The sequence below is a fragment of the Haemaphysalis longicornis genome, unplaced genomic scaffold, assembly GCF_048455015.1.
Source record: "Haemaphysalis longicornis isolate Haplotype H1 unplaced genomic scaffold, Haemaphysalis longicornis Haplotype H1 scaffold_6, whole genome shotgun sequence".
Taxonomy (NCBI): domain Eukaryota; kingdom Metazoa; phylum Arthropoda; class Arachnida; order Ixodida; family Ixodidae; genus Haemaphysalis; species Haemaphysalis longicornis.
Window position 1 is genome coordinate 51,940,252 of NW_027526407.1, and position 280,141 is coordinate 52,220,392.

The window sequence follows — 280,141 nt, forward strand, 5'->3', positions numbered from 1 at the left end:
CCCAGGTTCCCCAAGGGACGATGGAATGCGAACGCGGCTGTGGCTAGCAGGGACTCCCTGGAGCACTCCAACGGTGTTGGCGGTGTCTTGGGGTTTATATCAGGTCAAAGTGTGGACCCTCCCTAGTTGGGTGGCAGGCGTCGAGGCAAGGGGCTTGTGCGCCACCGACGCCCGGTAAGTGGCGAGGGCAACAAGGTTATTGCTCTTGCGCACGTCTATGAATGTGTCCGCATGGTCTTGTGTGGAGAGGCTGGCGGCTTGGTGATTGGAAAAGCCGTGGCTTTCGACGGCAAAATACGCTATGTTGGTGCAGTCCGTAGATTTTTAAATTGTTTTTGCCGTTGCCTGATGGCATGAAGGCGCAAAACGAAACCCCTCTTGCGATCCAGGAGTGCCCACGGTGCTCAGCTAACCTTGCAGACAAGTGGTGAAGGCGGCCCAAATGTATGGCGGCTGGCGCGTACGAGTGCAGCTGGAATCCTGCGGAAGTCGTGACTAGGCCTAACACGGAACTCTTTTCCGTCTGCTTGACACAGAGATGGCAGCCTCAGAGAAACTTCACTGTGGCATGCTGGACATGGCGTGCCGGGAACGTTGGCGGGCCCATACGAAAAAAATGCGAGCATTACTGTCAGGCTGGCGCCGAGAACCGCGTAGAACTGCGGCGATGGTGGTGGCACCGGGCTGCTAGGAGGATGATGACGACAACGACGATGATGACGACGATGATGATGCTTAATGTTGCCCTCAATGGCCAATCTTCCACAAAATAGGATCAGTAAGGACTAATTCACTGATTGTACTTCGATGGGACTGAAAATGCTAATTTATTTCCAAAAAGAAGGCTATAAAATGAAATTTCTCCATAGTGCACTTTGTGGACATAGGTTCCCACCTCTTGGGCACACCACTTGCAACCTTTGTATCAAAACTAATTCAATTGACGCACCCGCCAGTTCCAAACCCAAGTTTCAACGCGATAAAGCGGTTAACTGCTTTATTTCGGAGTCAGACAGATTGCGTTACTGCAGTGTGTTCCGAAGAGAGGCGATTTGCGCGTTGTCCCGACAGATGGTGCTCGAGCAGCGTGTACACAGGAAAATTGAATTAAGCAAACCTCGCTGCGCCAATCGTGGGACGAGGGGGTATAAGAGCAGTGAAATATGTCAGAACTGCGCGCTAGAATTGGGACGACAAAGAATAGAATACACACGAATTTTGACATGTTTCACTGCTTATATCAACTAGCCCTCATTTATGCATTTACGAGAGAAGAGCGTGAGGGGTGGGAGAAGAATGTGTTCAAGGTGTACGTGGTTGAGGCAGTTTATAGGCGGCAGAAACAACGAAGCCAAGAGGTACACGTATACGCGGCCGCTTTGTTTGTTTTGCTGTGAACGTGCCAACTATTTTTTCTTGCTCTAAATAGCAGACACTGTACCGAAGGTAGCCCGAATCGAATGGATTTTGAGCCACATTGACGGGGTAGTACAGCGTTATCGAAAATAACACGAGTCCCTAGGCCAGGCGTAGCGAGGCGACAAGGCTTTTGCAAAACCGGAAAAAAAGAAAAAAAAAACAGGCTTTTATTCCGACGCCATGTTTCAACACCCAAGGGACATAAAATTTGAGTGTATACGTTTCAGCTAATTGGTCGGTCACCCTTATGTCGTGTGATAAAATGCTTCGCTGCTCAACCCGTTTCGCAGGGCCGGAATGGCGAGTTAATTTTTATTCTTTACAGCATCACTATTGTACAGACTCCTGGCCATGCCGGCCTGGTTGGGAAAGAAGCGGCTCATGCCGGGTACCGGGTACTCCCAACCCCAAAGACTGACGCCGGGCGCCACCCTCCCACAACTGAAGACATGCTCCTTCATTTTCATTCCACCTATTGTACCATACTATCACACTACACATACACAAGAAATATATACCCTCCACTCCACCCCTACCAGGCCTACAAACCACGCCGCCCCTTACTGCCACCTGCAAACTGAAACTTTCTACAACCACCCCATATTCTACACCACATTTCGCCGTTCCATCTCCCCTACAACTGCCTGTACTGCAATACACCTCGCTAACCACCTACCACATTGTTTGCTCTTGCCCTCACCACCCTAACACCATCCCGTTTCCCAACCCAGAGCAGTGGGAGGCCGAGCTGACCAGCTCAGCACCAGAGCGACAGCAAGATCAGAACACAGCTTGGCCTCGCGACATCCTGGGTATTGGAGGCTGAACCGATAATCTTGTGTTCGATAAAATATTGTTCTTCCTCCTTACAGCAATTTAAATTTCGACGTGCCAACTGGACGTGCATGCGACATGTGACAACACGGCCGGAATCATCTGCGTTCCTATCATTAACGTAATTACACATACGACAAGGTCGACATCTTCCACATGAACATATTGGCCCCATTGCTAACAAGAGCCCCAGACATTGTTTTAAATAGCCACGTGCACGGGATTTGTGGTCACCGGTTTGGGTGCATAGCGGGCTGAGTATTTCGCAAAACCATCTTTCCTAATTCCGAGAGTTTGATTTGCAGCATTAAACGGCGGGGACGAGTGATGCTAAATTACTGGAACAGGCACTTCTCAACTACGAAGTCGAAAAACAAACTCTTCAGTACTACGCAAAATTCAATTTTCTTGCTGTCAGCAATACACCCCAACAAGGTACACGGAAAAATTGTCATTCACCTAAACCCCTGGGAGAGGGGGCTGCTGTTCGTCTCGAGAGCTGGCATAATTGACCTGCATTGTGCTTGCATGGCGTTCATGCCCCTTCTAGAACGCTCTTGTGTGCAGAACCAGTGACCACCTGTTCCGACGGTGTAGAAGTTGCCGCCTGAGCAATGCGCCCCTGCTCGGAAGTTGCTCCCAGCTCGCCGCAAGGAGACTGCAGGCGTACAGAGGTGGGATCAGATTACATCTGCGTACGCTCGTGGCAGGATTGTTCCCGGCTGTGCTGGCTCCGACTGCAGGTCCGCTGTCTGAACAGATCTTCTCGCCGTGTCTACCGTTGGGAGTCGCATGACGGCATGCGAGAGCCGTCCAAAGGTGTGTAGGCGTGCGACGGCGACGGCCTGGACAGGGCCCCGTCGTCTCAATATATTGATGTTCGGGATGACCATAGCGATGACGATTTCCGGTGCTTCGAGCTTGGTTGCGGGGGGCTTGAGTGGCAGCCTTCCCAGCCTGGCATGAGAGGTGGGTGGTGGAGGAATATCCGTGACAACCGAAGCATCGCAGTTCGCAGTCGTGGCGGTTGTGCTTGTGGTTTAGGTTTGGGGAATATTTCGTTCCGCTGACCCTGTAACGTACCAATTTTTTTCCAGTTGGACCAGCGTCGGTGCGATAGTGTAGACTAAGGCAGTGAAGGCTCCGCCTGCAATGTATGTGGGGAGGGTAGAGGCGGGTGACGACGGAACAGAAGATAGCCTGGCGTGGTAGCCTGCGACGGCTACGGCTATCATAAGGATGGAGTGAAATTCGCCGATGCGCCTGAAATCCCGGATTCTGTTGCCAAACGGGCTCTAAGTGACGTGCTAATTCGATCCCGGATGGGACTGGAGCACTCCGCCGTTGTTTGCAGTGTCTTGGTTTTGATATGAGGTCACAGTGTCGACCTCCCCGAGTTGGACGGGCGGCGTCATAGTAGGGAGCTTGGGCGCTGTCGACCCTCGGTACGTGGCGAAGGCAACAAAGTTCTGCCTCTTGCGCACCTTGAAGAATGTGTCCGCACGTTCTTGGGTGGAGAGGCTGGTGGCTTGGTGAAGGGAGAAGGCGAGGATTCCGACGCCAAAATAAGCGATATTGATGCAGTCTGGGCATTTCATCCCAATTGTCGTGGCCGACGCCTGATGGCATGAAGGCGTAGAACGAATCCACTCTTGGGGTCCAGAGGTGCCCATGGTGCTTAGCTGTCCTTGCCAAAGAGTGGTGAAGGCGGCCCGAGTGAATGGCGCGGTTGGCGCCTCACGAGGGCAGCTGGAATCCCGCGGAAGTCGTGACTATAGGCCTAACAAGGATTGGTTTTCGTCTCCGGTGCACAGAGGGAGTCGCCACCGACAAACTTCACCGTGGCTTGCTGGACACTGTGTACGTTGGCGGGCTGCTGCGAATAAATGCGGACGGTGCCAGTCTCACGCCGAGAACCGCGTCGAACTGCGGTCATGGCGGTGGCCCCTCGCGGCTGGAAACACGACGCCGAAAGCCAAGAAGAAGACGAAGAAGAAGATGATGATGATGTCCTTAATGTTTTTAGTACGTGCCCACACGGGGGATTGGCCAGGGCTAAGGCGCTGATTGCACAGCGATAGGACTTCACCGATTTATTTCCAGAAATAAAAGTTTTGAATAATTCAAACACCAATTACCAATTAAGCCCGACTCCGAGGGGCTTCGGATAAAAGTACGACGTATGAGTTGCGGAAATTTGCGAAAGAATTTCTGGCTGAAGTATTTTTGCTGTGGGCACCGATTTATTTTAACCCTTCAGAATTCGCATTTTTCTTCTTTTCCCTATGAGACGGCTTTTTTGAATTCCTACGAGGTATTTAAAAGCCTATATCGTGTGTAATAAGCCTCCTAGTCCAGCTCACAAACGCTGGTTACTCCCGCAGCTAGCGGGTCACAACGAAGATTCGTCGCGACGCACCTTCGAAGGGACAAGTTTCACTTGGATGCTAAGCAGCATCCTTTCACCAGCATGAGCATTATAATCAGCGTGGTCATCGGCTTGCAGTCACCGAAATATGTATTTATGTATAAATCTTTATAAAGAAAAGGGATTGCTAGTGCTCTAAGAAAGGAGGGGGTTTTTCGGAAGGGGTGCAGGGCTCCTCTAGGCCGTAAATTGTTCGGGCTACGCGTGTTTCTTTAGCGGGAACTCACTACAAAAAAGCGAGCGAAAAAAATATCAGTGGCTTAGCTCGACTATGACAGTAAATACGCAGCCTGAGCTAAGGTTCAGCTGGTTATTCTTAGCTTTACTGGTTGTCTAGGATTAGCTTGATTATCGTGCTTACTGCTGCTTCAATGACACACACACACAGTATACGCATGTGTCAAATGTATATTTATCAAGCCGCTCCGGTGCAGCGTCACCAATCGCCCCAGAGCTAAGCTGGTTCCGCAGGCGCACGCCGGTGTTGCTGCGGCGCACGAGCCATCGGTTTCCCACCCGGCCACCCCTCGCATGATCAAGTGGACCGGGCCGCCACGTGCGGCACGGAGGTCGGCGAAGCCGCTGGGCGCGTGGGATGTGTGAGAGACGCCGGGCAGCGAGCAACGTTCTGTGCGCCGTGTTACGTCACTGCTCCTCGCGCTTGCGCAGCACGGCTCTCACGGAGCCACTGCTCAACCTCGGCCACTGCAGCTCACGCTACAAAAACCCAACCACCAAAGAAAACGCACATCGTCGTTCGCTATGAGTCCCTGCGAATGTATGACGTAGTGTATGACGTCGAATATGCTTGATCAGGCGACAAAGCGCGCGGCGTTGGAAAACGGACGTTTCGGTGTGTCGGATATAGAGACCGTGTTCACCGCCTTATTCGCACGCCGTTGAAAACATGGCTTGTACCAGAGGCTCCGTAAGGAGGGGGGGTGTCAGCGTACCGGAGTCCCCCGCACCCCTGTTGTCAAAAAGTGGGCTCAGCCCCCTCGCCTCGGTACGATTAAACTAGTCCTAGCTATCCCAAGAAACCTTCCTGAACAAGTTCTTCAAAAACACCCGTTATCTAGCTGCCAGAGACGATTCGAAAATGGCATTATCTACAGAATCCCCCATGTCCCTATCATCTCCAGCTTATCAAAGCCGAACTCCACGATCTTATCTTGCACTGGCCAAGTTTTATTGCTTGCGTACATACCCTCCTCCTTGCCACGACACCATACTTACATTGACCCCACATACCCGTCACACAATACCGCCTACGACCTTTCAATTCATGCCATGAAAAGCGGCATAGTACGGGAAATGTAGCCGTAATCCACATGGTTCATGAACAATGGCCCTTCAAGACAACCTCCATAAGGACGGAACCTTGCCGTAAAGGGCTAGTGCTGCGAAATTTCAATGAGATAAATTTATGTAAAAGGCTTCCTTCGTGTATGGAAATATCTCCCCGCAAGTTTCAACAGCAATTGCTGTTCGGTATAACCTATTTTTAATCGATTTGAATCTTTGCGTGCATGAGAAAGCCCAGAACGGATACCGTTTCGGCATCGGCACCAGCGTGACGCCATCTGCTCCTGGCCTAGCTCCTGTCCCCAATCTGCCGAGGTCAGGGCTCCGGTGACGTGGCCAACGATCTGACTGCGGTTGGCGCGCGCTGCTGCGCAGTGTGTTTCACGTGATGGTTTTAGGACATACGTCATGCTTTTTCCTGCACTTCTGTTGGTTGGACGCTTTGTTTGTGGGCAATCGGTCAAAGACGTTCTTTTTTTGGCGATTGTGAGTTTGACTCCACCCCTCGCCTCTGGAGCCACGCTAAGCATTTTTACGTGACTATTCTCTGGGAGGTCACCCGTACACATTTTTAGGGTGATCTTAACTTGACCGCGTGGCGCTATCTGTCGTTCGACAAACTGAGCTTTCTTAGGAGACAGAACCGTGGGAATATTGAAAGTACTTTGAATAATTATGTGATAAGAGGCGGCACAGTGGGCTTTATTTTAGTTCTTTTCCGGTTATAATGTATGCTTTCCTAGAACTCTGGAAGACTGGCGTTCATACTTTGCCAACTGATTTATTTACGTCACCCAATGTTCATAGAGGCATAAGTTCCAGGTGAGAAACACGCTGAGATATGGCTCTGTGGGTAAGGCGTTGCGTTGCTGCGCCCAAGGACGCGGGTTCGATTCCAGGCCATGGAAGCAGAAAGCAAAACACCAGTGTGTCGAGATTTTTTTCGACAGCGTAAAAATAATGTCACCTAATAGTACACATAAAAAGAGTGCGAAATGCAAAATACTACGTTTCAAACATGAACCCGAGCGACGCAAACGGCTCGCGAAATTGGCGTTTTTGGAACCGAAACTGAATAGAAAAGGCGGCCATTACCGGTGGCCGGACGTGACGTACGTGACGGAACGGAAGCGGCCCCGCTAGAACCGGCAGCCGCTCGGATCCGCCTTCAAATGCGCGTGGTAGCGTCGCGTTTCGCGCTGTGATTTCCATAGAAGAACTCCCACTAATATTTGCCCAGGATAATGAAGTTAGGCGCGATTCCGACATAGCGTTGCTATCAATCGAAACGAAGTAGACCGTACAACAGTTATTTTTCCATCAGAATAATTGCCGTTGTAGCAATCGTGGGAATTGTGAGTAAAAAAGCGGGCCCTGATTTACAAAGCCAGGTGCTCGTACGATATCGAAAAGCAGCATTGGTTAGCCGGCGCCTCGGCTGTGACATCGCTTCTCTTTGAAGGGAATAAACCGCACGCGGGCGCAGATCAACCACTATTTTTACTTTACATTACGCGCAAACCGCTTCGTGCATATATCACCCTAGTATTTTTCGCCTTGCTGCACATCGACAATCAAATTATAAAAGGGATCTAAAACTATAATCCAGCTTCCACAGCTAAATGATGCGCTAAAACACGAAAAAAAAAACCTATCGTGCGCTGTCTTCTACTTTCACCAGAGACATATATGTGCTGTTGAAAACATTTGACTTTCAAGTAATTCTAGTGCTCTACAAAAGCAAATACTTCATTTGAGAATGAAGTATTTACAAGTTTATTGTTTATGTTTTAAAAAACATTGTTTATTGTTTTAAAAAACAAGTTTGTTGTTTATGAGAGGAGCAGTTTCGTTAGCTTTCGCACTTCGCAAAGACGACGGCTGATATTTGTGCGGATATATTTGTTACCACGAGCAAGGTTCACTTAGAGAGTGAGGCAAAAGTCGCACAAATGTTTATACCCGCGTGTACAACAACCCTAGTTAGGTCGCAAAACTTTGGACAGGTCTAAGGGAAGGAGGTGGCGTTGGCCCAGCCCAAATATTGCAAATATCGGACGCGGAAGGTCAAGTGGTGAAGACTATATAAAAGATCCTTTTTTCTGTGATAGATGCAATAGGAATGCGAAATGTAAGGCAAATGTGCGTGTCGCGCTATTTCTTTTTTAGTAGAAATATTATTTCCATGTATTATAAGAAGAGTTTTGCTAGCTCCAGAACGTTCGCAAGCGCGCGTATATTTTGTAGGCTTCTAACATATTTTATTGCACTGAAAAAAACGCTGATATTGCTACCTATGCAGTTAGTTTGAAAGATGTGATGGCGACGGCGGTACAGCGCGGTGGTGTTGCAGAGAAACCCCGGGAGAACGTGTCCCTGCTCCCGGCGGAGTGCCGTGCAAGTCGCCGGAGAAGCGCGAGCTCCACGGAACAGGTTCCCCAACCTCCGTCATACGCCGCTCGGAACTTGTTTCGGCGACTCTCCGCCAGGTGCAAACGTCGTCTGCACGGAGCTACTTTGAACGACGGTACCTAGTGTGGTGTGTGCTTACGAAGCTTAGGATTTCGCCAAGGTGATTTTAACAGCTTAGACTGCTTATTTAGATCAAATTTGAACAAAGAAAAATTTGAGTGCAGTTGGCCTTTAAGGTGGTCTAAATTATTCGGAGATTTCCACTTTGGCGCGCACCGTAATCGACGTGTAGTTGCGGCGCATGAATTAACAAAAAATTATGTTTTTGATTGTCTGGTAAAATCACATTTTAATGTGATGGCGTAAGTTGCGGGCACGGCTGGTGACCATGTCTGCCGAGCATGTTACCACCGACTGGGCACAGAACAAACATCGCCGCGCAGGTGCTGCACCTGCTGAAAACGCGTGCCCTTTCTTTCGTCTCCGCTGTATACTTGGTGACAACTTATAGCGTCCTCGATAAACACGCACCGGTGTTGCCCCCAAAACCGGCGCGGTGCACAGTGCCCCACGACGGTGCGTACCGGCACGGAGCGTTGATCGAGGACAAACGGGGCGGTTCTACCCAGGCGCCATCTCTTAATCTAAGAAATCAACTCATAAAACCGTTCACAAGTAACAATACAGCACTGTAATGAGACACAGCGCTATTTGAAAGTGGTATTTATTGAAGGCCAATGGTTATATGTACGCACAACTTAAATCCGTCACACATGCGGAACAACGTACCGCCACCGCTTCCACTAAACAGCTACATACAAGCTGCTTCTAATCTTCGTTTGAGCCGTAATGCGAGTGCCTGTTTTGTTCCGTCCTTCCGTTACAGCAAAACAAGTAGGTCTTCATCGTCTAGGCACTCCGGCAACAGTTCATGATAATTCGATCGAACGAAACGAATGTCAATCCCCAACTTTCTGGCAATGCATGCAGCCGTCTTTGAAGTACACAAAGTTCGCGTCCTCATTTACAATCACTGGCCGTTGTTACCGCCCGTTAGGAGACTGTCGCATCGTTGCCCGATGAATTCACAAGCACGCCATCCTTGTCAGCAACAATACACAGCTCCGTCCGCCTTGACACGAGTGCGGCGATGGCGCCGTCGCTGCAGCAGACGGCGGAGGAAGCTCCTTCGCCGGCACATAGCCTCCTTTATAGGGACCGGGCGGCCGTTGTATGGCACCACCGTCGTTTCAGCGAACAGCGCCGCCCGTGGCGAACCGCTCGTCAGTGGAATGCCGGTGGCGGTCAGCACAGCGTAGTTGTGCATGGCTTTCTGTCGTTTTTTTGCGGTGCGGCTTGCAAAGCGAACGTAACCCCACGTGCGTTTTTCAGATCGGTAAATCTTGAGTGTGGATGTGACAATTACGAGGCACGCCATGTGTGTTATTTACTCCCATACTCAGTATTTACAAATAGCAGACGACGCTCAATGCGCCAAGCTGGAAGTCAAGCTGGAAGTGAAAGTTCGTTGTTCATGCAGTTTTTTCATGCCTGCATGCAGTTTCGCGAATCGAGGAGTATATTGCCGCTAAATGCTCCCACAAAGCCGGTGTGGGCAACCGATCTAGGAATGCTGCGGCGCTGGCTTTTGGCAGTCGATGACGAAACGGCGCCGACGTCGTGCACAAGCGAAAGACAGAGTTGGAGGGTGTCTTCGAAGATTTACCTCAAAACAGAAATTGTGACGGACGACGCTTCCGTATCTTCATTACCTACGGCTGAAACGTGTTTAATTCCACAGAAATGTTCTTACTACAGTCATCGGGAATCATTGATAGAATAAATACTCCATGATAGTAGAATGTTATTGCTTGTCGTGGAGAAGCATTTCTTTACAAGAATTGCAATGGTTGCTGGCTAGTTGGTAAATGGTTTTTCAAAAACCAATTCCTGCGTGGCTGAAGGACGCAAGACAGGAGGGTGCCCGAAACCTGTACTCAGCTAGCTTCACAACCGAATGCTGCATGCGGTCGGTTTACAAGCTGCCACCTACGCTTGAAAAATCATGCACACCTCCGTCTAACGACGACGATAGTTTATCGCAAAGCTCTATCGTATGGGTTTCCTTGGTTGTCTTCTGGATTTAAACTCGGGCTAGTTAAGCGTCGAATTTGACCAGCACGCAGTTTGGTCTTTTGATCGCAGCTGCGACTTTGACTTTGACCATTTTCCCATTCGATTTCGCACGATGAAAGATTTGTGTTCAACCATCATAATCATTAGACGGAGGGCTAGATGATTTTGCTGTTTAATTTTGAACTTCCATGCCCCCTCTCCGAATCTAAACTTTTTCCAGCGTGTCGGAAATGTGTCTCTTGTGGAGGACTCGGGCTCATGCACCCATATTTGAGGCAACTAATCGGGCGTTTTTGGCGTCTTCACCAGGCATTACACAATTTTTATAGGTACTCTGTAAAGAATACTTAAGCATTAAAAAACACCGTCTGACGTTAACACTGCCACATGTTTTAACTATCGGTGCCAGCCTTTATTCTACGCAGGTGGAAAAACGGGAAGGGGAGGAGGGATGGGTTGTAGCTTGGGCTGTTGGGTTGGTGAATAACTTTGGCTCTTCATAAAATGGCCACCACAAACGTGGGATTTCCACTTCGGCTTTCAGGCTCCCATGCTGTCACACTGTCGCTCACCAAAACCGAAGGTACAAAGCTCACGGTTACAGAAAGTGTAAACTACCGCAATATTTCTACGGCTACACGGTAATCCATCTCGTATGCAGGTTCCTTTCTATTTAAAGCACACGTATCGAGGTGTCCCAGCGCTAAGGCTGGCGTGGAAACCGTAGTCATTGAAACCAGTGAAGATAATTTAAAATGGTAGAAATGAATTCCATTATTGCTAATAGTTTTATTCCTACTCAGATCGCGCGGAGCCAGGCGCAGAGCGCGGCAAAAAGCGCTCGTGTCAATGTAGCCCTTCCCCAACCTTACAAGCATCCAATAAATTTGCGTAGCCGTGAGTGCATTTAAGAAGAAAATAATAATAATAATAGTAGTTTTATTCATAACTCATATCGGATGGAGCCAAGTGCAGGTCGCTGCAAAAAGCGCTCATGCTATATATTGCAGCCGATACCCAACTTTAGACGCGTCCGACAAGTTTACGTAGTCATTACTGCATCTAAGAACCCAACACATCTGTTTAGACTTCTTTTTATCTCACATGTCTGCTCTCAACGCCACTAAAACATACAAAGCACCGAAGCAAACACGACAAAAACAACGGGACGCTGTGTAGTCCAATGCACCGGCTCATTCCACTGACGAGGGGAGCGCCGAGTGGTGGCGCCACCCGTCCAGCTGCCCGGTCCCTATAGGAGGCTATGGCCGGCATCGTCCGCGATGCATCTCGGGACTGCACGCCGGCGCACCGTCGACTCTCTCGGTGCGCGGCGGTGCAACCAAAAATTGCCCCGCGACGGTGCACCCCGGTTTATCGAGGACGGACGGTGCACACCGGTGCGGTTTATCAAGGATGAAAAGGCGCACCGGTGTGCCCCGGTGTGCACCGGTGCGGTTAATCGAGGATGCTATAAGAACGGCACCGGAAGTTGCCGCTGTGCCTTATCACCGTAGCCGAATGTTTCTCCGCGCGGCGCAAGTAGGGCGTTACTGGGAATATTTTGAACATGGCTTGAGCCGTTCCCGTGATTTTTTGGACTTAATATGCTTATATACGACTCCAGTGACGACAAACAAACTGCGTGAGACAAGGCAGATGATATCACGCATTCATAGCAAACCCCTTTCAAAACGCGCGCGCACTGACGTCACATGTCCGACGCTTTGGCGGAGTGATACACTACATGAGGTGGTGCCGTTCTTGAGTTGTAACCGAGAATAGTATCATTGTCCTCCTTTGCATACTTCAGTTGCCCCTGCTTCTTGTTCCAGATTCAGGCCAGCCTTTCAATCTTGCTACCTGAATCGTAGCTTCCGGGCAGCAGCGATGACGTATTTCCGTGGATGCCTGATGAGCATGCACGGCTGATGGCGGACGGCTAGGAGCCACTGGGAAATCGAAAAATGAGCCTAATAACGCTAGCGCGTTCAAAACGCACGAAAGCGATGATGCAATCAGATTGGCGACAATCCCAGCGGCCGCTCACGGGGAGAACCGAGCAGTTTGACAGTGTGGTCTCCGCCGACCACGTGACCGAAACGGACCAATGAATAATGTGGATTTGCGCAGCGGGCGAGAGAAGAAGAGGAAGGTACTCTTCAAGTTCTAGTGTTTTAATAGGTGACCGGTAAAAAGCGCAAAGGCTCATGGGTACGTCGTCTGCTACCGCCACTTCCGGTTCGAGATCTCTCCTGCCCTCCCGTAAGTAGACCTGTGCGCCGCCGCGCCGCCGCGCCGCGCCGCCGCCGTAGCTTCTTTTTGGCGCGCCGACTGCGCCGCCGCCGAAGTTCCCGGAATGCGCACGCCGCCGCCACCGCCGAGCAAAAATTGCGGCGCGCCGCCGGCACCGCGGTATTTCTTTTCTTTGAGGGGGGCTCGCTGAAGGGCGATTCTTCGGAAGGACGAGGGAATGCGTCACTCCACTGGAAGTTGTCGTTTCTCCCTCTTAAGCAACTCACCATGAATGAACAGATAATTTGTAGCGGCTGCCTCGAACCAGTCATTATGCTGCTCATGTAGGAGAGATTTCTAAGGGAGTGCCCCCCAAAGTAAAGGCGGTTCTCCCTTCTTTCTCCTTCCCCCTCTTCTCCCGTCCGCGCCCCACCAGTCTTACCGGTCCTACAAACCTTCCATGCGTACCGCGACGACGCGACCTTGTTAACAAAGGATAAATGCGTGATTGTCACCGTCTTGACCGGCTTGACTCAAAATCCTCTTGACGCGCCCAGGCTTGCGCCGCCGCCACACAAGCGCCACATATCTTTCTTGTTTTCTCCGCTTTCTTAGAAACTCTAAAATGACAGCAAGTGAATTCGTTCCTGTCCAGGCACTAACCGGTTACCTGGTCTCTCTGTGCCCAACCAACAACCTTGTTCCCCTCTCTTCTCCAAAGGGGCATGAGGACGAAGACAGGAGCAAAGGAATGACCGAAAGTCTTTGACTTCCTTCATTCTTGACAAAGGCCGGTCTCCCGGCGGGAGCGTCATGGTATTTGGTGCCGTTAGCTGTAATTTTTTAATGCTTTACGTTCGCCGGACGTAACTCAAAACATTGGCCTAAAGTTCCGTTGGACGTAACTCTATAAACTGGCTTAAAGTTACGTCGGACGTAACCCTAGTTTTCAATTCTGGGTTCCGTCGGACGTAACTATAGAAACTGGCTTAAAGTTCCGTCGGACGTAACTCTAGTTTTCAATTTTGGGTTCCGTCGGACGTAACTCTAGACACTGCGTAATTTTTTTATGTATATTTGTGTGTTGGAGTTTTTTAGGTCCGTTAGATCAATGCTCTCCGTTTACGTTATTACTACCATTAAATGTGTTAATACGCCGATTAAGCATTTCTGTGAAAAAAAAAGTAAATGCAGGGCGTCACACAGTGCTTCCTTTTTTGTGGTTTTATTCCGTGGTTCAGTCGTTGTTTCCCGGCATAAATTTTCTCTCTCGTTTTTTTTGTTTTTTTATATATATGATTCTCATCCCCTCACTCTCGAATCCATCCCCCCTTCCCCCCTCTTCCGCGCCACGCCGCCGCTGATCCGGTGACCCCCGCGCCGTTTACACGCCGCCGCCGGAGGCGGGAACACCGGCGCGCCGCCGCCGGCGATTTCTGACCGGCGCACAGGTCTACCCGTAAGCCTGCGTGCGCCGGCGGCTGTCAGGCGCGTGTGTGCGTGTTGTTTATTTGTCACAGGGTGCTTACCTGTCACATAAACCCATAGTAGGGTCAATCGTTGTTATTTATGGAATTCCCGATGCATGAGCGTTTTTTTCCCTGTGGAAACAGATAAACAAACAAGCACACACGCGCGTGAAAGCCGACGGCGTACGCGAGACCAGGAGAGCTCCCGAACCGGAAGTGGCGGCTCTCCGCGGGAGAAAACAATGCACCCATGAGCCTTTGCGCTTTTTACCGGTCACCTATTGTACAGGCGTCATTCACTCCGTCTAGTGCGCATGAACCTTAGCCCGGGCTAGTTTTAAAACTGAAAATAGGGGAAGCTAACCGAAGGCGACGGGCTAACATAACGGAATGTTATATTTCGTTGTTGGGGGTGCTTTCGTTCAGTGCGACTACAGCTCAGCCGCATTTTAGATGCAGAGCATCTGATTCACTCGCCTTGTCCCTCCGGCGTCGTCGTCGTTGTTGTCGTCGGCGTTGTCCACCCCTCTGCCATTCTCCTCGCCGCGCGAGCTGCGCTCTCCGCCGCTCACCCCCTCTCCTCTCCGATAACGAACACTCTCTCGCGAGGGGCATTGGATTGGATTTGATTTGATTGGATTGGATTGGATTGGATTGGATTGGCTTTGCTTGGCTTGGATTCGGTTGGATTGGATTTGGATTGGATTAAAGTGGATTGTGTTGGATTGCGTTGCGTCATAGCCGCGGCACGTTGCGTCATAGCCGCGGCAGACGCGCTAGGGCCGGCGCATGTGCAGTACTCTCTCTTCCGCGGTTTCCTCTCCTTCGGGCGCGCTGCGCATATAACCGGTGTGCCGTTCTCCGGCGAAGCAACACCCACGCTTGGCTCAAACACCTAGAGTCCACGCCGCTTTACAAGTACGCCAACGTCGTCATCGACTGGGACCAGCTTACGCAGTCCTCTCAACGTTATGAGTGCTATAAAACGCGTTCCCTTCGCCGCTCCGCCTATGCGTCGCATCTACACAGGGGTTCCCGCGAGGGGAGGTGGGAGTTTTATTAGATTTCGAGTACCCTTAGGTCGTGACACGTCTGTCCTGTTCGCAATATATGCGGAACAAAACGTTTCAGCGTCCATGCATACTTCGGCCAGCGTCTCAACAAATCGATAGCGTTCATGCAACGTCCCGTCTAGCACGTTTGAGGCCACGTCTTTTCGATGATTACGGCAGTCTCGTTGTACTCACCTGCATTACCAGAAATTCGTCTCGCTTCTGCGCACGCGTTACTGGCGACTGCAAGATAATTTCAATGTGAGGACTTAGTGCAGACACAAAGAGCAGAAAAAGGCAACCACGTTTTCTGGTTTTGAATGCACTGTTATGGCCACGTAGGATTCTGAAGATATGCCGCCGAAGATTCCTGATGTCGGATTCCAAAGATTGCATACTTTGAACCTAAAAAACCAAGATGCCGGGGAACAACCATCGTGAAAAGCACGTCACCGTTTTATTTTAATTTTCGCATTCATTGCGGAGCTTGTTTTTTTTTTTAAGAGCGAATGCTCTTTATAAGCGACCCCAAACCATCCACCGCCGGCGTCGGCGGCGGCGTCCGCAGTGCTCTTTAAAGAAAAAACAGCATCCGGGGCCAGGTTTCGATCCGAGGACTTTGCGGGCCGCAGCGCGACGCGCTACCGACCAAGCCACAGACACGACGGTGATATCAGTGTTAGACGCGCCTTATATCTTTAACGCATTCAAACTACGTCGTCAGCGGCGTGCGTTGGCGACTCAGCGGCGTTATAGCGGCTTGATAACTGCGTGGTGTACACGTGATACTACAAACCCGATGGAAGAGATGGAAGAGAAGGCGGCGAGGGGGTGGGCTGCGGGGGCCGAGCGCAAGCGCCGCAAGCGGGCCGACAACCGTGCATTCGCACTTTCACATTCTCCCCCTCGGGGAAATGCGGGGGATTTTTTTTCGGCCTTGCAGAAATTGTTGTTATGAAGGCCATTTTTCAACAATATATCTGTATGAAGACGAGGAAAGTAAAAAAATCACTGTATTTTGCAACCCGGAGTTCGCCAAAATTTGTGAAATCAAGTGCATTTAATCAATTGCAGTTACATGTCCTGATCAACATAAACCTGCAAAAAAAACTTTCATTTTCTGTTTTTGACCGCACCACGTATGCCACATGTGTCGCGCCGACCATAGAAACCCACCTAAGGAGTACAAAAAAATTCTAAGTTATTTACAAATGTTTTAAAATAAATAATGCAGTAATATTAAAAATCTCCCTCCTTTCTCTTTATTTGTTATTTTATATAAAAACGATAGGTGGCAATACGGTAGAACTTGCTCCCCCCCCCCCCCCCTCTTGTAATAGACAGTTCTGCGCACCCCTATGCTCAGGACCAACGTTTTTAGATCTAAAAACGTTGCTCAGGACTGCTACACGTAGGCCTCACTGAAGTGCTGAGCAACACGCCATGAGAAACAGGTTACTGCACTTCTAAAACGCAAACTCTGCGATATGCAACGGCTGAGACACTTCAAGGTACAGCCAAAGGAAAATTCTTCGCTTAAGTTCTGAAACAGGCAGTTCCAACAGTCCGCTGTTTACACCATAGTCAAACAGGACCGCATACAAAAAAAAAAAAAAAAAAACAGAACACTCGATGGAAATGTTCAGGCACTAGTTTCGAGGAAACACAAATCCAAAGAACTAAGACGTGAAATAAGACGTGCTCGAGTCAGTTAAAAGAAAATACACTTCTTCTTAGGGTTCATCTTTGCGTCACGTGGGCAGCTGTAAACCCTGGAAAAATTTTTGCTATGCCGCATAGGCACGTTGCACATGTCGCTGTTGCCGTCGACAGCACACGTCATGAGGCAGTAGGACATGAAGAAGACCTGGTCGTCGGAGTACTCCTCCAAGCCCAGCAACCTGAAGTCGTCCGCGTCGTAATCCTTCTCACCCTTTTTGGGGAGGGAGTCGCGGTACGCGTCGAAGGACGTTTCCAGCGCACTAAGAAGAGCGTAGAGCGGCGCTGTCGTCGCCGGCGTCGAATTCGCTGCCGCTCCAGCGGCGCTCGCGCGAAGGTCGCAACTCATTCGGTCCTCGTAGGCGTCCGGCGGGGTCCACCAGTTTTCTGCCTCTCCCCGGTGGTTGAACTGAACGCCGAGCCGGCCGAACGAGCGTGCCATAGACGCCGCTAGGAGAGTGCCGGCTGAGCCGAACTTCGTTGCGAATGTGCCTTTCGCGTGCAGCAATGGGGGTTCGAGTACTCCGAGTCCCATGAAGATGGTGTTGTAATAGTGGTAGTACACGCTTGCAACGCGACCGAGGCTGGCGCCTTCGAGGCTCTTGGCGACGACGTCGGCGAATGCTTCATCGGTCAGCTTCTGTCGAAACGCCTTCATCACCTCAATGTAGTTTTGCACGAAAGAGGTGTGGTTGATGGTAGGGAACCCGGAGTACAGCTTCGCCAGGCGTTCGTTGGAGAAGAAGTCTTCGGGAGGCATAATATCTAGCGCCATGGCATCGAGTTTCAGAAAGTACTTTTGATTGATGATGTCCGGTATCCACGGAGCGTCGTAAAACTGCGTTTTGAGAGACTTCTTGATCCTAAAAAAGAAGTCTTTTAACATGCCGCGCATCACCGTGTCGTAGCGCTGATGGATGTGCTTGGCTGACACAGCTAAACCGAATGCCCCCTCCGCCAATTTCAGGCATGCCAGCTCACCAGGCGTCGGACGCTGCAACAATTCCGGTGTAGGGTGTAGGTGTGTTTGTCCTGTGAAAACCCAGAGGTGAGTCCGGATAAACACCCATGCCAGTCCCATGAGAAGTTTAGTGTCGGATACGCCGGTGTACTTGGCAAGTAACTTCTTAATGTTCTCCAGTATGAGAGCATCTTCAAGCACCACGGTTTTGTCAGGGTCCCAGCTGAAGCGATTTTCGTAGGCTTCGTTCAGGTATTCTTCCCATGGTTTGCCTCTGCGAATGAAGTTACTTATGTTTCTCACGGGGATGGCCACCTCAGTCGTGGTGTCAAGCGTAATATTTACAACAGCGTTGTGGATATGTCTGACAGTTCGCGCGAGCTTCCGGACTACGTCGGTGCATCCACTTGCATTCAGAAGTTCGCAGTGCACCATGACGAGTTCTGCGAAACCGTCGTCCCTCCACATGGGCTCCAACGCACCGCGACGCATGAAGAGCGTTTGACCTCTGCCTCGAAAGGCACGCCACGCCCTCACGGTGAATAGTATATTTATATTCCATTGGACGGCCATCGTGATCAAGATGCGCAGAAAATCTCTGCCAGCTGGCCGACGTATCTCGGGCCACATGAGTCCCAAATCTTGTTTAAATTTCTTGAAATCTTCAATCTCTGCTGCTGCTTCGTCGTAAGAGCGGTTCCTCGTGCAGCTCTTGTAGAATTGGTGGACGGTGGGTACCACGGTGCCTTCTTCCTTCTCGAGCTCGGCGGCGGCGATGGAGAACGACTTGGCGTACATGCGTTCAATCATGCTGCGCTCTCCCCAGAGCGGCTTCCAGGAACCGCAGACGAACTTGTAGAAGTTGTCACATGGCTTCACCGAGGGGTCCATTGCGGCTCTCAGCTCTTTGACCTGCTCCAGGCAGCCCGGCCAGTCACAGTACTGGATGAAGACTTTATTCCGCAGATATATAGCGTAACCCAGTACGCCGCTGAGAACCAGCGCCACCAGAAAAGCGGCCACAACGATGGTCATCAACTTGGGCAACGTGGACTGGCGCGATTTGGGAACCTGCAGTAGTAGACACACGAAGAAGCAGATTTCATGGAATTGAGAAACTGGTCCCGCATGTATGTGCTGATATTGTGTACACTGTAGCTACACAGATTGTGCTTAATCGAACATCTTGACTCGAAAAGGACACAGTTAAGAACTAGAAAAACCACAGTGCTGTTTCGCAACTGGAAAAGGAAGAAAGAAAAGTGACGTCTGCATGAGCTGTGGTCACATGGGTATGAAGTTGCTAGTACTTACGTTTGTGTCACTTCTAAAAAATTTCAGGTGCTAGTCAACGTTGCGGTGCGTATATTTCCTTCTTGTTTTGCGTATATTTCTTGTCTTGCGTGTATTTCCTTTTGTGTGGAGTTCGTTCTACTCCAAGTACTAGTACCAACTGTTCAAGTACTAGTACAAACTAGTACTTGAAATGTTCAAGTACTAGTACCAACTAGCCCAGGTCTCGATTCTTCTGATCTTCATAACTTTAAGGGAGATCCTCAGCCGGGAAAAAAAGTTGGACCATATCGGTTGGCTGCACAGACTCCTGCCTGGCTTATCCCTTACTTTATAAAATGAAAAAAAAAGGTCCATTCCACGCTGTCAAGGGGGTTGCAAAGCAAAGCTGTAAACGACACCCACCACAATTGTCCGTGCGATGTCACTTGAATTCTTACACGATTTGCTCTACAAGGAGTGAACCCAGAGATTCTTCCAGCCGTAACCTGGGATTCGCGGGGGCGGTGTCCCGAACGCAGCAGCCACGGCCGGGCTACAGCGGCGGACGTTGCCGCTCTAGCCCAGCCGTGCGTCGGCTGAGAGAAGACGGAGAGGAGCGTCTTTCGAAGAGCGAGGAGGAGGGCGGCACACGCGGCTTCTGCGTCATCTCTCTCACTGCCCCCCCCCCTCTCTCTCGTTTCATTTGTCACCTCCAAAAAGCGCCCTCCCACTCCGCAGCCGCTGAATCAAAAACAGCGTCGATCTCCCCGTCTCCACGTCCGGGAGTAGCTTAGCCGCAAAGACGAAAAGCGCTCGCTCCGCTTCTCTTCGGTCCCAGAATCGATCCCTGCCGGTGCCAGTGGTTTTTATTTAGCGTTGCATTTTAGGTAGTTTGAAATGACCTTTGACGGAAATTTGATATAAGAACGGATGCGTACAATTCCCCTCACGGTTCTTGGCCCAGAATGACTTTCCACTTCTCTGCACCGATTTTCGAGCGACGCCCGGCCCAGCTGGAACTCAAGCTTAAACAATTCCGCTCCTAAAAATATCGTGGAGTCTGCAAAAACACCTTCATTTCCTTTTTTGTGCGTGCGCGCATGTCCGTGCACGCGCGTGTTCATGTGCGTGCGTGTGTGCGCGCATGTATGCGTTTGTGTGCGTGCGTATACATGCGCATATGTGTGCGTGTCTATCTGGTGTGTGTGTGTTTGTGCGCGCGTGTGCGTGTGTCTGTGTGCGTGCCTGTCTGTGTGTAGGCGTGTGGCGTGCGTGTGTGTCTGTCTGTGTGTGCGTGCGTGTGTGCGTGCCTGTGTGTTTGTGTGCGTGTGTGTCTGTGTTCGTGTGCGTGTGTGCACCTGTGTCTCCGTGTCTGTGCGTGCGCGTGCCTGTGTGTGCGCGTGTGCCTTTCTGTGTGTGTCTGTGTGTGGGCGTGTGCGTGTGTGCGTAGGTGCGTGCTAGACCACACCCACATGTTCATGTGGTAGCTTCAAGAACACTCATTAAAAAACTGTAGCCGGCATCAAGGTACAAGCGTGGTCTAATTTGCGTCCTCCGATATTTCAACGCCCCCGCGTACCCCTCCTTTTCTACAGATGAGAAGAAAATTCACTTGGTGCACATCGCTCGTTTTTGTCGCTTGCACACAACTCAAATATTAATGTGAAATTTTCCTTCTCTTTCGTACCTCACTTCCACAACAGAAATTAAACTAACCCCGTCCTCTTTCAACTTATTCAGTGTCTTACCGGGGAAGCGCCGCTCAGAGGGAAGGGATCGCTGTCCTTGCCAGGTGGCTGCAAACAAATAAGAAAGTATCAGAGATCCGCCCTATACTCGGTGACAACTTAAGAACGGCACCGGAAGTTGCTTCTGTGCCTTATCACCGTAACCGGATGTTTCTCCGCGCGGCGCAAGTAGGGCGTTACTGGGAATATTTTGAACATGGCGTGAGCCGTTCCCGTGATTTTTTGGACTTAATATGCGTATAAACGACTCCACTGACGACAAACAAACTGCCTGAGACAAGACAGACGATATCACGCATTCATAGCAAACCCCTTTCAAAACGCGCGCGTACTGACGTCACGGGTCCGGCGCTTTGGCGGAGTGATACACTACATGAGGTGGTGCCGTTCTTGAGTTGTAACCGAGTTTAGAACCAGTGGCTAAATTGCGCAAGATGATTCACCATGCAACTTCGTTCGGCTCCGAATAAAGCGGGTGAATTAAAGCTTTTTTTTCTTTTCAGAGGAACACTGCCACCGAAGCGGCGTTTGTCTAAGTGACACACAATCAGGGAGGTCTTTTTTTTTTTTTTTTTCGGAGAGGTGTTCGCCTATCGCCTTTCCGAGCTCTGGGGGCAGACGCTTGCAAAATACGACCATCTCGCAAGTGAACGAAAACAGGTACAATTTCAGAATACCTTTAATAATTGTTAATATTATGCCGTCCGGAAAAATGGAAAAGAAGCGCAGAAAAAATGCAAGACCAAGGACCGAAAGTAGAAGTCTGTCCCGTGGAGTTCTTTTGTTTGTGCTGTGTTTTTCGCGCCTATTTTCCATCATGTCTCGCTATCAACTCGCCCACCAGTCGGTGCTCGTGAGATTTTCTATACCGCTGGACGCGCTAAATGCGGGTTACTATAGAATTTTTATAGCATCACGCCATGTGGATGTCGGCGTCATCGGCGGTGTGGCAGTACTAGCTACTCTCTTCTCAGTGTTAAAGCGGTTAGAGAAGTAGACCCTACAGGGCATCCTAGTGGGGCCGCCTATATACTATTCCTGTGAAACACTAAACGCAAAGCACCTTTAAAGTTGCTTTCACTACTATAAAGAAATGCGTTGATTTTTGAGACACATAAGCAGAGTGGTATTGAATGCCCTAGCGCTTTCTACCAAAAAATCTGCCGAAATTCAGAGAATTGTCCACTAATGCGTAGAATTCTCATGGCGCTTGTCTAAGTGTGAGTTCTTTACAGCCAAATATGGCTGTGAGTAGCGAAAGATGCTGCTATTTTATTCTTTTTAAGTTTTTTGTGTTTGTTTTCGTCAACACTGTAAGCACTTATAGTGATTACCGCCAATCATTATAGCAGTGATGTGCCTTTACATTGCTAGTTACGTTTTTTTCCACAGAACCAAGGCGTACTACAGAGTAGGTTCATTTAATATTCTTTTATACGTATTTCCAACATTCTTTCGTGAACTTTTTTGTTCATTCTTCGGTTTGAGGGACAGGTATGAGAAGCATATTTTTATTTTTGTCACATCATTTTTGTGAAAATTTTACGTGGTATTCTTCGCTTTGTAGAAATTCTGTTTAAACAATTATCTCCATTTGCGCTATTATAACGATTACAAGTGTTACTTTCGCAAAATATCCATTTTCGTGTACATTCAGAAAGTTACACGGTTCGACATTTCCGCTATTTCCTTATTCGTACTTTTAACGTTTTTCTCCAGACAAATGTTTATTCATCGGATTTGGGAGAAAATGTATAAGGTGCATATTTCTGACTTTGTCAGATCATTTTTGGTAAAATTTTACTTTTTCTGTTACTATTTCTTGTTTTTTAAAATATATGTGCCACTAATTGTCTCTATTTACGCTATTAAAACGACTAGAAGAGTTACTTTCGCAAAATCTGCCTTTTTGTGGAAATTCAGGACCCTACACTGTCCTGGCCGGGCGGGTACTCGGCAAACAATTCTCAGTAATACGTAACAACTTTCTGTGACCCCTAAATACCGCAATGGACAGCAGCCCAATAAAAATGACTTTACCACTAAGCGCAAGTGCACTACTGGAATGGCATTCTTTCAGGTTTCATTTGAGCGGTGCCACGAAACAGAAATAGAGTAGGCCTTTTCACATACTTCGCATTTTTGCAAAAGGCGAAAGCGTGACACGTCGAACGCTACATACAGACAGACGAGTCACACCTTGGAGTATACATAGAAATGCTGACGCATTTATGCCAATCTTTTTGGCGCTGTTTGTCCGGTCATGCCCTGCCGGAACCTATTGGGCACAACATAATTGTGCTTGCCAGTGCCATACATTAGGCAAACACAAGCTACCTACAATGTTGATGAGGTTGAAAGCAACCTCTCGGCTGTCACGTTTGCAAAGGTACAGCAGGTCTGCTTTTGAATTGTGGAAAATTGTCAATCTAATTTCTCTGTTTTTGCGAAGATTGGAAGGCTCTCAAAACTGGGCACGCTAAATCTCGAATGTCATGGGTACGGGTATAAAAATTACAGCTCCGAAAATAACCCACCTTCGATTTGTCGTGTCTGGGCTGTGAGACAGAGGCGGAATAAGTTGCTTTGTTCTGGTCGTCCCTGGTCGGAGGGCGTAGGGGGGTCTGCACACAGACAGTGAACAAAATGGCATGATTAGACATTTTTCAACCCCCTTTAGCTGAGGCAGGAGGCATGGCACCCCAAATATAGTGTTTACAGTAGGGCTGTTGTGGGGCGAGCCTGTTCGTCCGTCTGCTGTACGTCGTTTGTCACACAGGCGGCCTCACCGAAACCACTTCCCAGACCCACCGATAGAGGGCACAGCGGTTTCGCAGGGGTGGCCCCATCCCGCTCGGGGAGGTACCCTCCCACCGCCGACTTTTAGGAGCCGTTTCTTTTGGCCAAGCCATAGAATTTGTGTGGCGACGGCAGATAGTTTCATACGAATATATACTAGAGGGAAATCTGTTGCTGCAGTCGAGGGCCGCCGTGAGCGGCGCCATTGCCGCTAGCGCCGTTCCTCGCCTACTTGGCTTAGCTAGATATATGGCTTCTTTCTTGGGTCGAAGCCAAAATCACAAAATCAACAAAAAAGGCTAACATTTTTTTTCTTGTTAATCGTACATGAAGCTTTTAAATATCCACTGACAAATTAGTATTTTTGGAGGTTCAATTTCGTAATAACAAAACAAATTTCATGAACCTTCAACATTAATATTGTTGCGTTACGGCAGCCAGAGCCAACTTTTCAGCCTGTTCATGAGCCAGGCCAAGGACAAGTGGAACGTGCCTGTCCGGTACAAGTAACAAGACGGAACGCTCGCTGGAGCGCGGCTCCCTAATACAGTGGCGCCAGATTTGCCTCTAGTATAAATTAGTATGAAACTAAATGAGCGACGGTACTGCCGTTATCGGGCGAGCGTCCGTTGACGTACGATTTGACACAATAGAACTACAGTTCCGCGGTTTTCACAGAGTCAATCTGGGCCAAACTGCAGTTGATAGAAAATTTTAGCTGGCCGTTTTCTACGGTCCGCTCCGCTCTGACAGCAAGCGGGAACGCCACTGCGCATGCGTCACGCGCTTCGCCGCGAACGGCATTGGCTCCGATTGCTTCAAGAGCGCCGCCGATACCTGAGCGGACCGTCGAAAGCGGTCAGACAAAACTCTATTGTGTGACAAGTTTCTTGCTGCACAGTGGATGCAACATTAAACAGTTTTAGCTTACCGTCTTCAACGGTCTGCTCCTGTACCGGCGACTCGCTTAGCGAAACCCCGGTTAATGCCGTTCGCGGCCAGGCGCACCACGCATGCGGAATGGTGCGGAGCGGTTCTATCGACGCGGAGCGGACCATGAAAAACGGTCAGCTAAAACATGGTTCTCAACGATCCGTACAGGGTGTACGTCGAACTCATAGTGACATTCTGCTTCCACCGGCTGATGAAAAGCGATTTGGGGCTGCGCGGTTCCAACTGCCCAGCAAAGGACGAGAATATCTTTTCAAGGCCGAAACGCCTGTTGTCACTATTATCCAGCCGCATGAGGTACAATGTCACGGTGAGTTGGACATGGTCACTGGGCGTATTGTGGAGAACAATCTTGCACCCACTGTGCTGTAAAAATCTTGTGAGATGAACTAAGGAACTCGATTGAACTGTATCTGGGCGTCGCGACCCAAATTGGCGCGGAACTCCGAGTTTCGATGATTTCATGCGCGTTTAAAAGATGTCAACTTCGAGCGAGCTGTGGTTCGCTGAGAGTGGGAGGCACTCACGCGGCAGAAAACACTCAAGGCTGGTGTTGGTTTTGTGTTGTGGAGTGGTGGTGCAAGTTGAGGGGTTCAAGACCTCGAAAGTGCAAATGCGACACGAAGTTCGTGCTGCACTGAATGCAAACAATAATATCCGCACTTGCTGGAAAGCGCCCGAAAAACAACGGTATATTGCGCATAGAAACTGCAGCGGTCTCGCTAAGTAACGAGGACAGCTCTGTGATAGGCACAGTCTGGGGAACCTAATGTCTGGCCTCTAATTCTTTCTCCAGGATACGAACCTCCCTCCCACGCCTGCCTAAATTCACAGGGCGGAGTTGTCCAAACCTGGGACGGAGTTCTGAGTTGTGCCCATTTCGAAAATGTTAATTTCGCGTCCGTTTCACTAGTGACGCAGTTGCACTTACGAGGCCTCTGGCCAATGAATGTGATGCGTCTCATCTGGTCGTTTGCTTTCAGCCAATCATAGCCCCATCGAAACGGGCACATTGGAATGGACATGAAACGGACAAAACTGACCATTCCGCCCCGGGTTGGAGATGCAGCTACACTTCAACCCCCTTCGAGAAAGGGAGCCATTTCTGTTCGAATTTTTGAATAATTTTTTAAAGGGACACGAGAATTTTGCCCCTGGTGTAACTTTATGCAAGCTTGTGCGTACCGTGACCGCCTTTGAATCCCGGTGCGCCATTGAAGGCTTCCGAAGCAATTCCTGTGTGGCCCGGCGCTCTCCCGAAGGCGGTCGGGGCGCTGCCTTTGAAGCCTTGCGCTGTGTCGAAGGCTGCCGGTGCACTGACATGGATCGTCGGGTCGGTGCCCTGGACTGCCTGCGCTTGTTAGCGCTTCTTTCGCTCCGGGGACCTCGAGCAGGGGACATTGAGGCGACGAGTGAGGTGTGTTCGTTGCCGCCTCGGTAAAACTATTCGGCCGGACGGCAGCTGAAGCAGTAGGGCTCCGGACGAGGGAGTTGCGGCTGGCGGTTGGCGTCCAGAAGCTATAACCTCGACCCCAGGTTCGTTGTTGCTGTTGTTGTTGTTGTTGCGCCTTAAGATATGGCACATACCCAATCAGGGCATTGACCAGTCAACAGAGGACGGTTAAAATAAATGGAGTTCTTATCTAATCACAAGACGCTTATAAAACATGGTTTAGACCGGTTGGAAAGAGTTTTGAAATAAACAAAAACTGGAAAATCAAGGCGAGGGTGACCAATCGCAATCATAAAGAGAATCGTTTTGAATTTTCAATGTAGCGCAGGAGGGCAGAGCATACATCCCGGCGGCAGAACCCTGTTTCGGATGCCCTGAATGATAATAGAGCCGGCACTGTTAAGGATATCCCCAAACTGCAAAGCGGCAACTCCAGGGACTGACGTCTGAAACGTGAAAAACGTCGACATGTCAAGAGGTAGTGTTCTACGGACTCGTCTTCGTTACAAAGCTGCACAGAGCTGTTGGCGCCAGAAGAGACCTGTGTAAGTACCCATTTAACGGGGGTACTCGACAACGTAGAGCTGTAATAATCACCTCTAAGTTGCGCGAAGGGCACCATTCAGGTTTCCATGAGAATTTTGGATCATTAAAATATCTTCCTACTCTTCACTTATTCATCTTAGTCTAGTGGCTCGTGCTCACAGAGGTGGATTGGTCAAAGCTTGAGAACGAGTTTTTATATAAGTATTGATATGATCAATATAGGATTCAATGAAGCTGTATAAACTCGATTTGTTCAAGTCGAGGTGCCGGTATTAGGGCACCCGCCCGGAGGGAGGCGTCCTTAGCCCGGGATGTCGTGAATCGTGCGTTTTCCGAACCACTACTGACGACTACTGCGGTGGCTTATTGTTTCTGTGTCGTTTGTTCCTTCTTCGCCTGTGTTTCGCTGCATGGAGTTAGGCCTTACTGGGGCATGTACTGCTTCCGCATGACAACCGTAAGTAATTTGAGCAGCCTAATATAAGCCAGCTCTTGAATCTACATTACATAATATCTGGAGCGCTTGATTAATTTACCTTGTACAGGTTGTCAGTGCCGACCCTAACCAAGAAAAATCATCATAATCATCATCACCACCACCAACAGCCTATCTACATCCACTGCAGGGCAAAGGCCTGTCCCATTAATCACCAATTACCCCGGTCCTGCGCTAAATGCGACCAACTGATCCCCGAAAACTCCTTGATCTCACGTACCCATATAACTTCCTGCCGCCCCCTTCCACACTTGCCTTCTCTAGGGATCCACTCTGTTACCCTTAATGACCAATGGTTATCTTGTCTTCACATTATATGCCTTGCCCACGCCCATTTCTTCTTCCTACTTTCTACTAATATGTCCTTAACACGCGTGTGTTCTCCGACCCACTCCGCTCTCTTCTTGTCCCTTAATGTTACACCCATCATCTTCCGTTCCATTGCGCGCTGAGTCGTACTCAATTTAAGTTGAACCCTCTTAGTGAGCCTCCAATTTTCTGCCCCGTAGGCGAGTAGCGATAAGATGCAGCTGACATACACTTTCTTCTTCAGGGCCAATGGTAGGCTGTCATTCATTATCTGAGAATGCCTGCCGAATTCACTCCACCCCATTCTTATCCTTCTTAAGCAAGAAAAATAAACACAGCGAAAGATTAGTGTGGGATGGGGTGCATTCAGAAAGCACTCAAGTAATCAACAGCAACTATTGGGCTATCTCTGGTGCTATAAAAAATTATAATTGGTCGTTGCAAACACGAAGGTGTTTTCACGAATGCATGGGTAAGCATGTCCAACAGTTCTATCTTAAAGTCATCACGCCTATGCTTGATGGAAAGTCAATGTATTGATCATTATTATAATGGTGAATAGATCATTTATTTCGTTATTGAAATAGGACCAGGAGTCTGGCCTGCCAAAGCACCGCAGGGCTTGAGTGGCAGAGCCTGAAGCATCAGAAACCAGTGTGGCGGCAAGCGACAGTGTCAGCGGCAGCAGCGTGACGTAGGCCGAGCTCGCTCACCCACCGGAGAGCTCGCGCGCCCTTGCATCAGTAGTTGGAGACCCCACTGCATTCGAAAAAAAAACAGCTTTGCTACGAGGTCTGGTCCTCTCCTTCAACGCCTCCGTGGCATGCGCTCAACACCACAGACAATAAAAAAGTGCATGACAAACCAAAAACAAAATAAGGACAAAACAAAATCGGGCAGGCAAAGCGTAGTTTTAAATAACTGAATCACTAAGCCAGCGCTACGACCAACCTCTTATCACCAGACCACACAGGATGACCCAGAAGGAGTGCTGAACGAGATCGCAAGCCCAGGCTTGTCACACGCTGACATATTGTAGATCACTATTCCGTTACGGATATGACGTCAGTGAAATCTTGGGGTATCCGGGCGTAAAATACTGTTGTGTTAAAATATAAAACCCGAAAACTAACAACCCTAAGTATAACGTACTCTTTAGTACGAAAGGTTGCTTCCCCGCAAGATGACCCTGTGTGCTGGGGTGCACCCTTTACAGGCCGCTTGTTTCGTTGTACTGGAGTCATTTCCGTGACTGATATGAATCCCGGAATAAAACACTTGCGGGTTTAAAGAAGAGTCCAGGCCGTGTTAGCCGTGTAAGGTAAGGCGCGTTTACTCAAATCGAACGCCCGATTATTTCAGCGCAGCTGTGGACGACGATGGCGGCGGTGTGGCGGTGGCGCCCGGAAGTTGCGCCGATAAACAGGCGGACGCCGGGTGGACGAGCTTCTTGCAGCACTTGATGCGGAAGGAGCAGAGGTCGAAGAAGTGGCACCCCTCGTCCACCCGCCACTCGGAGGCGTGCACAGGTGCAGGAATCCCACAATTCTCGCCCGTGGGATACCCTTGTGCTGCGGTAGAGAGCGAAACCGCCTTCAAGTTTGTAAACAATGTCAGGTAAAGTGTACGTGATTGCCGTACGGTCCAAGTTTGGTTGTCCGGCTTTCCTTATGCTAACGGTAGTTGTAAGTAGCGGCGACATAACCGGAATGCCTATATTGGGCCGCCTTAAAAGTCGGTACTCACGCTACCGACAATTCCGCTTTGGCATCGTTATGTATGTAAACAAATGTGAGAAAAGTGCTGTCAGTCGCCGAGCACATGCCTAGAGTCAGCTGCATTGAGAGCTGTCGCTGCAGACGCCATCACAACAATGGAAATGGTCTATGAATGCAGTTATTCGGTTGACTGTCATTCAGCCGCCGCTATTTTGACGATTTTCGTCAGAGACATCAGCACCCTTTCTAACTCTAGCGGGTAATAGAGCGAAGTAACGCTATATATGTTGCATCCCAAAAAGTCAGGGCGCCAGTATACACGTCGTACTAATTGGATGTACATAGAATTAGACGTGCAATAAAGAAAGCAAGATAAGGCGACAGTCGAGCTCAATCTTGGTACTCAACTGTATTTTTCAGGTACCGGGACCGCAATCTCATTTCTGGCTCCAAGGCACGGCACTAAATGGGACATTGGGAAGTGTTATGTCCCTTATATGACACTATTATTCAAGATTACAGTAATATATATATATATATATATATATATATATATATATATATATATATATATATATATATATATATATATATATATATATATATATATATATATATATATATATATTTAAAACTCAGAAGTATGCAAAACAGCAAACCGAGCCATGTTCATTGCCATTTTGACGCATCTAGCAGAATAATAGCTTTACTTGCCGAGCCATGTTAACTTTCAGGCGCTTCCATTAATCGCATATAATGTGAAACTTCCTTCTACTGTTGGCGTGCCGGGTTCTTTTTGCTGTGTCCACTCCCTTCTCATCTTTACGAAGCGTTATCGAAGGCAATCACCTGCGAGTCCCGTAAAGTACGCCTTCTTGGCTTCCAATGCTGTTCGACGGTCTCTGGGTGCTTCTTCGCGTCGTGCTGTGGGGCAAGGTCGCTGCCAACAGGTATCTTCGGCGCCTCTCTGCAGGGCATGGTCAATGGAGGCACATTTCATTAGGAAAGCATGAATAGACGATGATGTTGTTGGAAATTATGACAAAACGTTTAATATGGCCGAAACAGTCTTTCGCTCAGACACAGCTCCATCGAACAGGAAAAGTTCTTGGTGGTACATACAGTGAGATTTGTCGGGCAGTCACTCTGACCTGTAATACACCGCTGAAGACCAGTAGACATCAATGCTCATCGACTCACAGATGCCTTAGCAACAACGGAGCGTGTGTGACCAGGGCGCTTGAGGAAGCGACATCTCTTATCGGCTGCAGATACAATAGAGGGATGGCGCACTCCTTTATTGCAAAGTGCGGAGCAACAGATGTTTCACTTTCTTTCGCGCGAGGGCAGTAGCGGTAGCTTTGTTGGGAGCCCGGTTATGTCACCATGACAGTGTATTCAAGAAAGCGTAGAACAGCACTTAGTGTGACTGCTCGTAGGAGAGCGTTCATGACATTGCTATTCCGGGGGCGATGCACTCACCATGCACGGAATGCGGATCCGGCTGCGATAGGACTGCGTAATGAATCTCCAATTTGTCGGAGGAAATTCCCCCGACGTATGACAAAAGTATCAGGCCCTTGCCGTTTGTTTGAAGAAGCGCAACATCCTCCCGCGTGCTCGCATCCTCAGGGAAATGGGAATTGTATTATTACCGCAACGGCGATCGTCCCTGCATCAGCAGAGCTTCTGTGTATTTTCGCAATACACCGCGATCAAACTGACCGGACGTTTCGTAATACCCAGGACGTTCAAATAGTTTTTACGACTTGGGACATCTATTTCTCCGTGGTTATGTGGAAGGAGGAGATGCAAAAGCTTATTTAACCGTTAAGTCGAACTGGTTAGTGGGGGAGATCCCCAATTCAGGACTCCGTTGGTGCGACCCGCATCTCGCTCGCGCCACAGCTTTCTGCCTACATATTTCTTTTCTGGAAGCACTGCCAGCCTACTCATGCGGAAGAATGTCCCTTTCTTGTTTGCGTGAGCCAGCAGGCTTCAGTGTTCAGCAAGCCGTAGGATCAGGGTTTCGCTCATTACGCCTTGCACGTTAAAGAGGAACGGTTAGACAGCGTACCTTTCCCAGAAAGAAAGCGGGTTTTTTTCTTTTTTATTAGCATTTTCAGTTTCTTAAGTAGAGCAAACTAAAGGAACAGGAACAAAAGGTGCGAAACCGCACGTGACTGGGTTCCCGACCCCATATGTATTCTGCATGACAGGGAAACCGAAACCAGGTTAATTATAAAATAAACACATAACAAACGTACAGATGGCTTGGGTAGGTACTACGGAATATAAAAAAACGGATATGCAGTACAAAAGCGCGGTTACGCTGCAAAACAAAAACAGATAAGCAGTAAGCAACACAGAGAAAAAAACAAACGAGAATTCTTTCTTGAAACAAATGGGAGATGGGCATTGATCAATTTTGTTCATTAAGCCTCTGTTTTCATGTAATAGGCTAGGAATTAGATGCTGTATCCTTTGAAAGCCGCAATTGGTTCGGATCTTCGGCGTTTCGTGGTTACTAGTTATAAATTCGAAAAACTGACTTATGCCTCTTTAAAAGTCCTCCCAACTTTTCTTTCTGTGTGAATACATGTACATCGCAAGCTTGTGCTTGTGATCAATGAGGGCACCGCCCTCCCTGTGCTCCCCCGATCTTGAAAAAGAAGAAGACGGGGGCGCTATTCCTTTCTCGGAACGAGCGCGATGTCGCCTGCGCGACTAATTCGGCTTTTAAGAGAAATGAGGGGAGACAAACAACGGCACTGTGCCACACGCGGCCAGTAACATACCGTAATTTCGCGCGTATAACCCGCACCAAAAATGCGAAAATTTCAGTGTCAAAGTGGGGGTGCCTATAGTACGCGGCAGTGTTGTACGGAACGGCGTTACAAGGAACGGCGTTCCTGGAACTAGTTCCTTTTTGGAGGAACGGAGGAACGGCACCGTTCCATTAAGGGTCGGTGTAACTGTAACGGTAACTCGTTAGGTTTTTGAAGGAACGGCAGGAACGGCGTTCCTGCCGTTACATTGCTAGAATTTGGCTGTTTTTGATGCCAAGGCTCGAGTACAAAAATCCACAAAGCGCTACTGCGTTTCTCTTCCTATAAGATGGTCAGTTTTCCCGCCCTTCAGCCGTACATGCTTCCTCGAAGGTCAAAGGCAGAAGAATAACCACGCAGCAGGCCGCAGCTTGTGCCTGCTTTCATGCTGGTTGCTTACGCGGCGTTCTACGGGTGAATAGCGTAGCCGCGAGAATGCTTTTCACCCTTCATCGTTTGTCTGGGGAGGCCAGAATGCGCGTCTGACCGATAGAATTGTTCCCTGGCGGGGAAAGAATAGAGAGTTTTAGCAGTCCGTCCAATCTGTCGTATGCGTTGTTACTGGGTTGACCGGGACACGGCTGGGTGCTTGGGCATTCGTCGCAGTAGGGGGATTAGTTCCGCGGGCCTGCCTTCGCCATGTCCGCGCCTCCGCACCCTTCCTACTCGCCCTTCCGCGCGCTCAGAAGCAGACCGGTCCCGGTAAGCCCGGTAACAACGTAGCCAACGAAACGGACGGACTGCTAAACGGGATTCGGACATTTCGGTGTCGGACATTTCGGTCCAGGACGTTTCGGTGTGGACATTTCTGTGCACGGACATTTTGGCGCATGACGTCTTGGCCCAGACATTTTGAATGAGGGGATGTCCCAGGCATTCTTTGAACATTTTAGCTTTAATATTGTAATTTCGTGACTTGATATGATTTTACGTTCGAGACTTGTGCTTGCGCCGCCGTTCATGGAAACAAACGCTAAACCCTGGCGGAGCATTGCCACGTGAAGCCCAATTTCTGTAGTAGATGGTAAAAATTAACGTTGTTAATTTGGATCCGTTCAACCATTTTTTTTGTTATTTTAACATTCATGTGAACAACCCTAATACTTTAGGTGTTACCAAAGCGCTTTCCTTTCACTTCACCGAACAGTGCAAGACGCTGCTGCTTTAAGTCTATTCCACCCTCCTTCCCCCCCCAGCAAAACTTCCGCGAAAAAACAACAGAAAAACGAGGTCGATTAAGCGCGTGTGAATTTCGTTTTAATTATTCTCTCAATCAATCTCGCCTTCGTTGCATTCGGTGTCAGTTCTACTTAAAACAAACAAACCAACGATCACACTTACGGTGGCGTTATTTAGGGGAGGGGAAAACTCAGCCCCGCCGGCAATCATCCCCCTAAGTAGAGAGAGAGGGGTGTCACTTGTGCTTCACCATTGCGTCAACTGGACTTCGAAAACTTGAAGACGACTGTTGCCGCTCTCGTCACACTAGCCTATTCATTTTTTTTTTTGGTCCTCATAATGGGAGGAAGCGATGTATACCTGGGGTGTCCATGATATGCGCGACTTGAGGAGTTAATTCCCAAGGGGGCGACCTGGGGTGTCCATGATATGCGCGACTTGAGGAGTTAATTCCCAAGGGGGCGACTGAAGGCGCAGAAAGAGCGATTCCTGGAGTGGGGGCGCCGTCGGTATGACCGCGATGCGCGGAAGGGCGTAGCCAGCGAACGGTAGTGGCCATTGTGTTCTCAGCGGATTTTTGGGTGGCTTTTTGTCCCACATTATAGAGGTTACGTGCGCCCATTAAAGCTTCTTCTCTGTTTTAAACGCGAAGTGTGCTATGTCATTGTTCTCAATGTATCACCGAATTCCTGCAAAACCCTCCACTAAGAGGCTAGCGGAGCGTTCTAAATAAAAAAATAAAAAATCACTGTGGTGACGCTTCGGAGACCGTGAACTCCACCACGCCAGTAGGATTTTCAGGGGAAACCGAGAATAATATGGCTGAAAAAGAAATCTGGTCGAGATTCAAGTGTAAAGTCGGGGGTAGGTGCTGCTAGGACAAAGAATTAAAATGTGGTAAATGTAGGCTTGTAAACATTAAACGAAGGTTGGTTGTCCCGAACACAATGGGTGGAATTTGTATGCACAAACGGTACGCGCTTAATCAGCATTTAGGACATTAGAACCTGCGGCTGTTTTCCAAAAGGCCCGTTTTTCCTCCCCGACAATATCCTAGACCAGTGTTCGCGAATTCATTTTAGCAAGGCAGCCCAGCCTACGTAATACTATTCATAAGGTTTTCTTCACTCTGGGGGGCTAGCTAATGTTTCTTACTTTTTGGATATTGAGAGTGTGCATGTAATTTCTGTAATTTGAGGGTGTGTAATTTTAAAAAAATACAAAAGAGGCGGTAGACTAGTAAATACCAGTTAATTGTCTTAGCTAAAAAAGAGCGAATATAAATTAACAGCCTGTAATAAATGAAAAACAAAAAACGTGTGCTAAAGAATTCAATCGGCTGCATAACAGGTGTCCCCAGGAAGAGGTATTAAACAAAAATATATAAATGTAGAATTTCTAAAAATACCTGGCAAAGATCGAACATGGCATCAATCCAAAAAATAAATTCATTGCTCCAGATTTTTGTCCATAACCCACGTTAACCGGAAATAAAAATATAACGGCTGTCGCAACGAGGCAAGCACCGGATAATTTGGTCGCCGAAATGTCCGTACACCGAAACGCCTTACCCCGATATGTCCGTACAACGATGTGCCGTACACCGAAATTTCCGCACTGAAATATCCTTCACCGAAATGTCCTCGAGCCGTCTGGAGTTCGTCCGGTGCTCCCTGAAAAAATTCGCCTGGGGCGTTCCTTTTTAATATCTTTATCTCCAGATAATCTGCTGCCGGTGGTGTTAATATTCGTAGAATATACGTAGTTCGATGTGAGTTTTAAATGTCTCACTTAATTTCGACCCAGGATTATCCTACACTATATTTTAATTTAAAAACCTAATTGTAACGTTAACGTAACGATACGTTCCAATTTTCGAAGTGGAACTGGAACGCGTTCCTTTCGCAATAACGGAACTTCTAACGGGAACTCGTTTCAAAATTGGCAAGGAACGAGGAACGAGCTTTCGTTCCTATTTTGGAGGAACGTGTACAACACTGGTACGCGGGTTTTTTGCTTTATTGCAGCTTCACGGCAATGCGCGTTGTGCAGTGAAGCTCCTACTCAGTAACGCTGACTAAGTTTCGATGGCAGCGGTTTCGCAAAACATACAAGGAGAAGGAAGAAAAAAGAAGGACAAGGGTACTCTAACAACTGGGTTTTATTGAAGTCAGTGTATTCTACTTGATAAATGTGTGATTTTCCTGTCTACATAGTTGGGTGATGTGCTGCTTGAGGAGTGTATTTGTTGCAGCCTTTCCTGTATCAAATGTGCGGGCAATACGAGAGGATTTTTTTAAAGACGATAGTGTTTCTTGGGCTACTTAAACCCAGAAATTTTGGCCTGTCTGTCTGTCTGTCTGTCTGTGGCTAGATTAAGCCACCCGGCCATAGTAAAACAATGCCTGTGCAATAGTCTTATATAGTCACAGCTAAATCTACCCGTCTAAGTCCGGTGTAATGTTCATACTTGTCAACATTGTTGAAGAAGAACAAGACATTACGCAAATATAAGACAACAAATTAATACATAAGTGATATTTGCAGTGTTCCTTTATAAAAAATCATACATGCTTGACTTTTGCGAAATTAAATACTTGGTCAACTGCAGAAAAAAAATTCACTTCGCCGCCGGCTGCTGTCGCCCGCGCCACTATAGCTTCTGGCGCCATTTTAAGAAATCAACGGGCAACAGTTACGAAAGGTTCTACTAGACACGTTCCCCGCTCTGCTTGCAACGCACGTGGAGTAAGGAAACGCGGTTCTATAAACGAAAGACTATCGTCTTTTGACGACATTTGCAACGAAAGGAGCAGATACGCGGCCAATTTTTTTCTTTTCGGGCGGGCTGAAAGGGGGAGTTCGGATTATATGCAGGCTCGGGTTATAGACGCGAAGATAGGTACATACCCCATAAGCGCACTAGTGTCTACAGCTCAGGATGTCGTTCCCTTGACGCCACATGTCACCCTTTCCAGCATGGCCCAGCTGTGTGGCTCGGAGGATTCCAGGCCTTGGTTATCATTTAAGGCATTACACACAGTGCTTTGTTCTCCTGGCGCCACATGAACCGCTGCCGTCATTTATTTTTGTCTTGTTCGATGTGTTACGACGGGAATAACCTTTCGCATGCAAGCGTCGCCTTGCGCATTCCCCTTTTTAATTTGTTGGTGTGGTAGCTAACACCGCGTAAAGTCGCAGCCTTGTTCGGGATGTCAGAAAGAAGCGTATAACGAAGGCTGGTAAGGGAGGTACTATTTGGGAAATGGACCTTCCGTCGTTGCATTCAGTTGTGTCCCATTGTTTCTCTACGGGGAAATGGAATCCCCATCAAGGTTTTCAGTGCTCTGTACGTAACCTCATTCGCAACAACCACTTGATAGGCAGCAAGATTTTTTGTTCGGAAGAAAGAGAGAAAAAGAAAGCAAGAAAGGAAGGAAGGAAGGCGGAAAGAAAGAAATGAATGAGGAAACAAGGAATGAAGGTGAAAAGAAGGAAGATGTAGTGACGTGCATGTTCAGTAGAGCGGATCCTTTGCATCTTTGCTCATTTCATGTCTGGAAACAAGTAATCCGCCCTACACAAGCCCGACGTTGCAGCAGCGCAGGTTTACCTGTGTTGAATCATAAGGCCGTCTGTCTGTGGCGATGCCGTCGGAGCTGCTGCCCTGCTGTCGAGGTTGCCGACGTGGGCAGACTCATGCGGGCCTTCCGGCCCCACCGACCCACCGGTTGGCGCTCCCGGGACCGTGTCCGCAGGCTGTTCGGTGGACGATCGGGACTTCGCGCGCGAAGTATCCTGGCGCGACTTGTGGTGTTTGTGCTTGTGCTTGCGCTTGCGCCGAGTGGATGACGTGGTGGGCGTTGTCATGGCGCCATTCTCTGAAGAGCCCGGAGGGGGCGTCACGAACAGGGCGGCAGGCACCTGTTGAGAGACATTGGAGGATGAGTAGACAGGCCAAGTGTCCCTGATGGAAAGAAGGGATGTTATCCTCCCTTAACCTCGAGGGCAACCAAAAAGGTTAGTAGGTGTGCCAGAAGGAGTGTGTCTAGGTCGTCGACAGATAATCGGAATTAGGATTGAACCTGGAATATTGATGTTGGCGAGTACCTGCGGAGGTCGTCTTCTTCCTCGGCGTTTCCTTTTGTCGTGTCGGACCCGCCGCGACTTGTGCCCCTCCCTCAACGAGGGGAACCAGATCCGTGGAAAGAAGTTCCGCAGAGAACGACGTCTGTGGCCGGGGATGCCGGGACGACGACAAAGGCCCGTCGTGACCCGTGGATTCCACCGTTGCGGTGGTGGTGGTGGCGATGATGACGATGATAATGACGATGACGCGCAAAAATAATGGCTCGCATACCAGCTGGGCTCTGGGATTGGCCTGAAAGAATAAGGTCGAAGGAATGCTGCATGGCAGAGTGTAAACATGCATTGAGGGCAAAGGAGAGGGTGCGGACGTTCTTTAGTGGGCGAGATGACCTCAGTCAACGTATCCTCGACCGTCAGCTGCGGAGTGATGTTCACGAAAAATAGAGTTTTTAAAACAGTTCCGACCCAAAAAAAATTTCGCGTTGCCTTCTCTTCATTGTCTGCCTACCAGCGGAATAATCATAGAATGGCTAATCAGATGGTTGATCGCAGCGTGAATAATTATTGACAGCCTCGTTTTTTCGCGCCAGTTTCGGTTTCGACAAAACGAACACCGAGCGGCCGCCATGACAGCACGGTGGTCGTGACGTCACCGTTGTTATCGCACCACTGCCGGTATTAAGGACGCACGCGGCGATGGCAGCCATGTCCGTACACCTGAAGTCAGTCCCAAAACCGTGAAGTGAAACACACGGCGCAGAAGGGTGCGTCAATTGCAGCCAGCGCATTGGCCACGTCACGGGAGCCCTGACGTCGGCAGTTTGGGTACAAAAGCTACGGTAGGAGCAGATGGCGTCGCGCTGGTGCTGATGCCGAAAGTGTATCAGTTCTGAGATTTCTCGTGCGCGCAAAGATAACAATGGATTTAAAATACGTTATACCGAGCAGTTGCTGCTGAAACCTGCTGGGAGATATTTCCATATACGAAGGAAGCCTTTTACATAAATTTATCTCAACTTCGAAATTTTGAAATTTTGTGTCAGTACTCTTTTAAGGCAAGGCTCCGTCCTTCTAAAGGTCGCCTTGAAGGGGCATGGTTTATGAACCATGTGGACCACGGTTACATTTCCCGTACTAGGCCGCTTTTCATGGTATTAATTGTAATGTCGCAGGCGGTATTGTGTGACAGGGATGTGGGGCAAATGTAAGTACGGTGTCATGGCAAGGAGGAAGGAATGTACGAAAGCAATAAAATTTGGGCAGTGCAATATATGATGGTAGAGTTCGGCTTTGATAAGATCGTAATGATAGGGACTTGGGGGGGGGGATTCTGTAGATAATGACATTTTGTAATCGTCTCTGGCAGACTACGGCTGTTGGTGAAGAACTTGTTCAGGAAGATTTCCTGGGGTAGCTAGGACTAGTTTAATCGTACCGAGAAGAGAGCTGGGATGAGCCTACTTTTTGACGACAGGAATGGGGGGGGGGGGCCCAGCCCCACGACCCCTCCCCCTCTCCCTTACGGAGCCTCTGGTACAAGCCATGTTTTCAACGGCGTGCGAATTAAGCGGTGTCCACGGTTTGTATAGCCCACGCACCGAAACGCCGCGCTCTTTGTCGCCCGATCAGGCACATTCGACGTCACGCACTGCGTCATACATTCACAAGGACTCATAGCGAGCGACGATGGGCGTTTTGTTTTTGGTGGTGCGGTTTTTTCGTTCCCTTTTTAGCGGAGAATTGCCGCTAAAGAGTCAGGCGTAGCCCAAAGAATTTACGCCCTAACGGAGCCCTGCATACCTTTGCAAAAAACCCCTTCCTTTCTAAGGCCACAGGCCTCACCATTTATTAATAAAGATTTCTACATACATATATACTGTTGTGAAAGGATGCTGCCTAGCCCCTTCGTGGGTGCGTCGCGACAAATCATCGTAGTGTCCCACTAACTGCGGGAGCAACCCGCGTTTGTGAGTTGGAACCGGAGGCTTATCATGATATTGAATATGGCACACGATATGAACTTCTTAATACCTCGTAGGAATTCAAAAAAAGCCCCATTAAAAATGCAGCCATTTCCCCCGGTAACAAGAAAAATGTGAATTTTGAAGGGTTCAAATAAATCGCAGCCCACTACAAAAATGCTTCAGTCAGAAATGCTTTAGTAAAATTTTCGCAACTCATAGATCTGACTTTTATCCGAAGCGGATGAAGACGTCAACCCCTCGGAGTCATGCTTAATCGGTAATTGCGGTTTGTAAGATTGATAACTTTCATTCCACTGCTTTATTTTTTAGAAATAAATCAGTGGAGTCCTATCGATGTGCAATCAGCGCATTAGCCCTGGTCAATCCCCCCATTGGTACGTGTCTAAACAATTAGGGCATCGTCATCATCATCATCATCATCATCATCATCATCCTCCTCTACTTTCTATTCTTCTTCTTCACCTTCTTCTGCACCATCGTCATCGTCGTCGTGCTTCTAGGAGCGAGGTGTCACCAACACGACCGCAGTTCGACTCAGCTCTCGGCGTCAGACTGACACCACCCGCATTTTCCCACAGAAGCCCGGCAACGTTCCCGTCATACCGTGTCCACCAAGCCACGGTGAAGTTTGTCTGAGGCGGCGATCTCTGTGTGGCGCAGGCGAAAAGCAATCCTTGTTAGGCCTAGTCACGACTTCCGCGGTACTCCAGTTGCTCTCGTGAGACGCCAACCACCATTTACCCGGGCCGCCCACACCACCTGTTTCCAAGGACAGCTGAGCACCATGGGCACCTCTGGACCCCAAGAATAATTTCCTTCTTCACCGTCATGCCATCCGGTGACGGCCGCGACAACTTGGAGGAAATGCACGGACTGCACCAGCGTCCCTTATTTTGCCGTCGGAACCCTCGGCTTCTCCATCAACCAAGCCGCCAGCCTCTCCACCCAAGAACGTGCGGACACATTCATCAAGGTGCACAAGAGGCAGAACCTTGTTACCTTCGCCACGTGGCGGCCGTAGACGGCGCACACGCTCCTTGCCTCGACGCCTGCCACCCAACTCGGGAAGGTCCACACTGTGACCTCATATCAACCCCAAGACACCGCCAACACCGGCGTGGTGCTGCAGGGAGTCTCTTCAAGCCCCACCCGGGATCGAATTCGCACGTCCCTTGGAGCACCTGGCAACATAATACCGGACTTCAGGCGCGTGAACGAATTTCACTCCATCCTTGATCGCCGTAGCCGTCCCAGCCTACCACGCCAGGCTATCTTCTGTTGCGTCGTCACCCGCCTCTACCCTCCCCACATACACTGCAGGCGGAGCCTTCACTGCCTCAGTCTGCAGAATAACATGGGAATAACATGCAGAATAACAACTAGAAAATAATTTTTACGCTGCAGATACTGCAGAAGGAAATTTCCCCCGACTGTTCAGAGAACGGACCTGCAGTTGGAGCCAGCATCGCCGGGAACAATCTCACCAGGACCGCACTGAGATGTCCCCTGATCCCACACCTGTACGCCTGCAGTCCCGTCACCGCGATCTTGAAATAACTTCAGAGCAGGACGGATTGCTCAGGCGACAACTTCTACGCTGTCGGGAAAGGTGGTCAGTGGCTCTGTACGGAACTACCTTCTGGAGATTGCATGCGCGCCAAGCAAGAACACATAGCACGGACAGTCCGTGCCATCTCCCGAGACGAATAGCCGCCTTCTTCTGTGTGGGGCCACCCTCCTTTACGGGAATGACAATTTTACCCTGTTGTGGTGCGTTGTTAGTAGACGTAAACTTGTATTGCGTAGTAATAGTTTTTTGCTTATTTACTTGATCGTTGAGAAGTATTTGTTTCAGTACATTCATCCCCATCGTTTTATGCTGGGAAGCAAACACTCGCAATTAAAAAAGAGTTTTTGCGTTGTTCAGCGAACTGCCCGATGAAACACACAGCCCGGTTTGTACAAAACAGTCACCTTTAATGCCAGGCATGTGGCTAATATTTCAAACAGTGTCTGGGGCTGACGTTATCAAGGGGCCCAATATATTTGATGTGGAAGATGTCGATTTGGTAGAATTCACTTGTACATCACTTGTGGAGGTGATGGTAAAAGACTTATTACAAAAAAAGTAAAAGAGGTTCATGCTTGAAAGCGGGTTAAGCCCTCAGTTCTGGGCCCGTGCTGAGGTTGTGATTACTGGCGTTGATAGGAACGCAGAGGATTCCGGCTATGTCGTCGCAGTCACAGGCGGGGTCAATTACGTGAGGAAATTGAAATCGCTGAAAAAATAAACTTCAACTCGCCATTTCGAATCTCCAATTCTTTCAATTCTTTTTCCATGTTCCCCCCCTCCCAAAAATAAAAAGAATAACCTGGGGAACAACACCCGCTCCAGCAACGCTATGGCAGGTTTGCAGCCAATCAAAAATAAATGAACAGGGGTTATAACCCAAACATACTTTTTGTAGTAAAAGCCAATTTGTAGAATGCAAAATTAAATACACCCCCATATTGGTACACTTTCGGCACGCACTGTTTGAACACACGGCAGCAGGAGCACAGCACAAAGGAGCAGCGTCCGGAAGAATTACGCAGCGGATGACTGTACAGACAGTTGACACCATGAAAGTTCGAGAAGCTGTAGAACTTGAGTTCCGTCATCTTCACATGTCTCTACCTTCAGGCGTCGCCCAAAAGGTCGTAGGGGAAGGCAGATGTCACGTGCAGAGCCAACAGGTATCGGCTACTAGATGCCAAATTCACTGTCGCGAAATGTCCGGCATGCTGTTACCGACAAACTCCACCAGTCCTATTAAAATTTTCACCGCTTCAGCGTTGTCCAGTGCCTGACGCAAATAAGGAGGTTCCAGTGGGAGGCGAACGAGGCGACTTAATCTGGACACAAAGGGAACTGTTTTTGCACAATCCAGGAGATAGTGGCTGATGGAAGGAGCACCGAGTCCGCAGAAGCACGTGTTGTTATGCATTTCGAATCTCCATTTAGAATTTAGAATTTCGAAATATTTAGGCGAACGCCAGCTAGACGTTACTCTCCCTGTGAGAGTTTGCAAAAAATCAGGAGTGGCCGGAACAATTTATGGCCTACAGGACTAAACAAGCCGCCACCCTAAAAATCGGCCAACCCCAAACAAAGTCACTAGACAGCGTAGAGCAGCAGCTGCTTCCACTGACATGTCCAAACGGTTTGAACGCGCTCGCGATTGTGGTGGCGTTGATGGTGGCACAGAAATAATATCTTGTAGTCCTACGGGGGAATTGCGCCAGCTCGTGTTGCAGAGTTAACAGTGAGGGTAACGCAAAGGATTCGAGAAGTAGGCAGAGGATTTTAGTCCACAAATAATTAACTAAAATTTCTATTTTTGTAGTGTGAGCTACACTGGCGGAGGTTGTTGTTGTTGTTGTTCCTCTTCTGGTGGCACATACCCGCGTGGGGGATTGGCCAAGAAACGGGGTGGCTTTTTGGGGCTAAAACGCCCACCTCATAGCCCTATACAATCAGCCTGTAGGAATTGGGGAAACGGTTACCGAATTATATAATAGGTCTAGAAAAGAATAAGTGATTGATGCCATTTTGGGAGAAAATACTAAAAAAATTTGACCAGGTTAGCAGAACATGCGTCTGGTCTCTGATATGTACGCGTGAATGGCCGCAATAATCCCTCTACGACAAATCCCCAGTTTCGCGTGGCTCCTCGAGAGTCGTGCTGCGCATACGCGAGGAGCAGCTACATCACACGGCGCACAGAACGTTGCTCGCTGCCTGGCGTCTCAATCACACACGCCACGCGCCCCGCGTCTTCGCAGTCCTCCGTTCCGCACGTGGCGGCCCGGTCCACTTGATGATCATGCTAGGGGTGGCCGCGTGTGGAACCGATGGCTCGTGCGTCGCAGCAACACCGGCGTGCGCCTGTGGAACCAGCTTAGCTCTGGGGCGATTGATGACGCTGCGCCGGAGCCACTTGATAAATGTACATGTGTCACATAATGCGTATACCGTGTGTGTCTGTCATTGAGGCAGCAGTAAGCATGATAATCTAGATAATCCTAGGCAACTATGAAAAGCTAAGAATAGCCAAGTGAACCTTAGCTCACGCTACAAATATCCTGGCCTAGCCGAGCTATACCACTGGTAATTTGTTTTGCTTTGTTAGCCAAAAATATACCTAGGGAAGGAGGTAGGGTAAGCCAGTGGTAGAAAGAACGTGTTTGTACGACGACTATAGCACTTCAGAACGCCCTTTTATAAATCATACTCTCATATTTGACATTCCATTTCTCCCGAGTTTGCGCCACTTTGACACATTTTTGCAAAAACGGCTCTAGCATCAATGTTACCCGTTATGTTCGATCGGAATCAGTTTGTATGCCGTTTTTTTCAGAGAGAGAGAGACAACCTTTAATAGAAAAGGATGACCACTGGTCACGATGGGGAAAGGAATGGGGATTTTTCAGATGACACAATGTTTCCCACTAGTAGTTTGGAGAGGAACGGTTCTGATGCGCGAACCAATTTTTGAAGTGTGACAGCGCTATTGGCCTACCAACCTGAATTTCGTGCTTATCTGCACGAAGCCACCTCACATCTTAGGAAAATAAAAAAAAATGAATCACGGTTCGGCTGTGCAACCACCCACTATTCTGTACAAGCGCATTCCTGCGTGTAAAGCGTTGTCTACTACGGTAGAGCACCACCCTTTGTGTATCTATACTTCCCGGGTATGTGGTCCTTTGCTGCTACGCTTCGGAGTTCGCACGGTAGACTCCGAATACACGCTCAGGTAACTATAGGTTGACCCTCCTGATAGTCGGCGATAATTCAGTTGACTGTTTTAGAAAGTGTTGAAATGTACATGAAATCGACTTCATTTTAGCTATTATTCGAGGTAGTGCTTTGTGTGTGATGTCGAAGGTCTGGCCAAGCCATAGAGCCGAGATCATACTGTTGTATCGAACGCACGCCGAGTTAGCGACGTAAGAGAGGGACGCAGGCTCTACCTCCGATTCACAAACCTTTTATTCCCGTCACACACTGTACCTAGCCAACCGCCAGTCACTGATGATGATAATGGAACTAAGCCACCTTAAAACTCTTCGCCACCTGGGCACGAACGTAAACTAAATTACACAGCACAACATCCCCCCCCCCCCCTATATGAACAGAGCAGCAACTAAGTTACACATGACCTGCGCCTGTCTCGTCTTCCACAGCCCTCGTCGTCCTTGCGCTAAGCCTCCCATTAAATGTGTACCAACTAGCCCAACAAGATGTTTCATCACAATATCCCCTCCTCCCTAAAGTGGGCTGCCCACCATAACTGCGATGCCATAATCGGCAACCCAGGCAGGCTTGCGTCGGTTTCTAGTGGGTCGTTGCGGAGCCTCAGCCTCAGCACTAGCCTCAGTCCCACCACTCAACACGTGCCTTGGCACATTCACATCTGTCATAACACATGACGCACCAGCACTTGCACTTTGACCTGTCGTTCCGTCTGCGCTGTCAGTAGTGGTAGGTGGCTAGAACATCTGGGCACTCGAGGGCTGTGTTTATGTGGAGCCAGTAGTGTCAGGGGAGCCGCAGGGTGCACCCATCGCGGGATTCCATACTGTATGGAATGGAATGGTGTATGGTGTATGGTGTGTGGAATTAGCCGCTCGCGATTCCAAACCACGACCGTCGTACGTGTCCTCAAGCTGGCGCCGGACAACGGTAAAAGAATATTTTAGGGAACCCTTCAGAACACGTATCGGTAACTTCACCAGGGGCGGTATTCTTGAGTTTTGTCCCTTTTGCGTCCGTTTCAAAAGTGTCCCTTTTGGCGAGCCCTGATTGGCTAAAAGCAAATAACCGGAAGTGACGTAGCGCAAGCGTGGCAAACCTACTGCCAACGCCCACTGCTTAACCGGAAGTGCGTCACGATGAAAGGGACGCAAAAGGGACGTTTTCAAAAGGGACAGTTACGAGAATACCGCCCCAGAGCTGCTTGTCCTGCACTCAGTGGAGAATGTTTGGCTGCTCGACGGCGATCCGTGTAGTGCTTGATTGCAAGCTGTTTCTGAGTTACCTTTTGCTTGACGGATTAAGGCTTGCCCGAACATCAAAATTCTGGCAAACACATACAACCGTCCAAAAGAGGGAATGAGTGAGGTGGTTGGTCGAAGGAATGATACCCACCATATACAAACACAAATTTTCTCGAAAATGCGACTTAGTTGATCTACGTGGCTCGCATGCGTATCACATATTCCACACCGCCGCAGACTATACAGACCAATCAACAGAAACATGTCATAGGGTTGCTCACCAGGGCACCATAAAGGCAAAAATAGGTTTGGCAGTGGCATAATATTCAATTTTTTTCTGAGCTTTCTCGGCATTCACGTCTACATACTTTTGCTCCACCTTGCATACGCATTACTTTGTTTTTCCTGCCACACACGAGCGATGGAATTCGAGTTTACAGATTGGAAAGGTCTTGCGAATCTAATCATATTTCTCACGTTTTTTTTTTTTCATTGCAGTCCTTTAAAAAGCTGCGTACGGCTTTCAGGGAGGTCGAAGCGGCTTTATAAATGGAGCACCCCCGCAGCAACGGTAGAAAAGCTGCCACAGAAACCAAACAAAGAACCAGCCGGGTGCCCGAGATATTGTAACGCAGCGAAGAAGGAAGCACGGTTCTCGTAGAAATTTCGCTGACTTCGCCCCGTCGCTATGCAAGTCTCAACTGCCTTCTCTCTCTGACTCCGCCCAGTGCTCTCACCGCAAGTGATGTGGTAGCATGCCCCTAGAAACTGCGAATACGTACGAGGAGTAAGTTTCTGTTTATGTACACGAGTTACACTCTATGCCAGGAAAAATAATTGGCCTTGCTTCGCCGATATTTGAGGGTAAATACGAGACATCAACGAGAATACGGATGCCAAACCAGAAACAATGCGTCAAAGTGGTAAACTGCATTTATTCTAGAGTCATACAGATTGTGTAACGCCGAAGGATGGCAACTTCCGCGTACAAGCAACTTTTGGTTCTCAAGCAAAACGAATGCAGGAAAATTGGCTTGAGAAAATTTGCTGCAATGGGTTGAAAGTTGGGCGAGTTGGTAATGATGCATTTCGAATAACAAATTGCGTTGTCCTCGTGTGTTTCTATTCCCGTTAATTTGCGGGAAATTTGTTTTTGAGAAGAAATTTGCTGTACCCATCATGGGAGGAAGAACAGGGGTTGGGAGGGATTGAGAAGATGGCGTTACGTGGCTGAGGAAGTTCAGGCGGCACAGACAACGAAGCGAGCAGATGGGCGGCCAATTTTTGTGCGCGCAGTTAATGTCTCATCAAGCTGCATTGATGCGTGCTCGCAACGGGGCGAATTAATTTAGAAAGTGTTAATCAAAAAAGTTTTGAGTCCTACTGACGGAGGTGGTACCGCAAGATAACGGGGGTGGTACAATGGTATTGAAAACAACACAATTACCTAGCTATAGGGTAGATGTAGCGAGGCGACAAAGGTCTTGCAAGCACCGGAAGCAAACAAAAAAGCACGCTTTAATTTCGGCTCCATGTTTCAGCGCTCAAGAGAAATGAAATTTGGGCATACCTCTCACCTAAATTCAGTGTCGTCCCTGTCCTGTGCTAAAAAGCTTTTCCAGTCATCCACTTGTGCAGGAGAGTCGAAGTTAATTTTTATTCTTTCAGCGATTTAAATTTCCCCAGGTTAATTAGACCCGCCCGTGACTGCGACAACATAGCCGGAATCCCCTGCGTTCCTATCATTAACACATTTAACTTCGCAGGGTGCCTGGGCTGAAGGCTTCTCCTTCTTTCAAGCATGAACCTCTTTTACCTGTACTAAATGTTTTACCATCACCACCACGAGTGATTTACAAGTGAATTTCAAAGACAACCAAATCGATATCTTCCACATCAAATGTATTGGGCCCATTGCTAACAGCAGTCCCAGGCATTGTTTAAAATATTAGCCACATGCCTGGCATTAATGGTCACTGTTTCCTGCAAACCGGGTGGAGTGTTTCATCGGGCAGTTCGTTGAGCAAAGTTAAAACTTTTCTTTAATTGTGAGTGCTTGCTTCCCAGCACAACACGATGGGGATAAATGTATTGAAACAGGTACTTCTCCCCGAGCAGGTAAATAAGCAAAAAACTATTTATTACTACGCAAATACAATTTTCCGTCTATTAACAATGCACCACCGCAAGCTTAAATTGTCATTCTGATACGTCCCTGGCGCTAAAGCGGGCTTCATGTTCCGGCGGCACGTTCTAGCTTCAGTCAGCGGCTTGACTCTGACTCGCTTCCGAAATAAACGGCATATATACTTGACACATCCTTTTACATGAGGGTGGCCCCATAGAGGAAGAGGCGGCTGTTCGTCTCAGAAGCTGGCACGGACAATCTGTGGTGTTCTTGCATGGTGGGCATGCAATCTCCAGAAGGTGGTTCTGTACAGAGCCACTGACCACCTGCCCCAACAGCGTACAAGTTTCCCCCTGAGCGATGCGCCCTGCTCTGAAGTTGTTCCAAGATCGCCGTGACGGGACTGCATGCGTGCAGGGGTGAAATCAGGGGACGTCTGCGTGCGGTCCTGGCGGGATTGTTCCCGGCTATGCTGGCTCCGACTGCAGGTCCGCTCTCTTAATTGATCGTGGCCGGGTCCGCCGTTGGTAGCCGGTTGGCGGCATGCGAGAGGCGTTCAAAGGCGTGTAGAGGCGTGTCCGATGGGGACACCCCGTGCAAGGATCCGGGATCTCCGTACATTGGTGCTTGAGCTAGAGGGTGCCGATGGCGGTTCCGAATGCTTCGAGCTCAGTTGCGGAGGGCTTGAATGGCGGCCTTCCAAGCCTCGCATGAGCGGTCTCCGTAACAACTGAAGCGCCGCAGTTCGCAATCGTGGTGCATACGTTCGCGTGGGGTCCTGGTTCGGGGGAAATTTCGTTCTCCAGTCCCTGAAGCGTAAAAATTATTTTCTCGTCGGGGTGTCCCCCATGTTATTCTGCAGACTGAGGCAGTGAAGGCTCCGCCTGCAGTGTATGTGGGGAGGGTAGAGGCGGGCGACGGCGGAACAGAAGATAGCCTGGCGTGGCAGCCTGGGACGGCTACGGCGTTCATAAGGATGGATTGAAATTCACCCATGCGCCTGAGGTTCCAGATTCTGTTGCCAGGTGCTCCAAGGGACGTGCTAATTCGATCCCGGATGGATCTTGAAGAGACTCCCTGGAGCACTCCGCCGGGGTTGGCGGTGTCTTGGGGCTGATATGAGGTCACAGTGTGGACCTTCCCGCGTTGGGTGGCAGGTGTGAGGTGTGGAGGCAAGGAGCGGGTGCGCTGTCGACGCCCGCCACGTGGCGAAGGTAACAAGGTTCTGCCTCTTGCGTACCTTGATTAATGTGTCCGCTCGTTCTTGGGTGGAGAGGCTGGCGGCTTGGTGAAGGGAAACGCCGATGGTTCCGACGCCAAAATAAGCGATGTTGGGGCAGTTCGTCGATTTTATTGTCGTGGCAGTCACTGGTTGGCATGACGTCGCAGGAAGAAACCACTTTTGGGGTCTAGAGGTGCCCATGGTGCTCAGCTGTCCTTGCCAACGAGTGGTGAAGGCTGTCCGAGTGATTGGCGCGGATGGCGCTTCACGAGTGCAGCTGGAGTCGTGGCTAGGACTAACACGAATTGCTTTTCGTCTACGGCACACAGAGATGACCGCCTCAGAGAAATTTTACCTTGGCTTCCTGGACACGGCGTGCCGGGAATGTTCGCGGCCTGCTGCGAAGAACATGCAGGCGGTGCCAGTCTGACGACAAGAACCAAGTCGAACAGCGGCCGTGTTGGTGGCACCTGACTGCTGGAAGCATGATGACGACAACGACGACGATGGTGATGATTCCCTCAATGATCTTGTACGTACCCACAAGGGGGGATTGGCCGGGGCTAATGCGCTGATTGTACATCTAAAGGACTTTCCTCGTTTATTTCCAAAAAAGGAATCCGTGAAATGAAAGTTCTCAAAAATTCAAACCACAATTACCGATTAAGCGTGACTAGGATGTGTGGCACGTCTTTTTCTTCACTCACTTCGGATAAAAGTCACATCCATAAGCAGCGGAAATTTTACGAAAGCATTTCTGAATGAAGCATTTTTGTAGTGGGCACGGATTTATACTAGTCGTCCAAAATTCACATTTTTATCGTTTCCGGGTGAAGCGGCTTCATTTTTTAAGGGTTTTTTTTTTGAATTCCTACGAGGTATTAAAAAGACCATATCGTGTGTCATATCCAATATCACGAAAAGTCTCCGAGTCCAGCTCACAAACGCGGGTTGCTCCAAAGCAGCACGAGAACGGCCCACAAAGCAGCGCGAGAACTCAGCATCCGTGCTAGGCTCTCTCCTGCTCCCTACCACGGTGCTCGGTCGGCCCGCGATCGACTCCTCTCGTACTAAGAGATCACGGAGCTTTACCGCCTCTCCCACCTCCGCTATCCCCCTGCCCACACAACCCTCACCAACGTTCAGGAGCGCCTATGGTGACTCCTTCAGACCAACTCCCTCGCCAGTCCTTCCCTCCTCCACAAGATCTATGCATCTGAGTTTCCTTCACCCAACTGTCCTCTCTTTGACTTCCTGGACACACACTAACCCACGCCAAGTGGGCCTGTCCTCTAAACCCATTCACCGCCATCTCCATCGTCGAGCAGTGCGAGGACGCGCTGGGCAGCTCGCAACCGGGGGTGCAGCTACTTCTGGTTCACCGAGCCGTCGCCGCCACCCTTCGGCCAGCACCCGCCATGCGTTCCTAGCCACCTTGCTTAAAATATAAAGTTATTTCTCCCTCTCTTCCTTTCTCTCTCTCACTCTCGCAGCTAGCGGGTCACAACGACGATTCGTCACGACGCACCTAAAAAGGGACACGTTTCACTTGGAGGCTAGGCAGCATCCTTTCACCAGCATTAGCATTACCATCATCATTGCCATCGGCTTACAGTCACCGAAATATGCATTGCCACGATGTAAAGACGACGCAGTTGTCTTCAAGGAAAACAAGTTTATCGGAGCGAACTTGTGCTCCCCTAACAACTGAAAGAATACACAAGCGGCGAAGCAGCAGTCAAATAAGTGGCGTGCTCAGGAGAACGTCTGCAAGTCGAATGCCGCGGCGTCTGCGGTACCTTTGGGCGCGAGTGTTTCTCGAACAGTCGAAGTACATCCAGAACACTGTAGATCAACAAAGATTATTTTACGCTGCTGACGTTAGTTCGAAGTGTTCTCCCTACCAAAAGAGATGACACGTGCGGCATAAACAAAAAGAATAGAACAAAAGCTTTCCTTGGCACAGAGATAACAGAGCACGGCGCAGCAGGTCGGCAAAAACAAAATATAAATACACAAGCCCAATGGATGGTTCGAGGCAGTATTTATATATGAATTTTGATTAAGGAAATGGATGGCCAATAGCCTAAGAGAAGAGGGGGTTCTTCGGAAGGGGTGCAGGGCTCCTCTAGGCCGAAAATTCTTCGGGCTACGCCTGACTCTCGCGGTAACTCTCTCCTAAAAAGCGAGCGAAAAAAAATATCAGTGGCTTAGCTCGGCTATGCCGGGATATACGTAGCCTGAGCTAAGGTTCAGCTGGTTATTCTTAGCTTTACTGGTTGTCTAGGATTAGCTTGATTATCATGCTTACTGCTGCTTCAAGACACACATAGTGTACGCATTAAGTGACACATGTATATTTATTTTTGCTCAACGTCTGGTTGCTTCTCTATTGCCACAAATACGGCTAGGTGGTTCGGCGCAGGGTCAGGCTTGGCTACTGCACAACGGAGGCGCACAGCTGGGCACGCCCCGACGCCAGTGTGTCTGCCGCGGCTATGACGTCACTCCTCTGGAATGCTCAGACCGGAGAGACGCGCGCGGCGTCAGCGGCTCCGGCGCGCCAGCTGTGCGCCGTGTGACGTCACTGATACTCGCGCTTGCGTAGCACGGCTCTTAACGAGCCACGGGAAACTGCTCAACTTCGGCCAGTATAGCTCACGCTACAAAACCCAACCACAAAAGCAAGCGCACATCGTCGCTCGCTATGAGTCCCTGTGAATGTATGACGTAGTGCGTGACGTCGAATGTGCTTGATCGGGTGACAAAGCGCGCGGCGTTGGAAAACGGACGTTTCGGTGGGTGGGCTGTACACATCGTGGTCACCGTGTAATTCGCACGTGGTCACCGTGTAATTCGCACGCCGTTAAAAACATGGCTTGTACCAGACGCTCCGTAAGGGGGGTGTCAGGGCACCCAAGCACCGTCACCCCTGTCGTCAAAGAGTGGGCACAGCCCCACTCGTCTCGGGCCAATTAAACCAGTCCTAGTATACCAAGCAATCTTCCTGAACAAGTTCTTCACCAACACCCGTAATCCGCGACAGACGATTAGAAAATGCAATTGAATCTGAAGCACAACTGGCGTGGTCCGGTATGAGTGCTGCGCTAGATTATGCAAGCACACAAAACTGATTTACATCGTAGTGTATAGCCGTAGCATGAGCATCTGAAGGAACGCTGCTTACGGAGGTACAGTTAGTACATTTCAGGGTGGTGGAATTAAGATCAGCTCCATGCATACGCCGGTTTCGCGACACCGGCCTGTCACACACATCTGGCGCTTGTACGGACCGAATGTACAGCACTCAGATATGCTTGCTCGGAACGGGGTGAACTAATTTCAAAAGTGTTCATCAAAAATGTTTTGAGTCTCATTGACAGGGTAGTACCGTAAGTTAACCGTACAGCGCTACTGAAATCACGAGTACCTAGCTAGGCTAGATGTAGCGAGGCGACAAAGGTCTGGCAAGCACCGAAAGAAAACAAAAACGCAGGCTTTAATTTCGGCTTGATGATTCAATGCAGAAGAGAAATAAAATTTTTTCACACGTACCTGCCACCTAAATTCTGTGTCACCCCTACGTCCTGTGCTAAAAAGCTTCCCTGATTATCCACTTCCACTGGAGAGTCAAAAGGGCGAGTCAGTCATTTTTTTTATTCTTTCAGCAATTTCAATTTCCCCACGTTAACTGAACGCGCCTGTGACTGCAACAATACAGCTGGAATCCCCGGCGTTCCTACCATTAACACCAGTAATAGTAGCCTCCACAGAGGGCCGGAACTGAGGGCTTCACCCGCTTTCAAGCGTGAACCTCTTTTACTGCATGCTAATAAATGTGTTACCATCACCAGCACGAGTGATTTACAAGTGAATCACAAAGACGACCAAATCGACATCTCCCACATCAAATATATTGGCCCCATTAATAACAGCATCCACATGTATTGTTTAAAATATTAGCCGCGTGCCTGGGATTAAATGTCACTGTTTTGTACAAACCGGGCTGAGCGTTTCATCGGGCAGTTCACTGAACAACGCAATTTTTTTTAAAATTGCTAGTGTTGTCTTCCCAGCAAAAAAACAATGAGAATAAATGTACTGAAACAGGTACTTCTCAACGAGAAAGTAAATAAGCAAAAAAACTATTACTACGCAAATAGTATTTTTCGTATATTAAAAATGCACCAAACCCAACACAGGAGAAGGCGGCTATTCATCTCAGGAGATGGCACGGACTGTCCGTGCTGCGTGTGCTTGTGTGGTGGGCCTGCAATCTCCAGAAGGTGGTTCCGTACAGAGCAACTGACCACCTGTCCCAACAGCGTACGAGTTTCCGCCTTAGCAATGCGCCCTGCTATGACGTTGTTCCAAGACCGCCGTGACAAGACTGCAGGCGTGCAGGGGTGAAATGAGGGGACATCTGCGTGCGGTCCTGGCGGGATTGTTCCCGGCTATGTTGGCTCCCACTGTAGGTCCGCTCTGTTAATAGATCGTCATCGGGTCTGCCGTTGATAGCCGCTTGGCGGCATGCGAGAGCCGTTCAAAGGCGTGTAGAGGCGTGTCCGATGGTGACACCCCGTGCAAGGATCCGGGATCTCCGTACATGGCTGCTTGAGCTAGAAGGTGGCGATGCCGGTTCCGAATACTTCGAGCTCGGTTGCGGAGGGCTTGAGTGGCGGCCTTCCCAGCCTGGCATGAGCGGTCGGTGGCCGAGAAATCTCCGTGCCAGTTGAAGTGCCGCCGTTCGCAATCGTGTCGCGTACGTTCGTGTGGGGTCCTGGTTCGAGAGACGTTTTGTTCTGCAGTCCCTGCAGCGTAAAAAGTCTTTTCTAGTTGGGCATTCGCCTGTGTGATTATGCAGGCTAAGGCAGTGAAGGTTCCGCCTGCAGTGTATGTGGGGAGGGTAGAGGCGTGCGACGGCGGAACAGAAGATAGCCTGGCGTGGTAGCCTGGGACGGCTACGGCGATCATAAGGATGGAGTGAAATTCGCCCATGCGCCTGAAATCCTGGATTCTGTTGCCACGTGCTCTAAGTGTCGTGCTAATTCGATCCCGGATGGGGCTGGAGCACTCCGCCGGTGTTGGCGGGGTCTTGGGGTTGATATGAGGTCACAGTGCGGACCTCCCCGAGTTAGACGGGTGGCGTCATAGCAGGGGGCTTGGGCGCTGTCGACCCCCGGTACGTGGCGAAGGCAACAAGGTTCTGCCTCTTGCGCACCTTGAAGAATGTGTCCGCACGTTCTTGGGTGGAGAGGCTGGCGGCTTGGTGAAGGGAGAAGGCGAGGATTCCGACGGTAAAATAAGCGATTCTGGTGCAGTCTGGGCATTTTTTCCCAGTTGTCATGCCCGACGCCTGATGGCAGGAAGGCGTAGAACGAATCCACTCTTGGGGTCCAGAGGTGCCCATGGTGCTCAGCTGTCCTTGCCAAAGACTGGTGAAGGCGGCCAGAGTGAATGGCGCGGTTGGCGCCTCACGAGGGCAGCTGGAATCCCGCGGAAGTCGTGACTAGGCCTAACAAGGATTGCTTTTCGTCTCCGGTGAACAGAGGTAGCCGCCTCCGGAAAACTGCACCGTAGCTTGCTGGACACTGTGTTCGGGGAACGTTGGCGGGCTGCTGCGAATAAATGCGGACGGTGCCAGTCTCACGCCGAGAACCACGTCGAACTGCGGTCGTGGTGGCGGCACCTCGCGGCTGGAAACACGGCACCGAAAGAGACGAAGAATATGATGATGATGATGCCCTTAATGTTTTTGGTACGTACCCACACTGGGGATTGGCCAGGGCTAAGGCACTGATTGCACAGCGATAGGACTTTCAATTCAATTCAATTCAATTCAATTTTTATTTTTCCAACTTCACTAATTTATTTCCAGAAATAAAAGTTCTGAACAATTCAAACACCAATTACCTATTAGGCCCGAATCCGAGGGGCTTCGGATAAAAGTCCGACGTACGAGTTGCGGAAATTTACGAAAGAATTTCTGGCTGAAGTATTTTTGCTGTGGGCACCGATTTATTTTAACCCTTCAGAATTCGCATTTTTCTTCTTTTCCCTATGAGACGGCTTTTTTGAATTCCTACGAGGTATAATACCTCGCACATGTTATAATGTTCGGTAAGTTTTTAAAGTTTTCCCATCGAAAACCATTGCAAAGTACTGCAGAAAAAATACTTATGTGTACGGAGGCGACAAACTGCCTGTGAAAGTTAATGAAAAAACGGCAATTTTCGGAGCGCTGTATCTCCGGAACGACATTACTGGGCGCCGCCATCTTGGTGTGGTGAAGATTGGAAAACGTGGCCGCCTGGCGAAGCTATTACTCGGGCTTCAGGCAGAGTGCTCTTCGCCGATTTCTGCCGTGGTTTTGGTTGTGGGGGTGGCTAGGTTTGCATTTAGTCGTTTGAGTTGTTGCGGGAAGTTGCGCGACTCGAAAGACGGGAAGGAAGGAAGGAGGGAGTTCATCAAAAACAACGTGGCGCCCGCGAATTCAACGTGTTTCGGCCTTGAGTGTGAGGCGAGGTGCGTGCTTGAAATGAAATTTCGGACTCATAGCGGTGTTATAAAACGCCAAATTATTGCTGCCTTTGACAGCGAGATTGCGAGCGGCGGGAATGGGACGATCGGCACTGCAGATGTGGCGGCGCAGGCTACATCGCCAGAAAATGTTCAAGCAGTGTCCGATAGCGGGACGGGCTATTATTGCACGCTAGTAATAATGGTTCACCTGTCTAAGAGAAATTTAATGCCAAAATGGAGGTGGCTAAACATACCAACGTTACTCAAATTACGATCGTAGTGAACGTGCACCTTGGGGATTGAAATGGGAGTGCTGGTGGGGTGCAACGACTGTCAGTGACCCTCGCTTTGCGCAACTTTTGTCGGGGCTCTCTACTCTTGTGCGTAAGGCCGAGTCTGGGATTACAAAAATATTAATTTCGGCATCCACGTGATAAAAAAATAGCCTTACGATTGCTTAGTTTTTCAATTTAATATCTTCGACGGGACCATCTATGCACAGAGCCCAAGAAGTAAAAAAAAATACCTTCTGATACTCTGGTAGAAAAAACGTTATTGAAAGGCTGTTTCAGTGTTACGCACGTTCGAAACCGATTAAAAAGTGCAGTTTTCTCCTCCAAGTTTCCATAAATTTGATCTTTTAGGCTCCTAAGGTGACATTATAAATGTCGTTCTTCTGCTCCAAATCAAGGTTCATCTGCTTCAAAATCAAAATTTCGCTGCTCCAGAAACTGCTCCAGAAACTGATTTAGCTGTCTCACTCCTGGGTATTTAAAAGCCTATATCGTGTGTAATAAGCCTCCTAGTCCAGCTAAAAAACGCGGGTTGCTTCGTCGCGACGCACCTTCGAAGGGACAAGTTTCATTTGGATGCTAAGCAGCATCCTTTCACCAGCATGAGCATTATAATCATCGTGGTCATCGGCTTGCAGTCACCGAAATATGTATTTATGTATAAATCTTTATAAAGAAAAGGGATTGCTAGTGCTCTAAGACAGGAGGGGGTTTTTCGGAAGGGGTGCAGGGCTCTTCTAGGTCGTAACGTAAATTGTTCGGGCTACGCCTGACACCTTAGCGGAAACTCACCGCAAAAAAAAGCGAGCGAAAAAAATATCAGTGGCTTAGCTCGACTATGACAGTAAATACGTAGCCTTAACTACGGTTCAGCTGGTTATTCTTAGCTTTACTGGTTGTCTAGGATTAGCTTGATTATCGTGCTTACTGCTGCTTCAATGAGACTCACACAGTATACGCATGTGTCAAAAGTATATTATTCAAGCGTCTCCGGCGCAGCTTCACCAATCGGCCCAGAGCTAAGCTGGTTCCACAGGCGCACACCGGTGTTGCTGCGACGCATGAGCCATCGGTTCCACACCCGGCCACCTTTCGCATGATCCTCAAGTGGACCGGCCGCCACGTGCGAAACGGAGGTCGGCGAAGACGCTGGGCGCGTGGGGTGTGTGAGAGACGCCGGGCAGTGAGCAACGTTCTGTGCGCCATGTGACGTCACTGCTCCTCGCGCTTGCGCAGCACGGCTCTCCAGTAGCCACGCGAAACAGCTCAACCTCGGCCAGTGTAGCTCACGCTACAAAAACCCAACCACCAAAGCAAACGCACATCGTCGCTCACTATGAGTCCCTGTGATTGTATGACGTAATGCGTGACGTCGAATGTGCCTTATCGGGCGACAAAGCGGCGTCGTTGGAAAACGGACGTTTCGGTGTGTGGGCTGTGGAGACCGTGGTCACCGCCTAATTCGCGCACCGTTGAAAACATGGCTTGTACCAGAGGCTCCAAAGGCGGGTGGGGTGTCAGCGGACCGGAGCCCCCCCTTCCACCCTTGTCGTCAAAAAGTGGGCTCAGCTCCCCTCGTCTCGGTACGATTAAACTAGTCCTAGCTACCCCAAGTAACCTTGCTGAACAAGTTCTTTAAAAACACCCGTAATCCGCCAGAGACGACTAGAAAATGCCATTATCTACAGAATCCGCCCCCTTGTCCCTCTCATCACCACCTTATCAAAGTCGAACTCCACCATCATATCTTGCACTGCCCAAATTTTATTGCTTTCGTACATTCTTTCCTCCTTGCCATGACACCGTTCTTCCATTTACCCCACATCCCTGTCACACAATACCGCGTGCGACATTACAATTAATACCATGAAAAGCGGCCTAGTACGGGAAATGTAACCGTGGTCCACATGGTTCATAAAAAATGCCCCTTCAAGACGACCTTTAGAAGGACGGAGCCTTGCCTTAAAAGAGTACTGACACAAAATTTCAAAGTTGAGATAAATTTATGCAAAAGGCTTTCTTCGTATTTGGAAATACGTCCCAGCAAGTTTCAAGAGCCACCGTTCGGTATAACATATTTTAAATGCATTAAAGTTAAATGCAAAAAGTTAAACAATCCTTAGCAGGCTGTCGATTTGGATTAGCATGCCTGGCATCCATACTGGGTTTCCATAGGCTATGCAGCCTCAGGAGCATGAGCATGTCCAAAGGAACGCCCTCATCGGTAGGCAAGAAACGTATGCCATAATGTGTGACCGGTAATCCCTTCTCAAGTGTCACTGACGCTACAGAGTCCGAACGGTGGGCTCGTTGTAGCAGGCGCTCAAAAGAATAGCGCGCGCAGTGACATCACACATGTAATGTGGATGCTCTGTGCAGCGAAGCGTTTGGAAACACGCCCCCACTGTGTCACCTGTACCAGATGGCACGGGAGTGTCAGCAATCCTCTACCTGTGGGTAGAGCCGCTGACCTGGTCAGCTCCAACCTCTCAGACCAGCGACGATTGGGAGAGAGGGCTAGAATGGCCAGCACAATCCAGGACAACCCGAAATGAGGACGCCTCCTTCCGGGCGGGGGCCCTAATACCAGCACCTCGACTCCAGCCAATAAAGTTTATTCACCGTCATAAAATCCCATATTTATCCTTTCAATAAAACTAAATAGCCGTTCTGAAGTTTAGAAAAATCCCCCCTGTGGGCGGGAGCCACTAAATTAAGATGATGAAGTGAAGAGTATAAATATGCTTCTAAGGGGTCTTAGCCACAAGCGAACAGGTCTGCGGATTGATGCGCTCTTGATGATTTTCAGCATGTATGTTCGACCCATGTTTGAATTTGGGTGTGTTTTGTTCTCTGGCTCTGCTACCTTCAAGCTCCTGCTTTTGGTGAAGCTGGAACGACAAGCATTGCATAGCTGCTTAGGCCTACCCGGTTACGTCCCGATTCGGGTATTGTACTGGGAGGCCCGAGTCCCAACGCTGAATTCCAGGCTTGAGCAAACTCAATAAAAGGGCTTCTAATTAAAAGAACGGTGGTACTGCTCGTAATGCACTAGTGTTCTGCTTCAAGTATGCCTTGCTTTTTTTTTTTTGCTCAGTAGGGTTGGTGTATGCCACCAGTTTCTGAACTTTTTAACGGTCTTGTCAACATAGGCTTCTCTCAAAGCACTTTTTCAACTTTTGGCCGTGCAGCTCAACAGACAGGTTGAAGAAAAAAATGTTTATTAGAGCCCATAGAAAAAATCTAAAAGCGAGTGAGAGACGAAAATATTCGCGTTATGTAGCGTAAGAAAAACTATCGTCTTTAAATAAAATAGTGCTACGTCAATCTGCGCTAAGCGGTTGAGGTAATTGACCTCAGAGATAAACGTTAGGCGTATCCGGCAGTTATTGCTGTTATACTAGCAAAAATTGAAACATGCACACAGACGAGCATATGCAATGGGCATTGACAAATGAAGCATGCGAATACAAGACCGCCCCTTCGCGTATGGATCCTATGCCACCTACGGGATTGGTTCGAATAGTCATTCTGTTGTTTTGAGCAACAGCTAAAACGAGCCCGCTACCCGCCCTCACTAGCCAAGATATAAAGCCGCAGGTTTTGGGCCTGTTGAAGCAAACGACCCGGGGTCCGGGCCGCAGCAGTGCCAGAAGTTTTTTCAACATCGATTTTTTTTTTACTCTTAAGTGGTTTTTAGGTGCCGTTCTAGCCAAGATGTAAAGTCGCAGGTTCTGGGCATTTTGATTCAAACGACCTGTGGTCCTGCCGTAGCAGTGGCATAAGTTTTCCAACAACAGTGATATTTTTTTCTCTCTTAAATGTTCTTTTGGCTCAGTTCTACGCATTCTATTCGTAAATAAGGGTGGTTAAGCATCTTTGACGTCGGTTTAAATGTGGAGCGCCGCATGTCAACCCGTTTAAGTATCCTTCTTCATCGCACCAAAAGTGCCTTGCTCGTATCTATCTTGGAATATGATCGGAATGCCGCTACTCTGAAGCTGCCAAAAAGTGTTACATATCCGCGGTGTGGCAAATTCCCGCTGCTTGAAATTAGACAGACGCACTGGCATTTAAAGAAGCGCTGTGGCTTATGCCCGACCCCCTGACAATTGCTTGGCACCCGCGGAATTGTTTCACCTTAACATTCCCACAGAAGGACCAACTCTATTGCATAAGGTGCTGTTCAGCGCTTTCAGCACAGAATGTTCAGCACAGAATGTTCAGCACAGAATGTTCAGCGCTTTCGCGCTGAACATTCTGTGGGTCGGAATAAATTCGCCACCATTATAGAGCTATACTCGGGGACAACTTTCTGTGGCGATTCCGTCAAGGCTACCAGCCGAACCAAGCCGCGTCGCTGCGCTGCTGGAAGTAGTTCAACAAAAAATAAATGTCTGGCGGCAATCTAAGCTATTAAAAATATATAGTTCTTATTTTTAGCCATAGAACGAATAATAACACTCGGGGACAGGAAACAAGCTACCTGGATAAGAGAACGAACTGCAGTTGACGATATCATAGCTCAAATGAAGGAAAAGAAATGGACTTGGGCTGGCCATGTAGTGCGATGAACCGATAACCGGTGGACAATTAGGGTAACAAAGTGGATACCAAGAGATGGGACTCGAAGAAGGGGAAGGCCATTAACCCGATGGGGGGATGAAATAGAGAAATTCGGCGGTAAACTGGGGACTCGAGCAGCGCAGGACAGGAGCGGTTGGAGGGCAGTGGGATAGGCCTGCGTCCTGCAGTGGACCTGATGATGATGATGATGATGGTGAATGGATAATGGCACTACATTACTAATCAGAATATGTGAAACAGGCAGCACTATTTTTAGAGTTTAGGTTTTGTTTGGTGGCGTCCTTCGCCACTATAGCATCGCATAGGTTCTCTTCAAAAAAAAAAAAGACATGGCGTCCTCGTCGACGGCACCTGTCTTTCCCTCCGGTAGCTTCCACTTCATTATGCGCATAGAATTTTTAAGAAGCTTGAGAAGCAAAAGCTATCGAAACAAGCGAAGCAAGTGGTTTGCGACGTGTACGCCCAGGTGAAGCTGATGTAACCGGGACTTTCCGTCGTTTACGCAATTCATTCCATTCGGTTCGCCAGCTTGCCGGCGTAAGCGAGCGTGTGCGTAAGCGTGCGTGCGTGCTGCTCTTTCGTTATAGCGCCCCAGCGCTATGTAAGCACGCTTCACATGTCGATGGGGCTGCCCAGTTTTCACCTCCAGAAGGGTTTACAAATCAGTGCTTGCGCTCAGAACTGCAGCATTGACACAATTCACTTCTGGGCGATACAGAGTTGCACGGTATTGTCCACGGTCGGCCCGAGTTCTGTAGCCAAAGCGTTTGCTTGTGTTTACAAACAAATGAAACGTGGAAAAGGAGACGCCAATATGCCTGCATGCTCAGTGATTGTGGTTCAGCGCATTCAGCCACGGAGCTCATGTCAAGAAATGGACATTATCAAATGCGTGTCCCACCGAAACCGAAACCAGTCGGGAACTAATTTGGCGCTGTAACACAGAGAAGTTAGCTCCCACCCCAGGTAGCTTTCTCTCCATTGCCACAGAAGGTTGTCCCGAGTATAGTAAAGTACAAAATGGCATAACAACCAATTCTTAAATTTCAAACTGTCGCTAATAGCAGTTATGTTCCCTGTCCTTTGCATCATTTTTGCAAAACCTAACTGACGCAATGCCACGATGACTGCGAACAGTCAAGCAAGTTCTGACATCAAGCACTTCATGAACGCTACGTTTGAGAAATTACATCTAAAATATCAACAACTGGACCAAAGGCGAAATACACATGTTTTCGACCTAAAAAACACATCCAGCCACACGTGTATGTGCCTGATTATGTGTGTGTGTAGACGAGTACGAATAACTTAACGTTCTAAGTGCGTGATTGCAGTGGCTAGGTGACCTGAGAGCTTCATGAACGGAATATACTCCCTACTTCAACCACTCTCACCAGTTCGCCATTTAAGCAGTCATTACACTAACACAGTTCAATGACACCCACGTAACGTGGCCTCTCGTTCACCCATCCATGAAAGTATCTACGGGGAAATACTTACGCAAAAGAATCTATTCGACTTCTTCATCTCTCTTTTCCATCCAGTAAAAGTAGCTTCCTTGCCCTACTAATCCACTTTTCTGAATCTTACCACTCAGATTTGTGATATGCGAGATGAAAGTACCAAAAATATTACTCATCCTGTGCAAGGCATAGAAGCTTTTCTGAAAGACACTTTTATTTTTAGACAGATACAAAAAAGCGTAAATTATCAAGATACACGCGTAAGCATAAAGGATCAATGCCTTCAAATCAATGGATATGCTACTCTTTGAAGGACTAAAATATCGTTTACGTACTCGGGCGAAGGTGCACAATCACTGCACAATTACATCGGCGACCTTGAGGTACCCCATAATATGACGCCAACAGGCAGGGTTGAGCTGGTCTATTTGTGTACCTTCTCCAGGAAGGCATTCCAACTTGTCGCGAACAACTTGGTTGATGATGAAGTAGTGGTCGCTGATGAAGTGCTTTGCCGCCTGAACGACAGCTTTTGCTTCTGTTTCAGACATTCCCGCCGCTGACTCTACACGCGCAACCAGGGATGTCTGTGCTTCGAAAAGCTCGAACGCTTCTGCACACATCTTCCCCGTGTTCCGCCTCAGCGCGAAACGAACAGCATGGTTCAGACAAACACTGTTCCGCATGAGAGCGTCGTTGAATGCTGTCTGGTCGGCGCCCTGCTGAACAAAGCTTATATGAAAGGAATTTATGAACCGGTTCTCGACCATTCCTCGAGAGAGAATGTCCATGCAGTGCGGGGTTAGCTCAGCGAGCTTCAGTGAGAGGTCTATGAGATTTAGACGCTGACTTTCTAACACCAGAGATTTCAAGAGTTCTGCTTCTACCGCACCTACGGAGATGCATTTCATTTCTAGGTGCCAGACAGACAAGTTAGAGCGGAGACCCATCGCGACCCTCACTGCAGAACCACCTGAGACGCCCAAGCCCTCCACAAGTTTCACGTGTTGCAGTGTTACATTCTTCTTGAGCGCTTCACAGAGACTGTCAACGCATTCGGGCGTGACTCTCGAAAGGTGGACTTTCAGGCTGCTGACCCGGTGGCTCGAAGACAAGGCCTTGCACACAGACGCAAACGATGCGTCTGAAAGGTCCCCAGTGTTGAGCTCCAAATCGACGAGGCGTTGGGGCGGCTGAAGCAGCAGGGAAGCAGCGAGGCCCTCAGCATCGTAGTCGGTCCAGTTCAGTTGAACGCGGCCGTACAAGTTGTTCTCGTTCAGAGTTCTGGCCAGAGCCTCCCTGCAAAGTGCACGCCTGTCAGCATTACGTACAGCAGATTTGCACTGATGCATTCTTCAAGATCGCACTGCAAACGCAACATCATCCAATGGTGATTAAAGCAGCCGAACCTCTTGTCCCCTCCCTTCGCCCCCAAAGGTGTACAAGGCCAACCTCTGCCTTGATCCCTACTTTTATGTGCTCGAGTCGTAGCGCAGTAGCCAATGGTGGATCCCAGGTGTGTGGTGGAGACAATCGCTCCCTTCGGGCGCCCCCCAAGGTGTCACCTTCGTATTGTGTATGCAGTGTGTATGGTGTCGGAGAGCTGGGTCTCCGACACCTCTCCGACAGCGGGGTCTAATTTATTCGCATCTAATATTAGTAATCCTACCCAAAATGCCTTATTGAAAATCACACTTATTTAAGAAAAAATACTCTCTTTAGTTTCCCCCGAGAATACTGGAACCTTGCTGATACAGTGAACACCCGTTGAGACGAACTCTAAGAGACCAAGATAATTTGCTCGTCTTATCAGAAATTTGCCTTATCAGAAGTCCTCCCAAAAATAATCAGCAACACTTCCAGGTGCATGCCAATATCTTGCTTGAAGACGGTGAATGAAGTGGACTTACAATGGAGGAAAAAGACAAAAGAAAGTCACAAATTCGAGGGCGCAATTTGATACAAAACTATCTGCAAGTGCTCTTGTCTGGTTTTATCCAGTCCGAGCGGCGACGGAGAGCGTACACCCACTACCTGAAGGGACAACGCAGCGAAGACAGACTCTGCTCTGTCTAGAGACAGACTCTACTCTGACCGACCGACCGACCGACCGACCGACCGACCGACCGACCGACCGACCAGACAGACAGACAGAGAAACAGACAGGCAGACAGACAGGCAGACAGACAGACAGACAGACAGACAGACAGACAGACAGACAGACAGACAGACAGACAGACACATATATTTTCGATTTACTGAGCCGAAAAAGACTACCGCCTTTAAGACGCAGCGATGACTATTGCAGATTAGCAATTTTTTGCATCATTATCGACACCCCATATTCTTCAACTCGACAGGCAGATTTTGAAAAAAAAAAATAACTGACGCCGACAATTACCGCATAGAAAGAATTTAAAAGGAAGCCATTTTTATAATGCTTGCTTGTAACGTTACGTTTTTCATGTGAATCGTCCCGCCTTCGAGAAACGGGAAAAATTCCTGCTAATTCGTTCATCTCGAATGAAAAATGGCAAAGCACCGAGAATGTCATTCATAGGAGGTCAATCGCCGAGCGAGTGCTCGCAGGTCTGCTAAAGACATAATGAGCCAATTTTCTACATTCTACAATTCTACATGGCCATGGATGTATCCTGCATTTAAAAACACTTATAATGCGCATTATGATGTCTAAAATAATGTGGACATAATGTAGAGGAATGTAGACACAACACGTATACAAAGCGGCGGGTACGAAGTCACATAAGAGCTTTCTTACCTCTCCAAAGGCGATGCCTCCAAAGAGCCAAACTTCACTGAGCAGGTGTTTTGTGTGAGGGCCTCGCACAAAGACTGCACTGCCTGAAAATCCACGCGACATGCGGAAACGTCCAGGCGCTCCAGTGTCTTGTTTCCCCGCAGACCCCCGGCAATCAGTTTTCCAAACTGTCCAGAGATGTGACAACCTTCAAGTTCCAGCGAGCTAAGGCTTTTGTTCTTTAAGAGCAAACTCCGCAGCCCTTGTTCCATAACGCGTTGACTGCCAGAATTCAGTCGTACACATTTAACGGCCAGGTGTTCCAGAACGTGGTCCTTTTCAACAGCTCTCAAGACGTCCTGAATACGCCCGTCACATCGACACCAGTAAGTCAGTTCCTTGAGTGTCATGTTCGGCCTCATAAAGTCGCAGAATGCCTCTTCTACATCCTGGTCGTGGTTGAGACAAAATTTCTCCAATGTTGTGTTGAATCGGAGGCACAGGGCAAGGCCTTCTCGACCACGGGGGCCTAAGCCACAAAAAACGCCTAAATACCTTAGGTTGCGGCAGTTCGAGATGCCCCTCATGAGGTCATCTGAGATTCTGCTATCAGTGAAGAGGCCAACAATATGAACTTTCCTGACAGAATTCGCATTGGCTGACAACAGTTCATCCAATTTCGCAGCCAAGGCATAGTTCACATCGAAACCCACCAGCCTAAGGCTTTCGAGCCTGTATATGGGGCCAATGGCGTCGAGAAGACGACACCAATTAGCCGGGGCTCCTCCTTCAATGGAGACATGACGCAAATTCGTCACAAACCGGGCAACGTCCTTAGGAACAGCTACTTTCTTAAGTGGACCACTCTCGTATAGTTCGAGGGTTTCTATACAACGATGCTTCCTCAGTAACCAGACAGTCAGGAAGGCTGTGTCGTGAGGGTCGTTTCTGTACGTCGAAGGTGACCCCGGAATGATAGCAAGGCAAATCTTTCCTGGCTGCGGTTCATGAAGGTCGATAAGGAAGGTGTCCAGAACGGCATTCCACTCTTGCAGGTCGTCACAGAGCCAACAGCTGTCCGATGAGGCTGTGCAGTCTCGTAGCAAGTCGAGGTGTGGCCATTTCTCCTTCCATCGTCGTATGTTCATCTTCTTCTTTTCAAGTACTGGAAATAATAGTGAAAAAAAAAAATACGGCAGGTTTAGCGACGTAGAGGCTTGTAGTCTGCTTTCGGCGGTTTTCGCAGCTCCCTTTTAATTAGAAATTGGAGCTTGTGAAGTTGCATTTCTCTTGTTATCGGCTGTCGCACATTTCCCGAAATAGGATCCAAAGTTTCCATAAACTAAATAAGGTTGAAATTCTGGTTGTTTTCAGTTTGTCTTTTTGTCCATTTCACAGGACCGCACTGCGAAGTCTGAAAAATTCATAAAACACCCCACTTTGCGAGGTTTCCAAACCGCCTGCTATTAAAGAGGGGCCGCGAAAACAAACTACAAGTTTGGTTTAAAAGGACTGCTTTGTCCCGATAACAATAATACCAATTTTATCGTCGCAACGTTTATATGCCTCCATACTCCTAACTTTCTAATTCCTTTCGAAGGCGTGCACGCGGGGCGTCAGATGGCGGGCGCCGGCACGCAGCAGCTTCTACCTTCGTGGTCACCACATTAAGGTTGTAGCGGCATCATCATCATCATCATCATCTACCGCGGGTGCTTGCGTGAGCACTCCGAGTCACGCGCAGAGAGAATAAAAATCAGGTTCCGGTTGCGGCAAGATGTCTGGTGCCGCCGCTCTCGCCTGATCGGCGCTCTGCAAGGTATTTGAGCTCGGACATTAGCGGTTGGCACATTCGTAAGAGGAGGCGACCGCAACTCTGCCCCTTAAAAATGAAGGGAGCTCACACTAACGCGTAAGTCTTGAAGACAGCGACGCTGTACGCAACCTTCACGCCCATCGCGACCGTTTAAGTACCCGATTGCAGCCGATGCAGCTGCTGCAACGACCTTTACTCCATCTTTGTTGCTACAACGGCGAAGGAGAAGCAAATCTACGAAGCAGAACGAACGAACTGAACGCGCACAGCTAAACTAGGCGCCCGCAGGTGCGACGTGTGCCCTATCACGTGTTCAGTGTCGATCAGGTGGCGTGATTCCTAACCCACAGTCAGAGCCGAGTGAGCAAGCCGTTTGGCCCTCGGGTACTCACTCACTCACCTATTTCTTAGACAGGGTGTCTCCAGGTTAATTTCCTGAGAGGCCAGACAGACCCTTTTCTACGAACAGTTGGGCAGACGAACTTGAGGAATTATTTGCCAGATTTTGTTGTCTTCCAGTGCACTAAAACCAAGCGCCCCACGAGGCTACTTGAAGGAGGTGATGATGGCTTTTCAGTTTCTGAAGGCTAGGTTTTCGTACAAATACCTTGCTCTGGTACCTAGAAAGAAACTGTACAAGGATGTGATCGATGTGGCATTACCAGTACCTGTATATCGCTCTTTATACTGTGCAGGTTCGGGGAAAGACGTTTTAAGGAGAGTTAAACAAATGCCTGTGAAGTCATCAGTCAAAAGTTTCTTGTTTCGCTACATATCGGAACGCGACCCGTCAGTCCATGGCTGCGGGAGAAAAGAATGTTTGTAGCGGGGTGATAAATCGCTCCCATCATAAATTACGCCGAGTGATAAATCGCTCCCATCATAACCACTCTCCTCCCGATCTGATACTAGCAGCGGACATACGCAAGGCTTTTGATCGCGTAAGCCAATCCGCCATACTAGAAGAACTGGCACATGCCTACCCAAGCGCCCGGGCTCAAATCTGGATCCGCAACTTCCTGAACGCTCGTCCAATACGAATTCAAGGATCTCACCCAGGCTGGACTCCTCGCACATACTACCTTGACCGCGGGGTACCTCAGGGATCCATACTTTCTCCTATCCTATTTAACCTCGCCATGGCGAGGGTAGCTCGAAATCTCGAGCGTGACTCTGCTGCCCGCTTCACAATATATGGTGATGACGTAACCATATGGACTGAATCAGCCGACTTTTTATGCCCGGAAGACATGCAAACCGAACTCCAAGCCACAGCAAATAGCCTTGAATGCTCCTTGGCCCCTCTTGGTCTCGAATAGGCCCCTGAAAAAACCGAATTCTTACCCGTATTTGGCCCCAAACCCCCTCCGCACTATAATCCTCTAACTCTTCTTCTCGCCGGTACCCCTATAACCGCTAGTTTCCAACCCATGCGATTACTCGGAATCCCAATCGGACACAAAAATAGCCTGTCAATATGGCTACAACTCAAACCTAAATAGAAGACAATCCAACATACCATACGTCGCCTGTCGAACAAATTGGGTGGCGCAAGCCAGAAGGCGACCCAAACATTAGCACAAGCTGTCGCCATTGGTACTATAACTTACGTAGCCCAATCCTACAACCTCAATAAAACGCACATGAGAATACTTCAAAATCTGCACAGAGCCACCCTTCACACCATCAGTGGACTACCCAAACATACTCGTCTTGAGAACCTGCAAGCTGCAGTTGCTCTTCCCCCTTTGGAAAATATCATTCAAGAGCAAGTACATCAATCCCTTCATAAACGCTCATTAACTCATCAAGGTGCCTCCATCATCACCTGGGACAATCTTAAGCCGTTACAACCCAATGACATCCCACCGCCTTTGGCTCCCTGGAACCGCCTTCTGTCACGGACTCTACAGCCACCCATCCCGCCCCGCGTAACGCCCACCCTGTCCGCGCAGCCCGCATCAACGTCCTCCGGAACAGTAGACGCCCCCAAGAAATTGATATTTACACCGACGCAAGCATAACTAATCCACTAGTTGGCACCGCATGGACATCACCTGATCTTTCCTCCATCCAAGGCAAACGAACCCTTGATATTCCATGTGCTACCATTTTGGAAGCGGAACTCCATGCCATCATTCAAGCCATCGACTTCCTCATGCTCGACTTTCACTCCTCCGTCCCTTCACAAATACGCATCCTGACGGACTCATTCGAAGCCCTAAATACACTACAAAGTGCCACATCGACCAATCCCATTGGAAACAAAATCCTGCATCAGATCTCCATCCTAAAATCTAGCGGCATCCATCTTCGCATCGACTGGTCGCCTGGACACGAGGAGTCCTCACCGGGGAACCAGGCAGCCCACTCGGATGCACGGGAGTGTATAAGCTCCAGTCCTCCGCTGCTACCCGACTTGGCTACTCCGCCTCCTGAGTCATTACCGCCAGCCATACAGATTCTACGGTACAAAAAAGACAAAAAAGACCGCCTCAAGGCCCTCACTCCAACCGGCTTTTTATCTGCTCTACCCCCGCTCCCAAGATCAGCCGAAATTTTTATAAACAAATATTTTGCAAATGCTAGCTTAACCCCAGAGACATTCCGTAAATGGTACACCCCATCCCTGCCGCCTCGATGTCCCTTCTGCGCCTCCCTCACACCCGCCAATCTCCAGCACCTAATTTGGCACTGTCCGAAATTTACGCGTTACAGAAACTTCAACCCTCCTCCAAATGCCTCCTCCTCATACATCGACCCTCGAACACTGGAACCCTCTACGCTGACTTTAATTGCGCACTACTCCCTAGAAAGCGGTCTATAGCGCGAGCAGTTTAGAGCCGTGAGTCTGCTCTCCTCACCCCACGTGGCCTCTTCCGCCTTCGTAAGGAGCCAATTGCTTCAACTTGAACGGTTTATTTTCAAGATGTCCCAAGCTACGAATATCCCACCCTCTACTCCAACTTCCCCCACTTGACTTAGCGTCTTCCTGATATGTAATAAAGGCTATCTCCACCTCTTCTCTCCTTTTTTATCGTCCTAATCGTAGGCATCTTCTGGGAGAAAACAGCCTTCCTAGTGCAGCCGATGCGATATGAATAATGGGAGCATCTCACGTGAAGTATTGCGTGAAGATCATGCCTAATTATTTGTGCTTTTACGCCCGGTTTATAGGGCTATTTTGATGCATCAATATCTTCATGCTCGTTTTTTCTGTTTGTAATTATTTAACAGAGGGTTTGTCTATGGCGAGAGAAGCTTAAGCCATATTCAATTCGTCCAATTTTCCAACGAAAAATGGCAAACATACCAGAGTGCGATCTATGCGTGACGTTTGGGCGCGAACGAACGATGTTTCGAAAACCCTGTTTGTGCGCGTGTGATTTCATGGAGGCGATTTAGTACGCTATTATGTACGCTATTAGCACGATCACTGCATCCAGTTCTTATGATTACGAGGCGTAACTTTGAAAAAAATTTCTACATTGCAAAGTATTTCCTATCGCGGTAGTAAAGATATTTCTTATTTCGGAATTGATGAAAAAGCAACGGGAACGACAGAGGTAATGCTTAGACCAGAGTCCTTCAAGGACTCTGGTCTAAGCATTACCTGGTTACCATTAAGCATTACCATTACAAGGACTCTGGTCTAAGCATTGAAGGACTCTGCTTAGACTAAGAAGGAGCCCCTCTTCGTTGTATTCTCTGCCACTTGCACTGCTTTTCACCACTCATGTTCGTTTTTCTCCCTTCGTGGCCGTTTGTATAGCTTCTTGTTACTCTGTTTCTTTCTCCTAAAGCATTTCCTGACCATAAGTCACTGCGGCTAGAGCGTGCGTCAAACCACTCACTCTGGACCCTAAGTAGGCGTATTTAGAGTGGGCACGCCCTTTTCTGTGGCCTTTAGTAACCGGACAGTCACCGGCGGTATTGTTATCGTTATGTCTTGCGCGGTGAGCCGGGCAGCGAGGAGTCCAGGGTTATTCGACAAGTGTGCCGGGAAAAGAGTAGCGTATTTCACACGAGATATGCGCTACAGAATGGAATATGAGTTGGCCGTGAGCGCCAGACGGAATGAGGGGGGAATGAATTCGCTTGAACAGCGCCGAGCCCAAGCGCGCTTCCTGGACATGCGAAACGTATTGCTCGCAAGTGCGGGAGAGGTAGAGCTACTGGAGCGGCCGTGTGTTGCTGATCGCATCCAGCGTACACAACAGGTATTCCCCTGCACCACTGCGCCCCTCGCATAGTTCTCTTTGTGCGCACGTTTGAAGAGACCCCGGGACACTTTTTCAGGTTATGAATTATTCAATGCTTGCGGAACCTCGGCCAGAAATTGTTGCTCTATGCCCATCAGATAACTCGTAAACTCACTCAAAAGATTAGTCTCTCTTTCCCGGTCTTGACGTTCTTCGACCACTCGAATTACGTCATTACGGCCATGTAGCGGCTATTAGCCGATTTTCCTTCAGTTCCGGTAAGAACGCATTCGATAGCAAGTTAAAAAATAAAGCCACGAAAACAAAGCAGAAACGGAAGGCGTATCTGGTGCGACGAGCAAATCACGCAGTGCCGCTCCGTGCTGGCGATAACTATAGCTTTCGCAGTGGTTCCAGACGCGAAGTAAAGAGTGAAAGCGTTTATCGAAAGTGTTGTAGGGTCCCTTTAAGTACTGGTTCTGTCAAAACGGAGCAGACGCGACCGATATACAGATTCATTCCAACCCGACCTTCACGTGCATAAGTCATCTTCTAAGCAGCGAATGGTGAACAGCTGAGAATACGCCACTGCACACTGCACATTGTTCCCTCACTCTCTTCTGCTCAGGCAGTACAGTGTAGGATTTCCCAGCAACCCCGAGGATAGTGGTACCCCAGTCACCAAGCACCAAGTAGTTTTAGTCTCAGCGAGATAAGTCGTCTGCTGTTTGAAAGCATGGACCGCCTCCTTCCATAACAGGCATGAAGTCTAGTCGTCAGTCGCTTTAGGATAAGGTCGCTTCCAACAGCCAACGGAACCTCCTTGTTATACGCTGCCCAAATCCACCGTAATGCAGCTCAGTGAATCTACTTTACCCTTTCACTCCCCCTCTACTTTCCTTCCCCCGAACTGGGTTTTATGCGGGTGCACGAGCTCCCTGCAGAGCTCAAAAATATCCCCCATGCACTTCCTTTCCTTTTCCTTTCCCGCAAACCACGACCACCACCAGGTCAGCGAGCGTCGTGTTCGTCATCCCGTTATCGCCGAGTTCCCCGTTGCAGTTTCTCACCCTGTTTCAGCAGTAATTTTGCAGTCTGGGGGGATATTAGCAGCCCTCCAAACACTTCTCGCCCCTGCAAGCCCAAGCAAGCATCATAAATCAGCTCGCCGCAGTTCGACATGACATTCATAGAAATATCAAAGCTGCTGGTATCAACCGATATTTTCTGTCGTATGTCGCACTGCCTGGCAATAGCCGAGCCTGCTCTTACAGTCCAAGTGCTGCTTCAGTTGACAGCTGTGAGCGCAAGGCTTGGGAGCTCCATTGTTTATAAGGACAATGGAGTTGATAATAGTCTCCCAGAGAGGGGAAAAGAGAGTTAGACGGTAACCTGCAGACTGTGGTTTCAATATGGTCTCAGGCAAACCAGGCAATCAGAGAGGCGGTTTGTTGTTTCTTGGCCGGAGGATTTTTTTTTATTTTGCCATGATCTTTCACGCCATGAAAACGGTGCTGGACAACTATCCAAGTACAGTAGACTCTCGATAAACGGAACTTCAAGGGACCAAAAAAATTAGTTCCGTTTAACAGGAGTTCCGTTTACTGAGAGAGATGTTCTAAGGTGCAAATTTATGTGCGTACACACTTCTAAGGGCATTTCATGGAACTCTAACCACTAGAAAGTGACTGTAGCTGATAGTTTTCAGAAAGCAAGAAAACTGCAAGAAGCGTAGGCACAGCATTCACAAAGTTGATTTGGCAACAATGAGTCGCTGTGCACTACAAAATGCGTCAATTATTTTTGTTTGAGTCCTTGCAACTGCATCTTCACGGAGGCTAGAGGCCTCAACGTCGCGAGTGCTTACGAGCCACCGAATTTAGAAGACGGCAACGTGGTAATGATCGACGAATAGCACAACGATGGCACGAACGAGGCGACAGGAGGTGAGCCCTGTAGCCTCGGCGTCTAGAATCGAGACCGAACTACTGGAACAAGAACTGCGATGTTGCATTCGTTGCGCTAACACGGCTAACCACTTACGAGACGAGGCTTACGAGGCCAAAAAGGCTAAAAAAGATGGATGAAGAAGAAAAAAAAAAACAAGAACGAAACAGCCGGAACCGCGTAAAAAGCTGATTCTCATGCCAGTGGATTTCACAAGAAGTTCCATTTCTGGTTCCGTTCACACGGTGATGCAGAAATTTTAGTTCCGATTACCGAGAGTTTTTTTACGTTATCTGAATACAAAACCAACCAAATTCTAGGCAACTGTTCCGTTTAAGCGGCAATTCCGTTTAAGCGATTTCGTTTATCGAGATTCTACTGTACACCTTTCCCGGTAGCGATTCAGCAAATTTGAGCAGGACAGGACAGCATCAAGTACAGTACTGCTATACTCTACAAGACAGTCAACAGCTGTCCAAGGACGCCGAGTATACTCGTTGCAGATAGAGCTTGTCCCTCTCTAGAGGCCTTGCGTTATAACTGCAAAATTTTATTTGAGAAACGTGGAACTTTCTTTCTGCTTGTAATACTCTGTTTTCATGTATTTTCGTGTGCAAACACCCTCTAAAGTGTAAGTATCCTGCAAAGTATTTAAGCCCACTAAAAGTATTACAAAATCATCCGTCCTCCCGTAAAAAAGAATTCTTTAGCCATTTTATCTGCTTTCAGCTCGTTTTTGGTTTTACGAAATGTCATTACGTTAAAATTATTCTCAACTTTACATTCTTCTGTTTTCGTATATATTACGTGACCTCACACGAACTTTGCAAAGATGTTGTATTGGTCACTCGATTTTTTTTAGTGAACCTGTAAAGTATTTGGCGGAAGTTACGTAGTTTCGAAATACCTTGTTTTCAGGATATGAGTGGCAATTTAACTCAATAAATCTAGCTGGCACGCAGGCGAACACTGCAATTTTTCATCGGGAATTTAGGCTAGCGCATGCCGTTGATTTTCAATGGGCCATAAAGTGCAATGTTCGCGCGCAATTTAACCGCGACACGACCCAGCAAGCTTATAATGCAAAAAAAAATTGTGGAAGGGCTCCACTGTCAACTCACGATATATGCAATAACAAATGGAAGCCTGCTTAATTTGTTAAATGAATATCTATGTGTGAAACAGTATTCGTACCAGCATTGAAACACCATGTCTCCCATTTATTTCTCAAGAAAACGAAAAGAAGCAAGGCTACCCCAGTGCACTGAAACCAATACAACGAATTACACGTCAAATTGATGAGCTGCGGGCATTTCGACAAATTTCCTTACCCTCAAAATGAAAGCTACTGTAATGTTAACCCTAAAACCCGACAGTTACCAAATACTAGCCTTTTCTTGTTAAAAAATGGCAGCACCTCCACTCCGTGGATGATGGCGAGGGTGCACAGTACCGGGACTCGAAATGCCTTTAACTTGCACCCCGAGTGACATCCCCGACCGTCATTCGATTTGAGCCGTTAGTTGCACCTTGATCATTCCCTAAATGAAACTGCAACTCACGGTTCAAATCGAATTTCGCTTGATTTTCGCTTGATGGTGGTGTGCGCACGGATGGACGCGGACGGACATTGGGAGGTCCTGAGGTACTCCGCCCCGTTACAGGCGAGGAATTAAGTCTCTCGGGTACCAACACACGGTCGCAGCCCAATGGGTTAGACGACTGACACTAACTCTGTCTGGTCTACCAGACGCAGGCTCGAATCATGCCGGTGCCTGTGTGATTTTTTGAGATTGTAAATGCTATGCGCACGGACGCAGACGGACATTGTGAGGTCCTAAGGTACTCCGCACCTAAAACATAACTCCGAGAGGTCATGAACCGTTGGAAAAGAAGCCAACGCAAGTTGATTTCAAGCGCCCAAGTTATTAATTGACAGGGCTTCACAAAGTTAGGCCTAACAACGTAACGCCTAGCTAACAAACCTACGCCTCTCTTAAACCTTTTATGCCGGTGAAAGCACGCTGGATTTGATAAGATACTTCGTTATTTTCAGTTACTGCGGCTGTCAGTGCACGACCTATTAATGGTGAATTGTTCTCTTCCGGGAACTACTGCCCAGATAATTAAGGCCAGCTCACTTGCCTTCGTTAGCCGTGTCAGCGGAAATCACTGCGTTGCGCTTGGGTGCGGGAGAGGTGCCCCTTCCAATGTCTGCCGCTCCTCTGTGAATGGTGGGTACTACTGGGTAGGCACATTGACGCGCCGTCTTCCACGGCCGATTGGGGGCGCTCCATGTCGCGGCGCGTCGGGAATCTACCACGCATGCGTGAAGGGGAAACCCCATTCTCCAGAACCCTTCTTCACCCGCCCTCCAAGCCTAGCCAACTCCGCTTCAAATTGCAGGCGGCGTGACAGGTACGCGTTCGGCAGCTCTGGTGTCTCCTTGTCCGGCCATCTGCATGCAAACGATACTTCGTTTTTTTTTAAACCCTGCTTTTGTTTTTCCGTGAGGGCTCAGCATACACGCATTCTTAGCTCGTTTTATCTGCGGCATATGTATGTACTCACAGCCCAATTAAGATAACACCTGTATAAGTGTTATCGCGGCCGCGGTATTTCGATATCTATGCAAATGCCTCAGCACATTGCCACAAATCATTGTTTTGCCTCCAGTCTTGGCGCTCTGACGTGCAAGCAGCTTTTTCGTGTAGTACTCGAAGACGCGCTTAGAGAGTACACAGCAATAATCACCGTACGGAAATTAAAATACGTTAGCGCACTGCACTTCATTACTTTTCCTTCGTTCGATTCCGTAATTAATCTAATGTATACACTATAGAGAATGGGGGACCTTTTATTTATTTATTTATTTATTTATTTATTTATTTATTTATTTATTTATTTACAATACCCCTAAAGGCCCTCAGGAGGGTATTACATAGGGGGGAGGCTTCGAAAAACAAACAGAGTACGCATTCAGGCAAAGCACACAGAAATGGAAAAAAATATCAACAAGAGATCAACAGCAACCATGCTTTTTTTTCCCCTTTAAACCTAGCAGTGAATGGAGCTGCTGACCAGCTCCGACCTCCCACACCAGCGACGATTGGTGGAGAGGGCACGGATGGCCAGCATAGCCCAAGGCATCCCGGACTAAGGAAGCCTCCCACGGGGCGGGTGCCCTAGCATCAGCACCTGGTCTCAAATAAAGTTTATTCATCATCATCATCCTTAAACCTTAGGCGCCGATTGACAACCGGCATTCACCATACAAGCAAAAGCGAACGTCTGTCCCAGATTTTTTCTCGAGCCAGTGGTGAACATTTATTTGATTGCACTGAAGTAGCCGTTGAAGGGGCTCCGAAACGACGCTAATTACGCGTGAATTTGCACTTTTATTATGTACATTTCACTCCCATAGAACGCAGTGCACCGCAAACCGTTGAATAAGGGAAGAGATTGCTCACCTATGGTTTAAACCCTGAAGGGGAATTTTTACCGTGTTTAACTAACAACGCCCTTAAACCCGACCAAAAACCTAAGAAACGGTTATTTAAAGGGAGTATTGCCTTTCAAAAAAGTTTTTAAAATGTGTTTTTTCTAGTGTTTTGCTACAGCGTAAGAGGGTTAGTTATCCACAGACATGTACGCGTTACCCTAAAAAATTAGCTGAATACCGCTACTCGCTGAAGAAGTAACTGAATACGTTACTCGTTACCGGTTCTCAAAAGGAACGCGCGAGTTACTCGAAAAGTAACTAGTTACTTTTAACGTTACTTTGACGATGACCAAAAGTACAACTGTTTTGTTTCATGGTTCATTGTTTTCTTTTTAGTAGTCGTCGCACTGAAAAACTAGCTGACTCTCGATGTTTTCATCGGTTATTATGTTTCCCGCTTCCTGTTACTCGAAAATACGTCTCCGGCGACGCTGAAGAGTCGTTCTACCGAGGCGCTCGAAGGAACGGCCGTGTTGTGCTTCAGGAAGAGCTGGTGAATATTCGGGAACTGCGCCTTCACTGAAGTTCGCGGGTGCCAATCCGGTACGCGTATCGGCACAAGGAGAAACTGAGAAAGTTCCTCCGGGTCATCAAAGGCCGTTGACAGTGGAAAACTAAACAAGTCGTCCGCTAGATCAGGTTTCTTCGGGCGCTTGGTTCCATCCTTGCTTGCTTTAAACTTTAGGAGTTCAGCCTTCACCACGCGTCTAGTCTCGAAGCGTCGTGAGCTATCTGCGATCCACGATAGCTTAAACCGTGGGGTGATAGTCGCCGCCAGGATCAGACGACTGACTTCTCAAGAATAATTGCAACTCCTTATATATATAAAAAAAAGATGGTGGTCACGTGGTACTGCCAGACTGCCCCCGTACTCAACAAGCCACTAACCGAGAATTTCCAGCCTTCAACCCGGATGATGCGCATGGGGAAGGAAAGATTTTTCGCCGCGAAGATAACAAACAAGATACAAATTAAAAACAGACGCCGAGAAAGAGTGTTTATAAAACGAAAAAAAAGACGTTTCGGCTCCCGTACTGGAGCCTTGTTCACAAACGTCCTTTTTTTTCGTGGTCGGTGTCTGTTTTTAATTTGTATCATGCGTTTCCCCGACCAGGCGGGCTTCCCTCCAACACTTGGTTTCAAGATGACAAACAGTAGTATTGTTCTGAGAAATCGCCCTTTCGACTTTCCCTGGGCTGTTCCCTAGTCTGGTAGTCCTGCGCTCGACTATTGATAACCCCGGCTGTCCGTATCTCTGGCAGCGCGCCGATACTTGCGTAAATTGAATGCTACGGCAAGATCTCGTGACGAGCGGGGCATTATTCACAATATAAATGGCTCCCCAAACCACCAGAACGTAAGAAACGGCGCTGCTGCTTTCAAGACAAACATCAGCGCAATGTGCCTATACACGCGTGCACAGGTTAAAATAAAAAAAAGGGCCGTTTAATCGGTGTTGTACACGTTACTCCTCAAAAATGACGTGATACTTTTACTCTTTACATGTCCTTAAAAAAAACTAAATACGTTACCCGTTCCTCCTTTTAAAAAAATAACTAAATACGTTACTCGTTACCGAAAATAGATTGATTGATTGTAGGGTTTAACGCGCCGACGCAACGCAGGACATGAGGCGCGCCGTAGTGGAGGGCTCCGGATTAATCGTTACCGAAAATAGCAACTAGGTATAAAGTAACTCATTCCTTGTAACGCGTTACGTACATGTCTGGATCATGTACATCGTAAAAATTCTCCTTAACTTGTGTAGGTCATTTTACAATCTAGGACAGATTTAGAAACGAATAATAAACGCAGCAATGCTAGAAACCATAAGTATTTAAAGCACACTGCCTCACAGAAATTTAGTGCAGGCAAGCAATTTTGTTTCCCCAATGTAGCGAATAAGGTTTTTGATAACTATATTCAACTAAACTCTCGCGCTCCCCGAATACTGAAAGACAAACACAATTCAATGAGTTAGCATTGGGAAAAAAAGTCGCAGACAGCTTAAAACTACCAAAGAAATAAACCACGTCGTCACATTTTTAATTCTAACCTCATCAGCCAAAAATTTGCGAAATTCGAAAAATGTTTTTCTGCACTCCTCAACATGAATGAGAAACGTCGGGCGGGCCCGATAACATTTCCGGCACTTTTTTGTCGCCGATACGCCGAACCACTGGCACACATCCAGGTGCTATTTTTCCTTCACCTTTATCAGGTGCACGCGTTCAAGTCGCGCCCGTACCGATAAGGGAAATAACGCTTTGCTTTCGATTTATCGTCCCATATCCTCGATCGGCTGTTCTTCTAAACAACTGAGGCAGCATGTAATTACCTAACACGTAATTTATTCACCAAAAACAAAATACCGTATAATCACGAATCTAACCCGTACCTTTTTTTGCCAAAAGCAGCCTTTAAAAATGTTTGTTCGTTACAATCGGACTAAAAACAGAAACCGTCTTCAAAGCAGCCAGCAGCTCCTCCCAAAATCCAACTCAATTTATTCCGGGACAAACCAATTTTTCTGGAGCGCTTGTCATCTAGCTCATATGAAAGCCAGACTTTTATATACTGGGGTAACCACAGGGAATTTTCGAATAAACAGGCAGAAATAATTTTAATTTTGCACTAAAATTTCTGATGTCTGAAAGGTGGCGCCACGTGGCGTCTAAACGTGACACTACGTTACGTGTCCCGACAATTCCGTCGATTTCAACGCACCATTCAAAAAGCGTCTGCAAGAATATGAAAGGTAGCTCAGTGTTTTTGTTTTTGCCGGGGACAAGTTTTTAAAACACCCTCTTTTAATCTCACGTGCAGTTAAAAGTGGGTTGCCGCAAGTCTCGCTGTCATGGTGGCCAGCATTCCTCTTGGCGGGACCCGTATTGCTGGTGGATATAAAAATTCCAGTTCTAGAAATTCTACGGCGCTATCAGCAAAACCATCTCAGAGAACGGTGTTGTAAGTGATGCTCTTTCATTTGGGATAAAGAAAATGTACTCGTCAAAACTTGGTTGTTTGTCCATTTAACTGCGCCCGTAGCTCAATGGCCATACCTTACTTAGCCCAATGGTTCTGAGTTGTGACTAATGACTGGCCCGGGGACCCCTTTTGGGCTTTTAAAGTGATGGCGGACCCCACGATGGAGCATTAGTTGATCGGTACCATAATGTCAAACAATTTGCAATTGCAGCTTACGTCGCCAACAGACTTATCCAATGCTTGCCTTTTCTGCTTGACGTCAATGACGATGCGCGTTATGATGTTAAACAATTTGCTCTTGAGTCTAAAAGTCTTCTAAACACCTCTATGCTGCATTTTCTAGGTCTGCTTTTTTTTCGTATCATTATTAGCGTGCTGTGCAAAAAGCAGGTGTTAAAAAATATGCGCTACGGGAGAAACTAAACGCACATGTAATGCGGCGAAGCCATTTTGCATTTCATTGCGTGGATACGCAGTGGTTAAGGAAGACTAGAAGGCTCGCGATGACATACGGAAAGAACTGTGGAGGATCCAAAACAGCCAAGGTAACCAAAAAAGAGGCAAGGCAGATAGAAACGAATAAATGGAGGGAAAAAATGTAAAAACTAAAACGTCGTTAGAGATGTACAGGGCTGAGAAACTGGACATCAGAAAGAAAAATTTCTAGGATACTTCCCAGGGCAGTGCTTTGCTTTTTGAGGCTAGAGCAGGTTGCTTGCAAACGAAGAGCTCTGTGGGGAAGTATTCACAAAATGATGGGGTATGCGTGGCCTGCGGAAAAGGAACAGAAACTATGCGGCACATAGTGTTAGAGTGTAAGGGTATCCATCCGAATCTACATGACGGAAATATTCGGCTTCCAGAAATTCTAGCATTTAAGGGTACCAAAGAGAAAGTTAACTTGAAGGCTGTCGAGGCGTCGAAAAGAAGATTGGAATGCTGGTGGACGAAAAGCAGAGAGCGGAATATTGTCTGAAATAGGCAGTTTATTTTGAGAGTGGGAGTTTGAGGCAGGCAAAACGGGTTCTGGTTGTTTCGTGGTCCACCCATTTACGGCTTTCGTCGCAAGTGAACCTGCAAATTGAATAGTCAACGCATTCAGTACAAGCAACATCTCATGTTTAGCTAAGTTTTCGCAAAGTGACAAGCAGGTTTACAGTGTGCAAACCGAGCTACTGGGACCTCGCAGTGAGCACAAATTTTCTGTTACGGCTGCTCTGTTGACCATTTGCGTTCCTTTGAAAATCCAACAGGTGCCTGCAACAGCGAGATGTGTTTGCATTCTTGCGTATAAGGTCGCTTACGAAACCTAAAGATGGCAATAAATGAAGTTTCGCTGTTGCAGATGAAGTAAAACATTTCCTTTTTATTTCTCGTTGCGAATGAGCGCAACGGGTTCCCGGTAACTACTTTGTTTTGTAAACGGAACACCGCCTTCGTCTTGACATTTAATTCTTCAGGATTGGTTAAAAAATGAAATTCTGTGCATTTCGCTTTTTCTCGAGAGGGGAGGTGGAACGTTGCAAGAGCAGCGGAAGAGAACGCATGTAACGCGGAAAGCCAAACTATGGTTATCAGTATTACTTGCAATCGAAACTAGACTAGGCGTAGTGTTCCGTAGCGTTGATAAAGCATTACTTCAACACGTATTTTCACTACTGATTAACCCCCCTTTTGTCTGAGATTGTCCAGGAATTGTGGCTCGCCTTTTCAAAATTGTATTGAAAGCAAGCATTGTGGAAAAAAAAAATAAAACCAGCGAGTCATGGCACACACCCCTCACACATGTGGGCAACAACGTGCATTATATTACGCGTTTTCTCTCTCTTTAAACTTAGGTCCACCATAAGAGTTTAAGACGTGAGCATATTAGGCATTTGGTTATGCTGAGTGAGACACGTTTCTAGACAAGGTGATTCATGTCGGGATTTGAAAATGATATATATGAAAATGACACACGAAATGCCACATGACACACGCAAACTCACAACTGCCTAATTTTACCGAGAAATCCCCCCTAAATACTCTTGCGCATCCATAGAAACGTATTTTAAATAATACGTAAAATTAGCAACTCGATTCAGTTGAATAAATGTTTATTCCGTCTCCTCAGTATAAACAACGACTGTCCAAAATTGGTATTTATTTTAGAAAAGGTACGGGAAGAACACGATCACACAGGCGCTTGCGGGTGTAAAATACGTGTCCGGTAATGTATGGGCGATAGCGCACGGGTCGTGTGCAGTGTAAATGTTTTTGTTTGTTTCTTCTTTCTATAAGGACACAGCGCAGTTTTACAAGGGTGTGGAATTTGCACGCGTATGCACAGGTCTTGTCGCTGCTTACCCGTTTCGCGTACTAAACTTTTATCCTTTAAATAATCACCACGCCACCTTCAAAAAGCACCCTTCGACGTTCCCGAAACGGCAGACGACTGCACCCAATAATAAGAAAAGTGCAATGTGTGGAAGCAATGTTTATAACACGTTTCACGCTCAAGCGGTGACCCACGGCGAAGTGGTTTCGTGGATTAAACCAGCGCATTGCCCCGCAACGGCTGCTGATTATTGCGTTTCTAGAGGAAATGCGCAAGCAGAGGTAACTATTTCATTGCTTACTGCCAAACGAGCACACGTATTGGTTGTTTTGTCGTGTGGCACGCGTCTTGCGCCGCACGCAGCGTGAAAAAGCAGACGACGCGAGAGCGCCTTCCACACTACGAGCGGTTCGTCCCGCCGCCGCCAGGGGCCGACTGTGTTCGCGTTCTCTCTCTCTCTCTCTCTCTCTCTTTCTCTCTCTCTCTCTCTCTCTCTCTCTCTCTCTCTCTCTCTCTCTGCCGCGTCCGGCGTCAACGCCTGAGTACTTCACACATAGTATAGTGTACTAGATTCTAGTACACTATACACAGAGTAACACATTTACGGAAGTTGTTCAAGTCCGGTCAGAAACAGGGTGTCAACAGCGGTCCTTGAGCGGTATTGCTGCGCCATCTAGGAATGCGGAGGATAAACAATTAACCAAAGGCACGGCCGGCCAGGACGTGCGCAGCCTCAGTCAGCATACTACATATCGATTCAGATGCGTGCAATGGATATGTCACTGCTGACGTCACAAAACATACGATACACTGAGAGAATTGAAATTTTGGGTTTAAAATTTCCCGGTGAATTAAGTATTGTTTGCTTCCGGACAATTGTTGCTATAAAATACCAAATCTTTCTACTTAAACTTTTATTTATCTTCAGTGCTCCTTTAAGAAAAAAACCCCATGCATGCAGGAGTTTCGCACTGCTCACATTCGTTCTTCATTTCCGTCGTTTTTCAGCGCGGCAGCGATCCTTCGTTTTCAACATTTTTTAAAAATGTTTTCACTCAAATGTGAAATGTGTCAACTAAAGGTTATGTGAGTAAGGCTCACTCTGTGACAAGTTGCTTTCAATTCTTCGGGGACGCAACTTTTATTGATCCTCAAAGATATACACGCGATTATAAGTCATCAAGAGACACCCGCAAGCATGAATGATCAAGCGATGCACAAGCATAAATTATCAATGTATAACATTATTTCTGGCATTCTTTATGCGTTCTTAGCACCCAGTGTGCACTGCACTGTATGCACCCTGTGTGCACTGGTGTGCACTTTCTCTGCACTCATGGCGAAGCGGCACAATTACGGCACAATGACATCCGCGACCTTGAGGTAGTCCAGAATACGACGCCAACAGGCAGGATTAAGCTGGTCTATTTGAGTTCCTTCTCCGGGAAGGCATTCCAACTTGTCGCGAACAACTTGGGTGATGAAGAAGTAGTTGTCGCTGATGAAGTGTTTCGCCGACCTGACGGCAGCTTCGGCATCTCTGCCAGACATCCCCGACGCTTCCGTCACACGCGCAACCAGGGACGGCTGTGCTTCGAAAAGCTCGAACGCTTCGGCGCACAGCTTTCCCCTGTTTCTGCCGAGCACAAACCGAACAGCACGGTTAAGACGTACGTTGTTCCGCGTCAGAGCTGTCATGAATGCTGTCTTATCGGGGCCCTTATCAACGGTCCACAAATCGAAGGAGGTTATGAACCGGTTCTCAGTCATTCCCTGGGAGAGAATATCCATGGTTTCAGCGTCCAGTTTCCTGACCGCCACCGGCTCGTAGTAATCCACTTTGAGTTTCACGACGTTTAGACGCTGACTTTCTGCCATCAAAGACCTCAGGAGATCTGCATTTTCAGCGTTCAGACTATCGCACACAATTTCGAGGTGCGTCACGGACGTGTTCGAGCGGAGACCGTGCGCTGCCCTCACAGCAAAGCCCTGAATTTTGTAGCCATGTTCAACAAGTTCCACGCGTGTCAGTGACAGCGTCTTCTTGAGCACATCACACAGGCTGTCCAAGTGTTCGGACGTGGTGTGACTCGAGAGATAAACGGCCAGGCTGTAGACGAGGCGGCTTGAAGACAGTGCCTGGCACAGCAATGCGAAGGAGGCACACGACAGATGCCTAGTGCTGAGCACCAGATCGATGGAGCGTGCGGTCGGCTGTTGCAGTGCAGCACGCAGGCCCGCAGCATCGAATTCAGTCCACGTTAGCTGCACACGTCCGTACAACTTGCCCTCGCTCAGAGTCCTGGCCAGCGCCTCCCTGCAAAGTGCATCTCCGTTAGCAGACATTCACCAGATTTGGACTACTCCACTTCTTATTCCCAGAAAAACGAAACATTATCATTATAAATCAGCAATAGCACTACAAACCTAAAACACCCACTGGCCCTCTTCCGCTACCCCCTAGTACCCTCAAAGCCCGTCTGTCTGCTTTCCTCACTTCTTTCAAATGCTCTTACCACTGTACCCAATGGCAGATTCAAGATGGGGCGGTGGCGATATTCTGTTTCCAAGTCAGTGCAGGCCTCGAAAAAAGGCGAATGGGGAATTAAATAACCATTGGGCTTGGCGGACGGGACGTATGTTCTGTCAAAAAGACGCAGTCGCCTTGAGCCTCGTTCTTTGTACCACACCAGCCAGTCGTTTATGTTTGGAGCTACAACTTGTCAAATCCTGCCAAACATGGGGGCGAAGCCTCTTTTTTTTGTCTAGGAGGGGAGAGGAGCACGACCCCCCCCCCCAATTATGCCCTACAAATTTTGGGTCCTCTGCAAACAACTGTCCCTCTAGCATGCGCGCACATGGCAATGCTTCACGTAATGGAGACAAAATAAATGTGAACTACACACGTATACATGTTATGAGAGAAATGTGCGAAGCTTTCTTACCTCTCCAAAGGCGATGCCATCTTGAAGCCAAGCTTCACTGAGCACGTTTTGTTCATTGTTAGTGCGTGGCACAAGGGCTGAACTGCTTCAGAAAACACATCGGATTGGAAGACATCCAGGCACTCCAACGTCTCGTTCTGTGATAATCCCTCGGCAAGCAGGCCTCCAAACTCTCCACAGATCTCAGCATTTTTAATTTTCAGCGTTCGAAGTCTTCTGTTGTTTGAGAGCAGGGAACGAAGGCCTTGTACCATAACGAGGGGGTTACCTAAGAATACAAATTGCCGACAGTCGATCTCCAGGAGTTCTAGGGTGTTGTCGTTTTCAACAGCACTCAGGACGTCGTTAATACGCCCCCCATACCGACACAAATAATGCAGTTACCTGAGTGTCGTATTTGTTCTCATAAAGTCGCAGAATGCCTCCTCTATTGCCGGGCTGTGATCGAGCCAGAATTCCTTCATTGTCCGATTGGACCGCAACAACATGGCAAGGCTTTCGGACCCAGGGGAATCAAGTTTGCCTCGAAATACTAAGCTTGTCAGGTCCTTGCAGCTCGAGATGCCGCTCATGATGACACCTGATCTACGGCTATCATAACACAACTCATACTTATTAGATAAGCGACAATCCACGTGAACTTTCCTGAGAGAGTTTGCATTGGCTGACAACAGCTCCGCCAGCCTCCCAAACAAGTCATCGGTCACGCCGTAACCTGTCAGCGCAAAGCTCTCCAGATTGTTTATGGGACCGATTGCATCGAGCACAGAACTCCAGTCGGCGAATCCTTTGGCTTCAATTGAGATGTGCCGCAAGTTAGACGCAAACCCGACCACCAAATCGGGAACAGTCACGTTATTACGAAAACTACTTCCGTGCAGTTTGAGGGTTTTGATACAGCGATGCTTACTCAGTAACCAGATCAACAAAAAGGCTGTTTCATCAGGGTCGTCTTGATGCACAGGAGGGTCTTCCGGAATAATACCAACAGAAATCTTCCCTGGAAGCGGTTCCTGAATGTCAATTTGGAAAGCCTTGAGAGCAGCATTCCACTCTTGAAGTTCATCACAGAGCCAACAGCTGTCCATTGAATCTGTGCACTCTCGCAGCAGATCGAGGTGTGGCCATTTCTCCTTCCACCGTCGTTCGTCCATCTTTATCTCTGCGAGCACTGTAAATGATAGTGAAAAATACGGCACGTTTCGAGACGCCAAGTTTGCTTTTGGGCCGTTTTTCCGGCTCCGGTTTATTAAAAAAAAAACAGACTGTGTAAGTACAAACTTTTGTTCGTTTTGGGCTACCGTACCTTTCGCAGAATTTCACCCAACCACTCTACTAGTGTAAGCATAATGAAATTTAAATGTTTGCGTTTTTACTTGCTTTATATTTCACAGGGTCACTCGCTGGAGTATGAAAAAATCACGAAACACTAAACTGCCCCACCCGGACGATATCTTTTCTGTAAAGGAAGAGCACAAGAACCACCAGTCTGCAAACACTGTAGTGGATATCCTAATCAGCAACATGTCCTATGGGAATGTCCTTACACTATTCCCAGCATTCCTCACTTACACACACCGACGCAGCTGCCATATGCCATTGACCCAACCTGGCTGACTCTCGCCTCCACTTTCGAGGAGCAGCTAGCTCTAGCATGCAATACATCAAAAACGCACTAGAGCTAGAGTTCAGCGTTCACTGAAGACGACTCGTAATTGGGTTGTCTGAACCGCCTTTGGTTGTAATAAAGTTCTCTCTCTCTCTCTCTCTCTCTCTCTCTGTCTCTCTCTCTCTCTCTCTCTCTCTCTCTCTCTCTCTCTCTCTCTCAAGTTTAAAGAAATTCTTCGAACAACTTGTTAGAGTCAGTCGTGGTGACGTCAGCGTACGTAACACCTCCAAGCGTGCATGCTTTTCGACTGGTAAAAATAAAGAAGCGACACTGTAGTTGAGAATTGTCGTGTATACAGTTAAACCTCGATATAACGAAGCTGATATAAATTCACATTTTTTCGTTACATCCAGTTTTCCTTACATGAAGCTTTCGATTTTTAGCTTGCGGGAATGAAGCAGAAACGAAACCAATATGCTAGGCATCACTGATGCTGAACTCACACTTGTTCAAGGATATATTTCACACTGAAAAACTGCGTGGTTTGCGCTTGCTGCTACTACACCACCGCCGAATTCACAAACGTAACTAAGTATCACTTTTGCTTTTTGGTACTTTTCGGCGCCTTAACGCGTTTGAACTTATGCGAAAAGGGCGCCTTTTCGCGAACTTCCTGCTCTTTTCTTAAAGGAGCACTGACACGAAAATTGTATGTTACACTTTTATTGCTTTTATCGATGCTTAATGGTCTGGCCAACCTGAAACAGCACTTAAAATACTTCAGCGCGCGAGAGTTAATTACATTGAACGGCCTGAAAATCGTTTGTTTCAAATTCCCGCGCTTTCATCCCGAACGGCGCATATGACAGACTCCCTGCCTGACCTCACCGCTTTGTGCGGACGTCACAGGCGCCCGCTTGAGAGGGTGTTGCGCCGCTCGCCACTCGTGGGGCCACGCGCGTGAAGTGACGTCACGAGTTTTTGACGAGCGCTGTAGCGTCACTTCTTTTTCCTCTCCTGGAGTGATGTCACGCTGATGTCCATTTGCTGAGTGCCGCTCCGCGCGCTGCTCCGTCGGCCCGATAAATGAGATCCAATTGAACTATGTTCTTCGCGTCGCAGGCCGCTCATATTTCAGCCAGGGTATTCTGTTGAGTGAAGGAAGAGAACTGTGCAAGAATATTTGCGCCGAAAATTGGTGTCAGTGCTCCTTTAAGTCAAAATTCTTGAAGGGTTGCTAGCTGGGACACTGTATACGCCGGTGACGTTCTTCTTTCTCTCAGGAGGAGACGGCATTTAAAATTGCGAGCATGCCTTGAAAAGGGATCTCTTTTCGTATTCCGGCAGCAGAAATCATCCACGAACCCATACCACAGATATCAGAGGACACAGGCGACTACACGTCGACAAGCAGGCCTAGCGCCTAACCGACACCGCACCCACACGTGGAAACGCGCGAGAGATTGCGGTGCGGGCGAAATCCGCAAAATTAGTGCATTTCGCGTGCCGATTTTTCGAAAACTGGCCAGAAACCTTGAATCATCGGCGTAGCAAATTCGTTATATCCAGGTTAACCTTCGCAACTCGTTCGTTACATAGATGTCGCAACCACGTGGGCTTCAAAGAAGGTGGAAACGGGGAATTGAAAAACTCCGTTAAATTCAGGAATTGGCAGCATAGAGGTTCATTGCATCCAGGTTTAACTGTAGCTTAGTATTCATATTGGAATCATTTTCGCTGCGCTTCTATTTCAGGTTGCCGTTTCAGGCACGAACTGAACGTGCAACAATACCGTACTTTCTCGCATAATGATCGCACTCCTGAAGTGTGTCGTCAAAATACGACATTTTTTTTATTTTCCGCGCAATGATCGCACCCTGAACTTGCCGCAGTCCAGCTGACGTTAGTCGTGCTTACGTACGTTTCCTTCCCTTTCGAAGCGGATATGGGCACGTTATTGCTGCATACTTGCCGATATTGGCGATATCGGCAATAATGAATTAATTATTGGTGCGGAAGAAACTCTCACTAAATACACATAATGTACTCACAAGGCAAAGAAAAAAACGCGCTCAACTAGCTGCGACGGCAACCGTGTCCCGCACTGTGACAGCAGCAGCCATTTATTGGTCGACCGACCTGTTATCACCTGACAGCCAACTCGTTCAGGCGCGCTCCATAATTCATGAAAACACTACATTTTGGTCTAGTTTGCTACGCGGCTGGCGGTTATCCGTGGAGCTTTTATTAGGTTTTTATTTATTATGTTTGTATGTGAATGTGACCTTTGGTAAAAATTCTGACTTGCAACTTGCTTGCGCTTTCGGCGCTGAAACTTTTTTCTCGAAAAATTTAGCTCGCGTAATGAACGCACCCCTAAATTTACACCATATTTTTGGAAGGAGAAGAGCGATCATTACGCGAGTAAATACGGTAGTGACAGGGGACTAAAAGAGCGAACTTGCCAGATACGATGGCTCGACAAAAGGCGGGCCAACTTACGCAAGACCTAGCGAACATATATCGACGCCGACCTTACGCATTCTACGGGGGTAGAAACTGCCTAGAGTTACGAACACGCTATTTTGTTGTCTCCCGTTACGGCGGCTGCAAGAGCGCTGCCGTTTAACGGGTGGCTAGCTTTCTCGCCAAACTACATAGCATGCAAGAGAATATAACGACAGTACACTAACCTCTGTTAGCCATGTGGGGGTAAATTCCTTCGTTCCACTTGTGCACCAGCGATGTGCCCCTGCCTGTGTCCGCTGTTCCTTTTTGTGGTAGGGGCGTAGGCGGATCGGCGAGCACCGCCTGCACGTTTTCCTGTTGCCACGCCAGTTGTCAACCTGTTATCACGCTTGTTCAGAGCCACTGGTTGCAGGGTGTGACAGCGCTTGCGCGAAGGCGAATCCCCGTCTGCGGCACACTTCCCCTGCCCTTCAAGCAAAAAGTGCCGCTTTTGGTCGCAGGGGAAGTCACAAATGGGTGTTCCGGAAGCTTCGGCTTCCGGAGCTTCGGCATGGCGCTCTTCGGGAGCTTCCGGAAGAGCGCCATCTGCATGCGTTTGGCCAGACGTGCGCGTCCGGCCAAACGCATGCAGATGGCGCTCTTTGCTGAACACAGGCTCTTTACTGAACGCAGTAGTGTGTGTTAAATCAGATATTCAATCAGGGCTAGAAGTAAATCAGAGGGCGGTATAGGTCGATTGGCATTTGGGGCACACAGTAAAACAGCAAATGCGGCAGTGCAGGGAGACAAGGGATGGTCCTCCTTTGAGGTGAGGGAAGCACAGAGCAAAATGTGTTTTGAAGAACGACAAATTTGAAATACTGATGACCAGAGATGGGCGGCCAAAGTGTTACGGTATCTTTACATGAAAAGCGTGGACACACAGTGAAGGAAAAGACCCAGAAGGCTCAGGACAAAGTATATGACACCTGGAAGTGCAGGGGAAATGACTAAGGCAATAAAAAATGAAGTAAAAAGAATCAGAGACAACGACCTGGAAAAAAGAGGATGGACGCGAAGAAGTCGTTAGATATCTACGGGATCTGGAGGCAGGAGATCACAAGGGAAAGTTCTTCGATAATACCAAAAAGAGTGCATTGCTTTTTGAAACCCGGGCGGGTATACTTGCGGACAAATACGCTTATCCGCGAGACGGTACAGGAAGAAATGTGCGTAGGCTACGGCAGGGTGCCAGAAACCATGCGACATATTGTAAGGGAGAGCAGAAGTATCCGTCCAGCCCTCGGTGAGGGAGCCATCCAGTTTCCGGAGGCCCTTGGCTTTAAGCTTAGCGGAAAAGTGAATTGGACGGCAGTAGAGGTTAGTAAAAGAAGGTTAGAGTGTTGGTGGGAAAAGAGCAGAGAACAGATTGGGAAGACATGCGAACAAAGAAGTCAGAGTATCACAACAATTTCATAAAGGCATTATTTTATGTTATTTTTATATTTCTTGTATTTTTTTGGCTAGGTGATTGCGCAGTGGCATTACGACTAAGGCCGCTGTGCAACGCCACCCCGTTACGAAGCCCCTAATCATCATCATCATCATGTTATTCCTTTTTGGAACCATGACCTGCACGAACCCTTAACAAGTTTTCTGTGCAAACAGCGCAGTAACCAACAGGGTGTATTCACTGGGCTTTGGTCAGCGCGGCGGTGACGATGCTATACCTGCGGTTGCACTCCGCCTGGCGGGCAGCGCGTTTCCCGACGCGAAACGTGGTTCCCCGCGGGGTGTTGGCAAGAACGTCCGTGTGGACGGTGGTATTTCTGCGTGATTCGTGGGTTTGAGAATGTCTTGCCGTAACGAGTAGTTAGCATTGTTTTAGCTGCGAAATTCCGGATGCACTGTTCACGTCTCCAACCGCAGACCCGAAGGAGGCAGAGCGACGAAAGCAAGCGCGCCGGGTGTTTTCTTTTCTTTTCTTTTTTTTTCCGTTAGCGAAGGCTAGGGCAGTGCATGAAGATGGTCTAACTTCGCGCGACGAGTTCAACTGTCCAATGGTTTGACAGGCGCGGTGAGTGGCGTGCATAACCTGGTCGGTTTCGGTGATTTCGCGCTATCTCGGTGTCATCCCAGTGCGCCGATTGCCTTAATTCCTGCGGTGCTTCAAACGACCGCCGCTCGAGTAGAGAAAAGTTATCCACCCAAGGCTGCGGCGATATTCGGTGCGAAGCACCTTATGACCTCGCAATTGCCGTCCGCCATCCGAGGGTGTCTCCCCAAGTTCCCCGTTGTCCGTGCATGGCTTCCGCGGTCGGCTGCCGGCGGCGCGCCGTTGCTCCGGCCGTCCCGTTCGGAGAAAGAGCGTACGTTTTGCCGTTTTCCGCCGCATCGTGGCGCGCGGAGCCCATGGTTGAAAGCATGGGGGAAAGAAAAGGTTAGGAGAGGCCCTGAAGTCACATTTGTGAAGCCGAGTCCCGCCATTACTTGAGCCCACGGAGCCCAGCACTCTATCCCATCATCCTTTGCTATCTCCGGTTTGATTTGACTAACATGGCGTCACCCTGCCCTCCCGCTTCGAAGCGAAAACAGCTTCGTCGCTAATTCCTCGGTGCGATGCCATGTTCTAAGCTGTTGATTTCGCCTTCAATTTGCCCATTCTACCCCTCACCCAAAGTTTCAATCGAAAACGGCCTTAATTTTTGAGATAGAAGGACGATTTTGCCGCTCTTAAGCCTGCCAAAGTAGCGTTTATCGTCGTCATAGCAACAGGCTCGCGGGATGGCGAACGCAGACGACGGGAGCATTGTTTGGGGTGGTACATCACGGCGGTCTGTGCGCGCTACGTCTCAGCAGCGATAAATTTCACTTCACTTCACAACGAAGAAACACACAGTGAGCAAAGAACGAACTGTGGCTCTCGCCAACGCTGAGCGAAGGGGATTTTCCCGGCAGGTCGCCGGCGGCGGCAGCCGAAGCGACTAAAACCTGACTGGAACACGGACGTTGTTGCCAGCATACTCCACAAACGCGTGCTGGCAACACTGCTTCGTCCTGACCGCAACCGACGCTAAACGCTGCCCCTCACGGCTACGCTGGCAACACTTGCAACGCGCACTGAACAACGTCCGTGTTGCGGTCAGGTTTTAGTCGCTTCGCCGCTTCGCTCAGCTGTGCTGCCCATCACCTACAGGACGCGTCTGCCGAGCTACAGTGAATCAGTAGCCCAGCTTTATTTGGAAGCTCCTACAATGTGCCCTTCTTGCTGGTTGCTTTCTTCAAACTGCTGCTGAGTGTTCTCCGTGCGATCCTTGTGTGAAGTGTTGCAACGCGCACTGAACGACGACCGTGTTGCGGTCAGGTTTTAGTCGCTTCGCTCAGCTATGCTGCCCATCACCTACAGGACGCGTCTGCCGAGCTACAGTGAATCAGTATCCCAGCTTTATTTGGAAGCTCCTGCAATGTGCCCTTCTTGCTGGTTGCTTTCTTCAAACTGCTGCTGAGTGTTTTCCGTGCGATCCTTGTGTGAAGTTGGCTCACCGTGGTGCATTTGGTGCAGCACCACCACCCGTTTGTGCCAAGTAATCTGAGAGTGGAAGGCGAGCGTCACGCTTCCTGCAAGCTTTCGACATTGGTGCCTGTGCTGCTTCGTGTATTGCCCGGCGTGCTTCTGGCCGTCACTTTTATCTCATAGTTGTGATGGAATATGCCTAGCAGTAGTGACTAATAACTCAGAACTTCTAGATAACCTAGTGTGCTTCAACATGGTTTTACAATCTACTTGAGCGTGCAAGCTCCGCTTCAGTATGTTAGTAGTGCATTCTAGCCTGTGGGATCTGCAGTCGCATATTTTGACGTGTGTCGGTATATGTATGTTCCGTTCAGAAGAATTTATTGAGCATGTAGTCTTAAGTTTGTGCGAAGGGCGAACAACGAAACGCGCAATGCTTTTTAACTGTACATAGAAGCTCTAGTTACAGCTGTGACCTGTGCTACCCACTTATGATGCCTGCTTCGCTTATATTTATGTCAGCAAGGCAGGTACAGACTGCTTCCAAATAATTGCCACATATACAGCAGAAAAGTGCCGCACTGTTTTGTGTTTGCATTCTGCGTTAGGATAGGATGATGTGCTGTTTTATGCCCAATTTGGCCTTTGGGTGAAAATCTGTTTTATACCCAACCACCCTGGATTTTCTGTTTCTACTAGTGGAACAGATGCACCATAGCCACTTTTACCTTCCAACCACTCTTCAAGAGGTCATTGGTACGTGCATCAGTTCTGGGTGCGAAGACCACAAGGACATTGAACAGACAGGACGGGCGCTACTTGCAACCGATTTATTTAGGGTATGTCGATCAGGTATAAGAAGCATAAAAAAAGGTCACAGGATCAGGTATAAGAAGCATAAAAAAGGTCACAGGTGTTTGGCAAGAGCACATTCCTTGGAGTAGATTGATAAAGAGGGGGCTCACTCACAAATTGTTCTTTCATTTGATACAAAACATTTGTTACATTATGTGCCATTACATCCGTGCTTTCTTCCACTATTTTTCTTTTTGTCAACTTGGGTGCACAATTACAATATTGCACTCAAACGGCCAGTGTAATTTTCTACCGAAGGTGCACATTTTCAAGTGGTCCCTGATACATCACTGATTTGGCCAATGAAAGCTTTATGTCAAGTCAAAGGTGTCTCATCGCACAACTAACAAGGGGCTTAGCATGCTTCTTACCACAAATTTTGTGCATCTTTCCTTGTGTTGTTGTTGTACAAAGCATGGCACACTTTAAAGGTACCGAAAACACTGTCGGAAAATTTCATCTGGAGGCGACCTTTTTAAAGTTGTGCACATTTCGGTGTGACCTTGGTATGATCTTGGAAAAAGTTTTATTTCAAAAATGGTCTGCAGTAGGCGTTGGTGACACAGCTTTTGCCTTATAAGAGTCACAGCCAAGATGTTTAGAGGACTACACAACAGATAACGTTTCCACCTGCACTATTTTTATGCGGGAGCACTAGGTTCCCCACTTTGTAGTGTTGTGCCCGCTGTTGAGTGAAGCCTGTCATTCAAACCTGTGTGTGCCCTGAACAGTAGCGCATGCTCTCATAGGGATTGGCAAGGACAGGGTACTGTTATACTTTGGAGGCACTAGGAGCAGGGTCCATCTGGACCCACTTAGTGAGTGCTGTAGCTGCACAGGATGCGCAGCGGACGATAGTGCGGAGAGACGGTTAGCATTATATATATATACATTAAGACAAACTCGAGGGGACGGCGAAAATTTCTATTACCAGAAATTCGTCTTCAGCGGACGGTATTGCGTTGTGGATGTTACAAGTGAACGAAAGTGTTGTTCGTCTTAATCATGGCACATGGAGTTCATCTTAAGCGGACTCTGGTACTTGTAGAGGTTTGAAGCCTTGGGAAAAGGGAGCTGAGCATGGCCAGTGGTCAATTTACTACGACAGCAAAGAGGGCAGCCACCAACTTGGAGGGGCGGAAAAAGCGGGGAGCCCCAGCTCGAGGAATCAACATGGCTTTGTGAGAGGCGCAGTTTTCTTACAATATATATATATCCGGATTCTGGCCTGTGTGGCTTCATTTCCTCATGCTTGTGCAGTGTATTGGCCCCACAGGCTCCACTGGCGGTAGGACAGGCCAACTATTTCAACTGATATCGAAGCTCAGTGTCACACACAGTCGTCGTACTGAACAAAAAACAAATCAGAACGATGACCAAGCTGTGCTTCCTCCACTCAAGCGCTCCTACTTGCACTTCCTGTAGTCAAATGACTTCCAAACTCTTCTTTATAATGGAGGATATGTAGTTCTCAGAAAACAATGAAAATGAAGCGCCGACTGTGCATGCTACATCAGATTGCGAAAACAAAAACATTGTCTTCCAAAGGAATTAGATGCACTACTCCTGCGATATTCCTTTTTTGCTAGAAGTGTACCATGATAAAATTCGGTACTGCAAATCACGTGCAAGTAGAAAAAGTAACTGCAAATTGATAAATTATGTTCGAATATGAATATCATTGGTTTAGTGTAACAGCTTTGAAAGCTGAGGTCAAAGGTAACTTGGGCAATCACGACCTAACACGAGTGTGTGCACTGATTAGAAAATGGTACAAAAAAAAGGTGAAGAAAAAACAGCGGAGCAGTGAACAAAATTTGGCAAACATGGATGTGGTTCTTCAACATGCTGTGAATAGCAGTATATATTTGACTGGATGCAGTTCTTCCAGTCATTCAAAAGAGGCCCTTGCTATGCATGCCTACTAGGACCAGGATGTTACTGCAGGCATTGCCAACAAGTAATAACTCAATGTCTTGCTCATGCCGTTCTCTTGAGTAGATGGTTCTTCCCAGCTCATAAACTCTGTACTGGTAACATTCCACTTCATCTAATGTACACCAGAGTGAACAAATTGGCTTTGGGCAAGGTTTTGCATGCATTAGGCTTTCTTGCATGGCGTAGGTGTCGTGCAATAAAGCCGACCTAAGCAGGCGTGTCTTGCGGTAACCCACTGTAACTGCCCAGCATCTAGGGTGTTTTGCTGCCATCATCGAAGACGTTGGTTCAATCCCAGCTGTGGCAGCCATTTTTCTGGTAGAGGTGGAAAAGAAAACCTCTGTATAGAGACTTCGTTGCAGATTTCAAGGCCCCCCCAAGTGGTCCAACTTGATCCATAGCTCCTAATGTGGTGTCCTTCAAGGAGCATGTGCAGCTTCGGCACGTAAAACAAAGCCCCCTCCCCCCCCCTCCTGCAAAAAGGATGCGTATTTCAGCTCTTGAGATCACTTAACTACATTAGACTAATAGAGGACCTTTACTTTCAGATTTTGTATTGACTTAGAAATTTGGTGCTCCCTTGAAAACCCGGTGTTTTATCGCAGCCCTTCAGGATTTAGGGTATTTCTTTCAACAGTGAGGAAACCATGGTGTACACCAGATATTGCCATTTCAGGCAAGAGCAGACAGGTAGATAATGCTATCGGTCACAGTGAAAAGTTGTGCCACCTCTAAACATTTTGGTCAAATTGTCATCCCATACATGTTATGACTGGGAACTTTTAAATTTGTAATAGTGCCGTGGAGGCCTTTCCTGCCAGCTAGTGTACACAGACGAACTGACAACTCTTCAGTAAAAATTTTGTCTGCACTTAGTGAAAAATAAAGTAGGATTTATAGCTTGCTTTGCTGCCATAGTTTCATTTCATTCTGTTAAGCAGGACCTGGCCGTCAAAGTTACTTGTAGAATTGACACTTGGTTGAGTGATTGATTTTAGGGTTTAACACGGCGATAAGGTGCACCGTAGTGGAGGGCTCCAGATTAATTTTGACCACCTGGGGATCTTTAACGTGCGCCGAAATCTCGTACACACGGGCGTTTTTGCTTTTCGCCTCAATCAGAAAAGCGGCCGCCGCTGCCGGGAATCGAACCCGCGACTTTGTGCTCAGCAGCGCAACGCCTTAGCCACTGAGCCACCGCGGCGGGTAGAACTGACACTTGGACAAGCAGATACAAACTATAATGACAAGATGCAACACAAGAAAAGGAATCGCACTAGTAAATAAATTTTATTCATAACAATCCACACAAGTATATACACCGACATACACTTGTAATGCAGGTTTTATGCTATAAGGCATACAACTGCAATTAACATAAAGGGTTGACAGAGCATAAACACGACGACTCAAGGAAGAGAAGACAGTCGTCGTGTTTACGCGCTGTCAACCCTTTATGATGCTATACCAACTAGCCCACCAAGCCATCCTCGTGAACTGCAATTAACGAATATATTTGCGTCATTTGTGTGCTTACATTGAGGTGTACAAAACTGTAGGCACCAAAAACAATAGCAATGGCCATGAAAGGCACACGTACCCATTGAAAGTTATATTCTAGCATACTGCAATTGCACTTCAACAACAATACATAAACAATCCATGTGGATTATGTGTATAGTCAGCTGAAGAAGATGAAAGACAGGATCTATCCATCTCCGCTGTTTTTTTTTACTTTGCCGTGGCTAAAACCACGACTGGCTTCATAGATAGTGACCTACCGATGGCAGCCAGCGACAATGGGGGCCAGTGTGCCAAAAAAGTGCTGTGTAGGAGCGGCACGCCCCGACAGGAGGGGCTAAATAATCTCCAACCTCACCAGCTTCGCTTTTCTCACAGTGTGACTGCTGGCCCAAGATGTAGTGGCTGTAACAATCAGTACCGACCGTTCCAGTCGGTATGTATATCACCAGTCAGCACCTCGAATTCAGCGCTTAGTCACAAGTCAGTATCAGTCAGCCGGACCCGATTCTCACCTATGCAGAAGTCAAAGTGCACAACTAAACCATACAGGTATATATCTGCCTGCTTGACTAACATAATTAATTTTTGAGCATACCCGTTCATTCAAGTGTTCAGAACCTTTACCAACTTTGTCTTTACATGGAGAAGCTTTTTTTTGGCATGACGCTCGTTTGCGCACATGCGGAAACGCTTGAGTGTGTGCAAAACAGTTCCAACTTGGCCATATTTCAAGCGTGGCAACGCCGTCATTCTTGCGCGGAAGCATGATGTTTTGCAGTAGCAGGAGCACTACTTGACAAAAATTTCTTCAGGGGCTGTGGCGCTTTCGGATAAGCTGCGCCCCTCTTGTAGCACCTTCCGCAAGGTGGCTTGCCAGCCCTACAAGTGGCCAAGTTGGGTATACAACAGTTGACCCCGGTCAAGGCCAGCAATGAGAACCGTACATGTAGTTATCTTCAGGATATCTTTTTGAGCCATGCCCTCGTACCAAAGCGATAGGAACCAAAATGAAAAATGCTTTGGCCATGTCGCACGCAAAGAAAAAAGTTTAGCAGTGTTAATACTTCTTTGCAAAACTATTCTTTTTGCACTTTGGCAGGGCATGAGCAACAAAATCGCTGAATCGCTCCACAGCAATCACTTTCTTCTTGCTCCGCAAGTGTCCTGGCTCTAACACGCAGCTCAAACAGATGAGGCACCCTACTCCGCTGACCATGAACAGAAGTTAGGCTCCAGCAACATAACACCTGTGGTGCGAAGTTTATACCAAGTTTGTTGCGTCCTGGCTTGTGGCTCCCTGGGAGTAACAGGTCCTGGCAAAAAAATGGGCAGTAACAGTTAGACAAATGATTGCAAGGAGAAAAAAAATCAATTTCTCCTTTTACAGGATTACATGGCACAACGAAATTTTACATATATGCATGAGCAAACACACACGCACTCCTTAAAGGAGGCTCCATGTCAGTGAGGCATGGGTGACGTAACACTGCCCTTTTCGAAGGGGCAATGTTATGCTTTTCATCTTGCCGGATGACGTGGCCAGCATGTCAAAGATGGCAAGACGATGATGCGGAAGGGAGACAGCGGCATTCTACTCGTTCGTAACAGTCACACATAAGAAGCTGCATCACGCTTCCATGACTTTCTTACACTAGTGAGGACCACATTTGCTTCTTGTAAGCACAGTCGTGATCCCACTCATCATTCCCCACCCTCTCGTTAGTGGAGTGCGGCTCCTCCCCCGAGTTAGTGATGGCTGTGACTGTGTAGTGATGCAAGTAGTACAGATAAATTTTAGTATAAGTTTGCTAGGTGCCCTACCTTATTAAATTGCATCTGTCATTTTGTCAACCTGTGAAGTCTGCCGAAATATGCGTGCAAGAAAGAAAAAAAAGAAAGAGTGTAACAATGTTAGACCACACAGAAAACAGCACAGTAGAAGCAAAGGATGGGGTGAGGACGGGACAAGAGCTAACTTTCAATAAATGCTTTACTGTAGGACCAGCATGTATAAACACATCTGGCTTGTAATAGGCGTGAAGGAGAGAAAAACATCAAAACGAAAAACTGTTGGAAAGCAAAGCTTTAAACGACACCCACAACAATTGCCCATGGGATATCCCTTGAATTCTTCTCACACGTGGCTCTACGACGACTGAAACCAGAGATTCTGCCAGCCGTTACTTGAAATCCGCGGGGGCGGCGTCCCGAACGCTGCAGCGTCGGCCACGGCCTGGCTAGAGTGGTGGACGCTGCCTCCATAGCCTGCCCGTGCGTTGGCATAAAGAAATTGGAGAGGAGCGTCTTCCGAAGGGTGAGACAGCAGAACCTAGCCATCCTGATGTGCTAGCTTGGGGCTACGCCACTGCGTGACACAAGCGCAGACACCGAAACAATTTGGCATGTGAGCTTAGTGATCCCAATTTATACTGATTTAAAGTTTAGTAAGTTTGAGAATTGCAAGAAAGCTGAGGGAACTTTTATAATCACTATTTATCAGGACCAGTTGCTACTTTTGCCTTTTGTAATATTTCTTAAAACACAACCGAATTGGTATTCATCAATTTGAAAAATGGAGCCCCATTCGTGGCAAGTAGTGCGCAAAAAGTAGCGTTTCTCTAGCGGCCAGATGCCTGTATGTGGTTTGTACATTTTGTTTTCTCGTCCTGCACGTGGCGGTTTTCGTCTCTCATCTATTCCTGTTTGTTTTTCTTTCCTTTTCCTTTTCTCCTCTTACGAGCCAGATGTGTTTATATGCGCTGGTCCTGCAATAAAGAATTTGTTGAAACTTTGCACTTGTCCCGTCCTCGACTTGTGTTTTTACTGCACTATGTTTCTCGTGTGAGTATGAACCAACATGCCCAAACATTTTCTCTTCTACCCTCCAATAGTTTCAAAGAAACAGGCCATGCAATTCAGCTGATATTGTGTTCATCATCACGCTTTTAGAACTTGATTGATTGATTGTAGGGTTTAATGCGCCGACGCAACGCAGGTGATGAGGCACACCATAGTGGAGGGCTCCGGATAAATTTTGACCACCTGGGGATCTTGAACGTGCGCCGCAACCTCGTACACACGGGCGATTTTGCTTTCCGCCTCGATTAGAAAAGCGGCCGCCGTGGCCGGGAATCGAACCCGCGACCTCGGTGTTCAGCAGCACAATGCCTTAGCCACACGCTCTAGTACTTCACAGCATAAACAATGCCAAGGTCATCATGCACTGTCGAACCCAGAATAGTAGCTGTACTAGTCACACAGAACAACATAAGTAACAGTCACTAAGCAGTGCTTAATGTCGGTTCAAGCACTACCATATCAATTGACATTAGGTAAACAATTTTTTTTCATCTAGCATGCATTGCATTCCGTAAGCATATATGCTGGTGTATGCATATATGTGTGCCCGCATATTTTGTATACATACGCACTAGTGGCATAGGCAAGATGCATAAATTTGTGTATAGCTTCTTAGCCAACGCCTTTCGGCCTTGGCCACTACAACACCAGCCAGATTAAATTGTGGTGGAGGAACTCCTGACGCTTGTACTGTGGATCCGGGCAAATTTTGATACAGTCAGGCACACATCACATTTCTGATAAAATGTGGCACTCCTTAGCATTCAGCTGAGCGACAGTGGGCCCACAGTACTGGATGCATTGCATGGACATTAGAACGTAACGACACCCTGCAGTGTATGGGGATAGCATTCCAGCTTACTCCATTCTGGGGTAATATTTGATAGCTGAAGCAAAAAGCACCATAATTGTTTGGCCATCGAAGTCAACCAACGTGTAAGCAAGGTGCTCACTGCATGTTCCAAAACATGCAAACGTCTATTGCAATCTCGTCCTGTCTATTATGTTCGGTTATTATGCACGCTTTCAGTGTTTAATCAACTTCTAATTTTCGCTACACATTCCCATTGAACGTCCGCACCACAAGCAGCTGCGCCATCGATGTGTGCAACATTTGTGAGCGTCGCCCTCGCCTTACCGCGGACAAATTTACCCGTAAATTTCAACCTCATAAATATCAGATTTCATCACATTTAAATGTTTTCAAAAGAATGTTCGATCACTGACTGATTCACACTCTCTCACTCGCAAGACATCCAATCGTCATCGCATCGTCACAACTTCTCGAAGCGAAGATCGGAAGATCGTAACGGTCATCCTTCGCGGTTTTCAACGATATCGATGCAACCAGGCAGGTTTAATTCACGGCAAATCATGCCTGAACATCAAAGGAGTACTATAAAAACAACGGCGCAGCCGCAAGCGATGAAGCAACCAAGTTACAGCCACGGGACGTGCAACAACGCCGGTAAGCAGGTCGGCCGATTCCACTGGTATTTGTACTATACACAGCTTAACAGTAGATAATCGCTAGGCTTCGAAGCTATTTGGGCTTCGGGTGCGTCACCTAAGCTCGAAAACCTCGTAATATAGACCGTAAATAATTATTAAGCGGTATTTGAGTTCGATAACTCACTTGCCATAAACAGACATGGGCGCCGCCATCTTGGAAGTTTGTTTACATCAATGTTACCAGACGAGCATCGACATTTCGCTAAATTGAGAGGCCACTTACAATTATTGCGATGTTGGGTAAAAGCAAAGCCAAAGTAGCACGGTATTCATCCACAAAACACAAAATCCGCTGTTGCAAATTATGGTGCAATGAGAATGCGCTTGTAGCAATTGTGTCACCATAATGGATTGACAGAAAATTTTAATGCATACAAGGTATTTTTATTTAGTTATGCTGTCTTTCACTGGGTGAGCACGCTCACTGACCTGTGTCGCGCTGCTTCTGCGGACCATGTGGCTTGCTGCTAGAGTTGTCTTTCAAAAAAGTCCGGCATTTATTCGTTCTTTTCTGTGACCAGCCACCAGTAACAGACATGTTCTGTTTTTTCCATATGCTGCAAGCTATGTTCAATTGGGTGTGTGTGGCACCTGAGGTAAGCTTTCACACATTTCTACATTCTCCAGATGTGTGAAATAGAACAAGCTGGCTTTTCCGCCAGATTCATGGCTCACACAAGAAAACTGGCGCTCAACTAAAAATAGCTTGTTCTGTTTGGTTTATTTCAGAAACAATGATTTCTTCTATGGTTTGAGCATTGTTGGACAAATACACTGGCACATTGGAGTCCAGCATGCTGATGCCATTGCCCACTCTGCGTATAAAGATAAAGTAGCATTTAAAAAGTTGGAATGCAAAATAAATGTTCTGAGCTCTGTCGGCAGTCCATGTGTGTTTTGTCCTCCATTGCAGTTTGTACAGAGTGATTTTGATATGATTGGTAGCAGAATATCTGACACTGAATTTGCTCACCACTGGCTGCACTAAAAGAAATCGCAAACATAATCGCCAAATCGCAAACGTAACTAGTATACTGTGAACCTCTCTGAACACTGAGCTAGAAATAATTCTCAAAAGTAAAAAAAAAAAGTAAAGAAAGAAACGGGAAAAAAAGGTTGCTCAAGATTACGATACGCCCAATGCAAAATTGGACTGCAGTGCAAACTGCAGTCTTCTCGGTCACGGCGCATAGCTGCTGTGTCTCAGAAGTGACCGCGTCATCAGTGAATACACGACAGCGGGCGCAACTCTAGTGTTTTATCACAGTGCCTCACTGCTGCCGAGCATGTCTCGCGCGGCCCCTGCTTACTGCCCTCCCCCTCATACTTTCACCATACTTTCCTCCTCCACCTTCCTGTTTGCTCTATCTCATTTATCTCTGGTGCCCTCTTCTTCATTCGGTTACACCGAAGCCAATAGTGATGTCAACCTCCACCTTCCTGATTGCTCTCTCATTTATCTCTGGTGCCCTCTTTATTCGGTTACACCGAAGCCGACAGCAACGTGAAACCACAGAAGCGAAGCGGGCACTTAAGGGGTGCCCTCTAAATAAGAAATGGCAAGCAGATTGCCTTAGAAAGCTGTGTTGCAATGAAATTTCTTTTATACCTAACCTATCCTGACCTTGTAGCTGAACAGTTGGCATTGTTCAATTTACCCCAGTCAGGAAAAGCACGATATACAGCTGTTTAACTCCAGCCCTTGTTCATTTTTGAAAAGTGTTTTTTCCGTTCTTTCCTTGCTTTTTTTGCTGCTCCAGCAGCGCTGGGAGCATGAGCATGCAAGAAAAAATGTTTATATGTGTTTCACATGAAAAGCTGTATGGCCATGACACCTTTAACTTGCATTACAAGTTTCCTGCTTCACTTTAACCGAAGCAATAGAATAATTAAGTGAAGCATTAGTTTTACATTTAAAAAATGGGTAAAATAAGCAAGTCCACCAAGGCAATACATATTTTCAACACAAAATGAAATGTCTATTTATATGTTATGTTAAAGGATGTTATGTTATGTTAAAGAAGCAAAATGCTTCCCTTAGAGTTATCGTAGAAATTTTCCTTTCTATTGTCCAATTTCTCAGCCCTGTACATTTCTAACGACGTTTTAGCTTCCGTTTCTTCTCTCCATTTATTCATTTCTATCTGCCTTGCCTCCTTTTGGTTGCTTTGGCTGTCTTAGCTTCTCCACTGTTGTTTCTGCATTTCATCTAGTCCTCCTTACACTGCGTGTCCACGCTTTTCATGTATATGTACCTGAAAACCTTAGCTGTCCACCTACGTCGATCCATTGCTCTCAGCCTCCTCTCAAAACATATTTTACTCTGAGCTTCTCAAACTGGAAATGCCGCTCAGGCCATTCCTCTGTGCACTGCTTCGTTAGTTGTTTTTCCATGCGCTCCTAAGGGCAAACGGCCTACTGTTCTCTGGTTCACTTCAAGGTCTGATTTTAAGCTTATTAATACAGAAATAAAAGTTGGCTCTGCCGCACAACATGCAAACTTTCAAGCCTCACTGCATGGCTTGTTCCTTGGGGTAGGTTGTTTAGCACGACACCAAGCCATGCAAGAAAGCGTACCACAAAAGCCTTGCACAAAAGTGGAACTCTTGCAGCCAATGTTGGCTGAAGTGCAATGCTACCTGTGCAAAATTTATAATCTGGAAAGAACTTTCCCATTGATGTGGTGGTATGAGTAAGAAACCAAGAATTATTACTTGCTGAAATCCTTACATTAAAGTAAAGGTCATACCAACCACTAGTGTACCTCACCTCTTTTAAATCCCTGGAGCAAGCCATTCAAATGCAGTCGACTCTTGATGATTTGAAATCACCCAATTAGAATTTTCAGTTAATTGGAAGTGATGTTCAGGTCCCAGTAATTTTACATGCAATTCAGTAGAAGAAATTGCTTGATAACTCAAAGCTAAAACCCAATATATTGGTTAATTTGAAGTTACTTAGCATAAAAAAAAGAGAATGTGAAAGCAATTGAAAAAACAAATGTGCGCGGATAACGCAATCTCACTGGTAGTAACCCACAACGGAGGAACTTGTAATACTTCATGTGAAGGAAGGGAACGTGAAAATTGCAGTTAAAGGCTGTGGGATAAAGAGAACAGAATTGGGGCTGCTGCGATTACGGCCATTTTGGACCTCTCGTCGCAGCAAACAAAAAGTCAGAAAAATCAGATGACGAATAACTTCACCGTATGAAATTTCAGACGTCGTTATACACTGGCACAGCCAGGTAGATGGCAGTACCACTGATGCTTTCGAATTATTGGACATTCCAAAATAATTGGCCAGTGACCGTGTACAGCGCTCGGCGATTGAAACGCGATACTCGGAGCGCGTGGCTGCCGGTGCTTGTTGCGTTACAGGTGAGTGCTTGTGAAAGCGAGCTGACGCATTGTGGTATATGGTGAGGGTGAGAGCATTTGTGACGCATGCTTAGTGCATCTGGGAGACAGCCCTTCAGTGTGGGGTTCTTGACGGCGCCATAGGGGTGCTACATGCCATGGCTTCAAAACGCTGCGCCTGCGTGCTGCACCAGGCCACGATAACACATCGCGATAAATGTGCATTCGAATTCTTCATAATGCGCGCGGTGCCCGCTTGCCCAGCTTCGCACGGTGCGGCGCAGCACGCAGGCACAGCGTTTTGAAGCCATGGCATGTAGCACCCCTATGGCGCCGCCAAGAACCACACACTGAAGGGCTGTCCACCGGATGCAGTCAGCATGCATCACGAACACTCTCACCCTCACCGTATACCACAATGCGTCAGCTCGCTTTCACAAGCGCTCACCTGTGGCGCAACAAGCGCCGGCAGCCACGCGCTCAGAGTATCGCGTTTCAATTGCTGAGCACTGTACGTAGAGATCGAAGTCAAACATTATGATTAATTTTTCATCAACGAATTTGGCATCACTACTCGTTTAAAAGCACCTTTTGTTACAAAAACTTGCACACACCTATAAGGTTGCAATCAAGGAACGAGAGGCCTGAATAAAACGGAACACTCGGTGGATGAGTGTGAGAGGAAAACCTATGGGCAACAGATGGATTTGGATAAAGCAGGATAGGAGAAATCGGCAATGGAGCAGACAGGCCTCTGTTCTGGAGTGTACACAAATAGACTCAGGATGATGACTACGGCATGAGCAATGTGAGAAAAATTCTCGACTGGCGATGTGGGGCCGGTCAAGGAGTGCCCCTTACAGCAAAAAAGTAGCGATGGCTACCTATTCTTCGATTACCTGAGGCTCCTTTAATCTTAAAACCCCACTTGCATTGCTTGAGGAAATTTTTGCCGAAACGCAATTTCATTAGTAAATTGCAATAAATAACTGACTTCTAAAACGACCATGTACAGCAACCTCTGTAGTGCAGTCTTAGCGATAAAAAAAAGAAACAGCAGCTTTGAATGCACTCAACACCAGGTGGGTGCACCACATGGTACGCAGTATTTGTTCATTGTTAGCATCGAGTGTCTCCATTTCACTTTCCCCTGAACAGAATACGTCGCGACATGTATCGTGTGGAATCCATTCCATCTTCTAACTCCTGCATGCGAGCGCTAGGAATTCTCAATTATGTTTCCTAAAAAATTACAACAGAAATTGTGGTGACAGGTGCAAATTGTATTTTTACACACACACACACACACGCGCACGCACGCACGCACGCACGCTTATATAATCCAGCTACTCAACAGGAATATACTTTCACTGCACTGCCCCTACGCAAGACAGACTGTGAAGCGCAGATTTTGCGAAATACTTACACCCCCAACGAGAACAGTGACGCCCTTAGCCCAAGGCATCGACAAGCAGTCTCTTGAGGTAGGTCTGTCTCTCTTTAGAAACAGCGCAGGTCACCCGTCGGCCACTCGTACACGTGCACCGGCTGTAGTGGAAATTTTCGACCAGCCCCTGTAATGGAAGCAGTGAGCGACGTCTCGATGACATACGATACCGAAATAAATGCCTCCGAAACTGTGCCCGCTTTTCATTTGTGCATGCAACCCAGAACCCCTGTTCTGCTTACTGAGGCTGTGAACGTTCACCTCGGTGTAATAACTGTCACCAGTAGTAAGCATAGTGACACCATAGCTAACAGATTCGAGCTCAGTTACGCATATGAGCCCGTAAGAAAAAAAAAATCACGACGCTATGCTTTCGGGTGCGCGTTCGCAAGAAATATGGCACGTAGCTTACCCACTTTAAAATGAGCCTACACTTCTACCACGAGCCCTTAAGCCAGCAACACCTTGTGTGTTCTCTTCGGGTGTATAAAAAGCGCAATATCACACGACTAAACACTTACCTCCTGACGAGCTTGTCGCTACCACCGACGTAGACGGCCACAAAATCGAGCTGCTGAATGTTTGAAGTTGAGGCGCAGACTGACGTGAAGCTCGGTAGCACCCTAGGAACGTCAGCTGGAATAACAGCTGCCCTTTCAAACCACAACAGCGTACAAGCCGTCCGTCCGTTCTGTTGAAACGGTGCCGCAAAAGCACGGACCATCGATGCACGGACAGACGAACAAGAAACAAGAAATGCACAAAACAACGTCGTCAGCGTTGTCAGCATGGCCAAAGCCCCTCGATTTTTCACACCAAAGTTGGAGAAATTTTGAGGCCAAAAAGACAGCGTTGCCAGCATAGTTGGGTGCGTTTAGGCCGATTTGGCGGCGGTTGTGGTCAGGTTTTAGTCGGATGCGCGGCAGCGGCTTGCTCCGCCGATGTCGACGCGACGTAAGCGCCGCTGCGGCCAGGGTATGAGTTAAGGCCGTTTCTGACGGCGGAGTTTTCAAACTGGCCTAATCTAAAAACGTTTGTCGTAGCGACTGCGCTGGTTTGCAAGCGTAGCGAGGCAGCCAAATACCAAGCGCCTTAAAAATTTGTCCATTCTATTCGCCCAAATTTGGCCGCCGCAGTTGTAAACAAGTCAGCAACATTGTCCATCGGCTCAAGAAAAATGACCACTTCCTCCACACCACGGTGTAGGAAGGAGCTCCACACAATTTTCGCAATGCATTGAGATGCTAGGGGCCTCTCCTGAGTATTCTTTCCTGCATGGTTGAAAGCCCTCATTTGTTGGCACTGTGTCTGCGCCACGGTATACCACGGTGTAAGAAATCTTCTTACACCGTGGTCTGTGCCCATTCTTTGTGCCTTGTTGCATGTGCGCAGTGCATGAAGAATGTCTAAATATCAATACCCCGCACATCAACACTCGTCAACATGGATAAACAACAGAAATTTCCCAAGCAGTTGCCCGCTAGTGCAGATGAAAGTATGTATTTAATATGGGCAAACATACGTAAAACATCCCTAATTAAACGGAAGGAATTAATTTTAACTTGGCGCAGGAAGTAGTAAAAATTGAAAAATGGCGGCGTTCGGCCCCTAAACTTCTTTTCACAACCGTAGGCGCATTGCATGACGTAAAGCCTCCTTAGCCAGCTCATGATTTAGTAAATCATGTAAAAAAACTGTAGTTGATTCCTAGGAATCGGAAAAACACCAAAGTGAAATGTGCAGAGAAATAGGCAGCTGAGAATGATTTGCATGTCGGCGGCTGTCTTGTGGGTGTGCTTGGCGAGCGACGTCCTGCTGGCGGGTCGCTTCGGCAAAGGTGTACTGTCGTCATTTCCGTGACGTATATGACGTCAGGCAAATCTCGGGATATCCCGGCATAGCACACTTTCGTGTTAAAATATAAAACCACAAAACCAACAACTCTTAGTATAACGTACCCTTTAGTACTACTTTATGTCGCTAAAGGGGGGAGGCCACCAGGAGGCTTCGAGTCCAGACGTTGGTACGCGCAGCTCCGTTTTTTTGTTATCCCCACAGACTGAACGCGCCAAGGTAGGAGCTTTAAATGCTACGTAATTGCTACTAAGAGGTTTGGGGAACCTCCGTTGAAAAGTTGGTTTCGCTAGTGTTGAATCTATCCGAGTTACGACGTTCTATTGAGACTAACACTCCTAGGCTTAGCGGAGTGCGGTTAGGCCTAACGTCGACTACGGCCGCCGCGCTGGCCGGCATGGCCTCGGCCATGGAGACCGACGCTCTCCATCCACGGAGGACTGCCTCAACGGACGCCAAGAAGCGGAGACACCCGGTAGATGACGATGAAGCAGCCTATGCGACCTGGGAAAGTGACAACGACGACGACCAAGAAAATTGGACAACGAAGCGTTCTCGGCGGTCTCGCCGAGCTCCACCGAAGCGATCGGCCGCTGCTACTGAACGACTCACGAAAGAAAGGTATTTTGTTCTTCTCCGCCCTCGAGGGCAGAAGTCGATGAAAGATATTCCTCGCAAGGTTCTCAGCGACGGGCTTGACCAACTCTCGCCGCAAGCCCATTTGAACGCATACGTTTCAACCAAACTCGATGTGAGGAGTAAGGTCATAACCGTTACCAGGGGGTTAAAGCGAGCTCCGAGACCATGGAGGAAAGAAAAGCTTAGGAGAGGCCCTGACGTCACACCCAGCGCAGCCGGAAACGCCATTTCTGTAAGTCGAATGGCGGACCATTGGCCCTCCATGCCATTGGCGGACTCTTTTTGCCTCTCTCTCTCGGTGCACCTTCTCCGCCTCCTCCGTCCTGTATCGCCTCTCTTGTCGTCTGCATCTGCCAGCGCCGAGCCGGCGGAAATCAGCTGATAGGCAGGTAGAAGGCCGTTTTGCAGCGCGTGACCGTGAACCTAAACGCGCGGTTACACTGTTACACGTCTTCAGTGTGGCCGCAGCAGGTTTGCGAAGCGGCTCGCTCTAACAATGCCGCAATGCTCGGTGCCAGGCTGCAAGTCGCGACCGGTACCCAAGGAATTGGGCGTCACTTTCCACCGGTTAGTGCATCATTCCGCTGACAAGTATTGCTGTACATTGGTGTGCATTCATCCTTTGTTTGCAATCGCCGCCGTTTATAGGTTCCCAAGCGATGGAGAACGCCGCAAACAGTGGGCGAACGCCGTGCGGCTACCGGACTGGAAAGTGCCCAAGTTTGCGTTGCAGTTTCACTGGCAATCCCAGAGATGACTAGTCAATTAAACGGCCGTTCTATATATATAGGTAAGCAGTACTTCATGCAGATTTCACGCTAAAAAATTGTGGAATGTTTTTACCGTTGTTCGCGTGCCTTCGATATAATTTTTTTGCGAAGGAGGAGGAGGAGGAGGAGGCAAAACGTTTTATTGAGTAAAAAAAATGAGAGGGTGGGTGGCGTCAATAAACTTTTTTTCGCCAAGTTTCAACTTGTCTCAGTGTCAATAAATTCAAGGTGATATCAGTTGAAAACGTTCATACACTAAGTTCGCAGTATGAAAGAAAAGCGAAATTCAGAGCGAGACCACAAAAAGATCCAGATTCCAGATCCAGCACTCTTCCAGTCAACAGACGGACACCTACTAAGGTAATAGGACGATGGAATTATATCAACTGGGAATCTACCTTGTAACAGTTGCAAAGGCACTGCCGCGCATTGCCGGCCTAGCAAACTATATATTGCAGCGGCGATAACCAAAAAATTGAGTTGCGAATCGTTCGGTTGCAAGTCGCCTACGCACTGCACACCGTGTATCACTTCTTGAAAATCTACCTGACGGGTGTCCGCGCGTACGAAGGGACGGCGCGTTCACGATATCTGCACTTCAATAGGCGCGTCGTGATCGCGACCGGGGCAAAAGCTTGACGCGGTACAAGGTGCACTTGCAAGTAGAAATTAAATGACATATTCACATCGGCGCAGCTGTCGCAACTCGCAGCATCCTTTTCGAGTTCCGCAAGACCACAGCGCAGCAAAGCGAAGCAGCAATCTTCGCAATCGGACGACAAGGCAGGCGCTGCCTTTCCTCCATGACTGGCGAACGGCGGGCGGGCTGTTGCTAGGACGCCGTTGCTAACGCGACTTCCAATGGCCGCCGAAAACACGTGACTTCCTCCACACTTTTGCCAATGCGCGGGGATAGCTGGGGGCCTCTCCTAAGCTTTTTTTTCCTCCATGTCCGAGACCGTACGAATCGTGGGCGCTGACATGATACAATTCTCATGGTTGCCAGATCAATTTTATTCAGTCCTCTAAACAGCTGTTGCGTAATTATTTAACTAAAACAAAGAACTGAAGCAAAATAGTTACAAATAATTGCCCCATAAATAAAACTAGCACTACAAGAAACTTTTACTGTAATTAGGCTCTAATTAGCGAACAAAGCGTAAGTGCGTAGTTCAGTTTGGTTTCGATTTTCCTAAAGTGTGCTAGGAAGTGGCGAGGCCCTAGCGCCTGACTGGCGAAGTGTGTGTGTGCAGTCTCCAGCTCAGATCTGCGTGCGTGCAAAACGTGTACGACGTGTACAACTGGTACAATTCGGATGCACGCGCTGAGCAAGTGCCTTCCCGGGCGCTCGCGAGGCTGTCCTTCGTTTCTTCACGTTGAGCACCCTATCTATTGCCCCTGCACTGACGCCGGAACAGCGATTCCGATCTGACCTTGACTACCGCAAGTCATAGAGATAGTATACTGACTCTAGAGGGAAAGCGCGCCGCTGAGCCAATGCATTGGAACCGTACGACACACAGAGGCAGACATGATACAACGATTTAAAGGTTGCCAGCTGAGCTTTTGCTTACTAAAAACGGCGAAAGCGATGGGTTGTAATCTGGCAACGTGCTACTGTGGCGTTTCCGCGTCCGGCTAGCGAAGCATGCCGGGATTAATTATAACATGGCGGACCGCTGGCCAGGCGGATTCTGCGTAGACGGCGTCGACGGCATTGCGTAGTTTATCTCCTGTGGGTAGGTAACCGACGTGTTTTCGGTTTAGCGTGTGACTTATATGTACCGAGACTATTTGAGCAAGATGTGGCAACGCTCACACAACACTTGCGCGCAAGCTCGAATGCGACTGATCGCATGCGCGAGGACGCCAAGGAATCAGCTGATCCGTACTGGGGCGCACAGAAAAATGAATCTCCGTCATGATCTCCGTGCATTTTTGCGCTGTGCCGCGTTATTTGCGATTCTGTAACATTTTGCGAGTCGCTCAATGCTTTTCAAACGAAGTGATGTGAACTGTGGCTTTAGCGGCGATTGAGACGTTGATTGGCCGCGACCGCTGAGCAAAGGCCGCGACTGCGACATTTTGCCTCGTATGGAGTGACATGACGCCCGACACTTTCCGTAACTGTTCCCGACGCGCGGAACTCACGACGAAACCGGCCCACCAAAAAAAAAAAAAAAACCGTCATCGCATGGGCCAACGCTGATATTGCCGGTGAGTCGCGGCCCTTCGAAGCAAAGGAACGAAAGAGCGCGGTCGATCGCAGGCCAACGAAGCGGCAGAATGCATGCCAAGGGAGTATGCGAAATACAGTCAGCGGCGTGCCCGTTTTCCTTTCTGTCTGTATTCGCCAAGTTCTAGCTGCTTTCCACCACTTCAAAGGAAAGCTTGCGGGACTGAAAGGGCAGTATTGAATGGGCAGTAATTTTCTGAACAGAGCGCGCGAGGAGAGAACATTGACTTATTGTGACTGATTAAAAAAGAAACCGCATTTCGTTACCTATTTTCTGTTCTACCTTCACGAACGTTTGCGCGAAAGTTCGAAGCACGGAGAGCTGTAAGTTTCATGAATAAAACAACTGGAACCGAACGATTATAAAAGCTCCTTTTATTTCTCTTCCAATGGAAACGATCGCTGGCTGCCACTCCGTAGCCTGTAGTGACCTTGCGTTGGTCAAGGTCAGATCGGAATCGCTGTTCCGGCGTCAGTTCAGGGGAAATAGATACGGTGCTTAACGTGAAGAAACGAATGACAGCCTCGCAAGCGGCCGGGGAGGCACTTGCTCAGTGCGTGCATCCGAGTAGTACCAGTTGTACACGTTTTGCACGCACGCACTGCGCAAGTCAGGCGCAAGGGCCTCGCCACTTCCTAGCATACTTTAAAGTCCCTTCATCTGCAAACGCCGATCGAGGGACTTAAGCACACTTAAAGAAAATCGAAACCAAAACTGAACTACGCTCTTACTCTTTGTTCGCTAATTAGAGTTTAATTACAATAAAAGTATTTTATAAAGCTAGTTTTAATTACTGAGGCAATTATTTGTAACTATTTTGCTTCATTTCTTTGTTTTCGTTTAGTAATTACGGAACAACTCTTTAGAGGGCTGAATACAATTGATCTGGCAACAATGGGAATTGTATCATGTCAGCGCCCACGATTCGTACGGTCTCGGAGCTCGCTTTACCCCCCTGCCGCAAGTTCACTGAGTGGCAGCGATCGTTCCCGTTGGAAGAAAAATAAAAGGAGCTTTTATAATCGTTCCGTTCCAGTTGTTTTATTCATGTAACTTCTTACAGCTCTCCGTGCTTCGATCTTTTGCGCAAACGTTCGTAAAGGTAGAACGAAAAAATAGGTAACGAAATGCGGTTTCTTTTTAAATCAGTCACAATAAGACAATAAGTCAATGTTCTCTCCCCGCGCGCTCTGTGCAGCAAATTACTGCCAATTCAATCCCGCAAGCTTTCCCTTTGAAGTGGTGGAAAGCAGCTAGAGCTTGACGAATACAAACAGAAAGGAAAACGGGACACGCCGCTGACTGTATTTCGCATACTCCTTTGGCATGCATTCTGCCACTCCGTTGGCCTGCGATCGACCGCGCTCTTTCGTTCCTGTGCTTCAAAGGGCCGCGACTCACCGGCAATATATCAGCGTTGGCCCATGCGATAACGTTGTTTTTTTTCTTGGTGTCATTAAGGCTACACATTCAACTAAAGTCACAATTCACTTTACTTCATTTGAAAAGCATTCAGCGATGCACAAAATGTCACAGAATGGCAAGTAAAACGGCACAGCGCAAATATGCTCGGAGATCATGACGGAGATTCATTTTTCTGTGCGCCCCAGTACGGATCAGCTGATTCCTTGGCGTCCTCGCGCATGCGATCAGTCGCATTTAAGATTGCGCGCAAGTGTTGTGTGAGCGTTGCCACATCTTGTTCAAATAGTCTCAGTACATACAAGTCACACGCTGAACCGAGAACACGTCGGTTACCTACCCACAGGAGATAAAACCACGCAATGCTGTCGACGCCGCCTGCACAAAATCCGCCTGGCCAGCGGTCCGCCATGTTACAATTAATCCCGGCATGCTTCGCTAGCCGGACGCGGAAACGACACAGTAGCACGTTGCCAGATTACAACCCATCGCTTTCGCCGTTTTTAGTAAGCAAAAGCTCAGCTGGCAACCTTCAAATCGTTGTATCATGTCTGCCTCTGTGTGTCGTACGGTTCCAATGCATTGGCTCAGCGGCGCGCTTTCCCTCTAGAGTCAGTATATTATCTCTATGACCGTTACCTTTTATGGTAAGATACATGCTGAACGAGTAAGTCAGCTTACTCATATTCAACTGAATGGCTCTCCCTTCGAAATTGAAGCCCAACTACTTAATCCCCGAGGCACCCCCCGCGATGTTATCCAGGTTGATCCCAGCGACACGGACGACGAGCTCAAACAACATCTAACCTGTGAAACTGCTACCATATTGGATGTTAAGCGAATGGGACGTAGTCAGTTCGCCCTTGTGACTTTTTACTCAACTCATGCGCAAAAGATAGTGAGAAATTATAAGGAATTGTACAAAGTGGCGCCGTACTTTCCCCGAACACTGGTGTGCTACAGATTCCACCGTGTTGGACACCAGCAACGCCACTGCCCCAATAAGCGCGTGTGCAAGACCTGCGGAAGGACCCACGCAGAGGGTGCTTGTCTGCCTTCCGCTACATTCTGCACGTTGTGCAAAGAGGCTGGTCATCTCGCCACTGACCTGAAGTGCCCAGAACGGGAACGAAGACTGCAGCGTAACAAGGAACGAGTCAAAAGGAAGTCACACAGCCGTTCCCGCAAGCGCACCATAAACACACACCTGAACGACCTCAACGAATTTCCCCCGTTGCCTGCACTCCCAACTGCTGATACTGCCGTCAGAGGCGTCAGCCCCGGCCCGGTCAAGACCGTTAGCTTCAAAGCGCCGCCTCGTGGTAACCAACCTGACATAGGAGACACAAAGGACGACAGTGTCAAGTCAAAGAAGAAGAAAGCAACCTCGGCTGAGCTTCGTCAGCGCATACAGGACCTCCAGCGTGAGCTTGACTGCCTCAAGTTAGAACTATGAGACAATGAAGAAGCTGAAAAGGAGGAGGCATGCCAATGGCAACGCCAGGCTGAAGAGAAGCGGCGGCGCAGGCACACACTGCTAGCAGAGCGGCGGCGTCAGTCCCAGTCACCGGCGTCTAAAGGCCATCCGAACCCGTCACTTAAGCGACCCCAGATGCTTCTGGCATAAAGAGTGAAATCGAGGAGATAGTGATTAAAACACTACGCACGCAACTACCCACATTGATGGCCGAATATTGCCAGCTCACTCAACTGACCCAGCCAACAGGCCCTGCTTCCATAGCCTCTGCCATTCAGCATGGCTTCGAATAATATCCAACTGTTACAGTGGAACTGCAGAAGCTTCCAAGCTAACGCTGCCGAACTCAGCGAAAGATTACATACAGCTTACCATTTTGCGGCAACAGTCGGAACCCGGTCTAACACGGCACAGGTCAACTGACATAAGCGGAACGGCCACTTATGTGGCTCAGTTTGTCTAGTCACGCCTGGAGGTTCACAAAACGGTTACTATATACCAATCTGTGATGGTCTTGCGAATGGGCAAGCCGTTGCACAGAGCGAGAAGTGAATAGGAGAGATGGCATAGGCAGCCGTGTAATAGGCATAGAATGACCCTGCTCACACCCGCGCAGCAGCTCCCGTCGGTGCCACACGACAGTTCCAGCGGTAGTTCATCGTTGCCGGTAGGTCGGGTCTTCGTTCGGTCGTGCACTGTAGGCGACGTCGTCCGGTTCTAACTGTCATTAAAACAAAGAGAAGCTCCTCTTCTGTGTTCGGGCTAGACGGAAGCGAGTCTTGGACAACCTGGAGTCAGTCTTGGACAACCTGGAGACAACTTTGGAGTCAGTCCTCAACGCATCTGCTGCGCCCGCTGTCTTTCCCGCGCTCCCTCTGCGGCTCTCCCTCTGCTACGGCGGGGCCAGATCTCTGGGCCGCCCTTTTTTTCCGCGCCCTCAGCCGGCTCATTCAAAAGCGGACAGCGCCCACGGGGACAAAGGGCTCGAGTCGCGGCGGAGGTCTGTTTCCAAGCAGGCATCAAAGCGGCCGCATGCAGGATGAGTTTTAGGGGCGAAGCTCCTAAAGCCGTGGGTCTGTCCATACCTTGTGTCTCGTGGTACGTGACCGCCTAGTTCGATGACTCACTCGCAGGTGGCGCTACGTGACCGCCTAGTTCGATGACTCACTCGCAGGTGGCGCTGGTGTGAGTGACGTCATGATGACGTCACTCGCACGTGACTGACACTATAAAAGGCAATCGCTGTTGACGCGCTTCCTCTTTCGCAACGAGTCACCGGATGGAGGAGGTGGTTGTTAACAAGGCTGCGGAGCGGAGGGCGCGCAGGGCGGCGGCAGCGCGCGCTCGCCGACAGGATCCCGCCGTGCGCGAAAGAGAGGCCGAAGCATCTCGTCTAGAAAGTCGCGCTTAAACCGCGCGTCGGCAGCTTCGGGCTGAGCTCGCTTGATGCGTTTTGCAGCCGCCTCGCGAGCTCTCACTGCATCGGGGTTTGCCTGCCGATACGAGCGCTTGCTTGCAGCCTCACGAACCCTACAACAACAACAACAAACGAACAAGAACAAAATAAAAGAACAAAATAAAAGTTGATTTGTACAATGTACGCACACAGTCTTACGTCTTTCTTAATGATGTAATGGGCGAACTTTCACGGAAGAGTTACGGTTACCGATGATCTCCCCCTCTCGAGCTTCGACCCACTTATCATCATTCATTCCGTGGATATGGCGTGCTTTTTTTTATTGGACGCAGCTTCGTCGTCCCGAAATAAAACAGGCTTCCCTCTCGCTGCGGACTCCCAAAAAGCGTATAGGAACTTTAGAAAAGGATGGGCGTATTATAAGACAGTGAGAATCATCCACATGAAAGTACCGCCATGCCACAAAATAAAGCTAATATGGGTGATAGCCCACTCCTCGGCGGAGGGCAATGAATTTGCCCACCAACAGGCCCGAGAACTAACATATGACCACCATTCTGGCCCGTACTGGTATCACTACTCGTTTGGCCCGGGTGCCGGGTCACACGGCTCCGGATGGGGCAACCAGGCTGCACATGATGCAGCACGGGAGCGTCTTGATAGTACACCTCCCCTGGTTGACAACGCGTCGACCTCCTCCCCCCAGCCCTCACCTTCAACTCGATCACGCACGCCAGGCACGGAAGTGCCGTCTTTCTTCCGTTACCCCTCTTGGCTACCTGGCTCTGGCTCCCCCGATGCCTCGCTCTGCGGAAGTATTCGCAAACAAAGATAGGGACAACGCAGCTCTCACACCCCACATCACTAGAAAAAGGACTTACCGAACGGGGTTTCCATTCCCTTACTGTCCCCGCTGCCGGATGACCGTATTCGCCACCCTTGACCACCTAATCTGGCGCTGCTCCGCGTTTTCACTGTACCGCCATATCCTCACCAATGCTATGCCTCCCGACGCCTTTGAAGATGATCCACCATTTGAAGATACAAACTTTATCAGAGCCCTTGGGCTGTTCGGTGTAGAGAGTGGCCTGTCAAGATTAGTGTAGACTGGGGCCTACTCCGGTCGTGAAAATCCCCTAATGAAAGATCTCCACCTTAGCTTGGCCGCCGTGGTCTGATGGGTACCCCTGTGCGGTCTTCATGCACGCATCATCTTTTTAACTGGCTACTCCGCCCTTACCCTCCTTCCCCTATCCCTATTTTGGCCGCATGGCCTTCCTTCGCTTAATAAAGGACTACAACAACAACAGTCAGCCGCGCAGAAGGGTAGGAACTGCAACCCATAACGAGCTACAAGGACATAGTCAATCACTGTATAGACGGGAGAAAAAGGTATCCTAAACCACACCATTCTCTAAGGAGAGCGCAGCAAATCATAGACAAATCCAAGCCGGGTCCTTCCCCCACCCTTATCTCCGAAACAAGTTCTACCCAGATAGATTCGAGAAAGAATGTCCCAACTGCAGACAAATGGGAACACTCCAGCACATAATAGGAGAGTGCAATTTTCCCAAGTTCCCCTCACATCAAACCCGAGCGATGGGAGACCTTGTTGTCCATCCCTGCCCTCGAAGAACAAATTGCGCTGATCACCAGACGACAGGAGTACCTGGAAACATATGGGGCCCGAGATGAGGGCACCACCCCATCATGCGGCTAAACGGCCCAATAGAATGCGCAATAAAGTTTGTTCTCTCTCTATCTCTCTCTCTCTCTCTCTCTCTCTCTCTCTCTCTCTCTCTCTCTCTCTCTGCCGCGTCCGGCGTCAACGCCTGAGCACTTCACAAACAGTAACAAATTTACGGAAGTTGTTCAAGACCGGTCAGAAACAGGGTGTCAACAGCAGTCCTTGAGCGGTATTGCTGCGCCATCTAGGAATGCGGAGGATAAACAATTAACCAAAGTCACGGCCGGTCTGGACGTCCACAGCCTCGGTCAGCATACTACATATCGATTCAGATACGTGCCCTGGGTATGTAACTGCTGACGTCACAAAATATACGATACACAGAGAGAATTGAAATTTTGGCTTTAAAAAAATTCCCGGTGAATAAAGTATTGTTTGCTACCGGACAAGTGTTGCTATAAAATACCAAATCTTTCTACTTAAACATTTATTTTATCTTCAGGGCTCCTTTAGGAAAAAAAACCATGCATGCGGGATTTCGCACTGCTCACATTCGTTCTTCGTTTCCGTCTTTTTTCAGCGCGGTAGCGATCCTTCGTTTTCAACATTTTTTTTTAAATGTTTTCACTCAAATGTGAAATGTGTCAACTAAAGGTTATGTGAGTAAAGCTGACTCTGTGGCAAGTTGTTTGCAATTCTTCGGGGACACAACTTTTATTGATCCTCAAAGATATACACGCGATTATAAGTCATCAAGAGACACCCGCAAGCATAAATTATCAAGCGATGCACAAGCATAAATTGTCAATGTATAACATTATTTCTGGCATTCTTTGTGCTTTCTCAGCACCCAGTGTGCACTGCACTGTATGCACCCTGTGTGCACTGGTGTGCACTTTCTCTGCACTCATGGCGAAGCGGCACAATTACGGCACAATGACATCCGCGACCTTGAGGTAGTCCAGAATACGACGCCAACAGGCAGGATTAAGCTGGTCTATTTGAGTTCCTTCTCCGGGAAGGCATTCCAACTTGTCGCGAACAACTTGGGTGATGAAGAAGTAGTTGTCGCTGATGAAGTGTTTCGCCGACCTGACGGCAGCTTCGGCATCTCTGCCAGACATCCCCGACGCTTCCGTTACACGCGCAACCAAGGACGGCTGTGCTTCGAAAAGCTCGAACGCTTCGGCGCACAGCTTTCCCCTGTTTCTGCCGAGCACAAATCGAGCGGCACGGTTAAGACGTACGTTGTTCCGCGTGAGAGCGTCTCTGATTGTTGTCAGAAAGGCCATCTCAATGGACCTCAAATGGAAGGAGGTTATGAACTGGTTCTCAGTCATTCCCTGGGAGAGAATATCTATGGTTAGCTTGTCCAGTTCCTCGCCACATCCGTAGGGCACCACTTCGAGTTCCACGACGTTCAGACTCTGACTTTCCGCCATCAAAGACCTGAGGAGTTCTGCATTTTCACCGTTCAGACTTATGCACGCGATTTTGAGGTGCGTCACGGACGTGTTCGAGCGGAGACCGTGCGCTGCCCTCGCTGCAAAACCCCGACTTTTGTAGTGATCTTCAATAAGTATCACGCGTTTCAGCGATTGCGCCTTGTTGAGCACATCACACAGGCTGTCCACGTGTTCGGGCGTGGCGTCCCTTGAGAGATAAACGGCCAGGCTGTAGACGAGGCGGCTTGAAGACAGTGCTTGGCACAGCGATACGAAGGAGGCACACGACAGATGTTTAGTGCTGAGCACCAGATCGATGGAGCGTGCGGTCGGCTGTTGCAGTGCAGCACGCAGGCCCGCAGCATCGAAGTCAGTCCACCTTAGCTGCACACGTCCGTACAACTTGCCCTCGCTCAGAGTCCTGGCCAGCGCCTCCCTGCAAAGTGCATCTCCGTTAGCAGACATTCACCATTTTTGGACTACTGCACTTCTTATTCCCAGAAAAACGAAACATTATCATTATAAATCGGCAATAGCACTACAAACCTAAAACACCCACTGGCCCTCTTCCTCTACTCCCTAATACCCTCAAAGCCCATCTGTCTGCTTTCCTCACTTCTTTCAAATGCTCTTACCACTGTACCGAATGGCAGATTCAAGATGGGGCGGTGGCGATATTCTGTTTCCAAGTCAGTGCAGGCCTCAAAAAAAGGCGAATGGGGAATTAAATAACCATTGGGCTTGGCGGACGGGACGTATGTTCTGTCAAAAAGGCGCAGCCGCATTGAGCCTCGTTCTTTGTACCACACCAGCCAGTCGTTTATGTTTGGAGCTACAACTCTTCAAATCCTGCCAAACATGGGGGCGAAGCCTCTTTTTTTTTTTGTCTAGGAGGGGAGAGGAGCACGACCCCCCCCCCCCCCCCCAATTATGCCCTACAAATTTTGGGTCCTCTGCAAACAACTGTCCCTCTAGCATGCGCGCACATGGCAATGCTTCACGTAATGGAGACAAAATAAATGTGAACTACACACGTATACATGTTATGAGAGAAATGTGCGAAGCTTTCTTACCTCTCCAAAGGCGATGCCATCTTTAAGCCAAGCTTCACTGAGCACGTTTTGTTTATTGTTAGTGCGTGGCACAAGCGCTGAACTGCTTCAAACAACACCCTGCATTCGGAGGCATCCAGACACTCCAGCGTCTCGTTTTCTGATAATCCTTCGGCAAGCAGTTCTCCACACTTGCCACTGATCGTAGCCTCCGTTATTTTCAGTGTTCGAAGTCTTCTGTTGTTTGAGAGCAGGGAACGAAGGCCTTGTCCCACAACTAGGAATTCCAATTGCTGACAGTCGATCGCCAGGAGTTCTAGGGTGTTGTCGTTTTCAACAGCCCTCAGGACGTCAGCACTACGCCCCCCAGACCGACAAGAATAATGCAGTTCCGTGAGTGTCGTATTTGTTCTCATAAAGTCGCAGAATGCCTCCTCTATTGCCGGGTCGTGATCGAGCCAGAATTCCTTCATTTTCCGACTGGACCGCAACAACATGGCAAGGCTTTGGGACCCAGGGGAATCAAGTTTGGCTCGAAATGCTAAGCTCGTCAGGTCCTTGCAGCTCGAGATGCCGCTCATGATGACACCTGAGCTACGTCTAAGATCACCCACCCCATACCGATGACATACCCCATACTGATAACATACTGATAACATGTGAACTTTCCTGAGAGAGTTTGCATTGGCTGACAACAGCTCCGTCAGCCTCACAAGCAAGTCATCGGTCAAGCTGCAACCTGTCAGAGTAAAGCTCTGCAGATTGTTTATGGGACCGATTGCATCGAGCACAGAACTGCAGTCGAAGGATTCTACGGCGTCAATAGAGATGTGCCGCAAGTTAGACGCAAACCCGACCACCAAATCGGGAACAGCCACGTTATTACGAAAACTACTTCCATGCAGTTCGAGGGTTTCGATACAACGATGCTTCCTCAGTAACCAGATCCACAAAAAGGCTGTGTCATCAGGGTCGTCTTGATGCACAGGAGGGCCTTCCGGAATAATCGCAAGAGCAAGCTTCCCGGGCAGCGGTTCCTGAATGTCAATTTGGAAAGCCTTGAGTGCAGCCTTCCACTCTTGAAGTTCATCACAGAGCCAACAGCTGTCCATTGAATCTGTGCAGTCTCGCAGCAGATCGAGGTGTGGCCATTTCTCCTTCCACCGTCGCTCGTCCATCTCTATCTCTGCGAGCACTGTAAATGATAGTGAAAAAATACGGCAGGTTTTGAGACGGTCAGTTTGCTTTTGGGCCGTTTTCTCGGCTCCGTTTTATTGAAGAAAACAGGGGCTGTGTAAGCACAAATTTTCATTCGTTTTCGGCTACCGTACCTTTCCCAGAATTTCACCCAACCACTCTACTAGTGTAAGCATAATCAAATTTAAATGTTTGCGTTTTTACTTGCTTTATATTTCAGGGTCACTCGCTGGAGTATGAAAAAATCACGAAACACTAAACTGCCCCAGCTGGACGATATCTTTTCTCTAGAGGAAGAGCACAAGAACCACCAGTCTGCAAACACTGTAGTGGATATCCTAATCAGCAACATGTCCTATGGGAATGTCCTTACACTATTCCCAGCATTCCTCACTTACACACACCGACAAAGCTTCCATATCCCATTGACCCAACCTGGCTGACTCTCGCCTCCACTTTCGAGGAGCAGCTAGCTCTAGTGCAATACATCAAAAACGCGCTAGAGCTAGAGTTCAGCATTCATTGAAGACGACTGGTAATTGGGTAATTGGGTTGTCTGAACCGCCTTTGGTTGTAAATAAAGTTCTCTCTCTCTCTCTCTTCTCTCTCTCTCTCTCTTCTCTCTCTCTCTCTCTCTCTCTCTCTCTCTCTCTCTCTCTCTCTCTCTCTCTCTCTCTCTCACGTTTAAATAAATTCTTCGAACAACTTGTTAGAGTCAGTCCTGGTGACGTTAGCGTACGTAACACCTCCAAGCGTGCATGCTTTTCGACTGGTAAAAAAAAGAGGAGCGACACTGTAGTTGAGAATTGTCGTGTATACAGTTAAACCTGGATATAACGAAGCTGAAATAAATTCACATTTTGTCGTTACATCCAGGTTTTTCCAAAATGCAGGTTTCGATTTTTAGCTTGCGGGAATGAAGCAGAAACGAAACCAATATGCTAGGCACCACTGATGCTGAACTCACACTTGTTCAAGGATATATTTCACACTGAAGATCTGCGTGATTTGCGCTTGCTGCTACTGCACCGCCCCCGAATTGACAAACGTAACTAAGTATCACTTTTGCTTTTTGATACTTTTCGGTGCCTTAACGCGTTTGAAGAGCCAAACTTGTGATGAAAGGGCGCCTTTTCGCGAACTTGCTGCTATTTTCTTCAGTAAAAATTTTTGTAGGGATGCCAGCTGAGACACTGTACCCGCCGGTGTCGTTCTTCCTTCTCGCCGGTGGAGACGGCATTTAAAATTGCGAGCTTGCCTTGAAAAGGGATCTCTTTTCGTGTTCAGGCAGCAGAAATCATCCACGAACCCATACCACAGATATCAGGAGACATACGCGACTACACGTCGACAGGCAGGCCTAGCACATAACCCGACGCCGCACTCACACATGGAAACGCACGAAAGATATCGGTGCGGGCGAAATCCGCTAAATTAGTGCATTTCGCGTGCCGATTTTTCGAAAACTGACCAGAAACCTTGAATCATCGGCGTAGCAAATTCGTTATATCCAGGTTAACCTTCGCAACTCGTTCGTTACATAGATGTCGCAACCACGTGGGCTTCAAAGAAGGTGGAAACGGGGAATTGAAAATCTCCGTTAAATTCAGGAATTGGCAACATAGAGGTTCGTTGCATCCAGGTTTAACTGTAGCTTAGTATTCATATTGGAATCATTTTCGCTGCGCTTCTATTTCAGGTTGCCGTTTCACGTACGAACTGAACGTGCAACAATACCGTACTTTCTCGCATAAGGATCGCACTCCTGAAGTGTGTCGTCAAAATACGACATTTTTTTTTATTTTCCGCGCAATGATCGCACCCTGAACTTGCCGCAGTCCAGCTGACGTTACTCGTGCTTACCTACGTTTCCTTCTCTTTCGAAGCGGATATGGGCACGTTATTGCTGCATACTTGCCGATATTGGCGATATCGGCAATAATGAATTAATTATTGGTGCGGAAGAAACTCTCACTAAATACACACAAGGCAAAGAAAAAAACGCGCTCAACTAGCTGCGACGGCAACCGTGTCCTGCACTGTGACAGCAGCAGCCATTTATTGGTCGACCGACCTGTTATCACCTGACAGCCAACTCGTTCAGGCGCGCTCCATAATTCATGAAAACACTACATTTTGGTTCAGTTTGCTACGCGGCTGGCGGTTGTCCGTGGAGCTTTTATTAGGTTTTTATTTATTATGTTTGTATGTGAATGTGACCTTTGGTAAAAATTCTGACTTGCAACTTGCTTGCGCTTTCGGCGCTGAAACTTTTTTCTCGAAAAATTTAGCTCGCGTAATGAAGGCACCCCTAAATTTACACCATATTTTTGGAAGGAGAAGAGCGATCATTACGCGAGTAAATACGGTAGTGACAAGGGACTAAAAGAGCGAACTTGCCAGATACGATGGCTCGACAAAAGGCGGGCCAACTTACGCAAGACCTAGCGAACATATATCGACGCCGACCTATACGCATTCTACGGGGGTAGGAACTGCCTAGAGTTACGAACACGCTATTTTGTTGTCTACCCGCCGCGGTGGCTCAGTGGCTAAGGCGTTGCGCTGCTGAGCACGAGGTCGCGGGTTCGATTCCCGGCCGCGGCGGCCGCTTTTCTGATGGAGGCGAAAAGCAAAAACGCCCGTGTGTTCGAGATTTCGGCGCACGTTAAAGATCCCCAGGTGGTCAAAATTAATCCGGAGCCCTCCACTACGGCGCGCCTCATCGCCTGCGTTGCGTCGGCGCGTTAAACCCCACAATCAATCAATATTTTGTTGTCTCCCGTTACGGCGGCTGCAAGAGCCCTGCCGTTTAACGGGTGGCTAGCTTTCTCGGCAAACTACATAGCATGCAAGAGAATATAACGACAGTACACTAACCTCTGTTAGCCTTGCGGGGGTAAATTCCTTCGTTCCACTTGTGAACCAGCGAGGTGCCCCTGCCTGTGTCCGCTGTTCTTTTTTGTGGTAGCGGTGTAGGCGGATCGGCGAGCACCACCTGTATACGTTTTCCTGTTGCCACGCTGTTGCCACGCCAGTTGTCAAACTGTTATCACGCTTGTTCAGAGCCACTGGTTGCAGGGTGTGACAGCGATTGCGCGAAGGCGAATCCCCGTCTGCGGCACACTTCCCCTGCCCTTCAATCAAAAAGTGTCGCTTCTGGTCGCAGGGGAAGTCACAAACGGGTGTTCCGGAAGCTTCGGCTTCCGGAGCTTCGGCATGGCGCTCTTCGGGAGCTTCCGGAAGAGCGCCATCTCTATGCGTTTGGCCGGACGTGCACGTCCGGCCAAACGCATGCAGATGGCGCTTTTTGCTGAACACAGGCTCTTTACTGAACGCAGTAGTGTGTGTTAAATCAGATATTCAAACAGGGCTAGAAGTAAATCAGAGGGCGGTATAGGTCGATTGGCATTGGGGGCGCACACAGTAAAAAAACAAATGAGGCAGTGCATAGCGACATGAGATGGGCCTCCTTTGAGGTGAGGGAAGCACAGAGCAAAATGTGTTTTGAAGAACGACTTAGAAATACTGATGACCAGAGATGGGCGGCCAAAGTGTTACGGTATCTTTACCTGAAAAGCGTGGACACACAGTGGTGGAAAAGAATCAGAAGGCTCAGGACAAAGCATATGACACCTGGAAGTGCAGGGGAAATGACTAAGGCAATAAAAAATGAAGTAAAAAGAATCAGAGACAACGACCTGGAAAAAAGAGGATGGACGCGAAGAAGTCGTTAGATATCTACGGGATCTGGAGGCAGGAGATCACAAGGGAAAGTTCTTCGATAATACCAAAGGGAGCGCATTGCTTTTTGAAACCCGGGCGGGTATACTTGCGGACAAATACGCTTATCCGCGAGACGGTACAGGAAGAAATGTGCGTAGGCTACGGCAGGGTGCCAGAAACCATGCGACATATTGTAAGGGAGAGCAGAAGTATCCGTCCAGCCCTCGGTGAGGGAGCCATCCAGTTTCCGGAGGCCCTTGGCTTTAAGCTTAGCGGAAAAGTGAATTGGACGGCAGTAGAGGTTAGTAAAAGAAGGTTAGAGTGTTGGTGGGAAAAGAGCAGAGAACAGATTGGGAAGACATGCGAACAAAGAAGTCAGAGTATCACAACAATTTCATAAAGGCATTATTTTATGTTATTTTTATATTTCTTGTATTTTTTTTGGCTAGGTGATTGCGCAGTGGCGTTACGACTAAGGCCGCTGTGCAACGCCACCCCGTTACGAAGCCCCTAATCATCATCATCATCATGTTATTCCTTTTTGGAACCATGACCTGCATGAACCCTTAACAAGCTTTCTGTGCAAACAGCGCAGTAACCAACAGGGTGTATTCACTGGGCTTTGGTCAGCGCGGCGGTGACCAAAACCCAGTGCTTTGGTGGGCTTTGGTCAGCGCGGCCCACTCCGCCGGTCGGGCAGCGCGTTTCCCGACGCGAAACGAGGTTCCCCGCGGGGTGTTGGCAAGAACGTCCGTGTGGACGGTGGTATTTCTGCGTGATTCGTGGGTTTGAGAATGTCTTGTCGTAACGAGTAGTTAGCATTGTTTTAGCTGCGAAATTCCGGATGCACTGTTCACGTCTCCAACCGCAGACCCGAAGGAGGCAGAGCGACGAAAGCAAGCGCGCCGGGTGTTTTCTTTTCTTTTCTTTTTTTTCCCGTTAGCGAAGGCTAGGGCAGTGCATGAAGATGGTCTAACTTTGCGCGACGAGTTCAACTGTCCAATGGTTTGACAGGCGCGGCCAGTGGAGTGCATAACCTGGTCGGTTTCGGTGATTTCGCGCTATCTCGGTGTCATCCCAGTGCGCCGATTGCCTTATTTTCTGCGGTGCTTCAAACGACCGCCGCTCGAGTAGAGAAAAGTTATCCACCCAAGGCTGCGACGATATTAGGTGCGAAGCACCTTATGACCTCGCAATTGCCGTCCGCCATCCGAGGGTGTCTCCCCATGTTCCCCGTTGTCCGCGCATGGCTTCCGCGGTCGGCTGCCGGCGGCGCGCCGTTGCTCCGGCCGTCCCGTTCGGCCGGAGAGAGCGTACGTTTCGCCGTTTTCCGCCGCATCGTGGCGCGCGGAGCCCATGGTTGAATTGGCCGGTTAGAATTGGGGGGAAAGTCCTACTTCCTGAGGCACTGGGCTTCGCAATTGATGGAAGCATTAACTGGTCAGCAGTAGGTATTACTAAGCAGCGGCTAGAGTATTGGTGGAAAAAAAGCAGGGAAGTCGATAAAATAACATCCCAGCCAGGGGTAGCGGCAGGGCAGAATTAAAAAGAAATCCGAGTTGAGGGACTAAATTTAAATTCAAACTACTAAGATAGGCTAGATGGCGCACGCCGTCACCCCGATTCAAACACTCTAAACTTTTTTTCCTCCCATATACTCCCTAGAGGTTCTTTTTGGCTTGTCCTCTAGTGATCCTCCTCGTGGGAGTTTTTTTTACTCCATGGAACAGGGAGGTTTTTTTTACCTCCTAAAAACAGGGCGTTTTTAGGTGATAGAAAGGAGGTATTTAGGGAGTGTTTAAAAATGTTTGGGGAAATTTAAGGAGATCAAAATGGAGTATTTTTTACTTCCTCGAGGGCGTTTTCAAGTGATGTTTATGGATTTTTTAGGAGGTTGAATAGGAGTCTATTTTTGCTCCCTTGGGAAGTACTTATGTTATTTTAGGGGCGTTTTTAGGCGGTTCAAGGGAAGCATTTATTTCTTTTGAATGGAGTTTTACGAAAGCTTGGGGAGTTTTGTAGGCCTCGCGAGGGGAGTTTTTAGGGGGTTCAAAGGAAGCATATATTTCTCTTGAAAGGAGTTTTTTGAAAGTGTGGGTGGTTTTATAGGCTCCCGAAAGGGTTTTTTTTAAGGCCACAAGGGAGAATTTCTAGATCCCCCCTGCGGGAGTATTGATTTCACACGGTTTTTCTCGGTTTCAGGTTTATTTCAAACGAACTTTTGCACATCAGTACACAGTACACAGAGTGAAAAAAAAAAGGTTGCAGTGATTTACAGCAACAATAAAAAAAAGTCAGAAACGTAATACGCAATTCTTTTGCACATCAGTACACAGTACACAAAGTGAAAAAAAAAAAAGGTTGCAGTGGTTTACAGCAACAATAAAAAAAAAGTCAGAAACATAATACGCAATTTTTTTGCACATCAGTACACAGCACACAAAGTGAAAAAAAAAAAGGTTGCAGTGGTTTACAGCAACAATAAAAAAAAAGTCAGAAACATAATACGCAATTCTTTTGCACTCAGTACACAGTACACAAGTGAAAAAAAAAAGGTTGCAGTGGTTTACAGCAACAATAAAAAAAAAGTCAGAAACATAATACGCAATTCTTTTGCACTCAGTACACAGTACACAAGTGAAAAAAAAAAACAGGTTACAGTGGTTTACAGCAACAATAAAAAAAAAGTCAGAAACATAATACGCAATTCTTTTGCACTCAGTACACAGTACATAAAGTTAAAAAAAAAAGGTTGCAGTGGTTTACAGCAACAATAAAAAAAAAAGTCCGAAACATAATACGCAATTCTTTTTGACAACTCAGGATTGAAACTAAAATATTAATGAGTAATATTGACGCGGTAAAAGTTAATCAGTTCCAAAGCCTTCACACGTGGTTTGGTGCTGGCGAGGTCTAAAAAGGCATGTTCAACAAACGTCATAACTCTGTGTGCCTTCTTGGGATAATGAATGTTGAAGACCCAGAACGATGCGAAGAGACTACACAGTCCTGCCAGTAACGACGATGCAGTGAAGACCCGCTGGCCATCGATGTGGACGCTGACTTCCCCGTTGTCGGAATGAAGGCAGGGGGTCAAAGGAACGTCTCCCTACAAAAGCAAAAAAAAAAAAAAACCCATAAAATTCAAAACAGACATATGGTTAAATGAAGTTTAATAATTCGATATAGTAATAAAATTGTTAGCCAACGTTCCCTGCGAATTTCAGTACTTAAATTAGGAATGCAAAGTCTTCATAAAACCATGTGCCAATACATTAACCGTCTTGGCTTTTGCAGCAATAAAAAAGACATTACTACCGCACAATACACTCGAGCACAACTTTAAATGACAGTGAAGTTAAAATGCAAGTCTCTCTAGGTTGATAGATTAGCTCACGGAGGACACTATTATACTCCTAATACACCTGGCGTTTTTAAAAAATAAGGCTAAAACTAGAAAAAACACGCAGTTTCACCGGAAGGGCTTAAATGACCTGACGCGCACAACTTCTTTCTTGGCTGCCCCTGGATGGTGCTACTCGTCCCTACTTGGTGTGGCAGTACCGCTTTCCAAGAGAGGATTCGTTCGACGCCAACACTTGCGGGGCCTCAAAAGGCTAGTGTTTTTTTTCAACGAAGCGCAAATACTGACCACGGGTCCAATGGAGAAGCAGTTTGCTTAGTGGCCTCTAACTGCAAATGACAGGGGAGTTTGGGAAAGCATGAGCGATTTGACTAAAACTGGTACAGGGTAATGTTGTATTCAGTTGCTTCTATACTGCTATAAACCACCGTTGCTTCACTTGCTTCCGGTTTATCCTTATGCAAACAGTGACTGCAGTCACTGTTTGCGTCACGTTTGATGAGCATTTGAACAGCAATTTCTCAGCACTTCAAGCATCTTGGCACTAAATCAATGCTGAAATGGCCATGGGGAGGTTCGACTCCCGTTTGAAACCAGCTTGCTGGTTGCCTCCAGTGACTCTTTAAGAACAACAAGTTACCCTTATGCCTCATCACCGCAACCGATTGTTCCTCCGTGCCGCGCAAAAAGTGTATTACTGTGAGTATTTTCAACGTGAAATGAGCCATTTCTGTGATTTGTAGGACTGAGTCTCCTATTAATTACTGCAGTGACAACAAACTATGCAAGAAAAAGCAAAAAAGCACACAATGTGACACATTAAGTGCAAGCTGCTTTCATAGTGTGCATTGACATTAGGATATGGCACCCTGGCAGACTGATGCACTACGCGAGATTTTGCCGTACGTATAGAAGGACAGGCAGGAAATGAAAGGTTTTCAATTGAAACACTTTAGACTGAAACAGTTTTCCTGATAGGGACCTAGAACATTTCAGAATGGAAAGAGGACAGTAAGTTGGTTTCAAATGAAACACACCTTCCCATAGCCATTTTAGTGTTAATGTGCTGCCGAGGGATGCTTTTTGCTAAGAATCCTTAATCAAACAATGCATTTCCTTTCTTCATTTTCTTCTCAGCAGTTTCATGATGCAGCCCCTGTTTGCATTAGAATAAACAGGAAGTGATGAGGTGCGCCGTAGTGGAGGGCTCCGGATTAATTTTGACCACCTGGGGATCTTTATCGTGCGCCGAAATCTCGTACACACGGGCGTTTTTGCTTTTCGCCTCCATCAGAAGGCGAAAAGCAACAACGCCCGTGTGTACGAGATTTCGGCGCACGTTGAATAAACAGGAAGTGAGTCAGGTAGCTGTGATGTATGGCGGTAAAGGACCAACTGAATTCAACGTTACCATGTACCAAGAGGTTTCGTCACTTTCAGCTAAACCAGTCGTGCTTCCCCAAACTCCCACGTCCTTTGCTGCTCTGGACAATTACGATTTTTTTTAAAGGAACCCATGATCATCAGTATTGACACTTTGTTGAAGAAAAACACATTGTCCTTTTCAGGCTCCGTGAATGTTGAAGTGGCCGCTGCACAATGGCCCCCCCACAATGCCTTCCATAGCCGCACAGCCATCCTTAACTTGTGACCGAGTAGTCGCATTTACGACCAGTCTCAGTAGCCATCTCAGCTTGAAATGTAACCACAGAATTTGTTAAATCCAGTTTCTAAGCACAAAAGTTTCTATTGTACGGTATTCTCCCAACGTGTCGACTGTACCAACGCAACCTGTTATTCACTGAGAGACGACTTGCCCCTAGGAGAGGAACAGGAGGAGCAAGATCGCTATGCTTTAAAAGAGATAGTGACAGGTAGTGTTTGTTTCACTCGTTAGTTTTATGAGAATCAGAATCACGACCACAGTTTTGATGGGTCAGTGGCTTTTGATGAGCAGTGGCTGATGACGATGAGTATGACTAGCCTTGGTATCTCTCGAGATGCAGGAGGGTGTGTTCAGATAAGGACCGTCAAAGTGGTGCCATGACCATTTTTTGTTTGACATGAAACTTTAATATTCTGTAGAACATTGCATCCCCACCATGGAACTGGCATTAGTTTAGTAAGTAACGCCACAGTTGATTTATTAAAAAATTTTTTCGAGCACGATCTGGCCGGGCTACTTTCCACAAAGCTTGGTGTGGCAACTTTAGGCACCTGTAACACCAAGCGAAAATTTTTCCAAAGCCTCTTAATTTTTTTACCAAATATTTCCAAACTTTTCGGCTGCATTCAGAAAAATTGAACTTGTCATGTTTATATTGTTTGAGAAAATATTTCTCAAACTTAGTAGCGAGAGCAATGTCGTTCAGAAGTGCACTTGTAAAAACTCTTTTTACCTGTAGGCTTAAATGCTAAGCTGTCTGGTTTTTTAGACTTGCTTACCAGGGGCTGCTGAATACTTCATAGCTTGCTCATTGCTCTAGAAGAAAACATGTTCAACATAAAAGTCTGTAAAGTGCAACGAAAAATGAAAATTTGGAAAAAAGGGCCAACTTTCGACGTCGTTTAAAAAAAAAACAACACTGGTCCTCAATTTTCGCAATATTTACTGAAAATGGTACTAAGTAACTGAGTATTCTAGAAAGCTAAATATGCATTGCATTATTTTTGTTCTAACGTGTAAAAATGAGGTCACATTACACCTTTTTTTTAATGTCCAATCAACAATTCAGTAGCACTCTGCAGTAAAAAAAATACAAATAATTATGGCTGTATTTAAACATTTTAGGAAAATAAAATGACATATATAAAGAAAACTAATCAGAATAGTCATATTTGCCCGTTGTTAAATTTGTTAGTTGCGGGAGGCATTAAAATAATTGAGTTTTTTCCAGCTTGTGTCTTTTGCAGTGTAAAATTGCTGTTTCAAGAATATTTTTTTATCCCCTTGCCTTAGCTGTCTCATAAACCCATACTTTACGTTTGTGACGCTGCTTAATCACACATAATTTGTAATTTATCCCATTTACAAGCCAGTAACTACGCTGATGTTACTGAGAATACTTGACGTGCGAAAGTCGTGGCCGAGGGGGTATCTCCATTTCACCTGGTACATGCGAAGTTCTAATAGCAAAAAGTTCGTCTTTTCAACTGTCTGACTTGAAGGCTTCCTGGAATACTAAATTAAATTGTTTTCTGAAAACCATTGTTTTTAGTTCCTAGAAAGATAAACTAACACTACAAAATCTGTGTACCTGTGCTTTGCACACTTCAATGTTAGCGGCAAGGTACAGCTTTCTACTTCCAAGGACCTTCAAAGTGTTGACAAGCACGGTTCAGAACCGTCGCTGATACTCGAAATCGGAGTTGGGTGTACATTTGGGTGTACAGTGTACATTCAAGTTCTTTCGTTTTATTTCGCTATTTCCGTGAGTATGTGTGATGCCGACTACCGGCAGAACATTTTTTTCTTTTAGTTTGTTCTTCCCAAATGTGGCGAATTGGCTATTGTCAAGATGTGGCACGACGAAGTTCTTTAATTTTTAAGGATGTGTCCACGGACTCTTTCGCACTTTGTGTGACTTCGCTTGCAGGTCAACGCCAATTATCATTTATACGTGTGTTATTAAAGCGAAAATCGGTGAATGCTATTTAAAGAACTCGCTTGATTTCTACCAACCCCAAGCATGCATGGGCCGAATCAGGACTGAGCTCCCACAGAGATTTGTCGCAGTCTTTCGCTTCATCGCGACACAGGTGAACACACATCTTTGCTTCTGCTGTCAATAGTATCCTTTACCATTATTCGCGAAGAATTTCCGTACATCACACTTGAAGGTTCAGACCAGTGTTTGTCGATACTTTGAAGGTCTTTGGAAGTAGACAGCTGCAACTTCCCCTTAACATTGAAGTGTGCAAAGTACAGGTAGACAGATTTTGTAGTGCGATAAAAGTTTGTCTTTCGGACAACTCATAAGAAAATTTATGAGAAGCACATCGATATCTTATCCTTGGGAGCCTTCAAGTCAGACAGTTGAAAAGACAAACTTTTTGCCATTAGAACTTCGCATGTACCAGGTGAAATGGAGATACCCCCTCGGCCACGACTTTCGCACGTCAAGTATTCTCAGTAACTTCAGCGTAGTTACTGGCTTGTAAATGGGATAAATTACAAATTATGTGTGATTAAGCAGCGTCATAAACGTAAAGTATGGGTTTATGAGACAGCTAAGGCAAGGGGATAAAAAAATATTCTTGAAATAGCAATTTTACACTGCAAAAGACACAAGCTGGAAAAAACTCAATTATTTTAATGCCTCCCGCAACTAACAAATTTAACAACGGGCAAATATGACTATTCTGATTAGTTTTCTTTATATATGTCATTTTATTTTCCTAAAATGTTTAAATACAGCCATAATAATTTGTATTTTTTTTACTGCAGAGTGCTACTGAATTGTTGATTGTACATTAAAAAAAAAGGTGTAATGTGACCTCATTTTTACACGTTAGAACAAAAATAATGCAATGCATATTTAGCTTTCTAGAATACTCAGTTACTTAGTACCATTTTCGGCAAAGATTGCGAAAATTGAGGACCAGTGTTTTTTTTTAAACGACGTCGAAAGTTGGCCCTTTTTTCCAAATTTTCATTTTTCGTCGCACTTTACAGACTTTTATTTTGAACATGTTTTCTTCTAGAGCAATGAGCAAGCTATGAAGTATTCAGCAGCCCCTGGTAAACAAGTCTAAAAAACCAGACAGCTTAGCGTTTAAGCCTACAGGTAAAAAGAGTTTTTACAAGTGCACTTCTGAACGACATTGCTCTCGCTACTAAGTTTGAGAAATATTTTCTCAAACAATATAAACATGACAAGTTCAATTTTTCTGAATGCAGCCGAAAAGTTTGGAAATATTTGGTAAAAAAAATTAAGAGCCTTTGGAAAAATTTCCGCTTGGTGTTACAGGTGCCTAAAGTTGCCACACCAAGCTTTGTGGAAAGTAGCCCGGCCGGATCGTGCTCGAAATAATTTTTTAATAAATCAACTGTGGCATTACTTACTAAACTAATGCCAGTTCCATGGTGGGGATGCAGTGTTCTACAGAATATTAAAGTTTCATCTCAAACAAAAAATGGTCATGGCACCACTTTGACTGTCCTTATCTGAACACACCCAGGATGGCAATTGTTATTTATCTAGATGAGAAATCATGATACCTCTTCAGCAACGACATCCCTTTCCTAGCAAACGACTGTTATTTTGAGCCATTATTGAGTGACCAGTGAGCAATCTGCAGCTGAAGCCCAGAATCTGCTTCTGTTATTGTTGTTTGTGCTACACCTGTATGAAATGGATAATTGCCTTTTTGTTCAGCCTGGTTAATGGCCATGCTTTACCCATTTGGAATAACCGTTGTCAACTGCCCATCACATTCGTCGCAGCAAGGCAAATCAGTCTATCAGTTATGCTAAATTTAGCTAACAGCATCCTTTTAACTTCCGATATCTCTATGCTGCACTTACTTCTTTACGCCTAGGCTCAACTGTTACGTAAAACTTACCTCGGTCAAAATGGCGTCAAAAGAATCTCCACACCTGTCGACGATGAATCCCAGCAAGGCACGAATGCCATCCTCTGGAAATATTTTGAAAGGCAGTTTTATAATAAGGCTAAACTCCATCAAAATGTTACACTTGCAATTGTGCCAGGATATGTACAATAAAAAAAAAAAGTCTCTTGTCATATTTTTAAAAAACATGGCACCCTAAATTCCTCTTTCAAAACTGAACTCCATATCGCTGATCTATAATAGAATATAAAACAAGCATTCACCCATTGCAATGCTTGCTTGTAATACTTTGGAATACAAAGATAGCAGTTTTACTGCTCCTGAAAAGCATGTGCTTAAAAAGCCACAACGAACCTTCTAAGCAAGCAAGCAAGCAAGTCGGCAGGCAAGTGGAAATATGTGAGTGTCTATCAACAACAGAATGGAAGGAATCAAGCCATCAGTTGTACCCATGCCAGCAAGAAGAGCACGTTTTAGAAGATTCGATGGGAGCTCAGGTGTCTTAGTACAGACAGCATGACCCAGCCTGTTTGTACTACCCAAAAAGAACCCCAGCCTGAATTCAAACCCACACAGAGCGATACCACATGCCTAGTGCTCCATATTGACTAAGCTATGGGCACATGCACAACCCCTCAGAGATAACACATGTACATGCCAAGGCCTATCCAATGTTGCACATTCCTGTTGACTTGTTCACCTTTAGCACTCCGAGGTGCCTATCTGAGCATTTCTTGAACAATGCTTGTGCAGTAAGCATCCCTCTAGTAGGCACAAATATCTCACCAGCGAATGCATTCCTTCAGGCAGCAAAAGCAATCACACATGTGTGGTCGTGCTGAAGCTGGTCTGCTACTTCACCCTGCAAAGGGCTTCTCATACCTAGGTTTTACGCCTCATGATAAAATATTCAGTTTATTTTATCTCGTTAGTACCTAGATCAGTGGTTCTCAACTATGAATGTACTGTGGAGCTTTCTCAAGCTTGCAAAACAATGGAAGGCTCCACGATGAACTATATAGATCCAATTCGTAATGTAGAGGAGTTCGCAAATGCAGCTGAGGTCACCCAAGCAATTTAATGTCTGCCTTTTGAAGCTGACTTCTATGCTGATGCATCTCTAATTGCCAAAAGATTTGCTCTTGCAACTAACAGTTCCCCAAACACCTATATTCTGCCTCTTGTGTGTCTGGCTTTTTGCACCGCTGGCATGTTGTGCAAAAAGCCAACTTTAAAGGATGCGCTACATGGAGAAAAAATAGTCTTATGCAGCAAAGCCACAGCAATGATTGGGGGGAAGAAAGAGCTTGGGGAAGGCTTTGCGGACCCCTGAAAGGCCCTTGGGGCCTACGCACACCCATTTGAGAATCAGATATAGATTAACCCCACCCATTTTTTTCCTGCCTGTAACTAGTCAGATTTTGTACAGGTGTACCAGTCATACAGGCATAAGCAGCTACAGCTGCAGTGAAGCATGGTAAGCCAACATGCGTATTGCATATGCGCTACTGGGAAGTTATTTTAATTTTATCAACTTTACTGAGCTGAACACAGTCTCTACAAACTAAGAAAATACAGGCATGCCATTCCAGGCACAAATCCTGATGGGGCTCAGTTTTCACTGTACAATCGAATTGTGATGACCCGTCGGCAACTGGCCAACTGATTTTGCCAGCACTGTGGTTGGCAAATCGGTGAGGTGCGCAGTAAAGCCAATTAAAAAGAGTACATGTCATTAGAAATGCCACAGAAAATCAGCAAGGCAGATGCAGAAAGGAGAAAACATTTTTGAATTGGTTTTCCTACTAAATAAATCCACATAAACACACCTAATATGGTAGAAGCTTAGCCTAGGAACTCCAGAGTATAATCTACACAAGTAATCTCACAATGCTTACGACCTTTTAACAGCTACCTCAAAAATATACCAATAAAATTTTATTGCCTATCACCTGAAAGACAAAGTTTTCAATGACATAAGCGAATATAAAGTACAGAAAAATGCGCCAAGCTTACCTTCTGCTGCCTCAATGAACAAGGCAACCTCTTGTTCAGTGCCATACTTCAGAACAATATCAGACAGAGCAGCGAAGCCTGCTTCCATTTTATCGGCGATTTGCCTCTGAAAGACAACTTCAAACTCCATCAGAAGCTGAAAAGAAATAATAATAGAAATTTAATTCATTATGCATTACACAACATGCATTACCCCAAATGTAATTGACGTACCGTGGACTCTACACACAAAAAAGGAAACGTAGTCAGCGCCTCCTGCAGGGTCATCGTTTGCAGCTGCTTGTGCCTCCTGTTCGCTGTTGCAAGGAGACGCTGACGCTTTGCTTCGTCCTCTGTGGTGCCAACATTCTCCTCAAGCCATTCGCTGTGCCGCATCATAGCTTCCTCTGTCTCACCATACACGACAAGGTGACTTGAGTTCTGCAAGGTAAAGCCACACTGAAGCTTGAAAAATGCACTGATTGCATGACCAATGGCAGAGAGGGCATTATGCCACTGTGTATGCCTCAGCTTGTCCTTTGGCAATGCATGGAACAATACTTGCTCTGTAAAAGCAGTGCTATGAGGTTTGTCTAGCCCATTTCTGCAGCCAACCACATGGGAATATTCAAACCCCGCAATGACGAAATTCCACGAGCACGAAATTCCCGCGGCAACAAAATATTTCTACATCCCCGGCGAACGTCCATGGTGGCGACGAAATGTTTTTGGAAAGCGATCCCACGTTAGCCAAATTCGCTGCAAGTCCAGTTGGCATTTTACCTACCCATTTGAGGCTAACAGTGTCCAAAAAGTGCTTAAGTGTGCTGTTTTCGGACCCAATGTGCGTAAACTTTTGCCTCAGCATGCCTGCACGGCCACCACCATATTTGTTCACAAAATGAACCGTGCAATGGGCCAAAGAGACAGCCTTGCGACATCACCACCAGGGGGCAATGACTTGCCCCCATGATGGTGACATGATGGCTCGTGACATGATGCCAGCGACAAGACAACTTGCGGCATGGCTAGGAACCATTGCACGGCTTTGGCTCAGGACAGGGCTACGCTAGCCCGCTACTGCTGAACAGCGCGGATGCGTTTGTTGTGTGTGTCGCGATTGGCACATTTGCTCTCAGTAAGATGCCTCCGCCAGCCTGAAAGTGGAAGTTTTTATCGCCGCAAGATAAGGCAGCCATCATTGCCAATTCAGTGGTCCAAGTGGAGGAAGGGAGGATAGCGTCAACGAGCTCTGAACCACCCTGCAGCTTGCTCCACCATTTTGAGAAGCATGGACGCCATTCTTCAATGGTGCACATGCGCAAAACAAAAACACTGATGGCGTGGCCTCTGTGGAAGTCAACAAAGCGATGCTCACATAGCTTTGTGGAAAGCATTGGAACAAGGAGGTGCCACTGTCTGTCAAAGTTCAACAGCAGAAGAAGCTGGACTTTGCCCTGCATGCTCGCACATACTCGGTGCCGAGAACAAGGGAGAGAAACGCGCGGAAAAGCAGAGCCCGCAAAATAGTTTGGATGCATTTGATATGATCCCGTCGTTCTTAGGCGCACACAACGACCAGCAACGAACCACTTCTGGTGGCGTGAGAGCTGAGCTGTGAAGTTGCAGGAAGGTAAGGCTCGCAAAGTAATATAACCAGTTTTCGATAATAAATTTTTGGTTTGTGGCTGATTTTCCTGTTGTTTTTTTTTTTTTCATTTTTGCGGTAACTAAATTCTCCCAAAGGTGAATTTTTTGGCTTTCACCAGCGGTTTCGTTATTGCTGGATTCGACTGTAGCGGGGCATGGCGATTCTAAAATACTACCTATGAGCGACCAAAGACAACATTGAAATCCCTGCACACGTTGCACTGAACAAGACAATGTAGACAACTCTACAAAAAAAATTTTTAAAGGGTATAAACACAAGAACTACACTCCAACACATATACTTGTTGCCAACACCACTAATGTTTTTCCTAAAGGAAGATAACACTGGCACAAATGCTAGAGCATATGCATGAACCTTCAAATCTTGGCCATCATCCAATCACATCCCAAGAAGAGTTTGTGTAGTTTGTCACTGGTGTAGTTGCTGCAGCCAGCACAGATTTCACAAATTTTTTTCTCTTTTAGGCTTTATAAATTAAATACTGCTTTTAGCAACTGGACAAACTAAGTATATTTATTCAATTCTAGATTTATAGTTATGCCATCAGAAGATGAGGAAAATGGCAGTTGTGCATAGCATCGTGAACTGGCATCTGCGATAATGACAAAGCTTGGTGGGGCATGCTACTTGGCCTGGTCTGACCCATGGCCACCTTGTACATTCCGTACATAGATCGTTACATCTTTCATTAATTGTTTGTGTCACCATCCTGCTGCCACATAACAATATTTATATTTGAAACCGGATAAACGCTGAAAAGCATGTTTATTTGATAAGCATATTTATCACAAGCAGAAGTTTCACAAACTCCCTTGAGTGTTTCTTAACATGCACCAAATCCCCGACCCACGGGCATTTTCCGTGGTGACTTGGCAGCCACTCAAATACAACGTCGTGACCATTCACATAAGCCTGCTGAAATTCTTTCCCAGGTCTTTCAACAAAGTGAGAGGACAGTAGTGCAGTACTGCTTGCAAGCTTTCTAAGGAACCTGTAGAATTTAAAAAGACTTTGGGAGTAGCCTCAATAATATGCTCAAGAGCACCATAAATGGCTAGCGGCCACAAAACAAACACTCAAGTAATTTTTGAGTTTTAGTAAAAACTGTTCAGGAGAGTAGAATTTTGTAGGTCAAGTACAATGGCTAAAATACTGTTGATGGCGCCTATAGCTTCCCTTTTTGTTCTCGTAATGTCTTGATTTTCGACATACAATGACAAACACCAACAAGCTAGAGAGCAAATTAACGAGGCATGCAATTGAACTTACAACTAGACGACAGAGCTTCTTGTTCGGTGGTTCGGTGTCGGAGCCAGTTTCCTTCTGTGTCTTATGGTAGTACTTTTGCTTCCGGGCCAGCATTGCTGCTGAGCAATTTTCAATTTTTTTTCGCGCATTCTTAAACTTGTTTCGAAGGCATCGCACCCACGAGTCCTGTTAAGAAATGAAAGAAAACAGTTTTAACCCTTTCACTGCCACTCCTCAGACAACTTGGAAGATCACACACATGCACACCCTCTGCACCACCTAAGCATGCTCATGTTGCCTTTAGACATTTTGTGTACAAAAATGTCGCACCACCTCTTGAAAGTTCACTAAAACCCATAAAACAAATACGGTAAATTTCGGAAAACAGATGGGATGCTTATAGCATGATAGTACTGGTGAAAAAATGACACACTAGAAAGAAGACACAGACAGGCTAATCTTTAAAGGAGTAGTGACATGAAATTTCAAAGCTGAGATAGCTACGTAAAATGCTTCCTTTTTATCAGGAGATATCAAGTTTCAACAGTAGCAGTTCAGTATAACATATTTTAAATCAATTTTAATCTCTGCCCACACGAGAAAGCCCAGAGCGGGCCAGCACGACGTCATCTGCTACTTGCCCCAAACTACCGACGTCGGGGCTCCCGTGACGTAGCCGACATGATGGCTGCAGTTGGCACGCGCTGCTAGTGTGTACACGTCATGGTTTTGGGACTATCATGCTGCCCGAGTGCGCGGGGATGGTGAAGACCTGGGCCGGTCTCGTTGAGCGCATGCACTTGCTTGCATGTGCGTCCAGACTGGTAGCAGCGACGCGACAAGAATGGTGACGTCAGGTGCTACCTCCGGTCATGGCAGCCGCTCGGCGTTCGTTTTGTTGAAACCGAAACTGACACGAATAAACAACGCCGTAAATGACTGTTTACACTGCGATCGACTGTCTAATGTGCCATTCTTTGATTAGTGGGCTAATGGGCACCCATAGCATAAAAAAAAATTCAACACGAAAATTTCGTGTCAGTACTCCTTTAACAAAAAGTTTACAGTTCTTGCAGGCCACTGCAGTGAAATACTAGCACAAAATTTCCAAAGACAAAGATGCAAGGAAAACCTGCAAGGGAGTTAGGATTAACTGCAAAAATACTTAACATTAGGGTAAATACTGTCTAGAAGTTAAGTATGTGAACACACACATGCATGCATGCACATGCACATAGAACAATCAAATTAGTATGAAGTTATAAAAGCTTCGTACGAGAACTGTAGTACTTAGGACAGTTATGTTCTCAGGTAACGATTTCCGGAGACTAGTACTTCAATGAAAGAACTGGAGAATTGCTTGGTTTTGTAAGCAGTATAACATTAGAGCAAATCGTCCTTCAGAATACAAAATTCCTGATAATGAAAGAAATATCACGTGGTCGGGTCAAATTTGATTATGCCGTGATATGAAACCAAGGTGCCAGATTTTTTTACCGCCACCAAAACTACAATAATGTTCTATAAAAGTGCTCTTTATCCTCAGCAGACTGCAATGCTGCAATAAAGAGTAATTTTAAACCAGAACTGTGAAACCGGATAAATTGGCTGAAAGATTTTAAGATGGAGTGCTCACCAGACCATTCCGACCATCAAGACGATCGATAAGGTGCGGGTAGCGACTGACAAGCTGCTGAGCAGCAGTCTGGTAAAGTTCATGTGTTGGGTACCTGCAACACAAGATCAAAACAAGATGCGCAGGGCCCAGAAAACAAACAATTCACACAGCCATTGCCAACTTACTAAAAAACATTGTCTGCGTATCTGCCTACTTTGGACAAGATAGTGGCCTCAGCCCAGTACCAGCATTTCGACAAGAAAATTGTCCTGACGAAGGCATGTCTTGTCAACATGTTTCATCGCTTTCTCTATGACGATATAGAAGTCTATATATACGTAGCCTAGCGTGATTGAGAATCAGGGGCTCACTGAATGAATACGGAAAGGAAAGCCAGCCATCTAGAATGCCAAGGAAGACGTAAGGAAGTAGCTTGACATCTTCTTTTGTTTGTAATTTGGGGGAGGGGGGAGTGCAGATTAAGGTTTATCTTTTTTTTTCCATACTGCTGGGAAAGCTTGTGGAGAAAAGCACCCATTTAGAGCAGGGACAAAACCAACACGTTGGGATTAAGGGAATGATGCCTTGCCCATTTGGATTACTATAAGTACAACTGAGGCGTTTTTTTTTTTAATGAGCCAGGTCCAGAAACCAAAACTAAGTCGGACAAAGCTGCAGTGACGAAGAAAACTCGGCACCTTTCCCCTAGGAAAGAAATGGGTGTAAACATGTACGCAGATCACAGTTCGTATTGAAAATGAGCCAGATCCTGCTGTTTCATGGATCAAAATGTCCCGAATCCTCTATTTATATATTTATATTATACTTATTGGAAAGGAATTGCCGCAGCAACAATTCAAAGTAAGAACAAACTAGAAAGGAGAGCTCTCATTCATGCAATCTGCTTTATATACTAGTCACTTCATTCTAAGGCCTTAGAATGGGTCAAAAGCTAAAGCAAATCACCACAGGTGACGTAACGCTCACAACAGACAATTACCTTTCCTCTGTATGGCTTCGCTCAGGGGCACATCAATTTTACCTATGAGCTTCATTAAGAAAAGAAATTGTGACAGCCTATTTGTGAACTTACTTTTAGTTTACAGCACCCATCTTTCAAAAGCAAAAACGGCGTGGAAGGAAAGGATAATTTTAGCACCATATGTTTTGTTAACAATGTGTTTGCCAGTGTTGCACAAGTTCAAAAAGACCCAAAGAACACATGGCAAAAATTAGCAAAATGACAAAAAAAAAAAAAAACTCCTTTTGTTCAGCTACCAGACCGCAAGTTGTGTATCTACAAGGGTTACAATGAAGCCGCATAACATACCAGGTAATCTTCCAGCATACTTGAAAAAGCTTGTTCACAATGAAGCGGCGCAGGTTGCCACTTATGGCTGTCTTCCGCTGAAGCACTTGTTCGTAGGGTTGAAGATCTGGCATCCGAAACTCCAAAAAGTCACGTGGATTCTCGAGTGGTACATTTTCAACCCCGAAATGTTGCCTCTCATGGTTAGGAGATGAAGTACCACTCCTGAAAGTAAAGTGAACTCGTTATTCAAATTCCCCGTAAATGGTAAACCTGATTGCATGTATTTAATTTGCCCGAGTTGCACACTGCTTACCCTCCACTGCTTAGCAAAGACTCTGGTGAGACAAAACTGCTGCTTGGGCTGCTGGGACCAGAGTCACTGCTAGGGCTGCTGGCACTAGTTGGCTGCATACAAGATCTTTTGGTGAGGTAAGATTCTTGGCCAAGGTTGATAATGTTTCATCATTTTTCCCACATGCAATGTCATTATACGCAACGGTTAGTGCAACACAATGTTGTCTAGCAGTAGATTGTGACACGTCAGAATAAGTGTATTGGCATTTGACAATGGGTGGCGGTCACCTGCTGTTGGTACCAACACTCTTGGGGGGGGACATGTGCGAAACCATATTCCTGAAGAGTTTTGTTTTTATACTCAAGCATCTACCGAGGCTAAGTTGTTATTTGACATGACTATAATGCTCAATTCATCAACATATCTTCATCTAACAAGTTTTTATGGGCACAGACAAAAATCAGCAAAGTTGAAGGACTGCATGGCCACCTATCAACTTTACAGCATCATCCCCATACACACCATGGAAATGCGGCAGCAGGCAGCCCACAAGTGGCCAGCCAGTAGCAAAGCTCAGGGCCTATGCTAATGCACTGAAATGTCGTGAATACAAACACACTAACTGTAGCAGCAGCAGTTGTATGTTAATCTAGGAAACAACAGATGTGTGAAAACCAGTGCCACTGCTGCATAAATTTTTTGGCATGACTTTAATGCGAAAATCCTTGGCAGTGAAACAGGACTTTCTTCCTCAGACACCATACGGCACATAATAAAAAAACAGTTATTCGATGCTTGAGCACATAGCTCATGCTTGTAATTGCCACTGTTTTATGTCATTGTAATCAAATGTAACTGGAGCAATATGGGCAATACTCACATCCGTTGCAAAGGCCACCTTTCGTGACAGCTGAAGCTTTGCTTTGTTTGGCACAGTCTGCCCGACCTCAAGGTCGATGTAATCATCAACCTCGGCATCATGAATCAGAATCTGCAGAAAAAAACTTATCACAAATACTGAATTTAAACACAGTTTAAAATTGACTTCAGTAGTGCATGCAGGCCCATTTGTTACATGTTTCATTACAAGCTGATTTGTAACAGGCTGTTCGATCACAGAGATCAGTCGTTGCAGAACAGTATGCCATATGGGAAAGTTCTATGATTGGAAAAATAGTTGCCTTTTTTTTCCCCACAGCAATGAGAATATAGACTCGAGTGAAACACAGCTAACCACATCCTAACATTGCTCAGATTGTCACACTAAGGCACAAGCATGATAACTAAATAATATATTTTATAGTAATAGTTGCTTGTAGCCTTGTTAATAAACATCAACACATGTCATAATTGACTTAGGAAGGCTTATTTATACACCTCACAAACATTTTTGCCAGTTGAAATTGCAACCTCAGTGTTGAAAACCTTCCTATCCATGTTGGAGACCAAATATGTCCATTGTTATCCTTAACAACAGGGTTGGAGTATCTACAATGGCGACACTACGTCAAGGTACCAACTTTGTCAAAATAGAGGATAAATAAGGTCGTTCACAGAACTTCAGATTTTAAGGTAAAATTAGTACTACCTAGTGCAATGCTACAAATGATTTTCCTTTTATGCCCCGCAGACATTTGTCATTATAAAGCACTCAAATTTACTCATAGAATGAAATGAAAAAATTTTGTTACTCTGAAATACATTAACCTCGCTGGGAGCTTCTATAGGCAACAACTGTTTGCCGGACCCTGACCATCATCCTGATCATTTTAGGCTCTATTCCCAGACAGTACGTGCGATTGACCATCTCTGAGAGAGAGAGAGAGTGAGAGAGAGAGAGAGAGAGATAGAGAGAGAGAGAGAGAGAGAGAGAGAGAGAGAGTAAACCTATTTATTGTTTTCTAGGGTTCCCCGGAAAGCAATTCGGCGTTTCTGGGCCATATTTAAACATCTTATACGGCTGTAACAACGTCTGCAGAGGCAATTTAGCCGCATAATTTGTTTACGCTGGTAAAGTGCGGGAAATAAATATGGCAGTGGGGAAGCGAGTATTTTCAGAACGGTAAACAAAAGTAGCAATATTTTGTTCATGTTCAAGGACTTGTCGCAGTGTGTGGCGGTCTATGTAAAACTACATTCTTAGGCTGATTTGGAAGGGCATACAGAGGGCATTTATTTCTGAACGTTTAATCGGCGCACTTTTAGTTTCAAGCGAGAAAATATTTCTTATATTGAGCGGCCCCCAAGGCCTCCGTTATTTAGTGACACTAGCCTCCGTCGGTGGTGCGTAGGTTCGCTTCACTGCATGCACCGTGAGTTCCCAGGTGCGGCGGCCACGCTGTTCGAGGGAGCGTATGTTTTTTCTCCTTCGGCTGTTGTCGGCTTGGTGAAAGTGATTCCACATGCATCTTCGGTCCTCCCGCGGTACCGCACACGAAGGGAAAAGCAGATGCCGGAAAGCCTTCGAAGGGCGACGTCCGCCGTCAATTAGTGATAGTGTGGCGTGGCAGCTAGGGAGGAAACGTACGTAGCTGGATCGCAGGTGTTCGCTGCAGACTAGAAATACATTGTTAGGTTTTGCCGAATTTCCGGATAAGTTAGACGCATTAAAATGTCTCAATTAGGCTGCACCCCTATTGAAGGATGATCAGATGACTCGTCATTTAGACTTCGCAAAAAAGAATTTTCTCGTGCAAGACCAATCATCTTGCACGAGATTTACCGCTAGCAGTACGATTATAGGGATTCCCTAATTGTACTACTGGGCAAATACGCAAGCTACGGTACTTCCCTTCGATTGTTTAGAAAAAAGAGGCCGTTTGTGAAAAACCACGTGCAGTGCTTCCGGGACTAATTTTCTGGGCAGCAGAAAATTCGTGTTTTAGGCCATTATAATCCTCAGCCTGAAAAATATATATCCACGGTCGCTGTCATGCGCGGTCAAGACAGTTTGAAAGCACTGCACGTGGTTTTTCACAAACGGCCTATTTTTTCTAAACAATCGAAGGGAAGTACCGTAGCTTGCGTATTTGCCCAGTAGTACAATTAGGGAATCCCTATAATCGTACTGCTAGCGGTAAATCTCGTGCAAGATCATTGGTCTTGCACGAGAAAATTCTTTTTTGCGAAGTCTAAATGACGAGTCATCTGATCATCCTTCAATAGGGGTGCAGCCTAATTGAGACATTTTAATGCGTCTAACTTATCCGGAAATTCGGCAAAACCTAACAATGTATTTCTAGTCTGCAGCGAACACCTGCGATCCAGCTACGTACGTTTCCTCCCTAGCTGCCACGCCACACTATCACTAATTGACGGCGGACGTCGCCCTTCGAAGGCTTTCCGGCATCTGCTTTTCCCTTCGTGTGCGGCACCGCGGGAGGACCGAAGATGCATGTGGAATCACTTTCACCAAGCCGACAACGGCCGAAGGAGAAAAAACATACGCTCCCTCGAACAGCGTGGCCGCCGCACCTGGGAACTCACGGTGCATGCAGTGAAGCGAACCTACGCACCACCGACGGAGGCCTTGGGGGCCGCTCAATATAAGAAATATTTTCTCGCTTGAAACTAAAAGTGCGCCGATTAAACGTTCAGAAATAAATGCCCTCTGTATGCCCTTCCAAATCAGCCTAAGAATGTAGTTTTACATAGACCGCCACACACTGCGACAAGTCCTTGAACATGAACAAAATAGTGCTACTTTTGTTTACCGTTCTGAAAATACTCGCTTCCCCACTGCCATATTTATTTCCCGCACTTTACCAGCGTAAACAAATTATGCGGCTAAATTGCCTCTGCAGACGTTGTTACAGCCGTATAAGATGTTTAAATATGGCCCAGAAACGCCGAATTGCTTTCCGGCAAAGCACATATTTTGAGGTTGCAGCTTGGAAGCGCGGTTCATTTTTTCTACCAACTAGAATTTTGTCCCCGCGCTCCGTACAGTGTGGTATTTTTGCGAGTTTTATTATTTCATATTATTATTTTTATTATTATTATTATTGCAACCTAGGCCCCGGCCACTGTCATATGCTATTCAACTTGCTTTAGGAGAAATTTCTTTCCTCCAAAGATTGGTTAACAGGACTAATAGTGCGGTGAACGGATAGGCCATGATTTTTTTTATAGGGGAATCGAAGATAGTCGTGGGAACGTTTGGCGTGGAATTACCCTTAAGTAACTCAGCAACTGCGGCAGCTGTCCCAACAACGAAAAAACCACGTTGCTCTGTGACAAAATGCCGCGCGTGGCGAATGATTTTATCACGAACTGGTCCCCCTGTTACGAATTGGAATACTGCGAAACGCGAATTCGTAGCATTAAAACGCATAGGCGTTTAGAAAATAATTTGAACATTTCCTGGCGTGTTCACGTACACGCTTGCACCATTACTACAAACCCCTGCCCCACCGCCACCCGCCACCCCTGCAAACACAGGATGACAAGGCACTTACCAGCGTGTTGTCCGTTATCGGGGCGAGTTTCTTCAAAGCCGCCAACACCTCGTCGTATGCACCTGTTTCAAGGTGGACTTTCTTTCGCTGGCCACTCTCTAAAACTACTAAGCAAACAATTCTGTCTTCCATTATGTGCAGTGATACACTTGGCTTCCAACGCTGCCAGCACTAACGGTCTGCCGAAGCGGCAAAAGCTCACACGTACTTCTCTGGAGAATGTCTCCGAAAAAGGCGCCAGGAGAAAAGCGATTGAGATTGGCGCCAAACCTCCGCGCCCCCGCACCACACGGAGGATGCCCGCACCGAGAAAGAGAGAGGAAGGAATACAAAGGAGAACGATTTTATTGCGGGCAATGGTATCGAGAGTAGCGGTTATACCCTCGACATCTCTCCGGCGGCGCGCGGACGGAGGCTAGTTTCACGGAGGAACTTGGCGGAGGCACTCGGCGCTTGAGCAGACGACGCTATTCCGATTCAGGCGTGTCCCGAACTTATTTGAACGGTCGCTTTGCGCACTTAGAACTAAAGTCAAATAAACGTGGATAATGAATGTTAGAACAAAATTACTGTGTTTAAACCGAAATAATCAAAGAAACACATATGCGTTCGTAACATAAAAAAACACCTTCGTTCTTTCTCCCCTTAGTAAACAAAATCATAACGAATTAAGGTTGAGAAACGCCTCGAGGGCCAATGCCTATGCGGATGCGGGATCGAAAACGTGGGCATGCTAACTAATATGCTCCTGCAAGCCCGCTACAGATGTTCTTGCGATGAGATTTTTTATTATGAATATTTCCCCGCTGAAGCGAGCTCGCGTATGTGGTGTCGGCGCCGCAAACCAGCTGAAAGCAATTTGGAAGCGCTCAACGTGGCTGCCGCTTTGTAAATGCCTTCCAGCAGCACACCGGCCTTCTGTTTTCATTTTTCCACTTCCTCTGAGCAATCCGCCTTTCCTTTTAGGCTCTGGCAGTATGACGGCACGCGCTGTGCGATCAAAGGCTATGGCGCTGCAACAAGGCGGTCGCGCACGAAATGTGCGGCGAGTTTTGCGGGGCCTCTTTGGTGCTTGCTGCACTTCCGTTCGTTTTTCGCTTCTGGATTTTTTTTTTTTTTCCTCTGTCGTGCGTAAGGTTTTCTGAACGGTTCAACCTGCGGACGTACAGCCCGCCTATATATATAGTGCGCACCGTACTCCGCAATGTGAAACCCCGAGAAATCGCAGCTGTCGCATCGTGCGACAAGAGCGCTCACTTCTTCCATCGCCGAAGTCCTGAATGAGGTCTCAGCTACGCATCATCGCCAACCTGCTGCAACCGTTTGCTGAGCTGCTTCGGCCCTGCCACTGGTGAACCAAGTCTGACAAGACATCCATGATCTTCAATGCGCGCCTGTGACGGTAAGTGGCACTCGCCAATCACCTCCGCTCTCTCCATCTCTTTTCCGTTCAACCTTTTTTTGTGTTTATTTTAGATTCAGGTGAACAGTTACCGAAGTGCTTTGATTTCCCTTCACCCAACGCTGCTGCTTTTAATTATAATCCACTTCGCGATCTCTCTTCCCCCCCCCCCCTCCTTCCCGTCAAATCGCCGCGAAAAAAAAAAAGAAGAAAGGAAACGATCGAGCTAGCTTAAGCGCGTGTGCATTCCCTTTTAATTATTTTAGACTGAAAGTCTAAAACTTGAAGACTACTGTCGCAGCTCTCGTGATACGTCCAACCATGCAGCCTATTCATTTTTTTCCCCCTTCTTATAAGTAAGCGATCCAGGTATGTCTGGCGTGTCTATGCTATGCGCGACTTAAGGGTTAATGCCGATGGGGCGACCGAAGGCGAAGAAAGAGCGATTCCTGGAGAGGGCGGCCGTCGGTATGACCGCGACGCGCGAAAGTGTGTATGGGGGCGACAGGCGCCAAGAATACTCATTGTGTCCTCAGCGGCTGCAAGTTCGGGTGGCTTAATTGAAATGTTGAAATGCTGCGAAATGTATCTCGAGCCATCACGGTCAAATCAGAACAAAATAAACGAAGACGCACCTCGCACAACTGCTTCACTTGCTACTTGATTTAACCTACGTTCATGAGTTAAAATTGTAAGCAAAACAAATTTCAGCGCTTCTTTGATGCTCAGGTTACCGTCGAACGTCATTTGTAGGTTAAAAGGCAAGTTACACTGGCACCCTGTCTGTACCCTTAAAAAAAACTGATCAAACAATCGCCACAAAAAAAATAAATAAATAAACAACCTTGGCTTTGAAATGAGTCGAACCACGGACTTTCAAAACGGAAATCCGACTTTCAACCGCTCGACCACGCGGGGAGACGACGTAGAATTTGGTGTACCAACCGAGGCTGCCCACGAATAGTGTCGGGTGTACTTTCTTTTGGTCGTATTTGAGAGGTTTGAGCAGTGGTAACGCTTGTTTCTTGCGCACCGATCTTGGAGCCGAGGACAATAATGCTACTGCTACAAGCGTTGTAACCACAGCTCCATTATTTGAGTAAAGAAAAGCTATCGCACATCCCCGGTCTCCCCTGCGCAAGCCATGGGAGCTACGAATAGAATGGAATGCGCCACTAGAATTCTGGCGTTGATAACGCTTGCTCGTCACGCACTGATCTTGCAGACAAGCCGCATTATGCTAATACTGGATGCGATGTAACCAGAGCTCCCTTATTTAACTCGCACAAAGCTATCGCAGATCCCCGATCTCCTCGATGAAAGCCGAACAAGCCACAAATGGATGAGCGCCTGCGAACAGAAATAGCTTGCAATTTGTCTCAAGGCAACCGATTACGACAAGTTAAAAAGAAATTGATTGTTTTCTGCTGAAAGGAGTGACCCCAAACCACGCGAAGACGGACGCCGCCCCCCCTTTCCGATGCTCTCTCGCGCTGCGTCGACGCCGATATCTGGCGAGCGTAGACATCGGCGTCGCTCGGGCGTCGGGTCGCGTCGCCATGCATTTCTGGCGACGCGCGCTGATGCAACGCCAAAAGTACGCTGCATGTGGTTGGGCCTTTAGAGAGGTTGTGCGAGCTCGTGTGAATGTATAGCTTTTTCTTGCATCAGTGCGCTTTCAGGTTTTCAGGGGAGTGAAAAAGAAGTGGGGAGATTGAAACCTAAATATGAGGTTGGGGAGGGGGTGGGTGGAGGCTGGGACAAAGAATTAAAATGAAAAGAAGGCTGATTTGCTGGCTGCAACGCCTTGCCACAAATTAAAAAAAAAACACATAAAGCAAACAAAACCGTAATACGGGAATGAGTGGTATTTGTATGCACAACCCGCACGAGCTTTATCAGCTGTTTCCAAAAAAGGCCCGTCAATTCTTCCTCCACGGTAATACCTATATATACTTGTCTGTAAAAAAGCTAGCGACAACAGTGTTTGCAAATTCATTTTAGCGCGACAGTGCAGCTTACATAAAACTTTTCCATGAGATTTTCTGCATTTTGGAGAGCAACCGAATGTTTGTAAAGCTGCTTTCTTTGGTTAGTGAAAGTGTGACTTTCATTTAGAGAAACTACATAAAAATGCATTACACCAGCGTAAACACTGGCTAATTGTCTTAGCTGATTTGCGTGCTGCAAAGCGGAGCGAAATAAATTAACGCCTTGCTACAAATTAAAAAAAAACACAAGCAAAAGAATTCAATCACTTGGCTGCATAACAGGTGTTCTCTGAACAAGGTAGTAAACAAAAATATACAAATGTTTAATCTCTAACAATAACTGGTAAGAATCAAACACGGCATCAATGCCTGGCATGAAGCCAAAGCGCGTCGAAGTTGTGCCAAGAGCGCCATTGTATTTTCTGCCGAAATGAGGCGTCGAAGCTCATTTGGCGCATTAGCAATATTAAAGAGTTGCAGCAGAGTGGAGGAGGTCACAGTACGCTCTGGTAGGCGACCGGTGCTACTGCGCGTGCGCAGAAACGGATATACTGGTTGAGAGCATGTCCTGTCCCGCGCCCGATTCAACAGTCAGTACCAGGTACTTATAAAAGGCGAGGCCCAATTTCAACAAAGAAATAATTATTTTCCCATAATTCGCCACTCTTTCGCCACATATCACGCTCCTGACCACTCGACCGACGGAGAACCGGCGCTGTCAAACATGTTACCTGCCTGCGATTTACTCATTCTGAACCAGTTTGGCCGTAAAGCAGCAACCTATGTGTTTTAGAATTTGACGTCATGTATCGTACAACCGACCATTTCAATCATGTTGCGTGTAGATTACACACATAGAGCATCGCGGTATTTGGTGCCGTCAGCTGTAAAAATTTTTGTGTGCTTTATGTTACGCCGGACGTAACTCAAAACATTGGCCTAAAGTTCCCTCGCACGCAATTATAGTTTTCAATTCTGGGTCCCGTCGGGCGTAGCTCTAGTTTTCAATTTCGGGTTCCGTCAGACGTAACTCTAGGCACTGTGTATTTTTAATTGGTTAGCAGGAGTAGTTCAAACTTAAAAGTTATATTTATGTAAACAATGTAAACATGTATGTGATTGCAAAACAAAAAAAAACTGCTTCCCATATTTTTTCTACACAACTTCTGGCATCTATTCATGTCTTGCTGGTAATTTTTTGTTGAATAGTTTTTTTCCTATTCTCAAGAACAATCAAGGAAATTTTTTTAACTAACTAAGACACTACTTATCTCACATAAAGACTAATTAGATATTTGAAATCAGCTACAAATACTGAACAAGCCCATGAAGTTTTGTCAAAATTGGTTGGAAAGCAAAAAAAAGACCAGTGTGCTTCCTTGAATTTGAATTCTTTATTATTTCCAACGGTGTGAGATACATACAAGTTAGTATACAAACAAGGAGAACGCTTCAGATCAATGGAGAATGTTTCAGCTCAATAGCAGTTAATCACAGGCTTCTAACAAATAATCCACGTAATAAAAAAATAAAGCAGTAGCGACTCCACAGCCACATTTTGGCGATTTCTCAATGCCACAAAGGCTTGTTTGTAAGATTGGTTGTGGCCGATTACAGCCCCCGCAACGAAACATGACTGGACAATCGTAGCAGAGCGATTCCTTGTAATTGGATCGTTTGAATGTTAAAAAAAACACTTAATGCAGTGATAACTGTGCTTAATGCTGGTACATATAATGTCAATGCTGCCCATATTATGTCACTAGTGCGAGATTTGAAAGGCGTTCAATATTTCTTGCTTTTATTTTTGGTTAAAAAATCTTCGTGGCTGTAATGCAGTTGAGTGAGTTACGGAAGGCTAGTTATTCCACACAAGTTATTTTTTGACTTGATACCCACTCTAAGCTCAGAAAACACCACCGTGCTACTGTCAAAAATCTCCCTCCCCCTCCCCATTTTCCACCTTCCAAACACTCCCAAAGCCTCTGTGCTCAGTGGTTCCACATTTTACACTCCCAGGCTGTGTGTTAGCCCACTGCTTTCCTCAAAGCTACCTAAATGAGCAAGGTAGAAACAAATTATTGTTTTGTCGCATTTTTCATTTCAGATGGAGCACGTAGCTACTTACGTCTGCAATCGGTGTCAACAGAGGACACCTTCTTTCAACCACCTTTTCCGTCACTACTGCACATGGCACGGCACTGAAGGTGACTGGAAATGTAACCTGGAAGGCTGCAGCAGAACTTACAAGCTCTACAGCTCCTTTCGCAAGCATGTCAGCCGTCATCATGGTCACCTGTTTGCTTCGAGCAGTACAAGCAGCGCACCTCCTACTGAGCTACAGCAGCCCCAGGATGATGCAGGCGAGGAAGTGGCATACAGTGGGTCCACCGTGTCTGAACAAGCCACCGACGAGGTGCAAGTTCATGATGCTCAAGCGGCTGACCCGACCACTCAATGCACCTCACATCTTTCTTCTTTGCTTCTTAAGTGGCAGGAAGGCAGACAGTTACCAGAAAGTACCATAAGTGAGATAGCAAGCGATGTAATTGCCTTCACCACAGAGTTTAAAGAGACTCTAGCATCAGTTGACACATCTAAGCTTGGAAAATTGAAAACCAGGATAGGCAGAGAAAACCACTGGAAGGCCGTGCACACATTTGTGTCTCCTCGCAGAGTGAGTTGCTCTGACGAAAAGGGCGACACTTATGAGTACGTCCCAATTTTAGAGACAATACAGGCTGTTGCAGAGGCTCGTGGTGAATTTGAACGTATTCAACCACACAAGGCCCACTTACTGCAGGATGTGCCAGATGGCTCTTATTTTCAACAGCATTCATTTTTTTCGAATGCTAACAACGAAGGCCTGCTTGCTCTCCAACTTTACTTTGACGAGTTTGATGTTTGCAATCCTATAGGAAGTAAGCGTGGAAAGCACAAGGTGTTAGCTGGGTACCTCACAATTCTCAACTCATCCCCTAAATTTCGCTCAAAACTGAATGAGAAGTATCTTGTACTCATTGCAAAGGACGTGCTTGTCCAGAAAGTCGGCTTGCACAAAATTTTTCAGCCACTCCTTGCTGACATTCACAAGTTAGAGACTGAAGGGGTTGAGCTCAATGGAGAAATAGTAAAGGGGTCAGTGTTGTACGTGTGCGGAGACAACTTGTCCAGCCACCAGATTGGCGGCTTTCGTGACCACTTTTCATCGGGCCCCATCTGCCGCTTCTGCATGGCCACTAAAGATGAAATTGATGCAAAGTGGCAGGAGCATGAATACACTCTAAGAACCAAGGATGCCCATGCACGTCATGTGGAGCTCATAAAGACAGACAAAGATTTGTCCAACTGCTATGGTGTAACTGGCGAAAGCTGCCTAAGTGCCATCCAGTCGTTTGATGCCACACAAGGTTTGCCACCAGACATTATGCATGACCTCTTTGAGGGTGTCATTCCTTTCGTAATGAAACATGTGATCAAGCACTTGATTAATAGTGATGTTTTCACCCTAGACGAGCTGAACAAGAGGCTTAGTTCATTCCCACTTCAAGGTGCTGACAAGAAAGCTAGGCTACCTCCTCTCACACGCCGAGTTCTCTTTGGGAGCCAGGTCATTAAGGGCTCAGCTGCGGAAAAGCTTTGCTTTTTTCGCTACTTTTCCCTCATCATCGGTGACTGCATTCCTAGGGACAACGCAGCCTATGGTGTCTACCTTGCATTGCGAGTTGCGGCTGACATTATTCTTGCACCTCAGGTTCCCCAAAGTGTTGCAGCGTACCTAAAAGTGAAAATCGAAGATTTTTACAGCAGTTTTAAGGAAGTATTCCCAAATGTTTGTGTCATCCCAAAAATGCACTATCTGATTCACTACCCCAGACTTCTGCTTTTGTATGGCCCACTTTCAAAGCTCTCGTGTATGCGGTTTGAAGCGAAGCACCAATATTTCAAGTCTCTAGCAAGAAAAACGCGCAACTTCAAAAATGTTTCGGCTACACTAAGCCGTCGCCACCAGCTGAGTTTGATGTATTCCCTTGCTCAACCAGTTCAGCTAGTAACCACCGTGGGTGGCAAAAACAAAGACTTTGACTCACTGCCTCAACTGCTGAAGGACAGGCTTCAGGAACTTGGCACAGCAGGGATGTATGTTGAATGTTTTTCAACAGTCACATTGTCAGCAAGGACAGTATGCACGTCTGGTGTGCTGCCACTAATTGTCCAAGCAGACGAACTTCCTCGGTTCGCCCAGGTACAGCTGATTGCATGTTGCGACAACAAGTACTTTGTCGTTGCATCTATCCTAGAGACACAATATTTTGACAATCATCTCCACTGTTTCGCTGTAGCCCACACAGATCATAAGGTTATAATAGAAAACATTGGACATCTTGAAGAGTATTTTGAACCAATGTACTTGTACAGTCTGAGAGCTCACAGCTATGTAAATACCAGATATGCCTTTTTTACAGAGAATGACTAACAAGTTTTGGAGGCTTCTGTGTATATACTGTTTGTGTCTACCTTGTTAAAGTTTCTGTTGTACAGTAGTTGCATGCTTGTTATGTGGGCAAGCACTAGGATTTGACCAGTTAGGAATTTTCGCTGGCATGCAGGTGCCAAGAAACTGTGTTGCAGCCAATGACTTGAATGTTGCACTGTCAATATAAGAATGTAAAGATCTTTGACTTTTTGAGCTAATGAATTTGTACACTTTGTCTACGTGTATAGTGTTATTGGGTGTATGATAGCTTGTTAGGTGATAGAGACTATCTTTATTGCGGGATTAAAGCATTCTCTTCATGTAAATAGATGCTTGATTTAATTTTATTGATTGTGGGGGTTTAACACGCTGACGCTACACAGGCGATGAGGCAAGCCATAGTGGAGGGCTCTGGATTGATTTTGACCACCTGGGGATCTTTTAACGTGCGCTGAAATCTCGTACACACGGGCATTTTTGCTTTTCGTCTCCATCAGAAAAGCGGCGGCGGCGGCTGGGAATCGAACCCGCGACCTCGGGCTCAGCAGCGCAACGCCTTAGCCACTCAGCTAACGCGGCGGGTGGATCTTTAATGTAAATATGTAAATAGATGCTACGCAAGCTGGCATAAGACCTATGAAGTAAAAACTGAGTTTTTCAAGCTTCAGTCTTTCAAGTTCACATTGGTGTTTTGAAATACTTGATAATGCAGAGAATCTGTCACTATTTTTGATTCCCATGTGATAGCTTTAGTGTTTTGATCAAAGTTTGTGTCAAATACCGGACTGGATTACCTGACCACGAAGACTACTATATTCATCCACCTGGCCACCGTTCTAGTAGAACAAACCAGAATAAATGCTGTCGTCATTTCGTGCCCTTCAGTGCACATTGCAACGCACTGTGAATGCTTGGAACACGCTATCAAGCGATGCTGTAAATGGCACAAACATTGATCAGTTTTGTTTATTTATGGAACGGCTAACAGAGCCTGTATAGTTATTTTTGTTGTGAAAGAGGAAAAAGTGTCTTTCAGGGTTGCATTGTACCTTCTTTGTGCATTTTTTTATCATGTGTAGCATGGGATTTCTAGTATATTTCTTCTTCGTGTACGCGAAGTGTACACGAAGATGTACTTGCTATTAAAAAAAGTGTTCCTCTGTTCCGCATATTGTCCCTCATAGTACTGAAGTTCTTGACCTTGTTGTACCTTATTTGATCCATGTGATGCTGTATGCCAACTACCTGTGGTGACTGTGAAGACCTACCCTATTTATAAATGAATAAACTGCCAACATTGAGAAAATGTCCATTGCATTATTTAAGGCGTTCGGAACCAACACGGAGTTTGTTTATTGACTCTTTCATACGGTTGCATATACGGTTGCACATAGTGGCATGATCAAAGCCTTGTCTAAAATGCAGAGTAACAATAATGGGTCATAATGGCTGCCCATCACAGTGCAAGCATAGCCACGGTATGCTTACAGTTCCAGATATTATATGTGAAATGTGGTAAAAATGTAACTGAAAATCGTATCAGGTAATCGAACTTGTCATCTTCAAGTAGTCGTGGTGAAGTTTGGTAGAGGTAGAAAATTCTCGGGTAATGTACCTGTAACCCCAATTATGAAAATCTGAAGTAAGGTCACTTAGCATTACTGCCGAACCTCTAGTTAGGTCACTTAGCATTACTGTTGAACTACTTTTTCACCAAATAAATATTTAACAGCCACCTGGTTGTAGTAGCCATCCAAATAGGCTGGAATACACTACAAAATCGTCGAAAAATGCTTAGAGTAAAGCTTTTGCACAACATATATACTATTCTAAAACTGGCCTGGCAGAACCACGAAGCCCGGCAGAATCGCGCTGCTAACAGACTCCCAAGATGCGCAATCGTGCGCCCTGCAATGCCTGTCGCCAATGGATTGGCTTAATTATGAATATTCCAGTGCGAAGTTTTTGCACATTAGGCACCCCCCCATTCCGTAATCTCGTCCAGTGTCACACGGGATGCTCTTTCTCAGTGTCACCGGATTTGCAAACGCATTTCCAGGGGAGACCACAAAGCTGCTGCTAAGTGCTTTCTCGCTCTTACTAAGTCAGCAGACGTACGTAAAGACTCGCTGCCTCGTACAAATGCGAAAATTCGTACACGTTTCACTCAGAATACACCAGCGTGCGCGTCCGACTTGCCTGTGCTGTCATTTACCCGCTGCGTCCGCTGTACCCGATGGATCATGGTACTTACGTTCGCCGTACCTTAGGCACAGTGATGTGTTAAAAGTACGAAAAAAAAAAAGATTAGAGGCTGCTTTATGCTGCAGCAAACGGTGCAGCGGTGCGTAGGCAATGTATGCGTGTGTTACCTGCTCTCAAGCGCAGGTTTTAAAAGGAACAACGTTTAGCGAGACAACGACGCTGCTGCGAGTAATGCAACACCGCGGGGCAATGCGTTGAGGGCCGTTCCTCGCGTTATAGGAGCACCTAGGAATGTTCGTATTACCTCACATTACTCGCCCTTCCCCACAAAAAAGAAAAAAAAAGAACACGCACGTTTCACCACACCGACTGCCCGCACAACCACCGACACGAAACCCAGTGTTTGCTGTGCAGTTCCGCAATTGTGCCGTGTTGAGCCGGCAAGGATCGCTCGGTTGCTTGAGCGCGCATTCGCGCGCTATTTAAACCGACTAGTTGTGCACAGGCAAGTTACGTTAATGAGCTTTGCAACGACCAGCATTATGCATCTCTTGTTGCCGGCAGCGTGATGAGGCAGCAGTTATTGTTAAAATAAACAGATCAAGATAGACGATCGCGCCGGCTGTGGCATGGAATATCGGCTTTGCAACTGCGTTCAGCCATCGCGTGCTACTCACTCATTTAATTAGCAATAAGTGACGGTTACAGTTGACATTCAGCGTGAATTAGCAGCCGGAACATAGGACTAACATGGCGACCGCCCGCTTGAGATGATTACACTCTTGATGGCGTTTTTTGTGGACGTGGAGGTACTGCAGGGACCGAACTCCATCTTACCAATGGTGTTATGTCATTCTAAATTATCCTGTTTAGTTCTCAGATGGTCAACGGTAGTACCGTGGAGGTACGTCCACATTTTTACGCCATGCCTAGGGAGGAAATTTTTTGCTATAGGTACTTTTCATGGCACATTCCTTCTTAAAAACGCCATTTCCGGCTAGTTTGCGTTTACAGTGAAGGGGAGGCCTTTAATCATCATCATCATCATCATCATGAAAGCATGGGGGAAAGAAAAGGTTAGGAGAGGCCCTGAAGTCACATTTGTGAAGCCGAGTCCCGCCATGACTTGAGCCCACGGAGCCCAGCACTCTATCCCATCATTCTTTGCTGTCTCCGGTTTGATTTGACTAAGATGGCGTCGCCCTGCCCTCCCGCTTCGAAGCGAAAACAGCTTCGTCGCTAATTCCTCGGTGCGATGCCATGTTCTAAGCTGTTGATTTCGCCTTCAATTTGCCCATTCTACCCCTCACCCAAAGTTTCAATCGAAAACGGCCTTAATTTTTGAGATAGAAGGACGATTTTGCCGCTCTAAAGGAGCACTGACACCAATTTTCGGCGTTAATATTATTGCACAGTTCGCTTCCTTCACTCAACAGAATACCCTGGCTGAAATATGAGCGGCCTGCGACGCGAAGAACATAGTTCAATTGGATCGCATTTATCGCGCCGACGGAGCAGCGCGCGGAGCGGCACTCAGCAAATGGACATCAGCGTGACATCACTCCAGGAGAGGAAAAAGAAGTGACGCGACAGCTCTCGTCAAAAACTCGCGACGTCACTTCACGCGCGCGGCCCCACGAGCGGCGAGCGGGCGCAACACCCTCTCAAGCGGGCGCCGGTGACGTCCGCACAAAGCGGTGAGGTCAAACCGGGAGGCTGTCATATGCGCCGTTCGGGATGAAAGCGCGGGAATTTGAAACAAACGATTTTCAGGACGTTCAATGTAATTAACTATCGCGCGCTGAAGTATTTGAAGTGCTGTTTCAGGTTCGCCAGACCATTAAGCATCGATAAAAGCAATAAAAGTGTAACATAAAATTTTCGTGTCAGTGCTCCTTTAAGCCTGCCAAAGTAGCGTTTATCGTCGTCATAGCAACAGGCTCGCGGGATGGCGAACGCAGACGACGGGAGCATTGTTCGGGGTGGTACATCACGGCGGTCTGTGCGCGCTACGTCTCAGCAGCGATAAATTTCACTTCACTTCACAACGAAGAAACACACAGTGAGCAAAGAACGAACTGTGGCTCTCGCCAACGCTGAGCGAAGGGGATTTTCCCGGCATGTCGCCGGCGGCGGCAGCGGCTTGCTCCGCCGATGTCGACGCGACGTAAGCGCCGCTGCGGCCAGGGTTTGAGTTAAGGCCGTTTCTGACGGCGGAGTTTTCAAACTGGCCTAATCTAAAAACGTTTGTCGTAGCGACTGCGCTGGTTTGCAAGCGTAGCGAGGCAGCCAAATACCAAGCGCCTTAAAAATTTGTCCGTTCTATTCGCCCAAATTTGGCCGCCGCAGTTGTAAACAAGTCAGCAACATTGTCCATCGGCTCAAGAAAAATGACCACTTCCTCCGGGAAGCACTTGATCCAGCTGCGCAATCAATGGGCGGAGCCACGAAGACCCGTGACGTCATAAATAAAAATTAAATCCGCTTTTACTGGGCGGAGCCACAAAAGCCCGTGACGTCATAACAAAAATAAGAAAGAAAACAGACCGGGCGAACGCCACAAAATTTTGCTTTTTGTTTTTTATTATTTTTATTTTTACAAAAAGCAGCGTGAGCCGATGTTGTGGCTGGGAGTTCGGTTGCATGCTCGGGGCTTGTTTTACGAGAAGCGGCGGCGCGGAATCGTGGAGGAATCTCGATGGCTCGATGCACTGCGGGCTCCACCAAGTTCCAAAATGTGTTTGTGTCCGCCTTGTTTCAGCTGATCAGTTGGGGATTTCCGTCGATGTCAACATACGTGCGTGAAGTGGGTGGTGCGTTAGGGCCCGGTGGACAGCACTTGTGTTCGATGATGCGTTTGTGTGCGTGTCCGTTTTGTTATTTGATCAGTTGGTGCGTGCTTGTAGTGCACATGGGAGATGCGCCAGGGCATTGCAACCGCTTTGAACGTTTTAAAGCAAAGCTTTTTACCTCTACCCCCCAAGGGTTCTTTCGCGACCGTTGGTGTCAACAGAAAACTCCCGCGAACCAATAAAAGAATTCACTGGCACCGCCAGGAATCGAAAGCCATAGCCGGTTGTCCCACGCGCAGACGGGGAGAACAAGTGGTGCACTCACCAAGCACATCTACGGGTTTAACCCCTGCGTTCTCGCTGAACACCACGCGATAGCGGTTAAAGGAAGCTCACACCAACCCGTGGCACCTCTCTTCTAGTACACCAATGTGCTAAATCCTGTGGCTTCCAGTGTTCACGTTAAAAATCTCAGCTCCTTGTCGTCTGCCCTCACGTGAAACGACACCTCAAGGAACACATTCAAATACTCCTTGATGGCCAGGCCATCACTCCAAGCCCCAGCATCAAGATCCTGGACCTACATCTTCAGGGCAACACCAAGAGTGACGTATCCTTGCAGCACCTCAAACTGAGCATGAATAAAATCATGCACATGGTCAGGCGAGTTGCCACCAAGAAGCGAGGCCTCAAGGAATCCGATAACTTTCGATTAGTTCAAGCTTTTGGCCTCACGAGAATCCCTTACGTGAACCCCCCTGTCTTCATCTCGGCAAGGAGGACATAAAGATGCTTTATATAATGATTAGAAAAGTGGTTGAGCAAGCCATTGGTATTCCAATGAGTGTGTCCACAGAGAGGCTGCTTAGCACAGGGCTCTACAACATGCTGGAAAAGCTGATAGGGGACCATCGTTCTATCCATAAGCTCCAACTGAGCACAACTGCGGCGGGTCGCCGCATCCTTCACCAGATTGGCTGGGCAGCATGTCATTCCGCTTGATGTACTCCTGGACTTTTGGCGACAAGAACTAAAGATGCTCCCTTTGCTTAGAAATATGAACCCCTCACACGACGAGGGTCCCCGACAAGCACTGGCTTAAGCGCTCAACACCACCCTCGGTGGGGATCATGCAGTTACCTACACAGACGCCTCCCAACATCGAGGGCAGCAGTACGCCATCATCGTGGCTACCTCCTTGCTTGCGCCTCACTCAAGACCGAAGACATGACGGATGCTGAAGAGGCAGCCATCGCCTTGGCTTTCACTGAACCATGGGTTCTTAGGTAGTCACTGATTCCCAACAAGCCTACCAGAATTACCAGTTGGGTGTCCCGATGTGCACTGCGTGTGCTAAAAACCCACTCCCCAAATGGTTCCATTCAGCTCATCTGGACACCCGCTCACGCTTCCATGGAGGGCCACGAATACGCCCACCAAGCCTGCACTTTCACCCCCGGTTTAATGGAGCTGCACGAGGACAGTCACCCGCTTGTCTCAAACAGGGACATCACCCAGAATTATCGCCTTACCCTGACCTTTCCATTGAACAACAAACTACCCTACGGCTCATAAAATCCGGCTCCTTCCCACACCCGACGCGTCTTCACTTAATGCACCCGAATCGCTATGATGTTGAATATAAATTTTGCTCAGAAGCAGGAATACTCTACCATATAATCGGGGTGTGTGAATTTAGCCCTTAGCACATTTCTCTTTCCATCAACTACCCAACCAGAGCAATGGGAGATGCTGCTGTCCAGCCCCACTCTGCCTACCCAGCTTCAGCTGGTGGACAGAGCACAGGCGGCGCGGACTGTGAAGAAGGAACCACTCCCCTGTGCCGCACTCTGGCCGTTCAGAAATCTGAATAGAAGTATTTCCTCCTGCTCCTCCTTCAGCTCCGCCTGCGTCTCTGCCGCCATCTCGTCGCCTCCGTTCAAGACGGCAGAGACGGAGAAGTGAGATCGTCTAACACCGGGTTTGAGCTTTACTTTTATTAAAAAAGAGTTTCCACTCATGTGCTACACCAATACAACTCAACCAACCACCGTTCATGCATCATGCATTAATTTAACCTCACCAAGAATACCCCTTTGAAGTAATAGAGGTGTGGTTCAGTGGATTTCACTTCTCTGGTTTCACTATTTGTAGAGTGGCGCGAGTGAATTTAAGTGATGTCGCATGGGTAATCGTCGTGGGCGCCATTTACAGATATGCTTTCCCATCACAATCACAGGGTGGATTGGTGCAAATTTTTTTGGCATGCTGCTCATAATTTTGTTGATTTCTGAAGCAACCAATAACGACACCCCCACATCTATCTCAGCTAATAGTATACCCCTACAACTGCCACTCTTGTACCACCTCGTGTAGGAACGCCTAACGTTACTGGGAATGCCCATACCACCCGCCCTTCCCCATTCGCGAAGCAATGTGAGTGCGAGCTGATCAGCTCGCGGCCTGAAATTCAAGAAAATTTGGCCGCACGAGCCGAGCAGCGACAACTCACGGCTTTCTGAAAAAGAAAAATGCCACACACGGTTTTTTTATTTTATTTTGCTCAACTACGTTTTTTTTTCTCACTCACTCAAATACACTACCTAATAATCATGGATCCCGATGTGGATAACGATCCACAGGAGACCAAATTTACAAGATTTTATGAAAGATGGCGATAACCTAATTTCTAGCTTTCGATAAGGATCTCCAGAAGTCGTTCAAGACTGGAAAGTGCACACAGTTTGATACCGAGTTGTGAAAAAATCACAAATCTGGACAACTTTACCAAACGCCACAGCACTGATTATTTATACAACAGAGATGGAATCACGCGAAATTAAATTCTGACCACAGCCATTTATCAGGTGGAGTACATAAGCATTCAAGAATTCTGAAGTGGACGGCTTAAGAACACACCACACACCAGTATGTTGTGCACCTCTAATTTCCAAATTTCTCGTCAATTAAACTCCGTCATTACTTTTGAGGCACGGTTCCCTGTATTTTTTCCTGCTAATAAATGAAATAAATGGACAAACCAAACTAAATCAAGAATATTTTCCATGAGGAATACCAAACACTAAAACCAGCTTCATGCCTCAAGGGCTACTAATATGTTACACATTGCCGCTTCTTTTGTTCATTGTAAACACGTCACTTGGATACTTGACCTTTGGTGCTTTTGTCACAGTTCGAGACAAGAACCTGCGAACCTAAAGCCCTTAAAGTGTTCGGGAAATAGAATACTGACTTCTGTGCTGAATATTCGATGGTGACTACACTCAAGCTGAAACAAATGCTTTGAACGAGCGCTTTCCGGAACGCAAAGTTGTCCTATGCGACTTCCACCGGGAGCAAGCTTCGCACCAATGGCTGAAAAAGACAGACTGCTATGTGCAGTTAAAGGATGCTGTACTTATTTGTCTGAGAGCTGAAATCGCAAATTTATCTTTCAGAGACCTTCAATGATTGCAACATTGCTGGAACAGCAAGCTGAGGTCGTAGATAGAATGCGAATGGCTGGTTGTCAGACAGGTAGGTAAGAGCATATATACAGGCTTGACTTCAATGTAGTCATTACCACAAATAATGGTACAGAGGGCCAAAACAAAGTTTTGAAGAATAAATATCAGAACACCAACCGGGGGAAACAGAAATCGTTGACTACTTTTATCTCTGCTCGTGCAAAGAAATTACCAGACAGGCCATGAGATTACAGCAGGTATGTGATGCGGTCACCATACCCTGAGGGGGCGTATACCCAAGTCTGCTTGCATGACAGGCCAGCTGACGATGCAGAGAATGAACACTGCACTGCAGTACGAGGAGGGTGATGTGTATGCTGCAGGTACAGCTAGACAGTACCAAGTGGCCAGCGTCCATGCCCATGTGGCCAGCGTCGTCGCAAAGTCGCGCCGGACCCTGGGCTTTGTCACCCGTGTGACCAAGCAGTGTGACCCGCACGCTTTCCGGCTACTGTACACGTCACTTGTGTTGCCCCTGCTTGAGTACTGTAGCGCGGTGTGGTCACCACCACAGCAGCACCTCGTGGCGCGAATAGAGAGTGTACAGAGGAGGGCATCTCACACATTAGTCTCTCGTTCCACAGGTCCTGCAGCCCGTCTACACTACGAGGAGAGGCTCGTGGTTGCAAAGTGGCGTCAATTGGCCTACCGCCGGGACATTGGCCGTGTTCGCCTCCTGTGCCGCGTCTTTGATGGCTCCCTGTCTGGAACTTTCCTGTCTTCGCAGGTGCGCGTGAGCAACCGCACTGGCCAACCCCAACTGATGCGTGCACGAACTGCTAGGCATAGCACGTCCCTCGTTCCTGCTGCTGTACGAGGGTTCCTCTCACTGCCGGCAAGCCAGCGCAAGCCTCTGCCCCGTGGCAGAGAGGAATCCTTAGAGTTGTGTCGCTCGTATGCACGCCTCCTTCTGTCAAGTGCCTCCTAGTCTCCTCCACGCCCCGCCATGTACTATAAGTCTATATTATTCTCCGTGTGTCCTTGCGTGTTCTCTTCCTGCGTTTCGTGTATGTTCCTACAATCTCTCTGCTGTCATTTTTTTGTCTCTGTTGTCGTCTTTTCGTTTGTTTGTTTTCTTTCCAATCCCTGTCTATTTATTCAACGCGTTTTACGCTCCCTCCACCCACTCAGTGGCGGGCTAGCAGGCGCACCTGCGTAAGGGTCTCTACCTTTCTGCCTAGCCGTGCACGCCCCTGGGTGGGCACACTGACTTTGCAAATAAAATTATTATTATTATTATTATTATTAAGTGTGCTTACAAGCATCTAGCTTGCACACAGTGGACATGTTGCTGCAAGAATGCACCAACACGGACTCCAATGTAATGAAAATTTTCTGTAAACATTTTTGCACTCTCTTTTAGGCACGGTGACACTTCATTCCTACAGCGTCCTGTAAGTTAGCTCAATGGACCTTTTGTATCTATGACGTGCGTGCCCAACACTTATGCAGGAGAAATCAGACTAGGGCCCACTGAAGCACAGCCAGAACCTCACGATGCCACAACTACAATAAGCATATCTCAAAGCTCATCAGCTGTAACCGCAGCCCCACAGAAAAGGTTTAGAGTTTTGTCTACTACTGCACAGGCCCTTTGGCTCTGGATTACGCTATCAAGCGGCTTGAGGCCTGTGTCATTTTAAGTGAGCTGATTACTTTGTGCAGTAGATTGCTGCTAAGAAATTCCCTTACAACAGCTGCTCAAGCCAAAGGCCATGGCCATTGATTGGTAAGAAAAGCCATCAGGTCATCAGGAAACACCTTGCTTCTGACTGTGAACAAACAGCACTGCATTTTGAACAGTGCTAAGAAGACGAGGCACAATACAGGCACGTCTTTCTGCTGCACAAGATGCAACCTGACCGATTAGCGCAGCTTCCTTTACAAATGAGCACTGGTGTACTAGAAGGCTAGCTGGGAAACTTTTGGGGGACATGCACAAATGTTAAACCCTCTTTGTCAAGCCACGTGGTGAATGAGAGTGTAGAAACTGTGAGAAACTGTGACAATGCACTTGAAAGATATAAGCGCTGCCATCACAGTTAGCACGAATGGTAATCCAAGACTAATGAGAGATTCTTTTCGTTTTACTTCACAACAAATGCTGTGTTCATTAGCCAACTTGCTTGTTTTGTTCAAAGCCTGCATATAAACATCCACACTGTCTGTGTATACGTACCCCTCCCCCATTTTCTGCTGAAATGTTTCAGAACTGCCTGTAGTTCCTTTCAATGTCAAGAGCCCTATGGCACTTTAAATGTCACACACTAATTTGCCAACTCACTTTTGTTAAAGTATGCCTAGGCTCACGGTATTCCTCATAACATGGCGATTCTGTCATTATATAAATGCCTCATCCCGTTCACTTTTTCATCCCTTCATAGTAACACACCATGATATTAAATACGGAGTTAAATGAACCCTTGTTTCAAATGCGTCACGCGTGTTAAAGCTAACCTCCCGACATCGTCATGATTTCAGGCATGGTACACACGTTAGACATTGCTGAAAGTGACACTTCTAAAATGCACATAATTTGTTTCCGTTAACGTGTGGAACGGGTCAGTATTTAAGTGCTATGCATATCCACATGAATGCAGCGTTCACATTGCTACTTTCCCTTAACGGTTTTCTGTGTGCATTGCAGTCACCCTGTTAATGACCACTAGGCTAATTTCTAACAAAAGAGAAACGCTGATAGTTTTAATTCTGGAGATTAGCTGAATATGCGCATTGTACTTGTGTTACGTTAACATTTAGGTTATTGATTGCTTCAGAAATCGAGAAAATTATGAGCAGCATGCCAACAATGCTATCTAAGGGCTATGCAGATGTACTTATAAGTTATTACCCTTCGACGTTCCGCGTATAGGTGAAATGGATCTGACGGATTTGAATTGTGATCTGTACCCAAGAGTAAATATCAGCTGGTACGATCTCGTTGATGGTTAAATTCGCTGCTGTTCCCAGCGAACCGTACCAGCGGAGAACAGCTGTGAATTTAACCATAAAGCAGCTGGTGCTAGCACACATTTTCTCTCGGGTATGCATTTCTGAACGATGCCATTACTGCACCAAATGAACCTAAAGTTGTAGATCGAACTAGTGCTAGGTCATAAGGGAGTGTTTCCTTTTAGCATATTGTTTCAACATAGTCGCATCCTCGCCGGTTGCTAACAGCGGGTATGACGACATTTACCGCACAAAGGAAACTCTAGTGTAACGATTTTGTCATTGTCTTCAGTCTACTGACGATATTGTACGTAAACAAACCACCGCGTACAGTTTTTATCAAACCAACAGCGCACGTACGTAGTCCTTCACGGGACAAAGGGTAGTAATCATAATTGCACACTGCTGGAGCAAGCTTCGCATCACTTCGCAAGGGAGTTTAAAAAATTGAAGCGGTGCCTTAGCGCATCACCCAGTTTGAAAGCACCAATTTGATGAGCTGAAACGGGGCAGACGTAGAAACACACGTCATAGCTGCGGCACAACACCGCAGAACTTCCACAGAAAAAAAAAAAAAAGAAGCAAAACGTTCAAAGCAGTTGCCCTGGCGCATCACCTGTGCACTCCAAGCACGCACCAACTGATCAAATAACAAAACGGACACGCACACAAACGCATCATCGAACACAAGTGCTGTCCACCGGGCCCTAACGCACCACCCACTTCACGGACGTATGTTGACATCGACGGAAATCCCCAACTGATCAGCTGAAACAAGGCGACACACAAACACATTTTGGAACTTGGTGGTGCCCGCAGTTGGCCCACAGTGCATCGAGGATCGAGCCATCATCTCGAGATTCCTCCACGATTCCGCGCCGCCGCTTCTCGTAAAACAAACGCCAAGCATGCCACCGAACTCCCAGCCACAACATCGGCTCACGCTACTTTTCGTAAAAATAAAAATAATAAAAAAACAAAAAGCAAAATTTTGTGGCATTCACCCGGTCTGTTTTCTTTCTTATTTTGTTATGACGTCACGGGCTTTTGTGGCTCCGCCCAGTAAAAGCGGATTTTATTTTTTATTTATGACGTCACGGGTCTTCGTGGCTCCGCCCATTGATTGCGCCGCTGGATCAAGTGCTTCCCCCCTTTTTGTGTGTTTGTTTATGGAGTTGGTTTTGTGCGGAGTGGTAGCGGGAAGCACTTGATCCAGCGGCGCAATCAATGGGCGGAGCTACGAAGACCCGTGACGTCATAAATAAAAAATAAAATCCGCTTTTACTGGGCGGAGCCACAAAAGCCCGTGACGTCATAACAAAAATAAGAAAGAAAACAGACCGGGTGAACGCCACAAAATTTTGCTTTTTGTTTTTTTATTATTTTTATTTTTACGAAAAGCAGCGTGAGCCGATGTTGTGGCTGGGAGTTCGGTGGCATGCTCGGCGTTTGTTTTACGAGAAGCGGCGGCGCGGAATCGTGGAGGAATCTCCAGATGATGGCTCGATGCACTGCGGGCTCCACCAAGTTCCAAAGTGTGTTTGTGTGTCCGCCTTGTTTCAGCTGATCAGTTGGGGATTTCCGTCGATGTCAACATACGTGCGTGAAGTGGGTGGTGCAGCGTTAGGGCCCGGTGGACAGCACTTGTGTTCGATGATGCGTTTGTGTGCGTGTCCGTTTTGTTATTTGATCAGTTGGTGCGTGCTTGGAGTGCACAGGTGATGCGCCAGGGCAACTGCTTTGAACGTTTTGCTTCTTTTTTTTTTTTTTTTCTGTGGAAGTTCTGCGGTGTTGTGCCGCAGCTATGACGTGTGTTTCTACGTCTGCCCCGTTTCAGCTCACCAAATTGGTGCTTTCAAACTGGGTGATGCGCTAAGGCACCGCTTCAATTTTTTAAACTCCCTTGCGAAGTGACGCGAAGCTTGCTCCAGCAGTGTGCAATTATGATTACTACCCTTTGTCCCGTGAAAGACTACGTACGTGCGCTGTTGGTTTGATAAAAACTGTACGCGGTGGTTTGTTTACGTACAATATCGTCAGTAGACTGAAGTCAATGACAAAATCGTTACACTAGAGTTTCCTTTGTGCGGTAAATGTCGTCATACCCGCTGTTAGCAACCGGCGAGGATGCGACTATGTTGAAACAAAATGCTAAAAGGAAACACTCCCTTATGACTTAGCACTAGTTCGATGTACAACTTTAGGTTCATTTGGTGCAGTAATGACATCGTTCAGAAATGCATACCCGAGAGAAAATGTGTGCTAGCACCAGCTGCTTTATGGTTAAATTCACAGCTGAGCTCAGCTGTTCTCCGCTGGTACGGTTCGCTGGGAACAGCAGCGAATTTAACCATCAACGAGATCGTACCAGCTGATATTTACTCTTAGGTACAAATCACAATTCAAATCCGTCAGATCCACTTCACCTATACGTGGAACGTTGAAGGGTAATAAGTACAATTGCATAGCCCTTAGATAGCATTGTTGGCATGCTGCTCATAATTTTCTTGATTTCTGAAGCAATCAATAACCTAAATGTTAACGTAACACAAGTACAATGCGCAAATTCAGCTAATCTCCAGAATTAAAACAATCAGCGTTTCTCTTTTGTTAGAAATTAGCCAAGTGGTCACTAACAGGGTGACTGCAATGCACACAGACAACCGTTAAGGGAAAGTAGCAAGGTGAACGCTGCATTCATGTGGATATGCATAGCACTTAAATACTGACCCGTTCCGCACGTTAACGGAAACAAATGGTATGTGCATTTTAGAAGTATCACTTTCAGCAATGTCTAACGTGTGTACCATGCCTGAAATCATGACGATGTCGGGAGGTTAGCTTTAAAATGCGTGACGCATTTGAAACAAGGGTTCATTTAACTCTGTATTTAATACCATTGTGTGTTACTATGAAGGGATGAAAAAGTGAACGGGATGAGGCATTTATATAATGACAGAATCGCCATGTTATGAGGAATACCGTGAGCCTAGGCATACTTTAACAAAAGTGAGTTGGCAAATTAGTGTGTGACATTTAAAGTGCCATAGGGCTCTTGACATTGAAAGAAACTACAGGCAGTTCTGAAACATTTCAGCAGAAAATGGGGGAGGGGTACGTATACACAGACAGTGTGGATGTTTATATGCAGGCTTTGAACAAAACAAGCAAGTTGGCTAATGAACACAGCATTTGTTGTGAAGTAAAACGAAAAGAATCTCTCATTAGTCTTGGATTACCATTCGTGCTAACTGTGATGGCAGCGCTTATATCTTTCGAGTGCATTGCCACAGTTTCTGCACTCTCATTCGCCACGTGGCTTGACAAAGAGGGTTTAACATTTGTGCATGTCCCCCAAAAGTTTCCCAGCACGCCTTCTAGTACACCAGTGTTCCTTTGTAAAGGAAGCTGCTCTAATCGGTCAGGTTGCATCTTGAGCAGCAGAAAGACGTGCCTGTATTGTGCCTCGTCTTCTTAGCACTGTTCAAAATGCAGTGCTGTTTGTTCACAGTCAGAAGCAAGGTGTTTCCTGATGACCTGATGGCTTTTCTTACCAATGGCCAGGGCCTTTGGCTTGAGCAGCTGTTGTAAGGGAATTTCTTAGCAGCAATCTACTGCAGAAAGTAATCAGCTCACTTAAAATGACACAGGCCTCAAGCCGCTTGATAGCGTAATCCAGAGCCAAAGGGCCTGTGCAGTAGTAGACAAAACTCTAAACTTTTTCTGTGGGGCTGCGGTTAAAGCTGATGAGCTTTGAGATATGCTTATTGTAGTTGTGGCATCGTGAGGTTCTGGCTGTGCTTCAGTGGGCCCTAGTCTGATTTCTCCTGCATAAGTGTTGGGCACGCACGTCATAGATACAAAAGGTCCATTGAGCTAACTTACAGGACGCTGTAGGAATAAGCTGTCACCGTGCCTAAAAGACAGTGCAAAAATGTTTACAGAAAATTTTCATTACATTGGTGCATTCTTGCGGCAACATGTCCACTGTGTGCAAGCTAGATGCTTGTAAGCACACTTGGTACTGTCTAGCTGTACCTGCAGCATACACATCACCCTCCTCGTACTGCAGTGCAGTGTTCATTCTCTGCATCGTCAGCTGGCCTGTCATGCAAGCAGACTTGGGTATTGCCACTATACGCCCCCTAAGGGTATGGTGACCGCATCACATACCTGCTGTAATCTCATGGCCTGTCTGGTAATTTCTTTGCACGAGCAGAGATAAAAGTAGTCAACGATTTCTGTTTCCCCCGGTTGGTGTTCTGATATTTATTCTTCATTTTGGCCCTCTGTACCATTATTTGTGGTAATGACTACATTGAAGTCAAGCCTGTATATATGCTCTTACCTACATGTCTGACAACCAGCCATTCGCATTCTATCTACGACCTCAGCTTCCTGTTCCAGCAATGTTGCAATCATTGAAGGTCTCTGAAAGATAAATTTGCGATTTCAGTTCTCAGCCAAATAAGTACAGCATCCTTTAACTGCACATAGCAGTCTGTCTTTTTCAGCCATTGGTGCGAAGCTTGCTCCCGGTAGAAGCCGCATAGGACAACTTTGCGTTCCGGAAAGCGCTCGTTCAAAGCATTTGTTTCAGATTGAGTCTAGTCACCATCGAATATTCAGCACAGAAGTCAGTATTCTATTTCCCGAACACTTTAAGGGCTTTAGGTTCGCAGGTTCTTGTCTCAAACTATGACAAAAGCACCAAAGGTCAAGTATCCAAGTGACGTGTTTATAATGAACAAAAGAAGCGGCAATGGGTAACATATTAGTAGCCCTTGAGGCATGAAGCTGGTTTTAGTATTTGGTATTCCTCATGGAAAATATTCTTGATTTAATTTGGTTTGTCCATTTATTTCATTTATTAGCAGGAAAAAATACAGGGAACCGTGCCTCAAAAGTAATGACGGAGTTTAATTGGCGAGAACTTTGGAAATTAGAGGCGCACAACATACTGGTGTGTGGTGTGTTCTTAAGCCGTCCACTTCAGAATTCTTGAATGCTTATGTACTCCACCTGATAAATGGCTGTGGTCAGAATTTAATTTCGCGTGATTCCATCTCTGTTGTATAAATAATCAGTGCTGTGGCGCTTGGTAAAGTTGTCCAGATTTGGGATTTTTTCACAACTCGGTATCAAACTGTGTGCACTTTCCAGTCTTGAACCACTTCTGGAGATCCTTATCGAAAGCTAGAAATTAGGTTATCGCCATCTTTCATAAAATCTTGTAAATTTGGTCTCCTGTGGATCGTTATCCACATCGGGATCCATGATTATTAGGTAGTGTATTTGAGTGAGTGAGAAAAAAAAACGTAGTTGAGCAAAATAAAATAAAAAACCGTGTGTGGCATTTTTCTTTTTCAGAAAGCCGTGAGTTGTCGCTGCTCGGCTCGTGCGGCCAAATTTTCTTGAATTTCAGGCCGCGAGCTGATCAGCTCGCACTCGCATTGCTTCGCGAATGGGGAAGGGCGGGTGGTATGGGCATTCCCAGTAACGTTAGGCGTTCCTACACGAGGTGGTACAAGAGTGGCAGTTGTAGGGGTATACTATTAGCTGAGATAGATGTGGGGGTGTCGTTATTGGTTGCTTCAGAAATCAACAAAATTATGAGCAGCATGCCAAAAAAAATTTGCGCCAATCCACCCTGTGATTGTGATGGGAAAGCAAAGCTGTAAATGGCGCCCACGACGATTACCCATGCGACATCACTTAAACTCACTCACGCCACTCTACAAATATTGAAACCAGAGAAGTGAAATCCACTTAACCACACCTCTATTACTTCAAAGGGGTATTCTTGGTGAGGTTAAATTAATGCATGATGCATGAACGGTGGTTGGTTGAGTTGTATTGGTGTAGCACATGAGTGGAAACTCTTTTTTAATAAAAGTAAAGCTCAAACCCGGTGTTAGACGATCTCACTTCTCCGTCTCTGCTGTCTTGAACGGAGGCGACAAGATGACGGCAGAGACGCAGGCGGAGCTGAAGGAGGAGCAGGAGGAAATACTTCTATTCAGATTTCTGAACGGCCAGAGTGCGGCACAGGGGAGTGGTTCCTTCTTCACTGTAGCCCGTATTCAGTCCGCGCCGCCTGTGCCCTGTCCACCAGCTGAAGCTGGGTAGGCAGAGTGGGGCTGGACAGCAGCATCTCCCATTGCTCTGGTTGGGTAGTTGATGGAAAGAGAAATGTGCTAAGGGCTAAATTCACACACCCCGATTATATGGCAGAGTATTCCTGCTTCTGAGCAAAATTTATATTCAACGTCGTAGCGATTCGGGTGCATTAAGTGAAGACGCGTCGGGTGTGGGAAGGAGCCGGATTTTATGAGCCGTAGGGTAGTTTGTTGTTCTATGGAAAGGTCAGGGTAAGGCGATAATTCTGGGTGATGTCCCTGTTTGAGACAAGCGGGTGACTGTCCTCGTGCAGCTCCATTAAACCGGGGGTGAATGTGCAGGCTTGGTGGGCGTATTCGTGGCCCTGCATGGAAGCGTGAGCGGGTGTCCAGATGAGCTAAATGGAACCATTTGGGGAGTGGGTTTTTAGCACACGCAGTGCACATCGGGACACCCAACTGGTAATTCTGGTAGGCTTGTTGGGAATCGGTGACTACCTAAGAACCCATGGTTCAGTGAAAGCCAAGGCGATGGCTGCCTCTTCAGCATCCGCCATGTCTTTGGTCTTGAGTGAGGCGCAAGCAAGGAGGTAGCCACGATGATGGCGTACTGCTGCCCTCGATGTTGGGAGGCGTCTGTGTAGGTAACTGCATGATCCCCACCGAGGGTGGTGTTGAGCGCTTAAGCCAGTGTTTGTCGGGGACCCTCGTCGTGTGAGGGGTTCATATTTCTAAGCAAAGGGAGCATCTTTAGTTCTTGTCGCCAAAAGTCCAGGAGTACATCAAGCGGAATGACATGCTGCCCAGCCAATCTGGTGAAGGATGCGGCGACCCGCCGCAGTTCTGCTCAATTGGAGCTTATGGATAGAACGATGGTCCCCTATCGGCTTTTCCAGCATGTTGTAGAGCCCTGTGCTAAGCAGCCTCTCTGTGGACACACTCATTGGAATACCAATGGCTTGCTCAACCACCTTTCTAATCGTTATATAAAGCATCTTTATGTCCTCCTTGCCGAGAAGAAGACAGGGGGGTTCACGTAAGTGATTCTCGTGAGGACAAAAGCTTGAACTAATCGAAAGTTATCGGATTCCTTGAGGCCTCGCTTCTTGGTGGCAACTCGCCTGACCATGTGCATGATTTTATTCATGCTCAGTTTGAGGTGCTGCAAGGATACGTCACTCTTGGTGTTGCCCTGAAGATGTAGGCGCAGGATCTTGATGCTGGGGCTTGGAGTGATGGCCTGGCCATCAAGGAGTATTTGAATGTGTTCCTTGAGGTGTCGTTTCACGTGAGGGCAGACGACAAGGAGCTGAGATTTTTAACGTGAACACTGGAAGCCACAGGATTTAGCACATTGGTGTACTAGAAGAGAGGTGCCACGGGTTGGTGTGAGCTTCCTTTAACCGCTATCGCGTGGCGTTCAGCGAGAACGCAGGGGTTAAACCCGTAGATGTGCTTGGTGAGTGCACCACTTGTTCTCCCCGTCTGCGCGTGGGACAACCGGCTATGGCTTTCGATTCCTGGCGGTGCCAGTGAATTATTTTATTGGTTCGCAGGAGTTTTCTGTTGACACCAACGGTCGCGAAAGAACCCTTGGGGGTAGAGGTAAAAAGCTTTGCTTTAAAACGTTCAAAGCGGTTGCAATGCCCTGGCGCATCCCCCATGTGCACTCCAAGCACGCACCAACTGATCAAATAACAAAACGGACACGCACACAAACGCATCATCGAACACAAGTGCTGTCCACCGGGCCCTAACGCTGCACCACCCACTTCACGCACGTATGTTGACATCGACGGAAATCCCCAACTGATCAGCTGAAACAAGGCGGACACACAAACACATTTTGGAACTTGGTGGAGCCCGCAGTGCATCGAGCCATCGAGATTCCTCCACGATTCCGCGCCGCCGCTTCTCGTAAAACAAACGCCGAGCATGCCACCGAACTCCCAGCCACAACATCGGCTCACGCTGCTTTTCGTAAAAATAAAAATAATAAAAAAACAAAAAGCAAAATTTTGTGGCGTTCACCCGGTCTGTTTTCTTTTTTATTTTTGTTATGACGTCACGGGCTTTTGTGGCTCCGCCCAGTAAAAGCGGATTTTATTTTTTATTTATGACGTCACGGGTCTTCGTAGCTCCGCCCATTGATTGCGCCGCTGGATCAAGTGCTTCCCCAAAAAGGGAGTGGTAGTTGCCAGACTGCAATAGCAGCATTTCTGTGTTTGACGAAAATTGTGTTATTGGTAGTTAACTTCCTGCTTTTAAAGTATTAAAAGTATTTATAAGTTGAATTTGAGGTTTTTAAAAGCAAAAGCGAATAAAAGTAAACTAACTGACATATATACTTAAATTGTAAAGAAGGTTTTAAAGTTAGTTTTGGTTTTGTTTTCACGGCGGGTTTCTCTACAGAGGAGGTGCGAGAAAACGAACTACTTTGGGTTTAGGAAGAGGGTGGCAAACGTCGGTGTGATTGAAAGCAAGGAACCGGCGCTTACTATGGTTTTAAAAAAGAAGAGGTAATAAAACCTTCATCAGGAAAAAAAAAAAACTTCCGACGAGGAGTCGACCTACGGACCCTCAAAACAGCAATCGAAGACGTAACCACTCGGCCATACAGGCGGGTTTTTTTTTTTTTTTTAAGAAACAATAATTTTATTTACACATAAATATACACGTCATGCCGAGTGTTACACATGGTTCCGGAGCAGCTCTAACAGACTTCAACCGAAGTCTAAAATGATTGTATAACTACGTAAGCCGGCAATGAAAATTGGTTATGTCTAGTCAATGCTGCATTTTTGGAATTCTGGCAGTTCTAACGCTTGTTTCTCACGCACCGATCTTGCAGACGAGGTCACATTGTTAGTACTCCGAGCGATTGAGCCGGAGCTCCCTTATTTTACTCAAGCAAAGCTATCGCAGGTCACCCGCGATCTTTTCTTCGCAAGCCACGGTAGCCACGAAGGAAATGGCATGCGCCGTTTTTCACGCTTGTTTGTCACGCACCGATCTTGCAGACAAGCAACATCGCGCTAAAAGCGATGTCACTCCTGGCATGTCAGGCGCATACAGCAGCGAAAACCTCTGAGTTTGTAACAAGTTGGGGATAATGCAAGGCAATATTAAAGAGACCGAAGCATGTGGTGGCGGCGACGTAATAAGTGCAGCAAACAGGTACTGTGGGCGGCAGCGACGAGCGAAAAAGATGTAACATGGGCCGCCCCCGCCGGCCTGCGCAGAAATGGAAACACGCAATCGAAAAAAACTGTCCGGCCGATTCAGTTTGTTGTTGACGAAGAGCAACCGAGGCTTCAGCAACAAACGATTGTGCTTGCCGTGGTATGAGTCAAAGCATATCTTGACATCGTCGTTATGCTATCGTCCGTCTAGAAGGGAAAAATCAGAACGCAAACGTTTTCGTCTAGCGTCTATACCAGATATAGACGCTGCTGTTTAATGATATCTGGAGACAAATTTTTAGCTGGTGGTGAAGCAGCGGATATTTTGTAGTATGGACAAGTGAATTTTATGGGTTAACTGAATGGCTGAAATTGAAATATGCACTCTAGAAACATTGATAAAACAACAGTATAAACAAGAATTTGAATTTTGTTCGATCACACTGAAAGTGCAAGTTATCAGAGTTTGTACTGTACTTTACCTTGTGCTGTATCTTGTACTTTGCATGCTTCCAATGCTGACAAGGCAGAACATATATTGTCTGCGAGATGTTACAGAAAGCATCAGACATGACGCGCTGATTTGTGCGATATGTGACATGTTGTAAGAATACCTTGAAGACATGTTGCAGAACGTCTAGGACTCATCGTTGAAATCTTTATATCATGAACATGTTGTTGATCTTCGACATGTTGTTTGACTCTTTACGATATCAGACCTTTATAATCTTGCAGTATATCGACATCTAGTAGAAGTCCTTATCATTAAAGACATGTCGTTTTACTTATTCGACAAGTCGTTGAAATCTTTGCGATATTGGACCTTCATGATGTTGAGGACAACGAAATGTCGTTGAATTCATAAGGTGTCGACAACATGCCGTAAAAGTTATGTGATTTTCGTTGAAATCTTTGTGATATTGAAGACATCTCGAAATCGTTATGATATCATGCATGTCGTATGGATATGTTGCCATATTTTCAGCTGGGATATACGTACCGGTACAAGAAAGCGCTGAGAGTTGCATTGTGAAAGCTGGCTACCTGTACAAAATGCAACTTCCTTGGAAAATGCAACTTATTTAATACACTCACACTGCACAAAAATATGCTAAGATGCTGCCTAATTAGGCTCATACATCCAGGACAGTGGGTATTAAAGTTTTAGTGCACGTGGCTGTCCATGTCGAAGAAGCATGCAGATAGTATTTGGCATCAGTTGCTGATGACTTGCGCACAAATAATCACCAGGAGTCACTGAAAATACAACAAAAAGTCAACAAGAACTCCATAATAGAAAAATCATTGTGCGGACCACAACGAAAATTCCGTTGTGTTCTCAATGTGTAAACTCAATGAACATTGAGTTTCACAAATAATCACCATGAGTCACTGAAAATACAACAAAAAGTCAACAAAAACTCCACACTAGAAAAATCATTGTGCGGACCACAACGAAAATTCCGTTGTGTTCTCAATGTGTAAACTCAATGAACATTGAGTTTCACAAATAATCACCATGAGTCACTGAAAATACAACAAAAAGTCAACAAGAACTCCACAATAGAAAAATCATTGTGCGGACCACAACGAAATTTCCGTTGTGTTCTCAATGTGTAAACTCAATGAACATTGAGTTTCTGTTGATTTTCCGTTGAATCAATGAGAACTCAATGAAACGTCAACAGAAATTCAGAACCCATTTTTGTAAGGTACGGGAACGAAGACTGCAGCGTAACAAGGAACGAGTCAAAAGGAAGTCACACAGCCGTTCCCGCAAGCGCACCATAAGCACACAACTGAACGACCTCAACGAATTTCCCCCGTTGCCTGCACTCCCAACTGCTGATACTGCTGTCAGAGGCGTCAGATCCGGCCCGGTCAAGACCGTTAGCTTCAAAGCGCCGCCTCGTGGTAACCAACCTGACATAGGAGACACAAAGAACGACAGTGTCAAGTCAAAGAAGAAGAAAGCAACCTCGGCTGAGCTTCGTCAGCGCATACAGGACCTCCAGCGTGAGCTTGACTGCCTCAAGTTAGAACTATGAGACAATGAAGAAGCTGAAAAGGAGGAGGCATGCCAACGGCAACGCCAGGCTGAAGAGAAGCGGCGGCGCAGGCACACACTGCTAGCAGAGCGGCGGCGTCAGTCCCAGTCACCGGCGTCTAAAGGCTATCCGAACCCGTCACTTAAAGGGACAGACAACCGATATTTGTCGCGTGTATGTTCTCTAGCTCATATGAAAGCCAGCGTCTTATATAGCCCGGTAACCACAAGCAATTTTTAAACAAACTGGCGGAAATAATTTTAATTTGGCAGCAAACTTCCTGAAATCGGAAGGGTGGCGGTTCGTAGTGTCGAAACTTGACACTACAATATGTGTCCCTGTCACGTGACCTGCAAACCTAGCAGCTACTGTAACTGCTGAAACGTTTATTTACGTATTGAAAACCTTTTAACACAAGTATTCATACGAGGTTAAATTGCGTATGCATTTCTAAACATTATTCTGAAATTTTTAAAGACACGCCGCCCGCCGTCGCTGGGTGCCTCTCAGCATGCCTCTCAGTGTGGCTAACTGAGCCTCCATGCCCAGAATCAACGGCAGCGTTCAGTAAACAGATCCAGCGAAGGAGCTTTGACGATTCTGCCTGAGTCAGGGGCGTTTGTTCTGCCAAAATATTTGATTTCAGTTTCCAAATACGCCAACGGCAGCTTAAAAAAAAAAAAAAAAAGAAACGTCGCGCCCGGGGAGAATCGAACTTCCCGCCTCCACAACGTGAAGCCAGATTCTACGTATCGTCTATCCCAACAGATGGCGCATTCGTGCAAAATAGACCGTTGCATTAAAAAAACACATAAAGGAACAGGAAAGCCTGCGATTCAAACTTTTTTAGCTGGGAACAAGTTTTTAAATATCGTTTTTTATTTCGCATACAGACAAAAGTATGTTGCTGAGCTACTCTATGTCATGGTTGCCAGCATTAGTTTTGGGAGGGACACATACGGCTCGTAGATCAAGAATTTCGATTTAAAAAGTTCTAGGGCGTTATCAGCAAAACCGTTTCTCGTCAAGGTGCTTTAAGATGATGCCCTTTCATTTGGGATAGAGAATATATACTCGACAAAAATCGGTTGTCTGTCCCTTTAAGCGACCCCAGATGCTTCTGGCATAAAGAGTGAAATCGAGGAGATAGTGATTAAAACACTACGCACGCAACTACCCACATTGATGGCCGAATATTGCCAGCTCACTCAACTGACCCAGCCAACAGGCCCTGCTTCCATAGCCTCTGCCATTCAGCATGGCTTCGAATAATATCCAACTGTTACAGTGGAACTGCAGAAGCTTCCAAGCTAACGCTGCCGAACTCAGCGAAAGATTACATACAGCTTACCATTTTGCGGCAACAGTCGGAACCCGGTCTAACACGGCACAGGTCAACTGACATAAGCGGAACGGCCACTTATGTGGCTCAGTTTGTCTAGTCACACCTGGAGGTTCACAAAACGGTTACTATATACCAATGTGTGATGGTCTTGCGAATGGGCAAGCCGTTGCACAGAGCGAGAAGTGAATAGGAGAGATGGCATAGGCAGCCGTGTAATAGGCATAGAATGACCCTGCTCACACCCGCGCAGCAGCTCCCGTCGGTGCCACACGACAGTTCCAGCGGTAGTTCATCGTTGCCGGTAGGTCGGGTCTTCGTTCGGTCGTGCACTGTAGGCGACGTCGTCCGGTTCTAACTGTCATTAAAACAAAGAGAAGCTCCTCTTCTGTGTTCGGGCTAGACGGAAGCGAGTCTTGGACAACCTCGCGCTTTGGAGTCAGTCCTCAACGCATATGCTGCGCCCGCTGTCTTTCCCGCGCTCCCTCTGCGGCTCTCCCTCTGCTACGGCGGGGCCAGATCTCTGGGCCGCCCTTTTTTTCCGCGCCCTCAGCCGGCTCATTCAAAAGCGGACAGCGCCCACGGGACAAAGGGCTCGAGTCGCGGCGGAGGTCTGTTTCCAAGCAGGCATCAAAGCGGCCGCATGCAGGATGAGTTTTAGGGGCGAAGCTCCTAAAGCCGTGGGTCTGTCCATCCCTTGTGTCTCGTGGTACGTGACCGCCTAGTTCGATGACTCACTCGCAGGTGGCGCTACGTGACCGCCTAGTTCGATGACTCACTCGCAGGTGGCGCTGGTGTGAGTGACGTCATGATGACGTCACTCGCACGTGACTGACACTATAAAAGGCAATCGCTGTTGACGCGCTTCCTCTTTCGCAACGAGTCACCGGATGGAGGAGGTGGTTGTTAACAAGGCTGCGGAGCGGAGGGCGCGCAGGGCGGCGGCAGCGCGCGCTCGCCGACAGGATCCCGCCGTGCGCGAAAGAGAGGCCGAAGCATCTCGTCTAGAAAGTCGCGCTTAAACCGCGCGTCGGCAGCTTCGGGCTGAGCTCGCTTGATGCGTTTTGCAGCCGCCTCGCGAGCTCTCACTGCATCGGGGTTTGCCTGCCGATACGAGCGCTTGCTTGCAGCCTCACGAACCCTACAACAACAACAACAAACGAACAAGAACAAAATAAAAGAACAAAATAAAAGTTGATTTGTACAATGTACGCACACAGTCTTACGTCTTTCTTAATGATGTAATGGGCGAACTTTCACGGAAGAGTTACGGTTACCGATGATCTCCCCCTCTCGAGCTTCGACCCACTTATCATCATTCATTCCGTGGATATGGCGTGCTTTTTTTTATTGGACGCAGCTTCGTCGTCCCGAAATAAAACAGGCTTCCCTCTCGCTGCGGACTCCCAAAAAGCGTATAGGAACTTTAGAAAAGGATGGGCGTATTATAAGACAGTGAGAATCATCCACATGAAAGTACCGCCATGCCACAAAATAAAGCTAATATGGGTGATAGCCCACTCCTCGGCGAAGGGCAATGAATTTGCCCGCCAACAGGCCCGAGAACTAACATATGACCATCATTCTGGCCCGTACTGGTATCACTACCCGTTTGGCCCGGGTGGCGGGTCACACGGATACGGATGGGGCAACCAGGCTGCACATGATGCAGCACGGGAGCATCTTGATAGTACACCTCCCCTGGTTGACAACGCGTCGACCTCCTCCCCCCAGCCCTCACCTTCAACTTGATCACGCACGCCAGGCACGGAAGTGCCGTCTTTCTTCCGTTACCCCTCTTGGCTACCTGGCTCTGGCTCCCCCGATGCCTCGCTCTGCGGAAGTATTCGCAAACAAAGATAGGGACAACGCAGCTCTCACACCCCACATCACTAGAAAAAGGACTTACCGAACGGGGTTTCCATTCCCTTACTGTCCCCGCTGCCGGATGACCGTATTCGCCACCCTTGACCACCTAATCTGGCGCTGCTCCGCGTTTTCACTGTACCGCCATATCCTCACCAATGCTATGCCTCCCGACGCCTTTGAAGATGATCCACCATTTGAAGATACAAACTTTATCAGAGCCCTTGGGCTGTTCGGTGTAGAGAGTGGCCTGTCAAGATTAGTGTAGACTGGGGCCTACTCCGGTCGTGAAAATCCCCTAATGAAAGATCTCCACCTTAGCTTGGCCGCCGTGGTCTGATGGGTACCCCTGTGCGGTCTTCATGCACGCATCATCTTTTTAACTGGCTACTCCGCCCTTACCCACCTTCCCCTATCCCTATTTTGGCCGCATGGCCTTCCTTCGCTTAATAAAGGACTACAACAACAACAGTCAGCCGCGCAGAAGGGTAGGAACTGCAACCCATAACGAGCTACAAGGACATAGTCAATCACTGTATAGACGGGAGAAAAAGGTATCCTAAACCACACCATTCTCTAAGGAGAGCGCAGCAAATCATAGACAAATCCAAGCCGGGTCCTTCCCCCACCCTTATCTCCGAAACAAGTTCTACCCAGATAGATTCGAGAAAGAATGTCCCAACTGCAGACAAATGGGAACACTCCAGCACATAATAGGAGAGTGCAATTTTCCCAAGTTCCCCTCACATCAAACCCGAGCGATGGGAGACCTTGTTGTCCATCCCTGCCCTCGAAGAACAAATTGCGCTGATCACCAGACGACAGGAGTACCTGGAAACATATGAGGCCCGAGATGAGGGCACCACCCCATCATGCGGCTAAACGGCCCAATAGAATGCGCAATAAAGTTTGTTCTCTCTCTCTCTCTCTCTCTCTCTCTCTCTCTGCCGCGTCCGGCGTCAACGCCTGAGCACTTCACAAACAGTAACAAATTTACGGAAGTTGTTCAAGACCGGTCAGAAACAGGGTGTCAACAGCAGTCCTTGAGCGGTATTGCTGCGCCATCTAGGAATGCGGAGGATAAACAATTAACCAAAGTCACGGCCGGTCTGGACGTGCACAGCCTCGGTCAGCATACTACATATCGATTCAGATACGTGCCCTCGGTATGTAACTGCTGACGTCACAAAATATACGATACACAGAGAGAATTGAAATTTTGGCTTTAAAAAAATTCCCGGTGAATAAAGTATTGTTTGCTACCGGACAAGTGTTGCTATAAAATACCAAATCTTTCTACTTAAACATTTATTTTATCTTCAGGGCTCCTTTAGGAAAAAAAACCATGCATGCGGGATTTCGCACTGCTCACATTCGTTCTTCGTTTCCGTCTTTTTTCAGCGCGGTAGCGATCCTTCGTTTTCAACATTTTTTTTTTAAATGTTTTCACTCAAATGTGAAATGTGTCAACTAAAGGTTATGTGAGTAAAGCTGACTCTGTGGCAAGTTGTTTGCAATTCTTCGGGGACACAACTTTTATTGATCCTCAAAGATATACACGCGATTATAAGTCATCAAGAGACACCCGCAAGCATAAATTATCAAGCGATGCACAAGCATAAACAAGCATAAATTGTCAATGTATAACATTATTTCTGGCATTCTTTGTGCTTTCTCAGCACCCAGTGTGCACTGCACTGTATGCACCCTGTGTGCACTGGTGTGCACTTTCTCTGCACTCATGGCGAAGCGGCACAATTACGGCACAATGACATCCGCGACCTTGAGGTAGTCCAGAATACGACGCCAACAGGCAGGATTAAGCTGGTCTATTTGAGTTCCTTCTCCGGGAAGGCATTCCAACTTGTCGCGAACAACTTCGGTGATGAAGAAGTAGTTGTCGCTGATGAAGTGTTTCGCCGACCTGACGGCAGCTTCGGCATCTCTGCCAGACATCCCCGACGCTTCCGTTACACGCGCAACCAAGGACGGCTGTGCTTCGAAAAGCTCGAACGCTTCGGCGCACAGCTTTCCCCTGTTTCTGCCGAGCACAAATCGAGCGGCACGGTTAAGACGTACGTTGTTCCGCGTGAGAGCGTCTCTGATTGTTGTCAGAAAGGCCTTCTCAGTGGACCTCAAATGGAAGGAGGTTATGAACTGGTTCTCAGTCATTCCCTGGGAGAGAATATCTATGGCTAGCTGGTACAGTTCCTCGATCAATTCGTAGGGCACCACTTCGAGTTCCACGACGTTCAGACTCTGACTTTCCGCCATCAAAGACCTTAGGAGTTCTGCATTTTCAACGTCCAGACCTGCACACTCAATTTCGAGGTGCGTAACGGACGTGTTCGAGCGGAGACCGTGCGCTGCCCTCGCTGCAAAACCCCGACTTTTGTAGTGCTCTTCAATAAGTATCACGCGTTTCAGCGATTGCGCCTTGTTGAGCACATCACACAGGCTGTCCCCGTGTTCGGGCGTGGTGTCACTTGAGAGAAAAACGGTCAGGCTGTTGACGAGGTGGCTTGAAGACAGTGCCTGGCACAGCAATGCGAAGGAGGAACATGACAGATCCTCAGTGCCGAGCACCAAATCGATGGAGCGTGCGGTCGGCTGTTGCAGTGCAGCACGCAGGCCCGCAGCTTCGAAGTCAGTCCACGTTAGCTGCACACGTCCGTACAACTTGCCCTCGCTCAGAGTCCTGGCCAGCGCCTCCCTGCAAAGTGCATCTCCGTTAGCAAACATACACCATATTTGGACTACTGCACTTCTTATTCCCAGAAAAACGAAACATTATCATTATAAATCGGCAATAGCACTACAAACCTAAAACACCCACTGGCCCTCTTCCTCTACCCCCTAATACGCTCAAAGCCCATCTGTCTGCTTTCCTCACTTCTTTCAAATGCTCTTACCACTGTACCCAATGGCCGATTCAAGATGCGGTGGTGGCGATATTCTGTTTCCAAGTCAGTGCAGGCCTCGAAAAAAGGCGAATGGGGAATTAAATAACCATTGGGCTTGGCGGACGGGACGTATGTTCTGTCTAAAAGACGCAGTCGCCTTGAGCCTCGTTCTTTGTACCACACCAGCCAGTCGTTTATGTTTGGAGCTATGACTTGTCAAATCCTGCCAAACATGGGGGTGGAGCCCCTTCTTTTTGTCTAGGAGGAAAGAGGAGATCGATCCTACCCATTTGTAGGGTCGATTGTAGAGGAAATCTGCCCTACCCATTTTGTGACCTGTGCAAACAACTGTCCCTCTAGCATGCGCCCGCATGGTAATGCTTCACATAATGGAGACAGAATAAATGTAGACTACACACGTATACATGCTATGAGAGAAATGTGCGAAGCTTTCTTACCTCTCCAAAGGCGACGCCTTCGTGGAGCCAAGCTTCACTGAGCACGTTTTGTTTATTGTTAGTGCGTGGCACAAGCGCTGAACTGCTTCAAACAACACGCTCCATTCGGAGGCATCCAGACACTCCAGCGTCTCGTTCTCTGATAATCCCTCGGCGAGCAGGCCTCCAAACTCGCCACAGATCTCAGCATGCTCAATTTTCAGCGTTCGAAGTCTTCTGTTGTTTGAGAGCAGGGAACGAAGGCCTTGTCCCACAACTAGGCGGCTACCGAATTCCAATTGCCCGCAGTCGATCGCCAGGAGTTCTAGGGTGTTGTCGTTTTCAACGGCCCTCAGGACGTCAGTAATACGCCCCCCATACCGACAAGAATAATGCAGTTCCGTGAGTGTCGTATTTGTTCTCATAAAGTCGCAGAATGCCTCCTCTACTGCCAGGCTGTGATCGAGCCAGAATTCCTTCATTTTCCGACTGGACCGCAACAACATGGCAAGGCTTTCGGACCCAGGGGAATCAAGTTTGGCTCGAAATGCTAAGCTCGTCAGGTCCTTGCAGCTCGAGATGCCGCTCATGATGACACCTGATCTACGGCTAACATTACCCAACCCATACTGATTACATAAGCGACAATCCACGTGAACTTTCCTGAGAGAGTTTGCATTGGCTGACAACAGCTCCGCCAGCCTCACAAGCAAGTCATCGGTCACGCCGTAACCTGTCAGCGTAAAGCTCTGCAGATTGTTTATGGGACCGATTGCGTCAAGCACAGAACTCCAGTCGAAGAATTCTTGGGCTTCAATTGAGATGTGCCGCAACTTAGACGCAAACCCGACCACCAAATTGGGAACAGCCACGTTATTACGAAAACTACATCCGTCCAGTTTGAGGGTTTCGATACAACGATGCTTCCTCAGTAACCACATCCACAAAAAGGCTGTTTCATCAGGGTCGTCTTGATGCACAGGAGGGCCTTCCGGAATAGTAGCAAGAGAAATCTTTCCTGGCAGCGGTTCGTGAATGTAAATTTGGAAAGCCTTGAGAGCAGCATTCCACTCTTGAAGTTCATCACAGAGCCAACAGCTGTCCACTGAATCTGTGCAGTCTCGCAGCAGATCGAGGTGTGGCCATTTCTCCTTCCACCGTCGTTCGTCCATCTTTATCTCTGCGAGCACTGTAAATGATAGTGAAAAATACGGCAGGTTTCGAGACGCCAAGTTTGCTTTTGGGCCGTTTTTCCGGCTCCGGTTTATGAAAAAAAAAAAAACAGACTGTGTAAATACAAACTTTTGTTCGTTTTCGGCTACCGTACCTTTCGCAGAATTTCACCCAACCACTCTAGTAGTGTAAGCATAATGAAATTTAAATGTTTGCGTTTTTACTTGCTTTATATTTCACAGGGTCACTCGCTGGAGTATGAAAAAATCACGAAACACTAAACTGCCCCACCTGGACGATATCTTTTCTCTAAAGGAAGAGCACAAGAACCACCAGTCTGCAAACACTGTAGTGGATATCCTAATCAGCAACATGTCCTATGGGAATGTCCTTACACTATTCCCAGCATTCCTCACTTACACACACCGACAAAGCTTCCATATCCCATTGACCCAACCTGGCTGACTCTCGCCTCCACTTTCGAGGAGCAGCTAGCTCTAGCATGCAATACATCAAAAACGCACTAGAGCTAGAGTTCAGCATTCACTGAAGACGACTTGGAATTGGGTTGTCTGAAACGCCTTTGGTTGTAAATAAAGTTCTCTCTCTCTCTCTCTCTCTCTCTCTCTCTCTCTCTCTCTCTCTCTCAAGTTTAAAGAAATTCTTCGAACAGCTTGTTCGAGTCAGTCCTGGTGACGTTAGCGTACGTAACACCTCCAAGCGTGCATGCTTTTCGACTGGTAAAAAAAAAAGGAGCGACACTATAGTTGAGAATTGTCGTGTATACAGTTAAACCTGGATATAACGAAGCTGATATAAATTCACATTTTTTCGTTACATCCAGTTTTCCTTACATGAAGCTTTCGATTTTTAGCTTGCGGGAATGAAGCAGAAACGAAACCAATATGCTAGGCATCACTGATGCTGATCTCACACTTGTTCAAGGATATATTTCACACTGAAAAACTGCGTGGTTTGCGCTTGCTGCTACTATACCGCCCCAGAATTAAAAAAAGTAACCAAGTATCTCTTTTAAATGCATAGCATTTTAGTAACTCACAATGTCACGCGGTGTTGGCGTGCCGTAGTCCGCAGGCGCGCCTTGTCGTAGTCCGCAGGCGCGCCTTGTCGTAGTCCGCAGCCAGGCCACTACACTATAAAAGAAATAACAGTTTCCGGCGCCCGGTTTCGAACCCATGCCGCCGCACTACCGACCGAGCCACGACCGACACAGATTTCGATGCACCGAACGCGCCTTATATCCTTCACTCATTTCTGGTTTGTTTCGAAAGCGCCAGAAGTTGTCCCGCGCCTCCGAAAGATGGCGACACGGGTCCCGCGATCGAGAGATACGACTTGCCGGCGCACCCCCTCGGAAATGCTGTGCATTTGATCGTGCCCCTCGCGAGGGGGATGTTTCTTGGTTCCTTTTTGATACTTATCGGTGCTTAACGCGTTTGAAGAGCCAAACTTATGATGAAAGCACGCTTTTTCGCGAACTTCCTGCTATTTTCTTCAGTCAAAATTTTTGTAGGGATGCTTGCTGGGACACTGTACCCGCCGGTGACGTTCTTCATTCTCGCAGGCGGAGACGGCATTTAAATTTGCGAGCATGCCTTGAAAAGAGATATCTTTTCGTATTCAGGTAGAAGAAATCATCCACGAACCCATACCACAGATATCAGGGGACACACGCGACTACACGTCGACAAGCAGGCCTAGCACATAACCGACACCGCACCCACACGTGGAAACGCGCGAGAGATTGCGGTGCGGGCGAAATCCGCTAAATTAGTGCATTTCGCGAGCCGATTTCTCAAAAAAGGGCAAGAAACCTTGACTCATTGGCGTAGCGAATTCGTTACATCCAGGTTAACCGTCGGACCTCGTTCGTTACATAGATGTCGCAACCACGTGGGCTTCAAAGAAGGTGGAAACGGGGAATTGAAAAACTCCGTTAAATTCAGGAATTGGCAGCATAGAGGTTCGTTGCATCCAGGTTTAACTGTAGCCTAGTATTCATATTGGAATCATTTTCGCTGCGCTTCTATTTCAGGTTGCCGTTTCAGGCACGAACTGAACGCGCAACAATACCGTACTTACTCGCATAATGATCGCACTCGCGTAATGATCGCACTCAATACGACATTTTTTTTATTTTCCGCGCAATGATCGCACCCTGAACTTGCCGCAGCCATATGCGTGCCTAGTCCAGCTCACGTTACTCGTGCTTACCTACGTTTCCTCCTCTTTCGAAGCGGATATGGCCACGTTATTGCTCCATACTTGCCGATATTGGCAAGGATGAAATAATTATTGGTGCGGAAGAATCTCTCACTAAATACACATAATGTACTCACAAGGCAAAGAAAAAAACGCGCTCAACTAGCTGCGTCGGCAGTCGTATCCCGCACTGTGACAGCAGCAGCCATTTATTGGTCGACCGACCTGTTATCACCTGACAGCCACTCGTTCAGGCGCGCTCCATAATTCATGAAAACACTACATTTTGGTTCAGTTTCCTACGCGGCTGGCGGTTGTCCGTGGAGCTTTTATTAGGTTTTTATTTATTATGTTTGTATGTGAATGTGACCTTTGGTAAAAATTCTGACTTGCAACTTGCTTGCGCTTTCGGCGCTGAAACTTTTTTCTCGAAAAATTTACCTCGCGTAATGAACGCACCCCTAAATTTACACCATATTTTTAGAAGGAGAAGAACGATCATTACGCGAGTAAATACGGTATTGACGAGGGACTAAAAGAGCGAACTTGCCAGATACGATGGCTCGACAATAGGCGGGCTAACTTACGCAAGACCTAGCGAACATATATCGACGCCGACCTATACGCATTCTACGGGGGTAGGAACTGCCTAGAGTTACGAACACGCTATTTTGTTGTCTCCCGTTACGGCGGCTGCAAGAGCGCTGCCGTTTAACGGGTGGCTAGCTTTCTCGCCAAACTACATAGCATGCAAGAGAATATAACCACAGTAAACTAACCTCTGTTAGCCTTGTGGGGGTAAATTCCTTCGTTCCACTTGTGAACCAGCGAGGTGCCCCTGCCTGTGTCCGCTGTTCCTTTTTGTGGTAGGGGCGTAGGCGGATCGGCGAGCACCGCCTGCACGTTTTCCTGTTGCCACGCCAGTTGTCAACCTGTTATCACGCTTGTTCAGAGCCACTGGTTGCAGGGTGTGACAGCGATTGCGCGAAGGGGAATCCCCGTCTGCGGCACTATTCCTCTGCCCTTCAAGCACAAAGTGCCGCTTCTGGTCGCAGGGGAAGTCACAAACGGGTGTTCCGGAAGCTTCGGCTTCCGGAGCTTCGGTATGGCGCTCTTCAGATGATGATGATGATGATTAAAGGCCTCCCCTTTGAATCGGGGTGATGGCGTGCGCCATCTAGCCTGTCTTAGTTGTTTGAATTTAAATTTAGTCCCTCAACTCGGATTTCTTTTTACTTCTGCCCTGCCGCTACCCCTGGCTGCGATGTTATTTTATCGACTTCCCTGCTTTTTTTCCACCAATACTCTAGCCGCTGCTTAGTAATACCTACTGCTGACCAGTTAATGTTTCCATCTATTGCGAAGCCCAGTGCCTCAGGAAGTAGGACTTTTCCCCCAATTCTATCCGGCTGAATCTTTTGGCATCCTATTACTATGTGGTCGATTGTTTCTTTATCCCTGCCACATACAACACATGTCTCATCCTGGGACGAATATTTGCTCATGTAAGTTCGAGTTCTCAAGCAGCCAGCCCGCGCCTCAAAGAGCAACGCACTACCTTTATTGTTGTCATAAAAGTTCTCTTTCCGGATCTCTTTTTTGCTTGCTTTGTAGATTCCCAGCGATCCCTTCTTTGCCATCCTCTCTTTCCACATGAGCGTCTCTGTTTCCTTCACTTGCTTTTTAACTGCCCCCCCTTGTTTATTTGCCGCGGTCAAGGTATATTTAGTCGCCAGCTTTCGCGTCCTCTTCCGCCATTGGGTGTCCACACTTTTAAGGTACACGTACCTGTGCACTCTGGCTGCCCAGTTCTTCTCATCTAAATGTCTAAGCCGCTCCTCAAAACGTATCTTACTTTGCGCTTCCCTCGCCTCAAATGAAGCCCAACCCATATCGCCTTGTACCGCCTCATTTGTAGTCTTACTGTGAGCTCCCAGTGCTAATCTGCCGACTGCCTTTTGGTTAACCTCCAGTCCCGACAGGATATCGGACTTTAGGCATAATACGGCATTAGAGAACGTGAGCGCCGGCACCATTACCCCTTTCCAGATGCCTCGCACTACCTCGTACTTATTGTAACCCCAAAGTGCTCTATGTTTCATTACTGCTGCATTTCGTCTCCCTTTCAGTTTGAGGTGTTCTTCATGGGCATTCAGGTAGCTTTTTCCGTCATTAAGCCAGATCCCCAAGTATTTGTACTTATTTACTAATGGTATGGCCTCCTGTTGAATTCTTATTGGTGCTGTATGATCTTCCTCGTTGAACACCATGACTGCAGATTTCTGTGGGTTAAAATGTAGGTCTAGGTACGTTGCCTCATCACCACAAATGTCGGCCAGTTTTTGAAGGTCTTCCGCATTATCTGCCAGCAACACTATATCGTCCGCGTACATCAATCCCGGAATCCGTTGCTCCACCAACTCTCCATTGCTTCGGTATGACAAGTCAAAGCCTAATCCACTCTCCTCTAATCGTCTTTCCATTCCTCTAATGTACAGTGTGAACAGCAATGGCGAAAGGGGGCACCCCTGCTTTAAACCTCTTCTAATGTATACGGGCTCTGTGCCTGTACGCCCTTCCCATGTAATATGCGCCTTGTTATCCTCATATATTGCCCTTAGCAGCCCCACAAAATCTGACCCAATCCCCTCTTCTTCCAGTATATGCCACAGCAATCCCCTATCTACGTTGTCATAGGCTCCCTTTATGTCCCTTTATGTCCAGGAGCTTCCGGAAGAGCGCCATCTGCATGCGTTTGGCCGGACGTGCGCGTCCGGCCAAACGCATGCAGATGGCGCTCTTTGCTGAACACAGGCTCTTTACTGAACGCAGTAGTGTGTGCCAAATCAGAGATTCAATCAGGGATAGAAGTAAATCAGAGGTTGGCATTGGGGGCACACAGTAAAACAACAAATGCGGCAGTGCAGGGAGACAAGGGATGGTCCTCCTTTGAAGTGAGGGAAGCACAGAGCAAAATGTGTTTTGAAGAACGACAAATTTGAAATACTGATGACCAGAAATGGGCGGCCAAAGTGTTACGGTATCTTTACATGAAAAGCGTGGACACACAGTGGAGGAAAAGACCCAGAAGGCTCAGGACAAAGTATATGACACCTGGAAGTGCAGGGGAAATGACTAAGGCAATAAAAAATGAAGTAAAAAGAATCAGAGACAACGACCTGGAAAAAAGAGGATGGACGCGAAGAAGTCGTTAGATATCTACAGGATCTGGAGGCAGGAGATCACAAGGGAAAAATTCTTCAATAATACTAAAGGGAGCGCATTGCTTTTTGAAAACCGGGCGCGTTGCTTGCGGATAAAAACGCTTTTCCGCGGACCGCGAGCCGGTACAGGAATAGCTGCGCGCAGGCTGCGGCAGTGAGCCAGAAACCATGCGACATATTGTAACGGAGTGCAAAAGTATCCATCCAGTCCTCAGTGAGGGAGCCATCCAGCTTCCGTAAGCCCTTGGCTTGAAAGGGGTACTGACACAAAATTTTGAAGGCGAGATAACTTCGGAGATAGATTGGTGTGGACACACATACATCATCTGCAAAATATCAGCGGCGAATACAGCCTAGAACATGTTTAAAATCAATTTTAAAGTGTGCAAAACGCAACCGAGCAGCCAGCAGAGGACCACGCGCAATCGACATCCCGTGGATATTTTGTAAATAAACAACATCCAAACACGTCACTAGTTTGTGTTTGCCGCTTCCGCGCTGGCGTTTTTCGCCGGCTCGCCCGGCTCGCCGCTCCAATCGGAGTGCGGAGCTTCTGCTCTCGAGAACGAACGACCCGACCCGATCGTTGGCGGCGGAGGCGCCGTGATTTCGTCAGCTCATCGGGCAGCTGGCCGCGACCAAAGTTCTACAGCGATTCCAGGCACTCTGTTTCTATTACTTTTTATTTACATTGGACGTGAAAACGCGCCGGAGACACGAAAAGCCCACTGATCGAGCCGCACGGTCGCTGTGCAAGCGGCGGCCACGGCCGCGAAGTGGAACAGGCCGGCGCAGGTAGCTCGAGTGATAGCTTGTTACCGCTGCACGAAATTGAACCCAAGTCCCAACCATGGCAGCTTATATCAGGAAGGAGTTAATGATGCGATGACGGGTTGCATGAAAAATTGTCATCTGCACCGCTTACGAGAGCGGCAATCGATTGATTTATTGATTGATTGTGGGGGTTTAACGCGCCGACGCAACGCAGGCGATGAGGCGCGCCGTAGTGGAGGGCTCCGGATTAATTTTGTCCACCTGGGGATCTTTAACGTGCGCCGAAATCTCGTTCACACGGGCGTTTTTGCTTTTCGCCTCCATCAGAAAAGCGGCCGCCGCGGCCACGAATCGAACCCGCGACCTCGTGCTCAGCAGCGCAACGCCTTAGCCACTGAGCCACCGCGGCGGGTGCGAGAGCGGCAATCGAACATCCGCCGCACTGCTAAGCCGAACACATCTGTAGGCGGACCTGTAGGCAGACCGGCCGGCTGCTCCGAGCGCGCGTTTTGCCACCCAACTGCCTCGAGCGTCGCGCGTCCTTCTTTAGCCGCGGTAGCATTTGCCCTCGCAGCGCCTGCGTCACGTCCACGGTCGCTTTTTAATTAAGCGGCTCACGAGATCAGTACGTGGCTGCATTCGCAGAAACTGCCGGCGATGCGGATTCAGTGCTACGGCAGCTCTGCTCTGTGATATCCATCCGACGGTCACGTGGTCAGCTTTGTTCACGCAAAATCCATCGTTTCGCGGCACCCGCTGAAACCGAAACTGCGACTGGCCGCATTGAAAATGCCTCTAATTAAACAACCGTCGCACGCTGAAGCAAATGAGGTTTCTACAGGTGATAAGTAGGTCACCTATCTACTTATCGCAGCAAAAAAAAAACAAGATGCGAAATTTTTGTGTCAGTGCCCCTTTAAGGTTAACGGAAATGTGAATTGAACAGCAGTAGAGGTTAGTAAAAGAAGGTTAGAATGTTGGTGGGAAAAGAGCACAGAACAGACTGGGAAGATATGCAAACAAAGAAGTCAGACTAGCACAAAAATTTCATAAAGGCATCTTTTTATTTTATTTTTTATATTTCTTGTATTTTTTTTTGGCGAGGTGATTGCACGGTGGCGTTAAGGGCGCTGTGCAACGCCACCCCGTTAAAAGGGGAAGTCGCTAATCATCATCATCATCATCATCATCAGGTTATTCCTTTTTGGAAGCGTGGCCTGCACGAACCCTTAACAAGTTCTCTGTGCAAACAGCGCACTAACCAATAGGGTGCATTCACTGGGCTTTGGACCGCGCGGCGGCGCTACCTACGTGGCTGCGACGACGCCATACCTGCGGTTGCAGAGAGAGAGAGAGAGAGAGAGAGAGACTTTATGGCCAGCAGGGGGTGGGAGGTCGGGCTGCGCAAGCCTCCACCTATCACCCACGTTCACGACGTCTTCGGGACTAGGCCCCGCCGGCGTCGGCGTGAGCGGTGCGCGAAAGGTACTCGGCAGTTCGTCCCTTTCCCCCCTGTCTGCGACTCGCTCCTCTTCTGCCTGGCGAGAGCAGCCTCGAGCTGCTGGACTGCTGGAGTTTGTGCGTCCAGGTCCGTCGAATATACGGCACTCGTTATGGTGCCCGGCAGCCGGCCGTAGAGGTCGGCAGCTTCCACGGGGTGCACTGCACAGTCCCACAGGATGTGGGCCAGAGTTGCGCGATGTTGCCCGCACACACTACACACGTCACTGGCGTACACGTCCGGGCACACGTGACGCGCGAGCACCGGCGTGATCACTAGAGTGTTTTAGCAGTCCGGCCGTTCCGTCGCGTGCGTAGCTAGCGTGTTGACCGGGACCCGTTAGGGCACTTGGGCATTCGTAATGGTAGGGGGATTAGTTCCACGGGCCTGCCTTCACCATGTCCGCGCCTCCTCGCCCTTCCGCGCGCGCAGGCGCAGACCGGTCCCGGCAAACCCGGTAGCAACGTAACAAACGGAACGGACGGACTGCTAAAACTCTCTACTGACTGTGTTTGTAGTTGGCGTAGTAGCACTGCCTGCTGTCGTGTTAGTTCCGGGTGGGGCGCCGGAGCGGTGCGCCGGCCGAGCCGGTACCACTCCAGCACCTCCCCGTACGTGAGGAGGGGCTCCGGGTCCCACTACACGTCGTCGTTGTCGTCTTCGTCGTCGTTGTCTTCGCGTTGGCCTCCCTCTGTCGCGGAGCTCGGCAGGGGGGAAGAGACCGCCGCCGCGCGGTCGGTGCAGTCCTCGCGCGGCTGCGTCCGCCGTCTCGTTGCGGTTGGGGAGACCGTCGCCCACGTTGCCTCTGATGTTGGTGTGCGCCGTTGCACTCCGCCGCGCGGGCAGTGCGTTTCCCGACGCGAAACGTGGTTCCCGGCGGGGTGTTGGCAAGAACGTCCGTGTGGACGGTGTTTTTTCTGCGTGATTCGTGGGTTTGAGAACGCCTTGTCGTAACGAGTAGTTAGCATTGTTTTCGCTGCGAAATTCCTGATGCACTGTTCACGTCTCCTACAACCGCAGACCCGAAAGAGGCATAGCGACGAAAGCAAGCGCGCCGGGTGTTTTTTAAGTGCGAATGCACTTCTTAAGCGAGCCTGAATCGTCCGCCGCCGTCGTCCGCATAGCAACAGCTGCGGATGCGCGCGCTCCTCGTCTTCCCTAGCAACGGGGGGAGATGGGCGCGCGCTACTCTCCTCCTCCTCTCTCCGCTCAGTGACTGCGGGTGTTGGGCGCCTCCTCTCCACTTCGGGCGGGAGAGCTCTCGCTCGCGTAGCGGGCGCTCCGCATTCCGACGCGTGAGGGCGCTCGTGTAGCCCTCGCCGTAACGGCGGGCGCTACTCTCCTCCTGCTCTCTCCGCTCAGTGACTGCGGGTGTTGGGCGCCTCCTCTCCACTCCAAGATCACGATATCCACCGTAATCGCGCAATCAACAACCGTGCATTCGCACTTACACACTCTCCCCCTCGGGGAAGTGCGAGGGAATTTTTTTGTCGTTGTTGTTGCTGGTGTTAGTGAAGGCTGGGGCAGTGCATGAAGACTGTTTGACTTCGCGCGACGAATGCAACTGTCCAATGGTTTGACAGGCGCGGCCAGTGACGTGCATAACCTGGTCGGTTTCAGTGATTTGGCGCTATCTCGGTGTTTCCTAGTCAGCACAGCCAAGCGACGCATGGCACCATCTAGGGGCATGTTTGAAGCTATGTCCACGTGCCTGTGGCCCTCAATTTAATCACCCAGAACAGCATGCTGTGATATAACCCCCATAAGCAAGCTCAGGTGGTGGCTGGCTGTACAGACTAGGAAACGCATATACGCCCCCAGGAAATTCCGCGACGCCAGAGATCTCAGCGCAGCATATGTAACCCCTGTTGCCATCTTTTTGAAGACTTACAGCCATCTCTCAGAGACCGAAATACCTCAAGCTTTCCAATCTTGTATTTTCCAGTGATTTGCCTGACAATGGTTCAGTGGGGAAAGAGTGCCTCTTCAAAGTTGTCTTCGCTAAGAAACTTCAAAGCACTTTTAAAGTCTTCAAGATCGAAAGTTTACTCTCTTGGTACTAGATGTTTTAAAGTACTTAAGGTCATATTTATAAAATATACGAGTCGGCACACTATTGGTTTGATCGACTTGTTTGGCGTTAATTTTGAAAATATGCCGTCGTGCGAAAACGGGACATTAGTGTTTTTTGCGACAAAAAGACGGGACGACAGAAGGGGACCTCAAAACGGGACTGTCCCAGCCAAAACGGGATGTCTGGTCACCCTAGCCAGAAGGCTCCTTCGAAGTTGAATCACTGTACTGTTTCTGTTTTGCGACGTCCCCTGGTATGGCATCGGCTCACTCACCATAGCGAGTATTGCTGTCCTATTCGAAAAAATCCGTGCCAGTGTCATCCCCACATTAATTGCGAAGCTATTATACTACGTTTAAAGCCGAGGGGATAAACGGTTATGTATTCCAGAAAACGGTACGGTTTGATTTTTTTTTCCCTGAACAGTGTAGTATTAGTAGTAGTACCTGAACTGCCTGAACAGAGTAGTATTAACTCTATGACAAATATGGGGCTTTGGAAGGACGGATACTGATTTGAATTTGGCGCGGCGTAAAATGCCTCACTGAAACAAAAATTAGTGAAAACAAAAGTCCCAATTTGTTATACTGTTATTATAATTTAAAAAGTCTAAGATTTTTTTGGTAATCTTGTAGGGAACAAAAGCTTAAGCAATTTGTGTTTCACAAATGACACGTTTCTGCGGTCCTGCTAACCATGGCGGCTTCTACAAAATATACACAGTTGCAAGTCTCAGCGTTGGCCTAGCGAAGTTCGCGTCGTTTTGTGCGCAGCAACTGAGCTGAACGCGTCGCAATCCGACAACCGCTTTCGCCTTCCAATTGAAGGCGCGTATTGAGCTTCGACGAAGTCGATTCTCGCCATTTCGTCTCCATGCATTACGCGGTGTCCGTCAAGTGCGGAGTGTTCATGGGGGAGAAGACGACTGCGAAGGAGACGGAGGAGCAGGAGAAGCTGCGCTTCCAGATCGAGCTCGAGTTCGTGCAATGCCTGGCGAACCCGACCTACCTGAACTTCCTGGCGCAGCGGGGCTACCTCAAGGACAGGTCGTTCGTCAACTACCTCCACTACCTGCAGTACTGGCAGAAGCCCGACTACTCGCTCTACCTCAAGTACCCCATGTGCCTCTACTTCCTCGAGCTGCTCCAGTACGAGCACTTCAGGCGCGAAATTTCAAACGCGCAGTGCGCCAAGTTCATCGAGGACCAGCAGATCTTGCACTGGCAGCACTACACGAGGAGGCGCTTTCGTCTGCTCCAACAACAGCAGCAGCCAGCGACAGAAGCGGCCAGTTCTGCCGCCGCCCCCGCCGCCACAGCTCCCGCCACACAGGCGCCGGCGCAAAAGTGAACGACGAGCGGCAACCGTGTGCTGTTAAATGTAAATATATCTTAATGTGTGTTGTCTTGTATATTGTACTATTGTGTATTGTAGAAGATGCGATGGAGATTGCCGTGTCATCTTCTTGTGTATTGTAGTAACGTGCGTTGTATGCAACGTATATTAAATGTGCGTGCAATATACGTATATAGGTGTTCTTTCCTCCACGCTGCAAAGCAGAGGCCTCCTTTGCTGGAGTTTGGCCAACATGCAGCGTTGTCTCGTGCTCTGCCACACTTGGTAAATAGTAGTATGATACGGTATGAGAATAGTAGCAGACGCCCCACTGATTCCTCCACTAGTTGAACGTCGGGTGATGTCGGCAGCTATCCGCCTTGGCTGCTCATTGCTTACACGCCAGCAACAGTGAATGGCTTCTTGGGCCTCTTCTTTGTTGGTTCACCTGTGATAGCAGCTGGCTGCCTGCCTGCTTTTCATACCTGCCGCCACATTTTTATTTCACCCTTCCTTCACTTGGGTTGAGCCCCTCCTAGGGCTCAGCATGCGTTTGTAGTATAGCCGTCACCTCTCCTACTGATTTCTCATATGGACCTTTTTTTTAAAATTGCGATAGTACGCCCTTTGGCGTAAAGTCCTAAAGGTACGAGTTGGCACCCGTTTCCCGGAGGAAGCCTAGAAGACAGCGGTGGTGGATGTGATGTGTTTTGCTAGCCAAGGCTTGAACTTCCCGCTACGTTGGTGCTTGTTCCCTTTTGCCTCCTCTTCCGAACAAGTCTTAGACAGCTACGGTCACTACCCACGATGCCTGCCCCATCCTCGTCTATTTCCATTGTAGGCCTCCTCACATACAGGCCTTGTTAACAGGAGTGCATAATCTATGCAAGAGTGTTGACCTTTTCTTTTTGCTGTGCAGTTGGCACCAGCAATTTCCCCACCTCTGAGGTGGTCAGAAGCCGTTTCTCTTTGGCATCTGTTTGCCTATCAAGATCTTCTGTGTGCGCTTTGAAGTCTTCCGATACCTAGTAGTTCATGGTTCTGCTGAAGGGACTGGACATCCATGTTCAAGCGGGCGCGTGCACCATGATTTAGATTGATGATGGTGATGATCGACATAGAGCAATAAAAGCAGGAGAAAGAAGCATTTGTGAACCAAAATTGAGTCGTCACTCATGTGGGAGCGACTTCCTCAGTCCCGCAAGTATTGGGCTGCAGCAGTTAGCTGGGCCTGGGAAGTGAGGCTGCTCTGGTCGTCCAAACAAGACCTGGTCATCCGTGGTCCCAAACCGGCCATTCTCAACTGATGCCCAGCCTTGGGGACAGTCTCCCCAGATTCCTCAATATCTCATTGCTGCAACGACGTTCTAGCTCACTACTGCTTGTAGCGACACGCCCTCACCCCACCTGAAGCTCAGCAAAGCAGACAAAATCTCCCGGCACTGACTCCAAACCAACGCCTGCTGTCACGGCGCTATTCTCTGCACCATATACCCCACACAACTGTTTTCCCCGTGGAAATTCTGCATCTCCCCATGCATACTCTACCAAATGGTGTGGGAATGAACCAAACCAGAAATAAATGCTTCAGTTGTGAAAGCTTTAGTCAACTAGGTAGTTTGAGAATTCGGTGACCCCGGCTCACATACGGCTCGCAAAATGGCAGGCAGCTCAAAGAGTAAAGAAACATGATAGAGTCCTTGAAACCGAATTTCTTAGGGAAGTTCCTGTAAACAAAGTAAAGTAATTGAGTAAGAAAAATTGGGAAAATTGTGTGGTGGGACTTGAATTGAGATAAGCACCCATCCCCAATGCCACCACAGCTTGCCGAGTTTAGGTGAAAAGCAAAAACAGCTGTGTCTATGAGATTTTGGTGCATGTTAAAGATCTCCAGGTGGTCAAAACTAATCCGGAGCCCTCCAATACGGCGTGCCTCATTGCTTGCGTTGCGTCAGCACGTTAAACCCTACAATCAATCAGTCGTCGAGTTCAGCTGATTAAAGGTGGATCTACTGAATTCGCTAGAGCCTTAAGCTTAGAAATGTGTGTTAGCTGTACGGAAGCCTACACATGATTAGTTCTGGCATCCCCTTGCCACTTGGCACAATTTAATTTGCAATACACTTCCACCTTACCCTTTTGGATTCCTTTGATCTGTCTCCTGCACGTTGCGTCACTGCTCGTTCACTTTCGTCGCCGAGTTAAGCCGCGCGGTGCGGAATGCCCCGTGCTATGGAGCATCTCGCGCTATGGAGTACCTTACACCTCAAAGACACGGGGAAGCCTTAGGAGTATTGTGGTGAGGATAACATAAAATCTATGAAAAACTAGCCTAATACAGTGCTGCTGTAAAAGATGCAAAACCTAGTTAATGCAGTCGAGTCACAAACAGCGCAGGAACGAGACGAAAGGAAGATCACACAAACACGGTGCCGTGTTTGTGTGATTTTCCTTTCATGTCGTTCCTGCGCTGTTTGTGACTCAGTTATGTACCAACTGGCCCGCCTACAATCTGTGTTGTAATTAATGCACTATGGCTTTCCACTTAGATATGTGTGTTAGAAGCATGTACTGAGATCTGCATGAGTAATTTTAGAATGCTAATCACAAAACATGGGTTTCAAAGAACGCTCCTGCTAAATTTATTACTATTTTTTTTTTGGCATAAAAACATCCTAGTTACAGATAGAGCCGGCCATCCGTCTCTCGGAGCAAGGCAAGAAGGGAGTGGTGGTGGGGTGACCCCCAGCTACACTGGACGTCGGAGGGTCTTCCAGGATGGAGACCTGTGCCTCTAAGGTGTCAACTTCTGGCTGAGTCAAGTGAAGGACACGTCCATAATAGGTGATCTGCATCAGCTTGTTCTGCAGGAGCTGTGCAGAAGGGGCAGGTGTCATCGAACGGGGCATGGTAGCATGGTGGCCACGCCCAGGTCACAGCTAATGAAAGCGCCACTCCAGCACGAAGACTGCACAGCAAAACCTCTTCCCAGCGAGCAAGTCTACTGGGGAGGTGCGTTCCACACGGTGGGATGAGGGCACGTGTGGCGCGACGCAGATCGTCCTTCCGTTGGAGGAAGTTTTCTAATGGGCCAGTTGGCATTGGCAGCGGCCGGGGAGTAGATGTAGGGTGACAAGCTCTATCCACTTCAATGTGAGCGGGGAGCGTATTTTGCTGAACCCACAACAGATTCCGGAGAGGGCAGAGGTACATGTCCAGTAGGGTGTGGATGTCCCTTGAAATAGTAGTGCAATTGTTGGCTACTCGGCGTAAGTCCCGTACAGCCGCCGCAGAGTCTGTATAAAGATGCAGGATGGAACCCACTGCGGCGCGCTGTACGGCCTGCGTTAGTGCCTGTAGGCCATCCCGGGTGGCTGTGAGCTCCGCCAGCAGAGATGGCAAGGTGAGGATGGTTTGGTAGAGGCAAGTTTGAGAGGCATCGGGGTAGATGGGACAGTGCATCACAGTAGACAAAATGGCATCCTGCACCCCAGCCTCCACAAAGGCCTCTACCACCTTGTTCTGTGTCTCAGCCATCAGTACTGTTTCCATCGCACCTGCTTTTCCGGTCGACCGAGTATGAAGTCAAGTCGGTGGCCGATCGTCGGTAACTTAATGGTGATACAAACATGCATGGCGGCCTGGTTACAGGGTGATCTGATGAAGCGGGTAGGGAACAACTAAGGCCGCCGCCTCCGCAACAAAGGTACGTCTGTGCATACAGGCTGAGCAACGTTGTTCAACCAGTTCGTCGACCGTGTTCAGCTGAGCCTCAGTCTGGAGAGTTGGTCATTCTAGAGAGGCAGGTGATGGTGCGCATTGCCGCTCTGTTAATAGCCTCAAGTTGGGCCCACTCCGTCTGAGTCGCGCACTGCGCCTGATAAACCAGTCGAAGCACTGACCTCACCAAGAGGCAAGCCATCTTGGCGCTGGAGCCACCAGACTTCTACGAAATGTGTTGAATCATGTGAAGCATCTGACCTGCTTTTTGTTGGGCAGATTGAAGCCACATGGCAGCTAACGCAGACACAGAAATTTCCATCCCTAGCACGCGAAGAGATGTGGCAGCGCACGTGGGCATGTTCCGAGTCATAGTAACCGAGAGTAGAGAAAAGGCGCAAAAGGATAATGAATGCTAAGAAATGCTAAGGTGTCGTAACTTCTGTCTGTGCATTAGGGTTTGGCTGGTTAGACGCGTAGGTAATTTAAATATGTTCTTTTAACTGCAGATTCCTCCGCGATAGGATCATGGTTTCTCGCACAACAAATCTGTAGCGAGATATGTAGTGAAAATCTATGGTGAAAGGTTCATCGCAAATAGCTGGTTTTTCCACGTTGCTTCGATCTGGAAAAAAGGCAGCGAGGACACTACAATAACATAACGTCGAAAGTAGAATCTTAACATTCAATTCTGCCAAAAAAAAAGGGAGGGGAAAGGATTTGGTGGCAATGATGTGAATTTACGGGTTTTAATGAGGTAGTATTTCGCCGAAATTGAAAGTAAATCTAGCAAGGTCAAGCCCAAGGCTCTTTTCAAGCCAAGCCGAACAATCCAATATGGCGGCGCCCACAAGAAAACTTCGCTAACAGATCGGTGCAAGTAGCTCAGGCCATGGAAAGAGTCACTTACCGATATTAACGATCCATCTGGCTTTGTGATATTGACGTGCGGTTGCCTGCGGTATAAAGAACAACCAGACAACTATGCTGCTGGTACGCGGAACATCAAGCGCGTTGGTCCGGACGGCCAAACCGCGCTGTCGGTGCCTATGTACCGCGACGGCCTCCACGAACGAACGGAGTGCGCCCGAGAGAGGAAAGCAACGCAGACTGCGCAACATCGGAATTATCGCCCACGTTGACGCTGGCAAGACGACCATAACGGAGCGTATACTTTTCTACAGCGGTCTCACGCGCGCTATGGGAGAGGTGCACGACGGAGACACCGTCACCGACTGCCTGCCCCAGGAACGTGAGCGGGGAATCAGTATCACCGCCGCCACGGTGTCGTTTCCCTGGCGAGATCACCGAGTCAACCTCATCGACACGCCGGGCCATGTGGACTTCAGCATGGAAGTGCGTGATTCAAAACCTCGGGGGAGAGTGAAGCTAGCAGACGCCGCATGCTCTAGTGAGCAGAGGCTGGCTGAAGTGGCATTTGTGTTTAGTGCTTGCGATACCTGTCTTCCTTCCTTGCTCTTTTCTCAAGTTATTGAGCATAGTATAACGTGTGTACAACCATAGAGCGTTTGTCTTGGTGGAGAGAGATGAGGGGGATTTTGTAGAGTACTGGTGTTTTTGTGTTTGTTGACTACAAAAAACAAATAGGCATTTCGTTCAAAGCGGTGCCGTGTTATGCTATGGCCTGATTTCGCAAACAGCTTCACGATCTCGCCTGGTTCACCTAGCATTGCACTGCTGATTGACCTACTTGAGCCTTCACAAACGTTGCATTGGCTACGGAAACCTACAAGCATATTAGTTCTTAGTTTGTATGACATCTCACTGCTGATTAAATTCCGCGAGCCTACTCGTTCTTTGCTTGTAAATACACCAAACTCAAAAATACGTCACGTTGCCAGTTGATGCATTCAAAGTGAAAATTGCCCTGCCACGATGGCGGCAAAATGGTGAATGCGTGTTTTTAGACCAGTGGCAAATCAGCAGCCCGCTAGTTCTTGCTCGTTAACAAACGAAACTGAGGAGACATTACAGTTCCAGCTTGCAGCGACAAATACAAGTACCCGAACCGCTACAAAGGCAAATTAGCTATTACCCCTCCGATAGGTTCAGGATAGAAAATAGTGGAGAAGTGTGAATGGTGAAACCTCACTTTGACGTTGCCGTGGTTTGTAATCCAGAAGGAAGAATGGGGGAAGTGGCTCGTGTGTGCTCCGTACTCACATGGAAAAAAAATTACCAGGACTCCTAAGCATTTCTTATGATGTAGTGATTGCAAGAGCACTAGTCTGCGATTGCCAGACATTTCCTCTCATTATTATCTTTATCCTTTTAGTTTTGCGCCGTTTCCTTCTTTCTATTAAATGCAGAGCATTTCTTTAACTCACATGTAGCGTCCGCCGTCCGTCCGCAACAGCTCAGCGCGCAGGTGCGCCCTCTTCCCCACTCCTCCTCTCCCGCATCACGCTACCCTCCTCGCTCTCAACAACAGGTCCGCACCCCTCCCCCTACACTATATAAAAAATAATAATAGTTATCGGCGCCTGGTTTCAATCCCACGACCCTGCGGGCGGAACGCGAGGTACATGGTGCTCTACCCACTGCGCCACAAAGCCGACACAGAATGAAAGGCTACGAACGCGCCTTATATCCTTGACTCATTCAAACTATGTCAAGAAGCTGCTGATACAACGCATTCACTACCTGTGGGTGGAACGCGAGGTACATGGTGCTCTTCCCACTGCACCACAAAACCGACACACAATCAAAGGCTACGAACGCGCCTTATATCCTTGACTCATTCAAACTACGTCAAGAAGCTGCTGATACAATGCATTCACTACCACCAACTCCCCAAACACTAAACGTTAACGCAATACACCCACCCCCTATGCGACGCATTTACTCGAGTCCCCCTCGCGGGGAGATGGGCCTTTTTACTGATATGAAACATACCCACCTTGGCATTGCTTTGCAAAGAGGACATTTGAAGGGAGCATCCATTGCCCCCTCGCCTAATGGGTACTCATGTACAGCAGAATCTCGATAAATGGAAACCGCTTAAACGGAATTGTCGCTTAAACGGAGCAGTAGCCTGTAAGTTGGTTGATTTTGTATTCAGATAACGTAAAAAAAAACCCTCGGTAATTGGAATTAAAATTTTTGCGTCACCGTTTAAACGGAACCGAAAATGGAACTTCTTGCGAAACCCATTGGCATGAGAATCATCTTTTTACGGTTCCGGCTGTTTCATTTTGGTTTTGTTCTTTCTTCCCCTATGTTTTTTTTTAGCCTCGTAAGCCTCGTCTCATTAGTGGTCAGTCGTGTTAGCGTAACGAATGCAACATCGCAGTTCTTGTTCTAGTCATTCGGTCTCGATTCTAGATGCCGAGGCTACAGGGCTCACCTCCTGTCGCCTCGTTCGTGCCATCATTGTGCTATTCGTCCTTCATTACCGCGTTGCCGTCCTCTAAATTCGGTGGCTCGTAAGCACCCGTGAAGTTGAGGCCTCTAGCCTCCGTAAAGATGCAGTTGCAAGGACTCAAACAAAAAGAAAATTGACGCATTTTGTTGAGCACAGTGACCCACTGTTGCCAAATCAACTTTGTGAATGCTGTGCCTACGCTTGTAGTTTTCTTGCTTTCTGAAAAACTGTCAGCTACATTCACCTTCTAGTGCTTACAGTTCCATGAAATGGTATTAAGAGTGTGTACACACAAAAATATGCACTTTCACATCTGTCTCAGTAAACAGAACGCCTGTTAAACGGAACTAATTTTTTCGGTCCCTTGAAGTTCCGTTTATCGAGAGTCTGCTGTAATTATATATGCTGAAGTTACTCATGTAGGCCTCAGTAAGTGTCTCTAAGACACGTTTCCGAGTCGAAACCGCAATGCATTGACTACGTCCACTTTAAGTCGCCTAGAGTCACCAAGCTGTGGTGGTGTTTGGGTTGCGTTCTCATCCCGCATTCCGGATGTCCCTGGTTCCAATCCCACTGAGACACAAATTTATCCAACTTTATCTTGACCCAATCATGTGGTTGTTTATTCCCTCAGCCATTTTCCATTTTCGTGCTGCAACATTCCGTTTTGAAGTCAGTGGAGGCAGGGCTTTTCCTCTGACACCTAGTGCCGTCTAGTGTTCAACTTTGAACACTGATGTGATTTTCTTTATCAAAGGCTAACACAAACTTGCTGTTCAGCCTCTGTGAGGCACAGATGGCCAGGACACAAGCGCAGTAAGCTACGATGAAAGCGTTGTGCTGCTGAGCACGAGGACGTGTGTTCTATTCCCGGCCGTAGCGGCCGCTTTTCTGATGGAGGCGAAAAGCAAAAACGCCCGTGTGTACGAGGTTTCGGCGCACGTTAAAAGATCCCCAGGTGGTCAAAATTAATCCGGAGCCCTCCACTACGGCGCGCCTCATCACCTGCATTGTGTCGGCGCATTAAACCCTACAATCAATCAATCAATCAATCAATCAATCAGTCAGTCAGTCAATCAATCAATCAATCAATCAATCAATCAATCAATCAATCTCTGTGGCCTAGCAGGTAGTGTCGCGGCTTTTAGCACTTACATCCAGGATTCAAGCGCCAGCTGTTCTACTGTGTTCTTTATTTCCGTTTTTTTTTAATTAGAAAAATGCTCCCTTAGATTTGTTCTTTGCATTATTTTTGTACATAAGGGTGGTTTAGTGCCCTTCAGGTTGGTTTAGGTGTGGATGGGAGCCTATCACCACGTTTAATTAAAGTTTTGCATCACACTGGAAGTGCCCGGCCTGCACTGAGCTGGAAACGGAATGTTGCTTTGTGTGCCATCTTTCAGCCATTTTGTGTTCTGTATGCCAGGGACGCAACGAGTTGAGTAATAGCTTCACACTAAATAAAATGGCAGCGTCTCCACTCCGTGGATGATGGCGAGGGTGCAGAGTACAGGGACTCGAAATGACATGCAAGTTGCGCACTGAGTGACATCCGATTTGTGCCCCAACCGTCATTCGATTTGAGCCAGGAGTTGCACCTTGTTTATTCCCTAAATGAAACTGCAACTCACGGTTCAAATCGAATTCACTTGATGGTGGTGTGTGGACGGATGGACGCGGACAGACATTGGGAGGTCCTAAGGTACTCTGCACCGTTACATGCGAGGGAGTAAGCCGTTTGAATCTCGGGTACTAACTCACGGTCGTAGCCCAATGGGCAAGACGACTGGCACTAACTTTGTCTGGTCTACCAGATACAGGCTCAAATCCTGCCGGTGCCTGTGTGATTTTTTGTGATTGTAAATGCTATGCGCACGGATGCGGACGGACATTGTGCGGTCCTAAAGTACTCCACACCTAAAAACGCGTTGTCATCACACGTTCTTGTGTCCTTGCAGGTAGAGCGTTCCCTGCGAGTCATGGATGGTGCCGTGACGTTGCTGGACGGCTCCGAGGGCGTCCAAGCGCAGACTGTCACAGTCTGGGAGCAGGCCTGCCGTCACAACTTGCCTCGGCTCATCTTCGTCAACAAAATGGACAAGCCGGCGGCCAACTTTGACGCCTGCGTGTCCGACGTGCGGGCGAGGCTAGCGGCCAACCCTCTGGTTGTGCAGCTACCGCTCAAGTCCGCGGACAGAATTGTCGGCGTCGTCGACCTGGTGTCTATGGAAGCGATCGCGTGGCCCGCCGAATCCCACAAGGGTCGAGTGTTCACGCGCACACCACTGGCGGCGGGGACGAGCCACTACGAAAAGGCTGCCAAGAAAAGGTGGTTATTAGGGTTGGGTGGGCGCAGTTTGGCCTGCATTAGAGCCCACAGCAGTCGCACCTTTCACGCGGCTGGTGGCTTAGTGTATTTTCGTGCGTATAACCCGCACCAAAAATGCGAGAATTTGAGCGGCAAAGTAGCGGTGCAGGTAATACGCAGGGTTTTTTCTTTAGGGCAGCTTCACGGCAATGCGCGTTGTGCTGTGAAGCTCCTATGCAGTAACACTGACTAAACCTTTCATGGCAGCGATTACGCAAAACATACAAGGACAAGGAAGAAAAAATACCTAAGGACGAGCGCACTCTAACAACTGAGTTTTATTAGTGAATTGTGACTTTCACCTTGCAGTCAGTGTATTCTACTTGCTAAATATATGCCTTTTCTGTCTGTCTACATGTGATGTGTTGCTTTAGCAGTAGCTTTGGTGCAGCCTTTCCTGTATATCAAATGTGCAAGCAATACGCAAGGATTTTTTTTGTTGTTTCCCGGAGGGTTGAGAGTGAGGGTGCGGATTATATGCAGGGGCAGGTTATATGCGTGACAATGTGGTATGCCCCTGTCAAACGTGCCTATTTAAGTGCACTTACGCCAAGTGCACTCGGGCTTCCCGAATAACACTTTGGCTGCGCGCTGCTACACAACGAAACAAAGTGCCCTTGGCCATGATGTCAGTGACGATAGAAAGCGTAAATATTATGCAAAATGACTTGAAATTTTCTCTAGTTATCACGTGAGCAACAACGTAAACATTACGTTGTTTGCATTGTTCAAAATCGCAATCGGCGCCTCACACAAGTCCACAAAAAAACGGAGTTGAGATGGCAACTGAACGCCAGCGCTGATAGCTTCACTGTTACTCAGTGCGCAGTGAATCGCAGCAGCATTATAATTTGGGGAAACTATGTGAAAGCGTGGAATATAACAGAGAAGGCTGAAACGGGAACCCAACCACTGGGCCGCAAGAAGCCACCTACGAAAACGCCGCAGAGAACGGCCGCCATCGAGCAAAACCCCACCAGGTGGCACTGGCCATGGCGTTGGCACGTTGTTGAGAGCGACTTTATTTTCTTGTTTTCCATTATTTCTCTTTTTGTAAAAATAATTGAACAAGATATCTATAATTACCTTTTAACATTACTTATTATCATTGAAACAGTCGCTGTTTTATGTTATTTTTCTCGATTTTTGACCCCTGCAGCCGAGACAACTCACTCGGCGAGCCGGCCTGCTCGCCGGACTATATTCTGCTTCGGACTATATTCTAGTTCATGGTGGAACGCCTAATAGTGTAGTAGACAAATAGGTTAAACTTAATTGGCAGGGGGCTGACACAGCAGCCTGTGCCAGCCCCCTGCCAAAACGGCTTTTCGGGCTGCCAAAAAGCCTTTCGGGCTGCTCCAAGCCTGCAACTAAAGGCAATTTTTCTTGCTCCCAGGACTGCTCCCAATCCGATGTACCCTGTTCCACCCCTGTTAATCTGAACACATTGCTTTCATGCAGGCTGATTTGCGCAGAAAAGTCGCAGTTTTTGCACAGACTTGTGTTACTTGTGAATTCGCTGAAACTGTTCTGTAACTCATAGCTGCAGCTCATTATCAATGCAGTAATTGAGCCCGCAGTTTAATTACTTTGTTGGAGTCAAATCAACTTGCACAAGCGATGTAATGCCAGGAAACTGCACAAGGAAATGAAATCAACCTTCAAGACGGTTGTCTCAGTTTCAGCTGCTCTATGCTCTCCCATATGAGGTTTAATTCAGAATGCAATACCATATTTACTCGCGCAATGATTGCACTCGCTTAATGATCGCACCCTTTAAGTATGTCATCCAAATACAATTTTTTTTTAAATTTTTCGCGCAATGAACGCACCCTCAACTAGCCTCAGCAAGATGTCGTATGTGTGCAAAGCTTAGCTGATGATGGATCGTGCGTACCTCTGTTTTTTTCTCTTTCGGAGAGGAGATGGATACGTTATTGCGGCAGACTTGCCGATATTAGCGATATCGGCAAGCATGCGTTCAATATTGATGAGGAGGAAACTCTCACTAAATGCAGATAATATACTCACAAGCCAAAGAAAAATATGCGCTCAGGTTGCTGAGTCGGCTGCCATGTCTGTTTTGATGTCCCGCACTGTAAGAGTGGCAGCCACTTATTGGTCGAACTGCTGTCACCTCGCAGCAAACTCGTACCAGCGCATTCGGTAATTGTTGAAAACACGGCATTTTGCGTCACTTTGCAAAGTGGCTGGCGGCGGAGTGTGGTGTTTTTATTATGTTTCTATTTATTATCTGTATTATGTTCATGAGAACTATCGTAAAAACTTTTACCCACAACTTGATTGCGTTTTCTGTGCTCAAAAATGTTTTACGAAGAATTTACCCTGCGTAATGAACGCACCCCTAAATCTACATCAAATTTTTCGGAAAAAAAGTGTGATCATTACGCAAGTAAATACGATACCTTGGTATCTTCAGCGAGATGCAACATGAACTCGGGGTCCGAATTCAAACAAACATGTCTCGGAAAAAATGGGATTCAGACCAACTGAAGGCAGTGGGTTGAAATCTGTCACTCTAGTGAATGCAAGCAAGTTTGCATGTGTGGCGATAACTGTATGTGAACCCATACAAAGATATAATAAATTTTGTCTGTTTATGAAACATCTAGGAAACGTTCACAAAACAGTCGTTGCGAAACATCTCACTACCTTTGCATATAACAGGTGATTTTTTGGTGGTAGTTGGAACACGTCACTTAGATCTACGGCAAAAACGGTGATATTGCAGACAGGAGCTGATCGAAGCGCTGGCGGAACTGGACGACCAGTTTGCGGATGAGTTTCTCCTCCGAGACCGGCCCGTGACGTCGGCCGACCTCTTGGCCGTGCTGCGGAGAGTCACCGTTGCTGGGAAGGGCGCACCCATGCTCTGCGGCAGCGCCTACCGAAACCTGGCTGTCCAGCCTCTGCTCGACGCGGTGGTCGACTTTCTACCGGAACCCGTCGTCACTGATGGCAGCGGACAGCTTGCAGCACTGGCCTTCAAAGTGGTACATACGAAGGTATTACACAGAGCTTAAAAGCAATGCCTCTTGTTCCTCCCCTGATTGGGCGATGCCACTTTTGCTAGAGGTATGACGAGTGACGTTCTGTTCCCAGATAGGTACAGTCTTTGTCAAAGTTTTCTAGGCCATGTTGAATGCCGCTCTAACTCCAATAATTTGGTGTAGGACATCTACTATCGAGTACCAACAAAATATTATACACCACAAAGCTGGCAAATTAATATTTCTCAGCGACGGAACAAATATGGGGAATTTTGAGTGGATCAAAAGCAGGTTCTCTGGAAATTTTCCAGCCTCAGTAAAAAGCTCTGTGGTCTAGAAAATTTTGACAAAGACTATACAAGCCTGGCACTGCCTGTAACACACTCAGTGGCGTCTGCTAATTTGCTTGGAGCTCTCCTGCTATCCTCTCGATCCACTGCTAAAGAAAAAACATAGTTTAGCCGCAGTAGCCCAGGGGTAAAAGTCCGGCTTTTGGTTCAGACAACCTGGGTTCGAGCCCCAGCAACGCAAAATTTTTTTCCAAGACGCAGGATTCCTTTTTACTTTAAAACGTTCTTTTAAAGCTGTATTCTATGGAGCCTTTTCATAAATAATGACGGTTTGGTATCTTTTAGGTTGGTTCGCAGGCGGGGTGCGTCATATAAACATTAACGTTCCGCACAGCACCAGAAATGCTGGGCTTGTACCTCTCTCAGAAGAGAATATCGCTTAACTGGAAGTGTTGAAGTATTTTGAAACATGTCTGGAAAGGCATAGCCTTTCCATAAAGAAAAAAAAGATGGATGAGCAGGCACATGTGCTGTGAATTTCAGCATGAACTGAAGGTATTGACGATTTAATTTGACTGATTGGGACTGAGTGAAGTTGTTTGTTTGATTGGCCACTTTCTCCAACCACTTTATGTGCTGCTTCCTGGTTATGTTTGAGAGATGACTAAAGAAAATTGCAGTGATTTTCAGCATCATGTGAAGTTAGTATATCCTGAAATCATTGGTTTACTAAAACTTAACTCATTTATGGTAATTGTTGATTGATTGTAATTGATAATCTTGGCTGGTTCTTCTCCTGGCATACGTGCAACTCTTTGTAATTGCGTGCGTGCGTACTTGTGTAGACATGTGTGTACATTAAGGCATACCCAACCAGCCCATTCAGGAACTAGATTTCTGCTAACAGTGTGCTGTATGTGAGTAAATGCAGCAAATCCGGTCATTGCAGCATGTATGTAAAAAAGTTTTCAGCTGTATTTTCTTTCACGCCTATTGCCGTCAGTTTGTAATTCCATGCTTTAAGGGAGGACACTGGTCTTAGAACTTCTTTTAATTTTCAAGTAAACTTTGGGAAACTTGTCAGTGCTGCTGCTTTTCCCCCACTGATTTCAAATATACCACCATTTTTTGAGTTGGTCAGATACTTCCCAAGATAATTAGAGATAATTAGCCATTTTTGGTCAAACAATAGACAAAACAGTGTTGCTCACAAGACTGTAATCTTGATATTTTCTAATACTATGAACCTTGGTGAATGCAATAATCGAAGCAGTTTTTTTATACATCACTTGGAACTAATTTTACAGCGCATTAAACTTTGGTGGTACCAGTGCCAAGGAACCATTTTGAGTACCCATTTCAAACACCAAAGTTTAATGAGCTGTAAAATTAGTTCCAAGCGATGCATCAAAAAACTGCTTCAATTACTGTATTCATCAGGGTTCATAGTACTAGAAAATATCAAGATTACAGTCTTGTGAGCAACACTGTTTTGTCTATTGTTTGACCAAAAATGGCTAATTATCTCTAATTATCTTGGAAACTAACTGACCAACTCAAAAAATGATGGTATATTTGAAATCAGTGGGGAAAAAGCAACAGGACTGACAAGTTTCCCAAGGTTTACTTGAAAATTAAAATAAGTTGTTTTAAGACCAGTGTCAACCTGCAACTTCCTACTGACGAGCTTTGAGAGAGCACCTTGGTGAGCACCGGCCTGGACGACCAGCTTCGGCTGGCTCAAAGGGCTGTCAATGATGCCCGCACTCAAGGCATCCTGGACTGAGGACGCCTCCTTCAAGCTTCAGTACAATCCCCCCTGTTGATTTAAATAAACGTTTTTTCTCTCTCTCCCCTTAAACAGAATTAAAAGTTGGGCTATTTATTCTGTTAGGCTTTTGATAACAATTACCTCAGCAAGCTCTAATTTCTGCTAGTGTAGCCCTGCCCGACCTTTGAGATGTCGTACCGATATATTTGAGGTTTGTGAGCATGTAGACAAAACGGTTGAATTCTTGGATTTATACCATCGCCTGTGCAACAATCTCATCCTTATCATTATGTGCACGAGTTCCGGCGTTCAACTGCGTGGTTTTGCTGTGTGCAGTACAAAGGCCCGCTCACGTTTGTGCGGCTTTACGGCGGGCGACTGGCCGTGGGCCAGCGAATCTACAACGCCACCCGGGAAGTGACCGAAAAAGCGGTCGAGCTCGTCGAGGTGACCGCCGACGAGTACCGGTCAGTGCGGGAGGCGGTGGCCGGAGACGTGCTGGCTATTTCCGGACTGCAGCGTAGCATCACCGGAGACTTGCTCGTCGCCAGCGCTTCTGCCGCACAGTCGGCGCTCAAAGGTGCTAACCACCGAACTGCCTCTAATTATACCCGTGTTACAAGAGTGCTTGAAGCACTTGAAGGCCTTTGAGTCCAATGTCATTTGACTCCAACGCATGAAGTTTTTCAAAGGCGTTTGGTTGAAATGCCATTTGAGTCAAAGGAGCACCACCAATGACCTTTGAGGTTCTCAAAGGCCTTTGAAACCCTAACGGTCGTACTCTCGGGTGCAGTTTCTGCATGCCATAATTACAAAAACCATTATTTACGAGTAAAAATTGTGGTTTAAAGCGCACAATCTTCATAACTTCTCACTTGTTTCTGTTTTCTATCAATCGCTCTACGATCACAAGGTAACTTGGTACTCTCGGCACCAGTGCTGTGAAAAAAAAAAAAAAAAAAAAAAGGCTGTCAGTGCATGTTTCGTGCGCGCTTGTAGATTATTATCAATTTGATTGCTAATATAACTGTTTTTCTTTTTGCTCATTTTAACTCTAAAATTAAATTTTTGTCAATAACGAAACAGGGCAGCAGTGGCGACACCAAAACATGGCGGGCGAATGCGGAAACTATCAACTGCCTTTGAGAATTGTTGTTGTAGATCAGCGAACGTCATTTGAAATTTCGAAGGTCATTCGACTGAAATTTTCTTTCGAACGCTCGTGTAGCACACATATTTGTAACTCTTCTCGTTCGAGAGACAAGCTATACTTGTATGACGAGCTCAGCATGTTTGCCTAAGTGATATGATCCTCATGAAGGCTCGTTCCTTGCTCAGCGCTTGCTTCGAAAAAATACAGGCTGGTATGAGCTCTCAGCAGAGGGGAAAAAGCTTTTTAAACAGAGCCCTTTGTTCTACTCTACTGTCGCATTTTGAAATCGTGCTTTGCAGTTTGATATTGTATTTTGATATTTCAAAAAAGCATGCGGCTAAGTTCTTTAATCCTGCCCTCTCTTTCATGTGCCTCTTGGCTTCCTTTGATGATCATTGTTCAATTTTTCTTTTTTTTTTTAATAAGGCCTTGCTTTTGTGTTTAACGCCGAAGTGGATTTGAGAGGCAGGAGGCTTGTTGTTGGGTTGCCTGGGAATCCTTTTTCGTCAACCACCAAATGAACAATTTAATTAAATTGAATAACATATGATAGCACTTAGGAACTTTGCTGTCTGGGAAAGCAGTTCCTGTGAGAGGAAGTGAAAGCAGGCTAAGGAAAAGACCTCTTATTTTTGCCTTCATCCTCTCCTACTGCGTTTGTCTGCACCCTTCAGCAAGAATGAGAGTGCAGAAGGTATAGTGTTAATGATGTACATTATAGTGGCACAATAAAAGAATGGAAAATGAAGATCCCTTGCTTGTGCCACAATGTACGCTACGGACGGACACAAGTAAACGCTACCGCATTTAAAAGGAATGTCGGTGCCCGCACACAGACAACCTGTGTTGGGTGAGGTCAACTTGAAGCTTCTTACTGTGTCACAGGGCCGGCGGGCCAGCGAGCGGCGATGCGCGTGCCAGATCCGGTGGTGTTGAGCAGCATTGAGGCGCCCTCCGTACGGATGCAGAATGCCCTGGACACGGCGCTCGCCTGCATGCTTCGCGAAGACCCGGCCCTCCGGCTCAGTCACTGCCCCGACACTGGACAACAGGTCTGTACGCTGTATACAAAACAGCCCCCTGGAGCCAGTGGGAGCTTCTAGTGCCAATTGATCATCATCATGATCACCAGCCTGTTTACGCCCACTGCAGGGCAAAGGCCTCTCCCATACACCTCCAATTATCCCAGTCCTGTGCTAACTGCGACCAATTTATCCCCGCAAACTTCTTGATCTCATCTGCCCATCTAACTTTCTGCCACCCCCTGCCACGCTTGCCTTCTCTAGGGATCCACTCTGTTACTCTTAATGACCAACGGTTATCTTGCCTTCGCATAACATGCCCTGCCCACGTCCATTTCTTCTTAATTTCTACTATTATGTCCTTAACATGCGTTTGTTCCCTGACCCACTCTGCTCTCCTCTTATCCCTTAACGTTACACCTATTGTCGTCCGTTCCATTGCTCACTAAGTCGTCCTCAATTCAAGTTGAACCCTCTTAGTGAGCCTCCAAGTTTCTGCCCCGTAGGTGAGTACCGGTAAGATGCAGCTGTCGTACACTTTCCTCTTCAGGGACAATGGTAGGGTGTCATTCATTATCTGAGAATGGCTGCCGAATGCACTCCAGCCCAAAGTGTCAGTTAGTGGTTGTCAACTGTTGGAACAAAAATTGTTTTTTCTACAGGATTATGTGGTGGTGTCTGTCAGCTTAGAGTGGTAGATGGCTTGGAATCAGGAGTCACTGCGCACACGGCTAGACGGACAATGGTAGCTGGCTAGGAGTCTTGCGTCATTGCCGACTCAAAATACTGATGCAAAAGCATTAATTAACTTGGTGGGTAGAAAGTGTAGCATCCCTGGTACAGCGACAGAGGGCACACAAAATGGCCACCCGCTCAAAGGATGAAAAACAAGGTAATTGAGTTGAAAAGAAGGTTTGATGAGTTTGGGGAGGGGTTGGATTCAAATGGGGGGCTCTGGAACGCAAGACTGGTTTGCATTCCCAACACCACCATCACAGCTTGTCGACTCTAGCTGACTAAAGGCAGACAACAAAGTGAATGCATTGCGGCCTTCGAATTGGAAACGTGTTAGAGGCATGTTGTGCAGCCTGCACGAGTATAATTCGAACATGATTATTACAGAGGTAGCAATTTAAGGGAGTAGCAGAATATGTCTTCACTTAATGTCCTCCGTGCTTGGCAGTGTGAATACAGTGTGGGCTGAGTTACGGTAACAAAGAGAAGAAGAAAAACACGCAAGAGGGTGAAGGACGATGGTAATTTTGAGAGGACGTGCTCGGCAGTCGTATACTTAATTCTTTCGCACTCTCTGCATCACAGGGAGCGCTTAGGTGTACTGTACTACTTTGCATACCTGAGTGCACAGCAGAATTTAAGGTGGCAGATGTCCTTGTTACTGCCCGTTTGGGTAGTTGCAAAGCATTCATAGTGTGCGACGAGTTCGGTCACTGCCGCCCATTCGTGCACTTGAGACGCCTCCCCCGACCACAGGTGCTGGGTGGACTGGGGCGACTGCACCTGGAGGTGACGAGAGACCGCATCCTACGAGAGTACAACATCGATGCCAGCCTGGGACCACTGCAGGTGCGTCTTCTTGTGGAATAGGATGTGCCTATGTCTTTTTTTAGATTCTCGTCAGTAAGCATAATCTGCGTGCACTGAGATTCACACACCTGCCACGAATTACGTCCACGCGGCACTCTCATGCAGTGCCTATAGTATGACGGCACAGTTGAAACCTGATTTGTGTGTTCCCACTTGTCACGTCTTTCCAGTGCTTGCGTAATGAAAGCTTTGGTTGTGCTGCAGCTGTAGTAGTTCAGGAACGCATTCGTAAAATGGTTTACATACCGACCACCTCATTGGTGTGGTGCCTGCAGAACACATTCAGGGCAAGAATGCAGAAGAATCTGGTTAAAACAGATAGATCCGTGAAGCCTGTTCTGTTTATCTGGCTATTATCAAAGAACTGAGAGGGACCAATACTCTACCCAGCACTCCACGGAAGGTGCATTAGCTGTGAGATTGTGCTCCACTACATGTTCAAGTACACTTTATTGTGCATTGCTTATCCTAATAAGAGCAAGCAGCGATTGTGTGAGAACAGCGAGCTGAGCGAGCATGGCCAAACCTTCCTTGCAAGCGCTGATGGGTTGTGTGGAAGTTTAATTAAGCAACCATGCAGAGGCTTGAACGAGCCAATCCTCGTTTAACAATCTCCACGCGATGTTGATGGCATCGCTAACCACACATAAGGCCCATGACGCTGTGCCTGCATTGTCCAGTTGTCATTACCATTGAGTTGTCTTGGTTGGAATTATGTAAAAATTTCTTTTGACGAAGAAAAGCTGGCGGCGGTGGCGTTGACCGTGAGCGAAAAATCCTGTTGCGCCACCTTGGAGCACTCACTTGAAACCCCCAGGATTGTACGGTGCTATCCTAAAAGATGGTGTGTAAGCAGGAGCGGAAAGTTTTCACTGCTCTACAACTTTTCATGTGGCACAAACGTGGCCTGATAACACTATGGCGTTCCACACGTAAAGGCAAAACTTAATTGTCCTGTAAACATTTGCTTTCTTTGGTATGCAGGTGGCTTACCGGGAGGCTCCGACGGACAGTGATGCGAAGCCGGTACGGCACGTGTTGGATCGAATGGCGGGGGGCACCAACCACAAAGTGGAGGTCGAGATGCGAGTTTTCCCGGCGGACACTGATTTTCAGGAGTTGAAGGTTGGTCTTCGATGCGTCTTCCATTCTGTCACCCACTGCACGAAGCACCCTGTTTCGTTCTCTTTGCGTAGTCCTGGCAGTTAACTCTTTTGTTGTCATTCCTAAAAGGCTTGCGCGTTCCAGGCTTTCTTTTTTTGTGCAGCTGTGACATTGCGTGGGAAGACAAACCCGATACCCTGCTCTGCGGGATGAAGTACGCAAAATTGGACAGCTTTACAGCAAAGCCAACCGTTACTCATTTAATAGCCGTAATTTTTTTAAGACAGAAAAAATATTGGGTACCTTAAACAGAAAAAGTTTGCTGTTGATCGAAAATAGGCATGAACCTGTAAGGATGGTTTCCTCTGGTAGGGCGCGAAGATAATAGATTGTGCACATATGAGAGGTCCATAATACTGTTTGAGTAGGTAAAAAAACTCAATTTATGTATTGTTAGTGTTCTTTAAGACTCTGAAAGTTGGAATTTTGTTATTATACAGTAGTACCTTGGGGGAGTCTGACTGGTGGAAGTGATCAAGAAAAAAGAAATCCCGGGCCATCTCCACTAACATGAAACCTGGGGAGGGGAAAAGCATGCAGTGTATAAGTGTATTCTTGGCACCATGGCATTTTTGCCAATGGAGATGGAACCGTTGGGGGGGTAGGGGCATACAGCTTTGCTGTAAAAGTCTCGTTCGTGTCTTTGAAGCACGAGGCGTTCCAGCGCAAGGCGTAAACGAGTGCCCCGGTGCTCTTTTTAGTACGTGCTACGAAGCACTGCAGCGTGAGGCGTAAACGAGTGTCCCAGTGTTTTAGTACCGTGACCACATGAGACGATGGTTATGACGACGACATGAGATGTCGACCGCCTGATCCCCTAAGGGTTTTCGCCCGTAATAGAATAGCAAACACTATTTCGAAGTGTCTGAACTTGTAAACATTTGTAACATGTCTAGCACTAACAGTTTGCATTTTCTAGATTGCCGCTACGCCTTTATCAAATTACTACCATCACAGCTGTCCGATTACGAGAGATTTGACTGACCTGCTCTGCCGAAGGATTGTTCACTTCTTCATGTACCTACCGACCTGTCGTGTGGACACTGCCAACTTCGTTGTTTTTTCTATTATACTCGGTCTTTGTCCAATGCTTCCTTTTTTTCTATTTCTGCTTGATTTGCAGTGTATGCATTGCTTGTTCAAGAACTTACAACCCAGTCCCCTATATACGCTTTGGCCCTGAGCGTACCTGTGAATGAATAAATAAATTCATTTGCACTGACAATCACTGGGGTTAGGTTTAGCACCGAGGACCAGTGTGTACTTTCTTCTGAGCATATTTGACGACACTGCTGTACCAGCAGTACCGGTAACCATAGTACAGTAAAAGCTCATTAATTCGAACTCAAAGGGAACCATAAAATTGTTCGAATTAAGCGGAGTGCGAATTAACGGGAGGGCGCTAGAATGAATGAAAATCGTGCCACGCTGCGCGGGCAAAACTCAAAGCCGCCGCCTCTGGACACGTTATTGCGAATTAGGAGCTACTAGACGTTTGTGGCAGGTTATTTCGTAAATAACGCTTCGCAAATAATAATGGCATGCACCGGAGCATTGGCGCTGGTGGCGGGGCGCCCTTTGTAAAAGTGAAATAAGCTATTGCAGGAGCGTAGCGCGCGCGCCACGCTGTTGTTTTTCTGTTTTGTTGTTTTGCATCTCTAGTCAATTTAATTTGGTTTGGATTTGCAACACATTGTAACTACTCTGGGCTGACTTCTTCTCCGATGAGCGACGGAAACCAGGGGATCATAGTTCGAATTGACCATTCTGGATACCGATGCGTTCGAATTATCGGGAGTTTCCCCCATTGAAATATACAGGGCTCTGTCGGGACCAGGCCGTAAGTTCGAATTAACCGGCAGTTCGAATTAACAGAGTTCGAATTAACGAGCTTTTACTGTAGCAAAGTGCCGTCATCAATCACAGCCCACCCCACAAACAACCCTGTTTTCTTTGTGCACAGCTTGTAGTGACCGACGAGAACGGTTTGGTCAAGCTGTGGCCTCAGCACCGCCGCGCCCTCAACGCCGGCGTCAAGCTCGCCCTGTCGCACGGTCCCCTACGCGGTTTCTCGGTCACCAATGTGGCGGCCGAACTCCACTGGTGCCAGGTGGGCCGAGGCACCTCTCTCGCCATGGTGACCGCCGCAGCGTCGCAGTGCATCGCCCAGTGCCTTGCCAATGCCTCCGTCGTGCTCATGGAGCCCATCATGAGTGTTCAGGTGTGTTACCAGGCATCCTACTACACGTGTGGTTTGGGTAAGGCACTAGGCTGTTCAAAAGGTCGTGATGGCTGCGCAAATATGAAACTGCTAGAGTACACTGAAAGGCGACAACAGGGTGTGGAAAACCAAAACACGCTACTAGTGCTGATTAACAACTGATCTTGATGATGGCTGTAGAGCAATATGTACCTGCTGATACCTCAGTGCAATGTATGTTCAGAAAAAAAATTTGTTATCTTTATCAAAAGCATTCATGTTTACTGCATGATTAGCTGGCAGTATTCGCAGTAACAGTTTACTGTGGAACCCCGATAATACGACTTTCAAGGGACTGCGCGAAAGCATCGTATGACCAGGGGGGTCATATGGCCGGGGTGCGGGTAAATGCCGGCCTAATAGGAGGTCTCGCGCGACAGGGTGGGCTAAAAACTTATTTAAACTGCTACATTTAGGGCGTTCTCGTGTAATTTGGGAACCTGTAGCTCAAACCTCAAGTTTAAAAAAAGAAAAGAAACGCCTATGTTTCCCCTCCTCTCCTCCACGGCGTCCGAGCTAGCCCGCCAGGCAAGCGCCGTGCGCTATGCGGCCCCCATGGCGTCCAGCGCTATGTATAGCCTGCCAGCCCCGCGTCTTGTGCGCGAGATAAGGCTGACGTGGTCGAGAAAATTGAGAGGGGAAAAGGCAAGTGTGGAACTGCCAAGCGAAATGAACTGTAGCGGCGATGGAAAAAAGGTGGCAAAGGACCAGAGCGACAACGCTGCCTTGAAAGACACTGATAATATATATATATATATATATATATATATATATATATATATATATATATATATATATATATATATATATATATATATATATATATATATATATATATATATATATATATATATGGTTCGGTCCCCACTCTGGGCGCGTGTTTTTCTTTCTTTCTTTCTTTCTCACGTAATTAATAAAAGTAATAATTTAACATCACTAACGGTAAAAAATATTCTAACCATTCCCCTATGCCCTCTTTGGCGTTGTAGACTGTCGGCGTTTCTTTCTGTATATATATATATATATATATATATATATATATATATCAGCTGATCCGGCTGCACACACGTAGCCCAGCCGAGTCCGCCATGTCCTATCCTCGCTCCTCTCGCGCCACCTCCTCATCCTCCGCCGGCACATGTCCATCGCGCGGGATTGTCCACCGCCACTATTGCCGGATTACCACAATATATATATATATATATATATATATATATATATATATATATATATATATATATATATATATATATATATATATATATATATATATATATATAGAGAGAGAGAGAGAGAGAGAGAGACGTGAAAGGAAGAAACTTGGATCAAGCGGGCGAGGAAAGTGGGTGTTGGTGGTCGTCACTGTGGGGTTGCGCCGCATGTGTTTTCGTGTTCGTCGGTGGCTCAATGGGATCTTCAAATTCATGGTCCGCCAGCCACCTGAACTCGCAGTTGGCGCGTTGGCGTATTGCTGCCGCGTAGGGCCGTCAAAGGTTAACTCCCGATCACGAGTACCCGTCTGCTGGCTTGCGTCTGTTCCGCAAGTGGTCTGGACCGCCTGGGGACCTTTGCACATCAAGCAGCATCAAATGGGGGTTTAGAACAAAGAAAGGTCGGGACGAGGTGGCGAAGCAGTGTAAAATATGGAAAAAGCTTTGGTTCATCCGCGCAAGCATCCGTCGTATGAAGCGGACCGTGTGCACCCAAGCGTCTTATCATCTTGCGTTTTTGATGCCTTGTTTCTATGGGGAGTTTGCTGGTACTGCGGTGACCCGTCGTTAGAAGCGGGCCGTCGTAAGTCTGGGGGGCGTATCAGTGGGGTTCCACTGTATAGACACTTCTTGAAACGTACTCAAGAGGGGCGTCGGGTACAAACATCGCCGAAATATTTTCCAGGCTGCACGCGTTTACGAGTATTTCTTCCCTAAAACTCATCCCTTCTCATCTTCATCCCTTTGGTTAGTGACAGTAGCAGACCACAGCTGGAAAGAAGCCGAGAAAAACAATGCCTGCTTCAAAGTCTATCGTAGCAAGGCACAACACCGTGGTAGCAAAAGGCCCCATGTGGAAACCACAAATAATGGGCCTTCGAGCAGAACAACCATGATGAAGCAAAAAAACAAACAAACACCATATGCGTAACACAAAACTGCTTCAAAACTGTTCAAAATTCTCTGCTTATTTAGATGTTAATTTTAATGTTATTTCCTCCAAAATAATGTTCAAAGAGACGTTGTTGATCGCAGCCTCCCGATTCTCTCCTATGCTGCACAAAGGTTTATCCGTACCACAAGTCGGTATTTACAGTACAAGAGTGCCAGCAAGAGTTGAAAAGGTCCTCTCACAAGTTGGCTTCGTAGCCGGAGATTAAGCCAGTCACTCTGCTAACGCAGGTTTCCTTACCAGAGAGCTACCTCGGCCGGCTCCTGAGCGACCTCTCCCAGAGGAGGGCGACCATAAAGGAGATATCGCAGAGACAGGACATGCGAGTCGTGGACACAGAGGTGTGTTCTCCATTTTTTGTTTTTCTTTTTGGACAACAGTCCGTTGGGTTGAAAATCTTGCAGCAGAGACTGTTAAGCTGACCTGTCAGTTTTAGTGCGAATTCGTTGCAACCTAATCCAGGTTTCAATGGCTGGCTGGCTGACTATTTGGCCTTCTATCACTACCTTGCCTGTAAAGTGTGCACCTCTGCACAAAGGGTGTTCGGTGGTGAAGCAAACTTTACCATCAGTGCAAAGCATCCTAATCGCACCCGCACTGTTTTGGTGCCATCCTCCTCTTAATAAAGACAACCATCATCACCTCGAAATGTCAGCATTTCTTTTTTTGGCATAATTCACAACAGTGCTTGGTCGCAGCAATTAGACTTTCTTTGTGCTTTCAAAAATGTTTTGAGCGGGTTGACTGCATTGTAAAACGTGCAAGTGGGCAAGGCGTGCGCTTATAAATATTCTCGCATCGTTCTGTGTGACATTTGAAGGTTCCTCTTGCCGAGTTGGACGACTACGCAAATGTGGTGCGGACTCTGTCGTCGGGCCGAGCTAGCTTCAGCATGTCCCTGGCAGCCTACCACCCAATGGGTGCCCAGGACACCGCAGTGGCACTCAGAAGGCTGTCGGGATTCACGGACGCCACCTGAGACAGCACACCCACCCATCGCATCTCTCGTTTTGGACTCGTCACGTTAGATGCAGCGCAAGTGATTTTAGGTTAATAAATTTTGTGACTACAATTAGGACACTTCAGGCCTGAAACTGTCTCAACCTTAAGGAATGGACTCGACAGAGAGGTGGCCGATCTTCAAGGAGAAACAAAGTAATTTATAGTGTTTGGCAGAACTTAGGCCAGTGGCTGCCAATAAACATCCTCTTCTTAGTAGTGATTGTGCTTATTTCAAGCGAGTTAAATTTGCCTCACTGTATCGTGATAATAGATAATAAATAATAATAGATAAATAATAGATAATAAAATTTGTCTCACTGCAAAATGATAATAGATCACATGTAGGCCTCTCACATCAAACCCCAGATTTGAATTACGAAGAAACACTAGGGGACGTCTGCTCGCGCACATTTTGCATGGCAGGCAGTTGCAGGCAGGAGGAATTCTTTTTGAAAGTTTGTAACTTACAGTCAAAGTGCGACAGGGGAAGCAGGTGTTTGAAGGAAAGGGGTCTGCTGCGAAGGCCAACATACGGCAAACACGAGTGTACCACTTACTGCAAACCCTTCCCTGCAGTCTAATACAAATCCGCTAGATGCTGCATTCCATGCCCCAGGAGTCTTGTGTCGTACCTTTGATTCAACAAATTTAGGCACCCTCGCCTCCCAATGTGGCCGCTGTATTTTGCCAAACACCTCCTGGAAACTCCTGGTGCAGTTTTTAAAGAGGTACTGACACCAGGTTAATGACTTTTAAGGTTAATATTATTACACAGTTCGCTTTCGTTATTCAACAAAATATCCTGGCTGAAATATTAGCGGCCTACAGTGCGTGGAACATACTTTCATTTGACCTCATTTATCACGCCGACGGAACAGCATGCAGAGCGGCACGCAGCCAATGGAAATCAGTGGGACTTCACTCTGTGGTACATGAAAAATTAAAGCCATTCCACTCAATGTGAAGGCGGTCAGAAATGCAGAGCAGTGATTCGCCATAGTGGGCTGTGGCACTATTATCCGGTGACCTCTACCACCCAACGCAATTCAAATTTCCCGCCTTCGCAGTGCTCGTGTGCCCCCTGCCTGAAACTGCACCAGCAGGAGTAGAGTTCTGTTCTTTTTGTGCTTGCTTTTCCTCCCACTTGTGCCGGCAGTGCAATGCCGGCATAAGTGGGAGGAAAAATATTCTGCTTACTGTCGTAAAAACCAACCCAATGAGCGTTCCTAACTAAATGAACGCAGGCGCTGCGGTGAATTACGTATATTTTGCCTCAACTGTACCTACAGTTTTCTTTGCGCTAAACAATGGGGAGATGTATAACGAGCACCAATGGTTCACGAGTTTCGAACGCTTACGACTATATAAATCGCTTGGTTTTCGAAACCTCTGTGGGACGCCGCTACGACAGGACTCCCGAAACGACGGAACACTGCGAGGCTCTACTTCGGTCCAGCGAGCGAGCTACGATGATAAGGTGAGCCCCTAAAGTGCTCTGCACTTAAAAAAAGTGACTTAGCTGAGTGGTTGTGACGTTTGGTAGAAACTCGTGACGTCACTTGACAAGCGTGGACTTGGGAGCGGTGACTATTCACTGGCACGTTCAAAAACTGCTGCACCTAGCCAGAGTACAGGCATAACAGCTCTCCGGAAAAGCACTCCTGCCAAAGTTCCACATATGGGAAAGGAGTTGATACCATAGCCTATCATCACAGTAGAAGTTGCCATCAGGTTTTTTATTGAAAGTGATCATCAAATATCCGCTGCAATGGTAAGCCTGAACACCCTCAAAGAGCTCAGCCGCTCAGCTCCGGTGGTGAGGTGGTAAAACACCATTTTCACCAGCCTCTGCAGTGTTGTGACATCTGCTCAAATGGTGTTGTTCTGCCATACACGCTCTCCCGGCTGGAAACAATGGAAGCCGAAAGTGACGATTTTCAGGTCGTCGTTAGCAATTATCGTGAGCTCGAGTATTTAAAGAGCTGCTTATAGTTTGCCGGGCCATTAGGCACCGATAAAAACAATAAAAATGGAAAAAAAATCACGCCATATCCACGGAATGAATGATGATAAGTGGGGCGAAGCTCGAGAGGGGGAGATCATCGGTAACCGTAACTCTCCCGTGAAAGTTCGCCCATTACATCATTAAGAAAGACGTAAGACTGTGTGCGTACATTGTACAAATCAACTTTTATTTTCGGAGTCAATGCTCCCAGGCCCAGACCTGGTGAAAGACCCCACGCCATCGAGGACTACCCCGCACCTCCACCACAATTTGTCACGTAGGATGGGACACAACGGTAAAGAAAGAACTTTTATTTAGGGCGAACTTGTGCCCGAACAAGACGAGAGGAAATGAGCAAAGGTCCTTGCGTCTCGTTCGATCTCCGAGAACGACTGCCTGCGTTCGTGGCATGATCTCTTGCGTAATCTCCCCCTTGCAGTGCACGTGCGCTTGCGCCTCCGTTGGCGAACACAGACAAGCTCGCGCTCCCGGTGCCGAGTTAGCGCTGCCGGTTGCAGCCGGTTCTTGCGCGTGCAACGTCGCCCACTTTGCGACATCTCCGAAAGCATGCGGCGGTCACGTACCACGAGACACAAGGGATGGACAGACCCATGACTTAAGGAGCTTCGCCCCTAATAAAAATTTGGTGTCAATACTCCGTAAACGGGAGTGGAGCATTGAGAGAAAACTGGCCAGTGCAGCTGGTAGTGTGATTCTGAGGGAAGTCATTTACAAGCTTCCCCTGCTTGTTTTAGCCTTTCAGCCACCAGTTTCTCACACATGGCTTCGCTGCATTGCATCGATGGTATGAAGGACGAGTTCACCTGCAGTGGACGAGCTTTAATAAACAATTGTCTCGGGTGACAATGTTAATGAAGGCGTCACTGCCACTTGCAACCTCATACCCTGCTCCCCCCAAAAGCAACGACCACTTTTCAAGCTGATGACCTGAAGGAGGATGTTCTTTTGATGGCCCTGTTGTCTGTGTACAGCTTTAGGAGGTCACATGACGTACAGCAACATGCAAGTTGCGGAAGCACAGACTCATCGTAGGCTTGCGTCGTCTTTTGCGGGACTGTTGCTGTTCATCCGGGAGGGATTTGCGGCTACTCGACCAGCTGGAACTTGGGGCGGTTCTATAGTTTACCACTTGCTTCTGCTTAAGATGGCTTCCTATTGGTTGGCATCTTGGCGCATTCCCCAGGACGGCATGTGCCATCAGAGTGGCCTGGCCAGCAAGACTCGACGCAGACACGAACTTATCCAGTGGTGTCTCTAGATAGCTTTGCCACGAGAACCACACCACGGAGCACAATTGACAAGAGCCGTAGACATGTACAATCTAAAACATTTATTAATGGAAGTGAGGTGAACCACCAAACGACAAACTAAATAATACTGCTATTCACTCGGTAGCTAGCATCACAGGTGGATACAGGCAGAGGTGGTCACAGCGCGATCTGATCGCAGGTCACGACATAACACGTAGGTGCCGCAAGTAGAATCCATCGAAGTGGTCAAAATAGGAATCTGCTTCTTTTAAATATATAATCTCGAGGCTCTTTTAGGCGGTAGGACGTGGAAATGCAGTTCACACAGATACTACTACAGTAAAACGGCGTTACAAAAGACACCGTTACAAGAGACATTTGAATGGAAACGGTTTGGTTGGTTTTCCTAAGTTCGCCACGTTAGCAACATTGCCTACAAGAGACTTGTTCCGGGTCCCTTGAGCGTCTATTGTAACGAGCATTTACTCTAATATGTATTGGGTGTATTTAAGTATTAGCATGCAACAAATTTATAGTTCGGCACTTTGGTGCGTTTCCCAGTGGATATGTCACTGGAAAAAGAAAAATGTATTGCTTTGAAATTTATTTCTGTTTATTAAGAGGTAGTGAAGGAATAGAAGTATCGTGTGAAATACGCACATGCAGCCCTACAGGTTAGATATAAGCGCAGTTCGAACAGTAGCTGTCAGTCTGTTTCAGGTATCGGGAAGAGAAGTTTTACATGGTCTAGCCTGCTACTTCAGTCCTAGCTGAGTGTCTTAAGTGCTTGCAGGAAAGAGCACACCGGACAAACTATGAATGGAACAGTTGCTTCAGCGAACTACCATATTTATTCGATTATAAAGCGGTCATGATTATAAGGCGAAAGTGCAGTTTGGAGAGTAAAAAAAATTGCCCTATATTTATACTGAGCTTCGAATATAAGGCAGGGTATGACTTTGAGACTACGAATTTTGGAAAAAAAAACCTCACCTTACATTTGAATAAATACAGTACGTAGAATACCACTCATTTGAAACATATCTGCTAGCAGCGTCATTTAAATGCGCATTGTTCCTTAACTGATCAGAGTGCACTAAATAGGAATTATGGTGCAGTGAGAATCATGCGCACTTTTTCATCGCAGTAGCCCCGAGACACTGGAGATCGTGAGACGCGTTCGAGGAATGTGTGTCTGTTGTGGAGTGAACATTTCAATCACGGCAGCTTATTTAATAAGTCGCTTTGTTGCAAAACATTATCCAGAACAATTTGGGGTTCACAAAGGCCGTCTATTAGAGACATCCGTGCGGAATAAGCACGATCCGAGCATTTGCAAGCTGTTCACCGAAACGGACGCTCACACAGCTCTTCCCTGAAGTGCAGTCGGTTATTTCAATACTACTCTTGGGCTTCAGGCATTTGACTGCAGACTAAATAATAAAAAAATGTGTTTGTTTGATCACTCCTGCATCAACTGAGCTGCTGGGTGATCGGGCATTCTTATAAGCTCTGCTCAGTTTACCCACAAGCACTGGAAACACAAAATTTTGGGTCATTAACTTGGGTCATCTAAGTTACCGTATTTTCGTGCGTCTAACCCACCCCTGCATATAATTCGCACCCTTACCTTCAACCCGCCGGGGAAAAAAAAAAAAAAAAAAAAATCGTGTATTACTTGCACATCTGATACAGGAAAGGCTGCACCAAAGCTACTGCTCAAGCAACACATCACCTACTGCGTAGACAGAAAAAGCGTGTATTTAGCAAGTACAATCACTGACTGCAACGTGAAATTCACAAATCACCCAGTGTCACTGCTCTCGCTAGAGCTATCACTTGAGCCGCAGTCCTCACTGTTGTATACACAAGGTCGTTTCTTCACGGCATAACGCGCCTTGCCGTGAAGTTCCACTAAAGGAAAAACCCCGCGTATTATCCGCACCCCTACTTTGCCACACAAATTTCCGCATTTTTGGCGCGGGTTATACATTTGAAAATACGGTAATATGCTGTGCAAAATATGCACAAGCATTCCCCCTAAACTTGCACAGAAGTGCAACACTGAATGTCCCTATTGTTCCCCTGTACACTGTTCAAAACGTGCAAAAAATAAAAGTCTACAAACAGCACAATAGTAGGATGTATCTAACTGTACAACACGTGTAATCTCGCACAATCAGCCAAACATGCGGCTGCCTACAGAAAGACTAGCTCATTGGCATATCACGTCAACATTTGCAGCTCTGAAGGTCGTGTGTGTATATTATATGCATGCATGTGGTTCACAGTGTCACCCTCTTTGCAGTGATCGCTTTCTCAAACTGTAACAACGGCAGCAATTGTCCATCGGCAAAACATCTTGTCCTCCTTTCCTAGCCAACGTAAAGTAGTTTTAATGAAATTAAGACCAGCCATAACAAGTTTGACGTGAATGAAGACAGTAAGTCGGTGTATCAACTTCCTTGTTATACCCAGTCCAACACCACAAAAAAAAAAAAAAAAAAGAAAGAAAAATGCTGTTTCATTGTAACCATTACCTTGCCCACTCAACTTCCCCATTAAAACATTAGGTCAAGCTGAGGAAATGAAAAGTTAAATAAAATTGATTGTTTCATTATAATCATTGCTTCATTTTCATTATATCACATGAAGAAGGTAGGGTGCTCAAAATCAACAGACACGACAGTACCCTCCACAAGTTTTAAGCCCAACTAAGCCGCAAATTTATTAAGAGCATCTATCATGGCCAGTGGCACCATGTCAGCTTCCCTTTTATACCAGGCCAAGCCCAGAAAAAGAAAAAGAATTAGAAACGGATTGTTTCGTTACAACCGTTGCTTCGTTTTCATTATAACCCACCTTGAAAGCTGCGTGCCCCAAATCAACAGGCACAACAGTTCCCTCCACAAGTTTCAAGGCCAACTAAGCCACACATTTAGAATGGATTTGTCATGACTAGGGGCACCGTATCAACGCCAAGCCCCGAAAAAAAACAAGCTTCGCTATAACCGTTACTTCGTTTTCATTATAACCTGTCTTCAAAGCAGCACGCCCTAAACCAGCAGGCACGACAGCCCCTTCCACAAGTTTCAAGATCAACTAAGCCGCAAATTTATAAAGAGGATTTTTCCTGACTAGGGAAGGGGTTGAAAAGGCGGAACTGAATGCATCGAAGAAACGAGCGAGGTGGGGGTGTCCGTCAGCTGGAGCCAGCTTTGCCGATGACTGGACGCGTGCTGTCGTTGGCAGCGTCCCCGCTGGCGGGGCCGCTGGCAAACCGCTCAAACTTCTCGAGGCGGTGATAAGGCAGCGTCCGCGCTCGCTGCCAGCTGATGAGCGAGACGACCGGCGTGCCGACGAGTAGGAAACCGAGCACAAGCGCGATGTAACCGTAGGCGAGGATGAAGATGGTGGCCCAAAGGCTCTGGAAGGCCAGAACGACCGCCAGCAGCAGCACGCTCACCGACGGCTTGGTGGCGCCGTCGAGTAGCGCCCGCCGTCGCCGCCACAGTGTGCAGGTCAGACAGCACACTAGTGGCAGGTAACATAACCAAATCTGGAAAAAATTCGAGAAAAAAGAAATTATTTCTTCCCTCTAGATGACAATGGAAAAGGGGACTTGTGTACTGTGTCGAAGGTCTCGTCTACATTTTATTTTTTTGGCCCACCAGGTTGGGCCAAACCCACTAGGATTAGAAATGCCTTTTAAAATGTTTAGCAATGAGTGGCTATACTTTGGCCCGCTGAAGCAGGCAAAGTGAGCCCAAATTTAGCAAATAGCAGACAACAAGTTGCTTCTCTTATCAAAGCTCAATTCATAAAAAATGCAAAACTGCTTCAAATGAAGGTTGTTGCATTTAGGAACAACGTCCGGGCATCATAAAATGCTCACATTGTCGTCAAGCTGACGTGGATGAGGTTCGCATACCCTCATAAATGTGGATGGGGGCAGAAAGGTTTCTGGTTAAATTTGAACAAGGGCCTGGAAAAAGAGGTTTGCTTGCCTGTCCTATAGCTTTAAAGGGGCCATGCCGACAAAATGCAAGTTTATTTTATTCAAAAGATTTAGTGTTTTAGAGTGCCCCCAATGCTTGTCCGGCAGCACACGATGCCGTATTCACTGATAAATGAACCAATTTAGGTTAAAATTTTCATTCTCCCACCAAATCGTGTGTTTTTGTGACGTCTGCCCTGACGTCATGAGGGCGGGAACTTCCACTGCGTCATTGGGCTCTGCAGCCTTGCTTACTGTCTGTCCTCCCAGATGTCGCTACCATAGTCAGCCTAGGACCGTTGTCTGCCGTTGCTTTGTTTTTGACCGCATTTGCTCCTGGCTTGTTTTTGTTACGGTAGAAAGTAATCATTCTGTGAAACATGGGGTATGCTCGACAAACAGGGTCCCGTAAGACAACACTACTTACGCCAACCGGCCATTAGAGAGTTTTAGTATAGCGAAAAGCACCACTTTAGCGCGCCCATAGCGTTAGCGGGCACGCTAACCGTAGCATAACGAGGCGCTATCCGTTCGCGATTGCGGCCCGCAAAACGTTAACGCTACAGCTAAAACGCTATACTAAAACTCCCTATTGTCGTGTGAGACAACTTCAAAACGGCAGGCAGCTGTGCAGTTAAAAAAAGCATAGTGCGCCCAGTATCAACAGCAGCCTTCTATGTTTACGTGTGTTTTAACAACGTTTATTGTTTACCCCACCCTTCTTACTGCTGCAAAATGAATATACATTACATTTAAGTGCAAATAGATCATTTGGCAAGCTAATAAGCCCTGCCTAATTTGAATTTGCTTTTGCCAACCTCAGCCAGTCGCGCAGCTGTGTTGATACTAGGGGTGTGCGAATATCAATTTTTTAATTTCGAAGCGAATTCGAATAATAAAAATAAAGTTCGAATCGAATCGAATATTTTTCGAATATTTTTCGAATATTTTTCGAATACGAATACTTATGGTTTTTTGTAAAATTGAAGTCTTCACCATCTAGAGACACAAAAACTGCAACTTTATTGCACAACAATTCATACAAAGTAAAATTAGAAATTACACAATACAATGGCACTCAACAGGTTAAGGTCTGCACTCACTTAAATGTTAACATGGAGAAAGGTTAACTGCTCGACATGTTCGGGGAGCAGTGACAACCTCCTGCTCGTCACGACTCCACCAGATACCGAAAGCAGCCGCTCACTTGAGACACTAGTGGCTGGCATGCCCGAGCCTGTGCACATTGCCGCGCGCTGATACAGTAAAATCTCGATGATACTAATCTCGCGGGACCGCGAAAAATATTCGTATCATCCGAAATTCGGATGAATTAACACAGACCAAAAAATTGAGCGCTGAAAAAAGTTTTCGTTTATTTCTTCTCTTACTTTCGCCTGAAGAAATTCGTGATTTTTTTTCTCCTTTTTTTAACCCCCGTGTCGCAAAGCAGTCCTTTCTGGAGCACGTAAACCTTCGCGCTCGTCTCCTCACTCGCTGTGCCCAAGCTCGCTACACGCCGCAACAGTCAAGCGTGAACCGCATGGTGCGTTTTTGCACGCGATTCGCTCACCTCGGCTCTGCGGGCGCTGTATTTTCACGCCCGCATCGACGATTTCGCGCCCGCGGTAGCGCCTACCTCGGTCAGAAAATGACGCACGACGCGCACGGCAGAATGGAGGAGCGTGACTACTTGCGATGAGATCAAGACAGCCGGCTTGGCTCCGCCGGAGATGGTTAGGCTTAGCGGCTTAGCACGTCGGCAAATATTTTACGGGCGCTTTCTAGCGGCGCGGATGATGTTTCATAGTACCGTTTTCGCATGCATTATCAGCTCCTTTACCGCACAAGCAACTTCGTGTCTCCCTTGAGCCGCATTTTAAAGAGTGGTTAGAAACGGTCGCTCGAGCGCCCGCGCCACTTCGCGGCTGGAGCCGACGCCATGTTGACGCCGCCGGCCGCGCAGCGCGCAGTGTGGGGGTGGTTTCCCGGCGGTGTCAGCGCGCGTTGGACGTGCGCAGAGCGTTTTCGCGAGCAGAAAACAACAGCCTGGCCGTTTCTGGAGAAAAAGTGACAAACAGGGAAGCGAGAGCCGTCGCTTGCTCGTTCGGCAGTCGGGTGCCTCGCCGGTTCGTTCGTATCTTCCGCCGGGCCGCCCAGGTCCGTTCGTAACAGCCGAAATTTTTCCCATTGCAAACAATGCAATTTCGCCGGGACTTTTCGGAAATTCGTATCATCCCGAAATTCGCACCCCCGGAATCATGTCATCGAGAGTCCACTGTAACTACGAATAAACACCAATACAGACTGCGAAAGCACGTACCGTTCGCGTGTATATGCTTCGCGACTTTGCTGCAGAGACACGCTCTGAATTTTTTTTTTTTTTAGTTTTGGATGGTTCGAATATTTCGAACCATAAAAGTGTCGTTCGAATCGAATCGAATACCAAAAAATTCGAATCGAATATTCGAAGTTTCGAATATTCGCACACCCCTAGTTGATACATTATGCCATAGGCTCTGTTGCAGGAAATGAGCTAGTGGGTCGCATGGCCATTTCCTTTTTCCTAATTATGTAGCCCATTTGAGTGAAGTGTGCGTTAAAAGTGGTGTCAGTATGATTCTAATGAGGCAATCTTTCGAATAAACCCAGCTTTTGTTTTGTCTGCATGGCTCCTTTAAAGCCGAGATGAGGTTATAGATGAGTGGACCATAATCGCACTCTTGTAATTACAAAGACAGGGGAGGGGCTTTGCTTGAGCACCCATCCTCTTTTTCAATGCTAAACTTGCAACTGGGAAATACACAAAACCGCAACAGCTAGCTGTGCACACAGCCATTCACAAGCTGACGGATGGTGCAAGGCTAGAGAAGTGAAGGGACGTGATGGGAGCACTCACATAGACGATGCCATAGAAGTAGGATAGCCCAGCGGGCAAATACGTCCCGTAGATGAAGACACCCCAGACAAAGCAGACGCCGATGTGGCCTTCCACCATCTCGGCCACGAACCAGGGTCCTGAAACAAAGGAAAAAGCCAAGGTACTATAAATTAGGGCAAACATATACCGTATTTACTCGCATAATGAACCCACGGGCCACTCGCGTAATGAACCCTCCCCCCCACTTTTCTTGTTGGGAATTTACTTTTTTGTCACTGAATCAAAAATGTGGCGGTAATATGTTTTTATTTTAAGCATGGTTTCTGATGCTGTAGGCGATCGCAGTAACTTGATATCGTGCTACAGTACGCGCAGAAATGCTAAAAATGCATTCCAAGACAAACAAATCTCATCAGTAGCCGGAGACGTGAGAAAAAGTGGGTTCATTACATGAGTAAACACGGTAGACAAACAGCATGTAGGTGTGCACACATTTGTACAAGAGATACCATGTTTACTCGCGTAATGAACCCACTTTTTCCCCGAAAATTCGGCATGAATTTCAGGGGAGGATTCATTATGCGGAAAAAAATTGCAACAGGTTTTTAAAAGTTCAAATTTTATAGAATAACATTGCTAAGGGAAGCGGTCAGAGCCCTACCATTTTCGTAAAAACACGCAGGTAATTATGTAATCAAACTTCTTTTTTATTCCCAACATGCTTGTGGCCCCTTACTCCCCATTTGTTCGCATTTGTTGTCGACCCACAGCGCACCTTTTTCCATGCCATAAAGGCACTCCAAAATTTCTTTTCCCACACCGGGAAACTTTATTGGGCCCATGAAACACACGGTGATTCCTGTTCACCGCCCAGAAACCTGTCGTTTTTGCCCATGGGTCAACACTGGGTCAACACTCAACACTGGGTCAACACGCACTGGGTCAACACTGAAGTGCCACCCAGCCACGCAGTTTCCATGTGCATCAATGCATGCTACACCACCTTCAAGGGTCGAACACATGAACGGAAGAGTACGCGTCTCCGCAACGAGAACTGGTTTGGCTGCCGGATGACCTGCTGCATCGCCCGGTTCTGCGTCCATCCAGCCTGCTGGTAGCTATTTTGCCGCGCCGCGTCAGAAACCAGATTGATCAGACACGCATGTGTCCCCTGCTTCAGTTTAAAACTGGCTGTGTAGCTGTACTGGCCCATTGTACGGTGCGCACCAGGAGCACAACAAAAGGTCAGAACACAGGTGGACAACAAAACGCATGGAGCGTAATGGCGAAGTCGCGGAACAGCAAGAGCAGAGGAGTGCGGAGTACGTTTAGTGCTTTACTCGCACGCCGCCGGAACCAGCTGGAACAGCAAAGAGCTGGGAAGGAGTGCGGAGTACGTTATGTGCTTTTTTTCGCGCGCCGCAATGTTTTCATGGCGCAAGAAGGTTTGTTTTGCGTTCAGCTGGTGGCGCTTCGCAAGCGTGCAATTTTTAAATTGTGAGCCACGGCTACTGTTGAGATTTCTTTTTGTTGGAATGCGTTTTTGGCATTTCTGCGCATACTGTAGTGTGATATCAAGTTACTGCGATCGTCTATGGCATCAGCAAGCATACTGAAATAAAAGCATATTCCCGCTGCATTTTTTATTCAAAGTGACAAAAAAAGTAAATTCTCAAGAAGAAAAGTTGGGGGAGGGTTCATTACGCGAGTAAATACGGTATATAGGTAGCAAATATGGATATGAAATTATCTGTGAACATATATACACGTATATATTTTTACATGGCAGCAGACACAGGACATGAACCACGCGATAGGCGAACAACATATTTACAGTATTTACAGTACAGTTAAACCTCGATGTAACGAAGTTGGTAAAATTCATAATTTACTTCGTTACATTGAAATTTCGCTACATTGAAATTCGCAGTTATAATGAAGTGCTCATCCCGTGAAGCATTTCCTGCAAAAGAAAACGTGGCGCGCATATACGACCGGCGCACTGTTTCTGTTTCTATCGGAGCTTAATCGTCTGCGCAGGCATCAGCGTGAACCGCATGGTGCGTTTTCTCCCCGCAAAAACGCGCCCCGCAAGCCACAGGCACGCTGACGCAGCCGCGGAGACCACCCACGCGATGCAGGTAGCTCCAGCGACCGCTTCCAACCGCTCGCTGAAACGCAACTCGAGGGGCAAACGAAAAGGGCATGCGAGGAAAAAAGCCGAAAACGTGGGTGAAATTTTCACTGTAAGACGTCATATGTGCCGCTTACAAAAGCGCCCATCAAATTTACAGTATTTACATATTTACAGTATGACAGAGCCCACGCAGCTTTCTCTTCTTCTTTGGAGGTTGGGCAGTCCTTACTGCCAGTAAGATTCGGCTCCTTGCAGGTGCTTTATAGCGCCAAATGAGGTAATCGTAATTTTTTTCTGATACAGGGACAAAGAAATCAAAGTCAAGAAAACATCCATTGTGATCGGAACAGAACATATTTGTATATACTATATATCAGAGGAGCAAATGTCAGGTATGTTGAAATGTCGTCATGAGTCAATGTCGTTGCTTCAACGGGTCCCACTTTTTCATTTTATTTTCTCTCGCTCGTTGCAAGTTTGCTTTGTTTTTAGCCTACGCATATCTCCATACACATATCAATTTTTTTTCCTCCATGGCATGGATGACAGCAAGATTCAGATGACGCTACTTCTTATTGCTTACCCAGCCAGGATTCAACCAGTACTGCTCCTTATCAGCCATACAACCATATAGCCACCGGAAGCCCAACTGTATCCGCGACCACAACTCAGCCCACAACTGCCTCACTGCCAGAGTTCATGCCTCAGCCTAAAAATTGGCCGCGCAACTGTTCTTTTCGTTGCAAATGTCGATGAAAGACGATAGTCGAGTGGCGCCCCTGGCAAGTAAATGCATGCCTTCTCTTTCCCGCTCACCTCCCATGCTGTTCCTCTCCCGTCTTGTTCGTCCCAAGGTAAACACACTAGAGGTTTGCTTATGTAATTTAAATTTACCACGTTCCACTGCTCCAGGCCGGGTGCCTCAATTCCAGCAGTGCTGTACGGCGGAGACGTGCGTGAATCGTGGCATCCAACTACAACGTTTATAGAACAACGTTGCCCTGTCCCACGAGTGTCCCAAGCGAAAAGTGCAACCTATCTAGTGGAACCTTGTGCAACTTTTGTCGTTTGATTTTTTAAAATTCCGCCAGGAGCTATAGTGGCACGGGCAACAGCAGGCGACGATTTTCTGCAGTTGATGTAGTATTTCAATTGATATTGCAACAACAAAGCATCGATAAATCTTTTAATAAAGGGACATTGCAAATATCACTCATGTATTGATTTGCTGCCTTATATCTGCGTAATGTCTTGCTCTTGTACAACAACGTTGACAAGTATGAACATTGGCACCGGACGTTTAGATTTGGCAGTGGGTATATAAGACTACTGCGCAGCTCCTGTTTCACCTTGGCCGGGTGGCTGAATTGAGTCAGACAGACAGACATACAGACCAAAATTTCTGCTGCAGTGCGAAAGACGAGCAAGTGGCGCGAAGCCACTGTGAGAGCACTACCGAACAAAGTGTAAGCTAAAGCGGCCACAACAACGGTCAGCATTGGCTTCGTGATTGGCATACGCCCACTCAAGGATATTGACCACTCCGATTGCGCAGATGACGACGAGGCAACAGGGTGAGCCACCGCCGCGGCATCGTCATCCGCGTGAAGCTCGTGACGTGCGAGAGACATTCGGCCGGCTGGACCAACGATCCTTTTGCCGCTTCTCTGCTTCTCCTACTATCCGCTGTCGAGGCAATAAACCCGCTTTACACTGCGTTTAATTAAAGGAACCATGAAGACAAAGTACAAGTTGGGTTTATTAGCAAGACTGCTTAGTCCCGATAACAATGATACCAATATCATCGCAATCTTCGAACAAATAACGGAGATATGAAAGGAAACGTGTGAAGCAGTCGCGACCCCCTAGCCACTTTCTCGCAACTTTTCTATGACGTCACGGAACCTTGCTTGTGCGATTGGCGGCCGCCTAACTGACCTGTCGCGACGACACATGACTGGACGTCTATAATGGGGCCTCTAGTTCCATTTGACCGCATCACTTGAATGCTAACGTGCAGTTAACGCACTGAAAATTATGTTTTATTGTTGGCCCGTATGACGTCATTCTTGCTCATAACACGTCACTGTGGCGCAAAATTTGAAAATTTTTAAATACTCCTTGCTTTTTTTTCGTTAAAAAACATCTTTTGTGGCTGCAATGGAGCTGAGTGAGATAATGAATCCTAGTTCTTTCAAATTAAACGAAGCTGTATTTTCTCTTCATGGCTCTTTTAAGTAGCCCAAGAAAGACTATCACTGTCTTTAAAAGTGCAAGGATGGAGCGGTGGGGTTACCAATGGCCAGGTAGAGCGGCAGGCAGACCACGGGCCAGAAGAGGGCGTCCACCGAGACCAGCAGGTGCAGACGCCTACGCAGCCAGCCACAGCACAGGCGCCCCGAGCTCAGCTTCGGCGGACCCACTGCACAAAGGGGATAAAGGGGAGGGAAAGGGATCACACATCATTCACACAGGGGGGTAGAAGGGCTTCGTTACAATCCGCCCCTGTTCAGTGAAATGATCGCGAAATAATCTCGCTTCCCCTCAAGTGTGGCAACTGGTCTTTCTTATTGTCATTTTAGACTCTTTTTGAAGTTATGTCTTTTATCTCCAGTTATCTCCATAATCATTTCCATATCTCCATATTTATCTCCATATCTATTGTAAAGCGTAAGCATACATACATAAAAGACGGACAAGTGATTCCAAGTCAGGCAAGCACATTTTTAGAACATTTATTTCACCGCAGGGCATAAATGAAGGGGTGCGGTTAAATTAGGATGAGGAATTGAAGAGTAATTAGGTAGTGCGTTGGTGCCTGATGGTTGCGGCACTGATGACACGACGATGAGAGTTGTTGAGGGTTTTTAAACTGTATATTTAAGCGCTGAGGACACAAGTTCGATTCCCGGCCGCGGCGGCGGCTTTTCTTGGGAAGGCGAAAAGCGGAAACGCTCGTGTGTCCGAGATTTCGGCGCACGTTAAAGATCCCCTGCGGGTGGTCAAAATTAATTCGGAGCCCTCCACTACGGCACGCCTCATCGTCTGTGTAGCGTCGCGCGTTAAACTTCATAATAAATCAATCAAGTGTACGTGTTACGAGGAGGACCCAAAGAAATGACCATTGGGGGACATCTTAATACATCATGAATCAGTAGATAATGCATAATATGTTTTAAGGACGGTCGCAGGTGCACGCCGTAAGCAAGAGGCAGACCCGGGAGCTCCGCGTCACCAGTTTATTACCAGAGCGAACTGTTCTAGAAATCTCTCGCGCTGCCAGTTCACGCGCATTGCCCGCGATGTTGCTGCGGATGCCAATCGACATGGGAGGTTGACCATACAACATCTCCCTCCGAAATAAACGAGCCGGGGAGGTTCAGGCCGTATACTTCTTCGGCCGAATGACACAGCGTCCACAGCGGCTATGGCTATGTGATGTATCCTGGCATCTCGTTGCACCTTCCTCCCTAGTGGTTCCATCTTGTAGTGAAGTTCCTTGTGCTTCATGAGTTGACCCAGGGTCATCTTGAGGGAGAGGAACAAGGTGCGTTCGATTCCTACGCACAACTCCATCTTTCGTGTCGACGATGTACGATCGCGGCTCGGCTGCAGCCTGTACCACTGTCCCCTTTTTCTTAAGGTCTGCGATCCACACATCATCTCCGTCGAAAAGGTCGGGGAGGTCTCGTGTACCATGGCGTCGATCGTACGCTTTACGCTGGCGTTCCCTATCCGCTTGTTCGAACTTTTGGACAGTTTGGACGTCGGGCAGCTCAGGAACCAGCAGCTTGGACGCCATGGGTAGCTTAGTACGCAAGCGGCGTCCCATCAGTAGTTGGGCCGGACTGTAGCCGTTTCTAAGCGGTGTTGTCCGGTAAGCCAGAAGAGTGGTGTAGACGTCTCTCGTCTTCGAAGTCGATGCCTTAATGATCTTCACGGCTGATTCTGCCATTCCATTACTCTGAGGGTAGTGAGGGCTTGAGGTGACGTGCTGAAACCCGTAGTAACGAGCAAAGGTGGCGAATTCTGACCTGGAAACTCTGGAGAACTGAGGTCCATTGTCTGTGACAACAACTTCGGGTATCCCATGGCGAGCGAAGATTGACTTGCAGTGGGTTATCACCGTCGCTGCCGATAGCTGATCAAGACGTTCGATCTCCGGATATCTGGAGTAATAATCTGTGATGATCAGCCACCACTTGTTGTGTTGGAAGTAAAGATCCATTGCTATCCGCTGCCAGGGTCTTTCTGGAAATGGTGTTGGTTTGAGCGGCATTTTCCTGTTGAGGGTGGTTTCGGCGCATTTATGACAACGCTTAACGACGTCTTCGATGTCCCGTGAAATTCCAGGCCACCAGACTGTATCTGTTGCTTTTGCCAGCGTCTTCGTTATTCCGAAATGTCCCTCATGCAGTAGCCGCAGGATAGCTGGTCGGCATGAGTTAGGAACTACTACTCGGGTCCCATACCAAAGAATGTCATCTTCATGAAACAGCTCGTGACGGAATTGGAAGAATTGCTTGGCCTCCGGACACAGGTCTCTTCTAGGTGGCCATTGTTTGCTACAAAACCTCCTTAGTTGTGTGCACAAACTGTCTTCCTGTTGACACTCCTTAAGCCATTGCAGGCATGGCACTTTGATGGGCACGCTCGATGTCACGAAACGTACGAAGGTCTCGACTTCTTCCGCTAGATCCCAGGGATCTGTAGCCGTGAGCGGTGCACGAGACAATGCGTCTGCAGCAAGAAGTTCTTTCCCTGGCACGTACGTTATGTCGTAGGAGTAGCGCATCATGCGCATTCGCAGACGCTGCAGCCTTGGCGTAAGACCATCCAATGCTTTGGAGGTGAATATTGGAATGAGCGGCTTGTGATCGCTTTCCAAACGGAACTGTTTACCGACGAGGTAGTCTGAGAACTTCTCACAAGCCCAGACGAGCGCTAGAGCTTCTTTCTCGATCTGCGCGTAGCGTCTTTCTGTGTCCGTCAAAAGGCGAGAAGCGTAGGCAATAACTGCGTAGTTCCCTTTAGCCTGTCGTTGGCGAAGAACGGCTCCAACTCCAAATGAAGAAGCATCTGCTGTTACGACTGTTTCCTTGGCAGGGTCATAGACAGCGAGGACTGGGCTTGTTGTGAGATGCTGCTTCCACTTGTCAAAAGCGGTTTGTTGATATGAATCCCAGACAAACTCTTGTTTCTTGGACAGGAGCAGAGTGAGAGGTTGTAACACCTCCGCAAGGTTGGGAACAAACCGAGCTAGGTATGTTGCCATACCTAGTACTCTTTGCAACTCTGTTCTGTTCGTCGGGGCTTTCATCTCTGTGATTGCCTTGATTTTGGCTTCATCCGGTCGAATGCCTTCCTGGTCGATTTTGTGTCCCAAGTAGATAAGCTCTCGGACGTTGAACACGCACTTGGCCTCATTGAGTGTGACTCCCGCGTGGGCGAGGCGTTGTAGAACTGTACGAAGAGTATCGTTGTGCTCCTCTGTGGTAGCTCCCCAAACGAGAATGTCATCCATGTGACAAAAGACCCGTGGTATTCCTTCCAAGATGGTGTTCATCTGTCTCTGAAATATCTCAGGGGCTGAGGCAATGCCAAATGGGAGGCGATTGAAGTGAAACCTTCCAAATGGTGTGATAAATGTCGTTAGCTTCCTGCTTGATTCCGCGAGCTTAAAGGGACACTGAAGTGAATTTGTCAAGCTCCCGTTTTTGCTTGCACTGCGTAGACTGGCTCAAATTAGCACAATTTTCATCGTTTATCCGGTTGACAAATCGGTAATTATTTTACAAAGCGCGAAAGAAGAAAAACTACCATGCGCGGTTTGCGGCGGCCGCACCAACTAAGGCTGTGACGTTGGGAGGAGGGGCGCCGTGATTGGACGATGCCCAAGGTTAGCAATCACACAAGTTTCGGTTTCGGTTTCGGTTCTGTAAAACATAACCAATGGCGTTGTTGGATGGGCATTCTCAATATCTCAGTAATCATTGTACCACGCTTCTGCCATGTTGTCGGCTGTAAAATGCACAAGATAAGCCTCCCAGGACGGCTTGTAGTCGTAGCATTCACTAGCCGAGACCTACGCAGTGTATGAACGCCCTCCGCGTACCCGCAGACGCCCAAATGTCATGCGCTTTTCCCCCATATTTGGAGCTTGCCTCCCTCATGCCTGTATCGTAAAAAGCGTGTTCGCACCAGGCCAAGGGTCTGTTCATTCTGGCCTGTGCCCACTGCCTGCAAGCAGTCGGTGCTTATGGCAACAGCACGCCAACGAGAACTCGCTAGCGCGCCAGTGCCAGCCTGCGCGCGTTTTGTGAACTAGTTCGTGTAGCCATGAACGTTGCGGCCCAAAAAAAGGTGAACTCAATATAGAAAATATCGGCGGAAAACAAAAAAGTTAACTTACAAAAAAAAAAAGCACGTACCCGCGGGGATTCGAACTCGTGACTTCCAAAACATTTACGGTGACATACCTGGCGCCCGAAACCACTGAGCCACAGAGCGGGACGCGAAGGTCGTGCTAATATAGGGTATATATTGTACAACCGGTTTACACTTTTATTCAGTTTTGGCATTTCAAGCAGCTTAGATGACTATTTGTTGTACTGCGATCGTGCAGTAAGCATCGCCCGAGTTTCCACAGTAGCTCACGTCTAGCAATTGCATTTCGTAGACGGAAAAGCGTTCGCAGATGCGTAGTCGTGCTGCTGACCGCTGTGCTTGTTCGCCCAGCGCAAAAAAGTGCTTCCCGCGCCCTAGTTTTACGCTGTACGGTAAAAATATCAGTTGATTTTATTTCCTTAGTACCTATATTGACTTCGCTGACTCTTGTCCCGCCTTCAAGAGGCCTTATATTTTCCTACTGGCGTACCAGTCAGCGAAGCGTCGCATGTGCGCTTTTGCAGCGCTTGTGTGAAGCGACCTTGACTTGGAGCTAGATACAGTGTACAAACAAACCAAGTAAAGAAAGGCACATTCTTCCATTCACAAACGTGTCCTGGCTTCGTTTCAACTAAGCGAACGAATTGCGATAAAGCAATTTTTTTTTAACCTCCTTGATTGCGACGACCCGCCGGCGGCCGGCGGACGAAACGCTGGGCCGACTGACTCTGTCGGCCGGGGAGCCATGCAGTAGCGCAGCCGTGGCGCAGCCAATTGCCAGCTCATCCCCTCCTGACGTCACACGAAAACGCCACAGAAAATGGGCGAGCGTAAAGAGAGGAGGACAGCATTTTCGAATTAGTTTTTCTACTAAATAAAATCGCGTAAACGCGCCTAGAGTGGTCGAAACATGGCCTGGGGACTCCGGACTACAATTTGCGCTAGTAATCGCGCAATGTTTACATATCACTTCAGTGTCCCTTTAATCTGCCAGAAACCTGAATTGGCATCCAGTTTTGAAAAAATTCTTGCTCCAGAGAGAAGTCCTAAAGTGTGCTCAACCGAAGGAATCGGGTGCCATTCCCTTAGCACAAACCGGTTGAGCTCTGTGAAGTCCACACACACACGTATGGCTCCTGTGGGCTTCACCACCGGCACCATTGGAGCGCACCACTGTGTTGGCTCATCTGCTCGAGAAATGACGCCTGTTTGTTCCATTCGTTCCAGTTCCTTTTTTGTCTTCTCGTAAACGGGAATGGGAATGCGTCGGGGTGAGCACAGTGCAAACGGTGTCGCTCCATCTTGAAGGCGAATGACGTACTTCCCTGGTAGAGTGCCTAGGCCAGTGAAAAGTGACGGAAACTCCTTTTTAGGGTTGACCGTGTGGCTGACATAGTTGAGGCAGGTGATCAGCTGGAGTTTTTCAATTGCTGGCTTGCCGAGGAGAGGGCAGCGCACTTCCTCGAGAACGTAGACATCTTCGGTAGTCTGTTGATCTCGGAACGCTAGTTGCAGTCGTGCAACTCCCCGTACAGACAACGACCGTCCATCTGGCCCGTGGAGCTTCCGTTGAGACTTGGCCAAAGTGGGGCGATGTTGAAGTCGTTCGAAGGCTTCTGGAGAGAGTACAGTTTCATCTGCGCCCGTGTCTATTTTAAATTTCAAAGGTTGTCCTTGTACCATGATGGTAGCTTCCCAGTTGTGGATGCCAGGTGAACTCACGGTGCCAAGAAACGCACATTCGGATTCCTGATCGGCGCCTTGAACAATGTCCACCCTTTTGGAGAGGCATACGGACGAAAAGTGTCCCTTTTTGTGACACGAGTTGCATTTTGCGTCCTTTGCTGGGCCGGTAGATCGGGAGTGCGAACCTCTACCACACCAACGGCAAGGCCTAGGGACCTGAGATGTGTTAGCCGTGGGTCTGCCTTGACTCGAGTCAGAAGGTGGTTTGCGTGTGTCTTGCCGCTGTGCACGACGTGTAGCGCCCACCTTGTTGACGGTTGGCAGGTCGGGGTGAAGCTCTGCCTGCTGTTGCCTGACCATTTCGAGCTGGCGTGCTGATTCCAGGGCTTTCTGAAGCGTTAGGTCGGGGTCGAGCCGCAGTCTGGCAGACAACTTCTTGTCACGAATACCCACGACTAAGCGGTCACGGACCAGTTGCTCCTGAAGGCTGCCGTACTCACAATGCTGGGACAGTGCGTGAAGCGCCGTCGCAAAGTCTTCGGCAGACTCCCCTTCTTCTTGCACCCGCGTGTTGAAGCGTGCTCGCTCGTAGATCACGTTGCGGCGAGGAATGAAGTATTTCTCGAAGCGGTTCATCACGATGCTAAATTTCTTTGCTTCGTCTGGGGCGAGCTCAAATGTGCTGAAGATGTCCTCAGCCTTGTCCCCCATGATGTAGAGCAAGGCATCTACTTGGTGTTCTTCCGGCTTCGCGCTTAGGCCTGACGTCGTGTAGAAGCGTTCAAACCTTCTCCGCCATTTGGGCCACTCGTTGGGTGAAGAAAAGCAAAATGGATCGGGAGGCTGAATAATGAACGACGACATACTTGGAAAAGCAACTGAACGCGTTTCTGTTGGTCGGTGTGACCTCTGTTTTCCGTGGCTTTGCAGTCACTCCTCTTGATGGAGGCAAAAGCCGCAAGGCCTAACTCGGCGCGGTGTTGCGGCGGTCCGTCGTGGCTTGCTTGGCGTTGTCCAGTTTACCGTGGTCCTTGCAGGCTGGGTTTGTGGCGATGCTCTCACTCATCTTCTGACACCATGTTTTAAGGACGGTCGCAGGTGCACGCCGTAAGCAAGAGGCAGACCCGGGAGCTCCGCGTCACCAGTTTATTACCAGAGCGAACTGTTCTAGAAATCTCTCGCGCTGCCAGTTCACGCGCATTGCCCGCGATGTTGCTGCGGATGCCAATCGACATGGGAGGTTGACCATACAACATAATATGCAGCAAACAACGATTGCGCACAAGTTCAATCAGAAATCACTACTTCCACTAGAAACAACGGCGACTATTCTGAGATCAATTCTGGAATAAACTGCTCAGGAATGGCTAATAGGAGATCGAACGGCATGTAATTCTGCTCCACTGTCAACTTATCAGCCTCCAGGGCTCTGTAGAGTACTGGGTAGTGGTGTAACGTGACTGGCTGTCACCCAAGATACCCCTGTGAATGATGTTATTGCTAAGCAGAGCTCTACGATGTAGGCAGTTTCGAAACTCCACCTCAAAAAACGGCCCGCACCTGGACCCCCCTTCTTTGGATCGTGCGTACGGTAGCGCCACTGCGGCCGCCGCACGCACTATCCAAAAAACAAGCTAATTATTCAAACTGAAAATTTAACGTTAAATTTTGTATTAAAGTGCATAATTCTTTTTTTTGTGCTTTCATTAGTTATTCATTGCTATCTTAACTCCGGTTTTTAGGTTGCGATTGTTTCTGTGTCCGCGCAACTGCCTCGACCAATTAGCGCTTGTGCGGGCACTCCGGCACAACATAGGTCCGACCTGAAGTACTAAATTTGCAGTTATCGTTTGGCCTACAGCACATTGTGTGCCAAAACTAATCCAGTAGCCGATCAAGCGGCTCTAAATAATCATTTTCATCTTGCATAAAGCCGTAGAGGCGACTTGACCGAAGAGGACGCGCAGCAGACGACTGTGCGCAAGAGACGGTTGACCCCACTATAGTGCCTAGATATTCTAGGCACTATAACCTCACGGTCGCATTTCTTTTTGCTACTCTTGCTTCACATGTATATAAAACACTTGCATAGTTGAACACATTGGGCTCCTTTGGCATAACAAATTTACGTAAGCACTCAAATACCATTTTTCACCCAGGTCGTCCAGCGGCGAAGCAAGTTGTATAGTTTATTTTGTCACCAACAGATGGCGCCACTGTACAACATGATCCAAAACAGTGGACCAATCGTAGGGCCACTTTTTGATGCATGGGGCCTATGGGGAGTTCCGCAACTCCTATATCGAGTAACTCTGATTGCTAAAGTGACATGTTGCATTACATCAGCAAAGTAATTCATTAGTGTCTGGTTGTACGAGTGAATTTTCGAAAACACCAGCCAGTGTAGCGAGGCAGAAGTATCTGGTAAAGATTCGCAGCAGTAGTGAGAGCAGTCAGTACGGTAGTAACGCCTTGAAAACAAGTGCAACAAAACATTGGCCAACGGGAGAAGCGCGCAGGACAAGCACACGACAACAATCATTCACACATGCTGTGCCAAATGAAAGCTGCCTCACATATTTCTTTTGAAGATACGCAATAGTATACTACTGCCTGTAGTCAACTGTAGTAATGTAACTCATAGTAAGCTTTGGACTCTTAACCCTTTCACTGCCACTTCCAAAAAAACTTTTTAACTTTTGTGGCAGACATCAGCCAGCTTTAAAGGGGCCATGCAGATAAACAAGTTTCGTTCATTCGAAAGAGTGCCTCTTTAGAATTATACCGACACCACGTTTAACGCACACTTCGCTCCAAGAAGCTATATGATTACGAAAAAAGGAAACGGCCATGCGACCTCCAAGCTCATTTCCTGCAAAAAACCTATGATGTCATATGCCCAGCTGTGCGGTTGTCTGAGGCCGGCAAAAGCCAATGCAAGTTAGCCACGGCTTATAAGCCCACCGAACGAGGTGTTTGCGCTTAAATTTAGGGCATGTTCTTTTTATAGCAGTAAAAGTGGTGGGGTAAACAGTGGAAGTTACGGAAGTACACGTAGAAGTACCGATGCGCACTGCTGTTGGTGCTGTGTGCCCTATGCTTGTTTTAGCTGCACAGCACTGCGGCGCATTGGGGTTGTCTCAGACGACACTGGCCGATTGATGTAAACGATGGTGTCATACATGACCATATTTGTCGAGCAAACACCATGTTTCATGAGGCGACTATTTTCTACCTTAGCAAAAACAAGCCAGGTGCAAGTACGGTCAAAAACAAAGAAACGGCAAGAAACGGCCCGACGCACTATGGTGGCACCATCTAGGAGGACTGATGGTAAACAAGGCTCTGCAGTTGGTTGCCGAGCCCAATGGCACACTAGGTTTCACTTGAAGACATCAAAATTTTAACTTAAATTTGATTAATTTCTCAGTGAATAAAGTATTGTTCGCTTCCGGACAAGCACTGGAAGCACTATAAAACCCAAATTTTTCAAATAAAGCAAACTTGTATTTTGTCTGCATGGCCCCTTTAACTCTTTCGCTACCACCGGAAAATTGACTAATTTTAGGGGTCCAAGAAAACATCTTTTTCCTCCTAAAAAATTGGTTAGGCACTAATTGCAGGAGCACAAAATGCAGATTATTTAACGGCATTTCCAATAATACCAGTTTTTTAAAGGTTTTTATATATCACAGTTGTAAAAAAAATATCAAAACCAAAATTTTTGTCAAGTTGTCGAAAAAAATGATAAAAAAGGAGTTGTGTATATCAAACCACCGGTAGTAGAAAAAAATTAAATATACATTTTGTAGGAAAACATTTCAAAAACACACCCTAGAAAAAATGTCGACTTGCACGGAACAGTTTGTCAGATATAAAAAAAAATGTTAGCATGCACGATGATCGTGTCATGCGGTGAAGCCCAACCTCCAATTCAAAATGCGCAATTTTAGGTGGTTTCCTGGAATAAATCTGGCGGTTTGTCATTATCAGAGGCACAAATTTGCCCCCACATAACGTAAAAACATCGTGTCGATGGCTGACTTTGCATTTACAGCGAGCACAATATTTGGGACAAGCACGCGCTGCGGAAAAAAACATGCATGAAGTTGAAAACGGAACGCCGTGGCTGACTCTTGTTGTCGTTCACGGTCAGTTATCTCTCAAAACATAAAGCTGAGCTTTATTATCATCTTCTTACTCGCAATTGTAGCCTTACTCGCAAAAATGAGGTACGATGAGCTAGAATTGCGCCCTGCGACCTTTGGCCAAGTAGCAGTTGCGCGATGAAAAAGATCAGCACAACGAGCCTCCTGTATTGCAGCGCCACCTAACACTTTTCAAATGAAACAGTACAAAAACTTATCAGCGGCTCCGTCCGAATAGACAGTTCAACTAAGCAGCAACATTAGACACCCGGATACACCCTCGCATGGAAACGAAACTGGAAGGCGAACAGCTGGCAGTGTAAGGCCGGTTTGAAGCGCTGTCCTCGGCGGAACAGATATCTGGCGACTGGGTGTGACCGTTTGACTTGCATCTAAAGTTCTTATAGCAGAAATCGGGTTAGGGTGGGGCGAAATCAGGAGCGATGCGATGCGATGAGGCTTTGAGGGGGGGGGGGAGGTAGGAGGAAAAGGCCCGAAACTGTCTGGCGAAGGGTGCCGACACCTTATCAGGCCTCGAAATCAGGAGCGCCGTGCTTTGTTCGAGGATCAGTCGCGGACGCTCCAGGCGCCATGGCAGGTAGCCTTGAAGTTGGGTAACTGCGTAGTAGCGCTAAATATGAATTTCGCGATGCAGAAACGAAACCGAAACTGTTGTAAACTGTTCGTGAATGGTCCTGGGGTAAGTAGAACTAGCGCAGAACTTAGAAGAACGTACGCAAAGGCAATAAAACTGCCTAAAATCATAAAGTAGCTTTGCAACCAGGCACTGGTTGACATTTTCAGCCGATTTCTGGGATTATTACTGTCAGAGCGCGAACCTGACGACTGAAAATCGTTTGCTGGTTCACCATTCACGCCCTGATAGCAAAAAACAAACGCTGGTGCAGAGTAATTACGAGTGGCACGCATTCTTCGTTGGTAGCAGTGACGCGCGAAAACCACGCCCCTTTTTTTTTCCACACCCAGGTGATTCAAAAGCGTGTAAAAAAAAAATCATGTTTCCATTGCAAAAATTAAAACAAAACTGATTTTGAAAGGCCATTTTCTGATCTAACTCCGAACAGCTTTACTTGTTCGAGAAACGCCTGGAACGCTATGAAAAGGCGCTCCCAAAAGTATCGATCAAATTGATCGATTTTGATAGGCGCGGTAGCGAAAGAGTTAATGTGGATTGCACGGTATGTTTGGACCCTTGAGACATCCCAAAAGCTTTTGCCGAAACTTCAACGTTCCTCTTCAAATTTTGCCCACTGTGATAGGCCAAGTGTACAACGGTGTTTTATGTTAACATAACAAGAGACATGGCTTGCTTGTTTTGAAGTGACTGTGAAGACAGTGAAAAAATTGTTTTGTTTGTACTTGGGGATCATTCTTCTACAGATGTGTTTAGGTCCATGTGAGCTCAGTTTTTGCGTGAATACAGAAGTATACTTGTCGTGTGGTTTTAGGAAAACATCAGTAACAGCGTCCTTGCAAGACTCAGCAGTGCAGCCATGTCAAGTCAGACACGAGCAAAGCTGTGAAGGGAATCTCGCTGTCTGCATCGTGGCTGCCAGCTGCCACTTTTTGTGGTGCCTTGTTTAGAGGAATATCACGCTAAAACGTTTTCTAAACACCTGGACATCTTAAAGGGACACTGAAGTGATATGTAAACATTGCGGGATTACTAGCGCAAATTGTAGTCCGGAGTCCCCAGGCCATGTTTCGACCACTCTAGGCGCGTTTACGCGATTTTATTTAGTAGAAAAACTAATTCGAAAATGCTGTCCTCCTCTCTTTACGCTCGCCCATTTTCTGTGGCGTTTTCGTGTGACGTCAGGAGGGGAGGTGCTGGCAATTGGCTGGCTGCGCTACTGAAGGCTCCCCGGCCTTCAGACAGAGTCAGTCGGCCCAGCGTTTCGTCCGCCGGCCGCCGGCGGGTCGTCGCAATCAAGGAGGTTAAAAAAAATTGCTTGGTCGCAATTCGTTCGCTTAGTTGAAACGAAGCCAGGACACGTTTGTGAATGGAAGAATGTGCCTTTCTTTACTTGGTTTGTTTGTACACTGTATCTAGCTCCAAGTCAAGGTCGCTTCACACAGGCGCTGCACAAGCGCACATGCGACGCTTCGCTGACTGGTACGCCAGTAGGAAAATATAAGGCCTCTTGAAGGCGGGAGAAGAGTCAGCGAAGTTAATATAGGTACTAAATAAATAAAATCAACTGATATTTTTACCGTACAGCGTAAAACTAGGGCGCGGGAAGCACTTTTTTGCGCTGGGCGAACAAGAACAGCGGTCAGCAGCACGACTACGCATCTGCGAACGCTTTTCCGTCTACGAAATGCAATTGCTAGACGTGAGCTACTGTGGAAACTCGGACGACGCTTACTGCACGAGCGCAGTACAACAAATAGTCACCTAAGCTGCTTGAAATGCCAAAACTAAATAAAAGTGTAAACCGGTTGTGCAATATATACCCTATATTAGGAAGCCCTGCGGATCCGGCTTCGTGGCCGAGTGGGCTGAGGCGTCATGTAGTTCACCGCAAATGTTTTGCAAGTCACGAGTTCGAATCCCCGCGGGTACGTGCTTTTTTTTTTTTTTTTTTTTTGTAAGTTAACTTTTTTGTTTTCCGCCGATGTTTTCTATATTGAGTTCACCTTTTTTGGGCCGCAACGTTCATGGCTACACGAACTAGTTCACAAAACGCGCGCAGGCTGGCACTGGCGCGCTAGCGAGTTCTCGTTGGCGTGCTGTTGCCATAAGCACCGACTGCTTGCAGGCAGTGGGCACAGGCCAGAATGAACAGACCCTTGGCCTGGTGCGAACACGCTTTTTACGATACAGGCATGAGGGAGGAGAGCTCCAAATATGGGGGAAAAGCGCATGACATTTGGGCGTCTGCGGGTACGCGGAGGGCGTTCATGCACTGCGTAGGTCTCGGCTAGTGAATGCTACGACTACAAGCCGTCCTGGGAGGCTTATCTTGTGCATTTTACAGCCGCCAACATGGCAGAAGCGCGGTACGATGATTACTGAGATATTGAGAATGCCCATCCAACAACGCCATTGGTTATGTTTTACAGAACCGAAACCGAAACCGAAACTTGTTTGATTGCTAACCTTGGGCATCGTCCAATCACGGCGCCCCTCCTCTCAACGTCACAGCCTTAGTTGGTGCGGCCGCCGCAAACCGCGCATGGTAGTTTTTCTTCTTTCGCGCTTTGTAAAATAATTACCGATTTGTCAACCGGATAAACGATGAAAAGTGTGCTAATTTGAGCCAGTCTACGCAGTGCAAGCAAAAACGGGAGCTTGACAAATTCACTTCAGTGTCCCTTTAATTACTACCAGCTAAATATTTTCTAAATTAGCTTGGTGTTAATTTGTTTGCAACCTGCACAACTTTCTCATAGGATAAGAACATCTCGAATAAAATCTTCACACATCCCACACAGAATCACAGCGCATTACTCGCTAGAACTTCCACGCATTGAACACGCGAAAAAGACCTAAAAGGAGTAGGGGTCAGCCATAAAAGAACTTGGCAACAAACGAGTTAAATCTGCTAGAAATATGCACTGTCAGAATGGAAAGGTTTCCTCAGCGCAGCTTTGAGATTACTCGAGCCCTCTGAGCAAGGAAGAGGCTTGGAAACACCTCTCCGACTGGTGGCAAGTGTAATACCCCTGTCACACGGCAGATTTTGTGACATTTAGAGCACATTTCATCGGCTCTAAATGTCATTAATTCGGCGCTACATGAGAATGCCGAATGACATTTGAGGTGAACGGCATTTAGCAGCTAACTGAGATTCGGGAGCTCATTCAGAAGCCAAATGAGTAGCCTCGACAGCAGTGGCGCGTCACTGGACAAGGAAGTTCAGCAATAAACCAAAGAATGCCGTTTCTAAAAACTGTTAGCAAACTTATATTTTCCCCTTTATGCTATTTTTCAAGTAAAGAAAAATAAACAAGCACTAACAAAAAATAGAATCTTCTCTCCACTGCGTGTGCTACCCTAATATGGATTTTTTGGGGACTTGTCTCGGCTAGTGATGTCAACTGATGGCACCTAAACCGGTGCTTTTCACATTTTTATTTAAAAAAAATAAACCTTTGTTATGTTTTAAAAAATTTTTTGTATAAAAACATACTGGATGCACTTGAAACATAATTTTGTGGTTTTGCGAGCTCGCTACTGGTCACCCCTACCACTATCAAATGACATTTGTTTCGCCGTGTAGACCCGCACGTCCAAACCGAATGTCATTAACAGCTAATGTCATTCACCTTGAATGACATTAACAGCTAATGTCATTCAGTTTGAATGACATTAGATTTGCCGTTACTTTCCAGTGGGAAGGACTCTAGCCTTTTCACCAGTAAGTGAAAGAAAAATATCCCCCTCCCCCGCTCTCAGCATGCTTTGAATAAAAGAGTGATCTTACGACAGGCAAACGTTTGGACCGCCTTGAAGCAGCAGATCGGCAGTACGAAGGCCAGGACGTGCAAGATGAAGATCACGCGGAGCTGCAAGAAAACAGAAATAATTGTCCATGAACAAACTCTCCTTCTCTCGTTTTTTTTAAAGAACGAGCACAAACTTATTGTCATGTACAGGGTGTTATGATGACAATTGAAACACTTTAAAAATTTTTCCTGAATGGACCGCTTCTTGGTTCGCGCTGAAACTTCACTGAAGGTTGCATTTTGTGGTCTATTTTGTTTGATACCGGGAACAATGACGGTACTCATCTGTTTTCCCTGAAAATAATAATAATAAAAAAAATGTTTGCCTATGGGAAAATGGCGGCCGATTTGGACGTCTAAGCCAGCGCAAGCTGATCTTGGAACGACGGCGCCACCTGGGGTACGCAGAGCTAAATGGACAATGGGGATTCGCATTAGGAAGGAGCCAAATGAGGCAGCAGACGATCAGAAAATCTCTTTCGTCCCTAGTTTACGATGATCACAAATACTTGCATAACGGCTGATACCAATTATAATCAAATATCCCCTTGGTTCATCGTTGCTAATAAATGTTGTCCTCATCTGCTTCCACATTTTCTGATCGTCTGCTACCCCATATCTGGCTCCTTCCTGCAGTGGAAAGAGCGTGAATCCCCATCGTCCATTTCACCCTGCATACCCCAGGTGGTGCCGCCATTCCAAGATCAGCTCGCACTGGCTCGCACGTCCAAATCGGCCGCCATTTTCCCATAGGCTAAAATCGTTTTTATTTATTTTCGGAGAAAACAGGTAAGTATTGTAGTTGTTCCCGGTGTCAAACAAAATACACCACAAAATGCGACCTTCGTGTTAAGTTTGAGCGCGCACCGAGCAGTAATTCGTTCAGAAAAAAAAATTTAAAGTGTTCAATTTATCGTCGTAACACCCTGTGTACAAAAGAAAAACACCTTCCATTGGACGCCCCCGTTTGCAAGGACCTTGGAAATGTTTTACTACGTGTCGCCGATGCAGATTTATTAGTCAAGGGTAGACAAAACAAGCAGCTTCACTTGGCACAAAAGTTTTAAGAAGTGCCAAAAGGTAATTCAGGACTCTTTATAATTTTTGCTCAATAAAGCAGAGACCCCTGCTCTAAACAAACTTACAATAGGGACTAAATATAGTTTTCAGTTTTGCTGGGTAGCACGTGGGGTTCCATGTCATTTGCCTTCAGACATGCCACAAGTTGAATTGATTGATTGCTTGATTGATTGTAGGGTTTAACGTGCTGATGCAATGCAGGCGATGAGGCGTGCCGTAGTGGAGGGCTCCGGATTAATTTCGACCACGTGGGGATCGTTAACGTGCGCCGAAATCTCGAACACACGGGCATTTTTGATTTAGCGGCCGCAGCGGCCAGGAATCGAACCCGCGACCTCGTGCTCAGCAGCGCAACACCTTAGCCACTGAGCCACCGTGGCGGGTACAAGTTGAATTGAGAAACCAGCCCCAAACCTAACCACGTCGATGAAGACCCCTCAATTAAGTGCGTATTCCATGTCACCTCTGCACTTCTCACACAGAGCGAACAAAAATCCCTCCAGTGTTGCTGTTGTGCTCCATAAGAACGTCACTCCCTTCCTCGACCACACCTCGTCGATTTTTTTTTCACAGAACGCACCTAACATATTCATGCTTCTTATCTCTCTCTGTTCCCTTCCACAGACTTTTTCTAAACAACTGCACAATATGCAATGTTCGTGAAATTTATTTCTGCCATTTCATTTTCATTCGGCCTGTTTCACAATTTGCCAATCGATACTCATTTAAATTCAGTTCCTCTTCTCTCCCTTGTTCTTTCTCCAAAGGCAAGAAAGCTAAAACAAGCTAGCGTAACCTGCACTGCAACCACCTACGCTAGCAGTGCCATGATTTCGTTAATAAAGTGTAGAGCAGAGTAAAAGCAAAGCTTGCAGAGTACATATGCAAGGCTAGTGAGGTGTACCATATTTTCGCACGTATAACCCACACCAAAAATGCAGAAATTTCAGTGGCAAAGTTGGGGTGCAGATAGTATGCGGGGTTTTTCCTTCAATGCAGCTTCATGGCAATGTATGTTGTGCCGTGAAGCTCCTACGCGGTAACACTGACTAATAAGCCTTCCATGGTAGCAATTGCGCAAAACATACCAGGACAAGGAAGGAAAAACAAGGATGAGCGCACTCTAGCAACTGAATTTTATTGGTGAGCTGTGACTTTCGCCTTGCAGTCAGTGTATTCTACTTGCTAAATATATGCTTTTTCTGTCTACGCAGTGTGTGATGTGTTGCTTGAGCAGTAGCTTTGGTGCAGCCTTTCCTGTATCAAATGTGCGGGCAATACGCGAGGATTTTTTTTCTCTTCCAGCGGGCTGAAAGTGGGGGTGCAGATTATATGCAGGGGCAGGTAATACGCGTGAAAATACGGTAGGCACACACTATTCTACTACTGGTAGCCTTCAACAATGCAAGATTTCACGTCAAGACTCCACAGAGGCAAGTTCATCCCACCTTGGGGTCATCAGTAAGGCTGCAAGGTTGACCTTGAACGATGACAGCGTCGACACAAAAGATACAAAAGGAATGTCAGAGGCAAACCAAAGCAGTCCATTCATACATATGAGATGATTAATTATTACCGAAGTTAACCAATTACCGTATTTACTCGCGTAATCCTCGCACTCGCGTAATCCTCGCACCCCTAATGTGAGCCATCAAAACTTGGATTTTTTGGTTCCTCGCATAATCCTCGCACCCCCAACTTTGCAGCGGCGAAAGTTGCCTGCTCGTGAAACCCGCATGGTGCACGCGCTCTCCAACGCGCGCCCTCCCCCGCCGCCTCTCCGTTCGGTGGAGAGCGCTGTGTATCCAAGGCCATCCAGGCGCCCTAACAACCTGCATGGCTACTCCCTAACAGGCGCCCTAACACGCTACTCACACTGTCCTTGAGACGTTTTCGCGCATGTTTCGCGTGCGCGCAACTCGACGGTGTTCGCGCAGCCCGCTGTCGTGTCGTGTCGCCGTCGTGGTCCCGCCGTTGAGCGGCAGCAGTCAGTGAGTCACTCGCGTCAGTGGTGGATAGCTCGCTGCCATTTTCAGAACTTTTTGATCTCTTTGTTCTGTGCTTGGTGCCGCTTCGTTATGGGGAAGAACGCCAGCTACGTATACACTGCCGCTTTCAAATTGAAAGCGAAAGAGTACGCGATCGAACACAGCAACCGTGCCGCAGGCAGGCACTTCGGCGTCACCGACTTCAACGTGCGTTACTGGGGTAGGGCACGCACATACGACGACGAGATTGGGCGCGCGCCAGAAAGCAAAGGCGGCAATTTCATGATCGCTGATGATCAACGGGAGACTGTTTACGTTGTAAACAATAAAATAAAAAGAAATAGCTGCTGTTGGCAACACTGAGCTTACATATACAAAAAACGACCGCTACATTTAGCGGGATTGGCATAAGGCAAATTGGCAACACTGTGCACCGGATTTTTTTCCCCGCATAATTCTCGCACCCCTAACTTTGCATTGAATTTTCCGAAAAAAAAAGTGCGAGGATTATGCGAGTAAATAGGATGGGTAAAGGTGGATTAAAATGGATACAGTAGCAATTGATAGATTGGTAAGTGAATTCAGATAGATAAATCCGGATTAAGGTGAATAAAGATGGATTGATGATTAACCAGTGATTGACAGTAATGGTTAGTAAGGTGGGATTAAGATGAGTTAAGGTAGATTAAGATGGATTAATAATGATAAAATAGCGCGGCTGTCGTGTCGAGGCGTGGACGTGAATATAAAAGGTACCCGTCACGACAGCACACAAGGCTTTCGTCTTCAAAGCACGTAAGCAGACTGCAGTGCCCCTAGAAATCCGGTGAAGAAAGAAGAGTGAAGAATAAGTCCACCCACCCCAGCTATGCCGCCCTCAAGGAGAACTCGCATGGCTAGATTGTGGGCTGACTGGGTCCCGTCCAGGGAGAAGGTCACCACCGTCCGTTGCGACCAGCCACCTTCCGAGTCCATGGCCTCCACCCTGGACAGACAAACACGCAATGTTACACAAGGCGACCTACTGAGCAGTGCCGCTTTTTACAGTGAACCTGTACATGGCTATGTTCTGACCGGATTCGTGCATAGATAAAAACCAAACCCATGCATCGAGCTGCATAGATTAAGCATTTTTGTCTCCGCTGGAACTAGTGTAAAACCCTCTGTAGCTCTCAATGTAATGCAGGTATCTTGGAAAAAATCATCTTGAAATTGGCCGCTAGGACGATTCTTACCATTACGGCGAGTTTCATTTACTTGTGACAATTAGTTAGTTCACAGTGAGTTTATAGATATTGCGGCATTCCTGGCTGCTGTCAATACATAGCCGTCTATGGAGGGAGTGCGGTTATAGAAAACGGCAGTAACTCTTGTTTCGCAAAAACTATCCCAAAACACACGCACGACAATTGGCTGCTAAAACAACTCTAACATTAAGCCAAGTTTCATTAACTTTTCATGACTACGAAGTTGACGGTGATGTTGTAAATACTGCGGGAATCCTGTATGCACTAACGCAACTTTGCCGTTCTTCTGTCTTCACAATAGCAGAAGGGCTCTAAATTAAAAAAAAAAATAGATAAGAACACATCTACACTCGTGTTGCTTAAGTTGTGGGAAGTATGCCTTATGGTGCTCGTGAGCTTGAGTGAGTGCGACAATGTAAGCGTTTGAAATGGTATATCTAAGGCGTGTTTCCTAGCGCAAAAAAGACGGGAACTTAGAGAAGAATACAGACGGGACAAACGCTAGTCCCATTTGTCCCGTTCGTTTGTCCCATTTTTCTGTTTGCCTAGCTGTCCGTATTCTTCCCTAAGTTCCCGTCTTTTTTGCGCTAGGAAACACGCCCCAGTTATCCAAGTACCAGCGTGCCCAACTTTCTGCACTACATGATTGGAATTGTGTATTCTGTGAGTGTTGGGAAGGGGTCGGCACTTTGCTATGTGGCGCCATCCACCGTTTGGCAGTCACAGATTGGGGCGATGAACGGGCCATGGGAAATTTGAAAAGCAATTTGCATATTTGTAGAATCAGACACTGTTTTCTGGGTATAATTGCTAATTAGGACACATTTTAGTTCACTTCTGTTCACAATCTAGGCCTCCCATTGTTTTTCAAAAGCCTAACACAAATTTTGGCCACTTTTTGTAGTTAGGTGACACAACGTTGGTGATCCCAGAAAGCGGGGAATTTTGGGAGAAAGGCAGAGTTGCTCACGTGAGAGTGTGCAGCCCACCCGATATCTGCTGGGTGTCCCAGGGGGCCACCCAGAGGGGGCCGTCGCCGACTTTCTTCAGGGACCGCCAGTCACCGTCGTCGATGTTGCAACGCACCTCGGGTACCGGTACCGGTGAAAACACCAGCACCCTGCAAGAACAACATGAATGTCTCCCGTCAGCTGCTGCCAAGTACCGTGTTTGCACGATGGTAACGCGTCCCCGATTGCAACGCACAGGCAAGTTCACTCATGAAAATCTGAAAAAGATTTATTCTAAAAATAACTCAAAAACAAACATTTGCAACGGCTGGATAAGGTACGCCCAACAGAAGATAAGTACGCCAAAATGTGCTTGCGCGTTGTTGACAGATTGTCTTGGATTGGATTGAGTTGGATTTCGGGAGAAGTTCATGTCATGGACGCTTTGAAGCCGATTTCAGGTTTGCGCCCGATCGTAATGCGCACACACAGTTGAAGGCTACTTTAAGCAAAAGAGCGTGCGCGTTTGAATCGTGAAAATACGATAGTCTCAAAGTTCGTCAGCTCACGTGGACTTTGTCTTGCAAAGCGTGCTCACGCGGTGTTCCGTTACAAGGTATGTACAAACCCAGCAGGCCCACTGCGATGCAGAACGTTCATTGAATGTGTTGATATGCTGCGCCCTACCTCTAAACCGACCATAAAAATACCAAACCACTTTCATTTACAAAACGAATTCACAAAATTGAGTTAGGAGAACATTTTGCAGTAAAAAAATATCACAGGTCTTGGAAAAAAGTTTCACATTGCTGGGGTTTGAACCCAGGTTGTTCGCTCCAAAGCCTGCATTTCTACCCTTAGGCACACTGGTCTTAGAAACTTTTTTTTTCCAACCGATCATCATGGAATTTTATGGGCTTGTTCAATTTTTCCAGCTGATTTCAAACATCCAATTAGTTTTCATGCAATGCATTTAGTTTCCGAGATGATTAAAAATCTTTCGCGATTGTTCTTGAGAACAATTGAAAAAAAAAATAATAAAGAAAAAATTGCCAGCAAGGCACGAATAGACACCAGAAGCTGTGAAAAATGAAGTGTGGGAAGCAGTTTTTCTGTTTTGCAATCACATGCAAGTTTGCGTCGATTCTAACTTAGGTTTGTAGTACTCCTGCTAACCAATTAAAAATAATGCTAATTAGACAACTACCCAAATACAGAATGTGAAATCTGCTTCCCGTGTTGGATGGTTTAAACATTCAGATTTATGCTGCAAAAACAAAACAAAACAAAAGATCTTTCTAGCTGCTCTAAACGCTTTGATGTACCTCTTGAGAATTTCCTATTGCTGCAATACCACTGGTGGCGAAAAAGGAGAAAATTATGGTAAAACTTGCCCTTTTCTTTTTTATCGAAATCAGGCCTGTATGGCTTTTATAAGTACCCGGTACTGTTCAAGTACCAACATTTCAAAAGAAACACTGTGCAAGCTAAGAATAAAGTCATGTCTTAAAAAATGCTTTTTTGGGCAATTTTTTTGGCCCCAAAAACCCATGTGCCCCCTTAAAAATGAACAAGAGTGTTGCAAGCAAAGCAGTAGATGGCGTTGGGTGCACACAGGAAGTTCTGGGCTTGTATACCCACAAGTGAGCGGAATCCCGCTGTGTACACCCCCAAACGTACCGTATTTTCGCGCGTATAACCCGCACCAAGAATGCGAAAATTTCAGGGGTGAAGTAGAAGTGCAGATTTTATGCAAGGTACTTCCTTTGGTGCAGCTTCACCCCAATGCGCCTTGGGACATCATGCCTCAACATCACTAATAGCGACTAAGCCACTGTTATCCCATTAACAGTTGCTTATTCTGCACACACAGCTCAACAATATACCAACCTGAAATAATGTATGCGGCAAGGCATCTAGTTACGTAGTCAGCTAGCTAAACCCTTTTGCATAAACGAATGTGTAACGCTCCATCACTAGTAGCTTTCGTCCATTCTTTTATGTATAAAATATGCTGGCAATACGCGGGGATACACATATATTTATTCGTCGGCGGAAAATGGGTGCGCGGCTTATACGCAGGGGCGGGTTTTACGCGCGAAAATACGGTACACCCACACACTCAGACAGACAGACATTCTAGACGATGGATCGACTTGACGGTGGTTTAGCATGCGTGAGGTTTCTTTCTACTCGCATGCACCATAAGCCAATCCCCTTCCGCACCTGATGTGTGTGGAACGGGCCATGCGTTGCAGCGGCTCGACAGCGGGAATGGCCATCACGGCGCTCTTGGGGTTTGTCACCAGGATGATGGGCCACTCGCGGAAGCGCACGTCTACGAAGCTGAACAGGCCGTGATCAACTGCCGCGACCCGGAACCTGGAAGAACAGCGAGTCAGTCACGTGGCGAAGGACTGGCAGAATCAACAGCCTTGAAGAAAATGACAAAATTAAAGCCGTTCTGAATGCGAAAGCTGTTGGAAGTGCAGAGCAGTGATTCGCATTAACGGGCTCTAGCGGCGTTATCTGCTTGCTGCTACCACCCAATGCAATTCAAATCTCCCGCCTTTGCAGTGCTCGCGCGCCCCCTGCCTGAAACTGCGCCAGCGGGAGTTCGGTTCTTTTTGTGCTTGCTTTTCCTCCCGCATGTGCCGGCGTTGCACTGCCACTTTTTCTCGTTTCTTGTCGTAAATACCAACCCAACAACCATTCCTAACTAAATGAACGTGGGTGCTGCCGGTTAATTACGTATATTTTGCGTCAAATGTACCTACAATTTGGCACTAATCTGTCTCAAATCTGAAAGGTGATGTAAACATGACACTGCTGTACGTAGACAAATCACTCCATCGGTTTCAAATGCGTGATTCAAAAACCTCATGAATGAATTTTTTTTTATTATCATATGGTTGAACGCACCGACGCTACACAGGCGATGAAGTGTGCCGTAGTGGAGGGTTCCGGATTAATTATGACCACCTGGGGATCTTTAACGTGCACAAAAATCTCAAACACACGGGCGTTTCTGCTTTTCGCCTCCATCAGAAAAGCGGCCGCCGCGGCTGGGAATCAAACCCGCGACCTTGCGCTCAGCAGCACAACTCCTTCGCCTCTGAGACACTGCGATGGGTCAAAAATGAATAGGAAAGACTTCATTCTATTATCGTTTGAGCTGGGGACACATCTTTCAATACCTCTCTTCATCACACATACAGTTTGAAGTATGTTGCCGCAAACCTCACTGTCATGGTTGCAAGCAATCTTTTTGGCAGCATGCATAGGCTGGTAGATCTAAAATATACACTTTCGAATGTTCTAGGGCCCTATCACGGGAACCACTTCAGTTCAAGGTGTTTGAAGTGATGACCTTCTTTCATTCGGTACAAACACCGTATACAGTAAAGCCCGCTTATATCGAACCCGAATACATCGAATTATTGCCTATATCGAACCCTTGTATAATTCTTGTAAAAATTACATGCATTTAAAACTTTTTTTATCGAACGCGATTTTTCTCACAATGGATATATCGAACTCTCCCGCGCGGGATTTTTCGCTTTCCTTAGGCATGCGGCAGGCTTTCCCGCAATACATCGGCGCGCAGCGGTGGCGCGGGTGTCACATGCGACTCCCGCGCGAGCTCGGGCGCGTCCAAACCGGCCGTGGCAGGGTGGACCAGCTCCACGCATGCATGCCGTTGGAGCCGAAAGTGCCACATTGGGCGCTGTTGGCTGCGGTGTCACCGAAACTTCAAGTCCGCGCCACTCGCTGCCCGCACTTGCTCGGTTCGCTGGGTTCGCCGTTATTCGCTTGTATCCATGCATGTCTCCGCTCTGTCGAAGACGCCAAGGACTCTGTACCGCATCTGAGCACAAGCGAAGCCGTCGCTGCCGTGACCCTGCTACGGTGATACTGCAGCGGCGCTGAGGGCAGCGGTCTTGTGCTTGTAGACTGTTTAGATACCGTGGAGCAAGCAGTCACCAGCAACGCGTTGTGCTCCAAGAAGCAGGCTACATTCACGCAGTTCTTCCACCCCAATATATTAATGTTTTCTTTCCGAGAAAGTGTCGTATCAATAGTGAACTGCAGGGTGGTAAGAGCTCAGCGTTAGCTCGCGACTCCGTTGGCAAGATTGCTCTCATATAAGTTTTTTTTTGCTGCACTTTCTATATCGAATTTTTGCTATATCGAACTGTTTTACAATCCTCGCGCTGTTCAATATAAGTGGGCTTTAATGCACTCCAAAAAAAAATCCGGGGCCATCTCCACTAACGTGAAACCTGGGGAGGGGCGAAGCATGCAGTGTATAACTGCATTCTTGCCGCCTTGGTGTTAACGGAGATGAAGCCGTTGGGGGGTAGAGGTATAGGGCTTTGCTGTAAAGGTCTCTTGTCTTTGAAGAACGAAGCACTCCAGCGCGAGGCGTAAACGAATGTCCCGGTGTTTTCGTACCGCGACTACATGACACGACGAGTATGACGATGACGACAGGAGACGCCAACAGCTCCAGCCCCTGAGGGGCTTCGCCCCTAAAATCAGTTCTAGACAACAACTGCTGCTGTACGTCCTGTGCTTTTTTTCTCCCGAAGACAGATAGCTTTAAACATGAAGTCATAGTTACTTAGTGTTCATATCCCCGCATGTGATTACGTGCTAAATCTTGTGCGTATCTTTTTTCCTCTTTTGCTGCTGTTGCCTGGCTTTGTACTTAAGCCACTGGCAGAGCAATAAAACTTCAGTCGTAACTCATCACCGTGTTTATGTCCTCCATCCTTAATGCGACATGTTTTTTTCACGCTGTTGTTCAGAATAATGAACCAGCTCACTGAATCGTCTGTTCTAGCTTCATTCAGATCACAAAAGGCGAGCAGTCAATTTAACATATTGGAACACACTTCCGACAGCTCGGACAAAAGGCTAGGGGGGCAGTACAGGGAACGGGGGTGGATTGTTGGAGGCCACACTCACATGCGTCCCGTCTTCCAGTCGGACAGTTCGAGTTCAAGGAAGCCCGATGGCTGCAGGGTGTACATGCCACGGAACAGGCCCAGGAGACTGTGGTAATGGCCACACAGGTACGGACCTCCGAGCCTGAACAGACATTTTTTGTTCTCTCAGCGTCAACACCCCTTTTTCTTGGCCTGAACACATATTTCTCGGCCTGAACATAAACACACTTGCCTGAACAAACCTTTTCTAAGCCTGGACATGCACTTCCAGAGACTGAACACACATTTCCTCAACCTGAACATGTACTTTCGCAGCCTGAACATACCAAGCCTGAACACACATTTTTCTCAGCCTGAACATGCACTTCCACAGCCTGAACACACATATGTAGACTGAACAGACATTTTCTCAGCCTGAACAGTCCATTCCACTACCTGAATATATAAACACACACAGCCTGAACACAAATTTTCTAAGCCTGGACACTCCCTTCCACTTCCTGAACATATAAATTCACATAGCCTGAACACCCATTTCCTCAGTCTGAACATACATACGAAGCCTGAAAAGACATTTTTTCAACTTGAACATGCACTTCCCCAGCCTGAACACAGTTATGTAGCCTAAACACATTTCCTCAGCCTCAGTATTCAATTCCACTACCTGAACATATAAACTCACACAGCCTGAACACACATTTCCTCAGTTTGAACACACACAGCCTGAACACATTTCACTGCTTGAACATATAAACTCACATAGCCTGAACACTCACTTCCACTGCCTGAACACCTAAACCCACACAGCCTGAACACACATTTTCTCAGCCTGAACAGTGACTCACACAGCCCGCACACACAGCCAGCAGACACGCACACACACTTACCTAAGAAGCTCATGAAGTTCATTGGAGGCCACGCTGCGTGTGGGGTGGTGGCCAAACCAGATGGTGAAGTTGCTCCCCTGAGTTTCCTCCCGAATTCGCTTGATGCTGCTGATCTCAGTCTGGCAAAACATGTGAGTCCAATGCGCTCAAACAGGTTCGCAACATACTACAGATAAACTCCGCTTCAAAAAAACGTAGAGAAAAAAAAAACGGGGACAGCAAAACAATCTCAATTAACCAAACTCCTAATTGATGAAAAAGCGCAAGAACAGCATTACTATTAGTCCGCAACACGTCTGCCTTCTTTATTTTGTTCAGGGTCTCAGCTTTTGTCGCCAAGTCGAGCGTACGACACGAGTTGCCATTAGAGTTGAGACTTATCGCTAATATTGAAGCCAGAAGCGCCCACCACGCAAACTGCTCACATGGCACTGTGCGCTACAATAAAGGCTCCAGAGCTCAAAAGAGAGAGATGCATATGTTGGGGCAAGTCTCAATTAACCTGCCGTTTTATTAATTGTGCAATGCTCACTTGTGATGGTGCTGACATCACTAAAGAACATGGTTCTGCTTTAGCGCTTAAAAATTTGGAATTTTATTAAGATGTCAAGGTTACTTCAATATTTTTTATTCAAAATAGTTTTCAATTAACCGATATAATGGATTTTAGCTTTGAATTAGCAAAAAATTTCATCCGCTAGACTGCGTGTGAAATTGCCGAGACCAGCACACCCCTTCCAATTAACCTAAAATTCCAAGTAGGCGACTTCCAATTATCGAGAGTCAACTATATTTTTTGCTTTCTCGTGTTTTGGGGCAGATTTCGAAAAAATAAAATTTTCTGGTTTAAAGAAATTTTTCGTGTCCCGATAGTTTCGTTGTAATGAGGTTCGACTGCGCATACATAAACGGCATTTATGTGATGTCATCTGATGGCAGGGAACCACGCTTGGCTACTACAAAGGCAGATAGTGCCCTGACTTGAGGCAGCTGCTACTCGAAACCGTAAAAATATGCACTTTGCCAACTAATACCCGTGCCACACGTACATGAAAAATGACATTAAGTGTTTAAGGCCTTAAGATACCGAACGACGTAATTGAGACGGGCCGTGCTACACGCGAAAACGCAAAGGCACTAAATGTATTAGGCATGATGGTGATCATGACCAAAAAGAGAAAGGCACTCCCATTATAGAAGTTTTTAACGATGAGAAAAATGTCTTACAAGGGTTAAAAATGTTCTTTGTGAAAGAAAACGTTATGAGAAATAGCGATTTCTCAAAAATTGGTGTGAGCCGTTTCTAAAAGTGGCTTCAGAAGCTGCTGACACCTGCCAGCAGTAGCCAAATTTGAAAAATTCAAAGCGACGAGTAACACACTGTTTTGCGTTTTGCCGCTGTTTTAGTGAACTTCGTCTCCTTCGGAACTTCGCCACCAAGAGTGCACAAAAAATAGCCTTATTTCGAAGTTCAGCTACGTTTTCGTGCCAACACTCTGGGCTGAGAGTTTCATTGGTTTGGTGCTCATCGCATTCGAGAGTAGGCAGATTTAAGGCATTCGTGAAGGCAAATGAGTCGTGCGGAACTCCTTAGACCAAAAATGACATTAGAGCAAATGGCATTAGATTTTTTCGTGTGGCAGAAAATTAAAAGCCTTAAAGCTTAAGGCGTTAAGCAGTTAATGTCATTTTTCATGTACATGTGGCACGGGTGTAAGGTGTATGGTTGATTGATTGTAGGGTTTAACGCGCCGACGCAACGCGGACGATGAGGCGCGCTGTAGTGGAGGGCTCCAGATTAATTTTGACCACCTGGGGATCTTTAACGTGCGCTGAAATATCGCACACACGGGTGTTTTTGCTTTTCGCCTCCATCAGAAAAGCGGCCGCCACGGCGGGGAATCAAACCCGCGACCTCGTGCTCAGCAGCGCAACGCCTTAGCCACTGAGCCACCACGGCGGGTTAAAGGAGCCATGAAGAGAAAATACAACTTCGTTTAGTTTGAAAGAACTAGGATTCAGTATCTCACTCAGCTCCATTACAGCCACAAAAGATGTTTTTTTAACGAAAAAAAAGCAAGAAGTACTTAAAAACTTTCAAATTTTGCGCCACAGTGACGTGTTATGAGCAAGAATGACGTCATACGGGCCAACAATAAAACATAATGTTCAGTGCGTTAACTGCATGTTAGCATTCGAGTGATGCGGTCAAATGGAACCAGAGGCCCCATTACGAACGTCCAGTCATGTGTCGTCGCGACAGGTCAGTTAGGCGGCCGCCAATCGCACAAACAAGGTTCCGTGACGTCATAGAAAAGTTGCGGGAAATTGGCTAGGGGGTCGCGACTGCTTCACACGTTTTCTTCAATATCTCCGTTATTTGTCCGAAGATTGCGATGATGTTGGTATCATTGTAATCGGGACTAAGCAGTCTTTCTAATAAACCCAACTTGTATTTTGTCTTCATGGCTTTAAGGTGCATGGTGCCTTACCTCAGACAGAGAGCCGACGAAGTTGAAGGGTCGCTTGATACCGGGATCGGTGCAGGTGTCGATGCCAATAAACGTGTATTGGTCCCCACCATCTTGGTGGGTGTACGAATACGAATGCATGTGTTGTCGCCCTTGCACGGAGTACACCCTGGAAAATGGTGCAGAAGTCAGAGCTCAGTTTTTTCTTCGACTGGCATATCAGGCGAGAGGTCCAACACCACACCACTCCTGAGATTATGGGGTGTTTATAGTGGTGCCAAGGGAAAGAGCTATCCCCCGAGAAAATGAAAAGAGCATTTCTAGCAAGAAATCATAATTTCCAGCTTCACCGCTGACTTTATTTACAGATTCCAGCTGGAATCGTCAGCTTCTAACTAGAAAAATTCTTATTCTAGCTAGAGACGATTATTTTAAGCTTGCAGAGTTCTTTTTCTTCCAGCTGAAGTGACAAATGCCAGCTGGAAGTAATAGCTGCTAGCCAGAACAAAACCTCAATCCAGCTAGAAATGAGCTAGAAACTGACTTTACAGCTAGAAATTCTTCCAACTTCTAGCTAGAAATATTTCTAGCTGGAAGAAATTTCTGGCTCAATAATCCAGCTAAAAAAAATATTATTTTCTCCCGAGATATGATGCACAATGAATGTATGAAGAGCATGCAAATGCAAATATGAAACTGAGAAACACGGTGAGATTAGTAACACAATTACAAACATGCTCCGTAAGATGGCAGGCTGCCTTACCTGTAAAAATTGTGCTCGTGTTCCGTTGAAGCAAGGTTTAAATTATCTGAAAGGTGAATTGTGCGTCACGTCATTGTTTTTGCATGAACAGACAAGTAACAAAAAGAAAGTTCTCTGCTGCACAACGCTAACAAAAGTAGAGAGAGCAGAAAATCACATCAGCGTTGGCTTAATTCCGAGTATGCCCGTTACCACAAATTTTCAAGTTCACCCAAAACCACCCACCCAATGTTGCTGTATCAAAGCCACCTACGGTAAGCCTAATCACCACAAGTGACAGCATACATGCTCACAAACTTAAAAAAAAAATGTAAACAAGCAGCACTAAACAGTGAATAGTTGAAAAATGAAGGTAGGCTTAACAGAGTTTGTTCCTGAGCAAGCTTGTGTTTAATTTTCACGCTATGCCCGACGACAAATTACGCCTAACAACAGAAAAGGCGAATCAACAGGACGACGCAGGGCATGAAATTGAGGTTAAATGTAGTAGAGGTCAAAGGTTGTCGACTGAACACAAGAACAGTACTGTATTTGCATAAGCTCAGTCTACGTCTTGTTTTTAGAGCTGTTTTAGATACTCTAATAACACACCAACCAGCCAATTTGCCCTCTGTTTTAAGATATTTCTTGCGGTAAGCAGACATGTGCTCCAAGCGTCAATCGCACACTAAAGATACTTGGTAGCGCAGCACTTTGATGCTGCATCCAAAAATAAATTTCAGTCGGTGGGGCTCCTTCCAGAAGTCAGACTCCAGCGCCCAGTCTTGTCCCCTCTTTCTTGCCGGCCATTGAAGCGCTGTTGTTTATGTACCAACAAGCCCGCACCAATACACTGTTTCAGTTCAGACTCCCCTACCACAGATGGGCAGTTCAGTTGCTGTAGCACATACCAAACAAAAAGGCAGCATGCACAAACATTCAATTGATTGTGGGGTTTAACGTGCCAACGCTTCACAGGCGATGAGGCACGCCGTAGTGGAGGGCTCTGGATTAATTCTGACCACCTGGAGATCTTTAACGTGCACCGAAATCTCGAACCCACGGGCGTTCTTGCTTTCCACCTCCATCAGAAAAGCGGCCGCCGTGGCCGGGAATCGAACCCATGTCCTCGTGTTCAGCAGCACAATGCCTTAGCCACTGAGCCACTGTAACGGGTACGCACAAACATTCGAAAACCACCGAATTCTACCTCGGCAAAGATGGAGGCATCACATCCGCATGACAGCTACACTGTCTAGTCACCTACTGAGAGATCATTGACTATCTTCACGTGCCAATACAATCCCAGATTGCAAATACGAATGACATACCGTGATTGCCACGAATGTCGAGCCAGACTAGTTTGCGCGTGACGCCGGTTTCGTAGATGGCCCTCCAGTAGAGCTGCCACTCCTCGCGGATTTGTCCGGAGTCGAGGAACCGAGAGCCCAAGGAGTCCGCGATGTCACCTGGAATAAGTACAGCCGCCACCACACACAGGCGTTGTGTGATTGCAGTAGCGTTCGTAACATTCGTGAGTAATGGTACAAGCAGTGGAGGTGGGGACGAGGGTTCAGAAGGAGATTCTGAAGGAGGAAAAGAAATCCCAAAGGTACTCCATGTCTCCTCCATCCCCCTTTCGGCAACTCCTACCCGTATACGGTTAAACCTGGATGTAACGAAGCTCTATGTAATGAATTCCCCATTGCTAGCCCCATTGAAACCCATGTATTTGTGACCTTTATGCAACGAAGGCGTTGCGATGCATAACCTTGATGCAACAAATTCGCTACACTGATGATCCATTGTTTTTTGCACTTTGTTTGAAAAATCGGCTGGAGAAATACACTGATTTAGTGAACTTCGCCTGCACTGTGAACTACCGTGTGTTCCAGTGTAAGTGTGGTGTCGGTTAGGGGCTAGGCCTGCCTGTCGGCGTGGAGTCGCGAGTCTCCACTGCTATCTGTGGTGTCGGTTCATTGGTGATGAGTTTTGCTGCCAGAAAATGAAAAGTTGTCTTTTCAAGGCAAGCTCGCAATTATAAATGCCGTCTCCAGTGGCAAGAAAGAAGAGTGTCGCCGCCTCGTACAGTATCCACGCTACCACCCTCTCAACAATTTTCAGTGCGGCGAAGAGCATCAGGTAGCCAATGTAGCCAAGGCCGGGTTGGCTGAAGTCGCTTCTTTCCAAGGAAGCTCTCTCATTATCTGTTCTGCTGTCACTCCGTGTCCACGAATCAAAAAGAAAAGTTCTGCTATTATTCCCCATCTATTGCTCACACAATGAAATCATAATAGACCACGTTACAGCAGTGTAACAAATGGCTTACAGTCGTCGACAGCCGACAATGCAAAATGAGCCAAACTACCCTGCGTGAATAAGAATTTCCCGCAATAATCTACAAAATTTCAAGCAAAAACTGCTGACGGGCTTAACAAGGACTTCTGCGAGGCATGTGAAACAGCACTTCTACGCTGTCAGGTGGCCCCAAATACCTCACATGGAACGCTTAATCTAGAGGCACTTCAGCACAAAATTAAATCAAACTTCTTCATAAGCAAACCCAGAATTACTTTAATCAAATTTTTTAAGGAGCCGACCCTACACATGGGCTTCGAGGCACGCCGTAGCAGCGGGCTCTGGATTAATTTCGACCTCCTGCAGGTATTTACGTGTGCCGAAAACTCAATGCACGGCAATTTCGCTTTTCGCCTCCATCTCAAAAGCAACCAACGCCGCCGGGATCAAATCCGCAACCTTGGACTCAGCAACACAATGCCTTAATTAGCCTGTGAGCCACCATGGTGGGTGAACCCAGAATTACTGCTCATACGGACGAAGTCACTGGCATTAAACCAAGAAGTCTTCCCCCTATGATCTTGTTGCCTGCGGCATTTACACAAGCTTATATAGGGCCTCTGTGCCCACGCATTTCACTTTACTGTGGACAAGGATCATGATGGGAAAGTGCTTTATACAGAGTGGTCCCAACACAGCAACTGGCTTGCAGGCATCTATCCATATTTTGGGTGATGCAGTAAGGTCAGAGATTTCGGCATGGAAGGAACTTTTTTTTTCAAAACGAGAAAAAAAGGTTTCCTCTTCTAAAAGCAACGCTGTATAACCAGGAAAGTTCGGGAGACCGACCTGACATTACGACGACGGGCGGCTTGATGACTTTCATGACGACTTCGGAAATGAACTCCTTGAATTGGGACGCACGCTCGGGCTCGGAAACGCTCAGGTGTGTGTCGGTGACCTGTTGAAAGGTACGAGAAGTGCATTTGCGTTGGTAGGCACCGGCAACCCGTATACGATCGGTAGAGGACAATTCTCAATACGTTCAACCATTCAAACGTCACCGGTAGCACGATCTTAAACCGTTCAAACGTAATATAACGCTCTAATGTTTGTGGGCTTTTCCAAGTGAACAAAATTACAAAAAAAAAAAAAAAAAAACACAGCGTACTGTGAAACGTTACATCACATTCCGTTATGCAATCATCTTTTTCTTTTTTTTTACAACTGGGAGGACGGATGCTGAGGGGTATGCACCTCTGGACCTCACGGGATTGATTGATTGATTTATTGATTGATTGATTGATTGGTTGACTGATATTTGAGAATGATCGCTGATTGAACCTACGTGAACGAAGTGCATTAGGTGTCGATATTCGTCGTTGGGAACGACATCCTCTGAGGTGTCGTCAGACTGGGCCGCCCAGAGCTGTTCGGACCGACTAGAGTCGTCGATGCGCGCAACGAACAGGGACACGAGAAAGAAAAACACTAGAACAGCGAGCACTCGCTTGATACACGCCATATTCCGAGATTCTAATCACGAAACGGCGGATTGATCGGGCGAAGCGGCATTAATCACAGCGGAGCAGCGGTTCTTTTCTGGGTGCGGCGGGCACAGACAGTTTGATGCGACTCGCCGGCGAACTGAACCGTACGATCACGGGCTGGTCCGGCCAGCACTTCGCCGTCGGCGATCATCGCTGCGCCTGGGGCGATACGTCAGTCCAGCTGCATGACGCACGCGGAGAATGTTTGGCCGTTCGGCGCCGTCAAGCTGCTCTGTCAGGCGTGGAATGAGCGACGAACCGTGTAAAATGTGAACAAAAGACGCCAGATCGAGGGAATCAACTGCCGCATGATTACCACCCCTTTCTGCCCTCCCATAGCGGTTACTCCGGTGACGTGAAAAACTGCTTCCTGAGAAGTTTCGGTTTCGGTTTCAGGTTTGGTCTTGCATCTTGCAGGTGTTCAATGTTTGGCCGTTCGGCACCGTTGAGCTGCTGTGCCAGGCGTGGAAAAAGGTGGACAAAAAACGCCGAATAGAAGGAATCAACTGTATCATGATCACCTTCTCGGCCCTCGGCCCTCCGCCCTCCCAACGACTGGTGTCACGGCTGCTTCCTAAAGTTTCATACTTGGTTTCTCATTTGAGGGAGAGGGAGAATAAACTTCTTTATCAGCAAAAAAAAAAAAAAAAAATGTGGAGTGGTGTCCTCATTTCAGGACCCCATTCGTGGTGCCAGCTGCGACAGCCCTTTCAACCAACCGAAGCTGGTCTTCCGGACTGGAACTGGACAACACGCTCTCCCACTGCTCATAAGACGGACGAGGAATTCTGTCCAACTTGGGGTTTTTCTGACAACCCCACACCATATGGTAGAGCGTGCCAGGTTCGCCACAAAACTGACACAGAGCGGAGTACTGGGTCGGGTACATTAGGCGCAATTTCGTCAAGTGAGGAAGCGTATTCGTTTGAAGCTAGCTTTAAGTATTCTTTCCTGGGCTAAATTTCGTTAAGGATTCGTGGGCCGGGGGGTAAATCCTGCGCTCGAGCCTGTAATGCTGACTGATCTCGTGGTAGGTGAGCAATGGGCTCGCAGCCTCTATCCCTCGTGGTGCCCGGCGGGATAGCTCTCGGGCAGTATTATGGGCGGTGTTGTTGCCCTGGAGGATCGAATGGGCTGGAGTCCAGAGTATTTTGACTCGTCGGTGAAGCGGACGTTGAAGAAGAATATTTAAGGCACATTTGGATATTCTTCCATGCAGGTAATTTCGGCATGCCTGTTGGGAATCTGTGACAACTGTATCTGCGGTGGTCTGAGAGATGGCCAGGGCAATGGCAGCCTCTTCTGCTTGGTCAGTGGTCGTGCAGGGTAGGGTAATGCTGGTAATATGCGACGTTGCGGTTGTCACAACAGCAGTCATCGATCCCCTTCTGGCGTAGTCAGCCACATCGCGGTATAGACCGTGCGGGCCCTGTTGTCATTGACCCTTTCGATTGCACGAGCTCTTGCCTCTCTCCTGCCTGCATGATGTACTGTTTGCGCGGTATTGGCGCTACTGCAATCTTCTCTCGCAGTTCGATTGGCATATCCCGATACTGTACCTCTTCAGGGGACGTCATTCCTAGTCTGCCTAGGAGGCTTCTCCCAGTAATACTTGACCCCAATCTTTGTCGCTGATTTGATAGATGAGCCTTGATGATTTCAGCCACTGTGTTGTGAATACCCAGTTTTAAAAGTTTTTCATTCGAGGTGCTTCCTGGGAGGCCCAGAGCCTGCTTATATGCCTTTCTGATTAATGCGTCCAATTTAGCTGTTTCAGTCTTATTGAGTATGGCATATGGAAGGGTGTAAGCCAGTCGGGACATCACAAAGGCCTCAACGAGCCGAAGTGTGTCCGCCTCTTTCATGCCCGTAGACTTAGTCGTTATTCTTCGGAGCATATGTGTGACTTGTTCGGTAGTGCACTTGAGCCGGCTGATAAGAACTGTGTTCCTGCTGTCCGCCTGGAAGAACATTCCCAAGATCTTGATCTGACGGGAAGGCCTGATGGTATGGCCATCCAAGATGATCTCGATGCTTGGGGCTTGCCGCCTTCCCCTGTGCACCATGAGGAGCTCTGATTTTTGCGGTGAGCAAGAGAGGCCACAGCTCTTCGCGTATTCATTGACTACGTCGACGGCAAGTTGTAAGCGGTCCTGCATTTCCCCCACCGAGCCCTTTCCTGTCCACACCGTTATATCGTCGGCGTACAAGCCATGGTGCAGATCTGGTATGACCCCTAGTTTAGCGGGGAGGCCAATAAGGGCGATATTGAACAGTAGGGGTGACAGAACCGCTCCTTGTGGCGTAGCCCTCCCACCGAGGTCGATGGGGTCCGACGCAATGTCTCCGATCTTGATAACGGCTTTCCGTCCTGACAAAGTCTCGGACATAGTTGTAAGTCCGGTTCCAACAGTCTAGACCATTGAGGTTTACTAAGATAGCCTGGTGGGTGACATTATCAAATGCCCCCTTTAGGTCGAGGGCCAGTATGGCTTTTGACGTGTGGCTGCTGGCTTGCATCATATCTTCTTTCAGTTGTAAGAGGATATCATTAGTTGAAAGATGCGGCCTAAAGCCAAACATGGTGGATGGCAGTTTTCCGGTGTTTTCTAGGTATTTCTGCATCCTCGTGAGGACAATGTGTTCCATGAGCTTCCACACGCAAGAAGTCAAAGAGATGGGACGGAGGTTTTCAATGTGTGGTTCCTTGCCAGGTTTGGGAATGAATCGCACTTCTGCGGTCTTTCATTCCGGTGGGAGGGTTCCGCTCTTCCAGCAGGTGTTCATGTATGCGGTGAGAGCAGTCACCGAGGAAGGCTCGAGGTTTGCTAGCGCTTTGTTGGTAATCTCATCTCGTCCCGGAGTGGTGTTGCGTCTAAGCTTTGCCATTGCAGCTTCCACTTCGCATGGCTGTATGTCCCTGTCCAAATCAGGATTTGGCCTTCCCGTGTAGTCTGAGATAGGCGTAACAGGGGATGGTGGCAAGTATTTGTCCTGCAATTTCTTTAGTAGCTCTGACGGCGTCCCGGGAAATGAGTGCAGAACCGTCGTCATTGTGCGGCGAGATTGGCCTTTGCTGTTGGCCGGGTCTATCAAATATCTCAGCAGCCTCCACGTCTTTGAGCTACTGAGAGTCCCCTTTAGACCATCGCAAAGGGAGAGCCAATTCTCTCGACTCAGCTGTGCTGCGTATTTCGTCGCCTCCGCGGTGAGTATGGCTATGCGCTTTTTCAACTTTCTGTTGTGGCGTTGTCTTTTCCACCTGCGGATCAGTCCTCTTCTTGCCTCCCATAAGTGAAGCGGCTTGGGATCGACGCTAGGTCTTTACTTTCTGGGTCGTGGATCTCATGTCCTCCCGTAATCCTCTGGCCCATTCCTGTATGCTTGTAATCTCGCTAGATAATTCTTGGGCTTCCCGGCGTTCACGAAATTTGTGCCAATAAGTGATTTTGGCCTCACCTAGGTGGGCTCGGTACTCGGGAACTAGGATGACTGTGGATATGATATCATGGTCAGAGCCTAGGTTTTCACCTGTGTTGGTCCAGCTGACCTCACTAATATTCTTGACTAACGTGAGGTCAGGGCAAGTATCCCTGGTGACGTTGTTACCCATTCGTGTGGGGACCAAGTGGTCAGTGACCAGGGTGAGGTCTTCTTCTTCCATGGCAAGGCTGAGTTCTGTGCCTCTTTTATTGGCGTAACCGTATCCCCACAGTGGGTGAGCGGCGTTGAAGTCGCCTACAATGATGACCGGGTTATCAGCTGCTACTCGCACCGCCTGTTGAATTATTTGCTTTATCCCCGCCTGTTTCCTCTTGGGGCGACAGTACACGTTGAGAACGAACAGGCCCTGGGCTCTTCCTGTTTTTCTGGGGGTCAGTTCGGACAGCACTCCGATTTGTTCATGCTGGGTTAACGAATGCTGTATGGCTGTGATTTCCTTTTTGATGAGTGTAGCTGAATTATTGATTTGGGAATCTCCGTGAGTCATGTAGCCCGGTAGTTTGACCGGTGCATTGGTTTCTTGGAGCGCAATTACGTCTGGTAGAATACTGACGGTTCCTATATACTGCTGCAGGGATCCGACTTTAGGTTTAATACTCCTGCAGTTCCACTGCCATATTGTTGTTCTTTGCTTCGACTTGTGGTTACGGGCCATTGCTACTACCTGAGAAGCCTTCCTGGGGATCTTGCGTGTTTGGTCTGTTGTAAGGCTTCTCTCGACGCCTGCTCGCAGACTTTTCAAGCACCTCGATTCTTTTGTGCAAGGCACCTGATTCCTTGTACATTGAATCGACCCGTGCTGTTAGTGTACCAAGCTGTTCTGTGATACTCGCTGTAGACTGCCTCAGTTGCGCCTCGATTGTCTTGGTGATTATTCCAACTATTTGTGTGTTTTCTTCTCGTGGCTCAACTCTAGGCTGTTCCGGCTCAACCGGGAGATCTTTCTTTACCACCATCTTTCTGCGTTTCTCGTTGGTCTGCGTAGTTATTGCTTTCTTGAGGGCAACGAACTCTTCCCTAAGACTCCTTAGCTCTGCCTGAACTTCCGCGCATTCGGCCTCTAGTCTTTCATTCTCTGCCTTGACCTTTGTGCACTCGGCACACTGGTGTTGGGTAAGTGCGGGGGTATGAGCAGCGGGAGAAGCAATGCTTGCCCAGCTCACCTGTCCTGCGTGGGATGTGCTCCGCTTCTTGGATCTGGATCTGGAGCGGGATGGTCCACGGGATGCGTGACGGGATGAGCTGCGTCCGCGAGACCTGCTCCGTGAGGGCCTGGATTGCGCGGACACGCGCCGGGTTTCACGATCCCTCGCCAGTGCCTTCTGGCGCAAGACGAAAGGCTCGCAAAACCTATTGGGGCACCCTTTGGACGCAGTCAGGTGGTCTCCGTTGCATAGGGCACACTGCGGCTTGCAGACGTGCTCTGGTGTCGGATCCCGTGCCCCACAAAAGTCACAAGACCGAACGGTGGGGTTTGGGCACACATCGGCACGATGTCCCAACACGTGGCACACACTACACACCGGCACAGTCTTCCTGTATAAGTAGCATTTAACTTCAACTCCCATGTACGTAGTACACATAAAAAGGTACCTTGTGTCCTTGGAAGGGTCCCGGTATTGCCGAGGCGGCGGCACGTCAGAAGTTCATGCCCCGGGGAGTAGAGGTCATCGAGGACTTGCTGCATGTTGTAGTGAAGTGGTACGTCGTGAATCACTCCCTTGACCGAGTCGGCGGGGCCCAGTCCATAGATGTTGACCGGATGTGTTTACCCGTCAATTGTTATGTCCCGGATTTGATTGAGGGCCCTCGCTGCCTTCTGGTGAGGTGTGCTCACGGTGATGATGTTTTGAGTCTCTTCCACTCTAATACGAATGTCTGCCTCTCGCCAGGTAAGTCTTGATTCATGTAAAATGGCTCCAGCGAGCTTGGCCGGGTTCAATTAGGTTAGAGATAAACCTTCTTTGGGTCTAATCACGAGCTTGTAGTCGTCTTTCGGAAATGGGGGTGGCTTAGGCTTAGAGGTCGTTGTGCTAGGTCCGGCCGATGAATGATTAGGGGTTACTCTTAACGTAGCGCTGCTTGCCTTTTGTTTGCGTCGCTGGGCTCGGCTGACGATTTCAATCCATTCCTCCTTACTGTTCGTCGTGGTGGTATCTTCTTGTTCGTGGTTGTCTTCCATTGCTTCTTCGTCACTTCATTGCTCTTATGTGAAGCTTGAGGGTTGCTCCAAGGTCGTAGGAGGGGTTGTCATGTTCGAAGCTGTAGGTCTAGGCAACAGGCCTAGACCGACGCCGCCCCCTCCGAGCAAAAGGCTGCCCGTAAAATAAAAAATAATGCACTTACGGGCCAAAGTTTGGTATTGGCGTAGTCCTAAGAACTTCGCGAAGACGTTAATGAGAGTTTTGTCCTCAGGACTTGGCGTATATTGCACCTGAGGCTTAAAATAGGCAAAGCCCATGCGGGACACGTCAACACTCCTCTTCTTCGTCGTCTTCCCATTTGAGTCATGTAGAGAACTGGCATAAACTATTGTATCCTGCAGCCGTTCACGATTAAGTTGATGCAACCTTTAAGCGCAGCAACCTTTAAGTTACGATGCGCCAGACACTGGGTGAAAAGTGTCACTGAAGGTTTATTTATGTTAGTCAAGCTATTATAAAAACAACAACAAAAAAACAGTTTAGAAACGTTCAGTGGTGTGAGTAGCTAAAACCGCGGTGTATGAAGCCAGTGTTTTTTAAACAATTCAAGAACATGAATAAAAACACAACTGGTTCGTCACTAAGTAAAAAAAAAAGCATTGATCGTAAATGCTGTATTATATAAAGCTCCAGAAGGTATAACGCATTACGCTTCCAGGTGTGGGTGACTTATTTTATTAGGGCGCGTAGTACAGTAAGAAGTTCTTTACAGTGTCCCCAAATGAGACCCTGCGGGATAGGAACTTGAGTTCAGTAGAATCAGTGACGTTAGTTTTGTGAATACGCATCACCCGTTTCTTTTCCGTTCATAAGTTCCTCAAGATTGTTCCGCTTGGAATGTCCATGAAGGTTCCCCTTCTCCGCCGCTATTTCTGTTCAAATAGCAGCGTATCGGGTACACAATCACCGAAGAAACCTCCGGACGCCGTGAAATCGATAAATCAACCGTAAACATTGGCCTATACCACCGTATTTCGGGTACGCGAATGCCAAAAGAACCGGCGGACTCTGCAAAATCTGCCAAACATTACCCGCAGCAACGAAGAAACACTGACGTTACAGAGACAACCTTGGGGGAGTTGTAGTGTCGAAAAATAAAGTAACTTCCGCCACATTTCAACAGCGCGTACGTGGCAAAGATATAGGGTATTGTTTCCTCCATGGGCGAGCACATATAAATTATGAAAACATCAAGGAAGCTTCTTTGGGTGTATTCGGCCTGGAGGAAGGCAGTAGGAGCATTGCGGACAGGGTAATAAATTTACTGCATGATCACCTCCCTCCTCAAGCGTGGAAAAATGCGAAATGGATTCGTGGGTCGTGGTTGCATGTTCATTGTGATTCCGTGGACATCCCGGTAAAGCAATAAAGCAAATTTGCGCTGCAGATTATTGAAATAAATTTCGCCCAAGCAAATGAACCATATAGGCGCTGGACGGAAAGACGCGTATAGTTTGTCCTGATATGTCGCGTCGCGGCACTATCAGGGCCGTGCGATATAGCGGAATCAATTTGCCATTGCAGCAATTGAGAAATCCAGCAGTGAGTGCAGTAGGCGGAATTAATCTGTGTAATGAAGAGCTAATAAATTCCGGGCCATTGCTCATAAGCCCAACAGGTGAAGATAATTTCGCTCGTCCACACGGCCGAGTTCTGCTGAACGCTAGAAACTACTATGTCTCTGTATACCCAAGAGACAGGCACCTTTCTGTCACGTCGATCTATTTTGCAGTCGAAGCGATTTCGCGCACAAAGTCTTCGTTCCATGTAGTTACAAAACTTAATTACCTTACTTCACTTGCACCGCGACTGACTGGAAACAGCGGGTCCAAAAAAAAAATTAGCAGTGGCTTAGCTCGGCTATGCCAGGATATACGTAGCGCGACCTAAGGTTCAGCTGGTTATTCTTAGAGGTTTCTTGGTTGTTTAGGATTAGCTGATTATCATGCCTACTGCTGCTAAAACGATTTCCAATCCAATACAACCCGGTCCAGTCCAGTCACTGCTCCTCGCGCATGCGCAGCACGGCTCTCCAGGAGCCACGCGAAGCGGCTATCAAGTGTCTCCGGCGCAGCGTCAGACTTGGCTACTGCGCAACGGAGGCGCACAGCTGGGCACGCGCCGGCGCCTGGAATGCGCAGACCGGCGAATGCGCAGACCCAATTCCTACACACCCGTACTCCAACTGGATTGGATTTCCAATCCAAATCCAATCCAATCCAATCCAATGCTCCTTGCGCTTGCGTAGCACGGCCCTTCAATGTCCACGCGAAACTGCTCAACCTCGGCCAGTGTAGCTTACGCGACAAAATTCAGTGTTATTCCACTTTGTGAAAAAAGATGACCAGAGCAGCCATGCATGGGGGCAGTCCCAAGGAGTGCGCGAAACAAAGCACGTTTGATTGTAATTCGCGATTGATGCATACTTTCTGGCTAATTAGCTGAATTAAATTTGCTAGGACTACAGTTTTACTCTAGCGGACAAACGTACATGGGGCCGTCGGTTTCCCCACCCGCGTAATAAGCATCTAACACACTAACCCAAACCGCGCTCGACCACGGAGGACAACAGTGCAGGTCGTATCGGACCGTGAGACGCCCACGTTTAAATTTCCCGCCAGCACAGCGGCATGTCATCGATGAGCGCGTCAAGTCTGGCGGCATGTACCCCCAACCCCGTGCACGCGCAAAGGGGCGACCGATGATGTACGCGTGCTTCAGCACCCAAATAGACTTTCTTTCTTTCTTTCTTTCTTTCTTTCTTTCTTTCTTTCTTTCTTTCTTTCTTTCTTTCTTTCTTTCTTTCTTTATTCGACATCAGACTTATTACAGATGTCCAGAGCACAGACAAAAAATGACACCATCTTCCCGAGGGGAACCCTGAGGTGATGCGAAGCATCGCAGAGTTCCAATCCAATCCAATCCAAGCCAAGCCAAGCCAAGTCAATCCAATCGAATCCAATCCAATACCCCTCGCGAGAGAGTGTTCGCTATCGGAGAGTAGAAGGGGTGAGCGGCGGAGAGCGCAGCTGGCGCGGCGAGGAGAATGGGGGAGGGGGGGACGCCGACAACAACGCCGGATGGATGCAGCCTCAAAGGATTGGGCTTGACGAGGGTCTGTGCCCCTTCGTCGAATGTTTGTTTGCAGTCAAACAAACAAGGGTGCTTAGCAGCGGGAGTAGCACATAACTTATAAATTATTATAAAGAACATGAAATGAGAGCAAGGTTTACATCAAGGGAGAAAGCAAAATAAAAATAATAAAAAAAACAGCAAGAATTTTTTTTTCCCGCATCATAACATAATGTATGCAATGTGCAGTGTACGTGCGACAAAGACCAAAGAATTGAACAAAGCACTGGCAGTCACAAGGTAACAAAATTCACATGACATTTACAAGTGCAAAAATACAGTAAGGATGCCAGAAACCAGGGTAACAAAAAATAAAAAATAAACAAAAAAGAAACACTGGAGCGTGATGGGCAATGTCCAATCTCTACTATTTGAAAGACATGCACGAATATTCATTTGTGTGATTATTGTGCAACTGTGTTTTGAAGAGTTGGTAGCGTATGCTGCAACATCCGAAAACCATAGTTAGTGCGTGTGCGTGGAAGTTGCCATTTTTCAGAACGTCTTGTGTTGTAGTGGTTCGTATTAGTTGTTCGTAAGGGTTTCTATGCTGTCTAACTGCTGCCCTGTAGCGTTTTAGTAAAATGGTGTTGCAGATACACTGCACTGTTGCAATGTTCAGCTGTTTGAAAAGTGGGCTGGTGTGGGAATCATATGTAGAATTAGTAATCGCGCGTACGGCCTTTTTCTGAAGTAAGAATAGTTTGTTCAAGTTTTATGTAGTGGTAAGTCCCCAAACTAGGTGGCAGTACTCTAAATGCGACAAAAACAGGGAATTATAGATCAGCAACTTAATGTGAATAGGCAAGACGGAACGGAGTTTTGTAAGAATGCCAGCAACGGGAGAAATTTTGCTCGAAACTGAGTTAACATGGTTATCCCAAGACAAAGTTTCATTAAAAATTACCCCAGCTCCCGCGAGGGGAACCCTGTGGAGATGCGACGCATCTTGGGGGTTCACTTGGTGTTTTCGTTGGGTTGATTCTCTAACTGAGTGAAACGTGTGAGGAACGCGCATGATGTATTCTTTATTTAACACGCGGCGTAACGTTAAAGGGACACTGAAGTGAATTTGTCAAGCTCCCGTTTTTGCTTGCACTGTGTAGACTGGCTCAAATTAGCACACTTTTCATCGTTTTTACGATTGACAAATCGGTAATTATTTTACAAAGCGCGAAAGAAGAAAAACTACCATGCGCGGTTTGCGGCGGCCGCACCAACTAAAGCTGTGACGTTAGGAGGAGCGGGCACCGTGATTGGACGATGCCCAAGGTGAGCAACCAAACAAGTTTCGGTTTCGGTTTCGGTTCTGTAAAACACAACCGTTGGCGTTGTTGGATGGGCATTTTCAATAACTCAGTAATCATCGTACCGCGCTTCTGCCATGTTGTCAGCTGTAAAAATGCATAAAGATAAGCCTCCTAGGACGGCTTGAAATCGTAGCATTCACTAGCCGAAACCTACGCAGTGCATGAACGCCCTCCGCGTACCCGCAGACGCCCAAATGTCATGCGCTTTTCCCCCATATTTGGAGCTTGCCTCCCTCATGCCTGTATCGTAAAAAGCGTGTTCGCACCAGGCGAAGGGTCTGTTCATTCTGGCCTGTGCCCACAGCCTGCAAGCAGTAGGTGCTTATGGCAACAGCACGCCAACGAGAACTCGCTAGCGCGCCAGTACCAGCCTGCGCGCGTTTTGTGAACTAGTTCGTGGAGCCATGAACGTTGCGGCCCAAAAAAAAGGTGAACTCACTATAGAAAACATCGGCGGAAAACGAAAAAGTTAACTTACAGAAAAAAAAAGGACGTCCTCGCGGGGATTCGAACTCCTGACTTGCAAAATACTTGGGGTGGCATATCTAGCGCCCCAAACAACTTGGCAACGGAGCGGGCTCCGCTGGTCTTGGTAATATAGGGTATATATTGTACAACCAGTTTATACTTTTATTTAGTTTTGGCATTTCAAGCAGCTTAGGTGCTATTTGTTGCATTGCGCTCGTGCAGTAAGTGTCGCCCGAGTTTCCACAATAGCTCACGTCTAGCAATTGCATTTCGTAGACGGAAAAGCGTTCGCAGATGCGTAGTCGTGCTGCTGACCGCTGCGCTTGTTCGCCCAGCGCAAAAACGTGCTTCCCGCACCCTAGTTTTACGCTGTACGGTAAAAATATCAGTTGATTTTATTTCATTAGTACCTATATTGACTTCGCTGACTCTTCTCCCGCCTTCAAGAGGCCTTATATTTTCCTACTGGCGTACCAGTCAGCGAAGCGTCGCATGTGCGCTTGTGCAGCGCTTGTGTGAAGCGACCTTGACTTGGAGCTAGATACAGTGTACAAACTAACCAAGTAAAGAAAGGCAGATTCTACCATTCACAAACGTGCCCTGGCTTCAACTGAGCGAACGAATTTGACGACCCGTCGGCGGCCGGCGGACGAAACGCTGGGCCGACTGACTGTCTGAAGGCAGGGGAGCCGTGCAGTAGCGCAGCCAATTGCGAGCTCGGCTCCTCTCGACGTCACACGAAAACGCCGCAGAAAATGGGCGAGCGTAAAGAGAGGAGGACAGCATTTTCGAATTAATTTTTCTACTAAATAAAATCGCGTAAACGCGCCCAGAGTGGTCGTAACATGACCTGGGGACTCCGGACTACAATTTGCGCAAGTAATCCCGCAATGTTTACATATCACTTCAGTGTCCCTTTAACGATGACGGCCTTGTGGTCGCTGAAGTGTACGGGTAGTGGATGGTGAAGTAACGGGACCACCGTGCAATTTGCAGCGAAGATCAAGTCTATGCACGTGTCCGAAATCGGAACGCCGGTGCTGGAACGACCGCGGCTATGACGCAACGTGGCGCGGCTATGACGCAACACAATCCAACACAATCCACTTTAATCCAATCCAATCCAATATAATCATATCGAATCTAAACCAAGCCAAGCCAAGCCAATCGAATCCAATCCAATGCCCCTCGCGAGAGTGCACGTGTTCGCTATCGGATAGGAGAGGGGGTGAGTGGCGGAGAGCGCAGCTCGCGCGGCGAGGAGAATGGGGGAGGGGTGTGGACGGACAACAACAACGCCGTATGGAGGGACAAGGCGAGTGAATGAGATGCAGTCACATCTAAAATGCGCTTTCGTTGTTCCGAGGATGCATGTAATCTAAGCTGCGCGAACAGGGAGTGCTGCTTGTTAGAGATACGAAAAAGTTATTGAAAGCGTTTGCCAGTTCAACTCTTGTCAAACTTACCCCGTCAAGCGTTACTTTCATCTCGGTTTCATTTTGCTTGCGCGTACGTCCGAGCACAGAATTCAAATTACGTCATACTTTATCGCTCTGTTTCATTGTTTCAGGGCTAAATAAATTAAAGTAATTCTTTTTCGCTTGTTTCGAGCATTTATTCACTTTGTTACGAAATGCCTTAAAAGAATGTAAATCGTTTCGATTTCTGGAACGTAAAAATCGCCTGTAAAGAGAATCTTTCTTTTATTAGTTTTGGTATTTTATTATTTATCTAAGGCTTGCGGGCTTTTTCTGGACGGGCTGTTTTAGACATAAAATTTTCTGCATAAATCAATTTAAAAATATCCAAAAAGCTTTCGTACGCCTCGTTAGGGTCAGTTTGGCTGTAAACGTCTTGTCATGTGGCTTGCGATAAAGCGCTGCGGAAATCCGTAAGCGCGAAGGGATTGATGTCGTGGAAAGCCGATACGCGCACCTGAGCTTTCATTTTCACTGCAGCGAGTTCGTAAAACATTAAAAAGGTTGGCAAGTGATCGCTAATGTGACAACCAATGACACCAGAAACTAAAGTAGTAGGATCTATATTAGTGATAAAGACATCTAATAAAGTAGCGGAATTAGCTTGAATGCGAGTAGGGGCTTTCACGGTGTTGATGCAGGCATGCGACTCCAGCACAGTTACGAGATCGTGGATATCAGTCGTCGTGTTTAGCATGTTCATGTTTATGTCCCCTCCCAGGACCAGGTTAAATCATTGTCGTTAATATACGGATATAAGCGTCGCGTTAGCACAGCTACAACACTTCAGGACAGCTTGTATAAATAACTTCTTGGCTGAGACGTCTTTAAGA

At 47.4% G+C, this 280,141-nt stretch overlaps 7 protein-coding genes, 2 long non-coding RNA genes and 1 pseudogene across 18 annotated transcripts; 3 read left to right on the top strand and 7 right to left on the bottom strand.

Annotated features, from left to right (window-relative positions):
• Nucleotides 1-15,892: 15,892 nt before the first annotated feature.
• On the bottom strand, nt 15,893-38,128 carry LOC144142656 (neprilysin-1-like). Its single transcript, XM_077674309.1, has 6 exons — nt 37,383-38,128; nt 36,886-37,196; nt 30,115-30,232; nt 23,531-23,617; nt 20,994-21,041; nt 15,893-19,041 (listed from the first exon to the last, which is right to left on the bottom strand). The coding sequence occupies exons 1-6, from the start codon at nt 37,698-37,700 to the stop codon at nt 17,002-17,004; spliced, it is 2,922 nt and encodes a 973-aa protein (XP_077530435.1). The 5' UTR covers nt 37,701-38,128; the 3' UTR covers nt 15,893-17,001.
• Nucleotides 38,129-61,794: 23,666 nt separating this feature from the next.
• Nucleotides 61,795-187,341, bottom strand: LOC144142660 (uncharacterized). 8 transcript variants are annotated; one of them, XM_077674312.1, is made up of 4 exons: nt 88,381-88,708; nt 84,989-85,249; nt 64,383-65,526; nt 61,795-62,902 (listed from the first exon to the last, which is right to left on the bottom strand). In XM_077674312.1, exons 1-4 carry the CDS (start codon nt 88,391-88,393, stop codon nt 61,957-61,959), a joined length of 2,364 nt encoding a protein of 787 aa, XP_077530438.1. In that variant the 5' UTR covers nt 88,394-88,708; the 3' UTR covers nt 61,795-61,956. The 8 variants fall into 8 exon arrangements, with proteins under 8 accessions (XP_077530438.1, XP_077530445.1, XP_077530439.1 ...); XM_077674318.1 differs by lacking the exons at nt 61,795-62,902; nt 64,383-65,526; nt 84,989-85,249; nt 88,381-88,708 and adding exons at nt 181,019-182,217; nt 182,866-184,033; nt 185,078-185,171; nt 187,020-187,341; XM_077674319.1 differs by lacking the exons at nt 84,989-85,249; nt 88,381-88,708 and adding an exon at nt 187,020-187,317.
• On the bottom strand, nt 82,367-84,995 carry LOC144142662 (uncharacterized). The gene is made up of 2 exons (XM_077674322.1): nt 84,079-84,995; nt 82,367-83,450 (listed from the first exon to the last, which is right to left on the bottom strand). Exons 1-2 carry the CDS (start codon nt 84,330-84,332, stop codon nt 82,487-82,489), a joined length of 1,218 nt encoding a protein of 405 aa, XP_077530448.1. The 5' UTR covers nt 84,333-84,995; the 3' UTR covers nt 82,367-82,486.
• Nucleotides 96,093-105,856, bottom strand: LOC144142658 (uncharacterized). Its single transcript, XR_013317023.1, has 3 exons — nt 105,665-105,856; nt 105,123-105,270; nt 96,093-97,279 (listed from the first exon to the last, which is right to left on the bottom strand). It is a non-coding gene; the product is annotated as an uncharacterized LOC144142658 (long non-coding RNA).
• LOC144142657 (uncharacterized) lies at nt 99,156-101,214 on the top strand. Its single transcript, XR_013317022.1, has 3 exons — nt 99,156-100,293; nt 100,902-100,933; nt 101,067-101,214. It is a non-coding gene; the product is annotated as an uncharacterized LOC144142657 (long non-coding RNA).
• LOC144142661 (uncharacterized) lies at nt 117,334-123,506 on the bottom strand. Its single transcript, XM_077674321.1, has 3 exons — nt 123,221-123,506; nt 119,165-120,338; nt 117,334-118,527 (listed from the first exon to the last, which is right to left on the bottom strand). The coding sequence occupies exons 2-3, from the start codon at nt 120,319-120,321 to the stop codon at nt 117,573-117,575; spliced, it is 2,112 nt and encodes a 703-aa protein (XP_077530447.1). The 5' UTR covers nt 120,322-120,338; nt 123,221-123,506; the 3' UTR covers nt 117,334-117,572.
• LOC144142659 (sterile alpha motif domain-containing protein 3-like) lies at nt 125,802-147,107 on the bottom strand. 2 transcript variants are annotated; one of them, XM_077674311.1, is made up of 9 exons: nt 145,602-147,107; nt 142,025-142,135; nt 140,868-141,254; nt 139,556-139,649; nt 137,941-138,105; nt 135,234-135,440; nt 135,021-135,156; nt 132,996-133,069; nt 125,802-127,175 (listed from the first exon to the last, which is right to left on the bottom strand). In XM_077674311.1, exons 3-9 carry the CDS (start codon nt 140,978-140,980, stop codon nt 126,906-126,908), a joined length of 1,059 nt encoding a protein of 352 aa, XP_077530437.1. In that variant the 5' UTR covers nt 140,981-141,254; nt 142,025-142,135; nt 145,602-147,107; the 3' UTR covers nt 125,802-126,905. The 2 variants fall into 2 exon arrangements, with proteins under 2 accessions (XP_077530437.1, XP_077530436.1); XM_077674310.1 differs by lacking the exon at nt 145,602-147,107 and having other exon boundaries at nt 140,868-141,071; nt 142,025-143,024.
• Nucleotides 187,342-194,493: 7,152 nt separating the features above from the next.
• Nucleotides 194,494-196,284, top strand: LOC144142663 (mediator of RNA polymerase II transcription subunit 31 pseudogene; annotated as a pseudogene).
• A 1,702-nt stretch (nt 196,285-197,986) lies between these two features.
• On the top strand, nt 197,987-220,280 carry Mrrf2 (mitochondrial ribosome recycling factor 2). Of its 2 annotated transcripts, none has more exons than XM_077674324.1 (10): nt 197,987-198,160; nt 204,212-204,582; nt 207,374-207,647; nt 210,030-210,273; nt 211,732-211,898; nt 213,360-213,452; nt 214,458-214,598; nt 216,601-216,858; nt 219,291-219,401; nt 219,881-220,280. In XM_077674324.1, exons 2-10 carry the CDS (start codon nt 204,233-204,235, stop codon nt 220,037-220,039), a joined length of 1,797 nt encoding a protein of 598 aa, XP_077530450.1. In that variant the 5' UTR covers nt 197,987-198,160; nt 204,212-204,232; the 3' UTR covers nt 220,040-220,280. The 2 variants fall into 2 exon arrangements, with proteins under 2 accessions (XP_077530450.1, XP_077530449.1); XM_077674323.1 differs by lacking the exon at nt 197,987-198,160 and adding an exon at nt 199,682-200,224.
• A 3,119-nt stretch (nt 220,281-223,399) lies between these two features.
• Nucleotides 223,400-267,560, bottom strand: LOC144142665 (transmembrane protein 62-like). Its single transcript, XM_077674325.1, has 14 exons — nt 267,011-267,560; nt 266,512-266,623; nt 264,696-264,833; nt 263,386-263,431; nt 262,644-262,791; nt 260,152-260,270; nt 259,284-259,406; nt 256,539-256,694; nt 254,333-254,482; nt 252,977-253,100; nt 249,026-249,107; nt 234,650-234,775; nt 230,235-230,353; nt 223,400-226,897 (listed from the first exon to the last, which is right to left on the bottom strand). Exons 1-14 carry the CDS (start codon nt 267,185-267,187, stop codon nt 226,541-226,543), a joined length of 1,977 nt encoding a protein of 658 aa, XP_077530451.1. The 5' UTR covers nt 267,188-267,560; the 3' UTR covers nt 223,400-226,540.
• Between the last annotated feature and the right edge of the window lie 12,581 nt (nt 267,561-280,141).

Excerpts from the sequence above, each read along its gene's own strand:
- LOC144142656 (XM_077674309.1), bottom strand. The coding sequence starts at position 37,700 with ATGTTTACACTCTGCCATGCAGCATTCCTTCGACCTTATTCTTTCAGG. Across the intron at positions 30,233-36,885 it reads GGCCTTATGATTCAACACAG|AGAGGCGCCGAAGATACCTG; the intron begins GTAAACCTGCGC and ends CATGCCCTGCAG. Across the intron at positions 23,618-30,114 it reads GTACTTTACGGGACTCGCAG|ACCCCCCTACGCCCTCCGAC; the intron begins GTGATTGCCTTC and ends GTCTGTGTGCAG.
- LOC144142662 (XM_077674322.1), bottom strand. The coding sequence starts at position 84,332 with ATGGTACAAGGCCTTCGTTCCCTGCTCTCAAACAACAGAAGACTTCGA. Across the intron at positions 83,451-84,078 it reads ATGGCATCGCCTTTGGAGAG|GGAGGCGCTGGCCAGGACTC; the intron begins GTAAGAAAGCTT and ends TGCACTTTGCAG.
- LOC144142660 (XM_077674312.1), bottom strand. Across the intron at positions 65,527-84,988 it reads TTTGTTGATCTGGTTACTGA|TACTTGAAAAGAAGAAGATG; the intron begins GTAAGCATCGCT and ends TATTATTTCCAG. Across the intron at positions 62,903-64,382 it reads GAGGCATCGCCTTTGGAGAG|GGAGGCTCTGGCCAGAACTC; the intron begins GTAAGAAAGCTC and ends TGCACTTTGCAG.
- LOC144142661 (XM_077674321.1), bottom strand. The coding sequence starts at position 120,321 with ATGGACGAGCGACGGTGGAAGGAGAAATGGCCACACCTCGATCTGCTG. Across the intron at positions 118,528-119,164 it reads ATGGCATCGCCTTTGGAGAG|GGAGGCGCTGGCCAGGACTC; the intron begins GTAAGAAAGCTT and ends TGCACTTTGCAG.
- LOC144142659 (XM_077674310.1), bottom strand. The coding sequence starts at position 142,125 with ATGATGCCGAGGTTGATGATTACATCGACCTTGAGGTCGGGCAGACTG. Across the intron at positions 138,106-139,555 it reads TTGATGGTCGGAATGGTCTG|GACTCGTGGGTGCGATGCCT; the intron begins GTGAGCACTCCA and ends ATTTCTTAACAG. Across the intron at positions 133,070-135,020 it reads GTTCATTGAGGCAGCAGAAG|AGGATGGCATTCGTGCCTTG; the intron begins GTAAGCTTGGCG and ends AAATATTTCCAG.
- Mrrf2 (XM_077674323.1), top strand. The coding sequence starts at position 199,853 with ATGCTGCTGGTACGCGGAACATCAAGCGCGTTGGTCCGGACGGCCAAA. Across the intron at positions 214,599-216,600 it reads CTGATTTTCAGGAGTTGAAG|CTTGTAGTGACCGACGAGAA; the intron begins GTTGGTCTTCGA and ends CTTTGTGCACAG. Across the intron at positions 216,859-219,290 it reads AGCCCATCATGAGTGTTCAG|GTTTCCTTACCAGAGAGCTA; the intron begins GTGTGTTACCAG and ends CTGCTAACGCAG.
- LOC144142665 (XM_077674325.1), bottom strand. The coding sequence starts at position 267,187 with ATGGCGTGTATCAAGCGAGTGCTCGCTGTTCTAGTGTTTTTCTTTCTC. Across the intron at positions 260,271-262,643 it reads TCGTCGGCTCTCTGTCTGAG|ACTGAGATCAGCAGCATCAA; the intron begins GTAAGGCACCAT and ends ATGTTTTGCCAG. Across the intron at positions 230,354-234,649 it reads GCCGCTCTACCTGGCCATTG|GACCCTGGTTCGTGGCCGAG; the intron begins GTAACCCCACCG and ends CCTTTGTTTCAG.